Raw genomic sequence first — 288,358 nt, 5'->3', positions numbered from 1 at the left:
TCGATCGACTGGACCCACTCAGCCTCGTAGGACCCCTGCCGTGCCGATTCGACCGCCTGGAATTGGGAGTACTGGCTGGTCACGTTTTCGTGGAGGACGCAGGTCTCAATGGCGGTGGCTAGGGTGAGGCGCTTTATTTTGAGGAGCTGCTGGCGTAGGGTGTCCCAGGTGACCCCAAAAACTATCTGATCCCGAATCATGGAGTCGGAAGTGGCCGCAGGACTGCGCGAGGATACGGAGGTATGTCAAATAAGATTGAAAAGGCTCATCCTTACCCTGCAGGCGCTGCTGGAAGAGGTACCTCTCGAAGCTCTCATTAACTTCCACGCTGAAGTTTTCCTCAAATTTTAGAAGGACCGTCTTGTACTTCGTCTTGTCCTCGCCTTCCGCGAATGCCAGGGAGTTGTAGATGTGGATGGCGTGTTGCCCCGCCGTGGAGAGGAGGAGGGCGATCTTCCTGGTGTCCGATGCATTCTCCCTGTCTGTGGCTTCTAGGAAGAGCTGGAAGCGCTGTTTAAACAGCTTCCAGTTGACGCCAGGATTTCCAGCGATCCGGAGCGGCTGTGGCGGGCTGATGGTATCCATGGCGCAGGATGGCGGGTTTCTGAAGAGGTGCAGGTAGGTCTCACAGTCGCTGGCGAGTTTCCAGTCCTGGTATCATGTCGTGTTGGGTGTTCCGATACACAAACGAACCAACACGGTTGTAGATGGTACAACTCTGTTTTATTATTCTGTACAATAATAACTATTAACTTCTGGCTGTGGTTCGTACTTCACCAGCTAACCTGTGGACCCAGCCCCAGCACTATCTTAGTGAGGCACTCAGCACATGGTGTATGTCTGAGTGGCACGCTGTGAGCTCTGTGCTCTGAGCTGTCTCCTGGTAGAATGAGCGGGAACTGTGGTGTTCCCTGTTTTATAGTGCGTGTGCTCTCACTGGTGATTGGCTGCCATGTTGTGTGTGTGTTGGTTGGTCCGACCACCTGTCCATCAGTGTGAGTGTGTGATTGCACCATGATATGTTAATGTGGATATCATGACAGTATGGACAAATATGGCCCTGACATGGTGATCCTCACTGTGGGCCAAGGGGGTAACCCCTTAAGAGGGGTGACTCCAAAGATTACCCGAGGACCACCTCCCCCCCCCCCCCCCCCCCCCATGGCAGACATGCCCACCACACCCCCACCAGATTCCTCGAAATAAAGAGAATCCCTAAATAGGGTGACCCCCCCATGACATTCTAATTAAAGGGACCCCACCAGAGACCCCCCTAACTAAAAGGATAAAAGGATTCCCTCAGAGATTCTCTAACCAAAGGAGCTCCCCACCCCCCGACAGCCCCAGAAAAGAGACCACTAACTGGAAGCTAGAGAACAGCCAGACAGGCAGTGAAAAATCTACTGTTGTAACACTCACGTGGGCAATACAACTGCTGGCTCAGACTGCGGAAGCACCAAGTGTCCATTCTTGGAACGAAAAAACAGTGACCTGTGTTTTAACCCCTCAGAACATTTAGCTACAAGCCGTTCATTCATTTCTCTTCCTGGGCTGTGATTGACAGCTTCCACAAACACAAGTGTGAACCTTGCTTCATTCATCTTCCTTAAACTTTTAAGTCCTGTAAGCACAATGTTTACAAACATTAACCATTTCAAAGCCCATCCAATACCTCCTCACTTCCTATGTCAAACTGCTCAAGGTCCTCACAGTCCCAATTCCTGAATTCTGTACTTATGTCTTCCTCCACCTGAGTGAAGACCGATGAGATGTATTCATTTAACACCCTAGTATTGTTCTGTGGCTTCACACACAGATTGCTCCCTTGGTCTCTAATGGTCCCTACTCTTTCCTTGGTTAACCTCTTCCCCTTAATGTATTTATAGAATGTATTATATTATATTATATCTTTGGATTCCCCAATCGTACTCACAAGTCCTTTTTCACTCCCCCTCCTTTTTGCTCTTCTAATTGCTTGCATAATAATAATAATAATCGCTTATTGTCACAAGTAGGCTTCAATGAAGTTACTGTGAAAAGTCCCTCGTCGCCATATTCCGGCGCCAGTTCGGGGAGGCCAGTATGGGAATTGAACCCGCGCTGCTGGCCTTGTTCTGCATGAAAAGCCAGCTGTTTAGCCCGCTGTGCGAAACCAGCCCCTTAAGTTCTTAAGTTCCCTCTTACATTTTCTATATTCCACTGGCGCCGCAGTTGAATTTTGCCTTTTGGATTTCCTCAGCTTTTCTCTTCCTCCTTATCCAGTCCTGGATTGTCCTAGGCATCCCGGGTTCTCTGAACTTATTGCTCCTCCATTGCCCCCTACAGGGAACACATTGGACCTGTACTCTCCCCATTTCCTTTTTGAATGCCTTCCACTGCTCTGCTGTAGATTTTCCCGCAAACATCTGGGGCGTCATTCTCCGCCGGCGGGAGTCTCCGTTTTGCCGGCGCCCGGGGGTTTCCCGACGGCGTGGGGCTGCCCCACAATGGGAAACCCCATTGACCGGCCGGTGTTACGGAGACTCCCGCCGGCCGGTCGGGGCAGAAATGTGGCGGGGCGGGTAGGAGAATTTCGCCCCAGATCCCAGTCAACTTTGGCCAGATCCTGCTTTATTTTAGTAAAATCTGACTTTCCCAAAATCAAAACCGTCTTTTGCAAGTCATCTTTTTCCTTGTCCATAGCAAACTTGAGCAGTACCGTGTTGTGGTCGCTATCACTAAAATATTCCCCCACTGCCACATTGAACACTTGTCCAGCTTTGTTCCCCAGAACCTGATCCAGCTCTACCCCATTTATTGTTGGGCGTTCTACATGTTGATACAAAATACTCCCCGAATACATTTAAAGAAATCCACTCACTCTAAACCCTTTACACTCTGTCTATCCCAATTTATGTTGGGGAAGTTGAAATCCCTAGTATTATGACGCGATTATTATTCTTACACACTTCAGTAAATTGTCTACATATCTGTTTCTCTATTTCCCTCTGACTCTTTGGGGGCCTTTAATACACTCCCAGTAATATGGCTGCCCCCTTTATATTCCTATGTTCTACCCATAAAACTTTGTTTGAAGACCCTTCCAAGATATCCTCTCTCCTCATTGCAGTAATTTATTCCTTAATTAATAGTGCAACACCACCTCCTTTTTTACACCCTACTCTGTCTCACCTAAAGATCCTCCACCCCGGAATGTTTATCGCTGAAGATCTGTTCCAATGTTCCTTCCTTTATACTGGTCTGCTAGCATTGAGTCTTGGTATATGCCCACAACAGGCCATTGCCCAGACCCCAACTCATTAATGGGAAAAGCAGGACACTGCTATTTATCCAGGATGACTCAATCAAGACCCATTGTCCTCCAAAACACTCTTGTCTGACCAGCTAACAGCTTATTGTACAGTCTGATGGCTTCTTTAGTCTTTCGTCCAGCTGCAAAGTTGATCACCTGTCTCTGGAAATTCGTCACATTTTCATAGCATGTTCTTGTTCTTTGGAGTTGGTAATCACAAAGTCCTGATAGCAATCAAGAGTTTATGTGTTCAGTTGAGGGCTTTTGCAGAAGGCCAGTATCAATTCCGCCTGGGCCTCATGTGGAAGTTACTGTTCCTGGTCTATCTTCTCAGCCTGTTTTCAGTACCACATTCCCTCCTCTGATCCCACAAGTGTAAACGCATGGGATCACTAGCTTGGGCAACCCTATTTCCTAGAGTGAGTCCGAAACATACTTCCTTTACAATAGTCAAAGCTTATTCAATTACATATTTAAAAAACAATTCCTATGGGCGCTCTCAATCGAGCAAAACAAAGCCGGTGATTAACGGGAGAGCAGCAAATGAAAACTGCACCAGGCACCAAACAGTTTGCGATGCAAAGGGCCCGCTCCCGTAGGCAAAATCAGGTTCTCGCCATAGTATGACTAGAAACCAATTATCACCAGTTAAGCCATATTTCCATACATTTAACGGGAGCCGCCCCTTATCATCGGCCTCCCCAGCAAGTGGTCACACTGGCGCCGATTAGTACTCCTTTTTAAAAATGTGAACCTGGCGGAAGGGATTCTGCAGGGAGCTGAGGAGGTGAGTAGCCACCTTTGCTCACAAGCAAAGAGCCCGAGGGCACTGGATTTGCCACCCCAGTGCTCAGCGGTGGGTGGGGGACTCTCGGCTGGGGGGAGAACCAGCCTGGGAGGGTCGGGGGGAGGGGCTCGGGGGGTAACCACTTGTGGCACCACCATGCCAACTCATGGACTGTGTGTACCCATTCCAGGTGCAACCCTTGTCCCTGTCCGTCTGCCCCACAGACCACCCATAACCCCACTGACTGCCGAGGTTTCTGGCTGTGCACCTGAGGCTATTGCTAATAGGGAACTGGCATTCGTGGTTAAGTGAGCATTTCACACAACCCAAGTGTACTCCCCTGGGTGGGCGGGCCACCCAGCATATGGGACTCATTGCCTAACATTCCAGTCAGACTGCAATGCCGAGGCACTGTGCCTGAACACTGCGGGAGGCAGCACCGCACATGCAACAGCCGACATCCGAACACCCAGGGGATGGGACACAGCTCTGGGGACATGGCCATGGCCGGAGGATGGGTGAGTGCCACGGGGAGGGGACCATCACCCAGTCCAGGTGACGTTCTGAGCGGGTGTCTGGGGTACAGGGTCTGGGGTCCGGTGAGGTGGGCCTGCTGTGGCCCGATGTGCATTGGCAGGACATTCTGGGTGGGGACGAGAGGGGTATCAATGAGGTAATGGAGGGCCCTGGGGTGGGAGCCACCACTGTTTGCCAGTCTAACACCCTTTCCCAATGCTTTCCAGACATTGAACGCAATGGCAGGGATTTTTAGACCGAGAATTTGATCTTGTGGTGCTGCTGGTAGCCCAGGTGGCCAGACGCCAGAGATGGCAGCAGCAGCAGCATCAGCAGATGCTTGAGGCGGCGGATCATGTGCCGGACCCCGCCCCACACCCTGAGGACCCGGCCACCCATCAGGCCAGGGAGGGACCTAGAGGGGGAGCCCGCGACGGCCCAGGGCATGCAGGCATCGCTGGTTATTCGAACAAATGACGGACAGCGCATGCCACAGGAGGCTCTGCCTCAACAAGGAGATGGTGCGGCAGCTGTGCCATGTCCTCGTATCCTGGCATCACATGGAGAAGGTCATCCGCTCCCGGTGGCCATCAAGGTCACCGCAGCCCTGAACGTTTACACCTCGGGATCATTCGAGGGCTCAAGCGGCGCCCTGTGTGGCATCTCGCAGGCTACAGCCCACAGGTGCATCCGACAGGCCATGGATGCCCTGTATTCCCGGGTGGAAAACTACATCATCTTTGACATGGACCAAGCCCAGCAAGATGCCCAGGCTGCAAATTCCCTGCCATCGCTGGGATTCTCCAGTTCCCAGCGGGTAATAGATGCCACGCATGTTGCCCTGCACCCACCGGGCCATCTGGGAGTGGCCTATGTTAACAGAAAGGGGTTCCACCCCTCAACATACAGCTCGTGTGCGACCACCAGATGAAGATCATGCACGTGTGTAAGGCTTCTGGGATTCCCGCATTGTGGAAGAAAGTGACAGAGACATCATACTGGTTGTGCTTAAGGATGTTTATTGTGTTTTACAATTCCCCACCCCACCCACACCATCCAACCTCCCTTCCCCTACCCCGCTCCTCCCGCTAGCTGTCCATGAGGCCCTGGGGTTCACTTTGGGATGGTGGGGCAGCTGGTTTGAGCCCCGCCATCATCTGGCTCTGCCAGCCCTGGCGGTTCCCCATGATCTGCACCATTGTGTCGACGCCCTCGGCGATGCTCCTCGGTGAATGGGAGAAACTCCGCAGTGCCTCAGCAATTCCTATCTGAGAGCGTGTGCTACAGAACCTCATCAGGGTCAGCCTGGTACTGGGTCACGTCTCCCAGCGAGTCGGACATTCTGCAGAGACCCTCAGCCATGGCCGTCACTGACAGTGCAAAGCCTTGGACACCTCCACTGATGGTGCTGATGTCGTGCACATGGCTCTCCACTGCGGTGGCCACCCTAGCAGTGTTGTCCTCAATGCCACGCATTGCTGACAACATCTCCTGCACCAGTAGCCTCTGGGGCTCCTCCAAGCAGCTATGGACTTGCTGGAATGTCACTGACATCTCCCTCTGAATGTCATGGACGCACTCTAACGTTTCCATCAGCTCCGGGATGGCCTCTCCCACAGGCTCAGCATCAGGCTGGGACCCAGCTGAGCCCTGGGATCCAGCAGACCTCTGACTGCTGTCTCTCCTGGGGGTTCCTGCCTGCACTAGATGTTCATCGTCAGCAGTATGGTGCTCACCAGATTGCGCCCCAGAAGCCTGACCACTAACATTTCCCACTAAGGTCCGTGTATCTGCGTTGGCGGAGGGTGGGGATGACAGCTGTGCCACGACTATTATGGTGGTATTCTTGGAGCTCTCCTCTGAGGTGGTCTCCTGGGAGGCTGATGAGGGTGCCTCTTGAGATGGGCAGGCACTGCCGGCTGGAGGACCTGCGGGAGAATGAGCATGTGGTCAGTGGGAGGGATGAGTCAGTAAGTAAAGCAATAACAACCCATGTTTGATCGGTCCTCTGGGTGGGTCCGGTTGTTCCTCACCTCTGCGGTGTCCGCCAGCTTCCGCGTTGGTAACCGCTCCATCCCTCGCCACCCCAGTCACCTCCGGGGCTCACTCCTCGAAGATGGTGAGGATTCGTATGTCCGACACCCCACCTCCAGTCTGGGCCCACTCCTGGTGATTGGGGGAGAGCTTTTCCTGTGGAAACACAGAGAGGGCATCGTTAGCCACATGCGTGGTTCACAGTGGGGGGTTGGGGGGTAGTGTTGAAGGGAAAGGCTGGGGCTGGAGGGAGGGTTGGGGGTCGCATAGAGAGTTGCGGTGGATGCTCCCGTGGGGGCAAAAAGGTCTCGGCGGGGTGGAACAACATTTAAAAAAAACTAGAAACACTAAAGGAAATCCACACGAATTCTTTATTAAACAGACACACACTCATTCATCCATGGAGGCCTCCATTCAAAGAAAGGAATTCAAAGCATGATACTTTCTTTCAATCTTAACAATCTGAAAAATAAAATTGGAATCTTCAAAGAAAACAAATGAAGTGGATTAAGTCTTCATTCTTCTTTCTTCAAAGACTGTAATTAAAACTCAAAGAAGGAGTACATTCTCTGGCAAATATATATACAGTAAGTTGCGGCTGGTTTAGCACAGTGGGCTAATTAGCTCGCTTGTAATGCAGAACAAGACCAGCAGCGCGGGTTCAATTCCCGTTCCAGCCCCCCCGAACAGGCGCCGGAATGTGGCGACTAGGGGCTTTTCACAGTAACTTCATTGAAGCCTACCTGTGACAATAAGTGATTATTATTATATTATTATTCTGTAGCCACAGGGATTCCATTAACCCAGGATCACCACTCTCCTCGAACAATTGCTTTACAGCTTATCTTGCTCGTCGCTCAACCTAATTCAAAATATACCGACATATATACAAACAACTTTGAAATGACTAATAAAACTGACCACAGAGGGTTACCTCAATGACACAGGCACTAGACAGACTCACAAACAAGGAAAAATCACACACACTAACACACAAACAGCAACTTAACAAACACAGGTTCACCTTTTTTCAGCTGCCAGCAACTCTGAATGAGTTGATTAAAATCTGCAGACTATCCTTTTAGATTTAGATTTACTGTCACGTGTACTGAGATACAGTGAAAAGTATTGTTCTGTGCACAGTCCAGGCAGACCGTTCTATGCATGATAAAACATAGAATAAACCCAATCATTTTCGAATTTCTTTCAAATTTGCATTCAGAATAAAATTCAAACCTTTTCCAAATTGTTAATCAGCTTTTCTATTAACACAAAAGACATCTCCCCAATCTATATCTCTGTTGTTTTTATCCATCTCGATCCCCAAAAGCAGGCATCATGGGCGGGATTCTCCGACCCCCCGCTGGGTCAGAGAATCGCTGGGGGGCTGCGTGAATCCCACCCCCGCCGGCTGCCGAATTCTCCGGCGCTGGGGATTTGGCGGGAGCGGGAATCGCGCCGCGCTGGTCGGCGGCCACTGGCAGAGGCCACCCTGGCGATTCTCCGGCCCGCGATGGGCCGAGTGGCCGCCCGTTTTCGGCCGGTCCGGCCGGCGTATGTTACGATAGGTACTTACCGGCGGGACCTGGCTCCGCGGATGGCCTCGGGGGTAGTGGGGGGGTCCGGCCCCGGGGGGCTCCCCCCCGGGGCCAGACCCGCGATTGGAGCCCACCGATCCGTGGAGGGCCTGTGCCGTGGGGGCACTCTATTCCTCCGTGCCGGCTGGTGTAACGGTCCGCGATGGCCGGCGCGGATATGAACCCCCCTGCACATGCGCTGGGATGACGCCAGGATTCCGCACCTTTGGGGCGGCCCGACGCCGGGGTGGCCACTCCTTCGCACCAGAGTTGCCCCCCCCCCCCCCCCCCACCCCCCCCTGCAGGTTTCCAAAGAATCCCGCCCCATACCCCTGTGGACGGAGACTGGAGACTCTCCAGACTGGAGATGCTAACCTCTTTTTCCTAACTTCTAACATTGAGGTGCTCCCAGAGCACCGATTTTCACACAGACCCCTAAAACTCCATATGCCAAGACTCACTAGTCTTTCTTCTTTTTCCCAGGATAATCCCTAACTATCCGGAGCACAAATTCCCACACTGACATCTAATACTCATATTTCCACACTGACTTCTTCTAAAACTCATTTTCACAGTGACATCTTGTAAAACTTATACCCTCTCACCCCTTTGACACAAAGGATCCCTCAAGGATCCTTTTGTCACTGGCCACAAGGCGACAGCGCCCCGGCGAATCGCAAGCTGAATTTCTGCGCGCCTTGCGGGTACTCGGCCGGAACTGCAGCTGTAAGGCAGTATCGGCTGACAAGCACTCCGAATTGCTGATCCAGAACGCCTATGCCGCAGGCATAAAATCTAATTACATTCGCCAGCGCCTACTAGAAGGGAGTACACTCGACCTCCAAGACACTACATCTCTCGGACTCGTTGGAAGTGGCCTTCCATAACATGGATGTCCACACCTCCGACCACGCGGCATCCTCGTGGATGTCGTGGGCGCCGCCATCACCCGACCCAGGGGCGCCGCAAACCTGTACCGCACAGTGACCCGCCAACTCCGGAGGCCCGAAATGTTACTGCTGTGGCCAGGGTAAGCACCGCAGACAACGCTGCCCAGCGAGGAGCGCGATCTGCAACGGGTGCAGAAAGAAGGACCACTTCTCTAAAGTCTGCCATGCCCGACCTGTTTCTAAACCCAGCAGCGCTGCGTGTAGCCGTGGGGACCGCCCCCATCTTCCACGTCATCCACCACGTACGACCCGTGGGGGCTGCCACACCACCACTGCCCCAAGGCCCTGAAGTGATGCCTGGGGTTCTTTTCCTATTATGCCCAGTGGGTCCCCAATTATGCGGACAAGGCCCGCCCACTCATTAAATCCACCATTTTTCCCCTGACGGCTGAGGCCTGCCTGGCCTTCAACCGCATCAAAACAGATATTGCCAAAGCCGCGATGCACGCTGTGGACGAGTCCATCGCGTTCCAAGTGGGGAGCGATGCGTCTGACTTTGCTCTGGCCGCTACCCTCAACCAGGCGGGCAGGCCCGTGGCTTTATTCTCCCGTACCCTCTAGGGCTCTGAAATTCGACACTCCTCCATCGAAAAGGAAGCCCAAGCCATTGTGGAAGCTGTGCGACATTGGAGGCATTACCTGGCCGGCAGGCGATTCACTCTCCTCACTGACCAATGGTCGGTTGCCTTCATGTTTAACTATACGCAGCGGGGCAAGATCAACAATGACAAGATCCTAAGGTGGAGGATCGAACTCTCCACCTATAATTATGATATCTTGTATCGACCTGGGAAGCTCAATGAGCCCCCAGATGCCCTATCCCGCGGCACATGCGCCAGAGCACAAGTAGACCGACTTCAGGCCCTCCACAATGACCTCTGTCACCCGGGGGGTCACCCGTTTTTTCCATTTTATCAAGGCCCGCAACCTTCCTTACTCCATCGAGGAGGTCAGGACCATGACCAGGGACTGCCACGTCTGCGCGGAGTGCAAACCGCACTTCTAATGGCCGGATAGAGCACATCTGGTAAAGGACTCCCGCCCCTTTGAGCGCCTCAGCATCGATTTCAAAGGGCCCTTCCCCTCCACTGACCGTAATGTGTACTTTCTCAACATCATTGATGAGTACTCACATTTCCCTTTCGCCATCCCGTGCCCTGACATGACCTCTGCCACATTCATCAAGGCCTTGCATGGCCTCTTCACCTTGTTCGGTTTCCCCACTTACATCCATAGCGATTGGGGTTCCTCCTCCATGAGTGATGAGCTGCGTCAGTTCCTGCTTAGCAAGAGCATCGCCTCAAGCAGGACTACCAGCTACAACCCCTGGGGAAATGGACAGGTGGAGAGGGAGAACGCGACGGTCTGGAAGGCCGTCCTTCTTGACCTACGGTCCAGAAGTCTCCCTGTCACCCGCTGGCAGGAGGTCCTTCCCGATGCACTCCACTCCATCCGGTCGCTCCTGTGTACTGCCACCAATATGACCCCTCATGAGAGGATGTTTGTCTTCCCCAGGAAGTCCACCTCAGGGGTCTCGCTCTCGTGCTGGCTGACGGTTCCAGGGCCTGTCCTCCTCCGGAAGCATGCGAGGAGTCACAAGTCGGATCCCCTGGTCGAACGGGTCCTTCTCCTCCATACTAACCCCCAATAGGCCTACGTGGCACACCATGACGGGCGGGAGGACACAGTCTCCCTTCGGGACTTGGCACCCGCAGGTTCCCCTGCGACCATCACCACTACCCCCGACGCTACACTGTCTCCCTCAGTTGCTACTCACGACTCTACACCGTCTCCCTCCGTTGCTACTTATCCGGAAGACGACACTCTCCTGGATACGCAGGCCTCAACACTTCATCCGATACCAGTGTCCTCACCACAGCTGGGACTGAGGCGATCACAGCGGAGGTCAGAGCCCCCGACAGACTCGATCTCTAATTCAACCCGTCCACTTCACCCCGCCGGACTCTTTTTTCACAGGAGGTGAAAGCCACCTTTCTCAATATGTATGGTGAACCACTGTATTATATTGTACATACTGTTCTGACTTATGGTACTTACTGTTCTTACTGTTTGTTATATGTCTGGGTTTGTCCCTGCTGGTTCCGCCCCTCGGGCTCAAGTATAAAGGTAGCTAACCTCCAGCCCTGCCCTCATTCTGGGACCGGCTTCCAGCAGGTGTCTTTTAGCTGATTAAAGCCACAGTTTACTCTTCCGATTCTCGACTGTCGTCATTGATGGTACATCAATATGGTTCGAATATCCTTCCCCTAATCCTAGACATTGGGCCCGAAACCCTTGCTTTTTTGTTCACTTCTTTTGACTGTTTATCTACTAATTCTGCCACTCACTACTTTTCACAGTAACTTCATTGCAGTGTTAATGTAAGCCTACTTGTGACAATAAAGATTATTATTATTACTTATCAGTACAGATATGTAAAACACGCTGGATTTACGTGAATACTAATGAACTTACCAACTACAGGATGGTTAATGCTACCAATAGAATACAGGAGGGGGGTGGGTAAACCAGCCATCACACCCGGTGAGAGGAGCGCTGATGCAACTGTGCTGTGCATTTTAACCTCGAGGGTCCATACCCTACTTATTGACCTTTGGGTCCCAGACCCAAGCTAATTTACTGTAGCGTGTGACCCACTTGGATTACTTCTCACTGGGCACACTGCCATTTTGCTACTCTTTATTAATTCTCTCTCTGTCCCTAGGGTCCATCACAGGGGTGTGGAAACAGACTGGTGTAGGGATTGGGCTTTCACTAAATTCCCTCCCACAGATTTTACTCAACTCCCTTGATGATCTTAAACCTAAATACATAGTTTGTTCACCTTACAGATACCTGGTTTGTGGCCCAATTTACTGTTCAGAAATCTGTACTGTCCTTCACTCACTTAAGATTGTCCATCACGTGGGGCATTTACTTTCTTAATTCAAGCTCAGAAGGGGTGTTGTAGAATACGTGGTTGGTGGGTTTGACTTCGGAGTAACTAGGTTACTTTTAATCGAAGCCCACCCTGGGACGCCCAATGTTGCATCTGCCCAATTCAGATACTTTTGACCAGTTTGTTCATTCAAAGATTTTACCCAGGTGGCTTTATTAGCGAGGAGAACAAAGGACAGCACGAGTATAAAATCAAACCAGCTTTATTTAACAACAACAATATTTACCCTTAAATTAACCCAATAACATTTACTAAAGATTCCCAAGATTCGTTATATTACCTGTAAAGATGACTTTGGTTGAGCAGAAGGTTCGATTGTCTGAGTCTCTCAGGTCGTCGTTGCGAAGTTGGGTCTCGCACGCTAGTTCCTTCCGTCTCTGGTCAGACATCCCGTTTGCCTTCCATGGAGTCTTCATAGCTGGGAGGTCCGGGTGTTTGATTCTTATACCCCTCCCCATGCCTTTCCAGAAATACCTCCGACTACCGGCCAATACCGTCTCGGGAGGGTGTCCCAACACCCAATGGCAGCTTGATGACAGCTTGATAGGACACCGGAGCCCACCCCCAGTGTCCATCTCCAGTGGTGTTGCTAGCACATAACCCACATTGTTGATCAGCAAGGGATTTGGGTGAGCCAGATAGGCATGTGGATTTGAGAACAAAATCAGATCAGCCATGACCTTATTGAAAGGCGGAGAAGGCTCGAGGAGCCAAACGGTCTACTCCTGCTCTTAGTCTAGTGTCCTTGGCGTCATAAGTTGCTGAACCTTTAGCCGGGAGGTGAAAAAAACAGGAGAAGGTGGAACAAATGATGCAATGTAAATGCAATGTTGCGATGAATTGATAGAATCCCTACAATGTAGAAGGAGGTCATTCAGCCCACCGAGTCTGCACCGACCCTTCAAAAGACCACCCTACCTAGGCCCAATCCCCCACCCTATTCCTACAACCCTACCCTCAGGGGCAATTTAACATGGTCAATTCACCTAACCTGCACATCTTTGGACTGTGGGTGGAAACCGGAGCACCACGCAGACACGGGGAGAATGTGCATATTCTGCACAGTCACCCGAGGTCGGAATCAAATTGCTAAGAATTGCAATATTAACCATTGCTCTAAGAAGGTCAACAAAATTTAGAATGTTGGTAACCTCCAGAAGGTCGTTCTGCCTGCTTTCAAAACATGTTATGGGATTTCCTGTGTTTAAAATCCTTTTTTATGAACCCTATAATAGGTACAGTTTATGCACATGGACACATTGTAAATCAAGACATAGAGACATTTAGTGGTCACTTGGGTGTATGTATACCCGTCATATATGAATATAACGTGCCTTGAAATGAAAATCACTTATTGTCACAAGTAGGCTTCAAATGAAGTTACTGTGAAAAGCCCCTAGTCACCACATTCCAGCGCCTGTTCGGGGAGGCTGGTACAGGAATTGAACCGTGCTGCTGGCCTACCTTGGTCTGCTTTCAAAGCCAGCAATTTAGCCTTGTGCTAAACCAGCCCCTTGTGGACTTCTTGGGGCAATAAAGGTGTTTGGCCACATTTTCAGTCTATCTGTGCGCTGAGCATGGCGATTCATTGGAGCTTTTTTCTTTTTTCGATGCTGTGGGGAAGAAATTTAACTCAGGTGGCGATGGAAACTGATTGATATTTCATTTGCCATCCAATATTCAATTCCCAGTTATGATGGCACTGAATATCAGGCAGAGAAAATAACTAGCGTCGGAGGGAATATCATGAGCTGGATTCTCCAGCGCCGCAGCCGCATGTTTCTCAGTGGCGCCCCGTTCTCTGGTGGCGGGATTCTGTCTTCCCACCGCTTGTCAATGGAATTTCCCATTGGAGCCACCTCACGCCGCCAAGAAACCCATTGGTGGGGTGCGCTTTCAGTGGGAAAAGTGTATCTCGATGGCCAGAGAATTCCGGCCCATGTGTTTTTCATCAAAACAAGTTTCATCAGCTATAGATATCCTTCAGGAAGTGAGGAAACAAAGAGAGTTGGATTGGGCTTGAAGGGCCTGAAGTTTTCTTTTTGTTCCAGGGTTTTATTTCTTTTTTGAATTGTGAATGCTGATAAAGCTGAGGTAGAATAATAAGTTCCTGTTTTAATTCAGTCAGCCAAGCAGTTAACATAGTAGGTGTATGTGGTCTACTAGCACGCATTATCCTCCAATGTAATTTTAGCTCATTAGAAGTATTGTTCAGGAGGGCTGCCCATTCCCAGGCAAGTGAGGGCCTACTTAGTGGCTAAAAGTCGCAATCTGATGATGCCATCAGCACCACAGAGTGAATTTAATTAGACAGTTTGGGAGATTCGCAAGGCAGCTTTGTGACCACACGAGGCCATGGTAAGTTAGCCGTTCTGTGAGGATTTCTTGTGGAATATGAGGAACCGTAGTGCTACTCTGGCTCCTACAAGGAACTCTTGTGTCTACCTAGTCAGAGTCTTCTCTGTCCCTCCTAGTAATGGCATCAGTCCGATAAAATCCCTTCCCCGGTGATGTGTTGGGTGTTCTGGATCACAAACAGGTCACCAACACTTGTAGTGGTGCAACTCTATTTTATTATAAGGTTAACTATATTAACATACTTGAACTGTGGGTAAATGCAATACCAGCTTTAACTGTTGACCCTTGCCTAGTCCTAACCAGGTGATGCACTCAGCACATGGCGAATGTCTGTGTTGCAGGCTGTGAGCTCTGTGCTCTGAGCTGGCCGATACTAGAAAGAGCGGGAACACTCCCATCCCCTGTCTTTATAGTGCGTGTGCTCTCACTGGTGATTGGCTGCGGTGTTGTGTATGCTGATTGGTCCCACTGCATGTCCATCAGTGTGTGTGTGTGTGTGTCTGCGCCATAATATACTGGTGTATATTATGACATCCCCCCTTTTATATAAAGAATATGTGCCTGCGTGGCAATAAATATTGTGTAGTGAATGTACCTGACTATGTGTGTGCCTGTTTTTACATGACTATGTACATGAGGCTAATCTATTTACACGGGAAGGTGCCTGGTGCCGAGAAATAGGGTGTCACACCAACAACGAAATGAACATTATATACAAACTACTGGAACGATGAAACAGGATAACAGAACAGATCAAAGAGTCCAACATCGTAAAACTCATAAGTCAAGTCTCTGAGGTGGGTGGTGAATTCTGGTTGACCGCCTCAAGGGTGGGTCAGAAGCCACCGGCTGAGGAACGGGCTGGGCCACGGCAGAGTGAGGAGGATGCAGAGTATTCGGAATCTCCACATAGTCCAGGTTGGGGACAACAGGAGGGCGTGGCACCGGTGGAGGATCACGTAGCGAGCGTGGAACGAGACGAAGGGCACGTCGATTGTGGCGGCGAATGGAACCATCTGGCAGACGAACCAGGAACGAGTGGGGAGACACCTGCCGAAGAACCACAGCAGTTGCAGACCAGCCACCCTCCGGAAGATGGATGCGGACATTGTCATCCCGCGCTAGAGCAGGGAGATCAGTCGCCCGAGCATCATGCGCCACCTTGTGGTGTGCACGAGACTGTTGCATCCGCTGAAGGACCGGTACGTGGTTGAGGTCTGGGACGTGAATGGACGGCACCGGGGTCCTGAGGGTGCGACCCATGAGCAGCTGGGCTGGCGACAGGCCCGTGGAGAGTGGGGCCGAACGATAGGCCAGCAAGGCGAGGTAGTAGTTGGATCCTGCATCGGCAGCCTTGCAGAGGAGCCGTTTGACGATATGGACGCCCTTTTCTGCTTTGCCATTGGATTGGGGGTGCAGGGGACTGGATGTCACATGCACAAAGTTGTACCTGCTGGAAAAGTTGGACCATTCCTGGCTCGCGAAGCAGGGGCCATTGTCCGACATCACAGTGAGTGGGATGCCGTGACGAGCAAAGGTGTCCTTGCAGGCACGGATGACCGCCGATGATGTGATGTCGTGCAGGCGTACGACCTCCGGGTAGTTCGAAAAATAGTCTACAATCAGAACATAGTCCCTGCCGAGCGCATGGTGAACACCTACCTTAGACCAAGGGGACGTGACCAACTCATGGGGCTGTCGGGTCTCACGTGGTTGGGCCGGCTGGAACCGCTGACAGGTGGGGCAGTTGAGCACTGTGTTGGCAATGTCCTCATTGATGCCGGGCCAGTACACAGCCTCTCGGGCCCTCCGTCAGCACTTCTTCACGCCAAGATGGCCCTCGTGTAGCTGGCGCATTCTGTGCAGGATCACGATGCGGTCCAGCTTCAGGAGGACACCATCGACTACTGCCAGATCGTCTCTGATATTGTAGAACTGCGGACTTTGGCCCTTGAGCCACCCGTCCGTCATGTGGCACATGACATGCTGTAGTAGGGGGTCAGCCGCAGTCTTGCGGCGAATGTGGATAAGGCGTTCATCCGTGGCCGGCAGATTAGAGGCCCTGAAGGCCACATGGGCATCAACCTGGCAGACGAACCCCTCTGGGTCACACGGGGTGTTGACTGCCCTGGACAGAGCGTCGGCTATGATCAGGTCCTTGCCCGGGGTGTATAGGAGCTGGAAATCGTACCGCCGGAGTTTCAGCAGAATGCGTTGGAGGCGAGGTGTCATATCATTCATGTCTTTTTGTATAATGTTGACCAGCGGGCGATGGTCGGTCTCGACAGTGAATTGGGGGAGGTCATACACGTAATCATGAAATTTGTCGACCCCAGTCAACAGGCCCAGGCACTCCTTTTCGATCTGCGCGTAGCGCTGTTCCGTGGGGGTCATGGCACGTGACGCATATGCAACGGGGGCCCATGATGAGGCCTCATCGCGTTGCAGGAGCACCGCCCCAATGCCGGATTGGCTGGCATCCGTTAAAATTTTTGTTTCCTTCGTGGGGGTCAAAAAATGCCAATACCGGGGCTGTGGTAACCTTGGTCTTAAGCTCTTCCCATTCGCGCTTGTGGGCGGGAAGACATTGGAAGTCTGTTGTCTTCCTGACCAGGTTCCGGAGAGCTGTGGTAAGGGAGGCGAGGTTGGGGATGAACTTCCCCAGGAAGTTGACCATGCCCAAAAATCGGAAGACAGCCTCCTTATCCGCTGGCTTCTGCATGGCCGTGATGGCTGCCACCTTGTCCGCATCCGGCCTCACACCTAACCGGGAGATGTGGTCCTCTAGGAACTTGAGTTCCGTCTAGCCAAAGGAACATTTGGCTCTGTTGAGGCGAAGGCCTTGGTTTCGTATTCGTTTGAAAACGCGCTGGAGGCGACTGATATGCTCCTGCGGGGTGGTGGACCAAATGATGATGTCATCAACATAGACGCGCACACCCTCAATGCCCTCCATCATTTGCTCCATGATCCGGTGGAATACTTCTGATGCCGATATAATCCCAAACGGCATCCTGTTGTAGCAGTATCTGCCAAACGGGGTATTAAAGGTACTCAGGTTTCTGCTGGACCTGCCTAGTTGAATTTGCCAGAATCCTTTCGAGGCGTCAGGTTTGGTGAAGATGTTGGCCCGAGCCATCTCGCACGTGATCTCCTCGCGCTTGGGGATAGGGTAATGCGCCCTCATTATGTTGCGATTCAGATCCTTTGGGTCAATGCAGATCCGGAGCTCGCCGGAAGGCTTCTTTACGCACACCATGGAACTGACCCAGTCGGTTGGTTCTGTCACTCTGGAGAGCACTCCTTGCTCCTGGAGGTCCTGCAGCTGCTGCTTGAGGCGGTCCTTGAGGGGTGCTGGGACTCTGCGAGGTGCATGAACCACAGGCGTGGCGTCTTGTTTGAGCAGGATTTTGTGAGTGTATGGAAGCGTGCCCATGCCTTCGAAAACGTCGCGGTGCTGGTCGATGATGGCATTGAGTTGCGCCCTGAAGTCCGCATCCTGGAAGGCAGACGTGTCCTCTGGAGAGAGAGAGTGTACTCGTTGAGCGAGGTTTAGGAGTTTGCACGTCTGTGCGCCTAGCAGAGAGTCCTTCGAGGAGCCCACGATCTCGAAGGGAAGGATGGCTTTTCGCGAGTTGTGCGTCACTTCCAGTTGGCATAAACCGGTAGCAGGAATGGCGTTGCCATTGTAGTCCACTAGTTGGCAGGTCGACGGAAGAATGGTTGGTTTAACCCCAAGGGTTTGAAAGGCTGACCACGCTAGGAGATTAGCGGAAGCACCAGTGTCCAGGCAGAATCGTATCTGGGATCGGTTGACCGTCAGGGTGGCACACCACTCGTCGTCTGGATCAAATCTGTGCACCAACAGCGGCTGGTGGTTTTGATTCAGGGACAGCCTGTTCTTTGTTATAACAGCGACTGGAAAAGGCTCCCTCGGGTCCTCAGTGTCACTGGTCTGCGGGAAGTCGGAATCGGACTCGGTTTGGGGGTAGGTAACTGCTTGTTGCAGGGTTCTTCGGAGGTTTATTTCATTTCCTGGTTCAATTTGAGGCATTGTGCTGTCATTCCAGGTGAAGGAAGGTTGTTTTACAGCTTTAAAAGATTTTTTCTTTGATTTGGGACGTTTCCCCTTTAAATGGGCGTGGTCCAGGGCCTCTGACGTCATGACGCACGTGACGTAGCACGTAGGAGGCATTTGCACATGCGCAGATCGCGGTTCCTTTACTGATGGCCGTTTTCGTGATTGCGCATGTACGGCGTCGCGCAACTGCGCAAGTGCAGTTCCTTTACAAAGATGGCCGCCGACCACAATTGTTCTGTGCTCTGGGATTTCGGCCTCGAGGTGAGTATTGGCGCTTCTCTTACCTTTTCGTGCTGGTTGGAGTGTGTTTTCCTCACAGTATTTGCTGAATTTGTCCAGGACTGCCTGGAAGTCGCTCCTGTTTTGCCCCTTGGAGAACTTGAATTTTTAAAAGATTTCTTCTGCTCTGGCACCAGCGATGGTGAGGAGAACTCTATTTTTTCAGGATCGGCCAGGTCTTCTAGTTCGGCTGCCAGCAGGAAGATTTCAAACTTTTGCCGGAACGCCCGCCAGTTTTCGCGGAGATCGCCGTGGCACTGGAGCTGCTGCGGAACCCGGATCTTGAACATGTTGCCTGGGTATTGTTGCTGGTTGTCACTGTACGCTGAGGTGCCGGCGATGCAGAGCGGCGGCGGCGGGTTGATGTTCTCCATACTGCAGGATGCCGGAATGCTGATTAGTTGCGGGTGGGTCTCAGAAGTGCTAGTATGCAACCAATCCTGGTATCATGATGTGTTGGGTATTCTGGATCACAAACAGGTCACCAACACTTGAAGTGGTGCAACTCTATTTTATTATAAGGTTAACTATATTAACATGCTTGAACTGTGGGTAAATGCAAAACCAGCTTTAACTGTTGACCCTTGTCTAGTCCTAACCAGGTGATGCACTCAGCACATGGTGAATGTCTGTGTTGCAGGCTGTGAGCTCTGTGCTCCGAGCTGGCTGATACTAGAATGAGCGGGAACTCTCCTGTCCCGTCTTTATAGTGCGTGTGCTCTCACTGGTGATTGGCTGCGGTGTTGTGTCTGCTGATTGGTCCCACTGCATGTTCAGCAGTGTGTGTGTATCTGCACCATGATATACTGGTGTATATTATGACACCCAGTATCAATTTTATTCCAGAGGACCCCTCCCTTGGGTTCCCAGCTCTCTAAACATTGCTCACCTTGATGTAATTTTGTCAGCTTTCGGTAGAAGACAGCTCAGAAGAATTCAAATGGCTCAGGCCTCAGGCTCAATTCATTGAGACAGCTTCCTGCCAATCCCAAGTGAAAATCAGATATTTTGAATGTTACATCACAGTGGTAGGCCATGTAGCCCTCCACTCCTGTGCAGGGGTCGATTTTCTGTCTGCCATTGTGGATTGGCCACCCATTAGGGAAACCACCCGATATTCATTTCTATAAGAGTGAATGGAAATCTGAAAACAACTGCAGCCAGGGCCAAGTCCAGAAATAACTTGATTGCCAAACTAGCCGGATCAACGTGGGGTGTTCATACCACCACCCTCCAAACCTCAGCACTCGCACTCTCATGCTCAGAATACTGCGCCCCTGTTTGGTCAAGATCATTACACACACACACAGAGTTGACACCCAGCTGAATGCTACCATGAATGGCAAGCATCATTCCTCCACATATCTGCAACTTGTAACAACCTACAAAATGATAGAAGAATTTTACAATGCCCCTCCCCTGTCACTCCATACTAATCTATTCAGCCCACCCAAGATACGACTCCCATCAAGCAGGTGTATCCAGAAAACCCTCCCACACAGGACTTCAACGCAAATTCCACCTGGACAGATGATTTGAAATCATTGGACATGACAAAGAAGTATCTGGGGCGAGATTCTCCGACCCCCCGCCGGGTCAGAGAATCGCCGGGGGCTGGCGGGAATCCCGCCCCGGCCGGTTGCCGAATTCTCCGGCACCGGAGATTTGGCGGGGGCGGGAATCGGGCTGCGCCGGTTGGCAGGCTCCCCCCCCCGCGATTCTCCGGCCCGGATGGGCCCAAGTCCCGCTGCTAGGATGCCAGTCCCACCGGCGTGGATTAAACCACCTCTCTTACCGGCGGGACAAGGCGGCGCGGGCAGGCTCCGGGGTCCTGGGGGGGGCGCGGGGCGATCTGGCCCCAGGGGGGTGCCCCCACGGTGGCCTGGCCCGTGATCGGGGCCCACCGATCCGGGGGCGGGCCTCTGCCGTGGGGGCACTCTTTTCCTTCCACCTTCGCCACGGTCTCCACCATGGCGGAAGCGGAAGAGACTCCCTCCACAGCGCATGCGCGGGAATGCCGTGAGCGGCCGCTAACGCTCCCGCGAATGCGCCGCCCGGCAATGTCATTTCCGCGCCAGCTGGCGGGGCACCAAAGGCTTTTTCCGCCAGCTGGCGGGGCGGAAATCAGTCCGGCGCGGGTCTAGCCCCTCAAGGTTAGGGCTCGGCCCCCCAAGATGCGGAGGATTCCGCACCTTTGGGGCGGCGCGATGCCCGACTGATTTGCGCCATTTTTGGCGCCGGTCGGCAGACATCGCGCCGATACCGGAGAATTTCGCCCCTGGTCTCAAATCCAACTCAGCAGCTGCTAGGTTTCAACCTGCCAAGGAGAAAATCGTCTACCCTTAACAGGTTCAGGACGGGCCATGGCCCCTTCTTGGCCAACTTCCACAGACGGGGCATTAGTGTCAGTCCCCTGTGTGCTTGTGGGAGAGAGCAAACTATGCATACAATGCATAGAAGAATGCCCAATCCACAGATTCAGTGGAGGCCTGCCCGCACTCAACACAGCAGGACCGGAAGAAACTGCTTGGCTTAGGGACTTTGCATTCACTAAATAAAATGCAAATAAATACTGGATGCTTTTTATAACAGCCTACATAATGTTTGTCCAGAGACCCAGGGTAATGCTCTCGGGACCTCGGTTCGAATTCCACCCAGCCGATGGTGATATTTGAATTCAATAAAAATCTGGAATTAAAGATCTTAAGATGACCATGAAACCATTGTCGATTGTCGTAAAAATAAATCTAGTTCACGAATCTTTTAGGAAATAAATCTGCTATCCTTATCTGGTCTGGCCTACATGTGACTCCAGACTCACAGCAATGGTTGACTCTTAAAAGTGCCCTCTGAAATGGCCGAGTAAGCAGCCAAAGGGCATTTAGGGATGGGCAATAAATACTGCCTCAGCCAGCAATGCTCACATCCCATGAATGAATATTCCAAGTTTCACGGCTATCCAACAGAAATTCTCCTAACCTTTGCCTTTGTTTTCTCCACTCTTCCACTAATCCAGACATTCCCAAACTTTACTTATTGCATCCCCTCGTCTAGACCTGCCAGTTCATCATGTACCTTTACCAGAATACAGTTTAATATTTTAACTTCTTTAATGTTCAAGCATTGCACAAATTGTACAAATTATAATATATTTATATAATTTAAACAATACCCGAATAGTTATTTTATTATCAACTCAAGTTTTCATACTGGACAACAGGAAATGTAAGCTTTGCGAGTCCAGAACAGTAAGCACCTTTTCCACACCAACGACACGTGTGCCCAAAAGGCGACAAATCTTTGATGCTCAAACTGGACTGATTATAGCCACTTTCAAACAGACCTCACCCGATACTTAATGTATTCTACTTAATGCCATGGGTCATCTTCGACTGTGCAAGATGAACACGGGTAGTATTATTTGCCATGATTGTGGTGGATGAGATCGTTTGTTCAAGCATAGACACAGAACGTTTGGAGTGATTGATGATAATTTGAGTCATAAGTTGTTACCCACACGTGAACACTGACAATACTTTGATTTCGTTCCAGCGAGTGATGATGATTCACTTTCAGGTAGGTAGGTTGTAGCAAACCGTATTAAAACCTTAACAGCTCTGACTGACAATCCATGACTGCTCGAAGTTAGGACCAAAACTTAAGCATCTGCTTTTTGCTGGAACACAATCTTGCATTTGCCATTTATTGCGAGGTCCAGAAGGTTTGTTTCTTCTTTTATTGACAATTCTCATGGCACTTTGTTTTCCCGTAGGCCGGGCCAGCATTTATTGCACATCCCTAAGTGCCCTTGAACTGAGTGGCTTGCAGGGCCATTACCGAGGGCAATTAAGAGTCTGTCACATTACTGTGGGTCTGGAGTCACATGTAGGCCAGAGCAAATATGGATGGCAGATTTCCTTCCCTAAAAGGAATTAGTGAGCCAGATGGGTTTTTACAACAATCAATAACAGTTTCATGATTCCTGTTGCGGTGAATAACTTTATATTCCGGATTTATTCACTAAATTAAAATCCCACACTTGTCTGGATTACTGACTTAGTGACATGACCACTGTAGCCACCTGGGTTGGCCACTTCCCGACTTAAAATGGAGATCCACAAAGAATGCAGGGAAATTCAGTCAAGCCAGGAAAAACTGGCAGGTGCAAAGTTTCCTGTGATTTAGAACTTGGAGAAACCCAGACAGCACTGAAACCAACAGCCATCTGCATATTAATGAGCGACCCCCGGGAACAATTGAAACATTTAAGGCAAATAAGGCCAAGCCAGACTCCTCGGCGCCAGCAGGGGCCAAGACAAAGGAAGGCCAACGGACACTTAGGGACCGCCCAGCGATCAGGGAACAGCTCCAGTATTGGAGAAATCGATCCAAGTGATCAGAGCTTAGTCCAATCACTTGGAACCAGGTACGGGGTCCACCCCGAATTGCGCGAAGCCCCTGGGGACTATAAAATAGAGTCCCCAAGTTCAAATCGTCCTTCTTGGCAGGGTCACTCAGCAGCTCAAAACAACCCTTGACAGTGACCTGCCTAGCTGCTGCATCAACCAAGTAAATCTCCAGTCAATGCTCACTACGAGATAGGCGCTTCCAGCTACCAGTCCATACCAGCTTTGAATCCTGCAGACTCAGAATTGAACAAAAGGCCATTTGTTCCCCTGACCTGGTGGGCCAGTTCCGAAGCTAAGTATAGGCCTTTTAGTGTTAAAGATAGTCTAGTAAGTAGAGTTTAATGCATGAGTAGTGATTGACTGTGTATAATAAATGTGTTTTGATTTGAAACTTACTAACTGGTGTATTGAGTTATTGATCAGCGGTATCATAAAGATACCTGGCGATTCTAGAGCAAAGATTATAGAAACAGAGCAAATTAAGTAAAGACACAACGAGCAACAAATTAAGAGCCAACCAAAGTTAGCAACACCACTATACTAGCCATCGTCTCTCCATGGCATGTTCACAATACACCTCTAATCTCAGCAGTTCTGGACATCATGCCTTATTGGTCTTGGAGGGAGCGCAGCATAGATTTACAAGAATGATACCTGGACTCCAAGGGTTATGTTACAATGATAGATTACACAAACTGGTTTTGTATTTGCCGGAATTTAGAAGATTACAAAGTAACTTGATCAAAGTTTTCAAGATGTGATGGAGAACAGATAAGGTAGATAGTGAGAAACTATTTCGCTGGTTGGGCAGTTCTACGAGGACTAACATAGTCTCAAAATTAGAGCTAGGCCTTTCAGGAGTGAAATCATGAAGGTTTCTGCACACAAAGGGTGTTCTCCCACTCACTGCAATTGATTAACTTTAGGAATATAGGAATAGGAGGAGGCTTTTTAACCCCTCAAACTTATTCCACCATCAATGTGATGAATTTTAAAGAATTTCTTTCGCCACAGTTATTAAGAGACATGGGGCAAAGTAAGGTCATTGATCTGTCATGAGCTCATTGAATTGTGGAACAGGCTTGAGGGACTAAAAGGGAAATTCCTGTTCCTATAGGCATTGTAGAAAAAATTGTGAAAGTTTAGCAGTTCCAGATATTTGCCAGTTTCACCCAAATCTAGGATGACAGGCGAATTAGTTTACCCTGAATTTATTAATAATGAAAGCACCACTCTCATCATTTCTTCCTATTTGACATTTTCCCGAAACATTTTTTTTTTTGGTATCCCCCGAAGCAAACTTATCCCATGCCAGTTTTAATAATTGCAATTCTCAGCACTGGGAGTCACTCAGTGCTGTTGCCAAGTGGGTATCTACAGAACATCCACTTTTGAAGTGAACTTTTCTCTTCCTCCTCGCTATTGTACTTAACATCAACCACATCTAAAAATAGGATTGCTTACGCAGTTGCTTTGAATATTTTGTTTCCTCTAAGTATGAATATTTTTGATTGAAATATTTCAAATGCTAATGACGCTGGAGTTCTTAGTTGAGTTATGTGTTTCAGATATGAATTGCAGACCGTGCTTATTCATCAATTTTGCAAAGATCAGTCAACCTGTGATGTTGGTGAAAAGTTGAGGTTTTCTCAGTAAAGTTACTGTTTCCAAAATAGAAAATCATTTGAATTCCTCCTCAAAAGTAGAGAAGCCTTGAAAGTAGGGGAAAGGGCACTACAAAAGAGGAGAAAATCTTGGGCAACCACAAGCAAAGGATTTTTTAATAAGTTGAATATGCTAATTCCAGTATGTTTGTGACTCGATTCTGTCACCTTCGTATGGTGAGTAATGATTTTAGCAATTTTCTTAATTACAAGTTTCTCTTCTAATTTTAAACTATCTTAACAAAACAACAAGTAACTCCACTAAGACAAAGTTTAAAATGTTCAAATGTTGCCGACAAACAGCAACAACACCTTGCATTTGGAAAGCCCCTTTCATGTAGAGAAAGTAACTTCACCGGACCCATACAATACACTAAGTCATATAAGGAGATATTGGGTGAAATTGTCCATTCTGCGCACCAAGCACAGTGGCAGACATGGCTGTATTGGCGTGTTTTTGCGCCGTATTGTGCGCTTCCGAGCTAATTAAATATCCATCCACGTGAAACCCGCTGGACCACTGGCAGACGACCCCTGGTTTGCTCACCCCCCCCCCCCACGTCACTCACTGCTTCCTCGTTCCAGGTGCCATATTTAAAGTGCACCAGGACACAGTCTCCTTCATGTCTGCAGACCAGGACTGCTTGAAGCGAGAGATGCTCTGAAACCATAGAAGACATCAGCTACCAAGTTTGGGGACGCCTCGCAAAGTTACCTGTGGGACGCCATAGAGGATCGCTGAAATGTCTTCTACCCCGTGGTGGCTGGAGGTCTACCTACCTCATCACTCCAGCTTGAAAAGTGGTGGCAGAGGTGATCAGCACCAATTCCACCCAGAGGAGATCCACCGCCCTGTGCAGGGATGAATGATCTAATCCATGCCACCAGGGCAAATCCATCATCTTATTACTCTTATTTCACAGACTTCTTTTTTTTAATTCAAAAAAATATACTTTATTCATAAAATTTATCATAAGCATTACAGAGCATTTCGAATTGTCTTGACTGTACATTTCCGTCAGAGCTACACATTGCCTTGACTTTCTTCCATTCAATTTTGATATTATTATACACATATCACTCTTGACATTACAATTCCTTCTTAATTATTTACATTGTCGTGTTTGTTTTATACATTGGAGTGTTGGTGGCCCAGACCGAGGGGGGTTTACACTGTTACCCGCCCCTCAGTGTACATTTGCTGGTAAGACCTTACACAGTGGTCTTTCCCCATTGCGCCTTGGCGGCAGCTGCCCCAAGCTTGAGTGCGTCCCTCAGCACGCAGTCCTGGACCTTGGAATGTGCCCGTCTGCAACACTCAGTCGAGGACAATTCTTTGCACTGGAAGATCAGCAAGTTTCGGGCAGACCAAAGAGCGTCTTTCACCGAGTTGATGACCTTCCAGCAGCAGTTGATATTTGTCTCGGTGTGTGTCCCTGGAAACAGTCCGTAGAGCACAGAGTCCTGTGTCACAGATTTGTTCGGGATAAACCTTGACAAATACCACTGCATCTCTCTCCAGACCTTCTTTGCAAAGGCACATTCCACAAGGTGGTGTGTGACCGTCTCATTTCCCCCACAGCCACTCCGAGGGCAGCGTGCATTGGCGCAGAGCCTTCGGGTGTACATGAAGAATCTGACAGGGAGGGCCCTTCTCACCACCAGCCAAGCTAGGTCTTGGTGCTTGTTTGAAAGTTCTGGTGATGAGGCGTTCTGCCAAATGACTCTGGCAGTCTGCTCAGGGAACCATCCAACGTCCTCCACGGTCTCCTTTTCCCTGAGGGCCTCGAGGACATTACGTGCTGACCACTGCTTCATTGCCTTGTGGTCAAAGGTGTTTTTCTTCAAAAACTTTTCCACGAAGGACAGGTGGTATGGTACGGTCCATCTACTTGGAGCGTTCCGCGGCAATGAGGCCAGGCCCATCCTTCGTAACACCGGGGACAGGTAGAACCTCAGTATGTAGTGACACTTGGTGTTTGCATACAGGGGGTCCACGCACAGCTTGATGCAACTGGACACAAAGGTGGCCAACAGGATGAGGGAGGCGTTGGGTACGTTCCGCCCTCCCTTCTCCAGAGGTTTGTACATGGTGTCCCTTCGGACACGGTCCATCTTGGATCTCCAGATGAATTTGAAGATGGCTCGGGTGACTGCTGCGGCGTAGGGTCGGGTTATGGGCCAGACCTTCGCCACGTGCAGTAGCACCAAGAGTACCTCACACCTGATCACCAGGGCTTTGCCCACAATGGAGAGGGAGCGTTGCTCCCACCAGCCCAGTTTCTGCCTTGCCTTTGCTATACGCTCCTCCCAGGTTTTGGTGCACGCCCCAGCAGCTCCGAACCATATCCCCAGCACCTTCAGGTAATCTGACCTGACAGTGAAGGGGACAAAGGACCGGTCGGCCCAGTTCCCAAAGAACATGGCCTCGCTCTTGCCACGGTTTACCTTGGCTTCCGAGGCCAGTTCAAACTGGTCGCAGGTGGTCAAGAGCCTGCGTACAGACGCAGAATCCGAGCAGAAGACGGCAACGTCGTCCATGTACAGGGAGGCCTTGAATTGCATGCCTCCACTGCCTGGGATCGTCACTCCTCTTATACCCGGATCCTTCCTGATGGACTCGGCAAAAGGTTCTATGCAGCACACAAAAAGGGCAGAGGAGAGAGGGCAGCCCTGCCTGACTCCGGATTTGATCTGGAACTTTTCTGATTCCCACCCATTGATTGAGACTGCACTATAAATGTTTGTGTAGAGCAGTTTGATCCAATTGCGAATTCCCTCCCCAAACCCCATTTTGGAGAGCACATCCATCACGTAGGTGTGCGATATTCTGACAAAAGCCTTCTCCTGGTCAAGGCTGATGAGGCAGGTGTCCAACCTCCTGTCCTGCACGTAGGCGGTCGTATCCCTGAGTAGCACGAGGCTATCAGAGATCTTCCTGCCGGGTACAGCACAGGTCTGGTCAGGGTGGATCACCGACTCCAGAGCAGACCTGACCCGATTGGCGATGAGCTTGGCTAGAATTTTGTAATCCACATTCAACAGTGAAATGGGTCGCCAATTTCGAATTTCTTCTCTTTCCCCCTTCTGCTTGTAGATGAGGGTGATGATGCCTTTCCTCATGGACTCTGACATGCTGCCTTCCAGAAGCATACTCTCGTACCCTTCCAGCAGGTCTGGGCCCATCCAGTCCCACAGAGCCGAAAACAACTCGACCGGTAAGCCGTCGCTTCCGGGAGTTTTACTCGTCTCGAAGGACTTGACGGCCTTTGTCAGCTCATCCAGAGTTAGTGGTTTGTCCAGGTTTTCCAGCTCGCTGTCGCCTATGACCTCCGTGATGGTCGACAGGAAGGTCTGGGAAACAGTGCTATCTGTTGGCTTCAGGTCATACAGTCCGGCATAAAAGGATTGGCTGATCCTCAGGATGTCAGACTGCGATGACTTTGCAGAGCCATCTTCTTCCTTCAGGCTGCTGATCACAGAGGTCTCTCTGTGCACCTTTTGGAAGAAGAAGCGTGAGCACTTTTCGTCCTGCTCCACGGAGCGGACTCTGGAACGGAAGATAATCTTGGAGGCCTCCGAGGTGTAGAGCGAGGCTTGCTGGCTCTTCACCTCTTGGAGATCCTCCTTGACATCCACCCCCATCGACTGCAGCTGGAGCAAATTCTGCATTCATTTCTGGAGCCTGGACATGACCCCTCGTCTCTCTCTCACCTTTTGAACGCCCTTGAGGATGAAAAACCTCTTGATATTCCCCTTGATTGCTTCCCACCAGAGATGTGGGGCCTCAAAGAGGGGTTTCACGGTTCTCCAACCCTTGTAATCCCTCCTGAGTTCCTCGAGGTTCTCAGGGGTCAGCAGTTTTACATTTAGCTTCCATGTCCCCCTGCCTGCCCCCTAGTCTTCCTGCAGGCGGCAGTCAGCCAGTAGGAGGCAGTGGTCAGAGAAGAACACCGGCCTTACGTCGGTGGACCTGACCATGAAAGCTCGGGACACAAAGAAGAAATCTATCCTGGAACGGACGGACCGGTCTGGCCGTGACCATGTGTATCTACGCTGCGCTCCGTCTGCAGGGTTGCTGCAGACGTCGAGCAGCTTGGCGTCTATTACCATTTCCATCAGGAGTCTGGACGTAGCGTCTAGTTTGCTGTCGGCTCTGCCGGATCATCCAGCTGCATCGATGATGCAGTTGAAGTCACCACCCAGGATGACCGGCTTGGAGGTGGCCAACAGCAGTGGGAGTTGCTGAAGGACTGCCAGCCGCTCACTTTTTACGGCCAGGGCGTACACATTAATAAGTCTGAGAGGGGTGTTTTTGTATTTGACGTCTGCTACGAGGAGGCGCCTGCCCACCACCTCCTTAACTTCGGAGATGGTGAAGTTGCCTCCCCGCTGCAGAATACCCAGGCCGGAGGAGCGGCAGTCGTTTCCTCCTGACCAGATGGATGGCCCGTGGGACCACCAGCTCGACCAGTGCCTGTAGTTGCTGAGGTGCGGAATTCCGCACTCCTGCAGGAACAGTAGGTCAGCTTTCACATTTGCTAAATAGTTGAGTGTGGCTACACACTGTGAAGTATCTTTAATGCTTCGCACATTTATGGATGCAATTTTTAAACCCATTGTAAAAAGGTAGATTTACCAGTCTCAAGAGTCCAGAGTCTATACAGTTGGCTGTTCCAGCTGTTGGATGTTCCCCAGCATGCCGGTGGTGCTCGCAAACTTTAGCACAGTTGCAGGCCTGAGAAAACTGTTCTGGTCCGCACTGGCCCCGTGAACTTGATGCAGATGCATTGGGGGTGGTGGTGTAGCCCTGGCGTTCGTTGTGGCAGTCAGTAGGTGTTGGGGTTGCAGGCCGGTCTTCGCCTGGGTTGTTGCTGCTTGTTACTTTCGGGGGTTGGTCTGTGACCTTGTTTTCGATGTCCGGCGTTTGGTGGCCATTGGTCATATTGCTGTTCCCATGAGCCAGAGGTTGATTGTCTCGGCGTGTTTTATTTATTTTCTTCCCGGTCTGTGATCTGGGGGGGCTGTGCCTCCCATTCCACATTGGTGCTTTGCCTCTTTATTTGAGGCCGATTCTTGTCTTGTTTCTCCTCATCGGAGGTGGTGTTGGCGCTAGGTCCGCTGGCTGAAAGGTGTCGCTTTTTGCCACTCCCCATCAGGGGGTTCTTCAGTTTGTTTTTTTGTTTTCTCTTTCGTTTGTCCCTGTTCACTGTTTCCCAGGGCTCTTTATTCTTTGTCCCATCCTCTTCTTCCTCTTCCATTGAGTGTTCCTCATCAGATGAGGCTGGGTTGAGTTGTCAGGGTGTGCTGGGGCCTCCTCTTTTTGCAGGGGGCCCTTCTGTTGCTTTTCCGCATTCTATGCTGTGGTGTCTTTGTCGATGGAGGGTGTATGAACCTCCTCTCTGGTCGCCTTTTTAACTCCGCTGCTGATGATCTGTGCATATGTTGCCCCGCGTTTCGGGCAGGCCCTGTAAAGATGGCCGGCCTCCCCACACAGGTTGCAGCACTTGTCTTCTTTGCAGTCCTTAGTCATGTGTCCCTCCTGCCTGCAGTTTTTGCAGAAGGTCACACTGCAGTTTGCGGCAACATGCCCCGTTTTGCCACAGGTGTGGCATACTCGTGGCTGTCCCACGTAGTAGAGGTAGCCACGATTTGCTCCAATAGCGAAACTGGAGGGGGGATGCAGGATGGTTCCGTTGCCGTCTGTTTTCAGAGTCACCTTGATCTGGTGCTCACTTGTCCAGATGCCGAAGGTGTCTTTCACTTGCACGCTGTCACTTTTCAGCTCAGCGTACCTGGCGACGAACATGAGCACATCAGACACGGCGACGTGGGGGTTGTACGTGTGCAGTGTTACAACCCGGTTTTGCTGCGACGGTAGCGTAAACAGAGGCTCCGCAGTCAGGATCGACAGGGGACTCTGGTTACCTTTTTCCTTGAAGACGTTCAAGAATTTGATGCACGCTGCGACGCTCTTGAAGGTGACATCAAAATATCCATTGTTGGGGAAGTTTTGCAAGCAGAAGATATCTGTTGCTTTAAACCCACAACACTCGAGCAGCACCCACTTCACGAAGAGATTCCGGTCCACAGGTGACTCCCCTTCCGCTTTCTTCACTGCGACTCGGACAGTGTTTCGCACTCCACAGCCTGGTGGTCGGGATGCAGCTGCATCCATAGCTCGTACGTTGGGTCTGAACTGTATCGGCGTTAGGCCTAAACCAGAGGTTTAGGCCAGCATGTAGATCCACCAATAGCAGCCGAGCTCCAAACGCTTCCTCTTTGACGACTTCAATCCCTCCGAGTTCTCCAATCCACGATCGACATTGAAATCAAAATCCTCAGCTTCCCTCGATCAAATGAGACTACACTTGATCTTAGCCAAAGGCCGAGAAGACTCATCAGCCCATCGCACATTCACATTGATCTCACACACTGCCAGCTCGAGGGACATCACCACTCACTCACTCACACACACCGTCAGGTCAGGCTTATACCCATTGAAGCTCACATTCTCAAACTGTCCATGACTCCACTCTTCATAGACACATGTTGGCATCCTCATCGTCTGCCTTGGCATGCGTTTTGCTCACAATCTCTCCATCTCTCTTTCTGGACAGAATCGCCTACAACAACAGAGAGATGTCCCAGACTGGGACTGGAGGGGCTGATATTAGTGTTCTCACTCCTTTTTCAGGGCTGCATCATCAAGCTGGTTGGTCGGACATCGCCCGTGCTTGGGGTGACAGTGAGGAGGGTGGCGCACACCCAAGTGAAGATCCAGCACCAGCTCATCCCACAGACAATGGCACTGTGAGTGCAATGTCCTCTTTTCGAGCCCTCTGCCTTGCACTAATTTTCTCTACTCTCATTCATAGGAACTTCTGGGAAAAACCCGAGGCTACCCACAGGCCAGGCCCTCGGCTCAAATCCAGAGGACACCTCAGATGAGGAACCTGAAGCCAGCATTTTGGAAAACCCGCCACAGCACTCATCCACCAGCTCAGAGTCACACAGCTCTGTGCAACCTAGATCTAGATCAGGCTTGGGTTCACCATCTGGTGAGCACAGCACACAACCTGGTCCCCAGCAGGTGGAGGAAGGGACATCAGAGGTTGTCAGTACTGGGACCCATGAATATGCTGAACCCAAGCCAGATGATGAGCCTCCAGACTCAGTCCTACACCTTGGGAATATCAGGAAGGGATGTTAGCTGCACTCCTCAGATTGCAAGGTACAATGGAGGAGTCAGCCTTCGTTCAGTCTGAGGTGATAGTGCTGGTATGCCAATGCACCAAGTCAACACTGACTGTCTGACAGTCTGACGTGGAGATCTTTGTTCAGGACATTGGTCCTGAAATATTGCAGGAGAGTGTTCCTTCACTGTAGCCCTTGGTGGCACCAATCAGTGGTTATGTGAAAGGGGCAGCAGGCCAGCTTGATCTCACTCCAGCTATCTCTTCTCTTCAAACAATCAGCTGGCGACTGTTGGGCACCCATAGGGACAAGGATCAGCAAGTGCACATCCAGTGATGTCCATTCAATCCCAACCCCATCTTACTATGATCCCCTCAGCACCAGCTCCACGGACCAAGGAGGGTGCATCTGCCCCACAGCAGAACACCCAAAACAGGCTAGGACATTCCAGATCTCGACCCTCCAGAGGACTCTCGCTGAGGTCATCACAGATAACAGGGGCAGCACGGTAGCATTGTGGATAGCACAATTGCTTCACAGCTCCAGGGTCCCAGGTTCGATTCCGGCTTGGGTCACTGTCTGTGCGGAGTCTGCACATCCTCCCCGTGTGTGCGTGGGTTTCATCCGGGTGCTCCGGTTTCCTCCCACAGTCCAAAGATGTGCAGGTTAGGTGGATTGGCCTTGCTAAAATTGCCCTTAGTGTCCAAAATTGCCCTTAGTGTTGGGTGGGGTTACTGGGTTATGGGGATAGGGTGGAGGTGTTGACCTTGGGTAGGATGCTCTTTCCAAGAGCCGGTGCAGACTCGATGGGCTGAATGGCCTCCTTCTGCACTGTAAATTCTATGATAATCTATGATAATCTATGCTAACAGGACATAGCGTCAGCAGTCTGCCTCCACCTCCGCTGTGGGGAAGCATCAAGACATAGCGGTAAGGTTAGGAAATCTTAACAAATATGAAGAGTACAACAGTGACATGAGTGTTAACCACATGCTTGTAATGTTCGTTCAATGTAATGCTAATGCAAGATATTGCACATCTATTTTTGTGTATGCCTCCTCATTATAATGAGCTGTCTCACTGTCACCATGGACCCTGCCCCTACTTATCATAGATGTTCTTATCTGGTGCCTCTCGTCTATGAACAATGCTTCCATCGCACAACAGGATCTGCCCGTTCACACATCATTCCCAATATCAGTGGTGTGTCATCCTTAATGTAAGGTTTCCTCGTGAGAGAACCTGGTTCAGATACGTTGCAGGATCATGCATTGCTAATTTTTATCCATGTAGGATTGAGGCTGGTGTGTACTCCCAGCTCATCTGCTTTCAATAAAGGTCAAGATCTAGAGTAGAAGGGGAGATATTGAAAGAGATTGAGAACGGTCGTGTATACTGGAACTCTCTCTAATGTGTCAGGGGTTCCAAGCTATGCACCTTTTTCAGAGCTCATGTGTGCTCTTGTGTGCCAATCACGTTTCTGGTTTCTGAAAGCACTTGTGGGCAACTCACCAATAATTGTGAGGATCTTGCCACCTCAATATGCCTAGGCTATGCCCCTCTCAGCCCAGTCATGGCGCTCATGCCTTTGAGAGTGTATTACGTTTCCCATTTAGTGGCTGCAGTGCTATATGTCCCCTCACCTGAACACGTACCGTGTTGAGTAGATGGTAATTGCAAACAGTGATGTATTGCACTCATTGGAGCCTTCGAACAAGCCTTGGAAACACATAAGATAATTTGACACAATGCTGAATGAAGCAATTGGATAGGAGCACAGGTGTACTGAAGTTGACCTTTGCTCTTCATTATCAAATCAATGTAACTTTGAGGGCTTTGTGATGTCTAATCCTGCTGCAGATACCCAAGGACAGCCATGATGGCAGACTGTCTGTGCTCGAAAGGGGGAATTGTAATGTGTGACACAGGGTGGATGCCCTTATCATCCTCAGGTGGTTCACATCCATCGAAAAGTGAGGGTGAATGCAGCCCAGCATCGCTAACTGTGAGTGCCAGATGTCAATGTGATTGAGAACACGGAGACATGGAAGACTGAGTCATGTCCAAGTAGATCTCTGGACACCAGCGGTATGTCCTTGGCAGCCTTGGCCCAAGTGGTTCCTCTCAGTAGGATTCTCAATGGGAGACAGTGGGTGTTGCCAGTTGCTGCTGTTGGCTCTCATGCAGGAGCTTGGTGACATTGGAGGCATGAAGTGATGAGTCCAGTGAGGATAGCAAAGCAGCTGCTGTCTCTTGTAGGCTGCCATAGCGACTGGGATGTGTGAAAGTCACAGGAAGAGGCAGCCACTTCAGATGCGTGATTCCAGGGCAACCTATTTCAGTTAGCACCCCATTTCTGGAAGGACATCTTCTCCTGAAATCTCACCATTTTTCAAAGGAACGGGACAATGTGAGCCTCATGTGTAATTATTCACACTCAGAATGAAGTAGAGGTTGAAATGTGAGGATAGCCATGCTGGTGTTCATGTTGGCCTTGTCCAAGAGGATAATCACTACTGCTCATCCTCCATCTTGTAGTTATGAGGGCCTCACATGCACACCTGCCCCATCTTGCCCATGCTATGGCCTCTTGCCCTGCAGCCTCACATCCCTGGACCTCACCAACTTCATCCCCTTCGATGTCCCACTTAGCAGTGGAGATATGAAACTCTTCCATCGCAGCATGTGGCAACTCCTCCCCTTTTTGCATCGCCAGGTTGTGAAATGCTCAGGAAACCATGATGATCCGTGAGACTCTCTGGGGACAGTACTGCAGTGACCTGCCAACACTGTCCAGGCATCAGAATTTCTTCGTTAACATGCCTACGGTGTCCTTCATCAATACTCGGGTAATGGCATGGACATCGTTCGACCTTCTCTCAGATGCAATTTGAACAGGAGTCAGTGGCCACATCCTTTGCGGGTATTCTTTTTCGCTGAGGAACCATCCCTGGATACTGTGTTGTCCCTCGAAGATGTCCGGGGTCTGCAATTTATTTAAGATGTCGGAATTATGGATGTTTCTGGAATACCTCATGCAAACCTATATACTTCCAGGATATCTGTATACTTCCAGGGTAGCTGTCCAGTCACCCAATTGTTCCTGACTTCCTTCTTGCTTTGGGGAATTTTGAGGCTGTGACCAAGGGGTTGATGAAAAGGTGATTGATTAGCTCCACTTATCAGTATTGATCTGGCATGAGTGCTCTTCATTGTTACCTTTCCTGATTTCCTGCATTGTAAATTAAGATTCATAACCTGTCTCAGCTGTGCATCTCATCTCATCTGAGCATACTCATACCTGTTGAGTGGCACTTTATTCAGGACCCCCCCCCCCCCCAGTGAAATGCACCACAACCCAAAGAGCTACAGAATTTTAAAAGAGACTAGCACACTAATGTGAAAACCGAGGCAAAGTAATTAATGCATTATCTTTGCCTTTGCAACCATCTTTCTTTTTGAAAAACATTTTGTTTGAGGCATTTTTCAAATATGTATATATATATAAAACAAAGAATGAAAATCACAGCCCCCCCCCCCCCCCCCCCCCCCACCGCCACAGATGACTCAATACTCCTTAAAGAGGTTGATGAACAGCTTCAACCTCAAGATGAACCCCTCCCCTGCTCCCTCCCCACCCTTGGTGAACTTGATCTTCTCTAAGTGGAGAGACTCTGCCAAATCACACACCCACGCCCCTATCCTCGGCGACTCCGAGTCCGGCCAGCCCAACAAAATCCGTCTCCGGGCTATCAGGGATTTTGCATCTTCGATAAGACCCTGCTCATTCATTAACAATTCTTTTAAATTTTGGGGGGGAGTTTAGGAATTCCTTTACACCACGGGTTGATTTGCTTTAGTGTTATTTGCCTAAATCTTAAGTCTCATTCTAATTTAAATTTCTCTACTCATTCAATTAACTTTAGCCTTTGCTCTATTCCTTTTAGTTCCATTGGGAATATGTGGTTTGAATGTTTCCCATTGTTTGCCGATGTCTTATCTGATCATTTCTCTTTGCAGTTTATCTGCGATAGTTCTGTTATTTTCATGTTAGATTTTTGGCTTTCTTCCACTCAAGTACTCTTATCGTTAAGTGTTTTCTCTCTCTTTTCACTTTTTGCCGGAGTCTACTTGTTAATCTTGCTCCACTTGATTTCTAATGTAGAATCGTCACAAGAGGCCAGCCAAAGGACTAGATATATAAATATATATAACTGTTAGTGTCTTTGATGGTTTATTTTCTTCACAAACAGTAAAATATCTTTAAATCTATCAACTTACTGTACCACCTATACTAGTGTATGTGTGTGCGGCCCAGGGAATGTGTTGCCCATTTACCTAGATTTTTTTTTTTACGTTGCCAAGTAGCTTCAATAAACTTGACTCATTCTTTAATTTAAACTCCGTAAAACTCTCTGATTAATTCTTTATCATTTGAACGTGTGCACAGTGGGAGGTTGACAGAATGGGCATCAAGCAGATACCACAGGCAGAATTTTCCGACCCTTCTCGCTGGTGGGATTCCTGGTCCCGCCGAAGATGATCGCCCCCCTTCTTCCCCCTTACTGCCCCTCCACTCCGGTGATGATGATTCCCCCCCCCCCCCGGCCATGGCAGGATTCCCGGCAACGGGGCGGGCGGGCCATACAAAATGCGCCACAGACCTCGGCAGGACTGATAGATCCCTTCAGCAGCCAAAGGCGAGCCATCTCTGCCGCCGGAAAACACCCCAGGGGAGGGGCTGGAATGTCCTGGCCCACATGTCTGGATGACTGCAGCTCCAACAGCACTCCCAAACCAGGAAATCTAGCTAACGGTTAACCTTTTTTTATTGGACTAAAGACATACCGATCGAGAAATTAGTTCTTGTCTGCTTTATGAGCTTTTTTTTTACAAATGTTTGTTTGACTATTCTCAGTTAATTATTTTTTAAACCCCTAAACACCTGCTAATTACTTAACAGTTCCTCGACTGACTGGATACACCAGTGATGGGGGAGGACAAGGTCTAGGCAAAATCATGCAATGCATTAATTCCATGCAGTCAGGGAAAGCGGCAGGATGGGCTTCCGGTAGACATTTACAAAACAAATGCAGCAGCACTGGCCCCGCACTTGCGAGAAATGTTCAACGACTCACTGTCAAAGGGGGCCCTGCTTCCCATGCTGACCCAGGCCTCAATCTCATTGATCCCCAAAAAGGACAAAGACCCAACAGAGTGTGGAGCATACAGACCCACGTCTCAAACACTGATGCAAAAATCCTAGCGAAAGGACTGGCAAGGCGCCTGGAGAGCTGCCTGCCAGAAGTGACTGTGGAAGATCAGACCGGGTTGGTCAAGGGCAGACAGCTAACAGCGAACATCAGATGCCTGCTGAATGTAATAATAACCCCACCTCATCCAGGGAGAGGACACCAGATGCTGAGAAAGCCTCCGATTGAGTAGAATTGAGGTACCTCATGGAGGTAATTGAACAGTTTGGGTTTGGAGTCGGGTTCACCGCGAAGGTGAAGCTCCTGTATAACGCTCCTACGGCGAGCGTACGGACGTACGCCACCAGCTCTGAATACTTTTGGCTGGACAGGGGAGCGAGGCAGGGGGCCCGCTATCCTCATCCCTGTTCATACTGGCAAATGAACCAGGGCCATCGCCCTTAGGTCGGCGGAGTGGTGGATGGGCATTTGGAGAGGAGACAGAGAGCATGTGACCTACTCCTCTATGCGTCGAACCCCCTAGCCAGCATGGGAAAGATAACAGGATCCTTCAGGTATTTGGTACCTTCTCAGGTTACAAACTCAACCTGGGAAAGAGCAAAATCTTCCTGATGAACCCCTGGGTGGGTCGATTGGAGTTGGAAGAGCTGCAGTTTAAAGTCACCCAAACCAAGTTCAGGTACATGGGGATCCAAGTGGCCTACACCTGGATGAGGCTCCACAATTGGAACCTCTCCAACCTGGTGGAGGAGGTGAAGAGGGACCTGCAAAGGTGGGACTAACTTCCTCTTTCATTAGCGGGAAGGGTACAGACAGTCAAAATGAACCTGCTGCTGAGGTTCCGCTTCGTATTCATATCACTCCCGATCTTCATCCCCAAATACCTCTTTATCCAGGATCGACAAGTTAATCGCGGCCTTCATCTGGGGAGGGAAGACTTCCTAGAATACGTAACTTCATCTTACAGTGAGGGCGACTCAATGGCCCTACCGAACTTCCACGGGCGGCAGACGCGGAGAGGGTGGCTAAGGGAATCGGAGGCGGACTGGGTCCGAATAGAGGAGGCCTCCTGCACAGGAACGTCTCTCTAAGCAGTGGCCACCGCTCCACTCCCGGCCCGCCCACACACACTCTAGGAGCCTGGTGGTAGTAGCCACACTAAAGACATGGGGCGAGTTTCTCTACTCCCGCGCCGGTTGGTTGAATCGCCTGGTCCGCCAAAATTTCCCGGGCCGCCGGTCCGACGCCCTCCGCGATTCTCCCAAGCGGCGGGAACGGCCCGGTCGAGTTCCGCGGGTCGCAGGCCGGAGAATCGCTGGAGGCCCCCAAAATGGCGATTCTCCGGCACCCCCGCTATTCTCAGGCCCGGATGGGCCGAGCAGCCAGGCCAAAATGGTGGGTCCACCCCCGTCACCGTCCACACCTGGTTGCTGCTGTCGGGAACAGCGCGCAAACGCTGGGGGGGGGCGAGGGGGGATCCTGCACCGGGGGATACCTCAAATGTGGGGTGGCCCACGATTGGTGCCCACCGATCGTTGGGCCGTCCTCTCTGAAGGAGGACCTCCTTCCTTCCGCAGCCCCACAAGATCCGTCCGCCATCTTCTTGCGGGGCGGACTTAGAGAGGACGGCAACCACGCATGCGCGGATGACGTCAGGTATGCGGCGCCGGCCGCGTCATCTATGTGGCGCCGCCTTTACGCGGGCAACAAGGAGGGGCGTGATTAGATGACACGGCCCTGATCCTAGCCCATTGTCAGGGCCTGAATCGGTCGGGATCGGGGCCGTTTCGCGCCGTCGTGAACCTCGACGGCGTTCACGACGGCGCGGCCACTTCGGCGCGGGAGTGGAGAATCCCGCCCATGGAACCAGTTCAGGTGCCATTTCAAGCTTGGCGGCATGTCCATAGAGACCCTCATCTGCAACAACCACAGGTTCACACCGGCGAGGATTGATGCCACGTTTGGGATGAGGTGGGAGGAAATAGGGACACTGAGAGTGAAGGACATGTATGTGGACAACAGACTGGCATCTTTGGGGGAACTCTCAGAGAGACTTCAACTGCCAAGAGGGAACGAGTTCAGGTACCTGCAGCTGTGCAACATCCTCAATAAAGGAGACAAAAACATTCCCTCCGAGATCTGGTCACACATTACTGGATACAATGGACACATCTATGGGCGACTCATAATAAGGACAGAGTCCACTGGACGAGACCAGATTATAATGGGAGGAGGAGCTGTGAATGAGTTAGGGGGAGGACTCTGGATTGAGGCGCTGCACAGGATCAACTCCACCTCCTCCTGTGCCGGGCTAAGCCCAATGCAGCTGAAGGTGGTGCACAGAGTGCACCCTATTAAGACATGTATGAGCCGGGGGAGGGGTGGGGGGGAGGATAGGACAGAGCTCGGGGATAGGTGAGGGCATTGTCACAGGGGCCTGGCCAACCACACCCACGTGTTCTGGTCTTGCCCCAGACTCGGGGAGATCTGGGTGGCCTTTTTCAACGCTATGTCCAGGTTGGTTGAGGCAACAGGGAGCAGTGCCCGGCTGTGGCGGTCTTCGGGGTGTCAGAGCATCCAGAGCTCTGGATAGGGAAGGGGTGGACACCCTGATCTTCGCCTCACTGATCGCCAGGCGGAGACATCTGCTAGGCTGGAAATTGGCAAAGCCATCCAGGGCCCGGAGTGCCTCGTAGACCCAACGCAATTCCTGAAACTATAAAAAATTTAATTCTCAATAAGGGAACCCGAGACGAGATTCCACGACATGTGAAAGAAGCTCACAAACCTCTTTGCAGATTTGTTCCCAACCAGCAACTAACTGTGGGAGGGGGTGGGGGAGAATGGGGGGGGGGGGGGGGGTAGTAGATAGGAAAGCGGGGGTGGGGGGGGGGAGGATAGGACGGGGGGTAGAAAGGGGGTGGGGAACACTGCCTGGATGAATGGGAACCAGCATATAGCAGAGAATGAATGGGGGTGGAGGTCATTCGCAGGAAGGAACACAGATCTCTCCCATACGTGCCAAATTTGGAAGACTGGCCAGTCTAACCACCTGCAAGGAACTCAAGCGGGGAATAGGATTTCCCTCCCCAGCATAATTAATGTAATTGTAATTATAAATTATAAACGAACTTCCTGTTGCGGCGATGACCAGCTAAGCCGCACATTTCGGCGGCTCCATCTCGAACGGACCTTCGGGCTCTTTTAAGAGCCCCAAGGGGGAATTTTTTCGGGACGAAACCCGGTGTGGGGTGAGACAACAGGGAGTCCCCCCTTCCAACGAAAAAGAAAAATATCGGCGGCGGCGGCCAGATCGCGAAGAATCCTCGAGGACAGGGGCAGAAGGAAAAAGGAGCAAGATGGCGGCGGAGAGAACCAAGGCGACATGGGGCCGGACCAAGACGAATTCTTGAGACGGTGTGTGGAGCTGCTTAAGAAGGAGGTGCTGGCCCCGATGCTACAAGCAATTGAGGGGCTTAAGGAGGCACAAAAGACCCAGGAGATGGAGCTCCGCGTGGTGGAGCAGAAGGTGACGGACAACGAGGACGAGATCCTGGGCCTGGCGGTCAAAACGCAGACGCACGAGGCGCTCCACAAAAAGTGCATTGAAAGGATTGAAGTCCTAGAAAACAGATCACGGAGAAAGAACCTTCGGATCCTGGGTCTCCCCGAGGGAGTGGAAGGAGCGGACGGCGGGGCTTACGTGAGCACGATGCTACGCTCGCTAATGGGAGCTGAGGCCCCCTCGGGCCCCTTGGAAGTGGAAGGGGCCCATCGGGTCCCTGCGAGGAGACCAAAGGCGGGAGAACCACCTAGGGCGACGATCGTGCGATTTCATCGCTTCAATGACAGAGAGGTGGTTCTGAGATGGGCCAAAAAGGTACGAAGTAGTAGATGGGAGAATGCGGTGGTACGGGTGTACCAGGATTGGAGTGCGGAGGTGGCGAGAAGGAGGGCGAGTTTTAATCGAGCCAAGGAGGTGCTACACAAGAAGAAGATGAAGTTCGGGATATTGCAGCGGGCACGACTGTGGGTCACGTACCAGGAGAGACATCACTACTTCGAAATGGCGGAAGAAGCATGGACCTTCATTAAAAACGAGAAACTGGATCAGAACTGAGGGACTGATGTTGGAGGGGAAATGACAATGCTGATGTATATAGAGATGTAAATTGGGGAGGGGGGGACACTAAGAAATGTGGGCGCCGGTGAGGGGGAAGAAGAGTCATAGGCGGGGGATGGGGAATGGAAATGGGGCGGCAGAGGGAGCTGCGCCACAAGGGGGCGGGGCGGCTCTAGAGAACACGGGGCTTATTGTTCTTGTTCCCGCGCCAGAAAGATGATGGCGGGAAGATAGGCGCAAGGTAGATGGGAGTTCCCCACACGGGGGTGGGGGGGGGGCTCAAGGAGAGAGCGGGAGAAGCCGGGGTCAGTTGAAGTCAGCTGACTTTCGGAAGCAATTTGGGGGGAGTAATCATGCTAGATGGGGATATAGCGGGGGGGGGGGATAACTGGGTTGCTGCTGCAGAGATCGAAGAGGAACTGGTAAAAGAAAAGGTGGTCGGGGCGGGAATGCGCCTCCTGGGGAACAGGTGGGTGCGCGGAACCGGGATGGGGGACTGGCCTAGAGAGGGTGATGGCTAGTCGACAGAGGAGGGGGGCAGGCAGCCCCCCAGTTCGGCTGATCACGTGGAACGTGAGAGGCCTAAATGGGCCGATTAAAAGGGCCCGAGTGTTCGCGCACTTGTAAGGACTGAGGGCAGACGTGGCCATGCTTCAGGAGACGCACCTGAAGGTGGTGGACCAAGTTAGGTTAAGGAAAGGATGGGTGGGACAGGTGTTCCACTCAGGGTTGGATGCAAAGAACAGAGGGGTGGCCATACTGGTGGTGAAACGGGTGTCATTCGAAGCTAGGAACATTGTAGCAGACAGCAGAGGCAGATATGTGATGGTGAGTGGCAGACTGGAGGGAATGGAGGTCGTGTTGGTTAACGTATATGCCCCGAATTGGGATGATGCGGGATTTATGAAGCGGATGCTGGGACGCATCCCGGACCTGGAGGTAGGAAACCTGATAATGGGGGGGACTTCAACACCGTGTTGGACCCTGGGTTAGATAGATCTAGATCTAGGACCGGAAGAAGGCCGGCAGTGGCCAAGGTGCTTAGGGGGTTTATGGACCAAATGGGGGGAGTGGATCCGTGGCGATTTGTTAGGCCGATGGCCAAAGAGTTCTCCTTCTTCTCCCATGTTCATAAGGTGTACTGCCGGATAGATTTGTTTGTTTTGGGAAGGTCACTGATCTCGAGGGTGGAAGGAACTGAGTACTCAGCCATAGCTGTTTCAGATCATGCCCCACACTGGGTGGACCTGGAACTAGGAGAGGAGAGGGAGCAGTGTTCACTCTGGCGACTGGTTTTGGGATTACTGGCGGATGAGGGAGTCTGCGGAAGGGTGCGGGGATGTATCGAAAGGTACCTGGAGGCCAATGACGACGGGGAGGTCCGAGTGGGAGTAGTATGAGAAGCACTAAAGGCGGTGGTCAGAGGAGAGCTGATCTCCATCAAGGCCCACAAGGGGAAAATAGAGGCCAAGGAAAGGGAAAGACTACTGGGGGAGATTTTGAGGGTAGATAAAGAATACGCGGAGGCCCCGGAGGAAGGACTATACAGGGAGAGGCGACGACTCCAGATGGAGTTCGACCTGTTGACCACAAGGAGGGCAGAGGCACAGTGGAGGAAGGCACAGGGGATGAGATATGAATATGGGGAAAAGGCGAGTCGCCTGTTGGCCCATCAGATGCGAACGAGGACAGCGGCGAGGGAGATAGGGGGAATTAGGGATGAAAAGGGAGCTACGGTGCGGAGAGCAGGGAAGATAAACGAGGAGTTTAAGACCTTTTACGAGAGACTATATAGGTCCCAACCCCCGGAGGGAAAAGAGGAGATGCGGCAGTTTTTGGACCAATTAAGGTTCCCGAGGGTGGAGGAGCAGGAGGTGGAAGGCCCGGGGGCGCCGATTGGGGTGGACAAGGTTACCAAGGGGCTGGGGAACATGCAGGCAGGGAAGGCCCCGGGACCAGATGGGTTCCCGGTGGAATTCTATAGAAAATATGTGGACTTGTTGGCCCCGCTGCTGGTAAGGACCTTTAACGAGGCCAGAGAAGGAGGGACCCTACCCCCGACAATGTCGGAGGCGACAATATCGCTAATCTTGAAGCGGGATAAAGATCCGCTGCAGTGCGGGTCCTATAGGCCTATCTCACTGCTAAATGTGGACGCCAAGTTGCTAGCAAAGGTGCTGGCAACGAGGATAGAGGACTGTGTCCCGGGGCTGGTGCACGAAGACCAGACAGGGTTCGTAAAGGGGAGACAACTAAATGTCAACGTGCGACGGCTATTAGGGGTGATAATGATGCCCCCAGCAGAGGGGGAGGCAGAGATAGTGGCGGCAATGGATGCAGAGAAGGCATTTGATAGGGTGGAGTGGGAGTATCTATGGGAGGTGCTGAGGAGGTTCGGGGACGGGTTTGTCAGCTGGGTTAAACTCCTCTATGGGGCCCCAACGGCAAGTGTGGTCACAGGTCGGCAAAGGTCGGAGTATTTTCGACTACACAGGGGAACAAGACAGGGATGTCCGTTGTCCCCATTACTGTTCGCGTTGGCAATTGAACCACTGGCCATAGCGCTGAGAGACTCCAGAAAATGGAGAGGGGTGATTAGAGGGGGAGAGGAACACCGAGTGTCACTCTACGCAGATGACCGACTGCTGTATATGACGGACACAGTGGGGGGGATGACAGAGGTCATGCAGATATTGAGGGAGTTTGGAGATTTCTCGGGATATAGGCTTAACATGGGAAAGAGTGAGCTTTTTGTGATACACCCCGGGGACCAGAGTAGAGGCAGAGATGGCCTGCCGCTAAGGAGAGTGGAAAGAAACTTCCGATACCTGGGGATTCAGATAGCCAGGAGCTGGGGAACCTTACACAGACTCAATCTGACACGGCTGGTGGAACAAATGGAGGAGGACTTCAAGAGGTGGGACATGCAGCCGCTGTCACTGGCGGGCAGAGTGCAGGCAATTAAGATGATGGTCCTCCCGAGGTTCCTATTTGTGTTCCAATGTCTCCCTATACTGATCACTAAGGCTTTCTTTAAAAAAATAGATAGGAGCATCACGAGCTTCGTATGGGCAGGGAAGGCCCCGAGGGTAAGGAGGGGGTTCCTACAACGTAGCAGAGACAGAGGGGGACAGGCGTTGCCGAATTTGGGCGACTACTACTGGGCCGCCAACGTGGCGATGATTCGTAAATGGATGATAGAGGGAGCGGGAGCGGCGTGGAAAAGGTTGGAGATGAAGTCCTGCAAAGGGACGAGTTTAAAAGCGCTGGTGACGGCGCCACTACCGCTCTCCCCAAAAAAATTTACCACGAACCCAGTGGTGGCGGCAACATTAAGTATCTGGGGGCAATGGAGGCGATAGAGGGGTGTGCTGGGAGCCTCGGTGTGGTCCCCGATCAGGAACAACCATAGGTTTGCCCCAGGGAGGTTGGACGGAGGATTCCAGAGCTGGCACCGGGTAGGAATCAGGAGAGTGGGAGATTTATTTATAGACGGGACGTTTGCGAGCTTGGGAGCGCTTGAGTAAAAGTATGAGCTGCCCCGGGGAAATTTCTTTAGATATGTGCAGGTGAGAGCGTTCACGAAACAACTGGTGAGGGAATTTCTGCTGCTCCCGACACAAGGGATCCAGGACAGGGTGCTTTCGGGGGTGTGGGTCGGGGAGGGCAAAGTGTCAGAGATATACCGGGAGATGAGAGAAGAGGGGGAGGAGTTGGTGGTCGAACTGAAGGGAAAATGGGAAGAAGAGCTTGGGGAGGAGATTGAGGAGGGTTTGTGGGCTGATGCCCTAAGCAGGGTAAATTCCTCTTCCTCTTGTGCCAGGCTTAGCCTGATCCAATTTAAGGTGCTGCATAGAGCACACATAACGGGAGCAAGGTTGAGCAGGTTCTTCGGAGTGGAGGACAAGTGTGGGAGGTGCGGGGGAAGCCCGGCGAACCACACACATATGTTTTGGTTGTGTCCGGCACTGGAGGGGTATTGGAGGGGAGTGACGGGAGTGATCTCGAAGATGGTGAAGGTCCGGATCAAGCCAGGCTGGGGGTTAGCTATATTTGGAGTAGCGGATGAGCCGGGAGTGCAGGAGGCGAAAGAGGCCGATGTCGTGGCCTTTGCGTCCCTAGTAGCCCGGCGTAGGATTTTACTCATGTGGAAGGAAGTGAAGCCCCCCGGACTGGAAGCCTGGATAAACGATATGGCGGGGTTCATAAAACTAGAGAAGATGAAGTTTGCGCTGAGAGGATCGGCTCAAGGGTTCACCAGACGGTGGCAACCGTTCCTCGACTACCTAGTGGAACGTTAGAGGGAAGATAGATGGCCAGCAGCAGCAACCCAGGGGGAGGGGGGGGGGGGTAAACTGTTTGGGTTTTTGGAGGGGGAGAGGGGGCAGGGGGGAGTATTACTTTGTGTTATTTGGTTAGTTTACCATGTTAGTTACACAATGTTATATTGCAGTTATCATGTTACCTTTATTTTTATTTCTTTGATTTGTAAGGGAAAAAAATTGTGTTTGAAAACTATAATAAAATATATTTAAAAAAAGGAAAAAAAATTTAAAAATTATAAACGATGTAGAGTCCTGGCAATAATTGTAAATACATATGTAAAGTTTTGTGTAACCCGTGTCACTAAATATTAAGAGTCCCGATAAGAACACTTCTAAACAACTATAAGAAACACACTAATGTAAATAATGTAGGGAAAAGATAAAACTGGGACCACTGTCACAGATGCAGGGACAGCTTGTGATACCTATGTTGGTGTTGTTTCTGTATTGTTCTGCCCTGTTTGGATGTTAAGCGCAAAATGCTAATAAAAATATTATTAAAAAAAAGAATCATCATCCACTGCAACCATTGCCCTTGGCATCAGAGAAGACAAACTAGGGCAATGGAATTCACATCCCGGGATTTCCTTCAGTCTGGGCTTCTTTGACCTGGATACTGGGTGTTAGTGGGACCCAGCTAGTCGTTCATGCCTGGTCTTCAGAAGACTAAAGTTCTATTGGTTCCCTTGTAAAGGGTGCAGACTTTGCAGCAAATGAAAACTTTGTATGACTGAAAGTGTAGCTTTCTTGTAACACTTTACCTGCTACAACCCCTCCCCCCACTTTAGCAGGCGTACAAAATGTTCTCATGCTGGTGTAAGAACCCGCCGCTAAATACAAATTCAGTGAATCCCCCAACCTAATCCCAGATACACCAGGTGCGAAGTTCTTGGGAAGAAATAGTAAGATTGAGTAAGAAGCAGAATTGTTGCTTGTGCTGTTAAAACGTGGACCTCTTTTTCTCGACTCCCTCTGCTGGTCTATGTGTATATGGTAGCTATACATGGACAAAATGCACAATGCAATTTTCAATACACTTGATGAAAGAAGCAATGAAAGCAATAGTAAAAAGATTATTTTATTTTTATTAAAAGAAAATTGAATAATGGCTTGGAGTTTGAAACCACCAATTAAACTTTGGGACACTGAAGCAAGCAGACACGAAGGTTCCAAGTTCACACCCCAGTGGGAGTTGAGCTCAATCAAGTTCGTCTCAACACCCCTAACATAGCGAGGGGAAGAAATCTAGCTCAGATTCTCACTCATGTGACCTCTGGCAGAAAATTAATTTCATTTGAAAATATGATGAGTCTCAGTTGATGAAAAGTAGTTAAATCGTATGTGCCTACATGAAGGATTCGTTTAAGGTACCGTGGGGTGTTGGCAGCCGGAAATCTGTAACCAGAGCAGAAGTTACCATCTCCCAGAGAGGAAATTGAGGATATGGGGAGTTGGCCTTCCGATAGTTGTGGGAAAAATGAGTCAAGAAGAGGTCGTCTGAAACACAAACATCTGTTTAATGTTTACATTCGGCAGATGATCCAGCATAAAACGAAACTAGCACTAACTTACAGCATCTCAGGCACCCAAAATCTGATAACTGAAAACTAAAATTATTATTTAGATAACTGGGTTGCAACCTCATCTCTGCTCTTTCAACAGCATTTTTCCCAGAGGAAATAGTTTATGATTAACATGGGACCCATTTGATATTTGTTTAAAATCCGCAGGAAGCTTGGTATGCGTTAACAATAAACTCAGAGTAGCCTGGAATTTCAAAAACTTTACCTTGGCAGCGTTATACACAAACTTCAAGTTTTTAATGAAGAATCCAACATGACTCTGGCAGAATGAACGTCATGCATTTCCACATGACTGGATGAGTGAAGCTCCAACAACACTCGAGAATCCTGGACAAAGCAGCCTGCTTGATTGGCACCCCCATCCAGCGCTGGAATGGTTGCAATATGAAACCTACAATAAGTGGGCATTGTACAAAATTGAAGGGCAAATGTCCGAGGGGAGGTACAAATTGACTCCCCGAATTTACCGCTTTGGATCTGACTGTAAGAGGGTTTTATTGTGAATTTAGTAAGGATGTGCTTGCCAGTACTGCAGAGTCCTATTATGCACACTTTCAGATTATAAAGAATGAAGCAGACAGGTTTTCTGAGTTTAAACCAGAGAATTAGATACGTTTGTTGAAGTTACTTCCTACCTTAAAAAAAAACTAGGGTAAATTACGAACACCATTCATGCACACACACTTTCAGGGCCCCCCACACACACTTGTACAGATTGTAGAATAAGAGGATGGACTTACAGATGTTACAGTTTTGGAAGAAAAAAAACAATCAAAGGAATATAAAGTTAACTATTTATTGGCTGGCCTCAATGTGGTGATTTCACATTGTGACTATTTTGCTCAGTTGTCACATTCGTAACACAAAGCAAATGCTAATGGCAACAAAACTTTCATTTATAATGTAATATAAATGCGGTGAGAATCACATAGTGTACAGCTATGGGGATGGGGATATTTTCAGTATGCTTCAATAAACATATTTCATTCTCTGGTTTGGTAGATGGCGAGAATCACAATACAAAATAATTAGTTTTGAAAATGCTTTTGAAGGTGGAGAGAAAATTAGCAAGGTATGAATTTTAGGGAGAGAATTTCAGAGACTCGGGACCAACTACCTATCAGCAGAGGGCGGGCAATGTTCAGGAAAGTAGCAACAAAAGGATTGTTTTGGGATGCTGATTTATCGAAGGTCACAATAGGTGGTGTTGGGTGTGTTCACAGGTTAGATAAATTAGGACAAGGAATTTGATTCATTATTGGAGAGACTGGGAGCCAATGGAGACAAAGTCCTGTCTTCACATTGAGGATACCGTCCATTGTGTTTTGTGGCACTACCACCAAGCTAAGTTGGATAGATTTAGAATAGATCTAGCAACTCAAGAATAGGCATCCATGAGGCGCTGTGGGCCATCAAAAGCAGCAGAATTGTATTCAACCACAATCTGTAACCTCATGGCCCAGCACATCCCCCACTTGCCATTACCACCAAGCCAGGGGATCAACCCTGGTTCAATGAAGAGTGCAGGAGGGCATGCCAGGAGCGGCACCCGACATTCCATACATGAGGTGTCAACCAGGTGAAGCTACAACACAGGATTACTCGCATGCCAAACAACATAAGCCGCAAGTGATAGACAGAGCTAAGCGATCCCCCAACCAATGGACCAGATTCAAGCTCGACAGTCTTGCCACATCCCGGTCGTGAATGGTGGTGGACAATTAAACAACTCACTGGAGGAGGAAGCTCCACAAATATCCCCATCCTCAATGGGAGGAGCCCAGCACATCCATGCAAAAGACAAAGCAGAAGCATCGCAATAATGTTCAACCAAAGTGACAAGTGGATGATCCATCTAGGTCTCCTCCAGAGGTCCCCAGCATCACTGATGCCCATCTTCAGCCACATCGATTCACCCCATGTGATATCGAGAACTGGATGAAGGCATTAGATACTGCAAAGTCTATGGGCACTGACAATATTCCAGAAATAGTACTGAAGTCTTATGCTCCAGAACGTATCACGTCCCTAGCCAAGCTGTCCCAGCATAGCTAGAACACTGGCATCTACCAAAATTGCTCAGGGATGCCTTGTATACAAAAAGCAGGACAAATCCACCCCGGCCAATTACTGCCCAACACTCTACTCTCAATCATCTGTAAAGTGATGGAAGGGTTGGGTTCTGCCAGGGTCACACAGCTCCTGACCTCATTACAGCCTTGGTTCAAACATGGACAAAAGAGCTGAACTCCAGAGGTGAGGTGAGAGACTGCCCTTGACATCAAGGCAATATTTAACCGGGTATGGCATCACGGAGCCTGAGCAAAACCGGAGTCAATGGGAATTAGGGGAAAGACTCTCCACTCGTTGGAGTTATACCTAGCAGAAAGGAAGATGGTTGCGGTGGTTGCATGTCAGTCATCTCAGTCAAAGAACAAAGAAATGTACAGCACAGGAACAGGCCCTTCGGCCCTCCAAGCCCGTGCCGACCATACTGCCCGACTAAACTACAATCTTCTACACTTCCTGGGTCCGTATCCTTCTATTCCCATCCTATTCATATATTTGTCAAGATGCCCCTTAAATGTCCCTATCGTCCCTGCTTCCACTACCTCCTCCGGTAGCGAGTTCCAGGCACCCACTACCCTCTGCGTAAAAAACGTGCCTCGTACATCTACTCTAAACCTTGCCCCTCTCACCTTAAACCTATGCCCCCTAGTAATTGACCCCTCTACCCTGGGGAAAAGCCTCTGACTATCCACTCTGTCTATGCCCCTCATAATTTTGTATACCTCTATCAGGTCGCCCCTCAACCTCCTTCGTTCCAGTGAGAACAAACCGAGTTTATTCAATCGCTCCTCATAGCTTATGCCCTCCATACCAGGCAACATTCTGGTAAATCTCTTCTGCACCCTCTCTAAAGCCTCCACATCCTTCTGGTAGTGTGGCGACCAGAATTGAACACTATACTCCAAGTGTGGCCTAACTAAGGTTCTATACAGCTGCAACATGACTTGCCAATTCTTATACTCAATGCCCCAGCCAATGAAGGCAAGCATGCCGTATGCCTTCTTGACTACCTTCTCCACCTGTGTTGCCCCTTTCAATGACCTGTGGACCTGTACTCCTAGATCTCTTTGACTTTCAATACTCTTGAGGGTTCTACCATTCACTGTATATTCCCTACCTGCATTAGCCCTTCCAAAATGCATTACCTCACATTTGTCCGGATTAAACTCCATCTGCCATCTCTCCGCCCAAGTCTCCAGACAATCTAAATCCTGCTGTATCCTCAGACAGTCCTCATCGCTATCCGCAATTCCACCAACCTTTGTGTCGTCTGCAAACTTACTAATCAGACCAGTTACATTTTCCTCCAAATCATTTATATATACTACAAACAGCAAAGGTCCCAACACTGATCCCTGTGGAACACCACTGGTCACAGCCCTCCAATTAGAAAAGCATCCCTCCATTGCTACCCTCTGCCTTCTATGGCCTAGCCAGTTCTGTATCCACCTTGCCAGTTCACCCCTGATCCCGTGTGACTTCACCTTTTGTACTAGTCTACCATGAGGGACCTTGTCAAAGGCCTTACTGAAGTCCATATAGATAACATCTACTGCCCTACCTGCATCAATCATCTTAGTGACCTCCTCGAAAAACTCTATCAAGTTAGTGAGACACGACCTCCCCTTCACAAAACCGTGCTGCCTCTCACTAATACGTCCATTTGCTTCCAAATGGGAGTAGATCCTGTCTCGAAGAATTCTCTCCAGTAATTTCCCTACCACTGAAGTAAGGCTCACCGGCCTGTAGTTCCCAGGATTATCCTTGCTACCCTTCTTAAACAGAGGAACAACATTGGCTATTCTCCAGTCCTCCGGGACATCCCCTGAAGACAGCGAGGATCCAAAGATTTCTGTCAAGGCCTCAGCAATTTCCTCTCCAGCCTCCTTCAGTATTCTGGGGTAGATCCCATCAGGCCCTGGGGACTTATCTACCTTAATATTTTTTAAGACACCCAACACCTCGTCTTTTTGGATCACAATGTGACCCAGGCTATCTACACCCCCTTCTCCAGACTCAACATCTACCAATTCCTTCTCTTTGGTGAATACTGATGCAAAGTATTCATTTAGTACCTCGCCCATTTCCTCTGGCTCCGCTCATAGATTCCCTTGCCTATCCTTCAGTGGGCCAACCCTTTCCCTGGCTACCCTCTTGCTTTTTATGTACGTGTAAAAAGCCTTGGGAATTTCCTTAACCCTATTTGCCAATGACTTTTCATGACCCCTTCTAGCCCTCCTGACTCCTTTCTTAAGTTCCTTCCTACTTTCCTTATATGCCACACAGGCTTCGTCTGTTCCCAGCCTTTTAGCCCTGACAAATGCCTCCTTTTTCTTTTTGACGAGGCCTACAATATCACTCGTCATCCAAGGTTCCCGAAAATTGCCGTATTTATCTTTCTTCCTCACAGGAACATGCCTGTCCTGTATTCCTTTCAACTGACACTTGAAAGCCTCCCACATGTCAGATGTTGATTTGCCCTCAAACATCCGCCCCCAATCTATGTTCTTCAGAAAGTCCCGGGACATCACTGCAGGAGTTCCTCGGGGTAGTGTCCTAGGCCCAACCATCTTCAGCTGCTTCATCAATGACCTTCCTTCCATCATAAGGTCAAATGAGGGGATGTTCGCTGCTGATTGCACAATGATCAGCATCCTTCGTGGCTCCTTAGACACTGAAGCAGTCCACAAGCAAATGCAGCAAGACCGGGACAATATCCAGGTTTGGGTTGACAATTAGCAAGTGACATTCACGCCACACAAGTGCCAGGCAATGACCATCTTCAGTAAGGGAGAATCAAACCATCGCCCCTTGACATTCAATGGCATTACCATCACTGAATCCCCCATTATCAACATCCGGGGGTTACCATTGATCAGAAACTGAACTGAACTAGCCATATAAATACTGTGGTTACAAGAGCAGGTCAGAGGCTAGGGGTCCTGTGGCGAGTAACTCACCTCCTGACTGTCCACAATCAACAAGGCACAAGTCAGGATTGTGATGGAATACTCCCCACTTGCCTGAATGAGTGCAGCTCAACAGCATCCAGGCCGCTTGATTGCCACTCATTCCACAAGTATTCACTCCTTCCACACTGACGAATAGTGACAGCTGTGTGTACCATTACAAGATGCACTGCAGGAACTCACCAAGGCTCCTTAAGCAGCACCTTCCAATCCCAAGACCACTAGCATCTAGAAGGACAAGGGCAGCATACATGGGAACACCACCACCTGGAAGTTCCCATCCAAGTCACTTAGCAGATTGACTTGGAAATATATCGCCATTCCTTTACTATCACTGGGTCAAAATCCTGGAACTCATTCCCTCATAGCACAGTGGGTGCACCTACACAACATGGACTGTAGCAGTTCAAGAAGGCAGCTCACCACCGCTTCACAATGGCAATTAGGGATGGGCAACAAATTTTGGCCTAGCCAGCAAAGCCTACATTCCATAAACAAATTAATGAAATAGAACGACTCCAACAAGGGACAGCATGGTAGCACAAGTGAAAAGTACTGTGGCTTCACAGCACCAGGGTCCCAGGTTCGATTCCCCGCTGGGTCACTGTCTGTGCGGAGTCTGCACGTTCTCCCTGTGTCTGCGTGGGTTTCCTCTGGATGCTCCGGTTTCCTCCCACAGTCCAAAGACGTGCAGGTTAGATGGATTGGCCATGATAAATTGCCCTTGGTGACCAAAAAAAGGTTAGGAAGGGATATTGGGTTACGAGGATTTGGTAGAAGAGTAGGCTTAAGTGGGTCGGTGCAGACTCGATGGGCCGAATGGCCTCCTTCTGCTCTGTATGTTCTATGTTCTAACACCAGCCCCAGTCCATTGGAATTTCTTTCGCTCCAGCCTGAATTGTCTCCCGCTTTTGAAGATTCTCCTTAAATGTACTTCTTCAGGTCTTCTTTGGCCATAGTCAACTTCTTTTTCCATCTGATGGTGTCCATTCTACTGCCACTCTTGTGGGGTGTACATGGCACCAATTTATATGACTATCAAGACACTAACAGGATGGATCTGATGAAGGAAATCTTGAAACTTCCTCTGAAATCAGGTGGTAATCATTGTGGTCAGGAGAGCTTTGAAACAGTGTAAGGAACACATCTGTGTGATGCTTATCAACTAAGTGGAAAGCTACACATTTTTGGAGGCCTCGTCATAGTCATGGAAGGCATTTTGAAACAATTCATAGGAATTCTGTCCATGAGGGGGTGACATCAGCCTTTGACCAGTATGCGTGGAGTGACCAGGTTCTGATCACCACAGGTTTTGAATGCATGTACAGAAGAGTATAAAAAAGGCCTACCTTACCTTAGCCATTTGCTGTACAGCCGGGTGACGGGCAATGGGTCAGAAGTGAAATATTTTTCCTTGGATGTCTGATTACTGTTCCAAGTGTGAACAGGCACTAGGGTATTCTGAGTCGTTCAAGGAATATGTAACCCTTTAGTCTCCTGGGTTGAAAAAACATTAATTCAAAGAATGTGGGTGTCACTGGCTAGGCCAACATTTATTGCCTGCCCCTAGTTCCCCTCGAGAAGGTGGTGGTGTGCTGCCTTCTTGATCCACTGCAATCTATGCTAAGGCGCTGGCCATTGATTTCAGGAAACAAAGCATCGTGCACATTTCTGTCAGCATCAATGGTGCTGAGGTGGAGATGGTTGACAGCTTCAAATTCCCAGGTGTGCACATCACCAACAATCTGTCCTGGTCCACACACGTCGATGACAAGACCAAGAAAGCATAACAGCTCCTATACTTCCTCAGGAAACTAATTCGGCATGTCCACATTGAACATAGACATAGAACATAGAACAATACAGCGCAGCACAGGCCCTTCGGCCCACGATGTTGCACCGAAACAAAAGCCATCTAACCTACACTATGCCATTATCATCCATATGTTTATCCAATAAACTTTTAAATGCCCTCAATGTTGGCGAGTTCACTACTGTAGCAGGTAGGGCATTCCACGGCCTCACTACTCTTTGCGTAAAGAACCTACCTCTGACCTCTGTCCTATATCTATTACCCCTCAGTTTAAAGTTATGTCCCCTCGTGCCAGCCATTTCCATCCGCGGGAGAAGGCTCTCACTGTCCACCCTATCTAACCCCCTGATCATTTTGTATGCCTCTATTAAGTCTCCTCTTAACCTTCTTCTCTCCAACGAAAACAACCTCAAGTCCATCAGTCTTTCCTCATACGATTTTCCCTGCATACCAGGCAACATCTCCTCTGCACCCGCTCCAAAGCCTCCAAGTCCTTCCTATAATGCGGTGACCAGAACTGTACGCAATACTCCAAATGCGGCCGTACCAGAGTTCTGTACAGCTGCAACATGACCTCCTGACTCCGGAACTCAATCCCTCTACCAATAAAGGCCAACACTCCATAGGCCTTCTTCACAACCCTATCAACCTGGGTGGCAACTTTCAGGGATCTCTGTACATGGACACCTAGATCCCTCTGCTCATCCACACTTTCAAGAACTTTACCATGAGCCAAATATTCTGCATTCCTGTTATTCCTTCGAAAGTGAATCACCTCACACTTCTTTACATTAAACTCCATTTGCCACCTCTCAGCCCAGCTCTGCAGCTTATCTATATCCCTCTGTAACCTGCTACATCCTTCCACACTATCGACAACACCACCGACTTTAGTATCGTCTGCAAATTTACTCACCCACCCTTCTGCGCCTTCCTCTAGGTCATTGATAAAAATGGCAAACAGCAACGGCCCCAGAACAGATCCTTGTGGTACTCCACTTGTGACTGTACTCCATTCTGAACATTTCCCATCAACCACCACCCTCTGTCTTCATTCAGCTAGCCAATTTCTGATCCACATCTCTCAATCACCCTCAATCCCCAGCCTCCGTATTTTCTGCAAAAGCCTACCGTGGGGAACCTTATCAAACGCTTTGCTGAAATCCATATACACCACATCAACTGCTCTACCCTCATCTACCTGTTCAGTCACCTTCTCAAAGAACTCAATAAGGTTTGTGAGGCATGACCTACCCTTCACAAAGCCATGCTGACTATCCCTGATCATATTATTCCTATCTAGATGATTATAAATCTTGTCTCTTATAATCCCCTCCAAGACTTTACCCACTACAGACGTGAGGCTCACCGGTCTATAGTTCCGGGGTTGTCTCTGCTCCGCTTTTTGAACAAAGGGACCACATTTGCTGTCCTCCAGTCCTCTGGCACTATTCCTGTAGCCAATGATGACATAAAAATCAAAGCCAAAGGTCCAGCAATCTCTTCCCTGGCCTCCCAGAGAATCCTAGGATAAATCCCATCAGGTCCCGGGGACTTATCTATTTTCAGCCTGTCCAGAATTGCCAACACCTCTTCCCTACGTACCTCAATGCCATCTATTCTATTAGCCTGGGTCTCAGCATTCTCCTCCACAACATTATCTTTTTCCTGAGTGAATACTGACGAAAAATATTCATTTAGTATCTCGCCTATCTCTTCAGGCTCCACACACAATTTCCCATCCCTGTCCTTGACTGGTCCTACTCTTTCCCTAGTCATTCGCTTATTCCTGACATACCTATAGAAAGCTTTTGGGTTTTCCTTGATCCTTCCTGCCAAATACTTCTCATGTCCCCTCCTTGCTCGTCTTAGCTCTCTCTTTAGATCCTTCCTCGCTACCTTGTAACTATCCATCGCCCCAACTGAAACTTCACACCTCATCTTCACATAGGCCTCCTTCTTCCTCTTAACAAGAGATTCCACTTCCTTGGTAAACCACGGTTCCCTCGCTCGACGCCTTCCTCCCTGCCTGACCGGTACATACTTATCAAGAACACGCAGTAGCTGATCCTTGAACAAGCCCCACTTATCCAGTGTGCCCAACACTTGCAGCCTACTTCTCCACCTTATCCCCCCCAAGTCACGTCTAATGGCATCATAATTGCCCTCCCCCCAGCTATAACTCTTGCCCTGCGGTGTATACTTATCCCTTTCCATCATTAACGTAAACGTCACCGAATTGTGGTCACTGTCCCCAAAGTGCTCTCCTACCTCCAAATCCAACACCTGGCCTGGTTCATTACCCAAAACCAAATCCAACGTGGCCTCGCCTCTTGTTGGCCTGTCAACATATTGTTTCAGGAAACCCTCCTGCACACACTGTACAAAAAACGACCCATCTATTGTACTCGAACTATATCTTTTCCAGTCAATATTTGGAAAGTTAAAGTCTCCCATAATAACTACCCTGTTACTTTCGCTCTTATCCAGAATCATCTTCGCCATCCTTTCCTCTACATCCCTAGAACTATTAGGAGGCCTATAAAAAACTCCCAACAGGGTGACCTCTCCTTTCCTGTTTCTAACTTCAGCCCATACTACCTCGGAAGAAGAGTCCCCATCTAGCATCCTCTCCGCCACCGTAATACTGCTCTTGACTAGCAGCGCCACACCTCCCCCTCTTTTGCCTCCTTCTCTGAGCTTACTAAAACACCTAAACCCCGGAACCTGCAACATCCATTCCTGTCCCTGCTCTATCCATGTCTCCGAAATGGCCACAACATCGAAGTCCCAGGTACCAACCCATGCTGCCAGTTCCCCTACCTTGTTTCGTATACTCCTGGCATTGACGTAGACACACTTCAAACCACCTACCTGAACACTGGCCCCCTCCTGCGACGTCAAATCTGTGCTCCTGACCTCTATACTCTCATTCTCCCTTACCCTAAAACTACAATCCAGGTTTCCATGCCCCTGCTGCATTAGTTTAAACCCCCCCAAAGAGCACTAACAAATCTCCCCCCCAGGATATTTGTGCCCCTCAGGTTCAGATGTAGACCATCCTGTCTGTAGAGGTCCCACCTTCCCCAGAAAGAGCCCCAGTTATCCAGAAATCTGAATCCCTCCCGCCTGCACCATCCCTGTAGCCACGTGTTTAAATGCTCTCTCTCCCTATTCCTCATCTCACTATCACGTGGCACGGGCAACAACCCAGAGATAACAACTCTGTTTGTTCTAGTTCTGAGCTTCCATCCTAGCTCCCTGAAAGCCTGCCTGACATCCTTGTCCCCTTTCCTACCTATGTCGTTAGTGCCAATGTGGACCACGACTTGGGGCTGCTCCCCTCCCCCCTAAGGACCCGGAAAACACGATCCGAGACATCACGTACCCTTGCACCTGGGAGGCAACATACCAAACGTGAGTCTCTCACGCTCCCACAAAATCTCCTATCTGTGCCCCTGACTATAGAGTCCCCAATTACTAATGCTCTGCTCCTCTCCCCCCTTCCCTTCTGAGCAACAGGGACAGACTCCGTGCCAGAGGCCCGTACCCCATGGCTTACCCCTGGTAAGTCCCCCCCCCCACAAGTATCCAAAGCGGTATACTTGTTTCTCAGGGGAACGACCGCAGGGGATCCCTGCACTGACTGCTTTTTCCCAGTCCCTCTTACAGTTACCCACCTATCTCCAATCTTTGGTGTAACTAATTCCCTGAAGCTGCTATCTATGACCCCTTCTGCCTCCCGAACAATTTGACTCTTAACAATTTTAACAGATGCACCACAGAAAGCATCCTATCTGGCTACATCACAGCCTGGTATGGCAACTGCTCGGCCCAAGACCGTAAGAAACTACCAAGAGTCGTGACATAGCCCAGTCCATCGCACAAACCCATCTCCCATCCATTGACTCTGTCTACACCTCCCGCTGCCTTGGGAAAGCCGGCAGCATAATCAAAGACCCCTCCCACCCGGGTTATTCTCTCCCAATCTCTTCCATCGGGCAGAACATACAAAAGTCTGAGAACATTCACTAACAGATTCAAAAACAGCTTCTTCCCCACTGTTACCAGACTCCTGAATGACCCTCTTATGGACTTGAACTGATCTCTCCACGCATCTTCTCTACTGAGTAGTACTACACTCCGTATGCTTCACCCGATGTCTATGTATTTACATTGTGTATTTATCATACGTCCTATGTTTTCCATGTATGGAACGATCTGTCTGGACTGTACGCAGAACAATACTTTTTACTGTACCTCTTTACACATGACAATACACCCAAATCCAAGTCCAGTGTAGTGCAGGTACACCCACAGTCCTGTTAGGTAGGAAGGAAGTTCCAGGATTTGAGTTGAATCAAAGACAGAAGGTCTGGGTGAAAGAGACTGGTAGTTTTTCTGTGGGTTAAAGGAAAGAGGTTGGGGAGCAAAGATGGGGACTGTGTGGAAGATTCAGCTTAGTGGATATCATTCAGTTCATTGGACGTGTGATAGTGTAGGCCCCTGGTGAAATCTAACCAACACATTCCCTTGGGTGCATAGTGGTTATTATTTTTTTTTAAATGTATTAATTCATGGGATGTGGGTGTCACTGGCTAGGCCAGCATTTATTGCTCACCCCTAATTACCCTTGAGAAGGTGGTGGTGAGCTGCCTTCTTGAACTGCTTCCATGTGCTAAATTGTCACCGAACCAGGAATCCAAAGGCTAAGAATAATAATCCAGTGGGACTACAAGGACTATGGCAGTATTTGGATATATACGCAGTTCGTGCAAAAATTTGAATCAAAATAGAATTTTAAAAGGCTGGTGTCAGCAAAAGTGGAAATTAAGCTGCCATAAAAACTTAACTTGTTCATTTATATCTTTTACAGATGAAAACCTGTTCTTACCTGATCTGGCCTGTACGTCATTCCAGCCCCATATCAATATAGTTAACTTTTAACTGCCCTCTTAAATAGCTCAGGAAATCACTGAGTTGTATGAAACTGCTCCAAGAGCGACGATTGGATGGTGGACTCTAACCTACAAAATGACCATGTGATAAATCTATTTTACTGTCGGCACTGTTACTGCTGTAAATGGGCTGTAACGTGCTCTTACCGGTCTTTCAAAAAGTCAATTTTGAAGCTGAAATGTTGGCAATGCAAATGAACTCTTAATAAGTAAACCATTTTGTATACACAGATGAGTGTGCATGTGTATGTGTTCCTTCTGAACATTAAAATTTATTCTGGACTTCCGGGTGCGGTGATGACCAGCTAAGCCGCACGTTTCGGCAGCTCCCGTTGGAACGGACTTTTGGGCTCTCGATAGGAGCCCCAACAGGCAATTTTAAACGGCCAAAATCACTGTGCGGTGAAATAGAAGGGAATCCCCCCGGACGTTGATGGACAAAGGAGAGGATAGCGGCAGGATTGCAGTGGATCCTTCGGAGCAGCGGCAAGGAAGGGAAGCTCGAAGCAAGATGGCGTCGGAGGGTGGCAGTTCAATATGGGGCCCGGAGCAACAAGAGTTCCTGCGGCGCTGTGTGGAAGAGCTGAAGAAGGAGGTGTTGGCCCCGATGCTACAGGCGATTGAAAGGCTAAAGGAGGCGCAGAGGACCCAGGAGCTGGAGCTTCGGGTCGTGAAGGCAAAGGCTGCTGAAAATGAAGATGAAATTCAGGGCCTGGTGGTGAAGACAGAGATGCACGAGGCGCAGCACAAGAGGTGTGTGGAGAGGTTGGAAGCCCTGTAGAATAATTCGAGGAGGAAGAATCTAAGAGTCTTAGGTCTTCCCGAGGGCGCAGAGGGGGCGGACGTCGGGGCATATGTGAGCACGATGCTTCACTCGCTAATGGGATTGGAGGCCCCGACGGGCCCTTTGGAGGTGGAGGGAGCTTATCGAGTTATGGCGCGAAGACCAAGGGCAGGAGAAATACCTCGAGCCATAGTGGTGAGGTTTCACCGCTATAATGACAGAGAGATGGTCCTAAGATGGGCGAAGAAAACTCGGAGCTGCAGGTGGGAGACCGCGTATACCAGGATTGGAGTGCGGAGGTGGCGAGAAGGAGGGCAAGTTTCAATCGGGCTAAGGCGGTGCTTCACAAAAAGAAGGTGAAATCTGGAATGCTGTAACCGGCGAGACTGTGGGTCACATACCAAGGGAAGCACCACTACTTTGAGACGGCAGAAGAGGCGTGGACATTCATAGTGGACGAGAAGCTGGAATAGTCTGGCGAGCGAAAGAGCTTCTGGGGCAAAGTGGTGGGGTGACTATGTGGGACGAGGAAGGGGGGGGGGTGATTTTTCAATTGTTAACTCTTTAATCCTGTAAATTTTCTCTCTTCCCCTCGTTTGGGGGGGGGGGGGGGAGTATGAGGAACTGTGGGCGCCGGTGGGTAGGAAAGCGGGGCTGAGTGGGAAACTGGAGGGTGGGGGCCTCGCACAGTGAGAGGCCGAGGGCAAACGGGGAAGCCGAGGTCAGCCAGAGTTCGCTGACTTCTGGGAGCAACATGGGGGGTGTAATTACGCTAGAGGGGGATCTAGCGGAGGGGGGTGGAGGGGGGGGGGGAGGGAGCTAACTGGGTTGCTGCTGCTAAGGGGAAGGGGGAGCTGTTATGGGGCGGGGTGGTCGAGGCGGGAGGGCACCGTCGGTGGGATATACGGGTACGTGGGAACCGGGTGAGGAGCTGGGGTAAAAAAGGGGATGGCTAGTCGACAAGGGGGGGGGGGGTAAAGAGCCCCCCAACCCGGTTGATCACGTGGAACGTGAGAGGGCTGAATGGGCCGATTAAAAGGGCGCGGGTACTCGCACACCTAAAGAAATTAAAGGCAGATGTGGTTATGTTGCAGGAGACGCACCTGAAATTGACAGATCAGGTCAGACTACGTAAAGGATGGGTGGGACAGGTGTTTCATTCGGGTTTGGATGCGAAGAATAGGGGGGTGGCTATTTTAGTGGGGAAACGGGTACTGTTTGAGGCAAAGACCATAGCGGCGGACAGTGGGGGTAGATACGTGATGGTGAGTGGCAGACTGCAAGGGGAGGCGGTGGTTCTGGTGAACGTATACGCCCCGAACTGGGATGATGCAAACTTCATGAGGCGAATGTTGGGGCGTATCCCAGACCTGGAGGCGGGAAAGTTGGTAATGGGGGGAGATTTCAATACAGTGCTTGATCCAGGGCTGGACCGGTTGAGGTCCAGGACCGGGAGGAGGCCGGCAGCGGCCAAGGTGCTTAAGGACTTCATGGAGCAGTTGGGAGGAGTAGATCCTTGGAGATTTATCAGACCTAGGAGTAAGGAGTTCTCATTCTTCTCCCATGTTCACAAGGTATATTCACGGATAGACTTTTTTGTCCTGGGAAGGGCACTGATTCCGAAGGTGACAGGGGCGGAGTACACGGCCATAGCCATCTCGGACCATGCTCCACACTGGGTAGATCTGGAGGTAGGAGAGGAAAAGGAACAGCACCCACTCTGGAGAATGGATATGGGCCTGTTGGCGGATGAGGGGATATGTCTAAGGGTGAGGGGGTGTATCAAAAGGTACTTGGAGCTTAATGACAATGGAGAGGTTCAGGTGGGAGTGGTCTGGGAGGCGTTGAAGGCGGTGGTCAGAGGGGAACTGATATCCATAAGGGCACATAAAGGGAAGCAAGAGAGTAAAGAAAGGGAGCGATTGCTGAGAGAACTTCTGAGGGTGGACAGGCAATATGCAGAGGCACCGGAGGAGGGACTGTACAGGGAAAGACAAAGGTTACATGTGGAATTTGACCTGCTGACCACGGGTAAGGCAGAGGCACAGTGGAGGAGGGCACAGGGAGTGCAGTATGAGTATGGGGAGAAGGCGAGTCGGCTACTGGCCCAACAATTGAGGAAGAGGGGAGCGGTGAGGGAGATAGGTGGGGTGAGGGATGAGGAGGGAGGGATGAGGAGGGAGAGATGGAACGGGGAGCGGAGAGAGTGAATGGGGTGTTTAAGACATTCTATGAGAGGTTGTATAAGGCTCAGTCCCCGGAAGGGAAGGAGGGAATGATACATTTCCTGGATCAGCTGGAATTCCCGAAGGTGGAGGAACAGGAGAGGGCGGGACTGGGAGCACAGATGGATGTGGAGGAGGTGGTAAAGGGGATTGGGAGCATGCAGGCGGGGAAGGCCCCGGGACCGGATGGGTTCCCGGTGGAATTTTATAGGAAATATATAGACCTACTGGCCCCGCTCTTGACGAGAACCTTTAATGAGGCCAGGGAAAGGGGGAAGTTGCCCCCGACTATGTCGGAGACGACAATATCGTTACTTTTGAAGAAGGATAAAGACCCGCTGCAGTGTGGGTCCTACAGGCCCATTTCCCTTTTGAATGTAAATGCTAAGCTCCTGGCCAAGGTAATTGCGACGAGGATAGAGGATTGTGTCCCGGGGGTGGTCCATGAGGATCAAACTGGGTTCGTTAAGGGGAGACAGCTGAACACGAACATACGGAGGCTGCTAGGGGTGATGATGATGCCCCCACCAGAGGGGGAGGCGGAGATAGTGGTGGCGATGGATGCCGAGAAAGCATTTGACAGGGTGGAGTGGGACTACCTGTGGGAAGTGTTGAGGAGATTTGGTTTTGGTGAAGGGTTCATTGGATGGGTACAGCTGCTATATAGGGCCCCGGTGGCAAGTGTGATCACGAACAGGCAGAGGTCTGACTACTTCTGTCTTTATAGAGGGACGAGGCAGGGGTGTCCCCTGTCTCCGTTACTGTTTGCATTGGTAATTGAGCCCCTGGCCATAGCACTGAGGGGCTCCAGGAAGTGGAGGGGAGTACTCAGGGGAGGAGAAGAACACCGGGTATCATTGTATGCAGATGATTTACTGTTGTATGTTGCAGACCCGGTGGAGGGGATGCCTGAGATAATGCAGACGCTCGGGGAGTTTGTGGAATTCCCGGGGTACAAATTGAACATGGGGAAGAGTGAGTTGTTTGTGGTACATCCGGGGGAGCAGAGCAGGGGAGTAGAAGATTTGCCGCTGAGGAGGGTAACAAGGGATTTCCGGTACTTGCGGATCCAGATAGCCAGGAGTTGGGGAACCTTACATAGGCTTAATTTGACATGATTGGTGGAACAGATGGAGGAGGATTTTAAGAGATGGGACATGGTGCCCCTGTCACTGGTGGGGAGGGTGCAGGCGGTCAAAATGGTAGTCCTCCCGAGATTCCTTTTTGTGTTTCAGTGCCTCCCGGTGATGGTCACGAAGGCTTTTTTCAAAAAGATCGAGAAAAGCGTCATGAGTTTTGTGTGGGCTGGGAAGACCCCGAGAGTGAGGAGGGGGTTCTTGCAGCGTAGCAGGGAGAGGGGGGGACTGGCACTACCGAGCTTAAGTGAGTACTATTGGGACGCCAATATTTCAATGGTGTGTAAGTGGATGGGAGAAGGGGAGGGAGCGGCGTGGAAGAGATTGGAAATGGCGTCCTGCAAAGGAACCAGCCTACAAGCACTGGTGACGGCACCGCTGCCGTTCTCCCCGAAGAAATACACCACAAGTCCAGTGGTGGTGGCAACACTGAAAATTTGGGGGCAGTGGAGACGGCATAGGGGAATGACGGGAGCCTCGGTGCGGTCCCCGATAAGAAATAATCATAGGTTTGTCCCGGGGAGAATAGATGGGAGATTTGGAGCATGGCAGAGAGCTGGGATTGTGCAACTGAGGGATCTGTTCCTGGACGGGACGTTTGCGAGTCTGGGAGCGCTGACGGAAAAATATGGGTTGCCCCAAGGGAATGAATTTCGATACATGCAACTGAGGGCTTTTGCGAGGCAACAGGTGAGGGAATTCCCGCAGCTCCCGACGCAGGAGATTCAGGATAGAGTGATTTCAGGGACATGGGTGGGGGATGGTAGGGTGTCAGATATATACAGGGAAATGAGAGATGAGGGGGAGAACATGGTGGATGAGCTGATGGGAAAATGGGAGGAAGAGCTGGGGAAGAGATTGAAGAGGGGCTGTGGGCAGATGCCCTACGTAGGGTAAACTCTTCGTCCTCGTGCGCCAGGCTTAGCCTGATACAATTTAAGGTTTTGCACAGGGCACATATGACCGGAGCAATGCTCAGTAAATTTTTCGGGGTAGAGGATAGGTGTGGGAGATGCTCGAGAAGCCCAGCAAACCACACCCACATGTTTTGGTCATGCCCGGCACTGCAGGGGTTCTGGGTGAGGGTGGCGAAGGTGCTTTTAAAGGTGGTGGGGGTCCGGGTCGAGCCAGGCTGGGGGCTGGCTATATTCAGGGTTTCAGAAGAGCCGGGAGTGCAAGAGGCGAGAGAGGCTGATGTTTTGGCCTTTGCGTCCCTAGTAGCCCGGCGAAGGATACTGCTTATGTGGAAGGAAGCCAAGCCTCCGGGCGTGGAGACCTGGATAAACGACATGGCAGGGTTTATAAAACTGGAACGGATAAAGTTTGCACTAAGGGGTTCGGCTCAGGGTTTCACCAGGCGGTGGCAACCGTTCATTAACTACCTCGCAGAACGATAAAGGAAATGGGAAGGTAACAGCAGCAAACCAGGGGGGAGGGAGGGGGGGGGGGTGAGGGCCCAGGTGGGTCCTCAGGGGTGTTTTTGTAAAGATATTGGTACTTGGTTATGTATATTGAATTGCTGATTTTATTATTTGGGAGAGCTATTATTTTTGTTATGGCAGTTGCCATTTAGTTTATATATTATTTATTTATTTGTTAAAATACGGTCACGGTTATTTATATTGTTTTGCTGTTGTAAAAAGGGGAAAAACCTTTGTACTGTTTTGTTTGGCCGAAAAAGTTGAATAAAATATATTTTTTTTTAAAAAATTTATTCTGAACATTATTTAATGTGGCTCTAAAAATTATTTGCCACAAATCACGTGTCACATAGTAAATGAATACTCAAGAATTAAATAGACTTGTAGATTATAGCAAACTTGTGGCATCAGTTATTAACTCAGTTTGAGATTTTAGCGTGTCGTTATATTGCCATTCTTGGGTCAGTATCAATAGGTTTTGGATGCTGAAAGAGACAAAATGGTTCCATAACCTAAGACTGGGATCCTGTTGGGACTCACAACAGCACAAAAGCCTAGTAGTGCAAAACTGCTCTGCACAAGGCAATTTCCATAGAATCCATAGAATCCCTAAAGTGCAGGAGGCAATTTGGCCCTTCGAGTCTGCACTGACCCTCTGAAAGATCTCCCTTCCTAGGCCGACTCAACCGCCCTATCGCTTTAACCCAGTAACCCATCCTAATCTTTTGACACTAAGCATCAATTTTGCATGGCCAATCCACCTAACCTGCAAATCTTTGGACTGTAGGAGGAAAGCCGAGCACCCGGAGGAAACCCACGCAGACATGGGGAGAAGTGCAAACTCCACACAGTCACCCAAGGCTGGAATTGAGCCCGGTGTCAGCCTACTTGTGACACTAAGAAAGATTATTATTATAACCACTTTGCCACCATGCTGCTCTCGCACTAGGTGGCTCACCGCCACCTTCCTAAGGGCAATTAGGGATAGGAAATAAATGCTGCCCTAGCCGGCAATACACGCATCCTGTGAATAGAATGATTTTAAAAATCTTTTGAGTTGGCATCAGGTGCTGAAAATGTCCCTTTGTTACTTAAAGCTGTGGGCATTAGGAAACCAATTCAAGACAGAAAACGCTGAAATGCTTGCCTGTACAGGCAACATCTTCATTGAGAGAAACGGTGTTAACAGGCAGGGGGAATATGGGTGAGTCGAGTAGGGCAGAGAAAAGGAGCTTGGGAAGGAGATTAATCCCTTGGGAAAATAGTTACTGAGAACATTGAGTAAGTTAAAGTTTATGAATTACTTATATACAAGGCCCAGCTAGTGAGACTCAAGGCCTCAGGAAATTCTGCCCACACTGGACCTTACTCTTAAAAGATTCTCATGGGAATGTTGGCACATTGTCAGCAGATTTGATATTTTTATTCTTAGCCACATCAGTGCAATTACTGTAAGCAATGAGCATATTGTAATGTACCTCATAGGAACATCAGAGATAGGAGCACGGAATACCATGGCTTAGATTATGGCTGATCATCTACCTCAACTGTGTCAACTGTGGCACATGTGGTAGCAGACCTGCCTCTGAATCACAGGATTTCTGGGTTCAAGTCCTACTCCAGGGTCTGATCTCTCCATCCTGGAGCCTGTGCGCTCCTGCCAGCAGAGGATCGCTACTGGTCTCTGCTGGCACTCGGAGCGGGGCCCAGTATGCGGGTCTCTCTCCTTAACCATGCATGGTTAATTATGTATGGAGGTGAGCTTGGATTGGATTGGATTTGTTTATTGTCACGTGTACCGAGGTACAGTGAAAAGTATTTTTCTGCGAGCAGCTCAACAGATCATTAAATACATGGGAAGAAAAGGGAATAAAAGAAAATACATAATAGGGCAACACAACATATACAATGTAAGTACATAAGCACTGGCATCGGATGAAGCATACAGGGTGTAGTGTTAATGAGGTCAGTCCATAAGAGGATCATTTAGGAGTCTGGTGACAGTGGGGAAGAAGCTGCTTTTGAGTCTGTTCATGCGTGTTCTCAGACTTCTGTATCTCCTGCCCGATGGAAGAAGTTGGAAGAGTGAGTAAGCCAGGTGGGAGGGATCTTTGATTATGCTGCCCGCGTTCCCCAGGCAGCGGGAGGTGTAGATGGAGTCAATGGATGGGAGGCAGGTTTGTGTGATGGACTGGGCGATGTTCACGACTCTCTGAAGTTTCTTGCAGTCCTGGGCCGAGCAGTTGCCATACCAGGCTGTGATGCAGCCCGATAGGATGCTTTCTATGGTGCATCTGTAAAAGTTGGTAAGAGTTAATGTGGCCATGCCGGATTTCCTTAGTTTCCTGAGGATGTATAGGCGCTGTTGTGCTTTCTTGGTGGTAGCGTCGACGTGGGTGGACTAGGACAGATTTTTGGAGATGTGCACCCCTAGGAATTGGAAACTGCTGACCATCTCCACCTCGGCCCCGTTGATGCTGACAGGGGTGTGTACAGTACTTTGCTTCCTGAAGTCAATGACCAGCTCTTTAGTTTTGCTGGCATTGAGGGAGAGATTGTTGTCTCTACACCACTCCACTAGGTTCTCTATCTCCTGCCTGTATTCTGACTCGGCGTTATTCGGGATCCGGCCCACTATGGTCGTATCGTCAGCAAACTTGTAGATGGAGTTGGGACCAAGTTTTGCCACGCAGTCGTGTGTGTACAGGGAATAGAGTAGGGGGCTAAGTACGCAGCCTTGCGGGGCCCCGGTGTTGAGGACTATTGTGGAGGAGGTGTTGTTCATTCTTACTGATTGTGGTCTGTTGGTCAGAACATAGAGGATCCAGTTGCAGAGTGAGGAGCCAAGTCCTAGGTTTTGGAGCTTTGATATGAGCTTGGCTGGGATTATGGTGTTGAAGGCGGAGCTGTAGTCAATAAATAGGAGTCTGATGTAGGAGTCCTTGTCTTCGAGATGCTCCAGGGATGAGTGTAGAGCCAGGGAAATGGCGTCTGATGTGGACCGGTTGCAGCGGTATGCGAATTGCAGTGGATCAAGGCGTTCTGGAAGTATGGAGGTGATGCGCTTCATGATCAACCTCTCGAAGCACTTCATTATGACTGAAGTCAGGGCCACTGGACGGTAGTCATTGAGGCACGTTGCCTGGATCTTCTTTGGTACCGGTATGATGGTGGTCTTCTTGAAGCAGGTGGGGACCTCGGAGTGGAGTAGGGACAGGTTAAAGATGTCCGCGAATACCTCTGCCAGCTGGTCCGCGCAGGCTCTGAGTGCATGACCAGGGATCCCGTCTGGGCCTGTCGCCTTCCGAGGGTTCACTTTCAGGAAGGCCAATCTGACTTTGGAAGCTGTGATGGTGGGTATGGGTGAATTATGGGCTGCTGGGGCACTCGCCAGCGGATTGTTGGTTACCTGCTCGAACCGAGCATTCAGTTCATCGGGGAGGGGTGCGCTGCTGCCAGAGATACTGTTCGACTTCGCTTTGTAGCCCGTTATGTTGTTTCGTCCTTGCCACAACCGCCGAGAGTCTGTCTGTGACTCTAGCTTGGTTTGATATTCTCTCTTGGCATCTCGGATGGCTTTGCGGAGGTCGTACCTGGATTTCTTGTATATGTCAGGATCGTCTGTCTTGAACGCCTCAGATCTGTCCTTCAGTAGGGAGTCAATCTCGCGATTGAGCCATGGTTTCCGGTTGGGGAACGCACGTACTGCTTTCTTTGGCACGCAGTCGTCCACACATTTTCGTCCACATGAAGTCTGTGACGGTGGTGGCATACTCATTTAAGTTGGTCGCTGAGTTCTTAAATATGGACCAGTCCACTGTCTCTAAGCAGTCACATAAGAGCTCTTCTGTCTCCTCGGACCAGCACTGCACAACCTTCTTAGCTGGATTCTCCCGCTTGAGTTTCTGCTTGTATGCTGGGAGAAGGAGCACCGTCTTATGATCTGATATCCCAAAGTGCGGTCGGGGGATGGAACGATAGGCGCCCTTGATTTTTGAGTAGCTGTGGTCAAGAGTGTTGTCGCCCCTGGTTGGACAGATGTGCTGGTGGAATTTTGGCAGTACACTCTTGAGGTTGGCCTTGTTGAAGTCTCCGGCCACGATGAACAAGGCTTCCGGGTGTTCTGTTTCGTAGTTGTTTATAACTGTGTATAGTTCGTCCAGCGCCTTCCTCACTTCTGCCTGAGCTCACCAGGTTCCGAAAGAATCCCGGTATCGGGCCGCCATTTTAAGCAGGCGGACCGATACTCAGGTCTGGCGGCGGGCTCCACTCCCCACACCGAAGATCCTGCCCTTCCCCCCACTGACAAGTAGGGGCATCCTCCCCCCACCACGGGAATAACGTGTCACCCCCCAGAGCACGTACTCATGAGGGTTACCCGACATCCCCAATCAGACCCCCCCATCAGAAATGCCCAACAGAGATGCCATCAGAGACTCCCATGAGAGACCACCCCATGAGAGACCACCCCATCAGAGAGACCTGCATCAGAGAGACCTCCATCAGAGAGACCTCCATCAGAGAGACCTCCAATAGAGATACCTCCATCAGAGACACCTCCATCAGAGACACCTCCATCAGAGACACCTCCATCAGAGACACTTCCATCAGATGCCACACCATCAGAGAGACCTCCATCAGAGAGACCTCCAACAGAGAGACCTCCATAAGAAACACCTACATCAGAGACACCTCCATCATAGATACCCCCATCAGAGAGACCTCCATCAGAGAGACCTCCATCAGAGAGACCTCCATCAGAGAGACGCCCATCAGAGATATCCCCATCAGAGATACCACCACCAGACAGACCTCCATCAAAGAGACCTCCAACAGAGACACCTCCATCAGAGACACCTCCATCAGAGACACCTCCGTCAGAGACACCTCCGTCAGAGACACCGCCATCAGAGACACCGCCATCAGAGACCCCCATCAGAACTCTAACAGCTTTCTGCTGAGAAAAAGAGGAAGTGAAAGCACATAGTTCCTTTTGGTGTGGTGAGGAGCTGTCAATCGTAGCAAGAGTGTTTATAAACATTATGGTTAGCATCAAAGCAGAGTAATTGCGATGCTATCAAGTGTGAGGGGAAAGATAAATAAACAAAGCTCCTAAGCAGTTGTGTCTCGACCAATAAATCTGTTAACCATTAGCTATTGCAATGTATTGTTGTGTGAAATTGAATGGAAGATTTGCATTTCAAAGGCTGTGAAGGAATTTGACGCCCTTGAAGTGCACTTGACTTTCGATGAAGGCTAGGACACTTGTAACAGCTGCTGCTTTGAAGACGTTTGTCTGAGGCAGCAGATGTTAGGGAAAGGTAAGTGAAAATGCAGTGATTTTCACTACTGCCTGGACAGCTATTCAGCTATCAGGCAGGGGTGACTGGTGGGTGTTTCTGATGGGTGTCTCTGAAGGATGTCTCTGAAGGGTGTCTCTGATGGGTGTCTCTGAAGGGTGTCTGTGAAGGGTGTCTATGATGGGTGTCTATGATGCGTGTCTCTGGAGGGTGTTTCTGATGAGTGGACTGATGGGGGTTTCTGATGGGAAGGTCTGATGGGGGATCGGTGGGAATGGGGGCAGGTCATCCTCATGCATGCACGCTGTGGGGGGGGTAACCTGTTAATCTTGTGGTTGGGGGGGGGGGATGCCCCTGCTTACCAATGAAGGGGGCAGGATTTGCATTGTAGGGGGAAGAGGGACCTTCCAATGGACTTTGGAGGCACCTTAGTTATGCACTGATCCCCTTGACCCACCTTGGGTTCCACCGCATCAGAGCCACATTTCCACATTTGGGCAAACTTGCACCAAAGCATCCTGGAGGATTTCCCGCTGTGGAGATTGGTGCGTAACGGGGTGAGGGGGGTGGTATAGCCCATTACTCAAATCAATGATTTGCATCCTCCTGCCGGTGTGGGGCAGGTAATGCGCTAAGGCCACCAATGGGGGATGTACATCACACTCAGGGGTGGAATGGAATGTGTGGCTAGAGGAAGCATTTGTTGACGGTCATAGTCTGGTTTTGTATGGGGCAATAGTGGTTCAGAAAGCACAGCGATGGGCCTTATTGTTGTTCAATGTGGAACTTTGTTGTGGGAGACTTTCAAGGCACTGCCTGACATGGGGGAAAAGGTGGATTATGAACCTGCAGTGAAAGAGCTTTGAAGAACCATTACATGGTGATGCCAAATTCCAAAGATCTGTTTTCCATCAAATGAGATGGAAAGAGGAGAAATCAGTAATCCAATGGAGATCTGCTTGAGGTAGGCATCACACAGATGCAATTATGTTTTGACAGTGTAAATAACCAAATAGATCAGGTAGTTCAACATTGCAATTCAGGTAAATTGACACGTAATCTGCTGGAAAGAGGAAGTGGCTTGATGTTAGATGACACTGAGGCAATGTGCCTCAATGACTCCCATCCGGTGCCCTGACATCGATTATAATGAAGTGCTTCGAGAGGTTGATCATGAGGCACATCAACTCTATACTCCCAGAATGCCTAGATCCACTGCAATTCGCATACCACCGCAACCGGTCCACAGCAGACGCCATCTCCCTGGTCCTACACTCATCCCTGGAGCATCTCGACAACGACTCCTACATCAGACTCCTATTTATTGACTACAGCTCTGCCTTCAACACCATAATCCCAGCCAAGATCATATCAAAGCTCCAAAACCTCTTGGAATGAGGACTTTCCAATGACTCTTCCCAACAGATGCACTATACAAAATATCCTACCTGGCTGCATCATAGCATGGTATGGCAACTGTTCGGCCCAAGACCGCAAGAAACTTCAGAGAGTTGTGAACACAGCCCCGTCCATCACACAAATCCACCTCCCATCATTGACTCTATTCACACCTCCCGCTGTCTTGGGAAAGTACAGTAAGAAGTCTTAAAACACCAGGTTGGGCAAGCGGGCAGCATAATCAAAGACCGCTCCCACATGGCTTCCTCACTCTTCCAACTTCTTCCATCGGGCAGGAGATACAAAAGTCTGAGAACACGCACAAATTTAAAAACAGCTTCTTCCCGGCTGTTACAAGACTCCTAAACGACCCTCTTATGGACTGATCTGATTAATACTACACTCCTGTATGTTTCACCCGATGCCGGTGTCTATGTATTTACATTATGTACCTTGTGTGGCCCTATTACGTATTTTCTTTTCATGTACAAATGATCTTTTCACTGTACCTCGGTACACGTGACAATAAACAAATCCAATCCAACTTTGCTTCCAACGCAACTGCTATATTCAGGGGATAGACAATTTCCCTTCATCCCATTTGCACAACAAAAGTTGAGGTTAACCTGGTGGCATAACGGAATCTAGGTATGTGTAAAGGTAAACAGCTAAAGCAGAGATTCAGGTGTGACAACTTGGGGCACTATGGAAATTATGCCTGTTGTCCTGCCAAGGGAAATGTGGGAGAAAAGACCATTTTGACAAGAAGTGCAGAAGGTGAGTTGACCAGAAAGGGAAGCTGGGCAAACCACATGAAGGAAAGAGGGATGAAAGTAGCTCATCTGTGAGAAGTGTTGAAGAAGATGCAGAGTGCAAGAACACAATTAAGGTCGATGTTTTCTGGCAATGGGAGAAGATTGAGGCAGTGACAGGAATGTCATTGACAGAGCACGGGGGGGGGGCTAAAGGCAAAGAGAATCAAGTGTACCTTTCGAAAATGTGTTGAAGAGATCTATCCTTACATGTCGAAACAGTACTTAAACAGTAAATGGCAGAACCCTTAGGAGTATTGGAGAGATATGGGTGTACAGGTCCACAGATCACTGTAAGTGGCAACACAGTTGGAGAAGGTGGTCAGGAAGGCATGCGGCACGTTTGCCTTGAGCAGCTGGGGCACTGAGTATAAAAATTGGCAGGTCATGTTGCAGCTGTACAGAACCTTAGTTAGGCCACGTTTGGAATATTGCGTACAATTCTGGGCGCCACACTACCAGAAGGGTGTGGATGCTTTGGAGAGGGTGTAGAAGTGGTTTACCAGGATGTTGTCTGGTATGGAGGGTATTAGCTATGACGAGAGGTTGGATAAACTCGGATTGTTTTCACTGGAACAACGAAGGTTGAGGGGCGACCTGATAGAGGTTTACAAAATTATGTTTGGCATGGATACAGTGGATAGTCAGACGCTTTTTCCCAGGGTGGAAAAATCAATTACTAGGGTTCAGCAAGTGGAAAAGTTTAGAGAAGATGTGCGAGGCAAGTTTTTTTATACAGAAGGTGGTGAGTGCCTGGAACTCGCTGCCGGGGGAGGTGGTGGACGCTGGTACGATAGCGGTGATTAAGAAGCATCTTGACGAATGCATGAATAGGATGATCTTTTCTGGTTTTCCAGCTGAGGTTGAATACGGACTTTGTTCCTTCTCATTTGCTTAATGCTTTTGGCACTACTGTGTGTATGACCTTGGAGTCTCAGCGTCACCAACATTATGCATGATGAATAGGATGGAATTAGAGATATGGACCCCGGAAGTCACGTTGTGGCACGGTAGCGCCGTGGTTAATGTCATTGTTTTTCAGTGAAATGTCCCTTTTAAAATGTTGAAACCAGCCAATGAAATGTCAAATTAATTCCATATAGTTGATTGACAGAGGTCAACATACCAAATTCCAGCCTAAATTGTTGGGAAGACAAATTGAACGTGCATAATGATCTAATCCAGCAAAGGTCGTTGGTGGCGCTGAGACTCCAAGGTCATACACACAGTAATGCAAAAGCATTAAGCAAATGAGAAGGACCAGAGTCCGTATTCAACCTACAACTCAGCTGGTAGCATTGTGGATAGCACAATTGCTTCACAGCTCCAGGGTCCCAGGTTCGATTCCGGCTTGGGTCACTGTCTGTGCGGAGTCTGCACATCCTCCCCGTGTGTGTGTGGGTTTCCTCCGGGTGGCTCCCACAGTCCAAAGATGTGCAGGTTAGGTGGATTGGTCATGATAAAATTGCCCTTAGTGTCCAAATTGCCCTTAGTGTTGGGTGGGGTGGTTACTGGGTTATGGAGATAGGGTGGAGGTGTTGACCTTGGGTAGGGTGCTCTTTCCAAGAGCTGGTGCAGACTCGGTGGGCCGAATGGCCTCCTTCTGCACTGTAAATTCTATAATTCTATTCTATGATTGAGTGACTGTCTGTGTGGAGTTTGCATGGTCTCCCGCTGTCTGCATGTGTTTCCTATCTGCGTGGGTTTCTTCCGGGTACTCTGGTTTCTTCCCACGGTCCAAAGATGTGCACGTTAGGTGGATTGGCTATGCTATAAATAGCCCTTGTGTCAAAAGAGGAGTAGGTCAGATGGGATTACGGGGCTAGGGCGCAGGAGTGGGAGTGGGCCAAGGTAGCGTGCTTTTTCAGAGGGTGGGTGCAGACTCGATTTGCCGAATGGCCCCCTTCTGCACCGTAGGAAGTACATGGTTCTATGGTTCAGTGCACCATCAATGTCATCAGCAAACGATACAATGTTAGTGGCATCCAGGATGACTCCAACAATATCAAAATCAACATGCACAACATTGTCCGTGCAGTGTGCCAGTTCATCACGAAGGGCTAGGAGTGTCAAGGCTACAAGTTGGATGCACAGCAACCTACCATCTAAGCAACAGCACGATTAATGTTTTGAGAAAAGTAAATAAGCTATAACAGACTTTAAAGGTGTTTAGTTTAATTATAAAAGTCAATTATTAATCTTTTTTATCTGGCTATAATAAAAGCGTTAATGACTGGCGGTTATATTGATAAGAAAGCATTACATTATTTTTAAAGAGGGATATTATATTATTCATAAAGAGCTCGGAACTAATTATTATGCAGATATACATCAGGGGTGCCCGCCACATTTACTGCTGCACTGCATTACAGTTTATCAGGCTACCAGTCACACAGAGAGGTGTAAAAAATACTATCTTATCCTGCATTTTCAATCCAAAGGTGTGACTATTTTGAGCTGCTAGGACCCAGAAGCCAAAACAAAATGCATAGTAAAAGCAAAAAACGCTGGATAAACTCAGCGGGTCTGGCAGCATCTGCGGAGAAACACGGTGAACGTTTCGAGTCCGTACGACCTTTCCGTGTCGAAAAGTGAATTTATCCGGCATTTCCTGTTTTTATTTCAGATTTCCAGCATCCGCAGTATTTGGCTTTAAAAGAAAATGTGTGTTGCTTTGTGGGGGGGGGGGGGGGGGGTTTCGCTCCAGGTATCACAATTGTGTGGGGGCAGGTCCAGAGGGTGTATTCATGATTGTAATTTTTCAGTATTGCTAATTCTAAAAAAAACAAATGGTGTGGGGCACAGTCACATCTTTCCCACAGACAACTCGAGCATGTTTAAACATATACTTTTAACCTTGAGATAAACTTAAACCAACACTGGGCAAACGTGGCATTGTTGGAACAGCAAGCTGGTCCTCCAGCCGCGCTGTGGGAGGACTGGAGGGCAAAGGGGGGGGGGGAGAGAGAGAGAGAAGTTTCCCAGGAGTCGCCTCTTGTCCCTTCCCCACCCCGGAGCTCCTCGGCCCCCGCGCTGCACGCCGGGTAAGGGGAGCCGCCATATTTCTTCCGCAGATTCGTCAGAAAGTGAAAAAATATATTTTTAAAAATTTTAACACAATGTTCAAGCGGCGCTCAACACCCAAATATAGTTAGAATTATAGCCACATGCATTTTTATCGGAACTGATGGATCAGCGGACGCCAGGTGAGAATTGGCGACTGGGCCATTTTCCTTTTCTTCTCTTGTTTTTTTGAAAGGTAAAAGTAGCGCGCGCTGCCAGCTGAGGCCGGGACCCGCCGAAAGGTCCCCTCCCCGACACACCTTCAAAAAAAAGTTCTCCCTTAATTATGCGAATCGGATGGCGAGTCAGACATCTGAAAACTCTTTACGATAAAAGTTGGGCCGGTTTGTTGTTTACAAAGTAACCGGTCCTCCGTCAACCGCCGGCCGCGGTGTGATTGGCAGCTCGGCCCGGGCGCCGATTGGCTGGAGCCCCGCCAAGGCCCGCCCCCTCGTGCCTGCTCCTGGGACTGCAGTCAGATTGTACCCATCTGCAGGAGGGGCAACTGTGTGAGAGAGAGTATGAGGAATAACTATCCATCTGCAGGAGGGGCAACTGTGAGAGAGAATATAAGTATTACAAGTCCATCTATTGAGGGAGACAACACAGAGAGCTATCAGGAATAAATAAATATCCATCTGCAGGAGGGGCAACTGTGTATGTGTGGGAGAGAGAATCAGGAATAAATATCCATCTGCAGCAGAGGGATTACAGTGTGTGAGGGAAGGGTATGTATCAGGAATAAATAAATATCCATCTGCAGGAGAGGGGCAACTGTGTGTGTGTGAGAGAGAGAGTAAAAGTATCAGGAATAAATGTCCATCTGCAGTGATGTGTTGGGTACTCGGGATCTGTGGAGACTGCGTTTACCTTAGCAGTAACATAGACAGGCTACCAACACTTGTAATAGTACAACTCTATTTTATTTAACTAAGAGCTGTTAAACATACTTGCACTGTGGGTCGACACTGATAGATTGACTGACGACCTATGCCTAACCTGACCAGCCTATACTGCTAGCACATGGTGGATGTTTGTGCTACTGACTGCGGGCTCTGTCTGTCTCAGAGGCTGCATCCCGAATGAGCGGGAAAACTAGTGCCCTCTGTCTTTATAGTGACCGTGCCCTAACTGGTTATTGTGTGTGTTGATTGGTCTTGCAGTGTGTCAGTCAATGTGTGTCTCTGCACCATCATATACTGATGTATATATTATGACATCCCCCCTTTTCGAAAAAAAATGTGTTTGTGGCAATAAATAATGTAGTATCCGAATGTTCCTAACTGTGGGGCACATGCAAGCATATTTATAGGACTATGTACAGAAGAACTATGATATTTACATTGGAAGGTGTCTAGTGCAGATGGACAGTATGTAACACATAATATAACTAGAACAACAGTATGTACAAACCAGTGAGTTAATCAAACAGGGCGAGGCAGGACATGATGATCTGGTGGTGAGCGAGGAAGGAGTCGTAGTGTCCGCCTATTTGGGCGAAGGAGAGAGCCGTCTTGTAGACAAGCCAAAAATGACCTGGAGGCTACTTGTCTGAGCACCACAGCGGTGGCAGACCAACCACCATCTGGAAGTTGGACACGGACCTCGTCATCAGGAGCCAGAGCAGGGAGATACGTGGCACGGGCATCGTAAGCTGATTTGTGTTGGGCCTGAGACAACTGCATTCGACGAAGGACCGGAAAGTCCGGGACATGAATGTCCGGCACTGTCGTCCGCAGCGTGCGATTCATCAACAATTGAGCCGGTGACAGGCCAGTGGACAATGGAGCTGACCTGTCAGCAAGCAGCGCGAGATAAAAATCGGATCCTGCATCGGCCGCCTTGCACAGGAGTCGTTTGACAATGTGCACCCCCTTTTCAGCTTTGCCATTGGATTGGGAGTAATGGGGACTGGACGTGACCTGAGTGATGTATCGTTTGACTAAATTGGACCACTCCTGACTGGCAAAACACGGGCCATTGTCGGACATGACCGTGAGCGGGATGCTATGGCGGGCGAAGGTTTCCTTGCACGCACGGATGACCGCAGTTGAGGTGAGGTCGTGTAGCCTAACTACCTCCGTGTAGTTTGAGAAATAGTCCACTATGAGGACGTAGTCCCGGCCAAGTGCATGGAACAGGTCGATGCCCCTTTGGTCCAGGGGGACGTGACCAACTCATGGGGTTGCAAGGTCTCCCTTGGCTGAGCAGGCTGGAAACGCTGGCATGTTGGGCAGTTAAGAACGGCGTTGGCAATGTTCTCGTTGATTCCAGGCCAGTACACTACCTCATGGGGCTCGTCGGCGGCATTTCTCCACTCCCAGGTGGCCCTCATGGAGCTGCTCATGGACGAGGTTCCGCATGCTGTGCGGACTGACGATCCTGTCCAGCTTTAGTAGAATTCCATCTACCACTGCCAAGTCATCTTTAATGTTATAGAATTGAGGGCATTGGCCCTTGAGCCACCCATCTGTCAGGTGGTGCATGACACGTTGGAGCAGGGGATCGTTGGCCGTCTCATGACGGATATGGATGAGTCGTTCGTCCGTGGCGGGCAGATTGGATGCGGCGAATGCCACCTGAGCATCAATTTGGCACACTAAGCCCGCTGGGTCGCAGGGTGTGGTGACAGATCGGGAGAGTGCATCGGCGACGATGAGCTCCTTACCCGGGGTGTAGATGAGTTTGAAGTCGTACCGCCTGAGTTTAAGGAGAATGCGCTGCAGGCGCGGCGTCATGTCGTTAAGGTCTTTTTGAATGATATTGACAAGTGGCCTGTGGTCTGTCGCGACTGTGAACTTTGGGAGTCCATACACATAGTCATGGAATTTGACAACTCTGGTAAGGCCCAGGTACTCTTTTTCAATTTGCGCATAGCGCTGTTCGGTGGGCGTCATTGCACGTGACGCGTATGTGACAGGAGCCCATGAGGAGGCGTCATCACGTTGAAGGAGCACTGCTCCAATGCCGGATTGACTGGCATCCATGGAGGAATTTGTCTCTTTGGCCGGATCGAAAAATGCCAACACCGGGGCCTTGGTAAGCTTCGCCCTGAGTTCCTGCCATTCTTGTTCGTGGGTGGGGAGCCATTGGAACTCGGTCGTCTTAACCAGGTTCCTGCGAGCCGTGGTGTGGGAGGCGAGGTTAGGGATGAATTTCCCCAGGAAATTGACCATGCCCAGGAAGCGGAGGACCGCCTTCTTGTCCTCCGGTGTCTTCATGGCCTTAATGGCAGATACCTTGTCAGCATCCAGCTGCACGCCAAACTGAAATGTGGTCTCTGAGGAATTTAAATTCTGTTTGACCAAAGGAGCATTTGGCCCTGTTGAGGCGGAGGCCATGCTCATGGATTCGTCAGAAGACGCGTTGGAGGTGATCAATGTGCTCCTGCGGGGTGGTAGACCAGATGATGATGTCGTCCACAAATACGCGAAGCCCTTTGATACCTTCCATCATCTGCTCCATTATTCTGTGGAACACTTCCGATGCAGAGATGATGCCAAACGGCATCCGGTTGTAGCAATAACGGCCAAATGGGGTGTTAAAGGTGCAGAGCTTCCGACTGGATGCATCGAGTTGGATCTGCCAGAATTCCTTGGATGCGTCTAGCTTGGTGAAAAATTTGGCGTGAGCCATCTCGCAGGTGAGTTCTTCGCGCTTTGGAATGGGATAGTGTTCTCTCATAATATTACGGTTGAGGTCCTTGGGATCAATACATATGCGTAATTCGCCAGATGGTTTTTTCACGCACACCATAGAGCTGACCCAGTCAGTCGGTTCTGTAACTTTCGAAATTACGCCCTTGTCCTGGAGGTCCTGCAGCTGATGCTTGAGGCGGTCCTTGAGGGGTGCTGGTACCCTGCGAGGTGTGTCACCACAGGCGTGGCATTTGTTTTTAACAAGATTTTATAAGCGTATGGGAGTGTGCACATGCCCTCGAATACACCGTGGTATCGGGTGATGATGGCGTTCAGCTGTGTCCGAAAGTCAGCGTCCTGAGTGACAGGGAGTGAACCCTTTGGACAAGGTTTAGAAGTTTGCACGCCTGAGCACCAAGCAGGGAGGCTTTAGTGGATCCCACTATTTCGAATGGCAGGTTAGCCTTTAATGACCGGTGCGACACTTCAAGCTGGCAAGAGCTACTGGCAGCAATGGCATTACCATTACAGTCCAGAAGCTGGCAGGCGGATGGCAGGATGGTAGGCTTGACATGGAGGCTTTCGAGGTCAGACCGCGTAATGAGGTTGGCTGAAGTGCTGGTGTCCAGGCAGAATCGGATGCGGGATCGGCACACCACTCGTCGTCCGGATCAATGCTGAATATTGGGAGAGACTTGGCTTTTGTCTTCTGGAGCATCTTATGTTTGGTGATGATGCCCACCCAAAATTGTGCTTTAGGGTCCTCGGTGTCAAGGTCCGGAATCAAGTCGGAATCGGTGACCGGTGACTGGATGGTTCGGACATCCCTGCATGGCTGGTTGGAGCGACGCGAGGTAGTAGGTTGAGCAGACCTGCATAGTGGCCAAGCTTGTCACATTGGAGACAGCGTCGGGATTTTGCAGGACATTGCCGCTTTAAGTGGGCGGAGCCACAGTTGCCGCACATCGTGACGTCAGAACGTTCGGTACGCCACCGCGCATGCGCGCCTGCGCAGTGTGGTCTTCGGCCTCGCCGTTCCCTGGGTCGGTGCGCGCATGCGCGGGAGCCTGCGAAAAGCGTGCGAAATGGCCGCTCTCATCCAGGCTTAGGCCCTGCAGTTGTTCAATGGCTTGCACCCGCTCTGCCTCGTGGGGACCTTGCCGCGCTGTTTCAGCCGCTTGAATGTGAGAGTATCGGTTAGTGGCATGTTCATGCAGAACGCAGGTCTCGATGGCTATCGCAAGGGTGAGCTGTTTAACCTTGAGGAGCTGCTGGCGTAGGGGGTCCGATTGCACACCAAAAACGATGTGGTCATGGATCATCGCGTCGGAGGTGGAGCCGTAATTGCAGGATTGCGCGAGGATGCAAAGGTGGGTGAGGAAAGATTGAAAAGGTTCATCCTTACCCTGAAGACGCTGTTGAAAGTCATAGCGCTCAAAACTTTCATTTACCTCGATGTCACAGTGACTGTCGAATTTGAGCAGGACTGTCTTGAACTTGGACTTGTTTTCACCTTCAGCGACAGTGAGATGGCGTGGTTCATGGCCGTGGAAGGGAAGAGAGCAATCTTCCTGGCGTCTGAAGCAGCTTCCAGGTCTGTAGATTCGAGGTATAGCTGGAATCGTTGTTTAAAGATTTTCTAGTTCACACCGAGGTTGCCGGTGATGTGGAGCGGCGGGGATGGGCGGACGCTGTCCATCCTACTGGATGGCTGATTGCTGGTCGAAGACAGATCACTTGAAGGTAGGTCTATTAAACTCTAACATCACATACTGGTACCATGATGTGTTGGGTACTCTGGATCTGTGGAGACTGTGTTTACCTTAGCAGTAACATAGACAGGCTACCAACACTTGTAATAGTACAACTCTATTTTATTTAACTAAGAGCTGTTAAACATACTTGCACTGTGGGTCGACACTGATAGATTGACTGACGACCTATGCCTAACCTGACCAGCCTATACTGCTAGCACATGGTGGATGTTTGTGCTACTGACTGCGGGCTCTGTCTGTCTCAGAGGCTGCATCCTGAATGAGCGGGAAAACTAGTGCCCTCTGTCTTTATAGTGACCGTGCCCTAACTGGTGAATGGCTGCTGTGTTGTGTGTTGATTGGTCTTGCAGTGTGTCGGTCAGTGTGTGTCTCTGCACCATCATATACTGATGTATATATTATGACATGCAGAAGAGGAGCAGCACAGAGAGAGAGAGCGTCAGGAATAAATGTCCGTCTGCAAGAGAGAGAGTGTCAGGAATAAATATCCATCTGCAGGAGAGGGGCAACAAAGAGAGCATCAGGAATAAATATCCATCTGCAGGAGGGGCAACTGAGCGAATATCAGTAATAAAAATCCATCTGTGGAGGGGGACAACAGTGTGTGTGAGAGAGAGAATTAGGAATAAATAAATATCCATCTGCAGGAGAGGGGCTACAGTGTGTGTGAGGGAAGGGTGTGTATCAGGAATAAATAAATATCCATCTGCAGGAGAGGGGCTACAGTGTGTGTGAGGGAAGGGTGTGTATCAGGAATAAATAAATATCCATCTGCAGGAGAGGGGCAACTGTGTGTGTGAGAGAGGGGTAGCACGGTAGCATAGTGGTTAGCACAGTTGCTTCACAGTTCCAGGGTCCCAGGTTCAATTCCCGGCTTGGGTCGCTGTTTTTGCAGAGTCTGCACGTTATCCCTGTGTCTGTGTGGGTTTCCTCCGGGTGCTCCGGTTTCCTCCCACAGTCCAAAGATGTGCAGGTAAGGTGGATTGGCCATGCTAAATTGCCCTTGGTGTCCAATAAGGTTGGGTGGGGTTCCAGGGATAGAGTGATGGTGTGGGCTAGGGTAGGGTGCTCTTTCCGTGGGCCGATGCAGACTCGATGGGCTGAATGGCCTCCTTTTGCACTGTAAATTCTATGAGACTAAGAGTGGGAGAATCAGGAATAAGTAAATATCCATCTGCAGAAGAGGGCAGCACTCCGAGAGATCATCAGGAATGAATATCCACAGAGAGAGAGAATCCAGGAATAGATCCAGGAGGGTAGCACATAGAGAGGGAATAAGGAATAAATATCCATCTGCAGGAGAGGGCAGCACAGCGTCAGGAATAAATATCCATCTGCAGGAATGGAGCAGCACCGAGAGAGAGAGCGTCAGGAAACAATGTCCATCTGCAGGAGAGGAGCAGCAGAGAGAGAGAGAGTGTCAGGAATAAATGTCCATCTGCAGGAGAGGACAACACAGAGAGAGCATCAGGAATAAATATCCATCTGCAGGAGAGGGCAGCACAGAGAGAGCATCAGGAATAAATATCCATCTGCAGGAGAGGAGCAGCACAGAGAGAGAGCGTGAGGAATAAATATCTATCTGCAGGAGAGGAGCAACACAGAGAGCGTCAGGAATAAATATCCCCCTGCAGAAGAGGGGCAACACAGGTGTATCCATCTGCAGGAGAGGGCAGCACTGAGAGAGAATTCGGAATAAATGTCCATCTGCAGGAGAGGGCAGCACAGAGAGAGCGTCAGGAATAAATGCCCATCTGCAGGAGAGGCGCAACACAGAGAGCGTCAGGAATAAATATCCATCTGCAGAAGTGGACAGCACTGAGAAAGAGAGAGCGTCCGGAATAAATGTCCATCTGCATGAGATGGCAGCACAGAGAGAGAGCATCAGGAATAAATATCTATCTGCAGGAGAGGAGCAGCCCAGAGGGAGAGAGAGCATCAGAACTAAATATCCATCTGCAGGAGAGGGCAGCACAAGAGAGAGCGTCAGTAATAAATGTCCATCTGCAGGAGAGGAGCAGCTCCGAGAGAGAGCGTCAGGAATAACCATCCATCTGCAGGAGCGGAGAAGCACAGAGAGAGAGAGCATCAGAAATAAATATCCATCTGCAGGAGAAGGGCAGTACTAAGAAAGAGAGAGCGACAGGAATAAATATCCATCTGCAGGAGATGGCAGCACTGAGGGAAAGAAAGAGAGCGTCAGGAATAAATATACACCTGCAGGAGAGGAGCAACACTGAGTGTTGGGAATAAATAAATGAAGTGAATACAAAAACCAATACAGCACAGGAGCAGGACCTTTTGCCCCACTAAGCCTGCACTGATCCAGATTCCTTATTTAGGCCTACTATTTGGTGCCCAAATGATCTGTAATTCTCCATTCCCCGCCTGTACATCCTGTCTATCAAGATACATCTTAAATGTTGCTATCGCGCCTCCTCCACCATCTCCACTGGCTACGAGTTACAAGCCCCCACAGCCTTTGCCTAAAAACCTTCCCCGCACATCTTCCCTAAATTTTCCCCTTCTCACCTTGAACCTGTGCCCCCCCTTATAATTGAGTCCAGTATGGGAAAATGCTTCAGTCTATTCACCTTTCAATACCTCTTGTAATTTTGTAGACCTCAATCAGGTCTCCCCTCAGCCTCCTTTTCAACAAAAACAATCCGAGTTTATTCAACCTCTCCTCCTAGCTAAATGTAATTTCTGGTGACCAAAACACAGTACAGTGCATTTAAATTGCATCTCTAGCATTGCCAAATATCCCAATGCTTTCAGGGGTTCGGGGGAATGTTTCTTCCTTTTTAAATTCTTTTCATGTGTGTATTTTGACCCAGTGACAGTGCAGGGGGATTATATTGTCTCAAATCAGGATATAGTGTAACTTGGAGGGGAACTTGTAGTTATTGGTGTACTCGTGCATCTGTTGCCCTTGTAGATGTTACTGGTCTAGAAGGTGCTGTTAAAGGAACCTTGTCAATGGTTAACACTGCTGCCACTAACCGGTGTGGAGGGTGTAATTATTGGGGCGGACAGCTGCTATGTCGGTGATGGTTTTGAATTTCTTAAGTGCTTTTGGAACTGCACCTTTCCTGGCAAGTGAGTCTCCCATCATACTTCTGACTTGTGCCTTGTAGATGTTGGGCAGGCTTTGCAGAGTTGGAAGATGCGTTACTGGCCTCAAGAGTTCCCAGCCCCTGACCTGCTCTTGTAGCCACTGTACGATATGGCTGGTCCAGTTCAGTTTCTGGTCAGTGGTACCCAACCCCCCCATGATGTTGGTAATGGGGGAATAAAGACCGAGCCAGTTCTGTATCCATCATACCAGTTCACCTCTGATCCCATGTGACTTCACCTTCTGTACCAGTCTGCTTTGTCAAAGGCTTGCTGAATAAATCAACATCTGGCATGTGGGAGGCTTTCAAATGTCAGTTGATAGGAATTCTGGACCGGCATGTTCCTGTGAGGAAGAAGAATAAATATGGCATAATTTCGGGTACCTTGGATAACGAGGCATATTGCGAGTCTAGTCAAAAGGAAGCATTTGTAAGGGCTAGAAGGCACAGAACAGATGAAGCGCGTGAGGAATATAAGGAAAGTAGGAAGGAAGTTAAAGTCAGGAGGGCTAAAAAGGGTCATGAAAAGTTTGTTAGCAAACATGATTAAGGAAAATTCCAAGGCTTTTTATATGTATATAAAGAGCAAGAGGGCAGTCAGGGATAGGGCTGGCCCACTCAAGGACATTGGCGGGGGGGGGGGGGGGGGGGGGGGTTGGAATATTTGTGGAGCCAGAGGAAATGGGCAAGGTACTAAATGAGTACTTTGCATCAGTATTCACCAAAGAGAAGGATTTGGTGGATGATGAGCCTGGAGAAGGATGTGTAGATAATCTGGGTCACATTGAGATCAAAAAGGAGGTGGTGTTGGGCATCTTGAGAAACATTAAGGTACTGATGGCATCTACTCCAGCATACTGAGGGAAGCAAGGGAGGAAATCCTTGGCAGGAATCTTTGTATCCTCACTGGATACAGGTGAGGTCCCAGAGGACTGGAGAATAGCTAATCTTGCTCATAGAACATAGAACATAGAACATAGAAAATACAGCACAGAACAGGCCCTTCGGCCCACGATGTTGTGCCGAACCTTTGTCCTAGATTAATCATAGATTATCATTGAATTTACAGTGCAGAAGGAGGCCATTCGGCCCCTTGAATCTGCACCAGCTCTTGGAAAGAGCACCCTACCCAAACTCAACAACACCTCCACCCAACACCAAGGGCAATTTGGACATTAAGGGCAATTTATCATTGGCCAATTCACCTAACCCGCACATCTTTGGACTGTGGGAGGAAACCGGAGCACCCGGAGGAAACCCACGCAGACACTGGGAGGACGTGCAGACTCCGCACAGACAATGACCCAAGCTGGAATCGAACCTGGGACCATGGATCTGTGAAGCAATTGTGCTATCCACAATGCTACCGTGCTGCCCTTAAGAACAAATAAATCTACACTATATCATTTTCCCGTAATCCATGTACCTATCCAACAGCTGCTTGAAGGTCCCTAATGTTTCCGACTCAACTACTTCCACAGGCAGTGCATTCCATGCCCCCACTACTCTCTGGGTAAAGAACCTACCTCTGATATCCCTCCTATATCTTCCACCTTTCACCTTAAATTTATGTCCCCTTGTAATGGTGTGTTCCACCTGGGGAAAAAGTCTCTGACTGTCTACTCTATCTATTCCCCTGATCATCTTATAAACCTCTATCAAGTCGCCCCTCATCCTTCTCCGCTCTAATGAGAAAAGGCCTAGCACCCTCAACCTTTCCTCGTAAGACCTACTCTCCATTCCAGGCAACATCCTGGTAAATCTTCTTTGCACCTTTTCCAGAGCTTCCACATCCTTCCTAAAATGAGGCGACCAGAACTGTACACAGTACTCCAAATGTGGCCTTACCAAGGTTTTGTACAGCTGCATCATTACCTCATGGCTCTTAAATTCAATCCCTCTGTTAATGAACGCGAGCACACCATAGGCCTTCTTCACAGCTCTATCCACTTGAGTGGCAACTTTCAAAGATGTATGAACATAGACCCCAAGGTCTCTCTGCTCCTCCACAATGCCAAGAACTCTACCGTTAACCCTGTATTCCGCATTCATATTTGTCCTTCCAAAATGGACAACCTCACACTTTTCAGGGTTAAACTCCATCTGCCACTTCTCAGCCCAGCTCTGCATCCTATCTATGTCTCTTTGCAGCCGACAACAGCCCTCCTTACTATCCACAACTCCACCAATCTTCGTATCGTCTGCAAATTTACTGACCCACCCTTCAACTCCCTCATCCAAGTCATTAATGAAAATCACAAACAGCAGAGGACCCAGAACTGATCCCTGCGGTACACCACTGGTAACTGGGATCCAGGCTGAATATTTGCCATCCACCACCACTCTCTGACTTCTATCGGTTAGCCAGTTCGTTATCCAACTGGCCAAATTTCCCACTATCCCATGCCTCCTTACTTTGTGCAGAAGCCTACCATGGGGAACTTTATCAAATGCCTTACTAAAATCCATGTACACTACATCCACTGCTTTACCTTCATCCACATGCTTGGTCACCTCCTCAAAGAATTCAATAAGATTTGTAAGGCAAGACCTACCCCTCACAAATCCGTGCTGACTATCCCTAATCAAGCAGTGTCTTTCCAGATGCTCAGAAATCCTATCCTTCAGTACCCTTTCCATTACTTTGCCTACCACCGAAGTAAGACTAACTGGCCTGTAATTCCCAGGGTTGTCCCTCGTTCCTTTTTTGAACAGGGGCACGACATTCGCCACTCTCCAATCCCCTGGTACCACCCCTGTTGACAGTGAGGACGAAAAGATAATTGCCAACGGCTCTGCAATTTCATCTCTTGCTTCCCATAGAATCCTTGGATATATCCCGTCAGGCCCGGGGGACTTGTCTATCCTCAAGTTTTTCAAAATGCCCAACACATCTTCCTTCCTAACAAGTATTTCCTCGAGCTTACCAATCTGTTTCACACTGTCCTCTCCAACAATATCGCCCCTCTCATTTGTAAATACAGAAGAAAAGTACTCATTCAAGACCTCTCCTATCTCTTCAGACTCAATACACAATCTCCCGCTACCGTCCTTGATCGGACCTACCCTCGCTCTAGTCATTCTCATATTTCTCACATATGTGTAAAAGGCCTTGGGGTTTTCCTTGATCCTACCCGCCAAAGATTGTTCATGCCCTCTCTTAGCTCTCCTAATCCCTTTCTTCAGTTCCGTCCTGGCTATCTTGTATCCCTCCAATGCCCTGTCTGAACCTTGTTTCCTCAGCCTTACATAAGTCACCTTTTTCCTCTTAACAAGACATTCAACCTCTCTTGTCAACCATGGTTCCCTCACTCGACCATCTCTTCCCTGCCTGACAGGGACATACATATCAAGGACACGTAGCACCTGTTCCTTGAACAAGTTCCACATTTCACTTGTGTCCTTCCCTGCCAGCCTATGTTCCCAACTTATGCACTTCAATTCTTGTCTGACAACATCGTATTTACCCTTCCCCCAATTGTAAACCTTGCCCTGTTGCACGTACCTATCCCTCTCCATTACTAAAGTGAAAGTCACAGAATTGTGGTCACTATCTCCAAAATGCTCCCCCACTAACAAATCTATCACTTGCCCTGGTTCATTACCCAGTACTAAATCCAATATTGCCCCTCCTCTGGTTGGACAATCTACATACTGTGTTAGAAAAGCTTCCTGGACACACTGCACAAACACCACCCCATCCAAACTATTTGATCTAAAGAGTTTCCACTCAATATTTGGGAAGTTAAAGTCGCCCATGACTACTACCCTATGACTTCTGCACCTTTCCAAAATCTGTTTCCCAATCTGTTCCTCCACATCTCTGCTACTATTGGGGGGCCTATAGAAAACTCCTAACAAGGTGACTGCTCCTTTCCTATTTCTGACTTCAACCCATACTACCTCAATAGGGTGATACTCCTCAAACTGCCTTTCTGCAGCTGTTATACTATCTCTAATTAATAATGCCACCCCCCCACCTCTTTTACCACCCTCCCTAATCTTATTGAAACATCTATAACCAGGGACCTCCAACAACCATTTCTGCCCCTCTTCTATCCAAGTTTCCGTGATGGCCACCACATCGTAGTCCCAAGTACCGATCCATGCCTTAAGTTCACCCACCTTATTCCTGATGCTTCTTGCGTTGAAGTATACACACTTCAACCCATCTCCGTGCCTGCAAATACTCTCCTTTGTCAGTGTTCCCTTCCCCACTGCCTCATTACAAGCTTTGGCGTCCTGAATATCGGCTACCTTAGTTGCTGGACTACAAATCCGGTTCCCATTCCCCTGCCAAATTAGTTTAAACCCTCCCGAAGAGTACTAGCAAACCTCCCTCCCAGGATATTGGTGCCCCTCTGGTTCAGGTGCAACCCGTCCTGCTTGTACAGGTCCCACCTTCCCCAGAATGCGCTCCAATTATCCAAATACCTGAAGCCCTCCCTCCTACACCATTCCTGCAGCCACGTGTTCAACTGCACTCTCTCCCTATTCCTAGCCTCGCTATCACGTGGCACCGGCTCCTTTGTTTAAGAGGGGTAGCAAGGATAATACAGGAAATTACAGCGGTGAGCCTTGAATCAGTGGTAGGAAAATTATTGGATAGGATTCTTTGAGACAGGATTTGCTCCCATTTGGAAGCAAGTGGACGTATTAGCGAGAGGCAGCATGGGTTTCTGAAGGGGAGGTCGTGTCTCGCTAACTTGACCAAGTTTTTGGAGGAAGTGACGAAGGTGATTGATGCAGGTAGGGCCGAGGCTATGGAGGAATAGGGCAGGAGGAGGTTACGGAGATGGAATGCGAGGCTATGGAGTTAAAGGGCAGGAGGAGGTTACAGAGATGGGAGTGTACAGCAATGGAGGAATTTGAAAATTATGAATATTAAAACTGAGGTATTGCTTGACTGGGAGCCACAGTAAGGACGTGATTTGCCCGAATGGGGACAGAGTCCTGCAGCGCGTGTTATTAGCCAAGTATTTCCCACCGTTTGGAGAACCCAGCAACACCCCGCTATCTATCGTCCGTCCCGGTGCATCGGGGGTCTCAGCAGGGAGCTCCCCGACGAGGCCGCACTTTGCCCTGTTTTCTGCACTGAGGAGCTCCACTCACCAGAACCCCTCTGCAGCGAGCGATCGGGACAGCATCCCGATCACTCGAGCACCTGATGCGGCCCCCAAACTCACTATAAGGAGGTCATTAGGGCCCCTGCAGCCCCACACAGCGCACCCTGGCAGTACCAACCTGGCACCCAGCATTACCAGGGTGCCACCCTGCTCAGAGGGCATGCACTTTGGGCCTCAAATCCTCTGGGAGATCGCCATGAGTGCCATTATATCTGGTCCCCCATTTGTGGAGACCAGTATTGAATGGCACTCGCCCAAGATCTCCAAGGCAAGCGAGTTATATCCCACGTCTTGGTTAGACCTTGGGAACACATTTTGGAGTGAGACTAGCTGTCTGACTCTAATGTGCAGATTTGTCACAATGGGTGAGATTCGCATTGCGATATCTCGCAAGATCGTGTAAGATGTCGCGAGGCGTGGTGAGCCATGTAGATCCCAGAAGTGGCACATGAACGGAAAACTTCAAATTAGGGGATTTTGTTTTTCAAATCTCCCTACAGGAGGCCATTTGGCCCATTTGAGTCTCACCGACCCTCCAAAAGAGCACCTCACCCCCCCCCCCCCCCCCCCCCTCACCCTCACCCCCAAACCCCTCCCAACCTGCACATCTTTGGACACTAAGGGGCAATTTTATTATGGCCAATCCACCTAACCCGCACATTTCTAGACTGAAGAAACCAGAGCACCTTGGGGAAACCCACACAGACACGGGAGAATGTGCAAACTCCACACAGATAGTCATCAGATGCTGGAATCAAACCCAGGTCTCTGGTGCTGTGAGGCAGCAGTGCTAACCACTATGCCACCATACTACCAGGACATCCTGCAATTTTTAAACTGATAGTTATTCAGCCAGAATTTCCAGAGAACATATGATTTTATTATTGCTGAGCATTTCTTCTGTAACTAACTTTTTCTTTTGTATACCCGATTGTCCAGAGCTGGTTTCCATCTTCATGTGCAAACTCTGTAACCTGTATTCCCCACGCCGAAATGAGCTACTAACTCATGCCTCTGAAAAGCATGCAGAGGAAGGCCTGGCTCCAGATGAACTGGTTGTCCCATTACGGCCTCTTCCCGGACCTGAAAAGACTGAGAGAAATGAAGAAGGTAGGAGTCTAAAATAATCCTGACTCACTGCACTCACTCTTGATCTATTCCTGAATAATCATTTTTCTTCCTTTGTGTTAACGCAGCGAATTGTAGCAGTGCTAGATCTAGAGCCAGTTTGATTCATCTACAAAGCCCATTAGGAGTCCATCGCTGGATTAAGGAACATAAGTAGAGTAAGAATTAATATTGAGAATCTGCCACGAGATGCATCTGGCATGCTTTTTAACCAAAGGATGACAAAACACTAAACCTTCATAGAATAAATACTGTTCTGTAGAAAACCCTTCTGGCATATTTGCCTTTTGAAAATTCTTCAAATGTTTAGTGTTGTGTCAATGCAAGAACTAAAGTTTGAATCCTTTGTAGTGAGCTGACCTACTTGATCAGCCTTATTTTAATTGGACAAGTTGCTCAACCTTTTATGATATTATGTGCAATCTTTATTTCCAAGAAATTGCATTGGATCTAATGGTTGGGGAGGGCTGCAGGACAAACAGTACCATTCAATGCTAATTGCAATTTTCCAAAACGGGGAATTTTCTGCCGGGGAGTGGGGGGGAGGAGGAAGAAGAATTGGATAAATGTGTATTTGGAACTCCGCGTGATGATCAAAATATCAATTATGATTAACTTCAGCCTAATAATTTGGGTCAATTTTGCCATTCACTTGAAAAACAGATGCCTCTGTGGATGTAGATTTAAAATCACCCTCTTGGAATTTTCATTTAAACCAAGTGAGCTGAAGGTTTTTAGCTTGTATCTGCTGTTAAGCGGAGATGCATTTCAGACCAAGACTAATCTCAATTAAAACCCCATCCCATCTACCATTTTTATTTGACCATTCCGGGAATTTGAAACTTTTAATGGGTAAATTGGGTTGTTGCATTTATGTTATGAAGGAAAATAAGATAAATGCAATTAATGTGCTGATTGCAATTTCAAATTTCTGTAAACTTATCTGGGGCTTTACCAGTGTAGTAGCATGCCTATGTGGTTGCCTCCTCTTTTTTTACTGACTTTTTCTTTACCTAAGAAATTTCACAAATTAGTAGATGCAGAGGGTGCTAATGATGAATGTTATTGCCTAATAAGGCAGCAGCCTCACACTGACATCATAATCAGTGCAAATATCCCTCAAAACAGACCATATTTGGTCTCAAAAACTTGCTATGCAAATGAGCTGAACTGACATCACAATGGTGTTGACATTGTGATGAACAGCTAGCTTGTTTTGTAAACCATATAAATATGAGGTGCACCACAAGACAAGTTCAAACCTTGGATCAAGCTCAGACACAGCGATGGGTTGCAAGAAACGGAAAGCACGAAAACGTCCAAAGTGTAAAAAAGCACGGAAACGCCCAAAATGTAAACGTCGCAAGGTCGCCAAAAAGAAATGTGGCTGTTAATAAGATGTCAAATAGTAACAAGGCCCAGACAAGAAATATGAACGAGAAACAGAAGTGACTGTTATTGTAGACATCCACTGGCCTGGAAGACAATCTCCCTCATCGCTTAAAATTTTTACTGTACCACATCATTGTACAGCAAAATAAAATTCTCAAGTAGCTTGAATTTCAATGTGTAGTGTATTCTTCCTTTGACTTGCTTCCGCTCGGTTTGTTGGGTTCTGAGTCAGGAACATGCCAAGGTGTCACAGGAGAGGAGGTGGCGCACAAAGGATAATGTTTATTGGGTTTTCTGAAGATTTGTGTGCTCCTTCTGACACCTTGACTTGTCCTTGTTCTAAGTCATGATGATCCCTGATGGATTGATGCAAGTTGGTATGGATGGGCAAGAGGAATGGGTTGTGGGGGTGGAGAGAGAGTGAAGGATACAGGACCTTAAATACATCCGTCTCTGGTTTCCCAGGTTACCCTTTGGTTGCCCTTTACAAGGGGTGGTGGGGCAGAGATGCCATCTCTAGACGGAAGGGTTTTAGTCTTGCCTGCTTTTAGAGATGGACGGAAACCTGTAATGGACATGCACACTAAATGTATCATCTCAGTTTGTTTGCACATCCACTGATGTGTCCATGATTGATGCAGGCTGCAGACAACCCTGTCTCAATATCTCTGCAGATGACGAGATTTAGGAACCCATCACTGGTTAGCGCAGTGCCTAGAAGAGCAAGATCCTGAGCAGCAAAAGAGGCAGCAGGGTTATGAGGCCAAAGAGGCTGGCAAACATGGACACTGCTATGCCAACCTTAATGTATATAATCAGTGCTTGTCTAGAAATGAGCAAAACACGATGCTAGAAAACTCCCTTGTGTGTATGTTCCTGTATGTGGTTGCTCACATCTGCGAGCTTTTCTGGTACGAGTTGCAGCTGTAAGGATGCTGGCAGAGTAATGCCGAGCTCATGGTCTGCAATGAGTGAATGTGTGCAGGGTGTCCTTTTCAATATGGCACCAGGACCGTTGACCCCCATGCGGTAATGGCAGGGCAGGTGACTTCCTGCCCACTCTGCCACAAAATTTGCAATAGTAAGGAAGGAGATTAGCCTGGGTGGTGTGGAATCTGTGTGGGTGGAGCTGCAGAACACCAATAGGCAAAACAAGTTAGTGGGAGTTGTGTACAAACCACCAAACACTAGTGAGGTTGGGAATAGCACCAAACAGGAAATTAGACATGTGCAGTAAGGGTACAGCAGTTATTATGGGTGACTTCAATCTGCATATTGATTGGGCTAATCAAACTGGCAATGCGATGGAGGAGGATTTCCTGGAATGTAAAAGGGAGGAACCAACTCGAGAGCAGGCCATCCTTGACTGGGTATTGTGCAATGAGAGAGGATTAATTAGCAATGCTGTGGTGCGAGATCCTGTAGGGAAGAGTGATCATAATATGGTAGAATTCTTAATTAAGATGGAGAGTGACACAATTAAGAGACTAGGTCCTGAACTTAAAGAAAGCTAACTTTGATTGTATGAGACGTGCATTGGCTAGGATAAGCTGGCAAAGGATACTTGTGGGGTTGATGGTGGATAGGCAATGGCAGACATTTAAACAACACATGGATGAGCTTCAACAATTGTACATCCCTTTCTGGCTCAAGAGTAAGATGGGGAAGGTGGCACAACCATGGCTAACAAAGGAAATCAGGGATAGTGTTGAAGCCAAAGAGGAGGCATATAAATTAGCTAGAAAAAACAGCAAGCTAGGACAAATTCAAAATTCAGCAGAGGAGGTCAAAGGGTTTAATTTGGAAGGGAAAAATAGAATATGAGTGTAAGCCTGCAGGAAACATAAAAATTGACTGCAAAAGCTTCTATAGATATAAGACTGGTGAAGGCAAATGTAGGTCCCTTACAGTTCTAATCAGGTGAATTCATAATGGGCCACAAAGAGATGGCAGACCAGTTGAACAAATACTTTGGATCTGTCTTCACTAAAGAAGACACAATAACTAGGGGACAGAGTGTCTAGCATGAAGGAGGAACTGAAGGAAATCCTTATTAGTCAGGTTATTAGTCAGGAAATTGTATTGGGGAAATTGTTGGGTTTAAAACCGGATAAGTACCCAGGGCCTGATGCTTTGCATCCTAGAGTACTTAGGGAAGTGGCCCTAGAAATAGTGGACACATTGGTGACCATTTTACAGCATTCTATAGACTCTGGAGGAGTCCCAAGAATTGGAGGGTAGCTAATGTAACTCCACTTTTTAAAAAAGGAGGGAGAGAGTAAACGGGGAATTATAAACCGGTGGTGGGGAAAATACTGGTGTCTATTATTTAGGATGAAATAAGAGAGCATTTGGAAAACGGGGACAGGATCGGTCCAAGTCAGTATGGATTCACTAAATCATGCTTGACAATGGTTAGCACTTGCCTTACAGTGCCAGGGACCTGTGTTTGATTCTAGCTTTGAATGACTGGAGTTTGCACTTTTTTCCCCGTGTCTGCGTTAGGTTTCTTCCGGGTGCTCTGGCTTCCACCTACAGTCTAAAGAAATGCTCGCTGTATAAAAAGGAAAAGATTAGTGAAGACAAATGTGGGCCCGCTACAAGTGGAGATAAGAGACGTTATAATGGGGAATGAGGAAATGGCAGAGAAATTAAACAAATGATTTGTGTCTGTCTTCCATACCTTCCAGGAATGATACCGGACTATTGGTCTCACACGAATGAGAAATTGAAAGAAATTAGAATTAATTTTAAAAAACGTAGCACTGAGAAATTAATGGGACCAAACGTTGATAAATCCCCCAGACCTGATGCTCTACATCCCAGAGTTTTGAAAGAGGTGGCTGTACAGATGGTGTACACGTTGGTGGTCATCTTCCAAAGTTCTATAGATTCTGGAATCCTGCAGTTTGGGAGGTAGAATTGTAACCCCACTACTTAAGATAGGAGGGAAAGAGAAAACAGGGTCCTACAGACCTGATCAGTAGGAAAAATGCTGGAAACAATATAAAGAATATGGGGTGGGTTTCTCCGTCCCGCCACGCCAGATCTAGAACCAGGGGACAAAGTCTCAGAATTTAGGATTAAGATGAGGAATTTCTTCCCTTGGAGGGTAGTGATTCATGGAATTCTCTACCCCAGAAGGCTGTGGAGACTCTGTCATCCAGTATATTCAAGACTGACATTTTTAGATATTAAAGCTATTAAGGGATATGGAATAGTGCTGGAAAATGACAATGAGGTAGAGGATCAGCCTTTATCCCTTGAATGGCAGAGCAGACTCATGGGTCTAAGTGGCCTATTCCTGATCCTATTTCCCATGTTCCTATTTTGCATTTTTGAACCATCTGATGACAATTTGTGCATTAATCACATCCCACGATTGGATGACAAATTCACATGAAACATCAATAATTAATAATCTTGAATTGTCACAAGTAGGCTTACATTAACACTGCAATGAAGTTACTGTGAAAATTGCCTAGTCGCCACATTCCGACACCTGTACAAGTACACCGAGGGAGAATTCAGAATGTCCAAATTACCTCACAGTACGTCTTTCAGGGCTTGTGGGAGGAAACCGGAGCACCCGGAGGAAACCCACGCAGCCACGGGGAGAACATGCAGACTCCGCACAGGCAATGACCCAAGCTGGGAATTAAACCTGTGCCCTGGCGCTGTGAAGCAACAGTGCTAAACACTGTGCTTCCATGCCGCCCTAGGGCAAGCAGGACAGCACGCATATTTCCACCTTGTTGAAGGGTTTTTGTCCGTCTATTATCCACCTATTCCATGAAGAGTACAAGAGGATATGCCAGGAGCAACACCAAGCGTACCTAAAAATCAGGTGTCAGTCAGTTGAAGCTTCAACACAGGACTACTTTCGTGCCTAATGGCATAAGCAGCAAGTAATAGAGGTGAGCGATTCCATAACCAATGGATTAGATCAATACTGTGCAGTTCAGTCGCATCTAGCCGTGAATGGTGGTGGACAACTAAATAGTTAACTGGAGGAGGAGGGGCCGCAAATAATTCTGTTCTCGATGATGGAGGTACCCAGTACATCAGTGTAAAAGACCAGGCTGAAGCATTCACATCCATCTTGAAGAAGTCAGAAGTAGCAAGTGGTTGATCCATCTCATCCTCCTCCAGGGATCCCAGCATCATAGATGGCAGTCTCAGCTAGTCTGTGATATCAAGAAACAGCTGAAGGCACTGGATACAAAGGCCAAGGGCTCTAACATTATTCCAGCAATAGTACTGTGCATCAGAACTTGCTGGGCCCCTAGCCAAGCTGTTCTAGTACAGCTACAGCACTGGCATTTACCCAGCAATGTGGAAAATTGTCCAGGTATGTCCTGTACAGAAGAAAACATGACAAATTGAACACTGCCAGTTACTGCCTCATCAGTCTACTATCAATCAGTAAAGTGATGCAAGGGATCATCAACAGTGCTAATAAGCGGAACTTGTTTAGCAATAACCTGCTAGTTGATGCTCAATTTGAGTTCTACCAAGGTCCCACAGCTCCTGACCCCACCAAAGCCTTGGTTCAAATGTGGAAGAAAGAGCTGAACTCCAGAAGTGAGGTGAGAGTGACTGCCCTTGACATCAAGGCAGCATTAGACCAAATGCAGCATCAAGGCGCCATACAGTGAGAATCGGGTGGAAACCCCTCCGTTGGTTAGAGTCATACCTGGTACAAAGGAAGATGGTTGTGGTGACTGGAGAAAAATTATCACAGTTCCTGGACATCACTGCAGGAGTTCCTTAGGGTAGTGTCAGCTGTTTCATCAATGACCTTCCTCCCATCACAAGGTCAGAAGTGGGAATATTTGCTGATGATTGTAGAATATTCAGCACCGATTATGATTCCTCAGATACAGAAGCAGTCCATGTCCAAATGCAGCATAACCTGGGCAACGTGACGACTTGGGCTGACACGTGGCAAGTACCATTTGTGCTGCACAAATGTTCATGCAATGACCCATCTCTAATAAGAGAGAATCTAATTGTCTCCGACTTTCAATGGCATTACCATCACTGAATTCCCCACGATCAACATTGACCACAAACCTAACTGGACTAACAAAGTAAATACCGTGGCTACAAGAACAGATCAGAGGCTAGGAATCCTGTGGTGAGGAACTCGCGGCTTGACTCCCAAACCTGTCCACCATGTACAACGCACAAGTCAGGATTACGATGGAATACTCTCTACTTGCCTTGATGAGTGCAGCATCCACCAGGGTCACACAGCTCCTGGCCTCATCAAAGCCTTGGTTCAAACATGAGTTCAGCTTCAGCTCAACACCTCCAGGACAATGCAGCTCATAGGGGCTGGTTTAGCTCACTGGGCTAAATCGCTGGCTTTTAAAGCAGACCAAGGCAGGCCAGCAGCACGGTTCAATTCTCTTACCAGCCTCCCCGAACAGGCGCCGGAATGTGGTGACTAGGGGCTTTTCACAGTAACTTCATTGAAGCCAACTTGTGACAATAAGCGATTATAAAAAATAAAAAAACATTTTAATTTATTTTTTCACTTCCTCCATCACCGACAAACCGTGGCAGCAGTGTGTACGATCTACAAGATGCGCTGCAAGAACACACAATGGTTTCTTGGCACTTTCCAAACTCACAACCACTATCATCTAGAAGGACAAGGGCAGCAGACAAACACCATCACCTTTGAAGATCCCCTCAAAGTCCTCACCATCCTGACTAAGAAATATATTGTAGTTCCTTCACTGTCGCGAATCAAAACCCTGTAACTCCCTCTTTAAAAGCATCGTGGGTACACCACAGGGTCTGCAGAGGTTCAAGAGGGCAGCTCACCACCACCTTCGCAAGGGCAATTATGGACGGGCAATAAATGTTGGCCTAGCAACAATGAAACAAAAAACATTCTCCCACAAGAGGGAGCAGCCTCTTCACATTCACTCTTGTCAAGAACCCTCACGATCTTAAAGGCTTAAATCAAGTCACCTCTTATTTTCTAAACTTCAGTGGATGCAAGCATAGTCTGCCCAACCTTTTCTCATACGACAACCCGCCCATAACTTGAATGGAAGAGGAGTGACCATTGCAGACCTGGTGAGCTGAATGGCTTCTTTTTGCACCGTAGCGTTTCTGTGGTTCTTGGAGCTAAAGGGGAAAGTGGATAAACATCTAGCAAGTAGAAGAAAACTGAAGGGCTTTTACAAGCATTAAGAAGGTAAAAACTTAGTTGAAAGAGAGGAGGGAGCCTTATTTTGGAGAATTATGGTGTCTTCATATTTGTAGTGATTAAATTAAAACTGAAAACATGTCATATCAACAATGTCTGGTGCTTGTGCTCCAAAATCATTTTCCTTTATAATTTCCCTTTAGGCTTAATGGACAGAATAGCCTCCTTCAGATTTGTACTAGTGTATGAAAATTGTAAAGCAGTAAGGTTCAGTAGGCATAAATTTTGGGAATGATTAAATATAAGCACTTTGTATGTAAATGAGGCATTAGGAGGCCAAATGCTTCCACACCTCAAGTTGGCCACTGCCGTCCCAATTTTCACCTTGGGTTGGAACGGGGACTTCTAAGTTTAAATGCGTACCTCTGGTATCTCATCCTTGTTCACTACAGTATAGAAATGTCGATCACAATCTACGAAAATATGAACAATTCTGATTGTTTTTTTTTGTAACTCTATTTTAATTTAGCAACAGTAGCTGTGAAGAGGAAGAGGGGAAGACCCAAAGGTTCAAAGAAAAAATTCTATGCTGAAGCAGAAGAATCTGGAGATGCTGGCAGTTGCAATCTGAGTGCAGGAAATAAACTTGACCAAAAAGAGGAGGAATTAGAGGAGTTGGACAGCTTGGACTGCAGAAAGTGCAGCCGAAAATTCTCAAACAGGAGACAACTGCAGAAACATCGCTGTTTTGTTCTATTGAAAGACAATGGGGAAGAAGAAGAAGAAGATGGTAATACTTATTTATCACCAAATATCAAACTGGGTTTAATGTACTTTTAAAGATTGGGTGCAGTTTTATTTTTCTGTTGGTTATTTGATTTTGTATGTTTTGTTTATGTATAGAGTGTGGAGTGTATAGGGATCAGTTATCTCAATTGTCTAGACGTCTTGAATGTGGTGCAGAATGATGCCAATAGTGCGGGCCCCATCCCTGTACTGGTGTGGTAGTTCATGAGGGCTGCCTCCTTGCCTTGCCCATACTTGATTTGGAGTGATATCCCTCAAGCTATATCATCACTTTTCTTTCTCTAGCAGAAACGGATGCCTATGGTCCCTTCCCTTGTAGACTATAACCTTACCTGGAGGGTGGGACAGAAGTCTCCATAATGTCACATAACCCTTGGATGACATGCATGAGATTAGTATTTTGGAACTCCATAGTGCAGCTTACTAGGTATGAAATGAGTGCTATGAAGCCCAATTTCAGTGGGCAGCTTCAGCTTTCAGGACAGGTCTGACTTGAAATCATGTCAGGATATTGCTACCACCTAAAACAGGTGTTGAATTTAAAATGTGTTAATCGGGGCCTAATACCTGTTTTAGGCTCTCTCAAAGGAATTTGATTGTGATGTGCAAGGTAGGCAGTGGCCATGATTGTTTGAGACATACCTTTGGATTGCTGTTGGCAGGGCAAGCTGGCTTTCGTGTCGTTCAAATAGATGAACTGCCTATGGTGGCTTAAGAGGCAGTGTTGGTCACACGAGTGATCATGACTGTGTGAGCTTTACAAACTGGATGTTTGACTGCAGAAGCATCAAAGATAGTCCTATACTATTGATGCACGATCAATTAAACTCAAAGACGAGGTTGTATCATAACTGAAGGCTTTAATAGACTAGATCTGCTCCCCAGCAGCTTTGGTACAGAATGAGGGCGGCTGGGAGGGCACCTGTTCTTATACCCTGCCTGTCAGGGCGGAGCCACATACCAAACAGCCAATGGTAAGCTGCTAGGCTGACCCAATGGTCTACAGCCTCTTGGGTACTGCAATATCTGATACTACCACATTCACCCCCTGTTTAAAAAAAAAATGTCCGGCGGGGGTGGTGGCCAGTGGTTACAATTGCATTTAACATGGTATGATCAGATATGGAGGTACCGTGAGTATTTACAAGCGTGGAAGATATATACAGTCAGTGTTCATTTACAGTTACAGTTACAGTGTAGCAATCAGTCGGTCGGGTGGCCTGGTTGTCCTCCTGGATCGTCTGAGCCTCTGTGGTGATTCTGGTGGGGGTCCGGGCGTCTGCGACTCCGGGAGCGTGGCTTCGTCGTCCATGGCAGCTTTGTCACCCCTAGACGGCGCTGGTGGGGCAAACGGTTGACACGAGAGGGGGGTACCTGTAGGGGGTATCAGTGGGTGGGATGGCCTAGGTAAGAGCGGCGGGAGGACCGATTTCCCCAGTGAGGTGCTGTGGGATGGGGGGGGGGGAATGGTTCGGGTGCGCGTGGGGTTCCGGCGGGCACCAGGTCCCGGAGGGAGACTATCTTGCTGGCCGTCAGGGAACGCCACGGCGTACTGGGGGTTAGCGTACAGCAGGTGGACCCTCTCGACCAACGGGTCCGACTTGTGCACCCGCACGTGCTTCCGAAGCAGGATGGGTCCAGGTGTCGCTAGCCAAGTTGGGAGTGAGGTCCCGGAGGAGTACGTCCTGGGGAAGACAAGGAGACGCTCATGAGGTGTCTGATTGGAAGTTGTACAGAGCAGCGACCGAATGGCGTGGAGGGCCTCGGGAGGACTTCCTGCCAGCGGGAGACCAGTAGAACGGTCTTCCAGACCGTTCCGTTCTCCCTCTCTACCTGCCTGTTTCCCCGGGGGTTGTAACTGGTCGTCCTGCTTGAGGCGGTGTCCTTGCTGAGCAGGAATTGACGCAGTTCGTCGCTCATAAAGGAGGACCCCCTATCACTGTGTATGTACGTGGGGAACCCGAACAGTGTAAAGATACCCTGGAGGGCCTTGATGACAGTGGTTGCGGTCATGTCGGGGCAGGGGATGGCGAACGGGAACCGGGAGTACTCGTCAATCACATTCAGGAAATACGCGTTGCGGTTGGTGGAGGGGAGGAGGCCTTTGAAGTCCATGCTGAGGCGTTCAAAGGGACGGGAAGCCATTATCAGGTGCGCCCTCTCTGGCCGGTAGAAGTGCGGTTTGCACTCCGCGCAGATTTGGCAGTCCCTGGTGACTGTCCTGACCTCCTCGATGGAGTAGGGCAGGTTGCGGGCCTTAATGAAGTGGAAAAAGCGAGTGACCCCCGGGTGGCAGAGGTCCTCGTGGAGGGCTCGGAGGCGGTCCACTTGTGCGATGGCACCTGCTGTACGCTACCTTGTCTGGACAGGGCATCGGAAGGCTCGTTTAGCTTCCCAGGGCGGTACACGATCTCGTAGTTGTCGGTGGAGAGTTCTATCCTCCACCGTAAGATCTTGTTGTTCTTTATCTTGCCCCGCTGTGCATTATCAACCATGAACGCCACCGACTGTTGGTCAGTGAGGAGAGTGAATCTCCTGCCGGCCAGATAATGCCTCTAGTGTCGCACAGCTTCTACTATGGCTTGCGCCTCTTTTTCGACCGAGGAATGGCGAATTTCTGAAGCATGGAGAGTATGGGAGAAGAAGGCCATGGGTCTGCCTGCTTGGTTGAGGGTGGCGGCCAGAGCTACGTCGGATGCATCGCTCTCTATCTGGAAGGGGAGGGTCTCGTCGATGGCGCGCATCGTGGCCTTTGCAATGTCTGCTTTGATGAGGCAGAAGGGGAAGGTTGTGGACTGGATTAGGGGTCGGGCTTTGTCTGCGTAGTTGGGGACCCACTGTGCGTAATAACTGAAAAATCCGAGGCAGCGCTTCAGGGCCTTGGAGCAGTGAGGGAGGGGGAACTCCATTAGGGGGTGCATGCGTTCAGGGTCGGGGCCTATAACTCCATTTCGCACAACGTAGCCGATAATGGCTCGGCGGTCGGTGCTAAAGACTCATTTATCCTTATTGTACGTTAAGTTAAGGATTTTCGCGGTCTGGAGAAATTTTCGGAGGTTGGTGTTGTGGTCCTGCTGGTCATGGCCGCAGATGGTGACGTTATCAAGATACGGGAACGTTGCGCGTAAGCCGTACCGGTCAACCATTCGGTCCACCTCGCGTTGGAAGACCGAGACCCCATTTGTGACACCAAAGGGAACCCTTAAAAATTGGTAGAGCCGCCCATCTGCTTCGAAGGCATTGTACTTGCGGTCACTAGTGCGGAGGGGTAGCTGATGGTAGGCGGAGTTGAGATCCACCGTGGAGAAGACCTTGTATTGTGCGATCCTGTTTACCAGTTCGGATATGCGGGGGAGAGGGTACGCATCCAGTTGCGTAAACCTGTTGATGTCTGACTGTAGTCAATGACCATCCTATGTTTCTCCCCGGTCTTCACCACCACTACTTGAGCTCTCCAGGGACTGTTGCTAGCTTCAATGACCCCTTCCCTCAGTAGCCTTTGGACCTCTGACCTGATGAAGGTCCGGTCCTGGGCACTGTACCGTCTGCTCCTGGTGGCGACGGGTTTGCAATCCGGGGTGAGGTTCGCAAACAGGGAAGGCGGGTCGACCTTAAGAGTCACGAGGCCGCAGACAGTAAAGGGGGCGGGCTATAGGGCCGCCGAATTTAAAGGTGAGGCTTTGCAAGTTACATTGGAAGTCCAACCCCAGGGGTGTAGCCGCGCAGAGGTGCGGCAGGACATAAAGGTGAAAATTGTTGAATTTCCTGCCTTGGACAATGAGGTCTGCTAGGCAGAACCCCTTTATCTCCACTGAGTGTGACCCGGAGGCCAGGGAGATTCTTTGGTTTACAGGGTGGGTAACAAGTGAACAGCGCCTTACCGTGTCGGGGTGTATAAAGCTCTCCGTGCTCCCAGAGTCGATCAGGCAAGACGTCTCGTGGCCGTTGATGAAGATCGTCGTCGTTGCTGTTGCGAGTGTCCGAGGTCGATTTTGGTCCAGCGTCACCGAGGCCAGATGGAGCAGTTGTGGGTTGTGATCGGGCAGCATGTAGTCGGCCGTGCTGGGGGCCTGGGGCCCCATCCAAGGTGGCGTCTCCCATGGATCGCACATGGTGGTCGGGGATGGACAAAATGGCGGCGCCCATCCGCCAGCGTGGCATCCGAGGGGCAAGATGGCCACGACTGTGGGTCGGACGTGGCCCTAGGATAGGGGGGGTGCGGTGAGTGCTGGCCGCCTGGGGCCCGAAGGGAACGTTGCCGCGGCAGTCCGGAGTCGTTGGAGACCGCGGCCACAGCTCGTGCTTGGCAGACCCCCACAAAATGGCCTTTCTTGCCGCACCCTTTGCAGGTGGAGGTGCGGGCTGGGCAGCGCTGGCGGGGGTGCTTTGCCTGCCCGCAGAAGAAACAACGGGGCCCAACAGAGTTAGCGGGCCGTCTTACAGCGCAGGCCTGCGGGGACACGGGGAAGATAAGTGGGGCTGCCGCTGCGGGATGCCACGCAGCCCAGGGGGCCGCTGCGCGGTCGGGCACATAGGACTGCGCGTTTCTGGAGGCAACACCCATGGACCCTGCCAGGGCCCGTGCTTCTCTCAGTCCCAGGGTGTCCTTTTCTAAAAGTCTTTGGCGGATCTCTGAAGAGCTCATACCTGCTATGAAGGCAACCCGGATTAGAAGTTCCGTGTGCTCGCTGCCCAAAACTTGCGGGCAGCCACAGTTTCTGCCCAGCACCAGTAGAGCACGGTAGAAGTCCTCCAGCGATTCCCCGGGGCTTTGCCGTCTAGTTGCAAGCAGGTGACGTGCGTAGACCTGGTTTACAGGGTGTATATAATGTCCCTTTAACAGCTCGATCGCATCACCATAGTCCTCCGCCTCCTCGATGAGGGAGAAGATTCCAGGGCTTACTCTCGAGTGCAGGAGATGCAGTTTCTGTTCTCCTGAGGTGGTGCCTCCGGCCGTCTCGCGGTCGCCTTTAAAACAGGCCAGCCAGTGCTTAAATATCGCAGCCGCGTTCTCCGCATGGGGGCTGAGTTGTAGACACTCCGGCTTGATTCGGAGATCCATTCTTTCAGCTTAAGAGTAGTCTATTAAATTGATGCACGATCAATTAAACTCACGTCTTTATCATAAATGAAGGCTTTAATAGACTAGATCTGTTCCCCAGCAGCTTCGGTACAGAATGAGGGCTGCTGGGACGGCACCTGTTCTTATTCCCTGCCTGTCAGGGCGGAGCCACATACCAAACAGCCAATGGTAAGCTGCGAGGCTTGCCCAATGGTCTACAGCCTCTCGGGTACTGCAATACCTGATACTAACACAACTATCCTGGCCCCAGTACTCAAACACAAGCACATGCAACCATTTTAGAATGATGGAATATAGCATGTGTCTGGCTGATTTTCTTTTTCCCTCCTTAAGTAGGAGTTACTTGTAACATCAATACTTTTGCCTTATCTAAGATTATCTAATGCCGCATAGTCTATAACTGTAACTTAAGTTATTTCTGCACTGAGTGCCTCTGTTGTCATACATTGGTGGAGACCTTGATGGAAGTATTTAACTTAGTATGAGATCATTCACGTCATTTCTAATGTGCGACTGGTAAACATACAAATTAAACAAAGTTATATAGACCTGGTAACCAGTTTTTTGAACAGGTGTCTGAGTTAGCTGATGTATGCTGGGATGAGATTAGGTCATTGACCTATTTTTTGGGCCGGTGAAATTCTACTCTCGGTATATTCCCAATTCGTGAAAGTCCCGGTTTGTGGATATTCAATAGCAGTGTGGTCAGGCTTGGCTGTGATACGCCTCTTGTCAAATATTATATTGAATTTACAATATGGAAATGGGCAGTTTGGCCCAATTAGTCTATGCTAGTATTTATGCTTCACGCATTCCTCCTCCCTCTCCTCTTCATCACACTCTATCAGCGTAACGCTATTTATTTCTCTCTTGTATATGTCTAGCTTCTCCTGAAATACATCTCTGAGCTAGGAAGGCAAAGCACATTGTAGATCATTGAGGGCACCAGGGGAGGAGGGGATAGATAGGGGATGGGGGGTGGGGGGGCGGCACCATTGGGAGAGTGGGGAATTGTATAACATATTAAACTCCACATTCAGTATGACGCCTCTGTCACTTTCTTCTGCAGTGCGGGCTGACCTCCGAATCTTGGCCCATCTCTCCAGGCATCTCCCTCTCCCTGGGCGCACTGTGTGCAGGTGATGGGTGGGAGTGAGCACTCAGCAGACAGGCATGAGTCAGTCTATGGCATAGACTGAGGAGCACTGGCGCTCAGCTCTCTGTGGGTTACCATCACCTCCCTGCCCTCGACAGTGACCTGCTGACGGTGCTGACGCAGTCCCAGCCCCCTGGAGTGATGTGACATAGACCTGGGAGGGTGGGAAATGGGGGTGGGGGGTGGGTAAGGTAGTGATGACGGACCAGGCCACGTCCTATGTGAATCGGGTGAGTATGAGGGCCTCCCTGGCTTGCTGGGTCCTTGCGGCTGCCGCCTGTCCTGTAGTCTCCGACTGGTCCCCTGGTTCCTCCCTGGACTCTTCCTCTGACCCCTGCTGGTCCAGCACCACCGTCTCCTCCTCGGAGGTGGCCACATGTTCCTCATCACCAACCTCCAACTCATCGCCCTGCAGCTGTGCGAGGTTGTGGAGGGCCACAGTGCGGGCGACCCTCCGGGGGATGTACTGCAGTGCACCACTGGAATGGTTGAGGCATCGGAACTGCATCTTGAGGAGTCCGATGCACCGCTCAATCACAGCCCGGGTAGCCACATGGGCCTCGTTGTACGGGTCTCTGCTTCGGCCTCCAGTCTCCATCAGTTCCTCAGCGGGTACACCTTATCCCCCAAGATCCCCCAAGAGCTAGCCTCCCATCCTGGGGTGGTCCTTGAAGAGGCCAGGAATGATCTGCGAGATGCCACACAGGTCCCCACTCGAGCCCTGAAAGGATCCTGAGACGTAGAAGTCTGTGGTGTGGCTTCTACAGGGCTGTGGTGACCATGACGGCATTATTATCATGCATATAAATAAATTATTGGATACCGTTCACATTCTTCATGGTCGAAAACTTATTGAGAGAGAAGGCATTTAGTGGACTCGGGATCAGCAATAATGTCAAACATGGTTTGCTTCAAGGACAGAAAATTTCAATTCAAGTGATGATCCTTCAAGAAAGGTGTGGGATTCTTTTTTAACTTTAACAGCCTTTTATGGGGAAAAGGGTTGAAGTTAATCTAACGGCCAGCGCTTAGTGAGCAGAGCAGGTGGCCTGAATCACACTGCTGAAGTGATGAGCTAATTTCTAAATCCAAGGGTTCATATCTGCACATTATAAAGTTTTCAGTAATTCCTCTAATCTGTTGCTTGCTATATAGGTTCAACAAATGTTCAGGACTTTCAGCAGGAGGGGGAAAGGAACTGAAAAAAATTACCAAAATAAGGAGAGGGGAAAAAAAGATAAACTAGTGAAGAGGGCACTAGGTAGAGCACTTGCCTCCACCACGCTGTGTTAACTCAAAAGTTATTACAATTCTCCAGCTCCTTGAGCTTTTTCCTGCCTGGTTGGTGCTCTGTGATTATAAATCGTAAAAATTTAATATTTTTATTACGAGCTTCCATCTTACTGAGATGGTTTCGGGCCAATCCACATCCAATAACCTGCTGTGAAAACTCTTCACATTTTAATAGCTGTGACACAACCCTTAATATTCTTTAAAAAAAATCAATTTGCCCTATCTTCCAATGTTAATGGATCCCTTTAATATACTCCAGGATCCAGATCTGGATCTTCCAAAAATTCATCCATTCTTCCTTGGATCATACCATATCTGTGTACCAGATGTCACTGAAATTTGAGCATCAGGTTAGATTGTTTACAGACAAACAGGAGTGAAAGTTTCATGTCTGTGGAGGTAACTTTAAAATCAAAAGTAAATGAAATGAAATGAAAAATGAAAATCGCTTATTGTCACAAGTAGGCTTCAAATGAAGTTACTGTGAAAAGTCCCTAGTCGCCACATTCCGGCGCCTGTTCGGAGAGGCTGTTATGGGAATCGAACCGTGATGCTGGCCTGCCTTGGTCTGCTTTCAAAGCCAGCAATTTAGCCCTGTGCTAAACAGTCCCCTGTAGGAAGGAAATAGCACAGAAACTTGGTGTGCAAAGACAAACTGTACTCCTTGTCTTCCAAGGGGGTAGTGTGAGGGAGCTTCAGATGGCATAGCTAAGATTGGGAATTTAATGTGTTGGATTGTACTCTCCATGGCACAGTAATCTTACTCTGCTTCATCTCTTTTTATAGTATTAATTGATTTCTGAGTTGCAGTCAGATTGAATTGTATTTGCAATGGAACAAGATTAGGGAAAAAGTATGGCGTGTCACCGCTGCAATTGATCCCTATTTCTTTCTCTAGACAAAACGTATCCTGAAGTAGAGTTGGATGATGAAAGAGATCGGGCTGCTAAAAGACCACGTTTACAAAAGAACGAAAATTTGATTTTTAAGGATGCTGATCAAAATGCAGGAGGAAAGAAGCCAATTGTCAGTGTGGTTCTTGCCGCACATGAAGCTATTCCAGGTGAGCGGTAATGCACTTCCATTTATTTGGCACCTTAGCTTGAGCTTGAGATGCAGTCACTGTTACTAATTAATAGTGCTTCTGGGCTAACCCATGCTGTAGCCAAATAAGGAAAACTTTTTTCTAATGGTGGTTACAGAAATGTTCCACTCCTCCCCCTCTTTTTTTCTGTTGAAGGCAAATCATATTTAATTAACTTGAGCTTTTTAATGAGTTGACAGATGTAGTCAATGAGGGCACTGTGTATAAAAGCAATTTGATGAATTGCAACATAATAAAATTGAAACCAAAATTGAAATTCATGGGATTAAAAGGACAGTGGCAGCATGGATATGTTGGCTGAGTGACAGGAAACAAGAGTAGTTAAAATTGTTTTTCAGTCCTGAAAAGTTACACACTGGGGATTCTCCAGGGATTTTAACTAGGACTATTGTTTTTCTTGATCTATGTCAAGACTTTGACTTAGAGTCATCGAGGTTGACAGCATGGAAACAGGCCCTTCGGCTCAACTTGTCCGTGCCGTCCAGTTTTTAACCACTAAGCTAGCCCCAGTTGCCCGCATTTGGCCCGCATCCCTCTATACCCAGCTTACCTATATAACTGTCCAAATGCTTTTTAAACGACAAAATTACTACTACTGCCTCTGGCAGGTCCTTCCACTTGAGAGTGCAGGTGACAAATTTAAAATTTGAAGATGGCACAGAACTTGGAAGTATTGCGAACTGAGAGGAGGCTTGTGATAGACTTCAAGACCACATACACAGGCTGGTGAAATGGGCAGGCATGCGGCAGATGAAAATGAATGGAGAGATGTGTGAGGCGATGCATTTTGGTAGGAATAACAAAGGGAATACAATATAAAATAAAAGACACAATTCTAAAAGTGCTGCAGGAACCAAGTGAGAGATGTGAAATTATTAAAGGAGACAGAGCAGTTTGAGGTTAAAAGGCATATGGAATTGAGGGCTTTAGAAATGCAAAGAGAATTCACAAGCATGAAAATTATGATGAACTACTATAAAATCCCAAGCATTGCACTACAGGGGTAAAGTAAAAGCACTAGCGAGGTTTAGATAAGATTTACAAGAATAGTTCCAAGGATTGAAGGGCTTCAGTTATATGGATAGCTTGGAGAAGCTGGGAATGTTCTCCTCATAGAAGGGAAATTTGAGAGGAGATTAGATAGAGCTGTTCAAAATCCTGAGTGGTTCAGGCAGAATGGTTAGCATTGCTATCTCACGGCGCCGAGCTCCCAGGTTCGATCCTGGCTCTGGGTCACTGTCTGCGTGGAGTTTGCACATTCTCCCCATGTTTGCATGGGTTTCGCCCCCACAACCCAAAGATGTGCAGGTTAGGTGGATTGGCCACGCTAAATTGCCCCTTGATTGGAAAAAATGAATTGGGTACACTAAATTTTAAAACGAAAATCCTGAGTGGTCTGGACAGAGTAGATAGAGAGACTGTTGACTGTTCCCATTGGTGGAAGAATCGAGAATCGTTGGCCACTGGTTAAAGGTGATTGGTTCTATTGGTGACACAAGGAAAAACTATTGCGCAGTAAGTGGTTAGGATTTAGAATGCACTGGTAGAGGCAGATACAATTGGGGCTTTCAAAAGGAGATTGGATAAGCACTGAAGAAAATGAAAATTTGCAGGGTTATGGAGTGGCAATAGCCGAGTTGCTCTTGCAGAGAACTGGCACAGATACAATGGTTGTAATCATTCGATAGTTCTACCTACAAGGTAAGTGGGTATGAAACTGTGATCAAGTAGTCTTGAGAAAGCAGAATGAGAGGATTGGGATGATGTACATAGATGAATGTAGCATTACTTTCACCTTTTCTGATCTGCTAAGGTCATACAAGTGCTTTTTGTTTTAAATCCTGGAGCATGGCAAGTGATCCTGCCACTTTCAACCTTGCCTTCTTGTTCATGGTGCTGGGGAAGAGCATCACTCTCAGACTCCTCTGAGGCCCCAAAACCACATCCAAGAAAATGTATTTGAAAAGGGATGCACCTTTCCCCTTCTGAACTCCATTCTGAGTCATTTTCTGCCAGCTCCAACTCCTTCATTTAAAACTAGAGTTGTGATCGAGTCAAGTATGTCCAGATTGCGGCAGCTACAGCTGATATTGTTCAGGAAATCAGGAGGTTGAATGGTAACAAAGCAACTGAGTTTTAAAAGACTCTGATTAATGGACTGAACTTACAACCCCACTCCTCACCCCCACCACCACCGTAATGTTTGTTTCCAGTACTCCGATCCATCAATGTCGGGAGGAGTGCGTCATGTTTATATCTAAATAACATGTTATTCTTACCAAACCTTGAGCCTGTTAACTTGTGCGACCATGAAGTATTCTGTTTGTATATTCTAGGTGCCACAAAGATTATTCCTGTTGAGGCCACCCCTGCTGAGGAAACCCCAGCAGCTGAGCCGGAAAGTATTGGCCAAGAATCGGCTTTGCGCAAGGGTTACCAGGAATATGCTATTCAGCAGGCACCTTTGGAATTGACTCAGAATTCTTTCAGGTGTGTCTGCATTGCAGAAAAATTAGCTGTAGTTGGCACAGGCCCGTTTGCTTCAACTAACTTCATCCCTTGTTACCTCCGCCACTGAAGATGTTCTAATTTTGATTTATTAATTGGGAAGGAGCGCTGACGAGACAGCCGTATCTATTTTTAAAAAAATATTCTTATTTGGTTTTTAACATTTTATAGATGAAACAATTCAAATCATCAACAACCCCCCCCCCCCCCCCCCCACTCCACCAAACAATTCCCCAAGAACAAACAACAACCCCCCCCCCCCTCAACCATCCCCCTCTTCTTAGCAGCTGATGGTAATCAACTCTTTGAAGTGAAGAATAAACAGACCCCATCTCTTTTGGCTCCCTTGAAAGCAAACCTAACTTTCTCCAAACACAGGAACTCCATCAAGTCCCTAAGCCCCACTGAGGCACAGGGCGGAGAAGCTGACCTCCACACCAATGGGACCCGCCTGCGAGTAATCAGCGAGGCGAAGGCTAAAACATCTTCCCCCGCTCCTCTATGCAGCTCTGGCAAGTCCGCCACCCCGAATATGGCCCCAAGGCACCAGGCTCCAAATCCACGCATAGGATCACCGACATAGTGCTAAAAAATGACCTCCAAAATTTCTCCAACTTTGGGCAGGACCAGAACATATGTACATGATTAGACGGATCTCTCCCACACTGCTCGCAAGTGTCCATCACTACCTCAAACAGTCGGCTCATTCTCGGCCTCGTCAGGTGCGCGGTGTGCACCACCTTTAACTACATTAACCCCAGCCTCGCATAAGAGGTTGAGGCATTCACCCTCTGCAACACCACAACCCCTCCCCCAGCTCCTCCTCGGGATCGGACAGCCGGAGAGGTTCCGGATGCCAGGGAACAGCTATCGCCCAGATAGATATTGTGCTTCTGGAAAAGATGATCTCATAAATGGTGCAGAAGCAGATGTACAGCTAGAATCTATCTACAGGAGAGGGTGTCAGCAACGTTCCAGTACCTACAAGTACAGTTGGAGGAGTCCAGCCACGTTCAGACACAGGAGATGGTGCTGGCTAACACTGAAAGGGTGGCAGCCGTGGTGGAAGGAATGCTGGGCAAGATGGCTGACAGGTGTCAGAACATCCACATTTTGGGCCACACTGTGTGCAGGACAAGAGAGCACATGGACATTGTTGTGGTGCTCCAGAGCTCAACCCATTCACAAAGGGGCATGGCTGAGGGCAGCGAGAGCATTGGCCGGGCGCTGACTGACCTTAGCCAGTCACAGAGGGACACGACCTCGTGCCAGAAGATCATGACCGAGGCAGTGAGGGAAATGACTCACTCGCTGAGGGAGCCGTTCTCTGTGTGCCATGGCTGAGGGTATCGAGACCACGGTTCAGAAGAGGGCGGGCCAGCTGGATGGCTGATGTGAGGTAGATGGAATGGGGGAGGGGGGTTTCATGGAGTCTAAACAGAAATTAACTGGGCTGAAAGTTATGTATCTTTGCAATTTTATGTAACTGGACTTTGGCAATTCTTACTTTCTGGCTAAGGAATAGACTAATACTAAGGAATATTTCCTGTGGGGTTCAAGATGATGACTAATAGGATGAGTATTTCATACTGAAAGTAACTGTCCACAGAAATCTCTCTTCCCACACATTGCTCAATGCTATAATAATCAAACAAAGAAACATTTAACTATTCTTCCTTTCTGGTAAGCTGACCAATCTGTCACATACTTCCATCAGTTTCAACAACCCTTCTAAAGCTCAGTCGTCTGCAGTATTATGTCCTCTTTGCAACAGAACCTACTGGGCGCAGAATGGCCTTAGCAGTAACCTACATACACACTGTAATCCTACCAAACACCCCAGATTAAGCAGCATTACCATTTTAGTTTGAACATCATCTTTGCCTTGAACGACTTAAGATCAGTTTCTAATTTATCTTTGGGAGTTTACAACATTTATTGTTTTTTGTTTTACTGCTTAGATTTTTAATTTCTATTTGTTACATGCTCTCTCACCTAAAGTGCAATTTGAACAGCGATTCTAGGTTTGTTTCCTTGCTCGTCCAAAATCTAAAGTGCTTGGAAACCAGTGTCACAAGAGTAAGATAAATTATTTGTGAGTTTTCTTGCAGCTATCAAAAATAGCCAGGGGGGTCACGCACTACCCCTGCCACCCAGTGCCACTGATGGCCTGGGAGACCCCCTGGGTACCGTTCTGCCTGGTCTACGTTTGTGTGGCCCAGTACTGAATGGCACCAGGCTGAGGACTCCCTGTGGAGGCCGGTAGTTCCCGGGAGGTCAGTAGATTGATAGTAAGTACACTTAAGTCAGTTTATTGTGGGCAGGATTCTGGTTGCCGCCTCGAGGGACTTGGGTAGATCTCACGAGTGTCGTGGCTGCCCGGAGGCCCACAGGAGGCCTCACCCAGCATCTACTGGCCACGCCATCTTCCCGTTCGGGAGATTGCGTCCTGGATGTCTCAGAACAGAAGGTCCCGAAGCAGCATATAAGAACTAGAAGCAGGAGTAGGCCATCTGGCCCCTCGAGCCTGCTCCACCATTCAATGAGATCATGGCTGATCTTTTGTGGACTCAGCTCCATTTTCCGGCCCGAACACCATAACCCTTAATCCCTTTAGTCTTCAAAAAACTATCTATCTTTATCTTAAAAACATTTAATGAAGGAGCCTCTACTGCTTCACTGGACAAGGAATTCCATAGATTCACAACCCTTTGGGTGAAGAAGTTCCTCCTAAACTCAGTCCTAAATCTACTTCCCCTTATTTTTAGGCTATGCCCCCTAGTTCTGCTTTCACCCGCCAGTGGAAACAAGCTGCCCGCATCTATCCTATCTATTCCCTTCATAATTTTATATGTTTCTATAAGATACCCCCCTCAGCCTTCTAAATTCCAATGAGTACAGTCCAGGTCTACTCAACCTCTCCTCGTAATCCAACCCCTTCAGCTCTGGGATTAACCTAGTGAATCACCTCTGCACACCCTCCAGTGCCAGTACGTCCTTTCTCAAGTAAGGAGACCAAAACTGAACACAATACTCCAGGTGTGGCCTCACTAACACCTTATACATTGCTGCATAACCTCCCTAGTCTTAAAATCCATCCCTCTAGCAATGAAGGACAAAATTCCATTTGCCTTCATAACCACCTGTTGCACCTGTAAACCAACTTTCTGTGACTCATGCACTAGCACACCCAGGTCTCACTGCACAGCAGCATGTTTTAATATTTTATCATTTAAATAATCCCTTTTGCTGTTATTCCTACCAAATTGGATAACCTCACATTTGTCAACATTGTATTCCATCTGCCAGACCCTAGCCCATTCACTTAGCCTATCCAAATCCCTCTGCAGACTTCCAGTATCCTCTGCACTTTTTGCTTTACCACTTATCTTCGTGTCGTCTGCAAACTTGGACACATTGCCCTTGGTCCCCAACTCCAAATCATCTATGTAAATTGTGAACAGTTGTGGGCCCAACACTGATCCCTGAGGGACACCACTAGCTACTGATTGCCAACTAGAGAAACACCCATTAATCCCCACTCTTTGCTTTCATTAATTAACCAATCCTCTATCCATGCTACTACTTTCACCTTAATGCCATGCATCTTTATCTTATGCAGCAACCTTTTGTGTGGCACCTTGTCAAAGGCTTTCTGGAAATCCAGATATACCACATCCATTGGCTCCGCGTTATCTACTGCACTGGTAATGTCCTCAAAAAATTCCACTAAATTAGTTAGGCACGACCTGCCCTTTATGAACCCATGCTGCGTCTGCCCAATGGGACAATTTCCATCCAGATGCCTCACTATTTCTTCCTTGATGATAGATTCCAGCATCTTCCCTACTACAGTTAAGCTCACTGGCCAATAATTGCCCGCTTTCTGCCTACCTCCTTTTTTAAACAGTGGTGTCACGTTTGCTAATTTCCAATCTGCCGGGACCACCCCAGAGTCAAGTGAATTTTGGTAAATTATCACTAGTGCATTTGCAATTTCCCTAGCCACCTCTTTTAGCACTCTGGGATGCATTCCATCAGGGCCAGGAGGCTTGTCTACCTTTAGCCCCATTAGCTTGCCCATCACTACCTCCTTGGTGATAACAATCATCTCAAGGTCCTCGCCTGTCATAGCCTCATTTCCATCAGTCACTGACATGTCATTTGTGTCTTCCACTGTGAAGACCAACCCAAAAAACCTGTTCAGTTCCTCAGCCATTTCCTCATCTCCCATTATTAAATCTCCCTTCTCATCCTCTAAAGGACCAATATTTACCTTAGCCACTCTTTTTTGTTTTATATATTTGTAGAAACGTTTACTATCTGTTTTTATATTCTGAGCAAGTTTACTCTCATAATCTATCTTACTCTTCTTTATAGCTTTTTTAGTAGCTCAAATTTGCACTGAGTGCTGAATTTGGTGCATTTGAGTGCGATAGTGAGAGTTTGGTGACCGAGGGAGTATAAGGCTTCATTTTTATCTAAAGTTTAGTCTTTCTTTTATTTAGTTAATTAACTTAAAAGTTGCTGTTTGGTTTAGAAGAAGGTGAATTTTCAATAAGCTTTAAACAGGCTTCTACTTGTAGGCACTTGCAGCTGGAGCTTGTTAATTAGTTAATTGGATTAGGCCAGTTTTCAGAGGCTAGATTCTCAGTATAAAAGTGATCCCCTACAGTGCAGACTTTGTTTGCACTGAGTGCTGAATTTGGTGCATTTGAGTGCGATAGTGAGAGTTTGGTGACTGAGGGAGTGCTGAATTTGGTGCATTTGAGTGCGATAGTGAGAGTTTGGTGACTGAGGGAGTTAGGTGAGGAGGGAGTAAGGTGCTCCTTTCATTTGCTTCCGACATTTCCGCAAAGAGTGCGAAGAGAGCCAGGAGTTTACAGAAAGTGTAGCTGACTGGGAGCAGGGTCGGAGGGCGGAGATCTAGTTAGTCCACAGGGCAGCTATATTCTGTCAGGTAAGAGGGGATGGAGGCTAGGCCAGTTACATGCTCCTCCTGTCGGATGTGGGTGGTGAGGGATACCACCGGTGTCGCCACTGACTATACCTGCGGGAAGTGCACCCAACTTCAGCTCCTCAAAGACCGTGTTAGGGAACTGGAGCTGAAGCTGGATGAACTTCGGATCATCCGGGAGGCAGAGGGGGTGATTGAGAAGAGTTACAAGGAGGTAACCACACCCAAGGTACAGGACAAGAATAGCTGGGTTACAGTCAGGGGGAAAAAAACAAACAGGCAGAAAGTGCAGGGATCCCTCGTGGCCGTTCCCCTTCAAAACAAGTATACCGTTTTGGATGCTGTTGGGGGGGGGATGACCTACCGGGGGAAGGCCCTAGCGGCCAGGTCTCTAGCACTGAGTCTGGCTCTGGGGCTCAGAAGGGAAGGGGGAGAATAGAAAAGCAATAGTTGTAGGAGATTCAATGGTTAGGGGAATAGATAGGAGATTCTGTGGTCGCGAGCGAGACTCCCGGAAGGTATGTTGCCTCCCGGGTGCCAGGGCCAGGGATGTCTCGGATCGTGTCTTCAGGATCCTTAAGGGGGAGGGTGAGCAGCCAGAAGTCGTGGTGCACATTGGTACCAACGACATAGGTAGGAAAAGGGGTGTGGAGGTAATAAACAAGTTTAGGGAGTTAGGCTGGAAGTTAAAAGCCAGGACAGACCGAGTTGTCATCTCTGGTTTGTTGCCGGTGCCACGTGATAGCGAGGCTAGGAATAGGGAGAGAGTGCAGTTGAACACGTGGCTGCAGGAATGGTGTAGGAGGGAGGGCTTCAGGTATTTGGATAATTGGAGCGCATTCTGGGGAAGGTGGGACCTGTACAAGCAGGACGGGTTGCATCTGAACCAGAGGGGCACCAATATCCTGGGAGGGTGGTTTTCTAGTACTCTTCGGGAGGGTTTAAACTAATTTGGCAGGGGAATGGGAACCGGATTTGTAGTCCAGCAACTAAGGTAGCCGATATTCAGGACGCCAAAGCGTGTAATGAGGCAGTGGGGAAGGGAACACTGACAAAGGAGAGTACTTGCAGGCACGGAGATGGGTTGAAGTGTGTATACTTCAACGCAAGAAGCATCAGGAATAAGGTGGGTGAACTTAAGGCATGGATCGGTACTTGGGACTACGATGTGGTGGCCATCACGGAAACTTGGATAGAAGAGGGGCAGAAATGGTTGTTGGAGGTCCCTGGTTATAGATGTTTCAATAAGATTAGGGAGGGTGGTAAAAGAGGTGGGGGGGTGGCATTATTAATTAGAGATAGTATAACAGCTGCAGAAAGGCAGTTCGAGGAGTATCACCCTATTGAGGTAGTATGGGTTGAAGTCAGAAATAGGAAAGGAGCAGCAGTCACCTTGTTAGGAGTTTTCTATAGGCCCCCCAATAGTAGCAGAGATGTGGAGGAACAGATTGGGAAACAGATTTTGGAAAGGTGCAGAAGTCATAGGGTAGTAATCATGGGCGACTTTAACTTCCCAAATATTGAGTGGAAATTCTTTAGATCAAATAGTTTGGATGGGGTGGTGTTTGTGCAGTGTGTCCAGGAAGCTTTTCTAACACAGTATGTAGATTGTCCGACCAGAGGAGGGGCAATATTGGATTTAGTACTGGGTAATGAACCAGGGCAAGTGATAGATTTGTTAGTGGGGGAGCATTTTGGAGTTAGTGACCACAATTCTGTGACTTTCACTTTAGTAATGGAGAGGGATAGGTACGTGCAACAGGGCAAGGCTTACAATTGGGGGAAGGGTAAATACGATGTTGTCAGACAAGAATTGAAGTGCATAAGTTGGGAACATAGGCTGGCAGGGAAGGACACAAGTGAAATGTGGAACTTGTTCAAGGAACAGGTGCTACGTGTCCTTGATATGTATGTCCCTGTCAGGCAGGGAAGAGATGGTTGAGTGAGGGAACCATGGTTGACAAGAGAGGTTGAATGTCTTGTTAAGAGGAAAAAGGTGACTTATGTAAGGCTGAGGAAACAAGGTTCAGACAGGGCATTGGAGGGATACAAGATAGCCAGGAGGGAACTGAAGAAAGGGATTAGGAGAGCTAAGAGAGGGCATGAACAACCTTTGGCGGGTAGGATCAAGGAAAACCCCAAGGCCTTTTACACATATGTGAGAAATATGAGAATGACTAGAGCGAGGGTAGGTCCGATCAAGGACAGTAGCGGGAGATTGTGTATTGAGTCTGAAGAGATAGGAGAGGTCTTGAACGAGTACTTTTCTTCTGTATTTACAAATGAGAGGGGCGATATTGTTGGAGAGGACAGTGTGAAACAGATTGGTAAGCTCGAGGAAATACTTGTTAGGAAGGAAGATGTGTTGGGCATTTTGAAAAACTTGAGGATAGACAAGTCCCCCGGGCCTGACGGGATATATCCAAGGATTCTATGGGAAGTAAGAGATGAAATTGCAGAGCCGTTGGCAATGATCTTTTCGTCCTCACTGTCAACAGGGGTGGTACCAGGGGACTGGAGAGTGGCGAATGTCGTGCCCCTGTTCAAGAAAGAGACTAGGGATAACCCTGGGAATTACAGGCCAGTTAGTCTTACTTCGGTGGTCGGCAAAGTAATGGAAAGGGTACTGAAGGATAGGATTTCTGAGCATCTGGAAAGACACTGCTTGATTAGGGATAGTCAGCACGGATTTGTGAGGGGTAGGTCTTGCCTTACAAATCTTATTGAATTCTTTGAGGAGGTGACCAAGCATGTGGATGAAGGTAAAGCAGTGGATGTAGTGTACATGGATTTTAGTAAGGCATTTGATAAAGTTCCCCATGGTAGGCTTATGCAGAAAGTAAGGAGGCATGGGGTAGTGGGAAATTTGGCCAGTTGGATAACGAACTGGCTAACCGATAGAAGTCAGAGAGTGGTGGTGGATGGCAAATATTCAGCCTGGAGCCCAGTTACCAGTGGCGTACCGCAGGGATCAGTTCTGGGTCCTCTGCTGTTTGTGATTTTCATTAATGACTTGGATGAGGGAGTTGAAGGGTGAGTCAGTAAATTTGCAGACGATACGAAGATTGGTGGAGTTGTGGATAGTAAGGAGGGCTGTTGTCGGCTGCAAAGAGACATAGATAGGATGCAGAGCTGGGCTGAGAAGTGGCAGATGGAGTTTAACCCTGAAAAGTGTGAGGTTGTCCATTTTGGAAGGACAAATATGAATGCGGAATACAGGGTTTACGGTAGAGTTCTTGGCAATGTGGAGGAGCAGAGAGATCTTGGGGCCTATGTTCATACATCTTTGAAAGTCGCCACTCAAGTGGATAGAGCTGTGAAGAAGGCCTATGGTGTGCTCGCGTTCATTAACAGGGATTGAATTTAAGAGCCGTGAGGTGATGATGCAGCTGTACAAAACTTTGGTAAGGCCACATTTGGAGTATTCTGTACAGTTTTGGTCGCCTCATTTTAGGAAGGATGTGGAAGCTTTGGAAAAGGTGCAAAGAAGATTTACCAGGATGTTGCCTGGAATGGAGAGTAGGTCTTACGAGGAAAGGTTGAGGGTGCTAGGCCTTTTCTCATTCGAACGGGGAAGGATGAGGGGCGACTTGATAGAGGTTTATAAGATGATCAGGGGAATAGATAGAGTAGACAGTCAGAGACTTTTTCCCCGGGTGGAACAAACCATTACAAGGGGACATAAATTTAAGGTGAAAGGTGGAAGATATAGGAGGGATATCAGAGGTAGGTTCTTTACCCAGAGAGTAGTGGGGGCATGGAATGCACTGCCTGTGGAAGTAGTTGAGTCGGGAACATTAGGGACCTTCAAGCAGCTATTGGACAGGTACATGGATTAAGGTAAAATGATATAGTGTAGATTTATTTGTTCTCAAGGGCAGCACGGTAGCATTGTGGATAGCACAATTGCTTCACAGCTCCAGGGTCCCAGGTTCGATTCCGGCTTGGGTCACTGTCTGTGCGGACTCTGCACGTCCTCCCCGTGTCTGCGTGGGTTTCCTCCGGGTGCTCCGGTTTCCTCCCACAGTCCAAAGATGTGCGGGTTAGGTGAATTGGCCAATGATAAATTGCCCTTAATGTCCAAATTGCCCTTGGTGTTGGGTGGAGGTGTTGAGTTTGGGTAGGGTGCTCTTTCCAAGAGCCGGTGCAGACTCAATGGGCCGAATGGCCTCCTTCTGCACTGTAAATTCAATGATAATCTATGATTAGTCTAGGACAAAGGTTTGGCACAACATCGTGGGCTGAAGGGCCTGTTCTGTGCTGTATTTTCTATGTTCTATGTTCATTTGCCCCCTAAAGATTTCCCAGTCCTCTAGTCTCCCACTAATCTTTGCTACTTTGTATGCTTTTTCCTTCAATTTGATACTCTCCCTTATTTCCTTAGATATCCATGGTCGATTTTCCCTCTTTCGACCGTCCTTCCTTTTTGTTGGTATAAACCTTTGCTGAGCACTGTGAAAAATCGCTTGGAAGGTTCTCCACTGTTCCTCAACTGTTTCACCACAAAATCTTTGCTCCCAGTCTACCTGAGCTAGTTCTTCTCTCATCCCATTGTAATTTCCTTTGTTTAAGCACAAAACACTAGTGCTTGATTTTACCTTCTCACCCTCCATCTGTATTTTCAATTCCACCATACTGTGATCGCTCCTTCCGAGAGGATCCCTAACTGTGAGATCCTGAATCAATCCTGTCTCATTACACAGGACCAGATCCAGGACCGCTTGTTCCCTCGTAGGTTCCACTAGATACTGTTCTAGGAAACTATTGCGGATACATTCTATAAACTCCTCCTCAAGGCTGCCTTGACCGACCTGGTTAAACCAGTCGACATGTAGATTAAAATCCCCCATGATAACTGCTGTACTATTTCTACGTGCATCAGTTATTTCTTTGTTTATTGCCTGCCCCACCATAATGTTACTATTTGATGGCCTATAGACTACTCCTATCAGAGACTTTTTCGCCTTACTATTCCTGATTTCCTGGATTCAACCTCATCCTCCATAGCACCGATGTCATCTCTTACTGTTGCCCGGATGTCATCCTTAAATAACAGAGCTACACCACCTCCCTTACCATCCACTCTGTCCTTCCGAATAGTTTGATACCCTCGGATATTTAACTCCCAGTCGTGACCATCCTTTAACCATGTTTCAGTAATGGCCACTAAATCATAGTCATTCACGATGATTTGCGCCATCAACTTATTCACCTTATTCTGAATACTACGAGCATTCAGGTAAAGTACACTTATGTTGGCTTTTTTACCTCTGTTCTGAATCTTAACACCTCGATCAGTAACCTCTCCTAAGTTATATGTCCTCTTAACCTTTCTCCTAATTTTCATTGTCGTTGAACCCATATCTTCATGTAACAACCTGCCGCGTCGCTTACCATTAATGTTTTCACTTCCCGTTTTATTCCTTTTAGTATTCCTGGTCCTATTCACTGAGCCCCCCCTCAGTCACTGTACCTTGTACTGTCACCCTTTTTGATTTTTGACTATGGCTTCTCTGCCTTACACTTTCCCCTTACTGCCTTTTGTTTCTGTCCCTGTTTTACTACCTGCCAACTTCCTGCATCGGTTCCCATCCCCCTGCCACATTAGTTTAAACTCTCCCCAACAGCTCTAGCAAACCTCCCCCCCCCCCCCGCAGGACATCGGTTCCAGTCCTGCCAGGTGCAGACCGTCAGGTTTGTACTGATCGCACCTCCCCCAGAACCGGTTCAAATGCCCCAGGAATTTGAATCCCTCCCTCTTGCACCATCTCTCGAGCCACACATTCATCCTATCTATCCTGACATTCTTACTCTGACTAGCTCGTGGCACTGGTAGCAATCCTGAGATTACTACCTTTTGAGGTCCTACTTTTTAGTTTAACTCCTAACTCCCTGAATTCAGCTTGTAGGACCTCGTCCCGTTTCTTACCTATATTGTTGGTGCCTATGTGCACCACGACAGCTGGCTGTTCACCCCCCCCCCCCCCCCCCCCGAATGTCCTGCAGCCACTCCGAGACATCCTTGACCCTTGCACCAGGGAGGCAACATACCATCCTGGAGTCTCGATTGCGTCCGCAGAACCGCCTGTCTATTCCCCTTACAATTGAGTCCTCTATCACTATAACCCTGCCATTCTTCTTCCTGCCCAGCTGCGCAGCAGAGCCAGCCATGGTGCCATGAACCTGGCTGCTGCTGCCTTCCCCTGGTGAGCCATCTCCCAGTATCCAAAGCGGTATATCTGTTTTGCAAGGATATGACCGCAGAGGACACCTGCACTGCCTTCCTACTCATGCTCTGTCTTTTGGTCACCCGTTTTCTATCTCCCTCAGTACCTTTCACCTGCGGTGTGACCAACTCACTAAACGTGCTATCCACGACGTCCTCAGCATCGCGGATGCTCCAAAGTGAGTCCATCCGCAGCTCCAGAGCCGTCAAGCGGTCTAACTGGAGCTGCAACTGGACACACCTCTTGCACGTGAAGGAGCCAGGGAGAGTGGACGTATCCCTGAGCTCCCACATCGCACACGAGTAGCATGACATGGGCCTGTCCATCCTGACATCCTGCCATGTCTTAAACCTTCGGTTAACTTCAGCAATTACAATTTCCCCCTTAAAAAAAAATAAACAACAAAGAAAAAAATATATATGTACCAATGAAAAGAAAAAGAAAACAGAAAAACTACTTACCAGTCACTTACCAGGGATAAAAAGCACTTCTTCCCCACCCAGCTTTGAATTCCCACCTAGATTCAAATTCCCAAACTCACTCTTGGTTCTGTCTCACTCTGGCTGTGTCTTCTCTGGCTCACTGGGAGAACTCACTGGGCTATGAAACTAGGCAATCGATCACTCAGTCATACAAGTCCAAGGTCAATGTTTAGGGTCCAATTGAACGGCATCACGTCGCTCGACTTGGTGACGCGACGAGGCCGTTAAATCTTGTGAGAGGTCTCTCGTGAGATTTGCGATGCTCGGGACACCGTCATCTGGATCTCGCCAAAACTGCAGGATCCAGATTTGCATATTTAATTGAGCAGTTAGGCTCACTTAAACATGTCTGCACCAGATTCTCCCAAGGCCCATGATCGAACGCCCATGGCTGGGAGACCTCCATGGGGCCGTTTAGCATTGGTTCTCACAAACATGGGCCAGGCTTAATGGGACCTGGGGGAGGAGGGATTGGTCTCCCATCATGGCCATCAGAGGCCCCCGTGGGTTGGGCTTTGGGCAGGGTCATGCGCAGGCACTCCCGCTGGCACCTGGACATGTTGGCACTGCCAGGATGCCCGGCTGGCACCGCCAGGCTGGCAGGGACACTTCCAGGAAATCAGGCTGGCAGTGCCAAGGTGCCCGAGTGCCAGATGGGTATGGCCAGGGATCGGGCCCAGGTGTGCCGTGCCCTTATGAGAGGAGGGTGGTGGTGAGCGACGGGCTCAAGGACCCTCTAGCAGGTAAGTTGGGGGGGGGGTGGGGGGGGTCCAGAGGCTGCGTATGTGCGCCCAAAACAGGACTCTGTTTTTTTCCCCCGTTAAGTCACGCCCATAGTCTCTGAGTTGGCAGGTAACAGTTGAGGCAGCAGCAAAAGCTCTGTTATTGTTCACTGGATTAAAGAGGGGAACATCGGCCCTTCTTACTGATTGCCTACAGGTAACCTTGATTGGATGTAGCTGATGGGTGAGGCCATGTTTGGACTCTATTGGAATGCTCTCTCTGTGATTGAATAGCCTGCTCAGCTTTACACTTCAATTATGATGATTTAGGCTTGGCAGAGGTTACCTGATTCCTGTGGAACCAAACACCAGAAGCACCTATAAAACTATAGGGATATCCCAATGCACTTTACAATAAAGTACTTTTGAAATGTAGTCACTGTTGCAGGAAATATGACAGCTGATTTTCACACTGTAAGGTCACAGAGACCTTGAATAATATGGATTTGGTATCTATTCAGAGATAAATATTGGTGAGCATCTGCAGTCCTTCGAATAGTGCCATCCAAGCGTTTAAGCCTGAGTAGGTAGACAAGGCCTCAGTGTAATGTTTCCCCTGAAAAGGGGCAGCAATCTCAGTACTGCACTAGAGTATCAGTCTAAGATTGTGTTCTCCAGCCTCTGGAGTGTGACTTGAATCCACAGCCTTCTGGAATTGGACAAAGAAAGAGATTTTAAAATAAGGTCCAAAGGGAATGATTAACAAAGTTTCTGCTATACACCGACAATAGAAAGATCCTATACATAGACTGAAAACTCACATGAGAATCTTTGTTCTTTCAGACAAGGGACCACGCAGCTGAAGATTTTTACTTGTGAGTATTGCAATAAAGTATTTAAATTTAAACACTCACTTCAAGCTCACCTCCGAATTCATACCAATGAGAAACCTTATAAATGTTCGCAATGTGACTATGCCAGCACAATCAAGGCTAACCTTATTGTCCACATGCGCAAGCACACGGGGGAAAAGTTCAGCTGTGACTACTGTGTCTTCACCTGCCTCAGCAAAGGGCACCTGAAAGTGCACATTGAGCGTGTGCATAAAAAGATTAAGCAGCATTGCCGCTTTTGTAAAAAGAAATACTCCGATGTCAAGAACCTGCTCAAGCACATCCAGGAGAGCCATGACATGGATGAGGAGAAAGTCAAAGAGGTCTATGATGAGCTGCGCCTGCTGACGAGAGAGGGGAAACGACAGCTACTGTACGACTGCCATGTATGCGAGCGCAAGTTTAAAAATGAGTCAGACCGTGATCGGCACATGTTGGTCCACGGCGATGACCGCCCATTTGCCTGTGAACTCTGCGATCACGGAGCCACAAAATACCATTCACTAGAGGCCCATGTCCGCAAACATAAATTTATCTACATTTGTTCCGTGTGCACAAAGAAATTCGTCAGTTCGGTCAAGTTAAAGTGCCATGTCAAGGAAGCTCATAGTGACTTACGGGAGGATTCAATATTCAATAACTCCATTAATCAGAGCTTCTACCTCCTGGAGTCAGGAGGAGACATTCAGCCGGAGGCCTTGGAGGACTCTGCTAATGGTGCTGGTTTCAATGACTGTGACCAAGATGTACATGGGCACCAGGTTCTTGTAGAACTTGAAAATGAAGAAGCTAACATTCCCATTCAGAGTCTTGCTCAACAGGAAGAGGTTATACAGATACATTCCAAAGTCTTGGATAATCCTTCAGATGATCCTGGGATCATCCAACATGAAGAAGCTTCTTTGCATGAAAGTAACATATCTTCGAAAAATGAGCAACAGCCCATGGATGAGTGTCAGCGTGAAGTTTTGCCAGTTTTGCCTGTTAGCAGCGACACTGTGGTAGATTCTGAAAGCACAGGAGCAAACCATCAGTCTAGTTCCACTGACCAGGATGGTGCTGATTCCCTGAAAGAGTATGAATCTTGTGTGACCCAAAACGAAGACTCACTTGAAATGGTTCAGTTTGATGGTGGTAAAGATTTGTGCAGTTCAACTCCTACTCACTTGACTTTTGAGAAAGTTCCATCGAGAACAGAAGCTCAAAAGGATGGTGTGGACCTCGGAGCCTTCCAGCAAGTTCTTGACAGCTTACAGAAGAGACAACTGACTGTCAGACTTTTTGAGAAGATCAGGAAAGTCTATGGTGATCTGGAATGTGGATACTGTGGTAAGAAATAGTCTAAATTACATGGTTAAATTTATCTGTTGATCCTTGCTTATCACTTGCCAAAATTTAATTTAATTCCTTTTTCTTAGGTAAGAACTGTAACCTTCTGGGCTGGAATACATTCTACTTCTTTCCTCCAATGTACAAGTAGAAAAACATTTTTTAGTCTGGGGTGAACCTTCTGAGATGATTAGGGTTTGGGGTTTCTTAAACAGTTTTGGACTGAATAACTTTTTTGAGAACTGAAATTTCCAGCAATGGGTGCCGAATGTCCTCAAAGACACTTTTGGCTTTTACGCAACTAACTGGAAACGTGCACTGTCTGCATTTCCACAACTGCACAAAGAGGCGGCCACACTCTTTAACATCATTCTCATTAACATCAGGCTGATAATTTGCAGCTTGACATTATTAAGCAACACTAACTGCTTCTCCGGACCCCATGAAAATAATTTCAAAATTTCCTTGGCTGATTCTATCTCCTCCATCATCTGTGTAACTGCTCACAAAGCGGAATCAGTTCAAAAAATTATCACGGGGGGTTTCCTAGATCATTTATTTGCATATTAAAATGGCCCAAAGCCAGATATTTGTTTTGAGCATCCAATATCCATTTCAAAATGTCACTGGCTTCGCTATGGTTGGTAACGGGGTAGTGTCACCACTGACTCCATTTTGACGCCTTTATCACCGTGCTAAAACTAAGGGACTTGGAAACTGCACCCTTGTTTTGTCTTCATTCACTTGATGTAGAGATTCTGGTTGTTAAAATTTTCAAAGCAACTTCAGTGGCAGCAATTGAGCATTGCTGCTCAAAGCCCTTGGGAATGAGTGACCATGAGCAGCATGGTAGCACAGTGGTTAGCACAGTTGCTTCACCGCTCCAGGGTCCCAGGTTCGATTCCCGGCTTGGGTCACTGTCTGTGCGGAGTCTGCACATTCTCTCAGTGTGTGTGTGGATTTCCTCCGGGTGCTCTGGTTTCCTCCCACAGTCCAAAGATGTGCAGGTTAGGTGGATTGGCCATGATAAATTGTCCTTAGTGTACAAAAGGTTTAGGTGGAGTTACTGGGTTACAGGGATAGGGTAGAGGCATGGGCTTAAGTAGGGTGCTCTTTCCAAGAGCCACTGCAGACACGATGGGCCGAATGGCCTCCTTCTGCACTGTAAATTCTATGATAATACGAATTTTTCATCAAGATGGACAGTGAAGCAGTTGATTGTGAGACTAGGGTCCTGAATCTTAAAAAAAAAAAGGAAACTATGATGATATGAGGCGCGAGTTGGCCATGATCGATTTGGAAATGTTACTTAAAGGGATGACTATGGATAGGCAATGGCAAAAATTCAAGAAGCACATGGAGGAATTGTTTATTCTTGTCTGGCACAAAAGTAAAACAGGAAAGGTGACCATTCCATGGTTGACAAAGAAAATTAGAGATGGTATTCAATCCAAGGAAGAAGCATACAAATTGGCCAAGGAAAACAACAGGTATGAGGATTGGGAGCAGTTTAGAATTCAGCAAAAAAGGACCCGGGATTGAGGAAGAGAAAATAGAGTACGAGAGTATGCTTGCGGGGAACATAAAAACTGACTTTAAAGGTTTCTATCGGTACGTGAAGAGAAAAAGATTGGTGAAGACAAATGTAGGTCCCTTACAGTCAGAAACAGGGATTTGTTTATTGTCACATGTACCAAGGTACAGTGAAAAGTATTTTTCTGTGAGTATTTTTCAACAGATCATTAAGTACATGAAAAGAAAAGGAAATAAAAGAAAATACATAATGGGGCAACACAAGGTACACACTGTAAATTTTAAAAGATTAGAACGATTGTAAGTTAAGTAAAAAGTGGATCTGTTAGGGAGAGTTCGCAGGGAGTAGCCATGCTCCGGCACCATCTTGTGCATCTTATATTGGGGGACATAAGAAATGGCTGAGCAACTAAATACATATTTTGGTTCTGTCTTCACAAATGAGGACACAAGTAAAAAAAACAAATGTTGGGGAATGCAGGGCTTAGTGAGAGGGAGGAACTGGAGGAGATAAATATTAGTAGAGGAATGGTGTTGGGGAAACTGATGGGATTGAAGGCTGATAAATCGCCAGGGCCTCATAATCTACATCCCAGAGTACTCAAGGAAGTGGCTCGAGAAATAGTGGATGCATTGGTGGTCGTCTTCCAAGATTCTATAGACTCTGGAACAGTTCCTACAGTTTGGAGGGTAGCTAATGTAACTTCACTATTTAAAAAGGGTCATAGAGAGAAAAAAGGGAATGATAGACCAGAGAGCCTGACGTCGGTAGTGGGGAAAATTCCAGAATCCATTATCTTTTGTTCACCCACACCCCCGGTTTTGGTGACTCCGAGTCCCTCCATCCCAACAGGATCTGTCTCCGGGTTACCAGAGAGACAAAGGCCAAAACGTCGGCCTCTCTCAGCCCCTGGTCTCCCGGGTTTTCCGACACTCCAAAAATTGCCAATTCTGGACTCGGGACCGCCTTCACCCTCAGCACCTCAACATCACTTCCGTGAACCCCCGCCAAATTCCCTCCAGTTTCGGACAGGCCCCAAACATGTGGACATGGTTCGCGGGACCCCCCCCCGAGCACTGCCCACATGGATCCTCCACCCACCCCAAAAAACATGCTCATTCTGGCCACCGTCATATGCGCCCTGTGGTCTACTTTAAATTGAATGAGGCTAAGCCGAGCACATGAAGAGGATCATTCACTCTTCTCAGAGCTTCCTGCCATGACCCAGCCTCCAGCACCCTCCCCAGCTCATCCTCCAACTGCCGTCTCCTATCAGGGCGCCTGGATGGAAACCTGCAGCAAAATTGGAAGAATGAGATCGAGAGCACCATAATATTCAGTGCTGTTTTTTCATTTTTCTCCAGCTGGCACCATTGCATGTATTCTTTCAACCTCATTCTTCATAATCACCAAGTTAATCAACCATATGACTGCTCAAGAAACTGCATTTCACATCATCCTTTGTCTTATCTGTAAGTTCAGTAAACTGCTTGCTTATCTCCTTCCTTTGACTTATCAGGCACTGCAAGGCCAAATAACTCTTAGATGCAATTTAATCCTCTTCTTTGTTTATTTTTTTCCGATCCCAGTGTGCTAAAGACAAATGTTTGCCTGTTTTCATCAGCAGCCTTCTCTTTCTTAATCCTTAGCTTCAACTTTGAACCCTTCCACACGAACATCAAAAATGGCCGTCCATTAAAGTCCATTATCAAACGTTTTATAGCAGAGCACTTGGAAAACAGAAGCAGGGTCAGACAGTCAGCATGGATTTACGAAAGGGAAATCTTGCTTGGCAAATCTATTGGAATTCATCAAGGATATAATTACAGATTGAGCATCCCGTATCTGAAAGCTTGTGGCCCAGTGTGCGTCAGATTTCAGAATTTTTCAGATTTTGGAATCTACTGTGCAGGTGTGGTGCACGTTGGGAACTGTGCATGTGTAATGTTGGGAACAGCACATGTGTGTAATGTTGGCAACTGCGCATGTGTGGCACGCATTGTGAATTGTGTAATCGGCTAGTAGCCTTGTGGGATTTCCCATTTGCGACGTCACGTCAGCACTCAAAGAAAATGGTATATTTCGGAATTTTTCAATTTTCAGAATTTTGGATAAGTGATGCCGAACCTGTAGTAAGGTTGATGTGGGGGAGCTAGTGGATGCGGTTTATTTGGACTTTCAGAAGGCTTTCGACAAAGTCTCACATCATTGTAAATTAAAGCACATTGGATTAGAGCTAGTGTATTGAGATGGATAGAAAACCGGTTGGCAGACGGGAAACAAAGAGCAGGAATAAATGGATATTTTCCAGAATGGCAGGCAGTGACTAGTGGGGTACCGCAGAGATTGGCGCTGGGACCCCAGCTATTCGCAGTGTATATTAATGTTCAAATGAGGGAACAAATTGTACTGTCTCCAAATTTGTAGATCACACAAAGCTGGGTGAGAGGGTGAGCTGTAAGGAGGATGCAGAGATGCTTTGATGTGATTTGGAGAAGCTGAGTGAGTGGGAAAATGCATGGCACATGCAGAATGATGTGGATAAATGTGAAGTTATCACCTTTAGTAGCAAAAACAGGAAGGCAGATTATTGTGTGTCTGGCTATAAATTAGCAGCAGGCAATGTGCAACGGGATCTGGGTGTCAGCCGCTGAAGGTAAGTATGCAGGTGCAGCAGGTGGTAACGGAGGCAAACGGTATGTTTGCTTTCACAGTGAGAGGATTCGCGTACAGGAGCAAGGATGTCTTGCTGCAATTATATAACGCTTTTGTGAGGCCACACCTGGAATATTGTGTACAGTTTTTAGCCTCCTTATCGGATGAAGTATGTTCTTGCTATAGAGGGAGTGCAGAGAAGGTTTACCAAACTGATTCTTGGAATGCCAGGACTGATGTATGAGGAGAGATTGAGTCAGTTAAGATAATGTTCGTTGGAGTTCAAAAGAATGAGAGGGGATCTCATAGAAACCTATAGAATTCTAACAGGACTAGTCAGAGTAGATGCGGGAAGGATGTTTCTGATGGTGGAGGTGTCTAGAACCATGGATCATAGTCTAAGGATATAGGGTAAACCTTTTAGGACTGAGATGAGGATAAAGGTCTTTACTCAGAGAGTGGAAAGCCTGTAGAATTTGCTACCACAGGAAGCAGTTGAGGCCAAAACATTGGATGTTCTCAAGAAAGAATTAGATTTAGCTCTGAGGGCTAAAGGGACCAAAGGATACTGGGGGAAAGCGGGAACAGGTTACTGAGTTGGATGATGAGCCATGACCATATTGAATAGTGGAGCAGGCTCAAAGGGCCGAATGGCCTACTGCTCCTATTTTCAATGTTTGTATGTAACTTGTGCTCTGGTATGTTGTTTACAACCCTGAGGAGTTGGTTTTGTGGCAATAATTCCTGCCATAGAGAGTCATTTGTGGTAGAAAAGTACATCATTCAGCCCATCAAGTCCTTGTATCTCCTGCTGAACCCATTCCCCTGTTCAGTCCCTGTAGCCCTCCACCTCCACGCCGCATCTCCGCAGGTTTACCTTCTTCAAGCAACTGCCCATCAATTTCATTCTGAAATCGGCAATTGTTTCTGCTGCCACCAGTGAGTTCCAGTCCTTCTCAGTCACTCCATGAAAAAAGTTTTTCCTCTCATTCCCCCTGCACCTTTTTCCCAGAAATGTAAATCTGTGTCTCCTAGTCCTTCTATCTACCATTAGTTGTTGGGAAGGGTTAGTGCGAACAAATCCCTCCAACCATTTCTGTAAATCGTCTTTGCATCGTCTCAACAACTTTCACATCTTTCCTAAAACATGGTAATCAGAACTGAAGTTAGGACCTAACCCTAGCTTTATAAAGGTTCAGCATACCATTCCTGATATTGTACTTGAGACCTCCAGTTATAAGACCATAAGATTTAGGAGCAGAATTAGGCCATTTGATCCATCGAGTCTGCTCTGCTATTTGTCCATGGCTTATATGTTTCTCATCCCTATTCTCCTCGTAACCCCGACCCCCTTATTAATTTCTGTCTTAAAGACACTCAGTGACTTGGCCTCCACAGCCTTCTGTGGCAATGAGTTCCACAGATTCACCATCCTCTGATGAATAAATTCCTCATCATCTCAGTTTTAAAGGATCGTTCCTTCACTCTGAGGCTGTGCCCGCGGGTCTCTCCTACAAGTGGAAACATCTTGTCCACTCTATCTAGGCCTCTTAGCATTCTGCAAGTTTCAATGAGATCCCCCTAATCCTTCTGAACTCCATCGAATACACACCCAGAGTCCTCAACCACTCCTCAAATGACAAGCCCTTCATTCCCAGGATGATTCTTGTGAACCTCCTCTGGACCCCTTCCAAGGCCAGCACATCCTTCCTTAGAAACTGATCACAATATTCCAAATGGGGGTCTGACCAGAACTTTATACAACCTCAGCAGTACATCCCTGCTAGTACTCTAGCTCTCTCGCAATGAATGCTGACATTGCATTTGCCTTCCTAACTGCCAACTGAACCTGCATGTTAACCAGAAGAGAATCCTGAACCAATACTCCCAACCTTAACCCTAACCCTTTGTGCTTCAGATTTCTAAAGCATTTCCCAATTTAGAAAATAGTCTATGAGCGGGATTCTCCTGCTGTGTCTGCCCGGCGACCGGAGAATCCCACCCGAGATCAATGGCCTTCTCGATTGTCTGTGTTCGCCCGTGGCATTCTTGCAGCGGGCGGAGTGGATTAATCCAGCGGGAAGGATGTTTCTGATGGTGGGGGTGTCTAGAACCATGGATCATAGTCTAAGGATATAGGGTAAACCTTTTAGGACTGAGATGAGGATAAAGGTCTTTACTCAGAGAGTGGAAAGCCTGTAGAATTTGCTACCACAGGAAGCAGTTGAGGCCAAAACATTGGATGTTCTCAAGAAAGAATTAGATTTAGCTCTGAGGGCTAAAGGGACCAAAGGATACTGGGGGAAAGCGGGAACAGGTTACTGAGTTGGATGATGAGCCATGACCATATTGAATAGTGTCTCTATTTGTCCTACCAAAGTGCATAACCTCACACTTTTTTCCCCATTGTATTCCATCTGCCACTTCTTTGCCCATTCTCCTAACCTGGCCACGTCCTTCTGCAGCCTCTCTGCTTCCTGAACACTACCTGTCCCTCTACATATCTTTGTATCATCTGCGAACTGACCAACAGTGCCCTCAGTTCCTTCTTCCAAATTGTTAATGTATATCGTGAATAGTTATAGTTCCAACACTGACCCCTGCTGGAACACCACTCGTCACTGGCTGCCATCCTGAAAAAGGCCACTTTATCCCCATTCTCAGCCTTCTGCTAGTCAGTCAGTCCTCTGTCCATGCCAGAACCTTGTCCCTAACACCATGGGCTCTTATCATAGAATCACAGAATTTACAGTGCAGAAAGAGGCCATTTGGTCCATCGATTCAACACCGGTCCTTGGAAAGAATGCCCCACTTAAACTCACACCTCCACTCCATCCCCGTAACCCCACTTAACTTTTTTTTGGACACTAAGGGCAGTTTAGCATAACCAATCCACCTAACCTGCATATCTTTGGACTGTGGGAGGAAACCGGAGCACCCGGAGGAAACCCATGCAGAAACAGGGAGAGGGCGCAGACTCCGCACAGTGACCAATGCCGGGAAATCGAACCTGGGACCCTGGAGCTGTGAAGTAACAGTGCTAACCATTGTGCTAATGTGCCGTCCACTATTTTATTTTTAGCAGCCTCCTGTACGACACCTTGTCAAAGGCTATCTGGAAATCCTAATAGATCATGTCCACTGGCTCTCCTTTGTCTAACTTCGACCTCCTCAAAGAGGGGCTGGTTTAGCACAGTGGGCTAAACAGCTGGCTTGTAAAGCAGACCAAGGCCAGCAGCGTGGGTTCAATTCCCGTACCAGCCTCCCCGAACCGGCGACGGAATGTGGCGACTGGGGCTTTTCACTATAACTTCATTTGAAGCCTACTTGTGACAAAATGCGATTTTCATTTCAAAGAATTCTAACAGATTTGGAACGCATGACCGCCCCCTTGACGAAACTGTGGTGACTCAGTCCAATTTTACCATGCACTTTCAAGTACTCTGCAATCTCATCCTTGGCTCTAAAATCTTACCAACAACCAAAGTCAGGATAATCAGCCAATAATTTCCTGTCTTCTACCTCCCTCCCTTCTGAAATCGGGGTGTTACATCAGCTATTTTCCAGTCCTCTGAGACTATCCCTTTCTCCAATGATTTCTGAAGCCTCTCTCACCTCACCTTTTATATATATATATATATCGAAAAAAAACTCTTTCAATCTTCTTTTATATTACTAGCTAGCTTACACTCATCTCACGTTCTCTGCTCGCTTTTACAGGCTTCCCAATCCTCTGGTGTCCCACTAATCCTCGCCACTTTATATGCTTTTTCTTTAATGCTGTCCTTGACTTCCCTTGTCAGCCATGGATGCATCAAACTCCCCTTAGCATGTATCCTCCTCCTTGGGATGAGTTTTTGTTGAGTCTCTCGAATAATCCACCTAAACCCCTGCCATTGCTGTTCCACCATCTTCCCTATTAGGCTCCCCTTCCAATCAACTCAGGCCAGCTCATGTCTTTGTAGTTACCTTCATTCAATTGTAATACCATTACATCTGATTCCAGCTTCTGCCTCTCAAACTGCAGGGTTGTGGTCACTGCCCCCTCATGGTTCCTTCACCTTAGGTTCCCTGAATAAGTCTGCCTCATTACACATCAGCAAATCAAGAATTGCCTGTTCCCTCGTGGGCTCTACTGTAAGCTGCTCCAAAAAACCATCTCTTAGACATTCCACAAATTCCTTTTCTTGGGATCCGCTACTAATCTAATTTTTCCAGTCCACCTGCATATTGAAGTCCCCTATGATTATTGTAATATTGCCTTTCTTTTCTATCTCCTGATTTATTTTTGCCCCACACTCTGAATATTGCGAGGGGGCCCGTTCATAAATCCTATCAGTCTTTTCCCCTTTGCAATTCTTCAACTGTACCAACACAAATTCAACGCCTTCTGACCCTATATCGCTTCTTGCTATTAATTTATTTTAATTTCTTACCAATAAGGCAAGCCCACCCCCTCTGGCCATCTGCTTGTCCTTTCGAAAGGACACATATCCTTGGACATTTAGATCCCAGCCCTGGTCCCCTTGCAGCCATGTCTCTGTGATAAGGGGTGCGACTGCCCCTTGAATCATAGCAGATAACTATCCCCTTCCCTGATGTGTCGTAGCGACCAAAGCCCATACTCCAGCTCATCAACTCTGAGCTGAAGTTCCTCAAACAACCAATATTTGCTACAGATGTGTTCACTAGGAACCGCAATTATGGCCACCAGCTCCCACATCATGCAGGTACAATACATCGCCTGGGTCTGCATCTCTATTTTATTTAATTAGCTTTTAATTTGTTTTTAAATTTCCAGCTGGTTTTTATTCTTTCTAATCTGTAAAATATTTCTCTTTTTGCCTTTTAATCTGAAGCAATTTCAAAGAGGTAATGCAAATGAACAATTGCCAGCCAATTAATTTACCATTTTCCTATGACATCTCTCCTGAATTGTTTCTCAAACTCCGCCTGCTGCCCAGATGCGTCCCTCTCAGCTTTCACTGTTTTTAAATCTCTGAGTGATAAGTGACAAAAGTAAGAAAGATTTACCAACCTTACCCACTACTTACCAATCAGTTCTCTCCCTTGTAGCCTCAACTGCAGTAGCAGGGGAAGACCACTCCAGATTTAAAAAGCAATGAGGCAAGGAGATAAATCACAAAGCACTTCTTCCTGCTCTACAGCAAGTTCCCACTCTGTTTCAAATTCCCGATAGCCACATTCACTCTGGTTGTGTCTCACTCCGAATGTGGTCTGTCCCACTGATCGTGCACAAAGCTCACTGTATGGGCGCTTTGACGCTCCTTTCTTAAATTGAGCTGAGATGACTCGCACACCAGTTAAACTCTAAAAGTACGTAATCAACACCTGTTGACTCCTAATCAGGCTTCAGGTGATTGACAGTAAACTGCCAGTCCGTTGTTAAGCTCCTTATTAACTTTGTATGAAGCATCAGAACCCATATACTTTTTTTTTTTGAAGGGCAGTCACTGTTTTAATGTAGGAAATGTGGCAGCCAATTTGCTCACTGTAAGCTCCCACAACCAGCAATGTAACAATGACCTGATAATCTGTTCGTCGGCCTCATCTGACATACTGTGTCCAGTTCTGGGTCTCATACCTTTGCCTCCTTCTTTATTAACTTTGTTATATTTTATATATTCTTTATATATATATTTTATATGTATATTTTATACTTTGTTGACCATTCCTTCAATATTTCCTGCCATCTTCAAGGATTGGTACGCATGCACCCACAGGTTCCATCTGTTCCTTCACATTCTAGAATTGTGCAATTAAGTCTACATTGCCTCTCCTTACCCCTTCTGCAAAGTGTCTTACCTCGCACTACTCTCCATTGAATTCCATCTGCCACTTGGCTGTCCATTCTGCTAGCCTATCTGTCATGATATTTAGATCAGCATATCCTGGTGCAATCACACACACACTGATGGACATGCAGTAGGACCAACCAACACACACACACAACATCGCAGCCAATCACCAGTGAGAGCACACACACTATAAAAACAGGGGACACTACAGTTCCCACTCATTCCAGCAGCAGCCAGCTCAGAGCCTGCCACTCAGACATTCACCATGTGCTGGCAATCTCGGGGTCAATTGGAAACTGTTCAAGCAGCGCCTCCAGCTCTTCCTCAAGGCCATAGACAGGGAGAATGCATCGGACACCAGGAAGATTGCCCTTCTTCTCTTCACGGCGGGGCAACACGCCATCCACACCTTTAACTCCCTTACGGACGGCGAGGACAAAACCAAATACAAGACGCTGCTCCTGAAGTTCGACAAACACTTCAGCGTTGAAGTAAACTAAAGCTTCGCAAGGTACCTGTTCCAGCAGCGCCTGCAGGGTAAGGACGAACCTTTCCAGTCTTATTTAACACATCTCCGCATCCTCACGCAGTGTTGCGGCTGTGGGACCACCTCTGACTCCATGATACGCGACCAAATAGTTTTCGGAGTCATGTCGGACGCCCTGCGCCAGCAGCTTCTTCGGGTCAAGCAACTCACCCTGGCGACTGCCATCGAAACCTGCATCCTGCATGAGAACGCCACCAGCCGGTACTCGCACAGCCAGGCGGCCGAAACGTCGCGGCACGGGCCCCACGAGGCGGAGCGGGTCCAGACGATCGAGTACCTCCCGGGCCGCGGCCTGGAGGAGGCCGGCCATTTCGCGCGCTTTCCGGGGCCTCCCGCGCTTGTAAGCGTCAAAAGAGGGGACACTGACGCAGAGGAACGCGATGCGCAGGCACGCACTATGCAAAATGTTATCGCGCATACGCAGTGCGCAACGAACGCACTGACGTCACAATGTGCGGCAACTGTGGCTGCGCCCATTTAAAGCGGCAATGTCCTGCCAAAGCGCGACAATGCCTACGCTGTGGCAGATTGGGCCACTATGCTGCCTGCTGTAGAGCAGCTCAGCCTGCCAACTCGTACCCGTTTAACCAGCCTCGCAGAAACGTTCGGGCAATTCAACCCACGTTCACCGAGTCCGATCCCGACATCACACAGACCAGATACACTGAGGACAGGGAGCCCTTCCGCGTTACTGTCATCAACAAGAACATGCTGTTCCCGAGTCAAAAGCACCAGCCGCTGTCAGTGCACAGCATTGATCTGGACGACGAGTGGTGTGCCACCCTGACGGTCAACCGATCCCAGATTCCGCCGGGACACTGGTGCCTCCGCCAATCTCCTCGCATGGTCAGCATTCCTGACCCTGAAGGTTAAACCACCTATTCTGCCATCCAACTGTCAACTCGTTGACTATAATGGCATCCCCGCCACGGGGTTGTGCCAGCTCGAAGTGACACACAACTCACGTAAAGCCATACTACCATTCAAAAATCGTGGGCTCCTCAAATGACTCTCTGCTAGGCGCACAGGCGTGCAAAATCCTCCACCTCGTTTGGCGTGTACACTCTCTCCAGAAGGCACGTCCGATTTCCCAAATGCAGACTTTAGGGCGCAGCTCAACTCAATCCTCACGCACAACCATGATGTTTTCGAGGGCATGGGCACACTGCCCTTCATGTACAAAATCCGGCTTAAACAGGATGCCACCCCGATAATTCACGCACATCGCAGGGTCCCAGCACCCCTCAAGGACCGCCTCAAGCAGCAGCTGCAGGACCTTCAGGACCATGGAGTGCTTTCCCAGGTAACGGAGCCGACTGCATGGACCAGCTCCATGGTGTGCGTCAAGAAGCCTTCCGGCGAGCTCCGGATCTTTATAGACCCGAAAGACTTACATCGCAACATAATGAGGGAACACTACCCCATACCCAAACGTGAGGAGAGCACATGCGAGATGGCTCGGGCAGAAATATTCACCAAGCTTGATGCCTCAAAGGGCTTCTGGCAGATTCAATTGGATCAGTCCAGCAGGAAGCTGTGCACTTTCAACTTTGGCAGATACTGCTACAATAGGATGCCATTTGGCATCATATCGGCCTCTGAAGTGTTCCATCGCATCATGGAACAGATGATGGAGGGCATCGAAGGGGTGCGCATCTATGAAGACGACATTATTATTTGGTCCAACACACCGCAGGAGCACATCAGTCGCCTCCAGTGCGTCTTTAAACGGATACGGGACCAGGGCCTGCGTCTTAACCGAGCCAAATGCTCTTTTGGACAAATCGAGCTGAAGTTCCTGGGGGGACCATATCTCCCAGTTGGGGGTGCGGCCGGATGCCGACAAGGTGGCAGCCATCACGGCCATGCAGAAGCCCACAGACAAGAAGGCGGTGCTACGCTTACTCAGAATGGTCAACTTCCTGGGGAAGTTCATCCCTAACCTTGCTTCCCACACTACAGCTCTCCGGCACCTTTTCAGGAAGACAACGGAATTCCAGTAGCTTCCCACCCACCAGCGTGAATGGGAGGAGCTCCAGGTCAAGCTCACCACCGCCCCGGTACTGGCGTTTTTCGATCCTGCAAGGGAGACGAAAATCTCGTCTGACGCCAGCCAGTCCGGCATTGGGGCGGTCCTCCTGCAACGGAATGATGCCGCATCATGGGCCCCAGTCGCCTATGCGTCACGGGCCATGACCCCCACCGAGCAGCGCTATGCGCAGATTGAAAAGGAGTGCCTAGGCCTGTTGACTGGCATTGACAAGTTCCACGACTATGTGTATGGCCTTCCCCGGTTCACTGTGGAGACTGGCCATCGTCCGCTGGTTGGCATCATTCAAAAGGACCTCAATGATATGACCCCTCGCCTCCAGCGCATTCTGCTCAAACTCCAGAGGTACGACTTTCAACTTGTCTACACCCCGGGTAAGGACCTCATCATAGCGGACGCTCTGTTCAGGGCAGTCAACACGCCGTCCGACCCTGAGGGGTTTGTTTGCCAAGTCGACGCACATGTAGCCTTCACTTCTGCCAATCTGCCGGCCACCGATGCCCACATTCGACGTGAAACTGCGGCCGACCCCCTTCTGCAACGTGTGATGCACCACATGACGGACCGGTGGCTCAAGGGACAATGCCCACAGTTTTACAACGTTCGCGACGACTTGGCAGTCGTTGATGGTGTCCTCCTGAAGCTGGACCGCATCGTGATCACACACAGCATGCACCGGGTGCTTGTCTTAGAACAACTGCACGAAGGCCATCTTGGCGTTGAGAAGTGCCGACGGAGGGCCCGAGAGGCTGTGTACTGGCCGGGAATAAGTAAGGACATTGCTAACACTCTGCTCAATTGCAACACCTGTCAGCGGTTTCAGCCGGCACAACCCTGTGAGACCCTTCAGCCCCATGAGTTGGTCACGTCCCCCTGGTCGAAGGTGGGCGTGGACCTGTTCCATGCGCTCGGTAGGGACTACATCATCATCATCGACTACTTTTCCAGCTATCCAGAGGTCATACGCCTGCGCGACACCACGTCATCGGTTGTCATCCGGGCCTGCAAAGAGACCTTTGCTCGCCACAGCATTCCGCTCACCGTGATGTCAGACGATGGCTCCTGCTTTGCGAGTCAGGAATGGTCTTCCTTCGCCTGCTCATACAACTTCACACACGTGACGTCCAGTCCCCTGCATCCTCAGTCGAATGGCAAAACAGAAAAGGGCGTCCACATGAAATGAAATGAAAAAGGCTCCTCTGCAAGGCTGCTGATGCAGGATCTGACTTCTGCCTCGCCTTGCTGGCCTATCGCCGGCCCAGCTGCTTATGGGTCGCACCCTCCGGACCACTGTGCCATCCATTCACGTCCCAGACCTCGACCATGCTCCGGTACTTCGCCGGATGCAGCGTGAGGAACAAAAGGCGACACATGATGCTCGGGCAACTGATCTTCCTGCCCTGGCGCCTGGAGATAATGTCCGCATACACCTTCCGTAGGCAGCTGGTCAGCAACCGCTGAGGTTCTCCGACAGATAGCACCCCGCTCGTTCCTGGTTCATCTGCCTAATGCTCTATTTGCCGCCGCAATTGGCGAGCCCTTCGTCTGGTTCCGCACTTGCTACGTGATCCTGCACCGGTGCCACGCCCTCCTGTTGTCCCTGCAATGTACTTTGTTGACCTGCATCCTCCTCACTCGACCGTGGCCCGACCCGTTCCTCAGCCAGTGGATCCTGACCTACCCTTTAGGCGGTCAACCCGAATTCGTTGCCCACCTGAGAGACTTAATTTATGAACCTTTTCATATTGGACTCACTGACTTGTTCTGATATACTGTTTCAGACTTTTTGCCATACTGTTTAAGATTTTGTTATTGTTTGTTAATAACATTGGTTTCGTTCTTGGTGTAATATAGTTTCTGCACCTGGCACTTTCCTGCGTGTATATAGTATAGCCACATGTACATATTGTTGTAAATATTGCACACCCGTGATTAGATGCACTCACTACACTTCTTTATTTATTATCATGTAGGCACATATTCTTTGCGAAAAGGAGTGATGTCATGATATTTAGATCAGCATATCATGGTGCAATCACACACACACTGATGGACATGCAGTAGGACCAACCAACACACACACAACATCGCAGCCAATCACCAGTGAGAGCATACGCACTATAAAACAGGGAACACCACAGTTCCCGCTCATTCCAGCAGCAGCCAGCTCAGAGTACCGAGCTCAGAGCCTGCCACTCAGACATTCACCATGTGCTGAGTGCCTCACCAGATAGTGATAGGACAGGGTCCACAGATTAACTGGTAATGCACGTACCCAAGTTAGCAGTGTGCTGTTACAGTTCAGTAGTTAATAAAATTGAGTTACACCATCTCCAGCCGTGTTGGGTCGTTTGCACATCAGAACACCCAACACGACACTATCTATGTCATGTTGCAATTGATTAATATCATCATCAATGTTTTCCACTCATCCAAGTTTAATATCATTGCGAATTCTGAAATTTTACTCCATATCCCAAGTTCCAAGTAATTTCTTTATCCCATGAAAAGCAGAGCTCCTAAACTCCCCCTTGGGAAACACCACTGTCTGCCACCCTCCAGTGCGATAACCCAACTTTGATTTGCTTTTTCCTGTCGTTAAATCAATTTGTTTTTATCTAATTTTATATGGACCTCCTATTCCAAGAGCCTCCAGTTTGTTCAGTAGCCTTTTATGTGCTACCATGTCAAATGCTTCCTTAAAATCCATATAGACAACATCCACTGCATTTCCTTCTTCATCCTTCTCTGTTAACTTATCAAAAAAAATCCAGCAGATAGCCAAACATCATCTGCCTTTTACAAATCTGTGTTGGCGCTCCATAATTAGCTCAAACCTCTCCAAATTGATCATGGATTCTGAAACCTTACCCATCACTGATGTTAAACTGTCATGTGGTTCCTGGGCCTCTCGTTAACACCTTTTTATTTATAAGGGTGCCACATTTGCCATTCTCTAAACCTCTGGAATGTCTCTTAAATTTAGGGAAATTTGAAAGATGATGGTAAACCTTTCTCCTATCTCCACCTCCACTGACTAGCAACCTGGAATGCAAACCAACTGGACCAGTTAATTTATGTATGCCAAAAATAGCTAGCCTTTCCAGCACCATGTCCTTTTCAATTTTCATACTTATCCATTGTCTCCTCTATCTTCGATTCTATTGATATTTTGTCAGATTTCTCTTCCTTTTTGAACTCCAACATAAATAACATTAAACATTCGAACCTTGATCTGTGCCTCTAAGCATTTTGTTTCTTTATTCGTTCATGGGCCAGCATTCATTGTCCATCCTGGAGGGCATTTAGGAGTCAACCACATTGCTGTGTATCTGTAGTCACATGTAGGCCAGACCAGGTAAGGATGACAGATTTCCTTCACTAAAGAGTATTAATGAACCAGATTAGTTTTTATGACAATCAACACGGTTTCATGGTTCTCATTAGACTTCTAATTCCAGATTTTTATTGAATTCAAATTCCACCATCTGCCCTGGTGGGATTCAATCCCAGTACCCAGAGCATTACCCTGGGTGTCTGGATTATTAGTCCAGTGACAATACCACTACACCACTGCCTCCCCGCCTTAAATATATCCGCCTCTTTGTTTTTAATGGGACCCACTCCACCACTTACTGTTTACATACAGGTAGAAAATTTTTGGGCTCTCCTTTTGCATTGACTACATTCTTTCTCTATGAGAGTATCTTATTTTCCTCTTCGCCTCCCAACTCAAGCTTCTGTATTCAACTTGGTTCTCACTTTAAGAATTAACCTGACATATGAACAAATAGGACATTTGACAATTCTAGCGTGCTCCATCATTTAATTAAATCATGGCTGATCCGATATTGACATCAATCCTGCATCCCGCATTCCGCCTACTGCCAATAACCTATCACCCCCTTGCTTACCAAGAATCTAAACAGGTAACCTAGTTGTAACCAATCACCCCCTTACTTAACAAGAATGTAAACCGGTATTCTAGTTCTAGATACTCCCAGAAGAGGAAACATCCTCTCCACACCCACCCTGTCAAGACCTCTCAGGATCTTCCATGTTTCAATCAAGTCATATCTTACTCTTCTAAACCCCAGCAGATACATGCCGAGTCTGTCCAACCTTTCATTCATAGAATTCCTAGAATTTACTCTGCAGAAGGAGGCCATTCAGCCCATCGAGTCTGCACCCCACTTAAGCCCACACCCGTAACCCAGTAACCCCACTTAACACTTTTTTGGACACTAAGGGCAATTTAACATGGCCAATCCACCTAACCTGTGCATCTTTGGACTGTGGGAGGAAACTGGAGCACCCGGAGGAAACCCACGCAGACATGGGGGGAATGTGCAGACTCTGCACAGACAGTGACCCAAGCCGGGAATCGAATCTGGGACCCTGGAGCTGTGAAGCAACAATGTTAACCACTGTGCTACCATGCTGCCCTAAGCCTTTCCTCCTAAGACAACCTGCCCATTTCAGGTATTTGTCTGCTAAACCTTCTCTGAACAGCTTCCTTCCTTAAATACGGTGATGGATACTGTACATAGTACTCCAAATGTGGTCTCACTTCTGTCCTGTAGAACGGAAATGTAACCTCCCTACTTTTGTGTTCAATCCCCCTTGCAATACGTTGTAGCATTCTATTAACTTTCCCAGTTACTTGCATTGCCTGCATACTAGTCTTTTACGATTCATGCACGAGGACACCCCGATCCCTCAGCATCTCAGAGCTCTACAATCTCTTTTTCAATTATAGATAATATGCTTCTCTTACATTTTTCCTGCCAAAATGGACAATTTCACATTTTACCACATTATACTCCATTTGCCAGATCTTTACCCAATCACTCAACATATCTATATATTTTTGTAGCTTCTTTACATCCTCTTCACAATTTACTTTTCTAACTATCTTTGTGTCATCAGCAAATTTGACAATCACCCCATCCATCCTTTCATCCAAGTAATTTATATAAATTGTAAACACTAAGGTCCCACGCTGATACTGTGGCACACCACTGGTCACATTTTGCCAACCTTAAAGATACCCATTTATGCCTACCATCTGCTTCCTGTTAGCCAGCCAACCTTCTATCCTTGCTAATATGTTCACCCCTATACCATGAACTTTCACTTTCTACAATAATCTTTGCTGTGGCACCTTATCAAATGCCTTTGGAAATCTAAAGACAGTACATTCACCAGTTCCCCTTTATCCACATCACGTTACTTCCTCAAAGAACTCCAATTAGTTGGCTAAACATGATTTCTCTTTCAAAACTATATTGAGTCAACCTGATTTCCTTGAACTTATCCAAGTTCCCTGCTATGACAGCTTTAATAATAACTTCTAACATTTTCCTTATGACAAATGTTAAGCTAACTAGCCTGCAGTTTCTCACTTTCTGCTTCCCTCCCTATTTTGCATTTGCTATCTTCCAATCTCATGGGACCTTCCTGGAATCTGAGGAGTTTTGGAAAATTAAAACCAATGTATCAACTATCTCACTAGTGTCTTCTTTTAAGACCTTAGGATGAAGTCTATCAGGATTCGGGCACTTCTCAGCTCGCAGCTCCAACAATTTACCCAGTAACACTTCTCTGGTGATTGGAATTTTCTTGAATTGCTCCCCCCTCCTCCTCCCTTAGGTTTGTACTCTAATTTTTCCCTCCTTGATAATCTTTCAGTTGTCCTTTGCTGTTCCTTATATTCTGCCCAATCTACTGACTTCCACCTGTCTTTGCAGAATGATATGTTTTTTCTTTAAGTTACATACAATCTTTCTAGTTGATCACGGATGGTGTGTCAGTCCCTTGGACTTTTTGTTACTCTTTGGAATTTCTTTTCCTCCTTATTCTTTACTTTTAACATGATCCTAATCAATGCGCGGTAATTCTGTATTTTCTGAAATTTCCCCTCAAATCTTTGCCACTGCATCTCTAGTGACATATCCCTTAACTGAATTTGCCGATTCACCTTCTCATTGTACTGAAATTAATCCCCTTCCAATTTTGAAGTTTTATAGAAGATTGTTCCTTGCTCTTCTCCATTACTAATCTAAACCTTAAGACACGATGATCACTCTTACCCAAATGTTCTCCCACAAACACTTGGTATATTTTAGCCCACCTAATTGCTCAGCATGAGATCCAGCTGACTTTCTAGTTGGGCAGAGAGAATATTAATCAAGGAGTTCTCCTGATCACAGATCTGAAATTCCTCTCCCTCCTTATCCTTTACTCTAACATTATCCCAATCAATAACTCAGTGAATAATTCACTTCCTGACTCTCCAATCCTGTTACTATCTACAAGGCACAAGTCAGGAGTGTGATGGAATACTCACCAATTGCTTGGATGAGTGCAACTCCAACAAAACTCAGGAAGATTGACACCATCCAGGACGAATCAACCTGCTTGCTTGCACTCCCATGTACCATTTTCAACATTTACTCCTGCTACCATCGATGCACAGTGGTTGCAATGTGCACCATCTACAAAATGTAATGCAGCTACTTGCCAAGGCTCATTTGCGAGCACCTTCTAAACCACAACCTCTACAACTTAGAACAAGAGCTTGCATGGGAACACCATCCTCCAAGCCTCATACCATCCTGACCTGGAATTATATCATCCTTCTCTCATTGTCACCTGTCAAAATCCTGCAATCCTTTTCTAACAGCTCTGTGGGTGTACCTAAACCTCAAGGACTGAAGAGTTCAACAAGATGGCTCAACGCAATCTTCTCAAGGGCCATTAGGGATGGGTTAGCCGGAGATGCCCATATCACCATGAAAGAATAAAAAAAGATTGGTAATCAAAATCCTCCAGTATCACCACTCCATAGTTATTGCACATCTCAGTGATGTCCCTGGAGATTTGCTCCTCACTATTTGGAGGCCTGCATAATACCCCAAGTACCATGAATTTATCTCCTTTACTTCTCAACTCTAATCAATTGAACATTTTCTTTGCCCCTTCAAGTACATCCCCTTTTTCGAACACTGCAGTGTCTTCCCTAATTAGTACTGTTATCCTACCCCCTTTGTTTCCTTCTCATCATTTCAGAACACTTCATATTCGTGTTTATTAAGCACCTAGTTGTAAGCCATGTTTCCATTATTACCACAGTATCATATTCCTACTGGCTATCTGTGCTTGTAGAACACTAACTTTAGTCACTACACTTTGTGCCTTTATCTACATGCATGGTAATCCTTTCTTTATATTTCTCTTGGACTTTCGTAGACTGCACCTACTTCCTTTTCTAGTACTGTCCAATACTTTCAATTCATGCACCTTATTTTTCTTTTCACATTTTGTCTGCTGGTGCCCACCCCCCTGCCAATTTAGTTTAAACCACCCCGAACCACAATAGAGAACATCCCAGCAAGGATATTCATCCCAGTTCTTTTAAAGTGCAACTCATCCCTTTTGAATAGATGCCTCCTATTCCAGAACTAGTCCTATTGCCTCAAGGATCTGCGGCCGGATTCTCCCATCCCACAGCAGAGTCGTCGTGTCCCCCCCCCCCGGCCTTGTAAACGGCGTCGCGTTTTACGACGGCATCAGGGGCCCGATCTGATGACTTATTCTGGCCCGCAAAAGGGGCCAGTATGGGCGCGTCGTCATACCAGCGTCATTCGCGCGACACCCCGTTGACGTGGCGCCGCGTCGCTTAAAATGTGCATGAACGCCGCAAACTCATGAGACCGCCGAGATGGACGCCACCCACCCTGCAGCCCTGAGGTTCCGTGACCTCGACCTAGAGGCGCTGCTGGACGCAGTCGAAGATAGGAGGGCGATCCTGTGACGACGTGGCCACCGGCTCCCGGCTAGCACACTGCGGAGGAATTGGCGTGCGTAAGGTGGGCGTTGTGGTAAGCGCGGTGGGGCAAACCCCACGGATGGCCGAGCAGTGTCGCATGAAGATACACCACCTGACGAGGGCAGCCAGGGTGAGTACACCGAGACATGCCCCTGGCACCACCCACCCCTACCAGCCACACATGTGACCAAACCCCCACCCCTCCTCCAGGAGTGTTGCCAAACTCCCCACTTGACCCAAATGGGCTGTTTAGCACAGGGCTAAATCGCTGGCTTTGAAAGCAGACCAAGGCAGGCCAGCAGCATGGTTCAATTCCCGTACCAGCCTCCCCGAACAGGCGCCGGAATGTGGCGACTAGGGGCTTTTCACAGTAACTTCATTTGAAGCTTACTTGTGACAAGCGATTTTCATTTTCATTTTTCATTTCATTTTCATGGGCTGCACACCCCTGAGAGCCGCCGTGGCTGGGTGCCCAGTGCTCCCATGCCATCATATAGGCGACACCTGTGTGAGATGCTGTGTACCAACTAACTCTGATGCTTTGCTGCCCCTCCCTAGGAGAAGACCGCCCACAACCACAGGGAGCATGCGAGAACTGGAGGCGGGTCACCTGTACTGCACCCCCTCACAGTAAACGAGCAGAGAGTACTGGACCCTGTTGGCGGAGGCCGGTACAGGGAAGTTGCCCCTTGCCACATCGGAGGCGTACCAGCAACTGAGAGTCCCCTGCCTGCCTACAACCCCCTACCCCCCCTGCACAGACCCTCACCCACTCTCTCCCTCCCCCCCCCCCCCCACCCCTAGCACACAACCTCACCCCAATCCCTACCCAGCACACACCCTCACCCCATTCCCCCCCCCCACCCCCCACTATACCCCCTCACCCTAATCCACGTGTGTAATGATACATGCTGCATTGTGTGTTGTAGGACCTGCCGCCGATCGCCCCGGACCGTCTGGCGCTGCTCGGACCCCACAAGTGCCAGGTCCAGATGCCCCCAGGGACGGACGCCACGGCGGGGAGGGCAGACGGCAATGAAGGCCTTCCTCCCTCACTGGGACACTGGAATCGAACGCACAGAGGACTGAGACCCAGGATAGTGATGAACAGCGGACGGACACCCAGGACAGCGACAGCCCTGAAATGGGGACGATGGACACTGACGCGCACGGCAGTCAAGAGAGTGACGCACAGAGGACGTCAAGCCAGGACACTGGCATACAGATGACGGACAGACCGGAAAGTGGCCCTCAGATGGGGGCAAAAGAAAAAACACTGGCCCAGGGCTCGACGCAGGAACCACCAGTCTCTGGGACTGCTGACGACCCAGACTTGGCGTCACTGCACTCACCCCCCCACCATCACAGAGATTCGCATCGCAGTTGGGCACTTTAGTGATGAGAGTTCGGGGACACAGACTGGTGCGCACCACACAGCCGTACCAGTACAGCAGGTGGAGGTAGAAGCAGCCGAGGGGCCAGACGGCCGAGGGGCCAGACGGCCGGAGGGCAGGCCAGCCCCATCAATCAGCTGCCGCCCAGACGGTTCCCAGGTTCCTGGACTTTCCAGTACCACCCATAGACCCAATGCGGTTAGAAACCCAGGGACTAGACGTCGGGATGACGGCCAGCTTCCAGCAACTGCAGATGCAGGTGGAGGAGTCCATCATCGTCCAGGAGCAGGGAGTGGTGCCGGTCATGGCTGACACCCAGGCCGACACCGCACGGGTGGCGTCCGCGGTGGAGGCAATGGGTGCAACGGTTTCGGCCATGGGTCAGGTTATGCAAGGCGTGGCGCTTCATGTGCATGCGTCACTCGTGGCCCAGGACAGGACTGCCCTCTCACAGGCAGCCATGTGCCAGAGCCACCTGGACATCTCAGCCACGCTCCGCAGTCTGGCTGAGTTTCAGCAGACCATCGCTGAGAGCATTGGCGGCATTGCTCAGGCGATGGCCCAGTCTCCGCAGGCCATTGCTGAGAGCATCAGCGGCATTGCCTAGGCGATGGCTCAGTCTCAGCAGGCCATCGCTGAGAGCATTGGCAGCCTCACCCAGAAGCTGGATGGCGTCGCACAAGCACAGAGGGAGGTGGTGCAGTCCCAGACAGGAATGGCCCACTCCCTGAGCTCCATCGCTGCTAACATTCAGACTCTGGTCGATACCCTAGCGGGCCTCCAGGACTGGCAGCGCCAGATGTCGGATGTGCCTCGGGGCCTGTCTCCGCTCGCACCCCCGTCCCATAGAGAGGCCCGGGGTCCACCGGGCACCCCGAGGGAGGAGGAGGTTCCGGGGCCCGTCCCGGTGACTCCTGCAAGGGAGGTCCCGGAACACCGTGGCTCCCGTCCTGTCCTTGGCGCATCTAGTGGGCAGAACATGGTGGCACCAAGCCATCCAGCATGCCCACGGAGCAGCCTGGCCCATCCAAGCTGGGCCGCCCCAGGAAACACACGCCAATGGGGAGCCAAGTCACAGGGCCGGACTCTCAGCAGTCTGCCTCCACTCCTGCAGTACCATCTGGGGAAACACCTAGACATAGTGGTAGGATTGGATTTGGTTATTGTCACGCGTACTGAGGTACAGTGAAAAGTATTTTTCTGCGAGCAGCTCAACATATCATTAAGTACATGGGAAGAAAGGGAATAAAAGAAAATACATAATAGGGCAACACAAGGTATACAATGTAACTACATAAGCACCGGCATCGGATAAAGCATACAGGGTGTAGTGTTAATGAGGTCAGTCCATAAGAGGGTCATTTAGGAGTCTGGTAACAGCGGGCAAGAAGCAGTTTTTGAGTCTGGGTTCTCAGACTTCTGTATCTCCTGCCCGATGGAAGAAGTTGGAAGAGTGAGTAAGCCGGGTGGGAGGGGTCTTTATTTATACTGCCCGCTTTCCCCAGGCAGCGGGAGGTGTAATTGGAGTCAATGGATGGGAGGCAGGTTCGTGTGATGGACTGGGCGGTGTTCACGACTCTCTGAAGTTTCTTGCGGTCCTGGGCCGAGCAGTTGCCATACCAGGCTGTGATACAGCCAGATATGATGCTTTCTATGGTGTATCTGTAAAGGTTGGTAAGAGTTCATGTGACATGCCAAATTTCCTTAGTTTCCTGAGGAAGTATAGGCGCTGTTGTGCTTTCTTGGTGGTAGCGTCGACGTGGGTGGACCAGGACAGATTTTTGGAGATGTGCACCCCAAGGAATTTGAAGCTGCTAACCATCTCCACTTCGGCGCCGTTGATGCTGACAGGGGTGTGTACAGTACTTTGCTTTCTGAAGTCAATAACCAGCTCTTTAGTTTTGCTGGCATTGAGGGAGAGATTGTTGTCGCTACACTACTCCACTAGGTTCTCTGTCTCCCACCTGTATTCGGACTCATCGTTATTCGAGATCCGGCCCACTATGGTCGTATCATCAGCAAACTTGTAAATGGAGTTGGAACCAAATTTTGCCAAGCAGTCGTGTGTGTACAGGGAGTATAGTAGGGGGCTAAGTACGCAGCCTTGCGGGGCCCCGGTGTTGAGGACTATTGTGGAGGAAGTGTTGTTCATTCTTGCTGATTGTGGCCTGTTGGTCATAAAATCGAGGATCCAGTTGCAGAGTGGAGAGCCAAGTCCTAGGTTTTGGAGCTTTGATATGAGATTGGCTGGGATTATGGTGTTGAAGGCGGAGCTGTAGTCAATAAATAGGAGTCTGCCCATAAGGCCAAGAGGTTTGACACCTAGTAAGTTGGCACGGGTGCAGGGCATAGTATAGTTATAGGGGCCAGGGCACTTGTATGTTGCCGTTACAATTAAACTGACTGTTACACCACTGCAAGATGCCTCTGTCCGGTAACCGCGTGGTCGTGAACGGAATTGATTGGTACTGTGTTCGAAGGTCGGTTGAACGGTGAGCCCAGGTGGTGCAAATATTCCCCTCCGCCGTACTTGGCACCCCACCGCCAGCTGCCCAACATGTCCATGGGAGTATCCGTTACTCGTACAGGGACCACCCACATGGAGGGTGTAGCTGTGACCATGAGTCAGACGTTGACTAACGATTTGGAGCTCACAGCTCATCGCAGAGCAGGTTGTCATCATCGTTCATGGCATTGAACACACCCGCTTCCACAGGCAATCGTGTGAGACAAGCCAATTGTGCCGTAGTTGGAGGGTGCTGTGCATGTGGTGGTGTGGCATTTAAGGTAGTCGGGTGTGGTGGGAGGTGAGGGTGCTGGGTTGTGAGGTGGGGAGGTACGGTGGTGCCAGTGCCCCTGCTCCGAGAGGCCCTACCCCCCTAGTTGGTGAAACATGCAGCTATTAACGCCTCACGTGCGCGCCGGCCAAGCCGGTGGTGTCGTGCAGCCTCCCGTCCATAACCCGCCCCCATGTCGCGTCTGTTGCCCCCATCGTCCCCATCCTCCTCATCTGGAGAGGCGACCCCTCCCGTGGCCTCCCCCTCTGCCCCCTCCTCTCCTCCTCCAGCACATCGCTCCTCTGCTGGGCAATTTTGTGGAGGACGCAGCAGACAACAATGATGCATTCGACCCTCTCCGAATGGTACTGGAGGGCCCCTCCAGAGCGGTCCAGGTACCTGAAGCGCATCTTCGACAGGCCGAAGCCCCTCTCGATCACACCCCTGGTTGCTGCATAGGCCGCATTGTAGCGGGTCTCCATGTCGGTCTGTGGTCTCCGTATAGGCATCATCAGCCATGACTGCAATGGGTCACCCTGGTCACCCAGCAACCAGCCCCGCAGCCGGGTGGGGCGTTACTTGAACATGGCGGGGATGAACCATTGTGCTATGATAAACTCATCATGTACACTGTCCGGGTACTGTGCGCAGATGTGCATTATCTGCATGCGGTGGTCACAGACCATCTGAATGTAGGACCCCTTCCTGTTCATGAAGACATCCCTGTTCTCCACTGGAGGCCGTATGGTGACGTGCACCCCATCAATCGCCCCCTGTACCATGGGTATCCCAGCCACGGCAGCGAATCCCCTGCCCGGGCATTCTGGTGGGCGAGGTCCACATGCAATTGAATGTAGCGGTCCGTGATGTTGTACAGGGCGTCAGTCACTGCACGGATGCACCTGTGCACCAATGGGAGATGCCGGAGAGATCCCCACTCAGCGACTGGAAAGACCCTGTCACATAGAAGTTAAGGGCCACCGTAACCTTGACGGCCACCGAGAGAGCCACATGGCACCCCCAGTGCCACGCGGTGCCAGGTGTGCCATAAGGTGGCAGATATGTGCAACCGTTTCCTGGCTCATCCTGAGTCTCCTGCGTGCCCTGTCCGGCAGGTCATCGAAGGAAATGCGGCGCCGGTAGACAAGTGGTCTCATGGGGCGCCTCCGGCGCCTTGGCCCCACCACCACCTGCTCCCCCTGCTCCTCATCCACATCGGTGTCGTCATCCTGAGCATCCCCCTCATGGATCTGCTCGACATCCGCCTCGGCCTCCTGCGCCCGTCGGGCAGGTAGCCCTGCAGCCTCAGCGGGACCCACCTGGTCTGCTGCAGCCCGTCCCTCTGCTGCAGCCCGTCCCTCTGCTGCAGCCCGTCCCTCTGCTGCAGCCCGTCCCTCTGCTGCAGCCCGTCCCTCTGCTGCAGCCCGTCCCTCTGCTGCAGCCCGTCCCTCTGCTGCAGCCCGTCCCTCTGCTGCAGCCCGTCCCTCTGCTGCAGCCCGTCCCTCTGCTGCAGCCCGTCCCTCTGCTGCAGCCCGTCCCTCTGCTGCAGTCGCTCTGAGCCACATGCGCCGGCGCTGACACAGGGCCACATGCAGGGCAGCGGCTCCTGCCACGGCGGCCAACATCGCTGGCTGGTGCCCAAACATTGTGATCTGCAGGGGGTGGGGCTACACAAGTTTAAGGATGGCGCATGGTCCCCTCTACAGTCAGGTGCCCTGGGGTACACGTCTGCCCCGGCTTGCTGAATGCGCCACAGCCACACATGCACCCAGACCCCTGGCCGCACTCCCTCCTCCACCCAGTAATGCACGTCCCTTCTCATAGCACCATAGCTGGATGGCGATGCCCTCACTGGGGGATGCCAGGGTGCGGACCCGCCCCTTGCTGCCGATGGATGCCAGCTGCTGGTAGGTCTGCCCCTGAGGGGGTGCTGCACCCATGGGCAAGGCCCGGGGGCATGCGAGTGGATGGTGCCCGGGGCCGGTGCCCATTAGCCTGATGGCAGTGGCTCTGGCAATGCCCTGCACTGGCATGGCGGGTAGTATGCCGTCCACGCACCACCCCGCCCCCCCCACTGCCCCTGAACATAGAGGACCCGCCCTGCCAACATCGAGGCCCCGCTCCAGCCCCCGGGGGTGAAGTGCCATCATAGGTCCATCCGTCTCGATGGCCGGATCGTCCTCTTCGACCTCCTCAATTCGGGCGGTAGTGCGGCGGCCACGGACGTCCCAGTTGAGGGCACATGTGGGAGCACAGCGGTCGGAGCTTCGGTCCAGGTCGGGGCAGGGGGTGGGGCTATACAAGTTTAAGGATGGCGCATGGTCCCCTCTACAGTCAGGTGCCCTGGGGTACCCGGCAGGGCCGGGCGTAGCGGTGCCGGCGCTGGCGCGGTACGTGCTCACCAACGTGGGGTAGGGCCGGAAGGGGGTGTGTTGTAGGGGGTGCCAGGTCCTGCAGGGGAACGGCGCAGGAAGGGGTGTCTGGGGTGGGGGATCCAGCGGGTGCCAGATCCCGGAGGGAAACCGTATCTTGCCTACCGTCGGGGTACTCAACGTAGGCGTAGCTGGGGTTGGCGTGGAGCAGTCTGACCTTTTCGACCAGGGGTCCGTTTTATGGCGCCTCGCGTGCCTCCGGAGAAGAACAGGTCCCGGAGCCATCAGCCAAGGTGGAAGCGAGACCCCGGAGGTAGACTTCCTGGGGAAGACAAACAATCGGTTGTGAGGGGTCTCATTCGTGGCCGTGCAGAGGAGTGACCTAATGGAGTGTAGGGCATCGGGTAGGACCTCCTGCCAGCGGGTGGTTGGGACCGCAGGGCCAGAAGGACAGCCTTCCACACGGTCGCGTTCTCCCTCGCCACCTGCCTGTTACACCGCGGGTTATAACTGGTCATTCTGCTTGAGGCGATGCCTTTGCTGAGCAGATACTGACGCAGTTCATCGCTCATGAACGATGTACCCCGGTCGCTGTGGATATAAGCGGGGAAACCGAACAGGGTGAAGATGCTGTGCAGTGCCTTAATCACAGTGGCTGAGGTCATGTCGGGGCAGGGAATGGCGAATGGGAAACGGGAGAACTCATCGATGATGGTGAGGAAATAGGCATAACGGTTAGTGGATGGGAGGGGCCCCTTGAAGTCCACACTCAGTCGCTCAAAGGGACCCGAGGCCTTCACGAGCCGAACCTTGTCTGGCCGGTAGAAGTGCGGTTTGCACTCCGCACAGACTTGGCAGGCCCTGACCATGGCCTTGACCTCCTTGGTTGAGTAAGGTAGGTTGCGGGACTTGATAATATGGACGGGCCGGGTAACCCCCGGGTGGCAGAGGTCATTGTGGATGGCTTGCAGGCGGTCCTCCTGCACGTTGGCGCATGTGCCACGGGACAGGGCATCTGGGGGCTCGTTGAGCTCCCCTGGACGATACTTTATATCGTACGTGTAGGTGGAGAGTTCGATCCTCCACCTCAAAATGTTATCGTTTTTTATTTCGCCCCGTTGCGTGTTATCGAACATATAGGCGACCGACCGTTGGTCGGTGACGAGGGTAAACCTACCGGCGAGGTAGTGTCTCCACAAGCCTCCACAATGGCTTGTGCCTCCTTTTCGACTGCAGAGTGTCGAACCTCGGAGGCGGTGAGTGTTCGGGATAAGAACGCTACTGGTCTGCCTTCCTGATTGAGGGTAGCAGCCAGGGCCATGTCTGATGCATCGCGCTCTACCTGGAAAGGGATGGTTTCATCCACCGCGTGCATAGCGGCCTTGATGATGTCGGCCTTGATGCGGTTGAAGGTTAATTGAGCCTCAGCCGAGAGGGGGAAAATGGTGGTCTTTATGAATGGGCGGGCTTTGTCCGCATACTTGGGGACCCACTGGGCGTAATAGGAGAAAAGCCCGAAGCACCGTTTGAGGGCCTTGAGGCTGCGGGGGAGAGGGAGTTCCTTAAGGGGGCGCATGCGGTCGGGGTCGGGACCTAGGACCCCGTCTTCCACGACATAGCCGAGGATGGCTTGCGGGGTGGTGTGGAAAACGCATTTGCCCTCGTTATAGGTCAGGTTAAGGGCTCGGGCGGTCTGGAGGAACTTTTCGAGGTTAGCGTCATGGTCCTGCTGGTCATGGCCGCAGATGGTGACATTTTCCAAGTACGGGTATGTAGCCCGCAAACCGTACTGGTCCACCATTTGGTCCTTTGAAAGACGGAGACCCCATTTGTGACACCGAAGGGGACCCTGAGGAAGTGGAAGAGCCAGCCGGCTGCTTCGAAGGCAGTATAGGGCGGTCTTTTGGTCGGATGGGGAGCTGGTGGTAGGCGGATTTGAGGTCGACCGTGGAAAAAACTCGGTATTGGGCGATCCGATTTACCATTTCCGCGATGCGAGGAAGTGGGTACGCATCAAGCTGCGTGAATCGGTTTATGGTCTGGCTATAATCCATGACCATCCGTTTCTTCTCCCCGGACCAGACTACCACCACTTGGGCTCTCCAAGGGCTGTTGCTAGCCTTGATGACCCCCTCTCCCAGTAAGCGCTGGACCTCTGACTTGATAAAAGCCATATCTTGGGCACTGTAGCGCCGGCTCCTGGTGGCGACGGGTTTACAGTCGGGAGTGAGGTTCGCGAATAGCGAGGGGGGTGCGACTTTCAGTGTCGCAAGGCAGCATACCGTGAGGGGGGGCAAGGGTCCGCCGAACTTCAGTGTCAGGCTTCGGTGGCTGCACTGGAAATCCAGTCCGAGCAGCAGGGGGGCACAGGTGAGGGAGGATATAAAATTTGAAACGGGTGTATTTGGCGCCCTGGATCGAGAGATCCGCAATACAGTACCCCTTGATTTGTACCGAGTGGGACCCGGATGCGAGGGCTATGGTTTGGGATGCGGGATGGGTGCGTAGGGAGCAGCGCCTTACCGTTTCAGGGTGGATAAAGCTCTCCGTGCTCCCGGAGTCGAAGAGGCATGCAGTATCGCGCCCGCTGACCTGGACCTGCATCATAGAGTTCTGCAGGTGTTTTGGCCGAGTTTGGTCGAGGGTGATCGCACCCACTCGCGGGTAGTCGGAGTCCTCAGCCGAGTCGGACTCGTAAAATGGCCGCCGCCGTCGGTCGCACGTGTCGGGTTGAGAAGATGGCCGCCGACAAGATGGCCGCTCCCATGATTCGCACGAGGCTGATGACGCATCAGAAGGGGGCGTGTCGGGTCGGTGCGCAGCAGCATTGCGAGGCCTGCGGGCCTGAGAGCCTGATTTTCCGGCCAGCTGTTATTTGTTTTTCTGGCCCTTGGGTCTGGCCAGGCAGACCCTCGCAAAATGCCCTTCCCGCAGTCGCTGCAGATCGCGGAGCGGGCTGGGCAGCGTGGGCGTGGGTGCTGGCCCTGCCCGCAGAAGTAGCACGGTGTGCCCCCATGGTGAGCGGGTTGCCATGTGACGCAGGCCTGTAATAAGGCTGAGTCTGAGGAAGTCCGCGGGGGGGCTCGCAGAGTCTGGGGGGTACGTACCCAAGTTATGTCGGGCCACCTCCAGCGAGGAGGCGAACGTTAGCATGTCCTGTAGGTCTTTTGCCCCGTTTTCGAGCTCCCGCTGCCGGATGTAGGTCGAGCGGATGCCAGACACGAAAGCGTCTCTGATGTGCAGGTTCATATGGACTTCCCCTGTCACATCCTGATGGTCACAGTCCCTGGCAAGCGCGGGGAATTTCTCGACGAATTCGTCTAGCGATTGCCCCGAGCGCTGCCAGCAGGTAGAGAGCAGATGCCTGGCGTGTACCTCGTTGGTGGGTTTGACAAAGCGCTTGCGGAGTAACTCTACCGCCTCTTCATAAGTCGTCGCCTTTTCGAGCGTGGCGGAGATTTTGTGACTCACCCGGGCATGGAGGAGACGCAGCTTGCGTGGCCCCAGGATGGGAGTCTCTGCGGAGTCCAGGTTGGCCTCGAAGCACTGCAGCCAGTATTTAAACATTTCCTTCGCCTCCGGTGTCCGTGCTTCCAGATTGAGCTTCTCTGGTTTTAGGCCTGCGTCCATCCTAATGTAGTTTTGTTTATTAAATTGTGGTACCCTCAATAACGACGCTTAGAGTGTAAATGGTAAAGAAGGCTTCATTAGACTAAGAACAATGCTAGAGCTGAGACAAGTGCTGACTGCTACACAGCCGATTAGGCAGCCCTTTATATATGGCTCACAGATGGGCGGAGCCAGAGGCGGAGTCCCCAGGGTTCCAAGCCCAGTCTTAAAGGGGACATCGTCTTACATGATAAGGCAGTCACCGTTCATCACACTACTCTTCTGGATTGACATCCACCTACTACCCTGACGTCTCACAGCCTCTGGGGTGACCACCTCTTGGAATGTAGAATCCAAGAAACTCACTCCTCCCTGGTGTTCTGCAGTGACTCCAGCCAACCCTAAAGCTCAGAAATTCTTATCTTGAGCTCAAGCAGATGTTGTTGGATTGTGGAGCTCGCTGTGGTTTCACTGGAGTCCAATATCAGGCGATAGCCAAAGCTAAACTGAGGTGTGCTCTGGATGATGTTGGCTGGCTCTGCTCTGATTTGAATGCCCAACTTACTTTGTTGGGATCATAAGACTGACCGATGCTCAAATTTCAATGCAACAGGGATAACAGAAGTTGTTTAAACCAACCTGATCAGAACTGCACACGTTACATTTGACCATCAGGTGGCACCATTACAACATGTTCAACTACCCAACATTTATGATTTACATTTCCGTACTTCACATTGTCTTAGATCATTTATGAAGACCCCACCTTCTCAACCTTGCCCCTCGCCTGAGGTGTGGTGACCCATAGGTTAAATCACCACCAGTCAGCTCTCCCCTCAAAGGGGAAAACAGCCTCTGGTCATCTGGGAATTGCTTACTAACTATATTCCACACATTGTTTTTTAATGGTCAGAATTAGTGGATTTGTAGTTGGATACAGGAGAGATTCATTTTGAATTATTTACTTTTGTAAAACAATACAATATACAGTTCATTTATTACAGCAGTCCTATCTCATGGGCATCCATGCCAGGTGACTCTATTTTTGTGAAGAAAAATGCAGCAGAAGCGAATAAACTGACAAACGATAACATTGCCATTTTACAATATTTGTGAAACTTGTGACTGGTACAAAATGCTAGTCTGTGGAAACGTGCTCACAGTTGCCGACAAGCACTTTCCAGATCGCAGGCTTTCTGTTGTCGATAGATGGTCGCCGGATGCCATATTTTTTGCAGTGAATGGGATTAAAGTCTGAGTTAGAGTATCTTCTGTTAGTCCTGTGCTATTTCCAGCAGTAGATTTCAGAGTGGCCTATTGGTGGAGGCCAGGAGACTAAGAGGGTGTGGCAATGGAATTTCAAATAGAGTAGGAAAGTAACCTGAATACTTAATTTAACCCATGTTCTCCACTAACTTTGTTACACACCTTGGGCGGAATTTTTCCCAAATTGCATGGAATGCTGAATCAGGTGAGAAAAGCTGTGTGAAGTTCGCTGGCTTCACAGATGCTTTTCGTCGCCTGATTGAATAGCATTCTGCAACTTCAGAATGCTGGCGAGGATCACATCGCAAACTGGAAAGGAAGGGGGGAGGGGGGGGCAGGAATGCAGGGCCTCCGATCGGGGTGCCCTTTTTAAAGGGTGACCCGATCTCAAAGTTACATAAAAAGTCCCCCCCTGAAGTAAAAACCTCACCACTATTCTTCGAATTCCCCCTATAGTCGATAGAGCGCTGTAATTCTAAATGGTGATCCAGGGATTCCCTTGCTTTCCCTGACTCCTAGGCAGACTTAGGTGGATGCCAATCAGGTCAAACTATTATTTCACGTTATCCCTCGGTATAATCCATATCTTACTAGGAGATTCCGTCTACTTACCACTCAGTAGCTTACACAAGGCTATTGGATAGGCATATGGAGTGCACTAGAATGATTGGGAGTAGGTTGATTTGAGTTTCAGACTAGTTCGGCACAATATCATGGGCCGAAGGGCCTGTACTGTGCTGTACAGTTCTATGTTCTGGAGTAAAGTAAACTTTCTGATAATAATAACCACTCTTTCAGGTTATCAATTTAAACTTAACTTTATTTTCAAGTTAAAAAGATAAAAACTACTTTTACAGAAAGGTAAAAGATCTTTTCTTGTTCGGACCAGTTGTAAGACTTTCAAGTCTATCTAGTCAATTGTTTTTCTTTAACTTTTGGTCTTCTGTTCGCTTCTCTGGCTTGCTCGGTCTTCAGATGCTGCTTGTCCCATCACCGAGGAAGATTCTCTCTTTCTGCTCGCTTTTCAGAGTTTTTATAGCAATTTGTGCAGTCTGACCTTCACAAATGACTCCCTTCTGCTGCTTGAGCCTGACAGTTGAAAGCTAGTTTCTATCGGTTAAAAGTGTGGCACCTCGCAACAGCGCAGTTTCATTCCACCAGCTCGCCATTACTTACTTTGAACTTTTTCACTTTGCTTGACATGTAATAAATTTGTCTGCGTCTTCATCAGTAACTTTTCAGATTTATGTCTTTTTTAATGATTTTTTTCAGTCTCAACCCGGGTCATCTTTGGGTCAAGCTAATGTCATGTTCAGCTTACCCCCTTTGCCTCTATCCTTATCTGGCTTGGCCATTTTCTAAAAGGTTTAAAAGTCAAAATGGTGTATGTTACAGTGTAACCTTGTCACCTTATGGGTTTCTTTATTTGTAAATCAGTTGTCTCATCTTAGTGTCAGCAAGTTTTCACACTTGACAGTTGTCCCTTATTTTAAACTTAGATTCTGGCTGCTCTTCTTTATTGTTCAATAAAATAATTAATTGCTTAAAGAATTGTGAAATACTGTTCCCTTTCATATAACTTAAGAATTTAAGTCGATCAAATGACTTTTTAACTTGTAAATCAGAATGAATTGTTCCTAGCTGTTTTCCTTCACATCTGTGAAGCTGTCTGCATTTCAAACAAGCTGCTGCTGTTAACCCCTTGTGGGACTTCTCCCTTTCATTAAAAGCCTCCGGCATTCTCAGTGTTACTTTCATGTTTCAAATGTCATATTGTTCCAGTTTTTCATTACACCCCCCCCCCCCCCCACCAAGGAGATCAAGGCCCCCAACCCCCCTTCTACCCAGCCCCTCCCAATGGAGATTGAGGCACTCCCCCCTCCCCCCCCCCCCCCCCCAACAGAAATCAGAATGGTACCCCCCCCACAGAGATCAGGATGGCCCCCCTCCAATGAAGATCGGAATAGCACAGCCCCTCCCATGGAGATTGGGATCCCCCCCCCCCAAAGGAGATCAGGATGGCCTTCCCCCACCCCGAGGGGACCCCCTCTTTCCCACAGAGTTCAGGACCCACCCACAGAAATTGTGACCCCGGCGGACAAGGGGAACACCCCCAACAATCACACGCAGAAGCTTACCATCACCCTGCCACGCCAAAATTAGGGCAAATCCCTCGCCTGCTCCGCATGCACCATGCATGCATCGGAAATGCCAGGCACTGCATGGCCATGTCCCTCACTATCGTGGCGCCGTTTATGAAGACCAGTACTAATCCGCACCCGAGTGAGGCCTTGCCGGTGCAGTCGGTGTCCCCCAGGAGCTGAGAGAGTGTGGCCTCAAACAAGCTGTGTATATTTAGGTGCGCCTAATGGCATTTAGGTGTGATCCAGATCGCGGCGGGCATAGTAAGTCGGGTGACTTGCGTTCGGCGCTTGGCACAAAACCCGATTTGGGCCCCTCCCGCGAGGCATCCAATGCCATGTGATTGGCGGCGGGCGCAACGCAGTGGAAAAGTTGTGCCCCAGATTTCAAATGTGTGTGGTACTGGTCTTGTTATTTAAGGAACGATGTAAATGCATTGGACGTGGAAGTGATTTTGAGGAGATTTACTAGATTGACACCTGGAATAAATGAGTTGTCTTCTGAGGATAGGTTGGAATAGCTGGACTTATTTTTACTAGAATTTAGAAGAGTGTTGGTGACTTTGATTGAAGTATGTAAGACACTGAACGGTGTTGACAAAGTGGATGCTGAAAGGATGTTTCCTCTTGTGGGTGAGTCCATCTTGTGGGAACTGTTTTAAAATTAGGGGTGCCCATATAGGATAGAGATGAAAAAAAAATTTCTCTGAGGATTGTACGACTTTAGAATTCTCTGCCTCAGAAAGTGGTGGAAGCGGGATTACTGAATATTTTTAAGGCAGAAGAAGATAGATTCTTGTTGGGCGATGGAATCAAAGGTTGGCGAATGTGGAACTCAACACAAACAGATCATAAGATCTGCCATGATCGTATTGAATGGTGCTGTAGGTTCAAGGGGCCAAATGGCCTACTTCTGCTCTTATTTTTCTGTATGTTCGTATAAACAGTAGAAATTGCTTAGAAAGGCACAGATTAATCAAGGATACTCAGCATAGATTTGATAACAAGGGTGTATGTGATAAAAAATGGTTTTGAGGCAGCAGCAATGGGTCAATGAGACAAGTGTATTTGATGTGCTTTACATGGATTTTAGCAAGGTTTTGGGCAAAGTCCTAATTGGCAGAATGGTCAGAAAAGTAAAAGCCCAAGCGAAGCAAGGGTAAGTAACAATTTAAATCCAAAGTTACCCCACAACTGTATAAAACACTATTTAGGGTGCAGCTCGAGTATTGTGCATAGTTCTAGTCACCACAACGCAGGACGGATGTGAGAGTACGAGAGAGAGTATCGAGGAAGTTAGCAGAAGTAGAGAATTTTAGCTATGATAGGTTGGGGTTTTTTTATTTGGCGCATGGAAGGCTTGGGGGAAGGGCTTGGGGAATTGAAGTGTACAAAGTTATGATAGGCTGACAAAATGTGGATAGCAAGAATCTATTTCCCTAGCAGAGAGATCAGTAACCAGGGAGGAATGCATGGAGGGATTAGAGGGGATTAGATTAGATTTAGATTTATTGTCACGTGTACCAAGGTACAGTGAAAAGTATTGGTTTTTTAAGAAAATATTTTATTGAAGCATTTGTAATTTTCACAGTTTAACACATTAACATTTCTTAAACAACAGCGTGGGCTGAAACATGTACAAAAACCTAAAAAAAAACAATGTCCCCAACTGCCCGTATACTGAGTTCCCTGTCCTTATCTAACACTGCCATGCCTCCTATTTTCTTCCCCCCCACCCCACCTTACTGCTGACGTTCAATTTTCTTTGAAGAAGTCGATGAACCGTTGCCATCTCTGGGCAAACCCCTGAGTTGATCCTCTCAAGGCGAACTTGATTTTTTCCAGGCTGAGAAACCCTGCCATATCACTGACCCACACACCTGACTTTGGGAGCTCCGAGTCCCTCCATCCCAGCAAAATCCGTCTCTGGGCCACCAGGGAGGAGAAGGCCAGGACATTGCCCGCCCCCCCCCCGTACCCCGGATCTTCTGATACCCCAAATATTGCTAGTTCTGGACTCGGGGTTACCCTCCCTTCCAGGACTTTTGACATAACGTCTGCAAATCCCTGCCAGAATCCCCTCAACTTCGGACATGCCAGAACATATGCACATGGTTAGCCGGACTACTCCCACACTGCCCACATCTATCCTCCACCTCCTCAAAGAACCTGCTCACCCGGGCTACCATTATGTGGGCCCTGTGGACCACTTTGAACTGGATCAGGCTAAGTCTGGCACAGGACAAAGATGAATTGACTCTCTTCAAGGCTTTTTCCCACTTTTCCATTTCCAGCTCGCTTCCTAGCTCCTCTTCCCACTTGCGCTTCATCTTCCTGATCGATGCTCCCTCCCACTCCATCAACTCCTTGTATATCTCCAAAATCCTCCCCTCTCCAACCCCAGTTTTTGACATCACTTTATCCTGTAGTCCCCTCAGCAGGAGGCGAGGGACACTTGGAACCTGCCTCCGGACAAAGTCCCGGGCCTGAAGATATCGAGACCCATTCCCGCCTGATAGCTCAAACTCCTCCTCTAGTGCCTTCAAGGTCGGAAATCCCTCCAGGATAAATAAATCCCCAAATTTCTCGATCCCTGCCTGCTGCCACCCCCTGAAGCCCCATCTAGCCTCCCCGGGATAAACCGGTGATTGTTACAAATTGGAGACCACACTGACGCCCCTTCCAGTCCCATGTGCTGCCTCCATTGCCCCCACACCCTTAGGGCTGCCACCACCACAGGGCTTGTAGAGTACCGAGCCGGTTAAAACAGCAGGGGCACCGTTAGTAAAGCCTCCAAAAGCCTCGTACCCTTGCAGGATGCCACTACCCACTTCCTGACCATTGATATGTTGGCCGCCCAGTCATAATTAATAAAGCTCGGGAGGGCCAGGTCCCCCTCCACGCGACCCCGCTCCAGGAGTGCCCTCTTTACTATCAGGGTTTTCCCCACCCAGTCAAAACCTTTAATTGCCACATTTAATTTTCTAAAATAAAGCCTTTGGGACAAAAATCGGAAGGCATTGAAAAAAGAAAAGCAGTTTTGGGAGGACTGTCATCTTCACCGCCTGGACCATTCCCGCTAGTGTCAGCGGGAGCGTGTCCCATCTATGGAAGTCCCTTTTCATTTGGTCGACCGCTTTGCCCAGATTTAATTTGTGGAGCCGCCCCCACTCTTCAGCCACTTGAATCCCTAAATATCTGAAACTCCCCGCCACCACTTTAAAAGGTAACTCCCTAAGTCTCCTTTCCTGTCCCCGTGCCAGGATCACAAACGTCTCGCTCTTTCCCATATTCAGCTTGTAGCCTGAAAATCGCCCAAATTCTCCCAGTACCTCCAAGATTTCGGTCATTCCCCCCACCGAGTCTGTAACATAAAGCAGCAAGTCATCCGCATAAAGAGAAACCCTGTGTTCTACCCCCTCCTCACTATTTTCCGCCACGCACTCAATGCTCTAAGGGCCATTGGTAAAGGCTCTATGGCCAGGGCAAACAGTAATGGGGAGAGTGGTTATCCCTGCCTTGTCCCTCTCCCGAGATTAAAATATTTTGACCGGTTTCGATTGGTTCTCACATTTGCCACCGGGGCCTGATATAACAGCCGGACCCAATCCATAAATCCCTGCCCGAACCCAAACCTGCCTAAAATATCCCTTGGGTACTTCCACTCCACCCAGTATAAAGCCTTCTACGCATCCTTGGCTACTACCACCTCAACATCGCGCCCCTTTGCTGGCATCATTATAACATTGAGAAGTCGTCTAATATTGGACGTCAGGTGCCTGCCCTTCATAAATCCAGTCTGATCCTCATCTATTACCTCCAGGACAAAATCCTCTATTCTGGTGGCCAAGATCTTTTCCAGTAATTTAGCACCTAGATTTGAAAGGGAAATTGGTCTGTACGATCCACGGCTCTTCGGGTCCTTGTCTCGCTTCAGGATGAGTGAGATTGATGCCTCTGATAGCGTTGGGGGAAGCACTCCCAACTTCTTAGATTTATTGAAAGCCTTGACTAACAGCGGCCCCACTAACCCCGGAAACGTTTTACAAAATTCCACTCGGAATCCGTCAGGTCCTGGGGCCTTACCCGATTGCATTGCCCCCAATCCGTCTATCACTTCACCCAGCCCAATTGGGCCCCCCCAAGGCTTCCACCAGCTCCTCATCTACCTTCGGGAACTCTAGCCTCTCCAAGAATTGGTTCATTCCCTCCTCCCCCGCAGGGGGTTCCGACTCGTACAAACGGCTATAGAATTCACGGAACACGTCATTAACTGCCCCCCCGGTCCCTCACTTCTTTCCCCCTCACATCCTTAATTTTCCCGATCTCTCTCGCCGCCTAATGCATCCTCAGCTGATGTGCCAACATCCTGCTAGCTTTCTCCCCATATTCGTACATTGCCCCTTTTACCCTCCTCAGCTGTCCCTCCGCTTTGCCTGTGGAAAGGAGCCTAAATTCTATTTGAAAGTTAGAAGTATTGTTATGAGTACAGTCCAGGCAGATCATTCCATACATGAAAAATATAGAATATATGATAAATAAACAATTTAAATACATGGACATTGGGTGTAGTATACGGAGTGCAGTGCTGCACAGTAGAGAAGATTTGTGAAGAGATCAGTTCAGTCCATAAGACTCATAGAATCGTAGCATTTTCAGTGCAGAAGGAGGCCATTCGGCTCATAGAGTCTTCACCGGCCCTTGGAAAGAGCACCCGACTTAAGCCCTATCCTCGTAACCCCACCTAACATTTTTGGACCCTGGGGCTTGAGGGGAATCCTGAAGGGGGAAGCATTTGGTGAGCCCATAACTGGGTGTTGCTCACTTGGGATGAGGCCTTGCCAGTGATTTGGGGGGAGGGGGGGGGGGCCTTGCCAGCTATTAGGGGGTACTGCAGTGGGGGTGCTGCAGTGTTATTCTGAGTTTGGGGCACACTTTAAAAATTGCCCTGCGATCTCTGAAGCCTGGCAGTGAGTTTAGATCCTGCCTTTTTCCAAAACCCACCCCTGTCCAAAAACGTTTCCAAGTGCCATTGAATAGAACCTGATTAGCCTTGCCAGGGCCAGGGGAAATGCAATGATTTTCCCACTGCCGATAGCACTTTTTTTTTTTGGGAGAATCACAGCCACTGTCAATATTGGATTCACTGCACATTGTGCACCCTTACACTATTTCCTGAATCAGGGAAGTAATTAATGAACTTACAGTAATAGAGATATTAGATAATTAGAAAACTTAATACAAAGTTAAAACATAGAAATATGCCATTTGACCCAACCAGTGTACTTTGAAGTTTACCCTTCATGCCATCGAATCATTTGCAGCAGGGAAAGAGGCAATTGGCTCATCAACTCCATACTGGCTCCCAGTGGAGCACTTCATTCAGAATCACTCAGCTGCTTGATTCCCATAGACCTTAGGTTATTTCCTTCATATGCCCATCCAATTGCCTTTTGAAATCATTGATTGTTTCTACTTTCACCGCCCCATGGGCAGCGAGTTCTGGGTCCTACTCGCTCGCTGGATAATAATGATCTTCATCACATTCCCCGGTATCTCTTGCCCCAAATCTTAAATCTGAGTCTCCTCGTCCTTGTATCATCAGCAAACGAAAAGAACTCTTCCTTGTCTTGTCTGCCCGATCTAAACCTGTTGTAATCTTGTATACCTTTATCAATCTTCGGCACCCTCTCCAGGACCTTTTACCTCCTTCCTAAAGTATGAGCAAACAGTCAAATCGTATGTATAGTCCCTTCTTTTCCTTCATGCACCTATCCAGTCTCATCTTGAAGATTGAAATAATTTATCCTTCAATCACTGACTCCAGAAATGAATCACTGTGCAACAGAAGCAATACTTTACCTAAGTTTTATGCAATTAAAAATGCAGTTGCTCTACCAGCTTTATTTTCGTGGAAATCTCTTAAATTATTAATTTCTCGCCCTTTCCCTATCTCAAGGAATTCATGGAAAATGCATCAGCCAATTACTCAGACTTTTTCATAACGGGACTAGATGGAGGCTATTCGGCAGCTCCATCCTGCTGCTCTATTAAGTTAAATCATGGCAGATCTGTGCCACAGTCTCCTTGCTTGCTTTAGTGGATTAAAGATTGTGTTAAAAGAAAGGAGGAAGTAATTTGGTATGTGTTAACAACAGTAACCGAACCAATTGTTGTGTTATGCTGCTTCGGATAACACAGGCTGCTACTTGATGCAGTCTTAACTAAAGGACTCTGAAATGAGTTCTTCGTGTTTATTGAACTATTAACACAGTTCTCAAATGAGTTCGACTCTCTGCTAATCTAACTGTAGTAACTCAGTCTAACTGTGCCAGCTTGCTCTAAGCCACGTGCTGGGGTGTGATGCTGCTGATCCACCCTGTCTAACTCTCTAGATGTCTGTCTGTGGAAAGAGGCAGGGTGTGAGTGCCTCATCCCTGTTATAGTGTTTGTGTCATGCCCCCTTGTGGTGATGCCACCTCTGAGTGTCCTGACTGCCCATTGGTTGTGTCCTATTCTGAGTGTTCATTGGTTGCATGTTTGCATATCATGACACCAACTGTAATTTTGTTGTATTAGTAGGGAAAGAAAAGATTAAACAGCACTGCCCTCTTTAAAGTGACTGTTATTTGTCAAGAAGATTTTGCTGATAATTTTTGAATATTTCCTCTGGCATCAGTTCTGGTTCAGTAGGTAGCTCAGTTGTCTCTGGGCCAAATGGTTGTGGGTTCAAGTCCCATTCAAGAAACTGAAATACAGCATTGAGGCTAACACTGCCAGGTGCTATCGTTTGGATGAGGGTGGGGGGAAAAAATCCCATGGTACAATTTTGAAAAAGAGAAAGGTTTTCCTGATGTCCTAGTCAATCGTTGTCCGTCTCTCAACCAGCGCCACTAAAGACCGATTATTTGGTTATATCACTGCTATTTGTCGGACCTTGCAATGTGCTTTTCTTACAATCATTCAAAAATAATGAATTGATGTAAAACTCTTTAGGATGTACTGAATTTGTGAAAGCAAAATCTTTATGACAATATTTTAAAATTACAAATTTCACCAATTGTTGACTTGGTTACCATAGCATTTAGAAAGCTAGCAATAAAATACTTATATTAATTCATGATATAAATGATTGAGAAATATGATGCTTTTGCAATTATTGCATGTTTGTCCCTTGTGATCGCCCACTTTAAAACCAGGTTATGTTATGTTGCAGATTCTCTCAAGCCGAAGAAAATTGGCCAGTATTTTAGTCCTAATTATATTTTATGGTGCTTTTTCCTCTCCAACCCTCTCCCCTGCTTCCTTTATCCCCTCTTCCCGTCCCTCTCCTTATTAAAGGAAAATTATACTGGTACCAAGTCCACTATGACTTGCACATTCGGACACACACCCGGGAACACTTGTATTACTGCGCTCAGTGCAGCTACTCCTCCATCACCAAGAACTGCCTAAAACGCCACGTCCTGCAGAAGCACAGCAACATCCAGCTGAGGTGCCCTTCCGAGGGATGCAGTTACACCACTGCGGACAAGTACAAGCTACAGGCGCACCAGAGAAACCATGGTGAACTGGTAAGTTCCTCACCCACAATATAATTCTCTATGCCAAAATGTGCCACAGCCAAGGGACACTGCCTCCAAAATATTATTGGTTCCAGGGTTTTGCACCAGGCAGCCAGGTCTTTTCAACTCTTGAGTGGGCTAACTGGAAATGTTTAAATTTAAACCAGCCATTAAATAAAGCTAATTTTTCTTCAACCTCATTTACATGCGTGCCTCACAATGTGGAGGCATTAAACTTAAAAGAAGTATCACCAACTTGGCTTAGTTGTGATAGCTCTGTTATCCCTCAGATAGAAAGTTTTGGGTTCAAGCCCCATTCTAGGGCTTGAACACATAATTTAGACTGACAAGTTAGTGTAATCATTGAGTGAGTGCTGAACTCTCCGATGTATGGTCTGGAACAAGGCTTTGTCCAACTGTGTGTGGATGTAAACGTTTTCACAGCTCTATTCGAAGAAGAGTTCTTGCCAGTGTCATGGGTTAACATTTATTCCTTACAAACAGCACTAAAAATTGATTAACTTGTTACATCTTATTGCGATTAACAGCATGAAAATTTGGTTGCTTCACTGATTGAGCAACATCTCACAATTTTTTGAGAATGTAAAAGACATTTTTTTTTCTTCACTGATTTTTCATCACCAGGAAAGTAATGCTCAGAATGCAATCACCCCAACACTATTCCTATCCCCTGTCTGTACCAGTTGGACTCTGGGATGGTGGTGGTGGGGAGGAATTGAACAGGCAGGCTAGATAGCATTTCTCAATGCAAAGACCATTAGGCTATCTTTGCTCCTATATGTATAATTATCGTCTTTGACCTCTTCATTGATTGGATATTACCATTTTTAATCAGTGAATGAATAGAATTACACACGCTGTTTTGAACTTTTGGAGTAAAAATACAGTCCTAGCTAAAACATGGGGTATGATTTTCATTCCATCTAAAAGCATGTGTGATGATGTAACTATCTCTAATTTGCCTGAGTAGTTGTCCAACAACAATACTCCAGCAAAGGTTTTCTCCAACTACATTGGAGTACCAATGCAATTTTCAATCCCCAGCATAATTTCTAATCCCTAGGACCAGGCTCCATCCCTCTCCCTGGGAATTGTCTCAGGCTAAATCAGACTGCTAACAACCTTGATGTATTTAGCTCCCAACCACATATCTACTCATTACCAAGACCGCCTACTTCCACACCTTAACATTGTCTGGGTTTTCTATAGAATCATAGAATTTCTACTGTGGGCTCTGCCCCTGCTTCATGTCGCGTGCTGTTGAAGGCCTCATCCTTGCCTTAGTTAGCTCTAGATTTGATTATTCCAATGTTCTCTTGGCTGGCCTTCTCTTTTGCACCCTCCATAAACTTGAACCCATCCAAAACCTACTCCTAACACCTCAACTCGCACCAGGTCCTCCTAACCTCATCACCTTCTGCCCTAGCTGACATAGCTTCACCTATGGCAACGCCTCAAGTTTAAAATGTTCATTATTTTCAAATCCCTCCATGGACTTGCAGCTCCCTAACATACTGCATCCCATTAGTCTGAGCTTCTCCAGTTCTGGCCTCCCACAGGTCTCCTATTTTAATCAATCCACCATGATAGCAGTGTTTCCAGTTGCCTAGGCACTAACCTCTGGAATACCTGCCCTACACCTCACTGTCTGTGTCTCTTTTCTCCTTTGAAACACTGCTTAAAACCCTTTTGACCAAGCATTTGATCAACTGCCCTGATATCCCCTTATGTTAAAGTTTGTAGAAAATACTGCTGTGGCGTTCCTTGAGATGTTTTGCTTTGTGAGAGGTGCTATATAAATGCAAATTATTGCATTATTATAATTCTGGATTCTGTTACTGGTCCTATGTTTAGGAATGCCCAGCTCACTGTGGGCTACATTGATGTTTAACAATACTCAAAAGAGTCCACTGAAAGTTGAGTTGTTTTTTTTAAATCAGAAACTCCCACCACATATTGGAAAATGTTGAACATTCTGACCAACAATGGAGCTCATTTTTAGGCACAATTATCACCGATTCACAACCCTGTAAATGTTTTTTTTAATACGTTTAGAGTACCCAATTCATTTTTTTCCCAATGAAGGGGCAATTTAGCACGGTCCATCTACCGACCCTGCACATCTTTCCCTCACTGTCCTTGAACTGAATGGCTTGCCAGGCCATTTCACAGGGCATTTAAGATTCAACCACCATATGGGAGCTGTTGACTACAGCTATTTCTGTTAGACTGGTAATACTTTGTTGATTGTGCAACACTTTAGAGTGTCAGCAGCCTGAGTGCGGAATTAATTTTTAGCAACTATATTGACATTTTTGTGATGTTGATCATTTTCATGTCGCAGATGAGTGGTCAAAGACATTGTTTAGGTGAGCCGATAGGTTTTTGGTGAATTTTCACATTTTATCCCTCTAAATTTTGAACCAGCACTTGAGAGAGAGAGAGAAGTATTGCATCAAATTTATAGTTTAACTGGTTAAATTACTGAATATAACTACAAATGATATTTGAATTATATTGCTAAACCTGAAACCTAATCAGTTAAATAAAATACAATAAAGATAACCGGGCAGGTGATATGTTGCAGCTTTAGCATGCGGAGCTGGTGGACACCAGTGTGATCCATGGCGATCTCATCTGCAGTAAGCATCTACAGGTCGAGGAAATTTGATTCGGAGTTGATGAACTGAAGTCCAGCATTCGGGCACTGTGATGAATCAGTGAGGGGGGGGACAGTGTTTGAACACTTGTTCCATGAGGCAGTCACACCCCTTAGGCTAGCTACTTCTGATTTTGTACATGGTCAGGGACAGATGTGTGCAATTGAGAATTAGAGTTACAGTTAGATTGTAAGTTAGAGGTACCCAGAAGGGATAAATGGAAGATACACAGGCCCTGCAATTGTCCAACAGGATAGTTGGTGGATGAGCAAACCGATCATAGCACTATGATGTATGGAGCCACTTAAGTGGGGAGAATAAAAAGAAACGTTATAGTCGAGGAAAGTATCGTTATGGGACTGATAATGTTCCCTTCAACTAAAGGCTGTGTTGCCTGCCTGCCGCTAGGGCTAAGGAATCTTCTTTGGGATGAAGAGAACTTGGAGTGGGGGGTGGGGGGTGGGGAGTGGGGGGGGGGGGGGTGGGGGGTGGGGGGTGGGGGTGGGGGGTGGGGGGGTGGGGGGTGGGGGGGTGGGGTGGGGGGGGGGTGGGGTGGGGGGGGGGTGGGGGGGGGGTGGGGATCCAGTTGTCGTTGTCCAATGACATAAAAAGGGTTACGAAAGAGATTCTGCCCCGGGTGTATGTGCCTACAAGTTCAATTAAAAAACAGAACACAAGGGTATAAGTTTTGGATAACGAGGTCACTTTATCTGAATTCAGGGAGCATCTCCAACAAGATAGATTAATTAGTGGCACATAAAAAGATAAATGGTCAGATCTAATTGCCATTACAGCGACATGGTTACAAGATGACCAGATTTTAAAAAAATGTTTTATTGGGTTTTATACATGATATACTTACAAATGTACACACAGGAAAAAAAAACAGAGGAAGTAAAAAAACATTTTTTCAGAACATATAGCAGAAAAAGGGGGATTTTCTCACCCTCACCCCCCTCCCCCCCGTTCTTTTTTTAAATACAAAACAAGCAAAACAAAACCGGGTGGAAGGGACATCTGGGTGGTGCCCGTGATGTCACGTGCATCTCTTGGTCGTTTTTTTGTTTTTGTCCATTTGCCTCGGCTTCGGCCCTCTGTTGTTCCTTCTTCCTGTTGGAAATAAATATTCTAGGGTGCACAGCATTTTGAAAAGACTGGCAGAATGGAAGAGGAGGAGGAGTAGCCCTCATGGTACAGGATGATATAAGGACAAGAGTGAAAAATGATCTTGGCTAGGAAGATTAGGAATTTGAATAAATGGATATTTGGAATAAAAAGGGTCAACTAACTAACCATGGAAGGTATAATTTAGAGGCCCTTAATGGTGGTGTGCCTGTTGGACAACTATTGGAGCTTATAACAAACACACTGTAATAGTTATGGGGGCTTGAATTTCCATACAGACTGGACCAGTCAAATTAACAAAGATGATCTGGCAGATGAGTTTGTAGCACTTTTCTGACAGTTTCCTGGTGCAATATGTTGCGGAACCAACTAGGGTTAAAGCTATTTTCAATCTAATATTGTGCAATGAGGCAGTGTTATTGTTTCATGTCATATTAAAGAGTCCACTGGGAAATATTGATCCTAATACAATTGAATTCCATATTAAGTTTGAAATCAACATCCTCCAATCACAAATAGAATCTTAAAGCCAATTACATGGGAGAGCTGGCTAAGTTTGATTGGACAAATAGACTAAACAGGTATGATGGTAAATAATCATTTATTAGGGGGCATTTAAGGAAAGAATTTAACATGTTCAACAAAAATAAATTCCACTGAAGATCAGAAACCCAGCGAGATCAAATGTGGCACTCTAAGGGGGTTAAGGATCATATTAGATTTCAGAAAGAGGTTTATAATGTTACAATGAAATAGTAAGTCTGAAGATTGGGTGTGCTATAGAAATCTGCAAAGACCCATCAAACAATTGATAAAAAGAGAAAAAAACAATAAAAGAGTAAACCAGCAAGGGATGTAAAAATAGATTTTAAGAGCTTTTACAAGGATATAAAAAGGAAAAGAGCAGCTAAAGTAAACAATGGTCCCTTAGATGCGGAGACGGGAGAAATTATTATGGGGAATGAGGAAATGGCAGACAATGAACAAATAATTTATGTCTGTCTTCACAGTAGAAGACACAAGTTATAGTTGACAGGAGAAGGGAACACTATCAGTCTCCTAACTATTACACTGTATTTGTTATAAGCTCTAATAGTTGTCCAGATACTTGTCAGAAAGAGAGGGTAACCTAGGGGCTAATAAGAATGAGGAAATTGAGATAATGAATATCAGCAGAGAAAAATTACTGGTTGAAACTAAAATGCGACAAATCCCTGGAATCTGATGGCCTGCATCTCGGGTTCTAAAAGAGATAGGTGCAGAGAAAGTGAATGCGCTAGCTATGATTTTCTAAAGTTTGTTAGATCCTGGAATGGCCCCAACAGATTGGAAGTTATCTCATATAAAACTGCTATTGAGAAAAGGAGGGAAAGAGAAGTACAGGCTAGTTAATCTGACATCAGTCATCAGGAAAGTGCTGGAATCTATTATAAAGCCTTAGCAATGCACTTTGAAAAGTATAGTGTAATTAGAACAAATCAATATCCATTGATGAAAGGTAAATCCCGTTTGTCAAATTATGAAAGGTTTTTGAGCAAGTAACTAGTAGAGTAAATAAAAGGGAACCCATTGGATTTAGTATGCTTGGATTTCCAAAAAGCATTTGATAAGGTGCTACAAAAAAGGTTGAAACACAAGAGTTGAGCTCATGGAGTTGAGAGTAATATATTGGCATGGATGAGGATTAGTTAACAGACAGTTCGCCTCCAAGCCACTCACCATCCTTACTTGTCATATAAAAGCATTCGATAAGGTACCAGGCAAAAGGCGAGTTAATAAGTTAAGAGCCCATGGTGTTGGGGGTTGTATATTAGCATGGATAGAGGATTGGCGAACTAATAGAAGCCAAAGATTTGGGATAAGAGAGGCATTTTCAGGATGGCAACCATTAATTAGTGAAGTGCCACAGGAATCGGTGCCGGGGCCATAATTATTTACAAATATATTAATGACTTGAATGAGGGAAGTGAATGTACTGTTGCCAAGTTTGTAGATGACACACAAATAGGTGGGAAGCAAGTGGTGAGGATGACACAAAGAGTCTGCAGAGGGAGATAGGCAGGTTAAGTGGGTGGGTAAAAGCTTGGCAGATGGAGTATAATGCAGGAAAATGTGAACTTATGCACTTTGCTCGGAAGAATAAAGGAGCTGAATATTATTTAATGGGGAGAATCTGCAGAAAGCTGCAGTACAAAGGGATTTGGGAGTACACATGGTGAATATGAGAAAAAAAGGAGAAATCCCTGTAATTTGGGTGCAGAAAACGCCAGGGCTCTACCCCCCACCATCTGGGCCATGAAAGAAGACAAAGCCCTGGCCACTCCAAATGGTCCCAAAGGTTTGGGGTTCGAGCAATCCAATTTAGGGTCCAGAATACAGTTCAGATTGCCGCCTAAAATAAGATGGTGTGAGTCGAGGTTGGGGGAGGAAACCAACAGAGAGTTAGTGAAATTCATATCACCCAGTTGGGGCATAGATGTTGACCAGAATTACTGGGGTGTTCGACAGAGATCCGCAAATAATCATATATTGACCAATGGGGTCAGCCACAAAGATGAGGCGAACTGGACTTTTATTAATTAAAATCGCGGTGACCCTGGCCCTACTATTGAAACTAGAATGAAAAACCTGCCCAACCCATCCTTGGTCAGATCCTCAATGCAACAATGTGTTTCCTGCAAAAGGAAAATCAGAGTTTAGACTCTTAAAATGCGCAAATGATCTCGATCATTTTACAGGGCCATTCAAACCCCTAACGTTACAGGTAATCTGCCGGATTGGAGGCCTCCCACCAGCCGCAAATCAGAGTCCACCATTCCTAAGGCAAGGTATTAAACAAGGGGCACTGAGAAGACAAAGCAACAAGATCCACCCAAGATGGCCACCGAACCAAGTCAGGTGACTCGACAAAGAGAGACCAGCCGACACCGTCCGCAAACTCAAACTAACACTAAAATCCACTATCCCACCCAAAGGCACCATCGCAGTCGAGCATAACCACTCCCAAAAGCAAATGGAACAGTGGGAAACAACTTAACCTAAAACTTACAAATAACAAAGTTAAACTAAACCTAAACTCTAAGCTCATTTAAAAACTATTGTTATGAGCTGCAGAAGACCCTTTAATACCACTCCCATTAACTAATACACCTTGTTAACAGGAAGACTCCCAACTGGAGAGTAAAAACTTATTTCACTTACAACAACATGTTGGCGATTAAGAGTCGCATCAAATGATATAAAATGAAAAACGAAAGGAAAAAAATAGGTTAATGGAAGAGGTGAGCAGCAGAAATCTCTTGTATATAATTAAGGACATTATAGTACATCCAAACAACAGACATGAAAAGAAACAAAATGCAGTGTCCGTACACCGAGCCATATAACAGATTAGACAGAGCACTAATTGTGCTTCAGGAGAAAAGAGTCAGCGTCCCCCGGTGCGTTAAAAAATAGTCTTTTTCTCAGAATGTTACTCGAAGGCGAGCTGGATAAATCATCTTGAACTTGACTCCACTCTTGTACAGGGTGGATTTCACTCTATTGAAAGCGACTCATTTCTTATCTTGGTCCATACCCTGGTACAGGCTAATAGACTGGCTTTCCCATGTACAATCCCGGTGTTGTCTTGCCGATCGAAGTACCAACTCCTTCTCTTTAAAACTGTGAAATCTTGCGAACACTGCCCGAGGAGGATCTCCAGAGTGAGGCATACATCAAAGCATGCAGTGGGCTCGGTTTAATTCTGGGGGGGCTGGGGAGTAAGTACACCCTTACCCACCATCTTGTGGAGTAGGTCCAAGAAATACCGAATAGGGGTGCAGCCTTCAATGCCCTCTGGTAACCCCACAATACGAGCATTCTGGGCAGAATTTACCAGCTGTTCACGCTGGCAGGATATTCAAGTCCCACACCAGAGCACAGGTTTCCCAGCATCGAGGGGTACAGTCAACTGGAAATCCCGTTGACAACGGCAGGACCACAATATCTCGCTGGTGGGCTACCTCCGCCGTTGAAAAACGTGCAGTGGGTTGCATGATAAATCCCACCCTCTGTCTTCTGGATCTATTCTCTAGGTCGTTCAGTTTGGCTGTTAATGTTCTGTTATCTTTAATCACAGAAACAAGGTCAGACTCCAAGGAGGCATTCCTATCACTGTGGTCAGACAAAGCAGTCTCCATATCCTTGATTGGGGCTCCATGAGCTTTGACGGTCTTGCTGGTGGTCTTGAGAGGTAAACGAATGGGGGCCAAAGCCTCCTCAATTGATCTATTAAGCTTCGCAGACAAGATTTGTCGAAATTTATTGAGTTTGATCGCCAAAAGTTTGGTGAGTGCTTCGGCCCTTAGTGGAGTGGTTGGAGAGGAAGCTGCCTCTGCCATCTTACCTCCAGTTGATCCCTGAGAGGCGTCAAAATTTGTCTACGGTATTCGGGCTAATTCTTTTCTGGCTTTACCACCCTTGGGCATCGCAGAGATGAGAACTTTACCCACCAAGATTTTTCCGAGAAGTTAAAGACCGTGACACCAGGAAAAAGGATAAATAGATCTGGGGCGTGATTCTCCGACCCCCCACCGGGTCGGAGAAACGCCGGGGGCCGGCGTGAATCCCGTCCCCGCCGTGTCCCGAATTCTCCGCCACCGGAGATTCGGTGGGGGCGGGAATTGCGCCGCGCCGGTCGGCGGAAATCGCGCCGGGCGGCGGGCCCACCCCCGGCGATACTCCGGTCCGCGATGGGCCGAGGTCCCGCCGCTGTCAACCCACAGCAGTCGGCGTGGATTGAGCCACCTTTCGAACGGCGGGACAAGGTGGCGCGGGCGGGCTCCGGGGTCCTGGGGGGTGCGCGGGGCGATCTGGCCCCGGGGGGTGCCCCCACGGTGGCCTGGCCCGCGATCGGGGCCCACCGATTCGCGGGCGGGCCTGTGCCGTGGGGGCACTCTTTTCCTTCCGCCTTTGCCATGGTCTTCACTATGGCGGAGGCGGAAGAGACCCCCTCCACTGCGCATGTGTGGGGATGCCATGAGCGGCCGCTGACGCTCCAGCGCATGCGTCGCACGGCAAAGTCATTTCCCCGCCAGCTGGCGGGGCGCCAAAGGCCTTTCCCACCAGCCGGCGGGGCGGAAATCACTCCGGCGCGGGCCTAGCCCCTCAAGGTGAGCGCTCGGCCCCTCAAGATGCGGAGAATTCCGCACCTTTGGGGCGGTGCGATGCCGGACTGATTCGCGCCGTTTTTGGCGCCGGTCGGCGGATATCGCGCCGATTGCGGAGAATCCCGCCCCAGGTTTCCAGCCGGCGCCATCTCGTGCACGTCTTCCCTTCACATCGCGCCCCCCCGAAGTCCCCGTCCATACACTCACAGCCAATCCCATATCCACTACTTTAAATACTTATTCAAAAAATTCAGTCAGGTTTATAACCTGCCCTCTATAAATTCATGTTGGCTGTCTTTCATCAGCTCAGATTTCTTCAACCTTAATTAAAGATTCCAATACCAGTCTTTTGGATGAGATGTTAAACTATGGCCACATCTGCTTGCTCGAGTGAATTAACAATTCCATGGAACTATTCGAAGAGCAGGGTTGTTATCCCCAGTATCCTGGCCAGTGTTTATCCCTCAGTTGACATCACAAAAACAGATTGTCTGGTCATTCTCACTTTGCTGTTCGTGGGAATTTTCAGAGCGCAAATTGGTTGCGTATTTCCTACATTACTGAAGTGAATATACTTCAAAGAGTCCTCCATTTTCTCTAGGGTGCTTTGAAATGGTCTTGAGAAGTGCTAGATAAATGCAAATCTTTCTTTTGTGAGAGGCAACAAGGAGTCCGCACTGTTGGTAAAAAAAAACTTACTTTATTTTACACTTTAGCTATTTTGTACAGCTCCAGTAATTCACTACTGGGTCTTCTCTAGTCGGGCGACTATGCCTGTACCCCACAGCAGGATACCACCCTCCATACTGAACTCCGACAGCTTGGAGGAAAATGCCTTCTCCTGGGAACTGTCGATATCGAACTTTGGAAAGAATAGGGTCTCTCTGGGTCCATTCATGGATCTGCGATGCCGTGACAGGCAAAGAGTCCATGAAATTCAGGGTCGAGACTACCTTGACCAATTTGGGGGTCGACAAGGGGCCAGTCGATAAAGGCAACTGGCTCAGCGCGTCTGCTTTCGCAAATTTGAGTCCCCGGTCTGTGCTCAAAAGAATACCTGCAAACGGCTAGTAATAGGATCCTAACGCTGGTTGTGCGTGGAATCAAAGAGCAGATCACTTTATCCTCTTTGAAGAGTCTGTGTAAAGGTTTATGAAATGGTGGCTGTAGAAATATTGATGAAAATGTTTCACGGCGAATACCAGCAGCAGGCCTTCCTTCTGTATCTGCTCGTACTCCTTTCCCGCTGCAGCCCAACATACAGGAGACAAAAACGATTGGCAGTTCCCTTCCATTCTCCATTCAGTGGGAAAGAACGGCCGTAATACCATAGGGGGAAGTATCGCATGTGATGAGAAAGGGTTTGGTGGGATCGTAATGGGTCAGTAATCCAGAACACCACAACCGTTTGTTTACTGCCCGGAAAGCTGCTTCCTGCAGCCGGTCCCAGGCCCATATGTGATCCTTTTTCAGAAGGAGGTGTAAGGGAGCCAATGCGGTCACCAGGTTCAAAAGGAACTTCCAAACTTCCCGTAATAATTAACGAGACCCAGGAAAGACCAAGTTCCGAGGCATTTGTCGGAGTGGGGAAATGTTGAATGGCATGCACCTTCTCTGCGACGGGTGAAAACCTTCGCGATGCACCCGATAGCCGAGGTAGACTACCTCCTTTGCATGAAACATGCCTTGGCTCTCTGTAGGCGGACACCAGTTTCAGCAAACCGCTTCAATACAGCCTCCAGGTTATTCAAGTGCTCTTGTTCAGACACACCCATATTCACTGTTAATTTATACTCCCTGTTTAAACAAACTGTTTTGTCCAGCTCCATAACCGGTACCAGCGGTGATGCCCAATCTGCGAACCGGACGGGCTTAATGATCCCCAAGGATTCCAAGCGACCAAGTTCAGTCCCCAACTTTTTGAAAAAGGTATGGGGAACTGGGTGTGTCTGGAAATATGGCAGGTCTTCCAGGTCGAACTGTGTGGGGGCTACGGCCCCTTTTATCTTCTCCAACCTGAGTTGGAGCACTTTGGGGTGTTTTCCTAACACCTCACCCAAACCACCAGAACTTGTTTGAAGAATGTGCTGCCACTGCAGCTGCAGGTGACGCAGCCAGTCACGGTCGAACAAGCTGGGCCCATGTCTTTCACCACGATGAACGGGAAGGTGCCCAGAAACCACCGGGGTCATAGTAGGACCTGCGATATCCAATGGTTCTCCTGTGTAGTTAGCCAATCTGGCCTGGGTATTTGTTCCCCGCCCCATTATCGGGGGAGCTCATATTCTGCAAGCTCCACGGGGTAGTGGATCATCCCTACTCTGTAAGACCTGTACGGGTTATAACACTTTCATTTTAACTTCCCTACAGCCAATGTTAAACTTAATATCTAGAATTTCCTGGTTTCTCTCTCTCACCTTTCTTGAATAATAGAACTCAGCATGGATCTTAAATAATGAATCGCAAATAGGCGAAATATATCATTGAACAGTCCTATGTATCTGAATAAGGAACATCAAACACACCCTTAGGCTGCTTTTACAGGACTTTGTTCTTCTTGTATTCCAAAAGATTGACATTCATGAGTGAGTTGCCAGAATTGTGAAAATATGTCTTGACAGGAACTGGAGCAGTTCAAGAAGAAAGCCTACTTTCTTAAAATAAACTGGATGGGCAATAAATGCAAGCGTTGCCAGTAATATCCATATCCGGAGAATAAATAATAATGAGGGCAAATGGAACAGCAGAGCTTTGGAGTCTTCTGCATCAACATCCAAAACTAATTTGTATCTTCCTCTGGGAGAAGAGAGGGGTTGGTGTTCACAAATGTGTTTACGTGCAATCCCATGTCATGAGATAAATCAAACAAAAGCAATACAAAAAGTCTTGCTGCAAAACTGGCGCCGCACCTGGACCAATTCAGCAACCGTTGAGGAGCTAGCATTGACAATTCCAATACAGTACGGGATTGACACTCGAGAAGCTGACAAGCTGCAGCCGCACATTAGCACTCCACTCCCCACACACATCCATCTCAGCCAACGTTGCGCTGCAGCACGCCCGTCCCGTTGATGAGTCGGTTGATGGGTCAGCTGGAGCCAGGGGCTACCTAGGAGGGGTGGCCTGGGGTGGCTGGGGGCAGCACCTTTAAGACCCATGACGCTAGGTTCACAGTGGGCAGTCAGCGGCATGCACAGCCTGACAGGCTGCGGCAATGCTGTTCCGTGCCCGACCTCATGGCCAACTTTCTGGTCACCCCCCACACCCCGGCCAGCGGCACAGCTGTTCGCACACTATGGCGATGTTGGATTCTTTCTGTTTCTTCTCCCCCTCATCAGCCACAGCTCTGTTTCACGATTTTTGGAAGCACAAGTGAAACCCCGCCATCGGGATTTCCCCCCGGTGGAGGCGAAGGATCACGGAGACACCGGAGAATATTGGGTCAGGCCCGCTAATGATACGTCAATGACGTTTATTGTATGTGCGGAGCGGAACGCATTGAAGCTGCTATCGAGGCACCAGAAAATTGTGATTTGGCGTGAACCCGGCGGCAGTTTCAATTTTGGCGTCAAAACCGATTCTCCACCCAATCGCGTTTCGCGAATACACCATCGGCTGAGGAAGAATTCCGCCCATGTTTTCAAGATGTAGTTAGATACAGCTCTTGGGGCGAAGGGGATCAAAGGATATGGAGGGAAAGCGGGATTAGTCTATTGAGTTGGATGATCAGCCATGATCATAATGAGTGGTAGGGCAGACTTGAAGGACCGAATGGCCTCCTACTGCTCCTATTTTCTATGTAAGACTTATCTTATGGTTTTACTGGGTGAACTAACTTCTGTAGCATAAAAGGTTTACCTATTGAGATGAGAAATGTTGCGACCTTTAGGTCCTCCCGTGATTGATTTGCTATGAGAAATAATTGGAACCTTTCCTCATATGAATTCCATGTCTCATAGTCCTCACCAAATGCATCCATGCCACCCGTTTCTTGTTGCTCTTATTAGCTTTAGTTTATTACTCTGATTATGTCACCTTTGTTCATGAGTCGCCAGGTATCTTTCTGATACCGCCACGTGGTTCAAGCTCGAGTTATGATTAATAAGTCAGCACACCGCTTAGTAAGATTGAAATCAACGGTCATTTATTATATACAACAAGTAATGCTTACACAATAATGCTATTCTCTATATAGAAACCTATCACTACTGGCCAATACTTAACTTTAGGAAGGGCCCACCAGGTCAGGGAAACGAATGGCTTATCGAATCGGATCTGGCCCGCGGGATTCAAAAGGCTGATACGGGTCGATGGCTAGGAGTCTTTATCGGGTAGCGATCGCTGGAGTCAAACTTACAGTTTCTGGTCGATGTTCTTGCGAAGGTCGCGAGCAGGCGAAGAAGGGAGAGAGAGAGCGATCTGAACCTGGCCCCTTACTTTATAGGGCCCAGGGGCTTCCTGCCTCTCGGGGCGGCCCTTGACCCTGAGTCCCAAGTGATTGGACTTGTTCCCAATCACTGGGTTCGATACGTCCAATAACGGGCCGATTCCTCAATCGGGGGGGTGATCGTTCACCTGTCTTTGTTTCGCCGACAGGTCTGGCCCGGCATTCAATTGCTAATATGTTGCAATTGTTCCCGGGGATAGACGATTAAACTGCAGATGTCTGGGTTGATGTGCTGCTAATGGTCTTGAGTATCGATCTGGGCCGACTTCCACAGAGCCGAATATGCTATTCTGTCTGCAGCTGTCCGTTTGTGTCCTGTTGGGTGCTTTTCCCATCAGCCTTTTCGGTGAGCCATTTTAAATCAGGTTTTGGCCAAATTAATAGGGAATCAGCCATTTTAGGTGGCTACATTCTCCCTCCATTTTTTCAGCCCGCCTCCTAGGTTCTACACTTCCTCCCTTCCAAGTTTTAAAGGAAAGTATGGCATAATTAATCGCCTTTACAAGCAACTAAGAAATCATTTCAAGTTTGCCTGATTGCAGTTCGACCTTTTCCCGCGGTTGTAGCCAGTGCAGAGTTGGTAGACTTTGAAATCTCCGTTTCACTTCGCCATGTGCGTGGTCCCTGCATCCCAGACTCCACTCATTTCAGCGCAGGCAAGTCTTCCCCGCCAGTCAGTCTTCTTACTCACAGTTTGAGTCAGAAAAATAACCAATTTTAAACTTTCTGCATTGGCAGCTGTGCTTCACCCGATATCTGCATGTGCGAGTTCAGTACCGGAATCTTCCATTGCTCCCGATACCATCCCACTGTTTAGTGGACTAATTATTCTATTTCAGCGATGTTTTTTTTCCAACTCATTGTTCATCACCAGTTTTCTCTTCTGTTATATTTCTTTGTCCCCGCAAAGAGAATAGGTATGGAGGTGCCCACGCTCTAGATTCTTGTCAAACACGATGAGAGGGAAGAGTTGTTGGTCATACAGTCAAAGATGATGATCTGCCAAAAGTCACCCCCCGCCCCCCCCACTGTATCCCCTGGCAAAAATGGGGTCTGCCAGACATTAGGGCGAGACTTCTAGATCCAGGATATGTCCTGTCTGCCATTTTGGGTGTGCGCGGCGTTCACATGACTCCTTAGGTTTATACTTTTACTATTTCTTCTCAGGCTGTGGGCATTGATGGCAAGGCTGACTACTTGTCAGTACCTAGCCACCCTTGAGAAATTGGTGGTTGACCTTCTCCTTGAACGGCTGCAGTTCTTTTTTTGCAACGGTGCTGTTAAGGAAGAAGTTACAGAATTGTGACCCAGTGTTGAAGCAGGAATGGCGATATAGTTCCAAGTTATGGCTTGCTTCATTCAAGTGGTATGAGAGATATCCGAGTCGGGCAGTTGACATAGATGCATAGAATGGACAGATGTTATGGGCGAGGCATTTTCAGAACCCCAAAATGTATCATGGAGTTCAACCAACCTCTCCCTTCAATGGATTGCTGCCCCCGAAGCACACTGCTTGTTCCCCAGGTGTGACACTACAATTATGGACACGTGGGTTTTTAAACACAAAACACTGTTTATTCCATGAACTCAACCTAACCTCCTAAATAAACACTGGATCTCTTAACACCCAGTTCAAAGGCTTTACTATTATGAGTTTAAATCACCCAAATGATCCAGAGATAGTATTTCATGGCAGAGATCACAGCAGATCTAGCTCACTGCAAAACACTGACACACATCCAAACTCTTTTTCAAACTGAAACTTCAAAATGGCTGAACTGAGCTCAGCTCCACCCACTCTCTGACATCACTGTTTTCTTAAAGGTACATTGCTTAAACAACCATTTCTTAAAGGTACTCTCACATGACACCTCCCCCCAAGAAAAAAAAATAAACCATCAACTTCAAGATGGTTTCATTTTTCACTTTTGCACCATCCACTAAGAAATGCACACAGGAAAAATACTTTTTCATGTCACAAAAAAAAACAACAGACGCAAACAGGCATAATAATAAAGTCCCTTTTTCCCATTCTTTTTCCACCAACCGAAATCCTTCTCGATTGACAGTCTCTTTGAACAAGAAAGTCTCTGCACGATCCATCCATTCCTCTACGCCTCGGCATTTCTCTTTAGATTCAGATACTTTAGTTCAATCTGACCACAGAGCCCCTTGCAATTCTCCAATACAGGAACATTGGTGATCACAGCTTTCAGGCAGTCAAATGCCTGTTGAAAGTCCGCCATCCATTGAAAATTTTGACGTTTCATTAGCAAGCCCATCAGTGGAGTAATCACGCCACAAAATATTTGCACAAAGGTTCAATCAAATTCATTCATGTTAAGAGATCGCATTGTCTCCCTTCGTCTTGAGGGTATCGGAAACTCCTCAAGGAAAGTGATTCGGGCTTCTCCAAATTCACTTTCGGCTAGGTTCATCACCAAACCCGCCGCCTGAAGTCGATCAAAGAACTCCACACGATGTTTTAAATATTCTTTCCATGTCTGGAAGTTGGAAATAAAAGCAGATTGTCCCACTTTCGCAATGCAATCCATCAAACGTGGGATAGGATAAGTGTCCGTTCTTGTAACTGCATTCACCTTTCGATAGTCCACACACAACCGTTGGATACCGTCTGGTTTAGGTACCATCACTATGGGTGAGCTCCATTGGCTGCAACCCACTTCAATTATGCCATTTTTAAGCATACTCTCAATCTCTCTGTTAACTTGTACCAATTTAAAAGGATTAAGTCTATATGGATGTTGATTGATAGGAATAGCATTTCCCACATCTACATCATGGATAGCCATTTGAGTACATCCCAATTTATCTCTCCAAACTTGCCCATATGATATCAATAACTCTTTCAGGTCAGTTTGTTTTTCCTCTGGAAGGTAACTTAACAATTCATCCCAATTTTTAAGAACATCCTCATTTTCCAATTTAATTTGAGGTATGTCAAATTCACAGTCATCTGGATTTGGTTCGTCACTTAGTTAGAATCATTAAAACCTCCTTTTTCTCTCCTTCCCTTTCAAAGTACCTTTTAAGCATATTCACATGACACACTCGGTGAGTCTTCCTTCTATCTGGTGTTTTTACCACATAATTCACCTCACTTAATTTCCTTTCAATCTGATATGGTCCACAAAACCTAGCTTTTAAAGGTTCACCTACCTCTGGTAACAACACTAAAACTTTATCCCCACTGGCAAAACTACGAACTTTGGCTTTCTTGTCCGCTCCCCATTTCATCACATTTTGTGCAACTTTCAAATGTTGTCTAGCCAATTCACCTCTATTTAATCGTTCCATAAAATTTGACACGTAATCCAACAGTGTAATTTCCGATTTCTCACCCACCAATTTTTCCTTAATCAATTTAAGTGGTCCTCTTACCTCGTGACCAAAAATTAGTTCAAAAGGACTAAATTTGGTAGACTCATTAGGTGCATCCCTAATTGCAAACAATACGAATGGGATTCCTTTATCCCAATCCTCTGGATAATCTTGACCATATGCCCTCAACATTGTCTTTAATGTCTGATGCCACCTTTCTAACGCTCCCTGCGATTCTGGATGGTATGCAGTTGATTTAAATTGTTTTATTCCCAAGCTATAGAACATAGAACATTACAGCGCAGTACAGGCCCTTCGGCCCTCGATATTGCGCCGACCTGTGAAACCACTCTAAAGCCCATCTACACTATTCCCTTATCGTCCATATGTCTATCCAATGACCATTTGAATACCCTTAGTGTTGGCGAGTCCACTACTGTTGCAGGCAGGGCATTCCACGCCCTTACAACTCTCTGAGTAAAGAACCTACCTCTGACATCTGTCTTATATCTATCTCCCCTCAATTTAAAGCTATGTCCCCTTATGCTGGACATCACCATCCGAGGAAAAAGGCTCTCACTGTCCACCCTATCCAATCCTCTGATCATCTTGTATGCCTCAATTAAGTCACCTCTTAATCTTCTTCTCTCTAACGAAAACAGCCTCAAGCCCCTCAGCCTTTCCTCATAAGATCTTCCCTCCATACCAGGCAACATTCTGGTAAATCTCCTCTGCAACCTTTCCAAAACTTCCACATCCTTCCTATAATGCGGCGACCAGAATTGCACGCAATACTCCAAATGCGGCCGCACCAGAGTTTTGTACAGCTGCAACATGACCTCATGGCTCCGAAACTCAATCCCTCTACCAATAAAAGCTAACACACCGTATGCCTTCTTAACAACCCTCTCAACCTGGGTGGCAACTTTCAGGGATCTATGTACATGGACACCGAGATCTCTCTGCTCAGCCACACTGCCAAGAATCTTATCATTAGCCCAGTACTCTGTCTTCCTGTTAGTCCTTCCAAAATGAATCACCTCACACTTTTCTGCATTCAACTCCATTTGCCACCTCTCAGCCCAGCGCTGCAGCTTATCTATGTCCCTCTGTAACTTGTAACATCCTTCAGCACTGTCCACAACTCCACCGACTTTAGGGTCATCTGCAAATTTACTGACCCATCCTTCTACGCCCTCCTCCAGGTCATTTATAAAAATGACAAACCGCAGTGGCCCCAAAACAGATCCTTGTGGTACACCACTAGTAACTGGACTCCAGTCTGAACACTTCCCATCAACCACCACCCTTTGTTTTCTTCCAGCTAGCCAATTTCTGATCCAAACTGCTAAATCACCCTGAATCCCATGCCTCTGTATTTTCTGCAGTAGCATATCGTGGGGAACCTTATCAAACGCTTTACTGAAATCCATATACACCACATCAACTGCTTTACCCTCATCCACCTGTTTGGTCACCTTTTCAAAGAACTCAATAAGGTTTGTGAGGCACGACCTACCCTTCACAAAACCGGGTTGACTATCTCTAATCAAATTATTCCTTTCCAGATGATTATACATCCTATCTCTTATAAACCATTCCAAGATTTTGCCCACAACAGAAGTAAGGCTCACTGGTCTATAGTTACCGGGGTTGTCTCTACTCCTCTTCCTGAACAAGGGGACAACATTTGCTATCCTCCAGTCTTCTGGCACTATTCCTGTAGACAAAGATGACTTAAAGATCAAAGCCAAAGGCTCAGCAATCTCCTCCCTAGCTTCCCAGAGAATCCTCGGATAAATCCCATCCGGCCCAGGGGACTTATCTATTTTCACACTTTCCAGAATTGCTAACACCTCTTCCTTATGAACCTCAAGCATCTTCTAGTCTAGTAGCCTGAATCTCAGTATTCTCCTCGACAGCATTGTCTTGTTCCTGTATGAATACTGATGAAAAATATTCATTTAGCACCTCTCCTATCTCCTCGGACTCCAAGCACAACTTCCCACTACTGTCCTTGACTGGCCCTACTCTTACGCTAGTCATTCTTTTATTCCTGACATATCTACAGAAAGCTTTAGGGTTATCCTTTATCCTACCTGCCAAAGACTTCTCATGTCCCCTCCTATCCATAACTTCTTTGAATAACTTTGAAGTAAAATTCGATCCTTGATCCGATTGAATTTCTGTGGGTAGTTCATATCTAGTAAAGAATTTAAGGAACTCCTCCACAATCCTTTTCGCTGTAATATTACGAACTGGAATGGCCTCTGGAAACCTAGTAGACACATCCATTATAGTCAAAAGATATTGATTCCCACTTTTTGTTTTAGGAAGCGGTCCTACACAATCAATTAGGACCCTCGTAAAAAGTTCCTCAAATGCTGGAATTTGTATTAAGGGCGCTGGTTTTATCACTGCTTGAGCTTTCCCTGTCACTTGACATGTGTGACATGATTGACAAAATTTAACTACATCTTTATGTAGTCCAGGCCAATAAAAATGTTTCTGGATTTTAGCTTGAGTTTTCCTTATTCCCAAATGACCCCCCACTGGTACCTTATGTGCAACTCGCAACACCTCCTTTCTATACCCAATCGGCAATACTACTTGATGAACTTCTGCCCACTTTTCATCCGCCTGCATATGTACAGGTCTCCATTTTCTCATCAAGACATCACTTTTACGGTAATAACACTCTGGTATACTCTCAGATTCCTCTTCCGTATATGCTTTCTGATATATCCGTTTTATTTCTACATCTTTCATATTGCTACACTTCCGCCAATTTTCCTGAACTAAAAATATCCGCCTCATCCTCCACCTGTTCTTGTTCTTTTTCAACCAGCTGATCAAAAATCGTTTCTGATAATTGCACTTCAACTTCATCTTCACTCTTTGATTTCTCCTCTTGTCTTAACCTGTGACTTTGCGACCTTGCTCCTACACAATCCGAAAAATTGCAGGACATTCGTCCTTCAACACTTCAGTTGTCTGATTTTCCACTGGCTTATCAACCACAGTAGGCATCACTCCCACCTGCGATCCAGCTATATCACTACCCAAGATAAACTGTATTCCTGGACAAGATAGTTTATCTATTACTCCTACTACCACTTCACCACTCTTCACTGGACTTTCCAACCTTACCTTATATAATGGAACGCTACTCCTCTCACCCTGAATTCCACATATCACCACCTTTTCTGGCAACATTCGTCCCAAACTACATAATTCCTCATCTCTTACCATTAAAGATTGACTAGCCCCTGTATCTCTTAAAATTGTGAGTTCTTTACCTGCTCCTCCTGATACACATGAGTAAACTTTACCCACACAAGTAAATTCTTTAAAGACACCTGGCACCTTCTTAACAATTACTTCTTGAACAGGCTGTCCAATCGTTTGCACCTCCTTCGCTTCCCTTGGGCTTTCCTTTACCACTCTAACAAATCCCACTGTCTTATCCTGTTTTACCACATCAGCCTTCCCAGTGTTTTTCTTCAACCATCAACACTGTGACTTTACATGGCCTAGTTTATTACAGGAAAACATTTGAAACTTTTATCTCTTTTCCACCCTCCTGGATTTCGTTTTTAAGCTGAGGTACACATCTTTATTATCTCCCATCAGATCACCTTTACCTTTACCACTTGCGTGTTTCTCATGTCCCCAGTTTCTATCCCTCACCGGCTGAAACTGATGTCGGAACCAATCTTTGATTTATGAACTAATTCATAATCATCTGCCATTTCTGCTGCTAATCTCGCAGTTTTAACCCTCTGTTCTTCCACATGAGTTCTCACTACATCAGGAATTGAATTTTTAAACTCCTCCAAAAGTATAATTTCTCTGAGAGCTTCATACGTTTGGTCTATTTTCAAAGTCCTTATCCACCTATCAAAATTACTCTGTTTGAGCCTTTCAAACTCCATCTATGTTTGACCATATCTGTCCTTAAATTTCTAAACCTTTGTCTGTAAGCTTCAGGCACTAGCTCATATGCACTTAAGATGGATTTCTTCATCTCCTCATACGTTCCAGATACCTCCTCAGGTAGTGATGCAAACACTTCACTAGCTACACCTACCAGCTTTGTTTGAATCAGTAATACCTACATGTCCTGTGGGCACTGCATTTGTTTAGCTACCTTCTCAAATGAAATGAAAAAGGCTTCTACCTCCTTCTCGTCAAACCTTATTTAAATAGATTCCCCAGTCATTGACTATGATGCTCTGTCTCATTATCCTCATCCATCTCCTCCAACTGTACGTGTCCCTTTGCGTCTGCCAATTTTAACTGATTTTCATGTTTCAGAGCCATTTTCCGAAGTTCAAACTCTCTCTTTTTCCCTTTCCTCTCTATCTCTTTGTTTGTTTCTTTCTTCGCTCTCCTTTTCTTTTCCTCTCTATCTCTATCTCTTTCTTTTTCTATCATTGCATATTCAAGCCGCTTTAATTCTTTTTCATGTTCAAGTTGCTTTAATTCTTTTTCATGTTCAAATTGCTTAATCTGCAACTGGAGCTTTGCCATATCTAATGAGTCAGAATGTATCACAGGCAAACATAAATGCACAGATACCGCGTTAAGTACCTCATCTTTTCGTATTTTACTAGGCAGTGTTAACTGCAATGCTTTTGCCAAACCTAACAGTCTGTCTTTAATCTCTGTCCGTAAGGTGTCACATGTTGCCGCGTCCAACCCCAAAAACTTCTGAGCCTTCCGAAAGAGCCATTGTTCACAACACTCTCCCCACTTAAACTAAAATACCACACCGGAAAAGCAATAATCCTTCACTGTCTTCAAGTTCACAAAAGACAATCTAATAGATAGACTTTTATCCCCCTCGAGCCCCCATGGGCGAGGCGTTTTCAGAAGCCCAAAATGTATCATGGAGTTCAACCAACCTCTCCCTTCAACGGATTGCTGCCCCCGAAGCACGCAGCGTGTTCTCCAGGTGTGACACTACAATTATGGACACGTGGGGTTTTTAAACACAAAACAATGTTTATTCCATGAACTCAACCTAACCTCCTCAAGAAACACTGGATCTCTTAACACCCCTCACTTCAAAGATAACCCCGAAAATATTACAACACTAAATAATCCCTCCGTTATCCCTTCAACATCCATGAGACTCAACACCTTCAAACAGAAACACATCAGGTCAAAGGCTTTACTATTATGAGTTTAAATCACCCAAATGATCCAGAGATAGTCTTTCATGGCAGATATCACAGCAGATCCAGCTCACTGCAAAACACAGACACACACCCAAGCTCTTTTTCAAACTGAAACTTCAAAATGGCTGAACTGAGCTCAGCTCCACCCACTCTCTGACATCACTGTTTTCTTAAAGGTACATTGCTCAAACATCCATTTCTTAAAGGTACTCTCACATAACACAGTGCAGAAGGTGGCCATTCAGCCCATCGAGTCTGCACCGGCCCTTAAAAGAGCAGCATACCCAAGATGAAACAGATCAGCAGGATACAAAATGCTACTGTAGACAACATATTTTATACAGATGGTTATATATGTGTACATGCAAAACAAAATGATTGTGCTGAGAACCTTTTGATTCTTTCTTGCGCAATGCTTTTATTCAGGATAAGAAGACTTATACTTGCCCTGTCTGTGAAAAATCCTTTACTGATGATCGCCTGATCAAGTCTCACATCACCACATATCATCCAGGTAAGGCACCACGTCTGCACCACCGATAAGCCTTGCTGTTTAAGTGATGAATAAAGTTAGCCTCTGAACTGAAGTGGTTACACTGTTCTGTTACTACGTCCATTCAAGGTCAGGTTAATAACTCAAGAGAATCTTACATTTTGATTTAAATACATACAAGTCCAAAATTGAAAACTGAGTGACACTTGCTATGTTCAGAGAATCATTGTTCATTATTAACTGGCAGTTTCTACACAGGACAATTATCATAGTTCATTGGTAAAGCCTATAAACTCAAATCTGTTATTTAACGAGGAAATATTTTTGCTTCATCACGAGTGAACTAATTCACTCAGCTGATGCAACAGTTAAGATGCTGGATTTACCTTCAATATCCCCAGGATAAAGAAAGGAAAAGAATTCAACTTTTCTACTTCTGATTACCGTATGATAACATCTGCTGGAAATTGGGATGTGTGGGCATTATGAGGAAAAATCAGATTTGTCTATAAATTCAAATAATGAGGTTCACTCATGAAGAATAGCCACTTGGGGTCCCAGCGGATTCCCAGCACCTTCAAGCTAAATATCTACATGGGCATATCCTTCAAGAGAGTGCTTGGACGCAGATATTCCATTGACTCTACCTGAACAGTAGCCAGCCAAAGAAAATTACACTATCATGTATGTTAATTAATTAATTAAAGTTACTTTTAAAAAAAATTTAGTGTACCAAATTATTTTTTCCAATTAAGAGCGAATTTAGCGTGGCCAATCCCCTAACCAGCACATCTTTGAGTTGTGGGGGTAAAACCCACACAGACACGGGGATAATGTGCCATCTCCACACGGACAGTGACCCAGGGCCGGGATTCGAACCCGGGTCCGCAGCGCCAAAGCCCCAGTGCTAACCACTGCACCATCGTGTTGCCCTTAAAGTTATTTTCAATGCGATAACATTGCATATATTGTTACAACTGAGTACACAATCAAAAAGACAGCTTCAATTAATGCAGATGACATGTAACCAAGGAATCCATGTCATGACAACAAGGTTATCTGCTCTCGTGCGCTTGACTATTTTCCTGTTGGTGCAGCTTTGTGCCTGATCTATTACAATTTTTACATGGTTTTTTGCTATTTGGCGCGAGAGTGAAAGTTCATGGAAGCTCCATTTGGTCCAATCACATAAGGACATATGATTTAGGTGCAGAAGGAGGCCAGTCAACTCTTAGGGCCTGCTCTGCCATTGAATAATCTGATGGCAGGTTTGATTGTAACTTCCCACCTATCCCCGATAACCTTTCATCCCTTGCTTATCAAGAATCAATCTAGCTCTGCCTTAAAAACATTCAATCAACTGCCATTTGAGGAGGAGAGTTCCAAAACTCACTATCTGAGAGAAAAGATTTTTCCTCATCTCGGTCTTAAATGAGTGACTCCTTATTTTTAAGCACTGACCCCTGCCTCACCCAGCATTGTTAGGCATTATGGTTGGCTGTCATGTGGCATTCAACTTCCCAAACCTGTTTTTCTAAATAGTTGGCACATGCAGGCCTCCTTATCTGTATGTAAATCCTCTCAAGGCCTTCTGTATCTCTAATGTGTCCTCCCTTTTAACAATTCTATCTGCAGTCTTTGACCACGTGGTTTAATTTTTCAGCCTGTGAAATTTGCCTCCTTTCTCCTTATCACTTGTTTTTGCAAAACAGAGGCCTTCTCAAAGATATTTCAATGATTTCTGCATATTGTTGCTGCCTTTTCTTTTTAAATTCACAATGTACATGTTTGTTAAACATCTTCCCTTTATGGGAAAGGCGCAAAGGATGAAGGAACTGCAGGGACGCAAATGAGTACTCAACCTCACTTTTCACAGATCAGACACAAAATACAGCATAGAGGTGGTACACTTCAAATAAAATGACCAATAGTTTCCTTTAAAAGATGAACTTATCTTCTCTGACTCATCAGTTGCAAATAATTGACAGGGAGGAATAAACTTTCCAAATCTTGTGACCATTTACCCGGGGAAGGAAGAGAGGAAATTATTTCAATTTTCACTTTTGTCCAAGATAAAGCTCCCAAGTGAAAAAGAATGCATTGATGTGTGGGATTGAGAATTAAACTAATTTGTCACTCTGGAATGCTAGACTGACATGTCTCTCAGTTAGTCAAACATGAGGCTAATGAGTCATTGAAATACTTTAGCAATTCCTGATTTTGACATACATGAGACTTTTTGAAACTAGCAGCAGGATACTTATTTATCGAGTGTGGTTGATGAGCAATTTGGCTATCTTTCAAGTCTGATTGGAAATCTTGCCCTAACGTGGTTGAAAGCTTTTCCTCTTTATTAAAAGCAGGGACAATAAATTAAATAAGCTTGAGCACAGTGACTCAAAGTTGAGTGTGGGGAAGAGGTATGTGCAATTTATATAATTTCACTGTGTGGAGTAAACATTTTTGTCACTTTTTTAAATGTTTAGTCAAAGTTCTTTGGCTACTGCCTGAACTGGATGTAATGATGCCTTAATGGTGCTTGGGTATTAGATGAACTGAATGTAATGGTGACTTGTTGGTGCATTGGGTGTCAGATGTGCCACAACCTCCAGTAACTTTGTTATGTAGCTTGGATCAGTGACACAATAACAATTAATTAATTTTAATTTTCTCATTATTTTTGGCATGCTGAGTATTGTTTCCACGTTAAAACTTAGGTTGTGCAATTGCAAACCAGTTTTTAACATAAAAAGAACTTCATGCACATTCATGAACCAGCTCACAAAGAATGGCACATGCAAATTTCCTTCAGTGCGCAGAGGAAATAAAGCCACCAACTTCCATCATGTTATATAGGAGTGTAAGAGCAGTGTTTAATTCTGCCACCTGACAATGGTTGTTAGAAAGTGGTGAACAGAGCAGACTGTCGATGGTTTTTCACCTCAATGGGTATACGGAGAACATTATTATGCTATGGATGTCACTTTTCAAACAGATATTTTGGATCTGACGCAGATCAATAAATTATTTCTGTCTAATTGTTACCTTGTCAGAGGCCTTGAAGAATTATGTTTTGTAAAAAGGGTCATTAGACCACTAGGCTAGAAATTCACCAACGCATTTGGGGCTGATTTAGCACACTGGGCTAAATAGCTGGCATTTAAAGCAGACCAAGGCAGGCCAGCAGCACGGTTCAATTCCCGTACCAGCCTCCCCAAACAGGCGCCGGAATGTGGCGACTAGGGGCTTTTCACAGTAACTTAATTTGAAGCCTACTTGTGACAATGAGCGATTTTCATTTCATTTTTTCATTGCCCATTTTCAGATGCTAAATGGCCTCCAAAGCACCAATCTGGTGGGTAGGCAGCATTGCACATTTCTGACTGGAATAATAATAATAATAATCTGCAGATATCCCCATATCCTGCACTTAAATTTCTAGGCCCTAGTGTTACAAGGTCTGCAACATTTCAAGAGTTTCAGTGGTCTATATAATATTTTAATTTAAATTTTAATAGCCTTTATCTAAAGATGAATTTATACTGAATAAAACAAATCCGTTTGGTACATTTTAATTTTAAATTTAATTTGCTAATGATTTGGAGTATTTATTTTGGTAAAATCGACTTTTTAAAAATAAATTTAGAGTACCCAATTTTATTTTTTTTCCAATTAAGGGACAATTTAGCTTGGCCAATCCACCTAACCTGCACACCTTTGGGTTGTGGGGGTGAAACCCACGCAGACATGGGAAGAATGTGCAAACTCCACACTGACAGTGACCCAGGGCAGGGATTAGAACCTGGGTCCTCAGCGCCACAGTCCCAGTGTTAACCACTGCGCCACATGCCGCCCCCTGTAAAATCAACAGTTTAAAAATTCCTCTGCCATTTTAGACTCTTCTACTTCCCCATCTGAAACTTTTCCTGACTCGAGCAGGAAATTTTCAGTAATTCTCCAATAAATTAACTTCCCATTTTGCACACATTTTCCCCTTAGCCATACAATATTTTAATTTGTAGGATGTTGCTGTTGCCCAACATGCCACCAAGACACTCTCATTTAATTCTTCTTAACATCTATTTGCAGAGGTCCCTATGAGCACTATCTCAGAGATTCTGGGGAAACGAGTACAACTAAAAGGGTTGATTGGAAAACGAGTAGTGAAATGTCCTTATTGTGACTGCTATTTCCGGAAGAATGGTACCGACCTGCAACGTCATATCTGGGCGCATGAAGGTATGAATGCACAACCATACTGAGTGTATTTCTTAAGTTCTGACACGTCACCTCTATCTCACCAAGTGGGTTCTAGACAGTGAAAAACAAGAGGGGCATTTGATAATGATTTAAAATATAGTAACTCAAAAAATGACACAAATATTGCTGAAAAAAGAAACATGCGATTGAAGCTTTTCATCTTGCACTCATCAGAGCAGGCATAAGAATACCAAATTTCAAAGGGAAGAGCAATTTGTACTGCATGAGAATGGAGTGCTGATTGGTTTGCAAGTGAACTCTGATTGTCCGAGGACTTGCCATGGAGATTGCACTAGGGAACAGTTATCCCCAAGCTTTTGTTGGATTTCAAAATAGGCAGTCAACTCTGATTGGTCAGGGCAGCACGGTGGTGCAGTGGTTAGCATTGCTGCCTCACGGCGCCAAGGTCGCAGGTTCAATCCCGGCTCTGGGTCACTGTCCATGTGGAGTTTGCACATTCTCCCTGTGTTCGCGTGGGTTTCGCCCCCACAACCCAAAGATGTGCAGGGCAGGTGGATTGGCCATGCTAAATTGCCCCTTAATTGGAAAAAATTAATTGGGTAGTATAAATTTTTTTTTTTTAAACTCTGATTGGTTGAGGTGTTGTCATGGGGAAGGCACCAGGGAATTGTTGTCTCCCATGTTTTTATTTAATTGAAAAATATGCAATTCCTGCATATATTTACATAATCTTATATATATCATTTTTTATATCTCAGAAGAAGAGGCTGGATAGACTGGGACTTTTTTCCCTGGAGCGTAGGAGGCTTAGGGTGATCTTATAGAGGTCTATAAAATAATGAGGGGCATAGATAAGGTAGATAATCAACACCTTTTCCCAAAGGTCGGAAGTCTAAAACTAGAGGGATTAGGTTTAAGGTGAGAGGGGAGAGATACAAAAGGGTCCAGAGGGGCAATTATTTCACACAGAGGGAGGTAAGTGTCTGGAACGAGCTGCCAGAGGCAGTAGTAGAGGTGGATACAATTTCATCTTTTTAAAAAGCATTTAGACAGTTATGTGGGAAAGATGGATGTAGAGGGATATGGGCCTAATGCAGGCAATTGGGACCAGCTTAGTGGTAAAAACTGGGCGACATGTTCAAGTTGTGCTGAAGGGCCTGTTTTCATGCTGTAAACCTCTATGATTTGTTTCCAGAGGACAGGGCCCCAAATATGGATATATTCATAAAGCGTAAGTCGCATTCTGAGCATGACTGACAATCATAAATTGGTTGTTAGTATAATTCTTAGCACACACAGGATTGTTCAGTAGGTGCCATCCAATCACGGAATCACATTTAACATTGGACAGTAAGTTTTGAGGTCTGCAAGCACAGTCTGGTTGAGTATGGTCAATACTTTGCCTGTTGCGAACATCTGAAGTGACTTGCTGTCACTGTGTTGGGACATACAGCCTCTATACCTAACATCACACCAGCATTAAGTGCTGGTTTAGCTGAGTGAGCTAGACAGCTGGTTTGTGATGCAGAACAAGACCAGCAGCGCGGGTTCAATTCCCGTACCAGCTTACCCGAACAGGCGCCGGAATGTGGTGACTCGGGGCTATTCACAGTAACTTCATACTTGTGACAATAAAAGGTTATTATTATTATTATTATTAGGGGCTGGTTTAGCACAGTGGGCTAAACAGCTGGCTTGTGAAGCCGAACAAGGCCAGCAGCACGGGTTCAATTCCCGTACCAGCCTCCACGAACAGGTGCCAGAATGTGGCGACTAGGGGCTTTTCACAGTCACTTCATTTGAAGACTACTTTTGACAAGCGATTTTCATTTCATTTTTCACTATAGTGTTCAATTCCAGTCGACACACTGCAAGAAGGATGTGGAGGCTTTGGAGAGGGTACAGAAGAGGTTTGCCAGGATGTTGACTGGTATGGAGGGCATTAGCTATGAGGAAAGGTTGGATAAATTTGGTTTGTTCTCACTGGAACGACGGCGGTTGAGGGGCGACCTGATAGAAGTCTACAAAATTATGAGGGGCATTGACAGAGAGGATAGTCAGAAGTTTTTTCCCAGGGTGGAAGAGTCAATTACTAGGGGACATAGGTTCAAGGTGTGAGGGGCAAAGTTTAGAGGGGATGTGCAAGGTAGGTTTTTTACGCAGAGGGTAGTGGGTGCCTGGAACTCGCTGCTGGAGGAGGCGGTGGAAGCAGGGACGATAGTGACGTTTAAGGGGCATCTTGCCAAATACAGGAATAGGATGGGAATAGAGTAATACAGACTCCGGAAGTGTAGAAAGTTTTAGGTTAGATGGGCAGCATGGTCATCGCAGGTTTGGAGGGCTGAAGGGCCTGTTCCTGTGCTGTACTTTTCTTTGTTCTTTAAAATTCACATTCCACACATTGCTCGATTGTGTGGTAGGCAGAACATCTTTTTGGCCTGATGGCAGCATCCTGTTAGTGGAGAATACCATTTGTGTTGCGACAGGTTTTTGAGACATCCAGAACAATTTGAGGTCATCTCAGCTAACCAGAGCCCACTTGCCAACCAATCAGTACTGTTTTCTCATGAAATTCTTTCACCTGCATTCACGAATGCAAGATGAAAAGCTTCAATTGCATTTCTTTATTTTCCAGGTTCTGTATTACCGAGCGGCAAAATGACATTAGTTCACTCTCCAAGCTACTTGTCTGTCATGGTGGTCAATTTTACTCTTCTAGATTTTTTTTTTGCTGCATACCTTAGGATACGGTCAACGTTATTTTTTAGCTACTAATTTCTAATATCCTGCTCATTCATAATGGGTCTTGACATTGAGCCAACATAGGGCTTTTGATGATAGTGTTCCAACACAGCATTAGGCAGGAAATCTTAGAATCATAGAATTTACAGTGCAGAAAAAGGCCATTCGGCCCATCAAGTTTGCACCAGCCCTTGGAAAGGGAACCCCACTTAAGCCCATGTCTCCACATATCCTATTTTTTTTTCGCACTGTGCTGAATTTGGGTGCATTTGAGTGCTATCGTGAGAGTTTGGTGACTGAGGGAGCTAGGTGAGGAGGAGGTAAGGTGTTCCTTTCATTTCATTTCCTCAAAGAGCGTGAAGGGAGCCGGGAGTTTACAGAGAGTGCAGCTGACTAGAAGCAGAATCGGAGGGCGGAGTTCCAGTTGGTCCACAGCGCAGCTATATTCTGTAAGGTAAGGGGATGGAGGCTAGGGCAGTTGCATGCTCCTCCTGTAGGATGTGGTTGGTGAGGGATACCACCGGTGTCCCGGCTGACTATACCTGTGGGAAGTGCACCCAACTCCAGCTCCTCAGAGACCGTGTTAGGGACCTGGAGCTGGATGAACTTCGGATCATCCGGGAGGCAGAGGGGGTAATCAAGAAGAATTACAGAGAGGTAGCCACACCCAAGGTACAGGACAAGACTAGCTGGGTTACAGTCAGGGGAAAGAAAATGAACGGGCAGTCAGTGCAGGGATCCCTTGTGGCTGTTCCCCTTCAAAACAAGTATACCATTTTGGATGCTGTTGGGGGGGATGACCTACTGGGGAAAGGCCCGATCGGCCAGTTCTCTGGCGCTGAGTCTGGCTCTGTGGCTCAGAAGGGAAGGGGGGAGAAGAGAAAAGCAACAGTGATAGGAGACTCAATGGTTAGGGGAATAGATAGGAGATTCTGTGGTCGCAAGCGAGACTCCTGGAAGGTATGTTGCCTCCTGGGTTCCAGAGCCAGGAATGTCTCAGATCGAATCTACAGGGGGCGCAATTCTCCCATCGGGAGACTAAGTCCCGACGCCGGAGTGAAAAGCGGAGTGTTTCACTCCTGCGTCGGAGGCCTCTCTCAGCCCCCTATTCTCCCGCCCCCGGGGGGCAAGGAGCGGAGCCGCGTCATTTCCACGCGCTGGGCCTTGGCGCCACGTTAAAGGGGTGGCGCGTAAATGACGCAGCCGCGCCACGTAAATGACGTCATCCGCGCATGCGCAGGTTGGCCGGTGCCAACCCGTGCATGCGCGGTTGCCGTCCTCCCCACGCCACCCCGCAAGAAGATGTCGGATGGATCTTGCGTGGCGGCGGAGAAAAGGAGGTCCTCCTTCAGAGAGGCCAGCCCGCCGATCGGTGGGCACCGATCGCGGGCCAGACCCCTTTTGAGTCCCCCTCCCGGTGGAGGAACCCGCCGCCCCCCCCCAGCGTTCCCGCGCTGTTCCCACCGGCAGCGACCAGGTGTGGACGGCGCCGGTGGGAACCTGTCGTGTTGGGCAGGCCGCTGTTTGTAATGGGCAAGTGGCGATTCTCAGAGCGGCCAGCCGTGATTCTCGCCGCGCTGGCTTGCGGGCGGGGGGGGGGGGGGAGAATCGGGTGCCGGGGCGGCGTGGCAGGACTCGCGCGGCGCCACGGCAATTCTCCCACCCGGCGTGGGGGGTGAGAATTCCGTCCGTTATTCCCCGATTTATGAAAGGGAATCGGGAAATCCCCAAAATATTGGAAACGATTCTGAGAGATAGGGGGCGAGATTTTCCCCTACCCGGCGGGATGGGGGTCCCAACGCCGAGGAATGGCGTGAACCACTCCGGCGTCGGGCCGCCCCAAAGGTGCAGAATCCTCCGCACCTTCAGAGGCTAGGCCGGCCCCGGAGTGGTTTGCGCTGCGCCGGCCGGCAGGGGAGGGGCTTGGCGCCACGTCAACTGCCGCTGAAGGGCCTCCGCCGGCCATCGCGGGTTGGCGCGTGCGCAAGAGCACCAGCATGTGCTGATGTCATCCCAGCGTATGTGCAGGGGGGTTCATCTCCGCGTAGGCCATCGCGGAGGACCACAGCGGCTGACGCAAATCAATAGCATGCCCCCACGGCACAGGCCCGCCCATGGATCGGTGGGCCCCGATCACGGGCCAGGCCACCATGGGGACATCTCCTGGGGCCAGATCAACCCCCCCCCCCCCCCCCCCCCCCCGAGGACCCCGGAGGCTGCTCGCGCAGCCAGGTCCCGCCGGCAAATACCTGGTGTAACATACGCTGGTGGGACTGGCCGAAAACGGGCGGCTGCTCGGACCATCGCGGGCTGGAGAATTGCCAGGGGGGTCGCTGCCAGCGGCCGCTAACTGTGGCAGTGCGATTCCCGCCCCCGCCAAATCCCCGGCGTCGGAGAATTCGGAAGATGGCGGGGGCGGGATTCACGCCGCCCCTTGGCGATTCTCTGACCCGGCGGGAGGGTTGGAGAATCCAGCCCAGGATTTATGATTATTTAGAAAAACATAGTTTGATTAAAGATAGTGAGCATGGCTTTGTGAGGGGCAGGTCCTGCCTCACAAGACTCATTGAATTCTTTGAGGTTGTGACGAGACACATTGATGAAGGCCGGGCAGTGGATGTGGTGTATATGTATTTCAGTAAAGCATTTGATAAGGTTCCCCATGGTAGGCTCATTCAGAAATTTGGGGGGCATGGGATACAGGGAACTTTGGCTGTCTGGATACAGAACTGGCTGGCCGAAAGAAGACAGCGAGTGGTAGTTGATGGAAAGTATTCCGCCTGGAGGTCGGTGACCAGTGGTGTTCCCCAAGGATCTGTTCTTGGACCTCTGCTCTTTGTGGTTTTTATAAGTGACTTGGATGAGGAAGTGGAAGGGTGGGTTAGTAAGTTTTCCAATGACACAAAGGTTGGTGGAGTTGTAGATAGTGTTGAGGGTTGTTGCAGGTTACAACAGGATATTGACAGGATACAGAGCTGGGCTGAGAAGTGGCAGATGGAGTTCAACCTTGATAAATGTGAAGTGATTCATTTTGGAAGGTCGAATTTGAATGCTGAATACAGAGTTAAAGGCAGGATTCTTGGAAATGTGGAGGAACAGAGGGATCTTGGGGTCCATGTATATAGATCCCTCAAAGTTGCCACCCAGGTTGATAGGGTTGTTAACAGGGGGATTGAGTTCAAGAGCCGCGAGGTTTTGCTGCAGCTTTATAAAACTCTAGTTGGACCACACTTGGAATATTGTATCCAGTTCTGGTCGCCTCATTATAGGAAGGATGTGGATGCTTTGGAGAGGGTACAGGGGAGATTTACCAGGATGCTGCCTGGACTGGAGGGCATGTCTTATGAAGAAAGGTTGAGGGAGCTAGGGCTTTTCTCACTGGAGCGAAGAACTCAGAGAGGTGACTTGATAGAGGTGTACAAGGGGATGAGAGGCACGGATAGAGTGGATAGCCAGAGACTTTTCCCCAGGGTGGAAATGGCTGTCACGAGGGGACATAATTTTAAGGTGATTGGAGGAAGGTATAGAGGAGATGTCACAGGTAGGTTCTTTACACAGAGAGTGGTGGGTGTGTGGAATGCACTGCTAGCAGAGGTGGTGGAGTCAGAGTCATTAGGGACATTTAAGCGACTCTTAGACAGGCACATGGACAGCAGTAAATTGAAGGGGTGTAGGTTAGGTTGATCTTAGATTAGGATAAATGGACGGCACAACATCGTGGGCTGAAGGGCCTGTACTGTGCTGTACTGTTCTATGTTCTATGTATCCCCGTAATCCCACCTAACCTTTTTGGAGACTAAGGGCAATTTATCAAGGCCAATCCACCTAACTGCACATCTTTGGGTTGTGGGAGGAAACCAGAGCTCCTGGAGGAAACTCACGCAGACATGGGGAGAACGTGCAGACTCCTCACAGACAGTGACCCAAGCTGGGAATCGAACCTGGGACCCTGAAACTGTGAAGCAATTGTACTAACCACTGTGCTGCCATTGAAAGAATGGCCAAGTCCACATCTGGATAGTGTGTTTTCTTTACTTGTTCTCATGTTTTGAGTGTCGGTGGCAAGACCAGCATTCATTGCTCAATTCTAATTACCCTTGAGATGGAACCACTTCAGTTCATCTGGTGTAGTTACAGTCACAGTGGCTTGTTTTGTAGGGTTTAATACAACTGAGTGGCTTGCTATGCTAATTCAGAGACAGTTATGCATCAACCACATTTCTGCGGATCTGAAGTCACCTGTAACTCTGGAGCACAAATCTTCAGCACTACAGACGTGATGTTACAGTCCAAGCCTTTGCCGAGTGAAATGTGCTCAGTGATTACATAACATCGCATGGAGTGAGTTGAATTGACTGAAGACTGACATCTGTGATGCTTTGATTCTCAGTAGGAGGCTGAAATGGATCATTTAATTGGCATTTCTGGCTGAATTTGGTTGCTGATACTAATTGAACTAGGATTGGTCACTTGCCTTTATGGAAATGGCAGAGCGAGGGAAAATGGCAGGACAGAAGGTTACTAATTGTGGTGGAGAACAATTCGGCTGTTGATGGCGCATGGTCTAGAAGTGTTTAGGACTTAACTAGCTTGGTCAGTAATTGTACTACCAAACCATTCTTCGTGTTGGACATTGAAGTCTCCACCCAGATTACATTTTGTCCCATTGCTGCCTTCAATGCCTCTTTCAACATGGAAGAGTACTGATACACTGGTTTAGGGACAGTGGTAGATTGTAATCAGCAGGAGATTTCCTGGCCAATGTTTAACCTGATGCCATGAGACTTTAATTGTCTGAAAAGAAGCTTTATAAAGCTTGGGGAAATGTGGAAGTGAGACTGGCTGAGTTGCTCTCGCAAAGACTGGCAGGGGCTGAATAGCCTACTTCTATGCTGTAACTGTTGTATGATACTTCATGGAGTATTCAGAGTCAATGTTGAGGCCACTCCTTTCAGACTGCAAATCAACCTTCTACCATCTCTGTCTCATCTGTGGCACAGGACAAGATGAGTCATAGAGCCATAGGCCGGATGTCGTCCAAGGCAAAGAAACCTGCTTAATTGGCATCCCCAGTCCACCACATTAAACAGTCGCTCACTTCACCACTGGCGCACTGTGGCAGCAGTGTTTACCATCTAAAAGAGGCTCCTTTGGCAGCACCTTCCAAACCAATGACCTTTGCCACCAAGAAGGACAAGGGCAGCAGATACATGGGAACTCAACCACCTGTATGTTCCCCTCCAATACTTTTCACTGTAACTGTACACGTGTCAATAAATCAAATTCAAATTCAAGTTACCCATCATTTTGACTTGGCTACTACTGGGTCAAGATCCGGAAACGTATGGGGTGGCATGTGGCACAGTGGTTAGCACTGGGACTGCGGCGCTGAGGACCTGGGTTCGAATCCAGGCCTTGGGCCACTGTCCCTGTGGAGTTTGCACATTCTCCCCATGTCTGCGTGGGTTTCACCCCCACAGCCCAAAGATATGCAGATCAGGTTGATTGGCCACGCTAAATTGCCCATTAATTGGAAAAACAATAATTGGGTACTCTAAATTTATTTTAAAAATTGGAAACGTCCTTCCAAACAGTGATACCTCAAGGATAGTAGCGATTCAAAAAACTGAAAAGGGAGGCACCACCACCTCATCAGCTGTTAAGCGGTGTTTGGGGTTACAATAAATACTTATTGCGAGGGATGGAGTGATTCCATGAAAGAATGAAAAAGAAGAAATAAGAACACACCCTCAGAGAGTTCTTTTATCTATTGAAACTAGAGGCAAATAGTGATTTTACTGCAGAAAACATCTTTCATTATGAGTCCCCGCTTCGCATCAACTCACTTAATAACATGGTGACACTTTATCATTATTAACAAAGTAGTGACAGTATATCTATTTGACTGTGCCAGTTTCACTTTACTGTTGTTTTCCATCGAATTCCTCTTCTGTGCCCTTCCTGCTCACATGGCTTTTCCTGCAGTGCTTCCGCTCTTGCCTGAGTTCCACTTCCTCCATCTCCTGGCCTTGCCGACTCCTGACCTCTGGGGCAGGATTCTCCAATAAATGCGTTTTACGACGGTGTGAACGGGCCATTCCCATGATTAATTCTGGCCCCTACAGGGAGCCAGCACGGCACTGGAGCGGTTTGCGCCACTCCAGCTGCAGATCCCGGCGCGAACTGTGCGCCGCGTGATCCGCGCATGAGCAGTTGCACCGCGCCAACGAGGACATGTGCAGTGGCGCCAATGCACGCATGCGCAGTGGCCTCCTTCAATGCGCCGGCCCCGACGCAACATGGTGCAGGGCTACAGGGGCCAGCGCGTAGGAAAGGAGACCCCCAGCCACAGAGGCCGGCCCGCTGATCGGTGGGTCCCGATTATGGGCCAGGCAACATCGGTGCCCCCCCCCCCCCCCCACCACCACGGGATCGGACCCCCCCCCCCCTCCCACAGGCCGCCCGCCACCCAACCCTTACACGCTGAGGTCCCGCCGGCCCAGCGCAGGTCAGAACGGCGGCGGCGGGACTCGGCTCTTTTCTTATGGCCGCTTGGCCCATGCGGCCTGCGACCGGCACCACGCCAGCGCCATGGCGCCGATTCTCCGCACTGCGGAGAATCACGTCGGGGCGGCGTGGCCCGTTCGCGGCGATTCTCCGGCCCGGCGCAGGGCTTGGAGAAACCCGGCCCTGATCTTGATTTGGTTGTCGGGTCTGTTCCTCAGTAGCTCCTGATTTCTTGTTCCTGCTGCTGGCTTTGCTTCTGAACTCGCAAGAAGTTATGTGCTCTGTCTGGTCGCAGAAGTTGGTCAGTGCAGCTAATCATTGGAGTTCAGCTACTACCGGCACCGACCAACGTCTGACACTAGATGGAGCTTGGTCAATCTAAAAGTCATGTACTGAAGCTGAATCCTGTAATTTTTTGTAGTGACTTTAGTTGCATTTTTTTAAACATTTAGCGATGTATTTTATTTCACATGTTATTTCAGTTAGAAGTGCACGGTGCTTCAAACATATAGGGCAGTATTTCAACTTATACATTGGTTTTTCCGAATGATGTCTGAAGGAACCTAACTCTGCTTCAACATTGATTCGTATGGAAACCACTTGGAGCCACAATTTTCAGGGTCACAACCACAACTTTAAGTGAAGACTTCCTGTAGTAATATGAATACATGTCAAGACATGAATAACTACAGAACATTTGAGCTAGAGATTTGTTTTTCTGTGGTATACATATTAAATGCTGCTCACAATTTCTCACGTTTCCAGGAGTAAAGCCATTCAAGTGTTCAGTTTGTGAGTATGCCACACGCAGCAAGAGCAACCTGAGAGCCCACATGAATCGTCACAGCACCGAAAAGACACACCTCTGTGACTTGTGTGGCAAGAAGTTCAAATCAAAAGGCAGCCTCAAGAGTCACAAGCTGTTGCACACTGCTGATGGTAAGTAATGTCATACAGCAGAGCCCTTTACTGTCTGTCTGTCTCCAATTCAGCAACAAACCTTCCAAGTTGCCTTGAGTGCTCAAATGTAACATTGCTCACCAACCAAAAATCTCTTGATTTGGATTTGTGGCCTATAATGATCTTGATTAATAAGGGGATCAGGGGTTATGGGGAGAAGGCAGGAGAATGGGGATGAGAAAAATATCAGCCATGATTGAATGGCGGAGCAGACTCTATGGGCTGAATGGCCTAATTCTGCTCCTATGTCTTATGGTCTTATGGAGATGCCATATGATAGAAGGAGATTGGGCTTCATTGATATACTTGATGCCAGTGATAGTTGTCTCTCCACAGGCAGCTCCTCCAAGCAATGTTGGGCCATCAAAACTGGTCCCCAGTACCAGAAAGGAGAGCTTTTTGTTTTTAAACTCACCTGAAGTTGGCACCCATGGGGTCGACTAAAGAATCCTTTTGCCTGCCCCACTTACTGGCAACTAATTTCTCACTGAGGGCCTTCAATAGGCGTTAGGTCCTTAATGTACATATAAATGGTTTACTGTGTGTTTTAGGCATCTACCCAAGGTGACTGGATAAACATCACTGGGGCAGGTTAGACACAGGCCACTGAACGTGCTGGATTGGTGCTCTACACTTTTCATGAGTGAATAATGGGTTCAGTACGTACTAGATTCTAACCCAACTACTTGAGCCTCATACATGTGTCCTTGAAACTGAAAAGTGTTCTTCAGCATCTCTGTTGACTGGGTAGACACAGGTTGCTTCCCCTGGCTATGGAATCTAGAATTCTGGTACACAGTCTCAGGATAAGGGGTTGAGTGCTCAGGACTGAGATGAGGAGAAACAGCTTCACTCAAAGGGTTGTGAATCTGGAATTGTCTACACCCGAGATTGTGGACATCCCAGCATTGAATATATTTAAGACTTAACTAGAAAAAAGGTTGATGGACTTCCGGTTGCGGCGATGACCAGCTAAGCCGCACGTTTTGGCGGCTCCAGCTTAGACGGACCTTCGGGCTCTTTTAAGAGCCCCAACGGGAACTTTCTTTGCGACGAAACCCGGTGTGGGGTGAAGCAACAGGGAGTCGTCGTCCCCCCCCCAGTGGGAAAGAAAAAGATCGGCGGCGGCGGCCAGATCTCGGAGGATCCTCGAGGGCAGCGGCAGAGGAAAGAAAGGAACAAGATGGCATCGGAGGGAGCCCAGACGACATGGAGACCGGACCAGGATGAATTTTTAAGACGGTGTGTGGAGCTGCTAAAAAAGGAGGTGCTGGCCCCGATGCTACAGGCAATCGAGGGGCTTAAAGAGACACAAAAGGCCCAGGAGATGGAGCTCCGTGTGGTGGAGCAGAAGGTAACTGACAACGAGGACGCGATCCTGGGCCTCGCGGTCAAAATGCAGACGCACGAGGCGCTCCATAAGAAGTGCATCGAAAGAATTGAAGTCCTGGAAAATAGATCAAGGAGAAAGAACTTCCGGATCCTGGGTCTCCCCGAGGGTGTGGAAGGAGCTGACGGCGGGGCTTATGCGAGCACGATGCTACGCTCGCTAATGGGAGCTGAGGCCCCCTCGGGCCCCTTGGAAGTGGAAGGGCCCCACCGGGTCCCTGCGAGGAGACCAAAGGGCGGAGAACCACCTAGGGCGATGGTCGTGCGATTCCACCGCTTCAATGACAGAGAAGTTGTTCTGAGATGGGCCAAGAAGGTACGAAGTAGCAGATGGGAGAATGCGGTGATACGAGTGTATCAGGATTGGAGTGCGGAGGTGGCGAGAAGGAGGGCGAGTTTCAATCGAGCCAAGGAGGTGCTGCATAAGAAGAAAGTGAAGTTCGGGATGTTGCAGCCGGCGCGATTATGCGTCACGCACCAGGATAGACATTACTATTTTGAAACGTCGGAAGAAGCATGGACCTTCATTCAAAAAGAGAAACTGGACCAGAACTGAGGGACTGATGTTGGAGGGGAAATGACAACTGGGTTGCTGCTGCTGAGATTGAAAGGGAGCTGGTAAGAGAAAAGGTGGTCGAGGCAGGAATGCGCCGCCTGGGGGACGGGTGGGTGCGCGGAACCGGGACGTGGGACTGGCGCAGAGAGGGTGATGGCTAGTCGACAGTGGAGGGGGGGCGGGCAGCCCCCCAGTCCGGCTGATCACGTGGAACGTGAGAGGCCTAAATGGGCCGATTAAGAGGGCCCGAGTGTTCGCGCACTTAAAAGGACTGAAGGCAGACATGGCCATGCTTCAAGAGACGCATCTGAAGGTGGCGGACCAGGTTAGGTTAAGGAAAGGATGGGTGGGACAGGTGTTCCACTCAGGGCTGGACGCAAATAATAGAGGGGTGGCCATATTGGTGGGGAAACGGGTGTCGTTCGAGGCTAGGAACATTGTAGCGGACAGCGGGGGCAGATATGTGATGGTGAGTGGCAGACTGCAGGGAATGGAGGTCGTGCTGGTCAACGTATATGCCCCGAACTGGGATGATGCGGGATTTATGAAGCGAATGCGGGGACGCATCCCGGACCTGGAGGTAGGAAACCTGGTAATGGGGGGGGGGACTTCAACACCCTGCTAGACCCAGGGTTAGATAGATCTAGATCCAGGACCGGAAGAAGGCCGGCAGCGGCCAAGGTGCTTAGGGGGTTTATGGACCAGATGGGGGAAGTGGATCTGTGGAGATTTGCTAGGTCGCTGGCCAAAGAGTTCTCCTTTTTCTCCCATGTCCATAAGGTATACTCCCGGATAGATTTCTTCGCTTTGGGAAGGTCACTGATTTCGAGGGTGGAGGGAACGGAGTACTCGGCCATAGCTGTTTCGGACCATGCCCCACATTGGGTGGATCTGGAACTGGGAGAGGAGAGGGAACAGCGTCCACTCTGGCGACTGGATGTGGGATTATTGGCGGATGAGGGAGTCTGCGGAAGGGTGCGGGGATGTATCGAAAGGTACCTGGAGGCCAATGATGATGGGGAGGTCCGAGTGGGGGTAGTATGGGAAGCGCTGAAGGCGGTGGTCAGGGGAGAGTTGATCTCCATCAGGGCTCACAGGGGGAAAACAGAGGCCAAAGAGAGGGAAAGATTACTGGGGGAGATTTTGAGTGTGGATAAAAAATATGCGGAGGCCCCGGACGAAGGACTATATAGGGAGAGGCAAAGACTCCAGACGGAGTTTGACCTGCTGATCACAGGGAAGGCAGAGGCACAGTGGAGGAAGGCACAGGGGATGAGATATGAATATGGGGAAAAGGCGAGTCGCCTGTTGGCCCACCAGCTTTGTAAGAGGACAGCGGCGAGGGAAATGAGTTAGGGATGAAATGGGAAACCACGGTGCGGAGAGCAGGGAAGGTAAATGAGGTGTTCAAGACCTTTTATGAGAGGTTATATAGGTCCCAACCCCCGGAGGGAAAAGAGGGGATGCAGCAGTTTCTGGACCAACTAAGGTTCACGAGGGTGGAGGAGCAGGAGGTGGCAGGCCTGGGGGCGCCAATTGGGGTGGACGAGGTGACCAAAGGGCTGGGGAACACGCAGGCAGGGAAGGCCCCGGGACCTGACGGGTTCCCGGTGGAATTTTACAGGAAATACGTGGACTTGTTGGCCCCGCTGCTGGTAAGAACCTTTAACGAGGCCAGAGAAGGGGGGACCCTACCACCGACAATGTCGGAGGCGCCGATATCACTAATCCTGAAGCGAGATAAAGACCCGCTGCAATACGGGTCTTATAGGCCTATCTCGCTCCTGAATGTGGACGCCAAGTTGTTGGCAAAAGTGCTGACAATGAGGATAGAGGATTGTGTCCCGGGGGTGGTGCACGAAGATCAGACAGGGTTCGTAAAGGGGAGACAATTGAATGTCAACGTGCGACGGCTATTGGGGGTGATAATGATGCCCCCAGCAGAGGGGGAGGCAGAGATAGTGGCAGCAATGGATGCAGAGAAGGCATTTGATAGGGTAGAGTGGGAGTATTTAGGGGAGGTGCTGAGGAGGTTTGGGTTCGGGGAGGGGTTTGTCAGCTGGGTTAAACTCCTCTATGGGGCCCCAATGGCAAGTGTAGTCACAAATCGGCAAAGATCGGAGTATTTTCGACTACATAGGGGAACAAGACAGGGGTGCCCTCTGTCCCCATTACTGTTCGCGCTGACAATTGAACCACTGGCCATAGCGCTGAGAGACTCCAGGAAATGGGGAGGGGTGGTTAGAGCGGGAGAGGAACACCGAGTGTCACTCTACGCAGATGACCTACTGCTGTATTTGGCGGATCCAGTGGGGGGGATGACAGAGGTTATGCAGATATTGAGAGAGTTTGGAGATTTCTCGGGATATAGGCTTAACATGGGAAAGAGTGAGCTTTTCGTAATACACCCTGGGGACCAGAGTAGAGAGATAGATGGCCTACCGCTAAGGAGAGTGGAAAGAAACTTCCGATACCTGGGGATTCAGATAGCCAGGAGCTGGGGAACCTTACACAGACTCAATCTGACTCGGCTGGTGGAGCAAATGTAAAAGGATTTCAAAAGGTGGGATATGCAGCCGCTGTCACTGGCGGGCAGAGTGCAGGCGATTAAGATGATGGTCCTCCCGAGGTTCCTATTTGTGTTTCAATGTCTCCCTATATTGATCACTACGGCCTTTTTCAAGAAAATAGATAGGAGCATCATGAGCTTCGTGTGGGCAGGGAAGGCCCCGAGGGTAAGGAGGGGGTTCCTGCAACGTAGCAGGGACAGAGGGGAACTGGCGTTGCCGAATTTGGGCGACTATTACTGGGCCGCCAATGTGGCGATGATCCGTAAGTGGATGATAGAGGGAGAGGGGGCGGCATGGAAAAGGCTGGAGATGGCGTCCTGTAAAGGAACAAGCTTAAAAGCGCTGGTGACGGCGCCACTACCGCTCTCCCCGAAAAGGTTTACCACGAACCCAGTGGTGGCGGCAACATTAAGTATCTGGGGGCAATGGAGGCGACAGAGGGGTGTGCTGGGAGCCTCGGTGTGGTCCCCAATCAGGAACAACCATAGGTTTGCCCCAGGGAGGTTGGACGGAGGGTTCCAGAGCTGGCACCGGGCAGGAATTAGGAGAGTGGGAGACTTATTTATAGATGGGACGTTTGCGAGCTTGGGAGCGCTAGAGGAAAAGTATGAGCTGCCTCCGGGGAATATCTTTAGGTATATGCAGGTGAGGGCGTTCACGAGACAACAGGTGAGGGAATTTCCGCTGCTCCCGACACAGGGGATCCAGGATAGAGTGCTTTCGGGGGTGTGGGTCGGGGAGGGCAAAGTGTCCGAAATATACCGGGAGATGAGAGAAGAGGGGGAGGAGCTAGTAGAAGAGCAGAAAGGAAAATCGGAAGAAGAGCTCGGGGAGGGGATTGAGGAGGGTTTGTGGGCTGATGCCCTAAGTAGGGTAAATTCCTCTTCCTCGTGTGCCAGGCTTAGCCTGATCCAATTTAAGGTGCTACATAGAGCACATATAACGGGAGCGAGGTTGAGCAGGTTCTTTGGAGTGGAGGACAGGTGCGGGGGAAGCCCGGCGAACCACACACGTATGTTTTGGTCGTGTCCGGCACTGGAGGGGAGTGGCGGGAGTGATCTCGAAGGTGGTGAAGGTCCGGGTCAAGCCAAGCTGGGGGTTAGCTATATTTGGGGTAGCGGATGAGCCAGGAGTGCAGGAGGTGAAAGAGGCCGATATTGTGGCCTTTGCGTCCCTAGTAGCCCGGCGAAGGATTTTACTCATGTGGAAGGAAGCGAAACCCCCCGGCGTGGAGGCCTGGATAAACGATATGGCAGCGTTCATAAAACTGGAGCGGATGAAGTTTGCGCTGAGAGGATCGGCTCAGGGGTTCACCAAGCGGTGGCAACCGTTCCTCGACTACCTAGCGGAACGTTAGGGGGAAAATAGATAGCCAGCAGCAGCCCAGAGAGGGGGGGGGGGGAATTGTTTTTGTTCTAGATGGGGTGAAGGGGCGGGGGGGGAGCACTATTTTGTGTTATTTTGTTAGTTCACTATTTTATTTAAACAATGTTATCTATCAGTTATCATGTTACCGTTTTTGTTGATTTGTAAAGGGGGAAAATTGTGTTTGAAAACTTTAATAAAATATATTTTAAAAAAAGAAAAAAGGTTGATCTCTCGGTTAACCAGTCAATATGGGCAGCGTATGGGAAATTGGTGCTGAGGCAGGAGATGAGCCATGATTACACCGAATGACGGAACTATTGAGGAGCTTTATGGTCCACTCCTATTTCTTATGTACTTGGATGACTTCACAGTAAAAGACACGAGAAACGTCCCAGAAATATTTGGGAACCAAGTATCTAATATGGATAACAAATATAAAGTAATTAATATTAATAAAGAAAGATTGGAGAAATTCATAGTACCAAAGATTTGACAAACCTGCCAGATCCGATGGCCTACATTCTAGGGTTCCAAATGAGAAAGTGAATGCATTGGTTTTGATCCTCAGAATTCCATGTGACTTCAGACCAACAGCAATGTGATTGTCTCTTAAATGCCCTCTGAAATGGCCATGGGCAGCACAGTGGCACATGGTTAGCACTGATGCCTCACAGGTTCAATTCTGACCTTGGGTGACTGTGCGGAGTTTGCACATTCTCCCCATGTCTGCGTGGGTTTCATTTGGGAGCTCCGGTTTCCTTCCACAGTCCAAAGATGTGCAGTTTAAGTGGAGTGGCCATACTAAATTGCCCTTCAGTGTCCACAGATGTGTAGGTTTGGTTGCGGGGATGGGCCAGGGAGTAGGTCTCGGTGAGGTCCTCTTTCGGAGGGTCGCTGCAGACTCAAATGTGCTGAATGGCCTCCTTCTGCACTGTAGGGATTCTGTGGTTCTCTAGATTTGGAATAGTCCCAGTGCTTTGAAACATGGCAAACATAGTGGCAGCCTTGCACCTTGGTGATGTGATCTTTGAATTCAAATGCCCTAGTTGGGCACAAGGTGAGCTAAGCGCCCAATTAGAGGTGGGAATTGCTTGCCTGGTGCCAGAAGCAAAGACAGGCGGTAACCATGTTGGGGTTTCCTACTGCCTTGCAAGAAAGAAAAGGCAGCTCAGTAGATGGGCATTGAGATCAAGCACTGTGGAAGGTGGCAATGGACACCAAGTTAAGATGTAGCTCTTATCCTGGTGCTAGTTGACCCTATAAATTTAATTTTAAATCAAGAACAAAAAAACTTACCTGGGCCCTGAGGCGAATGTGCACCAGACTGTTCAGGCACACAGAAAGTGGGGGAGGGAGGGGTTGGTTGCATTGGGGTAAAAATATTTTGGATGACAAAAAGGGTCAAGATGGAGGACAAGGGTCACAGTCTAAAGTTGATGAATGCAAAGTTGAGTCCTGAAGGGGTAATGTGCCTAACGGGCACAGTTTGCATTGTGCTTCATTGAAGCATTGCAGCAGACCAAGGACACGCATAGGATCAAGGTGCTGAGTTGAAATGGCAAGCAACAAGAAGGTTGGGATCATGCTTGTGGACTGAGCTTGTGGAAGGTAATTCGCAAAGTGGTCATCCAGTCTGCATTTAGTCTCCCCAATGTAGAGGAGATCACATTGGGAGCAGCAAACGCAGTAGACCAAATTCAAGGAAGTGTAAATGAAATATATCATCTGAAAGGAGTGTTTGGGGCTTTGAACGATGAGGAGGCAGGAGGTAAAGGGAAAGGTTTTACACCTGATGCAATTGCAACAAAAGGTGCCATAGGAAGTGGATAATGGAGGAGTGCACTAGGGTGTCACCGATTAAGCAACTGTATTAATACAATTTTATTTTGTTATGACCACATGAGGAGAGGTTAAATGACTCTCCTATTCTACCACTCCAGATATGGCAGTAAACGGTTAATTTCTTTCATTTGTAAGAATTAAGTGATTAATTCAACTCATGAATGCTCAGTTTAGGTTCTGGCAGGGTTACTCCGCTCCTGACCTCATTACAGCCTTGGCCCAAACATGGGCAAAAGAGCTGAATGGCAGAGATGAGGTGAGAGTGACTGCCTTGACATCAAGATAACATTTGACCGAGTATGGCATCAAGTAGCTCTAGCAAAACCGGTGTCAGTGGGAACAGGGAGAAAGCGCCTGCTGGTTGGAGTCATACCTGGTACAAAGGATGATAGTTGTGGTTGCTGGAGGCCACTCATTTCAGCTCCAGGTCATCACTGCAGGAGTTGCTCAGGGTAGTGTCCGAGGCACAACCATCTTCAGCTGCTTCATCCATGACCTTCCTTCGAACATTAGGTCAGAAGTGGGGATGTTCAGTGATGATTGCACAATGTTCAGTATCATTCACGATTCGTTCATTCTCAGATAATGAAGTAGCCCATGTCCAAATGCAGCAAGACCTGGCCAATATCCAGGCTTGGGCTGATAAGTGGCAAGTTACATTTGTGCCACACAAGTGCCGGGTAATGACTATCCAACAAGAAAGAATCAAACCATCGCACCTTGTCATGCAATGGCATTAACATCACTGAATTCCCAACTATCAACACCCTGGAGGTCACCATTGACCAGAAACTGAATTGGACTAGCCATATAAATACTGTGGCTACCAGAGCAGGTCAAATGCTAGGAATCCTGTGGTGGGTAACTCATCTCCTGACCCTCCAAAGCCTGTCCACCATCTACAGGGCACAAGTCAGGCGTATGATGGAAAACTCCCCACTTATCTGGATGAGTGCAACTCCATCAACATTGAAGAAGCTCGACACCATCCAGGACAAACCAGCCCGCTTGATTGGTACCCCTTCCCCAAACATTCACTCTCTCCACCACCACCACCGATGCACAGTAGCAGCAGTGTGTACCATCTGCAAGATGCACTGCAGAACTCACTCCTTCGGAAGCACCTTCCAAACCCACGACCACTACTATCTGTGCGATTAGGTAATTTGGACATTCTGCAATTCTCCCTCTGTGTGCCAGACAGGCGCCGGAATGTGTTGACTAGGGGCTTTTCACAGTAACTTCATTGCAGTGTTAATATAAGCCTACTTGTGACAATAAAGTTTATTATTATCTAGAAGGACAAGGGCAGCAAATACATGGGAACACCACCACTTGGAAGTTCCCCTCCAAGTCACTCCCCATTCTGACTTGGAAATATATCGCCGTTCCTTCACAGCGACTGGTTCAAAATTCTGGAACTCCCTAATACCACAGTGGGTGTACGTACACCACATGGACTGAAGTGGTTCAAGAAGTCAGCTCACCACCACCTTCTTAAGGCATATTAGGGATGGGAAACAAATGCTGGTGTAGCCAGCGAAGCCCACATCCCGTAAAAATGAGGGGGAAAAATGCCTCCTCCGGAGATTCCTAGTCTTCCGCCACTTCCATTCACTCCATATGAAATCACAAAATGGCTGAAGGCACTATACTGCAAAGACTATGGGCCCTGACAATATTCCAGTAATAGTGCCGTAGACCTGTGCTCCAGAACCACATCCCTAGCCAGGCTGTTCCAGTACAGCCACAACACTGCAATCTACCAAGCAATGTGGAAAATTGCCCAGGTGTGTCCTGGACACACAAAGCAGGACAAATCCAACGTTTCCAATATCCGCCCTATCAGCCTATTCTCGATCACCAGTAAAATGATGGAAGGAGTCATCAACAATGCAACCTAGTGACACTGACTTAGCAATAACCTGTTCACTGACGTCTGGGTGACTCAGCATCTGACCTCATTACAGCCTTGTTTCAAACATGGACATAAGATCTGAGCTCCAGAGGTGAGGTGAGAGTGACGCCCTTGAAATCAAAGCAGCTTTTGTCCGAGTGTGGCATCAAGGACCCCTAGCAAAACTGGAGTCAATGGGAATCGGGGAGAAAGCTCTCCGCTGGTTGGAGTCATAACTGGCACAATGGAAAATTGTTGTGATGGTTGGAGGTCAGTCACCTCAGCTACAGGGCATCACTGCAGGGCTTCCTCAGGGTAGTGTCCTCGGCCCAACCATCTTCAGCTGCTTTATCACTGATTTCCTTCCATCATAAGACCTAGCCTGCATTGCCCACATCCCAGAATTGAATTTAAGAAAAGTCTTTGGACTGTTTCTGTTCCTATTCTCGGAGTATGTTCACTTCCCCCAGGCCATCCTCCACACTTTGATTCAATCTTTTTTCTCTCGACAGCCATGAAAGGATTTTTTAAGAGGGTCAACAAAATTTTGAAATCCTTAAAAGAGGCGATTCTATTAAAAGAATTTAAAAATAATGTCCCTTTGCGTGTAAGCTCCCATCTGGAGTACCATCAGGTTTTTAAGATAAGAGAAGCTGCAGTAATGGCTGAAAACAGTGAGTTGACTCATTAAAGGTCGATTGCTGATGCAGTGGGTTAGCACTGCTGCCTCACAGCACCGAGGGCCCAGGGTCGATCCCGGCCCTGGGTCACTGTCCGTGTGGAGTTTGCACATTCTCCCCGTGTTTGCGTGGTTTCGCCCCACAACCCAAAGATGTGCAGGCTAGGTGGATTGGCCACACTAAATTGCCCCTTAATTGGAAAAAATTAATTGGGTACTCTAAATTTATTTTTTTTAAATTAAAGGCCGATTGCAGCCTATTGTCAGACACCGATTGGAATTTTCCAATCCGTCAGGCCTCTTATTGAGGCTTTGGCGGCTAGGCCAGTTGCTGGAGGCAGCCTTCTGGAGCAGATGGGGAGGGAGACCAGCATTCCAGTCATGCTTTGAGGCTCTATCTACATATTTGGAGCCAAAAATCACCCTGTGGAGTTAACTTCTAACCGTGCATAACTGGAAGTTTTCTTTACAGTTTTTGAAATTCTAAATGTTCAACTAAACTTTAGCTTGGCCTCCACACAGGTGGTCTGGCAGCTGAGCCCACTTTTCATTTGAAAGTTTAAAAAGTTGGAGAGAGGGTTCCTCAAGATGAATGTGCTCTTTCACTTTCTCACCTGAAAGGCAGGCTCCAGCTCCTTCCGAGGTAGAGGGCCTCCTATTGTCTCCACAGCTTTGAGAACACACCCTCTGACCTTAATTGGATAGTGAGCCCAGCCCCTAGCTAAATTAATTTGCCAAATTGAGACAAGTCACTGCCATGTCACTATTTCTGACATAGTGTGGGGTGACCCCCATTTGTCCCCTATATCTGAGTGCTGAACCAAAACCCAAGATCCTGCCCCATGATGCATGGGTGGTGCTTCTTGAGAATTACACCTCCGTATTGGTCTCCTCGTTCTATGCAGCTACATGTCACTGAGCTTCAGGCTGTCATGGGTATTGTTGCTAGTCACCTTGACCTTCAGTTGAAGTCCAATCTAAGGTAACATAAGTAACATCCATTCTGATGTGATCGGATAAACCTCCAAAGTATGTTTTAATACATGTTGGTAATAAAATACATTTTTTTAAAAATAAACAAAGCCTTTTCACCAGCAGTTAAAATAGCAGGTAAGAGGATTGACAATTGGAATCTTTGCCTTTGATCATTTCAGTCGCCTCAGTTACCTTTGTGCACTCTGCTTCTTTCCGGCAATCACTTGTTAGAATCATAGAATTTACAGTGCAGAAGGAGGCCAGAATTTTCAGTGCAGAAGGAGGCCATTCGGTCCATCAAGTCTGCACCGACCCTTGGAAAAAGCACCCTACTTAAGCCCATGCCTCCACCCTATCCCCGTAACCCAGTACCCCAACAAACCTTTTTGGACACAAAGGACAATTTATCATGGCTAATCCACCTAACCTCCACATCTTTGGACTGTGGGAGGAAACCGGAATACCCGGAGGAAACACGCGTAGACATGGGGAGAGTGTGCAGACTCCGCACAGACAGTGACCCAAGCCGAGAATCGAACCTGGGACTCAGGAGCTGTGAAGCAACAGTGCTAACCACTGTGCTACCATGCCGCATCTTCGAAACCCATGAACCCTTCCATCTAGAAGGCAAGGGCAGCAGATGCATGGAAACACCCTCACCACAGGCAAATTACCCTCCAAACCACACACACCTGACTTGGAAATATATCGCCATTCCCTCACTGTTATTAAATCAAAATGCTGAAACTCCCTTCGTAACAGCACTGTGGATGTATCTTCAGCACTGTGGGTCAACCTACACCACAGCACATGGACAATGCTACCGTGCTGCCCTTGTTAACTGTTAACTGTGCATAACTGGATGTTTTCTTTCCACTTTTTCAATTCTAAATGTTAAATCAAATTTTAGCTTGGCCTAATTGCACATTAGAACATAGAACGATACAGCGCAGTACAGGCCCTTCGGCCCACGATGTTGCACCGATGGGAAGTCAAAAAACAAAAGCCATCTAACCTACACTATGCCATTATCATCCATATGCTTATCCAATAAACTTTTAAATGCCCTCAATGTTGGCGAGTTCACTACTGTTGCAGGTAGGGCATTCCACGGCCTCACCACTCTTTGCGTAAAGAACCTACCTCTGTCCTATATCTATTATCCCATGTCCCCTCGTGCTAGCCATTTCCATCCGCGGGAGAAGGCTCTCACTGTCCACCCTATCTAACCCCCTGATCATTTTGTATGCCTCTATTAAGTCTCCTCTTAACCTTCTTCTCTCTAACGAAAACAACCTCAAATCCATCAGCCTTTCCTCATAAGATTTTCCCTCCATACCAGGCAACATCCTGGTAAATCTCCTCTGCACCCGTTCCAAAGCTTCCACGTCCTTCCTATAATGAGGTGACCAGAACTGTACGCAATACTCCAAATGCGCCCGTACCAGAGTTTTGTACAGCTGCAACATGACCTCATGACTCCGGAACTCAATCCCTCTACCAATAAAGGCCAAAACTCCATAGGCCTTCTTCACAACCCTATCAACCTGGGTGGCTACTTTCAGGGATCTATGTACATGGACACCGAGATCCCTCTGCTCATCCACACTTCCAAGAATTTTACCATTAGCCAAATATTCCGCATTCCTGTTATTTCTTCCAAAGTGAATCACCTCACACTTCTCTACATTAAACTCCATTTGCCACCTCTCAGCCCAGCTCTGCAGCTTATCTATGTCCCTCTGTAACCTGCAACATCCTTCCACACTGTCGACAACACCACCGACTTTAGTGTCGTCTGCAAATTTACTCACCCACCCTTCTGCACCCTCCTCTAGGTCATTTATAAAAATGACAAACAGCAACGGCCCCAGAACAGATCCTTGTGGTACGCCACTTGTAATTGAACTCCATTCTGAACATTTCCCATCAACCACCACCCTCTGTCTTCTTTCAGCTAGCCAATTTCTGATCCACATCTCTAAATCACCCTCAATCCCTAGCCTCCGTATTTTCTGCAATAGCCTAACGTGGGGAACCTTATCAAACGCTTTACTGAAATCCATATACACCACATCAACTGCTCTACCCTCGTCTACCTGTTCAGTCACCTTCTCAAAGAACTCGATAAGGTTTGTGAGGCATGACCTACCCTTCACAAAGCCATGCTGACTATCCCTGATCATATTATTCCCATCTAGATGATTATAAATCTTGTCTCTTATAATCCCCTCCAAGACTTTACCCACAACAGACGTGAGGCTCACCGGTCTATAGTTTCCGGGGTTGTCTCTGCTCCCCTTCTTGAACAAAGGGACCACATTTGCTATCCTCCAGTCCTCTGGCACTATTCCTGTAGCCAATGATGACATAAAAATCAAAGCCAAAGGCTCAGCAATCTCTTCCCTGGCTTCCCAGAGAATCCTAGGATAAATCCCATCAAGCCCCGGGGACTTATCTATTTTCAGCCTGTCCAGAATTGCCAACACCTCTTCCCTACGTACCTCAATGCCATCTATTCTAATAGCCTGGGTCTCAGCATTCTCCTCCACAACATTCTCTTTTTCCTGAGTGAATACTGACGAAAAATATTCATTTAGTATCTCGCCTATCTCTTTAGACTCCACACACAACTTCCCATCCCTGTCCTTGACTGGCCCTACTCTTACCCTAGTCATTCTTTTATTCCTGACATACCTATAGAAAGCTTTTGGGTTTTCCTTGATCCTACCTGCCAAATACTTCTCATGTCCCCTCCTTGCTCGTCTTAGCTCTCTCTTTAGATCCTTCCTCGCTACCTTGTAACTATCAAGCGCCCCAACTGAAATTTCACACCTCATCTTCACATAGGCCTCCCTCTTCCTCTTAACAAGAGATTCCACTTCCTTGGTAAACCACGGTTCCCTCGCTCGACGCCTTCCTCCCTGCCTGACCGGTACGTACTTATCAAGAACATGCAGTAGCTGTTCCTTGAACAAACTCCACCTATCCAGTGTGCCCAACACTTGCAGCCTACTTCTCCAACCTACCCAACCTTGCCAAAAATCCCACTCACCAAATTCTCAACTTCCCTCTCTGTTCATTCTGCAATCTGGGGTTTCTCTATGCCGGCAATGTTAAACAATTTGTTTAAATTAATAAACATTTATCCATAATTCAAATTATTTTTATTCCCGTGCCTTGCATTACCCGAGCTGAAAGCTGTTTAAAACTTTCACATTACTTGATTCAATTTGGTATTTTTAAATATAATTGATAAGAAGGGAAGTATCAATTACACACATTTTACAAAAGGCATTTTCACTGCATGAAATGAAATGAAAATCGCTTATTGTCACAAGTAGGCTTCAAATGAAGTTACTGTGAAAAGCCCCTAGTCGCCACATTCCGGCGCCTGTTCGGGGAGGCTGGTACGGGAATTGAACTGTGCTAGTGGCCTGCCTTCAAAGCCAGCAATTTAGCCCTGTGCTAAATACTGTACATAAATTGTTGATAATATTATTTCTTTCCTCATACTAGTTGTTTTCTTGTCCTGCAGGTAAACAGTATAAATGTACAGTGTGTGACTACACGGCAGCGCAAAAGCCAAACCTCCTTCGACATATGGAGCAGCATGCCGCATTCAAGGCAAGCATTATTTGTCTGCAATCAAATCTTATGAGACATTTCTTTGAACATTGATGGTTTGGCACTGCTTCCAGTGAAGGCTATTATGAGGGACTCTAACCAAGATCAGATTGTAGATGTAGACGGTTGTAGTCAGGATGTTGAATCATGACTGGCATGTCCAGTGGTTAATGGGCAACATTACTGGTGACGCAAGGATATTGTGAATGAGGAAGTTATATTAAGATCGAAAGTTGGGCAATCTCACTATTCATGAAATGTTGACTGAACTGGGATTGGCTGTTGCTCTTTCTGAAGGAATGCTTTTCAGTTTCGAAGAAACAAATCAAAGAGGCCTAGGTGACCCTTCAGTGTGCTTCCTCTTATGGGGAAGCCCATGAGTCCTTCACAATTATTCACAGCAGCATGATTAAAATCAGGCGCTTTTTTTGGCACAGATCCATGTTGCATTGCTTCTCAGGGCAGCATCGTTTGCGGTAGCACAGTGGTTAACACAGTTACTTCACAGCTCCAGAGTCCCAGGTTCAATTCCCGGCTTGGGTCATTGTCTGTGCGGAGTCTGCGCGTTCTCCTCGTGTCTGCGTGAGTTTCCTCTGGTACTCCGGTTTTGTCCCACAGTCCAAAGATGTGCAGGTTAGGTGGATTGGCCATGCTAAATTGCCCTTAGTGTCCCAAGAGGTTAGGTGGGGTTGCTGGATTGTGGGGATAGGGTGGGGGTGTGGGCTTGGGTAGGGTGCTCTTCCAAGGGCCGGTGCAGACTCGATGGGCCGGGTGACTGCCTTCTGCACATTAAATTCTATGATTCTATAATAGCATGGAAGTAAGATGTTGGTCTATGATAACACAGTGGTCTGTAATGTTGCACTGGCTGCTGGTACCCTTGATGTAATAACTGTTATGGTTAGCAGGAATTTTCCCATCTCAACTTGGGAAGGCACAGAGGCAGGACAGCAAGAAATTGGCACAGGCCTTCATCCCCGACTGTTTTTCCTGAGGTTGGGCAGGGGCAGAAAGCAGGGGGCTCGGCAGGAAAATGAAGTCATCTGCCTTGTTAAATGACGGCTTGAAGTCATTAAGGACTCATTAAGAGATCATTTTCTGACCTCCCATTACTTTTGTGGGGGTGGATGTCCCCTGGGATCTCTCTGAAGATGACCAGCTGCAACTGGTGTGAACAGGGGAGGCAGCACTAACATAGTTTCACATAATGCAAAGAAAATGAAAGTTTGGTCAAAAAAATGCTGAGCAATAATAAAATCTTAGTAATGAACCTTTCCGTACCCTATCCTGGGTCCCAGCTCTCCATTTGCCCTAGCCACTGTGCAAATCCTCTCATCTTTTTCCCGCCACATACATGGCAACCACAGCAATGGCTACCGCTTCGGTTAGAACATAACCCACCACCCTGGTGTCCAGCCTCCATTCCCACCACCCCAGACACTAATTATGTGGCACACCATCTCTAGAATGAAATAGACCCCGACGTGATGAAAATCAAACCTCCTGGCTGACTAGTAGCAGAGAGGGACCATGACGCAGATCACCTCTGGTAGGAAAATAGAGCCCCAGGGAATTGAGTCTCATAATGTAAGTCACATCAAAATTTGAAAAGAGTAGAAAGTAAAATACGATAAATCGGGAAGCAGTAGTTCAATGATACCATATCGCAGTTAAAATAAGATAATGAAGGGACTAAAAGTTGAAAATATCTTCATGATGTTGCGCTTTTAGGAAAGAATGAATTAGATTAAGGAAAACCCTGAAAATAGAAATTGTACATTGGTACAGGCTGGGTCCCTGGCACTGTGAGGCAGCAGTGCTAACCACTGTGCTACCGTCTGTGCCGGCCGCCTCTTCTGGGCATTGTTCTTTTCACGTTCCAAATATAGCATGCTCTATGCTTTTCCTCTTCCTAAAATCATGCGGTTTGACATCAAGAGGTCAAAATTCATCTGGGTCAAGAATTGATTCTTTGCAGGAGGGCTGGTCCCAAAAGAAAGGCATTAGTTTGGATGCGGCAGGACTGTAGAGTTTAGATCTGATGCGTTTGGTATGGACTCTCTTAGCTCTATCTATTATGGTTCAATGAAGAGTGCAGGAGTGCATGCCAGGAGCAACATCAGGCATACCTAAAATTGAGGTGTCGACCTGGGGGAGCTGCAGCACAGGACTACTTGTGTGCCAAACAGCAAAAACATTGTGCCTCAGGACTCATTTTAATAAGTTTGGTGAGCTGCTGGTGCCAGTTGTTTCTCCACAGGCGAAGTCACTCATCTCGCAAAACATATTTTGGGATGCTTGTCTCATCGGCAATGATCCTCAAAGTGGTTCTTGTTGGTTCCCTCATTACCTATTGCAATTCCAGTCTAGCAGCTATGTCCTTTAGGACCCGGCCAGCTCGGTCTGTGGTAGTACTACCAAGCCACTCTTGGTGAAGTTCCCCACCCAGAGTACATTCTGCACCCTGCCACCCTCAGTGCTTCCTCCAAGTGGTGTTCAACATGGAAGAGTACTGATTTATCAGCTGATGGTGGACGGTATATAATAATCAGCAAGAGGCTTCCTTGCCCATGTTTAACTTGAAGCCATGAGACTTCATGGGGTCCAGAGTCGATGTTGAGGACTCCTAGGACAGCTCCCTCCCCACTGTGCTTCCACCGCTGCTAGGTCTGTCCTGCCAGTGTGACAGGACATACCCAGGAATGATACCCAGGGCAGCACAGTAGCATAGTGGTTAGCGCAATTGCTTCACAGCTCCAGGGTCCCAGGTTCCATTCCCGGCTGGGTCACTGTCTGTGCGGAGTCTGCACGTTCTCCCCGTGTGTGCGTGGGTTTCCTCCAGGTGCTCCAATTTCCTTCCACAGTCTAAAGATGTGCAGGTTAGGTGGATTGGCCATTCTAAATTGCCCTTAGTGTCCAAAAGTGCCCTTGGTGTTGGTTGAGTGGGGTTACTGGGTTATGGGGATAGGGTGGTGTGGGCTTGGGTAGGGTGCTCTTTCCAAGAGTCGGTGCAGACTCGATGGGCCGAATGGCCTCCTTCTGCACTGTAAATTCTATGATGATAGTGGATTTCTGGTGGCAGCCATGGAGTGAGTGGTCGCACACAGGCTAGCTCTGGCTCAAAGGCATTGGTTTGGGTACTGATACCCATTAGTTGGGTAGTTCCTGCAGAAATGTGGTGCAGAAGGGGTAGAAGGAGAGGTTCTCCCCTAGATTGGCATGTCTACTGCTACCAGACCTGGCAAAAAACAGTTAAAGACCTGGCTAAGGAGTTGGAGGGGATCTGTGGTGCAGCAACAATTTTGAGAATTGCGGAGGGGGAAGGGTTGTCTCCAGTGAGAAAACCCCAGATTGAGCAGTTGATGGTCTTCGCCAAGGAGGAATTTCGCCAGCAAAAGAAGGAGATGGCGACTGGTCGAAGGCTATTGAGGGAGCAGTGGCACCTCCGAGGATGGCAGGACCAGGTAGAGAAGTGCCTCGAGGCACAAGGGACGATAATACGCGGCGTGGAGATGGTGGTGTCTGATCTAAGTGATCGCATTGTGTCTTTGAAGGCAGAGGTGGGGATCCTGGGGATCTACATAAGTCACTGCGAGTGAAGGTGGTGGATCAGGAGAACAGGTCTAGGCGGCAAAACCTGCGAATTGTGGGTCTGCCAGAGAGCGAGGAAGGAACGAGTGCCACAAAGTACATGTCAAGGATGCTGGCTGAGCTGGTGGAGACGAGGCCCCAGAGGTGGACCGGGCCCACGGGTCCTTGAGGAAGAAGACGAGAGCGGGGGAAGCCGCCGCGGGCTGTGATTGTGTGATTGCACAATTTCATGGAGAAGGAGAAGATTCTGAGGTGGGCCAGGGAGAAGCGAGACTGTGAATGGGAGTGGAACCATGTCCGAATATACCAGGACATTGGCGTGGAGCTGGCGAAGAGCGGAGCTGGATTCAACAAGGCCAAGGCTATGCTCTATCCCAGGACGATTTGGTTTGGGCATTTGTATCTGGTGAAACTTTGGGTTATGTTTGATGGCCGGGAGCATTACTTTGAGATGCCAGAAGAGGCAAATGACTTTATAATGGACCATAAACTGGGGAAGAACTGACAGTTGGTGTGAGATGGAGGCGTTAAATCCACAAAGGATGATTGTGTTTCCAGAGGGTGTGAATTGTTTTGGGAGGTGTAAATATGTAAGGGGGTGATCTCTTCCTCCCCCCAGCCCCCCTGCCATTTGTGGTGTTTTTCTTTTTGTGAAGAGGTGATTTGTGATTTTGAATTCTTTTCTTTATGGGTAAGGGGTGTATATGGTGGAGCTCATTGGGTGGGTAAGGGTCCAATTGTACATGTGTAGAAGGGACCGGTGAGGAAGGGATGTGCTGGGGGAGGCCTTCCAGCGGAAGTTGTCACACTAGCAAGTAATTCTGGTTAGATCAGGGATGTGGGGGGAAGGCCGCGTGAGGTGGCCAGGTTTAGGGGGGGGGGGGGGCTTGCGACGTGGCAGAGTTGGAAGCTGAGTGTGGTCATGGGCCGAGAGGGGGGCCAATTTGGATGGAACTGGTTTATGGCGGTATTAAATGAGGTGGAACTGGTGGGACATGATGGCTGATGGTAGAGGGGAATGGAGATGTAAGCCTCCGCTAAGAGTCGTGACGTGGAACATCCAGAGGCTAAACGAGCTGGTTAGGAGGTCCCGGGTTTTTGCGCACCTGAGGAGTTTGAAAGCGGAGATGATTTTTCTGCAGGAGACGTACTTCTGGGTGAAGGGTTAGGTTGAGGAAGAGTTGGGTGGGACAACTATTTCACTTGGAGTTTGAATCAACGCCGTGGGGGCTGGCCATTTTGTTGAACAAAGCCAAGGAAGTGCGGGACTGCGGGTGTGTGTGTGGGGGGGGTGGTGGGGGGGGGGGGGGAGGGGTAGAAGATGGAGGGGATGTCGTCGATGGTGCGAGTCAATGTATATGCGCTGAATTGGGATGACGCAGATTTGTAAAGGTGCTGGTGGAAGTGATCCTGGACTTGTATACGCACCAATTGATTATGGGTGGAGATCTTAATTGTGTGATGGAGCTGAAAGTGAACTGGCCAAGCCCAAAGTCAATGGGAAGGACGAGTATGGCGATGGAATTTGGAGGGTTTGTGGAACGTATGCGAGTGGATGATCCGGGGAGGGGGGTGTGGGGGAGTGCGCGGAGAGAAAGAGCACTCCTTCTTGCGCATGTGTAAGGTTATTCTGGAATTTGTATTGAGTTGAGCGGTACTGATGGGGGTGGTGGGGTGGAGTATGCGGGTATCATGATTTTGGATCATGCGCCACAGTGTCTGGAGGTGAGGCTTAGCTCGATGCAGGTGCAGAGGCCAGGATGGAGGCTGGATTCAGGTCTTTTGGCAGATAAGGGGTTTTGTGAAAAGTTTAGGCTGGCAATTGGGGATTACGTGGAGCTTAATCAGAACGGGAAAGCGTCGGTGGCCATATTATAGGAGGCTTGAAGGCAGCATTTAGAGGGGAGATTATCTAGTTCAAGGTGCATAGGGATAGACCAGGGAGGGAGGAGCACGGACAAGATAGTCGAGGTGGGGGGGGGGGGGGTGCTACCACTAAGGAGTTGTTGGCCGATTGGAAGAGGTTGCAGGGTAGTTTGACAATGGGAAAGGCAGTGGGGCTGTTACGCAGGTGAGGGGGCTGCAGTATGAATAAGGAGTAAAGGCGAGCCCTATGCTGGCCCACTAGCTGCGGGGCAGGTTGTGGCTAGGGAAATTAAGGCTGCAGACAGAAAAGGGGGAGGTGGTATCAGAGCCAGGGAGGATAAACTAGGTGTTCTGGGGGTATTTTTTTTAAAAAAATGTTTAAATAATTTTTATTAAAGGTTTTCATAATATATCAATAACAAAATGAGAAGGAAAAAAGAACCCAACAGGGTTAAGTACAAAACACAATCTAAAAAAGCAAACCCCTCTTTCCCCCCCACACCGTACATAAATAATAAATTAACATTAACACCCCGACTTAAGACAACAGGTGTATACACCCCCTCAGACCCTTCCAGTGTAAATAACATAAACAAAAATAAAGTAAACCCCCCCCCCGAGCTGCTGCTGCCATTGACCAATGTCTATCGTTCCGCCAGAAAGTCTAAGAATGGTTGCCACCGCCTAATGAACCCTTGTACCGACCCTCTCAAGGCGAATTTCACCCTCTCCAATTTAATGAACACTGCCATATCGCTGATCCAGGATTCCACGCTTGGGGGCCTCGCATCTTTCCACTGAAGGAGAATCCTTCGCCGGGCTACCAGGGACGCAAAGGCCAGAATTCCGGCCTCTTTCGCCTCCTGCACTCCCGGCTCCTCTGCCACCCCAAATATTGTGAGCCCCCAGCCCGGTTTGTCCCTGGATCCTACCACCCTCGACACCGTCCTCACTACGCCTTTCCAAAATTCCTCCAGCGCTGGGCATGCCCAGAACATATGGGTGTGATTTGCTGGGCTCCCTGAGCACCTAACACACCTGTCCTCATCCCCAAAGAACCGGCTCATCCTTGTCCCAGTCATGTGTGTCCTGTGCAGCATCTTAAACTGTATGAGGCTGGTGTTCTAGGGGTATTATGAGAGGCTATATACCGGGTAGAGAGGAAGGGGATCTGGGGCGGTTTTTGGACGGGTTGGAGTTCCCAAAGTTGGAGGAAGGGAACAGACCGGTGTTGGAGGAGCCGGTACATACCTCCGCGGTGTTTCTGTATTATTGGCATATCTGCTGTTACTAGTAATGTTCTCCTTATTCACTCCAGCCTTTCCGATGTGCGCTGTGCCACTATTCATGTAACATGGCTGGATCATTGAAGAGACATTACCACAAGAAACATCCCAATGATGAATATGTCAATGCTGGGACTGGTGTGCTAGCTCAGGAGAGTGTAACACAACAAGGTATTAAGAGCTTTGCTTTGAAATAATGCATGCAGCTTACAGTAAAGTCGATTACTGAATCGCATTTTAGAGTGAAAATAACGTTACACGTGAAGTGGATTTTCTCTCACTTTAAATTTTCCATTAAATCCTCACTCTCCTTGCATTCAGGAATGTTTCTGTTTGGTTATTCTAGCCAGTCTGGTAATTTTCTCAGGGTCTCTATTTGCATTTCCTTGTCTCTAAGCAGCCTTTTAACTTGCCTGGTAGCATTAAGCAAATGGTGTCAATGGAACTGAATATCAGTTGGGTGTGGAACAGCAAGATGTATTTCTGCCGTTGCCTCTTCAATATCTACTGCTTGGACCCTTGCCCTAGGATCATCTTGTAACCTTCCTACCTCTGAGTTAGATGATTGTGGTTTCCATTTTTTTACTCCTGCTCTCTTCACGTAGCATCCTTGGTTGTCCAAGGGTTGCTAATCAAAACTTTCCAAACATCTTTGATCTCTGTGAGCGAACTCAGCTGGTATGGGGTCGAACCTACGCTGGTGGTGCTATTAAGCACCACTCTATTTTTTTAAAAAACATTTTTTATTCAAATTTTCACAAAATATCAACAACAAAATACAAACACAAAAGCAAATATACACACCCAATCAAGAAAAACAAACCAGCCCCCCTGAGTCACCCCCCCCGCCCCCCCCCCCCCCCGGGGTTGCTGCTGCTGACCATCTTCTGACGCTCTGCCAGGAAGTCTAGGAACGGTTGCCACCGCCTGAAGAACCCTTAAGGCAAATTTCACCCTCTCCAATTTAATAAATCCCGCCATGTCGCTGATCCAGGATTCCACGCTTGGGGGCCTTGCATCCTTCCACTGAAGAAGAATCTTACGCCGGGCTACCAGAGACGCAAAGGCCAGAATACCGGCCTCTTTCGCCTCCTGCACTCCCAGCTCCTCTGCCACCCCAAATATTGCAAGCCCCCAGCCCGGCTCAACCCTGGAACCTACCACCCGCGACACCATCCTCGCTACACCCTTCCAAAAGTCCTCCAGCGCTGGGCATGCCCAGAACATGTGGGTGTGGTTTGCTGGGCTCCCTGAGCACCTAACACATCTGTCCTCACTCCCAAAATACCGGCTGATCCTTGCCCCAGTCATGTGTGCCCTGTGCAGCACCTTAAATTGTATGAGGCTGAGCCTCGCGCAAGAGGAGGAAGAGTTCACCCTCCCATGGCATCCGCCCACGTCCCCTCTTCGATCTCCTCACCAAATCCCTCCTCCCACTTACCCTTTAGTTCCTCCACCAAGGCCTCCTCCTCCTCCTCCTGCAACACCTGATACGTTGCCGAGATCCTCCCCTCTCCAACCCACAACCCCGAAAGCACCCTGTCCTGGACCCTGCGTGGCGGCAACAATGGGAACTCCACCACCTGCCGCCTGGCAAAAACACCCTTACCTGCATATATCTGAAGGTGTTCCCTGGGGGGAGCCCGAACTTCTCCTCCAGCTCCCCCAGGCTCGCGAACTTCCCGTCCACAAACAGGTCCCCCATCCTTCCAATACCTGCCCTGTGCCAACTCAGGAACCCTCAGTCCATTCTCCGCGGGACAAACCGGTGGTTCCCCCGTATCAGGGACCACAGCGAGGCCCCCACCTCCCCCCTGTGACGTCTCCATTGCCCCCAAATTTGAGGGTAGCCGCCACCACCTGGCTCGTGGTATACCTCGTTGGAGAAAGCAGCAGCGGCGCTGTCACCAGCGCTTCCAGACTCGTACCCTCACAAGACGCCGTCTTCAATCCCTTCCATGCCGCCCCCTCCCCCTCCATCACCCACTTACGCACCATCGCCACGTTGGTGGCCCAATAATACCCACAGAGGTTAGGCAACGCCAACCCCTCCACTATCCCTGCACCGCTCCAGGAACACCCTCGTGGTCCTCTGCGCCCACACAAACCCCATAATGCTCTTATTAACCCGCCTTAGGGAGCAGGATAGGGAGGCACTGGAACAGGAACAGAAACCTTGGAAGCACCGTCATTTTAAATGACTGCACCCTACCCGCCCGGGAGAGTGGCAGCACATCCCACCTTTTAAACGCCTCCTCCATTTGCTCCACCAGTCTCGTGAAGGTAAGCTTATGCAGGGCCCCCCAACTCCTAGCCATCTGGACCCCCAGGTACCTGAAACTCCTTTCCGCCCTTTTTAGTGGGAGCTCACCAATCCCCCTCTCCTGGTCCCCTGGGTGAACAACGAACAACTCGCTCTTCCCCATATTGATCTTGTACCCGGAGAAATCCCCAAATTCCCTGAGAATCCTCATCACCTCCGGCATTCCCCCCACCGGGTCCGCCACATATAACAACAAGTCGTCCGCATAGAGCGACACCTGATGTTCCTCCCCACCCCGCACCAGCCCCCTCCAGTTCCTCGACTCCTTCAACGCCATGGCCAGGGGCTCAATCGCCAGCGCAAAGAGCGGGGGGGACAGGGGACACCCCTGCCTCGTCCCCCGGTGTAACCGAAAATACTCTGACCTCCTTCTGTTCGGGGCCTCGTACAGCAACTTAACCCACCTGACGAACCCCTCCCCAAACCCGAACCTATTCAGCACCTCGCACAAGTACCCCCATTCTACCCTATCAAAGGCCTTCTCCGCATCCATCGCAGCCCTTCCATCATTATAACATTTAAGAGCCTCCGTACATTCGTATTCAGCTGTCTCCCTTTCACGAACCCCGTCTGATCCTCGTGAATGACCTGCAGCACACAGTCCTCTATCCTCGTGGATAAAATCTTCGCCAACAACTTTGCATCTACATTTAGGAGTGAGATCGGCCTGTATGACCCACATTGTAGGGGATCCTTGTCCCGCTTCAGGATCAAGGAGATCAGCGCCCGAGACATCATTGGGGGCAAAGCCCCTCCTTCCCTTGCCTCGTTAAAGGTCCTTACCAACAGAGGAGCCAGTAGGTCCGCATACTTCTTATAAAATTCGACCGGGAACCCATCCGGCCCCAGTGCCTTCCCCGCCTGCATGCTTCCTATCCCTTTGACCAACTCCCCCAGCCCCGCCAACGCCCCCAGCCCCGCCACCTGCCCCTCCTCCACCCTCGGGAATCTCAACCGGCCCAGAAAGCAACCCATCCGTCCCTCCCTCCAGTGGGGGCTCGGACCGATACAGTTCCTCATAGAAGTCCCTGAAGACCCCATTGATACCCACCCCACTTCTCACCGTGCTCCCTCCCCCATCCTTAACTCCCCCGATCTCCCTAGCTGCCTCTCGCTTCCGAAGCTGGTGCGCCAGCATCCGGCTAGTCTTTTCTCCATATTCATATACTGCCCCCTGCGCCTTCCTCCACTGCGCCTCCGCCTTCCTGGTGGTCAACAGATCGAAATCGGCCTGGAGGCTGCGTCGCTCCCTAAGCAATCCCTTCTCCGGGACCTCCGCGTACCTCCTGTCCACCCTCACCATCTCTCCCACCAGCCTCTCCCTCTCTCTATTCTCCCTCCTCTCCTTATGGGCCCTAATGGAGATCAGCTCTCCCCTGACCACCACTTTCAGCGCCTACCAGACCACCCCCACATGGACCTCCCAAATGTCGTTAGCCTCCAGGTACCTCTCTATACACCCTCGGATCCACCCGCTCACCTCCTCATCCGCCAAAAAAACCACCTCTAAGCGCCACAGCGGGCGCTGGTCCCTCTCCTCTCCCAGCTCGAGGTCTACCCAATGCGGAGCGTGATCGGAAATGGCTATCGCCGAGTACTCCGTATCTCCCACCCTCGGAATCATGACAGAGAAGTTAATCGGGAATAGGCCTTGTGGACATGGGAGAAGAATGAGAATTCCCTGGCCCCCGGCCTCGCAAACTCCATGGGTCCACCCCTCCCATCTGGTCCATGAACCCCCTCAGCACCTTGGCCGCCGCCAGCCTCCTACCCGTCCTAGACCTGGAGCGATCCAGCGCCGGGTCCAGCACCGTATTGAAATCCATCCCCCCCCCCCCATTATCAGGCCTCCTCTCTCCAGGTCCGGAATCCGGCCCAGCATACGCCGCATGAAGCCCGCATCGTCCCAATTTGGGGCTATACATTGACCAACACCACCCGCTCCCCTTGCAGCTTGCCACTTACCATCACATACCTACCGCCATTGTCTGCCACGATGCTCAACGCCTCGAACGACACTCTCTTTCCCACCAAGATCGCCACCCCCCGATTTTCTGCATCCAACCCCGAATGAAACACCTGGCCTACCCACCCCTTTCTCAACCTTACCTGATCCGCCACCCTCGGGTGCGTCTCCTGAAGCATGGCCACATCTGCCTTCAACCCCTTCAGGTGAGCGAACACCCGGGCCCGTTTGACTGGCCCGTTCAGCCCCCTTACGTACCGGGTTATCAGCCGGATCAGGGGGCTGCCCGGCCCCTCCCCTGCCGACTAGCCATATCCCTTCCTAGGCCAGCCACGTGCCCGCGCCCGCCGCACGACCCGTTCCCCACAGCGGCAGACCCCCGCACAAACCCCCTCTATCGGCTCCAGCTCCCCCTTGGCCATTCCAGCAGCAACCTGGTGCGCCCCCCCGCTAGCTCTCCCCCTAGCTGCATTGCTTCCCCCATTGCACTCCCGTAAGTCAGCCGACTCCTGCTGACCCCGGCCACTCCCTCGACCCTCCCATTGTCCACCAGCAGGCTCTCCTCCTCCCCCTTCCACTCCCAGCATGGGAAAAAGCCAGCGCTTCCCAGCTTCGGCCCCGCCCCCTTCAGCCCTTAGCGCGGGAAAAAGCCCGCGCTTTCCACCCGCCTGGCCCCGCCTCCTCTGACGCAGCTTCCTTTTCGGGCCCGGTCCCCTTACCCCCAACTCAGGCCTCAACCTCCCTGACCCTCAGTCTGAGTCCAATTTTTCGGCCTGAACAAAGACCCACGCCTCCTCCGGGGACTCAAAATAATGATGTCGGTCCTTATGGGTGACCCACAGACGCGCGCCGGCTGCAGCATGCCGAACTTCACCCCCCTCCTGTGCAGCACCGCCTTCGCCCGATTGTACCCGGCCCTCTTCTTCGCCACCTCCGCACTCCAATCTTGGTAGATCCGGACCTCCGCGTTCTCCCACCTACTGCTCCGCTCCTTCTTGGCCCATCTTAGCACGCACTCCCGATCAGCAAACCGGTGGAACCGCACCAACACCGCCCACGGCGGCTCGTTGGGCTTGGGCCCCTTCGCCAGCACTCAGTGGGCCCCCTCCAGCTCCAGGGTCCCCTGGAAGGACCCCACTCCCATCAGCGAATTCAGCATGGTGACCACGTAGGCCCCCACGTCCGACCCCTCCAGCCCCTCCGGGAGGCCCAGGATCCGCAGATTCTTCTGCCTCGACCGGTTCTCCATCTCCTCGAACCTCGCCTGCCATTTTTTATGGAGCGCCTCATGCGCCTCCACCTTCACCGCTAGGCCTAGGATCTCATCTTCGTTCTCAGAGACCTTTTGCCGGACCTCCCGGATCGCCGGCCCTTGGGCCATCCGGGTCCCCAGCAGCTTATCGATTGAAGCCTTCATCGGCTCCAGCAGATCCGCTTTCAGCTCCCTAAAGCAGCGTTGAAGAAACTCCTGCTGCTCCTGCACCCACTGCATCCACGCTGCCTGGTCTCCACCTGCCGCCATCTTGGTCTTCCTCCCTCGCACCTTTTTTTGCTTCACTGCCACTTTTTGGATCGCCCCACTCCTGGTCCAAGCCATACACTATCGGGGGAATGTTGCTATCTCCTTCCCACACCGGGAAACGTCGAGCAAGCGCCGTTACCATAGAATTTACAGAGCAGAAGGAGGCCATTCAGCCCATCGAGTCTGCACCGGCTCTTGGAAAGAGCACCCTACGCAAGGTCAACACCGCCACCCTATCCCCATAACCCAGTAACCCCACCCAACACTAAGGGCAATTTATCATGGCCAATCCACCTAACCCGCACATCTTTGGACTGTGGGAGGAAACCGGAGCACCCGGAGGAAACCCACGCACACACGGGGAGGATGTGCAGACTCCGCACAGACAGTGACCCAAGCCAGAATCGAACCTGGGACCCTGGAGCTGTGAAGCAATTGTGCTATCCACAAGGCTACCGTGCTGTTACGGGCTCTAAAAAGAGCCCAAAAGTCCGTTTCTGGCGGGAGCTGCCGAACGTGCGACTTAGCTCCGCATAGCCGCAACCGGAAGCCCAAGCACCACTCTCTTAACCAACTGAGCGAGCCTGCTCTGTAGTCCCCATTATCTGGACTGATACACCAGTACAATATTGAAGGAGTGCTGTATTGGTGGACAATACTGTCCTTTAATTGAGATGTTATACCAAAGCCTCAATTTGGGTGGGTATTAAATCCCTTTTTTTAAGGAACAGGGAATTCTCCTAGTATACCATCCAATATTCCTCCCACCGCCAATATCATCAAAAACATTAATCTCATTGCTGTTGATGGCATCTTGCCATGTTGAAAAATAGCTGCCACATTTACACTGCCAAAGTAGTTCACCATCTGAAACATTTTTGTGGCATCTTCAAGGTTCTTTCATATGCAAAATACTATGTAAAGGTTTACCTGACTAACATGAAGCACTGTATTTTCATAAAAGAAAACAAGAACTACAACTGCTGAAAATGCAAAACTAAATAGGAAATGCTTGAAACACTCAGCAGGTCAGTCATTATCTGTATAGAGAATGGACATGTTAGTATTTTATGTATGGATCCTCCATCAAAATACTTGCACCTGATGAAGTATCCATACCTCACATGTTATTTTTGTCTGCACTCCCATCCCCTAGACAGCTGATGCCATGTAAAGTGCCATCCAAATGCAGACTGTAATTGCTGTTTGGCAGTGGGGAAGGTGGCAATATATGCCAAATGTACTTCTCCACCATCTGTCTCAACCCTTCTACTGCTATAGCAGTGTTTGGTTGATCCTCTGGCATTCAATCTTGGATGAGTAACAATTTCTTTGTCTCTAAGCAGCCTTTTAACTTGCCTGGTAGCATTAAGCAGATGGTGTCAATGGAACTGAATATCAGTTGGGTGTGTAACAGCAAGATGTATTTCTGCCGTTGCCTCTTCATGATCTACTGCTTGGACCCTTGCCCTAGGATCATCTTGTAACCTTCCTACCTCTGAGTTAGATTATTGTGGTTTCCATTTTTTTGCTCCTGCTCTCTTCACGTAGCGTCCTTGGTTGTCCAAGGGTTGCTAATCAAAGTTTTCCAAACATCTTTGATCTCTGTGAGCGAACTCAGCTGGTATGCGGTTGAACCTACGCTGGCGGTGCTATTAAGCACCACTATCTTAACCAACTAAGCTAACCCGCTCTGTAGTCCCCATTATCTGGACTGATACACCAGTACAATATTGAAGGAGTGCTGTATTGGTGGACAATACTGCCCTTTAATTGAGATGTTAAACCAAAGCCTCAAATTGGGTGGTATTAAATCCCTTACTAGTTTTTTAAGGAACAGGGAATTCTCCTAGTATACCATCCAATATTCCTCCCACCGCCAATATCATCAAAAACATTAATCTCATTGCTGTTGATGTCATCTTGCCATATTGAAAAATAGCTGCCACATTTACACTGCCAAAGTAGATCACCATCTGAAACATTTTTGTGGCATCTTCAAGGTTCTTTCATATGCAAAATACTATGTAAAGGTTTACCTGACTAACATGAAGCACTGTATTTTCATAAAAGAAAAAAAGAACTACAACTGCTGAAAATGCAAAACTAAATAGAAAATGCTTGAAACACTCAGCAGGTCAGTCATTATCTGTATAGAGAATGGACATGTTAGTATTTTATGTATGGATTCTTCATCAAAATACTTGCATCAGCCGAAGTATCCATACCTCATGTTATTTTTGTCTGCACTCCCATCCCCTAGAAAGCTGATGTCATGTAAAGTGCCATGCAAATGCAGACTGTAATTGCAGTTTGGCAGTGGGGAAGGTGGCAATACATGCCAAATGTACTTCTCCACCATCTGTCTCAACCCTTCTACTGCTATAGCATTGTTTGGCTGATCCTCTGGCATTCAATCTTGGATAAGTTACAATTTCCTCCAACTCCACATTGGTAAGACTAAGGCCTGAAAGGAGGTGGAGGCGGGAACCCTCACAACCTTTAAAAAGCATTTAGTTGAGCTCTTGAAAGACCATAGTATACAAGGCTATGGACCAAGTTCTGGAAAATTAAATTAGAATTGATGGTCGACGCAGACACGATGAGCTGAAGGGCCTCTTTCCGTACTGATTTTATTGCTCAATTGCTGCACTATTGTTGGCCAAGCCTTTGGTTGCCTAGATTAAGCTCTGGAATATCTTCCATACGCTCCCAGCCTCTCTACCTTGCTTTCTTCCTTTACAACATACATTAAAACATACTTCTTTGACCAACTATTTAGTCATCTGATCGAATAGCTTTTTATGTGATTCGGAGTCATACTTTTATGACGCTCCTGAGAAGCGCTTTGAGACATTGTACTGTGTTAAAGTTGTTTAAGTATGTTAAGGCGATAAATAAATATAAGTTATTGATGTTGCTGTTGAACCAAACCATTCGTACTGCGGCATCCTGTTCCGCGCAGAGCTGACTTTCTGACCTTGTATCCTCTCCACCAAAGAGATTTTCTATTCCCATCTCTGTAACATCTCCCTTGCCCAATTTGCCGTACCTCATTGGCTCTTCAAACTCATTTTTGTCACTTCTGGACTCAACTATTTCAGTGTTCACCTGGCTTCAGTTATCCTATCCGCCACTCTGCCTAAAGTTCAGCATATCTAAACTCTGTTACCCTCACTCTATCCAACATCCCAGGTCAGAGCGCAGACTTCCAAATTCAGGCCTGTGACGCCATTTTTACTACGACGGAGAGCTTGTCTGCTTGCACAAAAATTCAGGCTTAGATTCTGCTCACTCACAGCACCTTGATCTACATTTATTCACAATTCTCTGTGTGAAGCATCTTTTTATATTAAAGGTACTATTTACAATTTATATCTAGTCAAGTGCCATCTGGACAAGGCTGGATCAGGCTCAGCTGTGATATCTTCCTCCCATCAGTGGTCTAATAGCCTACAAATATTCACTGCCTCAGCTCACACATGAGTAACAACCACTTGGCATGAAAAACTGCTGGAAATATCAACAGTAGCAAAAGCTGCTGTAGTACTTGGATCTGATGAGCTCGGGATAAAGTGACACATCTGGGGCGAGATTCTCCGACCCCCCGCCGGGTCGGAGAATCGCCGGGGGCTGGCGTGAATCCCGCCCCCGCCGGTTGCCGAAGTCTCCGGCACCGGATATTTGGCGGGGGCGGGAATCGCGCCGGTTGGCGGGCCCCCCCGGGCGATTCTCCGGCCCGGATGGGCCGAAGTCCCGCCGCTAAAATGCCTGTCCCGCCGGCGTAAATTAAACCACCTACCTTACCGGCGGGACAAGGCAGCGAGGGCGGGCTCCGGGGTCCTGGGGGGGGGTGCGGGGCGATCTGCCCGGGGGGGTGCCCCCACGGTGGCCTGGCCCGCGATCGGGGCCCACCGATCCGCGGGCGGGCCTGTGCCGTGGGGGCACTCTTTCCCTTCCGCCTCCACCACGGCGGAGGCAGAAGAGACTCCCCCCACTGCGCATGCGTGGGAAGCTGTCAGCGGACGCTGACGCTCCCGTGCATGCGCCGCCCGGAGATGTCATTTCCGCGCCAGCTGGCGGGGCACCAAAGGTCTTTTCCGCCAGCTGGCGGGGCGGAAATACGTCCGGCGCCGACCTAGCCCCTTAAGGTTGGGGCTTGGCCCCCAAAGATGCGGAGCATTCCGCACCTTTGGGGCGGCGCGATGCCCGTATGATTTGCGCCGTTTTGGGCGCCAGTCGGCGGACGTCGCACCATTTCCGGAGAATTTCGCCCCTGAAGTGCGAATGATTTCTCTTAGATGAGATCATTTTGTTGTGTATTTGAAATATTAATAGATTTCTGCTTTAAGATACGAGTTCCCTGCTGTGCATTTCTGTCATTTTTAGTTTCTGTTCAAAATTGCAGCAATTATATCTGTACTAAGATACAATGGACCACCTTATGTCATACAGTATACATCTAAGTAACCTCTCTGTCTCTTTTGCGCTAAAAATTATATTGTTAAATCTTCCCTTCTAAAACATATTCCACATTCTATGATATCAGAAGAGGTGAATTGTCAGTCAGTACCACTAATGCTCATCTGGAATGCAGTCATAATAACATGGGAAAGATTGTATCGCTCCTCAGTGATTGCAACATAGGGACAATGTCAGAAATCCAAGTTATGAGGCATGTTTGAGGAAGTTAGTCTATTTAACCACTAATACATCATACAAGCTTTTATAATGGTTTTAGAATGTATGCTTTGATATTTAAAAATGATATAAGAAACGTCTGGTTAGATATGACTCACAATAGGTGTGACTCACAACAGTGTTTTTTCCAATATCCTTCCTTTCAAACATTGGGAATTTGGAGGCTTCACAGATGTCTGTCCGCAGAGCTTTTCAACAGGCTTATCAAGTCAATAGTGGAGCCATACAGACTAGATGTATCCCAGGTTTGGTTCCCTGATCCGTATGGAATTAGAATTCAGTTAAAAACATGGTAAATGAACGGTATCAGTAAAGGTGACTGTAAAGCTATCATTGTCATAAAAACCCAACAGGTCCTTCAGAAAAGGAAACTTGACACCCTTACTAAGTCAAGGTCTGTGTGTCACCTTGGACCCCATACCAATGTGTTTGACTCTTAAATTTCCCCCGAAGTAACCCAGCAAGCCATTCAGTTCAATACTTCTGGCTTATCGCAACTGAAGATGGGCAACAAATTGTGGCCATGCCTTCACTGAATGTCTACTTCACCCCATCCTTTTGTGAATTATCTTGGGTCATGAAAAGCACTGAATAGGGAAGGAAACATCAGGCTGTGCTGTCTGGAAAAGCTTACTAAATGTGAACACCATGCGATCAGGGCTACAATGGTGCTCTTGCAGCCAGAGTATTGTAATTTCTGCCGTTACATTGTTCACATTTTTTTGTAATCAGTTTTCTGAAGAAGTGTTTACTTCTGAAGTCAGCTGGTGAGCTCAAACTGAAACTGTTGAGAATGAAAACAGTTCATCAATTGACAGCTGCAAACGCTTATGCAGTAGGCTGCCAGTTGACAATAGACACTGTAGTAAAGAGGACCGACCGTGTGAGGGGAAGATCCCATGGGCGTGGTAAAGGTGTTTCATTTTTCCTCCTATCTTGATAATTCTACCCAATGGTAATTGAGGGAAATCAGCAAAATTGGTTGTTATGACTTGGTAAAGCATATAAACCATTTTGCTGGCTCAAAGGTGGTTTAATTCTCATTGGTTCTGAGCAGGAATATTGGAAGTAATTGGAAACGAGCAATGAGCTCAGGATACATGATTCTGCTTAATCACACTTTACAGTATCATCATTGTCTACCGATCATTTGGTAATGTAATCAAAAAGCCCTAAGATTTCAGACAAGGTTATTACTATGTCTACTTATGTAAGATTTTGTTTTCACTGCTGCCTCATATCGCCAGGGACCCGGGTTCGATCCTGGCCCCAGGTCACTATCCGTGTGAAGTCTGCACATTCTCCCAGTGTCTGCATGGGTCTCACCCCCAGAACCCAAAAAACTATGAAGGGTAGGTGAATTGGCCACCCTAAATTGCTCTTTAGTTGGAAAAAACAGAACTCGGTACTCCAAATTTATATCAAAAACAGGTTTTGTTTTGCTGTGAAATGAGACATGCTTTTCCCACCCATCAGAACAGATGCAAGAAAGTCAAATTTCAAAGGGAACAACAATTTCTTCTGCCTGAGAAAAAGGGCACTGATTGGTTGGCAAGTCGGCTCTAATTGCTCAAGACGTTGCAGTTCCGAATGGACCAGGGAACAATTGTCTTCCATGCTTTTGTTATTCAAAAAAGGTGCAGAGGAAAGGTCATTGCACATTCTAACAAGCGTATGTCAGCTACATTGTGGCTAATGATCTTTAACTGGTTGTTGATGCAATTCTTTGCAAACTTGGGATTGTACAGCAAATGCTGCCCTATCACGGAATCACATCTAATGTTAGACATTTTTCTGACTAATGTTAGCACAGGTTGGTTGTGTACAGTCAGTATTCTGCCGGTTGCAATCAGCTGAAGGGACCTGCTTTTTGATATGGTCCACGAGTCATTGGTACATGCAGCCAATGTGCCTGTCATCACATTGGCACTGAAATTCATATACCACAGAAAAGCTACATAAATTCAGTTGCAATAACCTTTCTTCTACAGGCAAAAGGAATACTTCCAGGGCAAATTTATTTTTGAATGAAGAAAAATACGTCGGACAAAAACTCCCTCATGGATTCACCACACCAATGTCTTGACCAATTAGAGTCGACTTGGCAGCCAGTCAGCATCCTTTTTCTCAGGCAATATAAATTGTAGCTACCGGAGGGCGGCACGGTGGCACAGTGGTTAGCACTGCTGCCTCATGGCGTTGAGGACCGGGTTTGGTCCCAGTCCCGGATCACACTCCAGTGTGGAGTTTTCACATTCTCCCTGTGTCTGCGTGGGTCTCACCCCACAACCCAAAAGATGTGCAGCGCAGGTGAATTGGCCACGCCAAATTGCCCCTAATTGGAAAAAACATAATTGGGTACTCTAAATTTATAAAAAAACAAATAGTTAAATTGTTACTACCTTTGAAATTTTGATTTCTAGCAACTCTCCTGGTGAGTGCAAAACGAGAAACTTCAGCAGCACTTTTTTTTCTTAGCAGTACTCCAGTTCCGTACTACCAAGTGACTGTTTTTATTTTATTTTAAAGGTGGTGTAAAGTGTCCAGTGTGCAGTTTTGTGTATGGTACGAAGTGGGAACTGAACAGACACTTGAAAAACAAGCATGGACTAAAGATTGTGGGCAGCATAGAAGGAGAAGCCATAGAGCAGGTACTTATTTGTTCTTCTAAAGGTACTAAATCTTGTAGTGGTGCAGTTCTGGAGGATTCCAGTCGAACTCTTCATCTAACTTATGGCCACTCTTCATATGTATTTTAACAGCAAGAGACATTAGGTGGTATACAAGTCATCAAAGTCCAGTTCTACTTCCCTAATATTTAGAATTGTCAGTAATTTTTCTCAATTAACTTGCTACAATTACACCGTGTGTTGCAAGACAGTCTGAATAAATTATCTTGCACATCAAAGATATAAACAGCACAGATAGCCAGTTTTGTTTTCCATTAGGAGTATCCCCAGTTGGATAATGTCATTTTTTTTGTATTTATAATAATATTAATCTTTATCATTGTCGCAAGTAAGCTTACATTAACACTGCAATGAAGTTACTGTGAAAATCCCCTAGTTGCCACATTCCAGCGCCTGTTCAGGTACACAGAGGGAGAATTCAGAATGTCCAAATCACCTAACAAGCACGTATTTCAGGACTTGTGGGACGAAACCGGAGCACCCGCAGGAAACCCACACAGACACGGGGGGAACGTGCAGACTCCGCATAGACAGTTAACCCAAGTTGGGAATCGAACCTGGGACCCGGGCGCTGTGAAAGAACAGTGCTAACCACCGTGCTACCATGCTGCCCATTTCCCCTATATTAAAAAAATGCATTGTCTGTAGCTATGCATTCATTGTTAACTGAGCCTGTTAAAGAAAAACATGCATTTATATAGCACTTTTCATAACTACTGGTTGTCTCAAAGTGCTTTGCATCCAATTATGTATATTTGAAAGGTCACTGTTGTAATATGAGATGCGGAGCACCATTTTTCATTGAGAAAGCACCCAGAAACGGTCATGTGGTAACAGTCTGTTTTGTGATATTGATTGAGGAGTAAATATTGGCCAGGTTACCAGGGATAACTTCCCTATTTTTCTTCAAAATAGTGCCATGGGATCTTTTATATCCACCTGATGAGACCTTGATTCAGTATCTCATCTGGAAACTCAATTGGCCTAACCATATAAGTACTGTGGATACAAGAGCAGGCCAGAGGCTAAGAATCCTGCAGCAGGTATCTCACCTCTCGACTCCCAAAGCCTGTCCACTATCTACAAGGCACAAGTCACGAATGGATGGAATACTCTCCCCTTGCCTGGATGAGTGCAGCTCCAACAACACTCAAGAAACTTGACACCATCGCTTCTCGGTCTTTTGGCTAAGATGAGCATGAGGTCAGGTGTAATGCCTGGATCTGGTATGTCTCTCTTGTGGGGACCATGAATTGGATTCAATTTGAATTGGTTTTTGGAGCAGGCAAGGAACTGGATTAGGGCTTTGCCCCTGTCCATACTCTGAGCTCCGGCTTTGTAACTCTGATAAAGTAATAAGTAATTTTTAAAAAGAAGCTTGACACCATCCAGGACAAAGCAGCCAACTTGATTGGCAGCCCTTCCACAAACATTCACGCTCTCCATCACCGATGAATGATGGCAGAAGTGTATACCATCTGATTGATGTCATTTGTGCATAGGACTGGGAGTTCCAGAGATTACTACTTTTGAGATCCTGCTTGGTAATTTTCTACCTAGCTCTCTAAATTTTGCCATGTTACTCTTTGTTCCTCCTTGCAGATCATTTATATAGTTTGGAGGCCATGGTGGCACAGTGGTTAGCACTGCTGCCTCACAGCACCAGAGACTCGGGTTCAATTCTGACCTCTGGTACCTGTCTGTATGGAATTTGCACATTCTCCCCGTGTCTGCACTGGGTTTCCTCCAGGTGGTCTGGTTTCCTCCCACAGTACAAAGATGTGGAGGGTTAGGTAAATTGGCCATTCTAAATTGCCCCTTAATGTCCAAAAGATTAGGTAGGGTTAGGGGAATAGCACGGAGGATTGGGCTGAGGTAGGGTGCTCTTTCAGAGGGTGGGTGTAGACTCTGTAGGTTGAATGGCCTCCTTCTGCACTGTAGGGAGTCTATGATTCCATAAACAGTTGAGGTCTGAGGACTGACTCTTGTGGCATCCCGCTAGTTACAGTTCGCCAGCCAGAGAAGGACCCATTTATCCCGGCCCACTGCTCCCTCTGCTTTCTGTCAGTCAGCCAATCCTTAATTCAATCTAGTATTCGGCCTCCAGTCCCCTGTGATCTCACCTCCTTTTATGTGGCATCATGTCAAATGCCTTCTGGAAGTCTAGATATACCACATCTACAGGTTCCTCATTATCCACCTTGGTGGTTACATCCTCAAAAAACTCAAGTTTGTCAAGCATGACTTACCCTTCATAAAACCATGCTGACAAAGGTGGATGGAGCTTTTTCTTTCCAAAAGTTCAGTCATCTCCTCCTTAACGATTGATTTCAGCAACATTCCCACCACAGAGTTCAAGTTAACCGGTCTATAGTTTCCTACTTTTTGCCTCTCTCCCTTTTTTAATAGGGGCATCACATTGTTTCCAATCCACTGGGACCTTTCCAGCAGGGTATTTTGAAATATCACAACCAATACATCTACTATCTCTGCTGCCACCTCCTTTAATACCCTAACGTGCAGGCTATCGGGTCCCGGAGACTCATCTACCTTTAATGCCATTAGTTTATTAAATACCTTCTGCCTAGTGATGGTTATTGCATCAAATTACTCTGCATTAACTGCAGTTTTTGGAAATGTTTTATTATCCTCCACCGTGAAGACAGAGACAAAATATTGGTTCACTGTCTCCACCATCTCTGTGTTCCCCATTATTACCACACCAGTATCTAAAGAGTCACCTAGATATAGCCCTAGACCACGACAGATGAAGTAGAGAGAGGATCACTGAATGCACACCGTTTTGTTTTGGGGGGGAGGGGGGCGCATTGTGGACACTATCTGTACCTCAGGGGAATGCTCTTGTGTAAAAAATAAACTCTTCATTTCTCCCCTGGGTTATATCCTCGTTATCTTAAATCAGTTGTCCTCCACTCCCCTCAGTGGAAAAAAGTTCCTTTCTTCCAGCTGTCTCGCAACCCCCTCACATTTGAACACGTCTATTAAATCTCCCAGTATGTTTTTTTTCCTGATCTGGCAGGAATATTCTCCGTGTTTGCAGGAGATAAATAACAGAAGTGCCCGCATAGAACATTACAGCGCAGTACAGGCCCTTCGGCCCTCGATGTTGCGCCGACCTGTGAAACCACTCTAAAGCCCATCTACACTATTCCCTTATCGTCCATATGTCTATCCAATGACCATTTGAATACCTTAGTGTTGGCGAGTCCACTACTGTTGCAGGCAGGGCATTCCACACCCTTACTACTCTCTGAGTAAAGAACCTACCTCTGACATCTGTCTTATATCTATCTCCCCTCAATTTAAAGCTATGTCCCCTCGTGCTAGACATCACCATCTGAGGAAGAAGGCTCTCACTGTCCACCCTATCCAATCCTCTGATCATCTTGTATGCCCCAATTAAGTCACCTCTTAACCTTCTTCTATCTAACGAAAACAGCCTCAAGTCCCTCAGCCTTTCCTCATAAGATCTTCCCTCCATACCAGGCAACATTCTGGTAAATCTCCTCTGCACCCTTTCCAATGCTTCCACATCCTTCCTATACTGCGGCGACCAGAATTGCACGCAATACTCCAAATGTGGCCGCACCAGAGTTTTGTACAGCTGCAACATGACCTCATGGCTCCGAAACTCAATCCCTCTACCAATAAAAGCTAACACACCATACGCCTTCTTAACAACACTCTCAACCTGGGTGGCAACTTTCAGAGATCTATGTACATGGACTCCGAGATCTCTCTGCTCATCCACACTGCCAAGAATCTTACCATTAGCCCAGTACTCTGTCTTCCTGTTATTCCTTCCAAAATGAATCACCTCACACTTTTCTGCATTAAACACCTCTCAGCCCAGCGCTGCAGCTCATCTATGTCCCTCTGTAACTTGTAACATCCTTCCGCACTGTCCACAACTCCACCGACTTTAGTGTCATCTGCAAATTTACTCACCCAGAAATGGTGAGTCCTACTCAGCTACTGCCCTTTAGAGTTGGTGCTAGCACTATGTAACAAAATTAACAAAAATGGTTCCTTCATACTTGGAGGTCAAAATTCTGGAACTCCCTCCCTGGCAGCATTGTAAGTGTATCTGCACCACATGGATTGCATAAGGAGCCAGCTTGCCAACACCGTCTCAAGAACAATTAGGGATGGAATAAATACTGCCTTTGCCACCAATGCATGCATCTCAGGCATGAATAGCTAAAAAAAACATTTGCCTTAATAATCACAAGAAATTCACAATTTTTTTTATTGGGGGAAACAGAGCAATATATTTTAAAGTAATTGATTTTGGATATATTTGTACTTGCATCAGCAGGTTCTTGAAGCTTCTCCAGAGCAGACTCAAACGCAGTACTTTCATATAACAGAGAGTGAAGAAGATGTCCAGGGCACTCAGGCAGCTGTGGCAGCTCTTCAGGACCTGCGGTACAACACAGAAAATGGTAAGTGACGAAGTCTAACTGAGGGAAGCTCCTGGAATGACTTTTATCCTATTCAAAGGAGGGTGACAAGACGTTTGTGAATTAGCTTGCTTCGCTTCAATTTTGAACCCACTCAGCTATTAGGATAATGCACATCTAGGAGCATGCTAATAAAGTGACTACATCGTGATAGGTTCAGAGCATATTGTTGAAGAGCATATTGTTAAAGCTGGAGCAGTTTAATGGAGTAACCTGTATCTTTTTGATGACATTCAGAGCATTATGTATTTCAGTTCAGAAACCTAATTTCCTGGTCACGTTTTTCTGTCAACACTTACCATCATAAACTGCAATGACAATGCATTCTGGTATACTTGTAGGTGGCAGAGTGGAATGAGTTTCTAAAGTCTCTGTCCAAGATTGTCATCTTGTTAGAAAAAACTGTATTCAACAGGTATGTTCAAGACCAGGGGCAATTTATCAGTTTGAAAATACACAGCATTTGGAAGCGAAACATTTTTGTACGGTATAATTCTTGTTATGGGCCAGGGTTTAGAGAACCCCAAAGTGTATCATGGAGTTCACCTGACCCACAACTTTTAATAGAGTGTGGTATGGGGAGCACACGGCCCACTCTACAGGTGTGGTATAGCAGAAATGGAAAAGTATTTTTTAAAGCAAAACAATGTTTCTTCTATGAACTCAAGTTAACCTTTTTAAAACATACAGTGAACACCTTAGCAACCATTAATTCAAATATAACCCCCAAAGAGTACAACACTAAGTAATGCTTATGCTGTCCTTTTTACATCCAGAAGACTTACAAAAAACATAACCTTTAACAGAAGCACATCAGGTTAAAGTCGCTACTGAAAACATTTATAATTCTGAATTCACCAAATGATCAAGAGATAGTCTTTTCATGGCAGAGAGATCAACAGTACACCTGCTCTGTCTGACCTCAGCTCCAACACTGAAAACGAAACTAAAACACACCCTGCAGCAAACAGCCTAAAACAAAAGTAAAAAGCTGACAGACAGCCCAGTTCCACCCACTCTCTGACATCACTGCAGTAGTAAACACCCATTTCTTAAAGGTACTCTCACTACAGATATTTATATACACACCCATTTATAAACACCCATTTCTGAAAGGTACTCTCACATAACTTTCTTCATTACTGAAGTTAGGCTATGTCTACGTGATATAGGGATTCTATGAATAAAATTATCCCAGGTATTACACTTAGCAGTTCGGTGTCTCAGTGAACAGAGGCATTGTCCACTCAGCCAAACACCAGACGTACCCAAATTATTTTGGTTGTAGGCAGCAAGAAATCTATTATTAGGCATTGAAAGAAGCCAGAGTTTCAGTTCCTGATGGCTATCCAAAGCACATGTGAACTTATGTCAGCGCATATGTGTGGATGTTGGATGAGGACAAAGTCGGCTTAGCTGTGACTTAATGCCCCAAGTTGTGCTCAGTGTTTAGGTTCGCACTTTCAGAATAATATTGGAACTGTGCAATTGTGAAAATGAATGCAAGCTCCTGGAGTCAAAGGAGAAGAAATTAGCAAAAGACCATACTACTGATTTTATATCTGTTGTTCCCTATTTCTAGGGGATAGGATGGATTCAACAGCTGTGAACATTCTTCAGCAAATCATCGGTTTAGCTCCAGAGCACCATGACGGAGCTGTTGCTTCTGTGGTTACCATGGCACCAGGCACATTAACAGTTGTGGAACAAGTAAGATTTTCATTGCTTTTATCTGGAATTAATTCTTGCAGAACTTTATTGTCAGATGTAAAGCCTCACTATCAAATCCTGCGGGGGGCTACCATTGATCAGAGACTGAACTGGACTAGCCATATAAATACTGTGACTAGAAGAGCAGGTCAGAGCTTGAAATCCTGCAGCGAATAACTCGCCTTCCACCCCACCCCTCCCGCCCCCAAAGCGTGTACAACAGTACAAGTCAGGAGTGCGATGGAATACTCTCCAATTGCCTAGATGAGTGCAGCTCCAACAACGCTCAAGAAGCTGGACACCATCCAGGACAAAACAACCGCTTCCCTGGCACCACAACCACAAAAAGTCACTCCCTCCATTGCTGAAGTACAGTGATAGCAGTGTGTACCATCTACACGGTGCATTGCAGGAACTCATCAGGACTCCTCAAATTACATCTTCGAAACCCATGACCGCTTCTATCTCGAAGGACAAGGGCAGCAGATGCATGGGAACATCACCATATGCAAATTACTCCAAGCCACACAATATCCTGACTTGGAAGGGAGTTCTGAACCTACACCACAGCACATGGACTGCAGCAGTTCAAGGAGGCAGCTCATCTTTCTTGAGCAATTAGTAATGGGCAATAAATGCTGACCTAGACAACGACTCCCACATCCCTTGAACAAGCATTAAAAAAAATAACTGAATGTTGGTATGTCATATTGTCCGGATGGAACATATTCTGAATTGCTAAAGGAAATAATGGTAGAAATAGGAAGTACTGGTCACATTCTTTAAATCCTCATTGGATACAGTGATATGCTGGAAGACAGAAGATTTGATAATGCTACACCACTGTTTGAGAACAGGGAAAGGAACAAGCCATGAAAATTTCAGACTAGTCCAATATTGACATAGTTAGGTTTTTTGAATCATTGTCAGAGACAAAATAAACTTTAATTTGGAAAAGCATGGGTTAGTCAAGGAGAGCCAGAATGAATTTATTTGAAGCAAATTGTGTCTGACTAAAATGATTGAATTCTTAAATGACTTATTAGAAAATGTTGATTTTTTTTCTAAATTAATTTATGGGATGTGGGCATCACAACCTCGGCCACCATTTATTGCCCATCCCTAGTTGCCCTTCAGAAGGTGGCGGTGAGCTGCCTTCTTGAACCACTGCAGTCCTTGAGGTGTAGGTACAGCCACAGTACTGTTAGGGAGGGAGTTTCAGGACTTTGCCCCAGCGACGGTGAAGGAACGGTGATATGTTTCCAAGACAGGATGGTGCGTGACTTTGAGGGGGGGGAACCTCCAGGTGGTAGTGTTCCTAGGTATCTCCTGCTCTTGTCCTAGATGGTAGTCGTCGTGGGTTTGGAAGGTGCTGCTTAAGGAACCTTGGTGAGTTCCTGCAGTGCATCCTGCAGATGGTACAAACAGCTACCACTGTTTGTCGGTGGTGTAGGGAATACATAGAAACATACATAGAAAATAGAAGTAGGTGGAGGCCATTCGGCCCTTCGATCCTGCTCCACCATTCATTCTGATCATGGAAACATACTTTCTGAATCTACCCTGTCTAATCCTGTTAGAATTTTATTAGTTTCAATGAGATCCCTTCTCACTCTTCTAAACTCCAATGAATATAATCCTAATCTCTCTCCTCATACAACAGTCCTGCCATCCCAGGTATCAGACTGGTAAACATTCGCTGCACTTCTTCCATAGCAAGAACATCCTTCCTCAGATAAGTACACCAAAACTGCACACAATACTCCAGGTGTGGCTTCACCAATGCATGATTACAATTGCAGTAAAACATCCCTATTAAACACAAATCCAGTTTCTCTGAAGGCCAACATACCATTTACCTTCTTTATTGCCTGCTGTACCTGTATGCTTGCTTTCAATGACTGAATGTTTATGGAATGAAAGTTTATGAAAGGGGTAGCATTCATGTGGGTTGCTTTTTCCTGGATAGTGTCAAGTTCCTTGAGTGTTGTTGGAGCTGCACTCATCCAGGCAAGTGAAGAGTATTCAATTACACTCCTTACTTCTGTCTGGTAGATGGTGGACAGGCTTTGGGGGGGGGGTCAGGAGGTGTGGTACTCACCGCATAATTGCTAGTCTTTGACCTGCTCTGGTCGCCACAGTATTTAAATGGCTTGTCGAATTCAGTTTCTGGTCAAGGGTAATCTTCCCTCTCCCCCCCCCCCCCCCCCCCCCCCCCCCAGGATGTTGTTGGTGGGGGATTCAGCAATGGTAATGCCATTTAATGTCAAGGGGCGATGGTTAGATCCACTCTTGTTGGAGATGATCATTGCCTGGCACTTGTCTGGTGTGAGTGTTACTTGCAACTTGTCAGCCTGAGCCTGGATATTGTCCAGGTCTTGCTGCATTGGACATGAACTGTTTGAGTATCTGAGGAGTCACGAATGATACTGCATATTGTGCAGTTATCTGCGAATCTCCTCACTTTTGACCTTATGATGGAAGGAAAATCATTGGTGAAGTGACTGAAGATGATTAGGCCTAGGACGTTACCCTGAGGAACTCCTGCAGTGATGTCCTCGAGCTGAGGTGATCGGCCTCCATCCGCCACAACCATCTTCCTTTGTGCCAGGTATGACTCCCAACCAGTGGAGAGTTTATCCCCTGATTCCCATTGACTCTAATTTAGCTAGGGTTCCGTGATGCCATACTCTGTCAAATGCTGTTTTGATGTCAAGGGAAGTCATTCTCACCTCACCTCTGGCAATCAGCTCTTTTGTTTATGTTTGAACTAAGGCTGTAATGGGGTCAGGAGCTGAGTGACCCTGGCAGAACTGAAACTGAGCAACCGTGAGCAGGTTATTCCTGAGTAAGTGCCACTTGATAGCACTGTTGATAATTAAGATTGATGTTGGATTTAGGATCATAGCGTCATAGGATAATTACAGCACAGAAGGAGGTCAGTCAGCACGTCGTATCCGTGCCAGCTGTCTATAAGAGCAACTCAGCTATTCCACTCCTCCAATTTTTCCCCATAGCTCTACAAATGTTTTCTCTTCAGATAATTATTAAATTCTCTTTTGAAAACCAGGATTGAACCTGCCTTCACCATACTGTCACGCAATGCATTCCAGATCCTTACTACTTGCCACATAAGTATTTTTCCTCATACCGCCTTGATAAAATCAAGTGTGACATTGAAGTATCAGACTGGATGTTTTTTCAACTCACTAGAATGGGACTGGAACCTACAACCCTTAAACTCAGGAGGCAAAATTCTACCACTGAGTCATAACTTGCATAATGTGAACTTTCTGAATTCGACAAAGTGAAAGCTCACCAAATTAAGGGGAAAATGCCAATATGAATACAAAATTAGAAACTAAGGATGGTAGGGATTAGATTTTTTTTAAATTGTTTTCCCAAGGGTCAGCTTTGGGTCCATTATTCTTTGTATATTTTTAAAACAAACATTCTGTGGGTGTAGGGAGCAACAATATAAAGTTTGCAGATGATCCAAAACTTGGGAAAGTAGTAGATAACATTGAGGATAATTTTAGACTTTGGATGATGAAATAGGCAGAAGCATGGCAGGTGGAGTTCGATGCAGACAAGTATGAAGTGATACACTTTGGGAGGACTAATGTGGAAAGACGGTAGACTATAAACAGCATAATTTTGTATGTATAAACAGAGAGACTTTAGTGTGCAAATACATAAGACCATAAAGATGCCAGGGCAAGTTTAAAATGTGGTTCAAAAGCATATGGATTACTAAATAGAATAAAATATCAAAGCCAAGAGATCATGCTAGAACTTTGTAGTGCTTCACAGCGCCATGGTCCCAGGTTCGATTCCAGACTTGGGTCACTGTCCGTGCGGAGTCTGCACGTTCTCCCCGTGTCTGCGTTGGTTTCCTCCGGCTGCTCGGTTTCCTCCCACAAGTCCCTAAAGACGTGCTGTTAGGTAATTTGGACATTCTGAATTCTCCCTCTGTGTACCCGAACAGGCACCGGAATGGGGCGACTAGGGGCTTTTCACCGTAACTTCATTGCAGTGTTAATGTAAGTCTACTTGTGACAATAAAGATATTATTATTAATTAAGCCTCATCTGGAATATTTTGGACAAATCTAGGCATTACCCCAGGAAATATATAAAGGCCTTTGAAAGGATGCGGTGTAGGTTTAGCAGGTTGTTATCAGGAATGATATGTGAATGGAAAAATTATGACTCTTCTCTTTGAAATAGGGAAGGCTAAATTGTGACCTGAAATAAATTTTCTAGATGATATTGGATTTTTGATAGAATGTGGGCATCGCTGTAAGGCCAGCAAAAGTTGCCTATTGTTAATTGCCCTTAAACTGAGTGGCTTGCTGGGCCATTTCAGGAGCTAGTTAAGAGTCAACCACATTGTTGTGGATCTGGGGTTACACGTCGACCAGATCAGGGTAAGATCTTCTTCTCTAAAGGGAAGAAGGTGAACCACATCGGCTTTTGCAACAATCTTTGATAGCTTCATGGTCACCATTACTGAGAATAGCTTTTCACTTGCAATTTTTTTTTTTTTAAACAAACAATTTTATTGAGGTATTATTTTGGCATTGTAAACAGTTACAGCTAACAGAAATGTGCAAACATCAATATAGAACCACTACTTCAATCAAACCATACGGCACATGCCTGCTCCTCTCCCCTAGACATTACCCGCCTATTTATCCCTCCTACTGTACCCTAATCTCCCACCCCCCCTCCTGCTGACGTTCACTCTCCCACGACAAAGTCGATGAATGGTTGCCACCTTCGGGCGAACCCCAGTACAGATCCCCTCAAGGCGAACTTAATTTTTTCCAATCCCAGAAAACTTGACATGTCCGAAAGCCATAGTTCGGTCTTCGGGGGTTTTGAGTCCCTTCATGCCAGCAGTATCCGCGGCCGGGCTATTAGGGAAGCAAAGGCCAGAACATCTGCCTCTTTCTCCCCCTGGACTCCTGGGTCTTCCGAAAATTGCCACCTCTGGACTCATCACCACCCTTGTTTTCAGCACCCGGGACATGACCCCCGCAAATCCCTCCCAGTACCCCCTAAGCTTAGGACATGCCCAAAACATGTGAACATGGTTCGCTGGTCCTCCCGCGCATCTAGTGCACTCGTCCTTTACACCAAAGAATTTGCCCATCCGAGCTACCGTCATGTGGGCCCGGTGAACGACCTTAAATTGAATCAGGCCTAGCCTGGCACATGTTGCGGTTGAATTTACCCTACTCAGAGCTTCCGCCCACAGCCCGTCCTCTATCTCCTGCCGAGCCCCTCTTCCCATTTGAGTTTCAGTTCCTCCATCTGGGACTCTTCCCCCTTCATGAGCACCTTGTAGATATCCGAGACTCTACCCTCTCCTCCTTCTGCTCTAGAGACTATTCTGTCCTGGATCCCTATTGGCGGGAGGCGTGGGAAGAATGGGACCTGTCTGCGTACAAAGTCCTGCAGCTGTAAGTACCTAAAGTCATTTCCCCTCACCAGCCCAAATTTCTCCTCCAAGCCCCTCAAAAACTCGCAAAGCTCCCCCCCAGGAACATTGCGACATCGTCGGTGGCAGGGTCCCTCTGTCCCTTGCCTCATTAAAAGCCCTTGTCAGGACCGGTCCTACTATCTCTGAGAACTTCTTGTAAAGCTCTACTGGGTATCCATCCGGTCCCAGGGCTTTCCCCGACTGCATGGCCTTTAGGCCCCCCAATACCTCCTCCGCTCTAATCAGGGCCCCCAGCCCGTCCACTAGTCCCCTGCCTACATTTGGGTAGGTTAGTCCATCCAGGAACCTTTTCATCGCCTCCGGCTCTTCCGGGGGTTCTGAAGTGAACAGCTTACTATAGAAGTCCCAAAATACCTTATTCAGTCCTGCCGTGTCCTCCACTCTGCTCCCCACCCCATCAACCACTCTACTTATTTCCCTGGCCGCCTCCCTCTTCCTGAGTTGCTGCGCTAGCAATCTGCTGGCCTTCTCCCCATGCTCATACACCACTCCCCTCGCCTTCCTAAGTTGTTCCACGGCCCTACTAGTGGATAGCACCCCAGTTCCGCCTGCAATCTCCGTCTCTCCCTGAGTAGGTCCTCCCCCGAGGACCCCGCATGCTCCTCGTCTATCGGTGAATTTCCCTAACCAATCTGTCCTTCTGCTCTGTCCGCCCCGACCCTGTGAGCCCGAATTGAGATCAGCTCCCGCCTCACTACTGCCTTCAGCGCCTCCCACAGGGTCATTGCTGAAACCTCCCCCGTATCGTTCACCTGCAAGTAATTTTGCATACACTTCCACAGTCTCTCACATATCCCCTCCTCCGACAACAGTCCTATGTCTAACCTCCATTGCGGGTGTTGGTAATTTCCCCCCCCCCCCCCCCGACCTGCAGGTCCACCCACTGCGGGGCATGGTCAGAGATAGTGATTGCTGAGTATTCCGTATTCTTTACCTCCCCTACACAGTCCCAACACCGAATACACAGGGGGCGGGATTCACCCAGCCCCACGCAGGGCCGGAGAATCCCCGCGAACGGGCCACGCCGCCCCGACGCTGGCGCTGGCACCACTGCGCATGACCTCGTTGGCGCCGGTGCAACTGCGCATGCGCAGATCCCGCGGCGCCCAGTTTGCGTCAGGATCTGCAGCTGGAGCAGCGTGAACCGCTCCAGCGCCGTGCTGGCCCCCTGTAGGGGCCAGAATTAGACGTGGGAGCGGCCCATTCACGCTGTCGTAAAACGCGACGGCGGTTTACGACGGCGTTTACGACAGCGTGGACACTTTGCCGCGGAATTGGAGAATCCCACCCAAGTTGTATGTGATTAAGACATAAACCCAATCAGTGGGAGATAAATCCAATCAGTGGGGGTAACGTCTCACTGCAACATATTACAACCAATCTGTTTAAGGAACTGACACTCTCCGAAAGGAGTAATAAAAGTTGTGAAAGTAGTAGGCATTGAAGAGAAAGAAATGATACCAGCATGTAACGTTGAAGACTGTATAAAGTTTTGTACGATTGTACCGATCCGGCTCAAGCCTAATGAATATAACAAACCTACAGATTCAGTGACATTACCATGACACCATCTCTGCTAAAATCTTTCTCTCTAGTGAGTGACCCAGTAACCAATGTTCATAGAATTAAAATCATTGGCTAAACATCTAGAGGGGAAATTAGATTTTTTTCAGTCAGACATGCCCAAAATGAAAGCCTATCCAATTAAGTGTGACACTGAGCGCAAAGGCTCTTGAAGAGCCAATACAGGCCAGAATAGCCTCTTTCTAAATTTCCAATTCTAAATATTAGTAGATGAAGCAGAGGAACAAGTTAAAATGAAACTTTTAAAGGAAGATTAATGAATGTAGTTTTGAAATTGAGAAGTGCCTGAACAATCCGTGAACATCCGAAATGGTAGCTGGATCGTCAGCGTTTGGGTGTGGAGTGGGTGTCATGACAGAAGGAAATTTGGAATGAGAAATGAAGAAAAGAAAGAGAAACTCTGGTTTACTGGAGTCTTGCTGGGATGAGTGAAAGGCTTGGCTGGTGGGGAGAGAAGTGGGAGGTGCCAGCTGAGGTAGATATATCAATCCACAAATTGTGAAAATTCTAGTTTGTTGGTGACAAACATCACTTCTTGATTTAATTTGTTTTAAGAACTTAGCAAAACCATTCATAATCACACCCACGTCAGAGGCTAGAATTTTTAGGTTTTATTCCAGTAGACTGAAATAGTAAATGATCTGGAGGACTTGGCCCTCGACAATTTTTTCACCTGCCCAGTTTTTCCAGTTAGCACTAGAATGCAAGCCCTAAAGTTGTTGGTATATTTAAATAGGGCAGTGGTGATTTCAGTCATTATTGCCTCTTTGTATAGAGCATCTGTTGCTTTCATAAAACAGACATCCAGTGTTGCTAGGGCATCGTTGAGACTTCACAGCCAATAGATTACATTTGACGTGTAAATGGGGTCATCAATTTACACAGCACAAGGTCCTATACAGCAGTCTGGACAGAATTCCCTAGTCCATCTTTAATAGCACTATAGTATCATTAACATCCAGCTGAATAGGCAAGGGAGTTTGACATCTTACACCAACGACTGGGTTCTCCTATCCCCCAGCTATGTGTTTCTCAGCAGCGGGAGGTGGATCGCGGGTGGCGGGATTCTCTGTTACCACTGTTGTCAATGGGAATTCCCATTGAAGTCGCCCCCGCCACTGGGAAACCCATGGGCGGGTTGTGCTACTGGCAGGACCAGTGAATCCCGCCGCTAGCGAATGGGTGGAGAATTCCGGTCCAAATGTCACAATGCAGCACTCTTGTCAACTGAAGTGCCACCCTGAATTCTGTGCTTAAATCCTGCAGTGGGACTTGATCCAAGACCTCTTGTGGAATGTGTATTGTCGCTGCACTAAACTGGTACCTCAGTAGATTTAAAGGGCCCAGCTCTTGAAAAGTCATAAAAATCTTGTTTTGCAAACAATTTCTATTTTCTTTTGTATTTATACTGACAACTATTTGCTGCTTTGTGCTCCTATTACACACCCTCCCCCGTTCTAAGAGTTTGCAATAGGGTTTCTTTTGTAAGGGCCACGAAGAATCCAGCACGAGTTTTAAGGATACAAAGTAATAACATTTATTTACTATACCATATATACATAACAGTAGCAGTAACTTCCCTTGCTACATACTCCTTCCTGCTGGTTCCTGAACTGGCCAGCTTTATTTATACAAGTAGTTTACTAGTGGTTTCTCCGCCCCCACCCTCATTGGGGAAGCTCATACTCCCACAGGATTGCGGGATAGTCATTAGTCCCCAGCCAATGGTAAGTAGGCAGGTTATAACAGTTTCCATTGAGAATGATTATTTTAAAAGTCAGAAATTGAATAATTGGTCTTAACTGCTCCATTGATTAATACAGCACCTATGTCACTGGGAAAGGATGTTCATGTTCTACTTATTTTGAGCAAAGTGAGTGTTGACACTGCAGTGTCGGTCCATGATTTGCACTGTATCAGCCAAATAGGATTTACGCAGCTATTGGAGTCTATTTAAAAAGAACTATGGCAAACAGACTTTGTACAAATGTATAGCAACGTCACCTGATAAAATGAAGATTATCTTTCCAGCATAATCCAGAGTGGAGGATAGTTGCATATTACAAATCATGCTTCGACAATCATTTAAAGTAGTCTCCAGCCTTAATTAGCGTTCAATTAGTCAATCATATCCATTTGGCCAGAAAGTGTGTAATCACTATATGTAGTCACAAATTGAAGGACTTGCTTAAGGAGATTTGACAAATCGAGGGTAATCCTGTGTTGGTGTTGATGGAGAATCTCCAGTCAGTATCAAATCTAACCTCCTATTCAAGAAAGAAGGGAGACTGAAAGCAGGAAACTAGAGGTCAGTTAGTTTAACATCTGTCATAGGGAAAATGCTGGAATCAAAGGAGGTTAGCAGGGCACTAATGCAGTCAGGCAGAGTCAACATGGTTTTGTGAGTTCGAGGAAGGAACAAACAACATGAATAAAGGGGAACCTGAAGGTGTGGTGTACTTGGATTTCCACAAGGCATTTGATAAGTGCCACATACTAGCATGGATTGGGGATTGGTTCACTAATAGGAAACAGAGTAGGCATAAAAGGGTCATTTTTTTTCTTTTATAAATTTAGAGTACCCAATTATTTTTTCCAATTAAGGGGCAATTTAGTGTGGCCAATCCACCTAACCTGCACATCTTTGGGTTGTGAGGATGAAACCCACGCAGACATGGGGAGAATGTGCAAACTTCACGCAGACAGTGACCCGGGGCCAGGATCAAACCCGGGTCCTCAGCGCCGTAGGCAGCAGTGCTAACCACTGTGCCACCGTGCCAGCCTTTAAAAGGGTAACTTTTGAGTTGTCAAGATGTAACAGAGTGCCACAGAGATCAGTACTCGGACCACAGCTATTTCTACAATCTCTATCAATTATCATAGAATTTACAGTGCAGCAGGAAGCCATTCAGTCCATCGAGTCTGCACCGGCTCTTGGAAAGAGCACCCTACTTAGGCCCCACGCCGCCACCCAGTAACCCCATCTAACGTTTTTGGATACTAAGGGCAATTTAGAATGGCCAATGCACCTAACCTGAACATCTTTGGACTGTGGGAGGAAACCGGAGCACCCGGAGGAAACCCACGCACACACCGGAAGAACGTGCAGACTCCGCACAGACAGTGACGGGAATCGAACCTGGGACCCTGGAGCTGTGAAGCAACTGTGCTAACCACTATGCTACCGTGCTGCCCCTACTTGGATGAAGGGATCTAGGTAGGAGAGTAAGTTGTGGAGGGGACATAGGCGACTGGATTCTCTGGTCCCTTAGCCGCGTGTTTCTTGCCAGTGAGAGCAAACATCACTCGCTGGTGTCGGGATTCTCTGTTCGCTCTGCTGTCAATAAGAATTCCCACCACCCCACACCGCCCGGAAACCCACAGGCCGGGGAGCGCTGCCGGCGGGATCAAAGAATCCTGCCACCAGTGAATGTACAGAGAATTCTGGCCATGGAGTTTGCATAGATTAACATAATGGGCAAAAAATTGGCAGATTGAGTACAGAGTGGGAAAATGTAAACTTGCCCACCTGAACAGGATGGATAGAAAAGCAACATATCTTATTTAAATGGAGAGGTTGTAGAACGTTACAGTACAGAGAGAGCTGGGTGTCCTGGTACATGAAAAGTATGCATGTACAATAATTGATTAGGAAGACAAATAAAATGTTGCTTATTGCAAGGGAACATAATATAGAAATTGGGAAGTTTTGCCACAGTTGTGTGTACAGAGCATTGGTGACACCACATTTGGAGTACTGGGTACAGTTTTGGGTCTTCTATTTAAAAAAGGATAGAATTGTATGAGAAGTAGTACAGACAAAGTTCACTCCACTAGTTCCTGGGATGAGGAACATAGTGTTTTATGAGGAGAGGCTAGACAGGCTTGGCCTGTATTCATGAGAGCAGGGTTTCGTAAACTTTTTGGCCACAGAAGCCTTTTTTAAAAATATATTTTTATTGGAATTTTAAATTTTTACAACTATCGCAACAAAGCACAAGGAAAAAAATAGATATCAAAGCAAAACAAGTACAATATTCGGATCGCGTATACAGGATTCTTAAGGGGGAGCAACCAGGCACCAACGACATAGCTAAGAAAAGGGATGAGGATCTAAAAAGTTAGGAGTTAGGTTGGAAGCTAAAGAGCAGGACAAGCAGAGTAGTGATCTCAGGATTGCTACCGGTGCCACGTGCAAGTGAGGCAAGGAACAGAGAGCGAGTGCAGCTGAACATGTGGCTACAGAGCTGTTGCAGGAGGGAAGGCTTCAGATATGTGGATCATTGGGATATCTTCTGGGGAAGGTGGGACCTGTACATGAAGGACGGATTGCACCTAAACTGGAGGGGCACCAATATCCTGGGTGGGAGGATTGCTAGAGCTCTTCGGGAGGGTTTAAACTAGTTTGGCAGGAGGATGGAAACCAGAGCTGTGGATCAGAGGATAGAGCAGCTGTTGAACAGAAAGAAATAGTATACAGCGAGTTTGTGAGCAAGGATAGACAGTTGATAGGGCAAAATTGCACTCAGTGGAATGGGTTAAAGGGTGTCTGTTTCAATGCAAGGAATGTCGGGAATAAGGGAGATGAACTTAGAGCATGGATCAGTACTTGGAACTATGATGTTGTGGCCATTTCGGAGACATGGATTTCACAGGGGCATCGAATGGTTGCTCGATGTTCCGGGGTTTAGATGTTTTCAGAAGAATAGGGAGGAAGGTAAAAGGCGTGGTACTGTTAATTAGGAAGTGACTCACAGCAACAGAAAAGGCGGTAGTTGAGAAGGATTTGTCTACTGAGTCAGTATGGGTGGAAGTCAGAAACAAGAAAGGAACAGTCACTTTATTGGGAGTTTTCTGTAGACCCCCCAATAGCAGCAGAGAGATAGAGGAATAGATTGGACGGCAGATCTTGGAAAGGTGCAGGAGTAACAGAGTTGTTGTCATGGGTGACTTCAACTTCCCTAATATTGACTGGAACCTCCTTACTGCAAACGGTTTGGAGAGTGCAGATTTTGTCAGGTGTGTCCAGGATGGTTTCCTGACTCAATATGTAGATGGGCCGACTCGGGGGCAGGCCATGTTGGACTTGGTGCTGGGCAACGAACCAGGCCGGGGTCAGATGTCTCTGTGGTAAAGCATTTCGGTGACCGTGACCACAACTCTTTGACCTTTACCATAGTCATGGAGAGGGATAGGAACAGACAGTATGGGAAGGTATTTAATTGTGGGAGGGGAAATTATACTGCTATTAGACAGGAGCTGAGGAGCATAAAGTGGGAACAATTGTTCTTGGGGAAATGCACAACAGTAATGTGGAGGTTGTTTAAGGAGTACTTGCTGCGAATGCTGGATAGTTTTGTCCCACTGAGACGAGGAAGGAATGGTAAGGTGAAGGAGCCTTGGATGACGAGAGAGGTTGAGCTTCTAGTCAAGAGGAAGAAGGAAGCTTACGTAGGGTTGAGGAAGCAAGGATCTGGCACGGCTCTAGAGGGTTACAAGGTGGCCAGTAAGGAACTCAAAAATGGACTGAGGAGAGGAAGGGGGCATGAAAAATGCGGGCCACTCTGTGCGGGCTCCCCCCCCGCCGATTCTCGGCCCGGGACGGCCGTAACAAAAAAAACGACTCCCGCCGTCCTCGTGTGGTCTTACCCGGCGGGACCTCAGTGTGGAAGGGTCCGGGGGCAGCCTGTGGGGGAAGGGGGGTCTAATTCAGCGGGGGGGCTGGTCCGCTGTGGCCTGGCCCGTGATTGGGGCCCCCCTCTCGGGCTGGGGGCCTCCTTTCTTCCACGACTGCTCCTTTAGCCCTACGTCATGTTGCGTGGGGGCCAGCGCGGAGAAGGGAGCCACTGCGCATGCGTGCATGGGCGCCAATGACAGTACGCATGCGCACGTTGGCGGCGGTGCAGCTGCGCATGCATGGACCCGGCGGCGCTCAGTTGATGCCGGGATCGGCAGCTGGAGCGGCGTGGGTCGCTCCAGTGCCGTGCTGGCCGCTGTAGGGGCCAGAATTGCTGATCCTGAGGCCATGTTGACACCGTCTGGAAACGCGACGGTGTCAACACTTAGCCTCAGGATCAGAGAACCCTGCCTCATATGACCACAAAATTATGAGGAGAGGACTAGCAGCAACAAGTCTAAGTTCTTCTCAGACCCAGGGGACTGGATTCTCCCAAAATGGGGCTATGTCCCCACACCGGCGTAAAAACGTTGGAGTTGCACTCCCGAGTTCCCTCAAAACAATAACAGTCAATTCACTCACCTTCAGGGGGCTAGCAGGGACCCGGAGTAATTCACGCAGCTTTAGCTGCGGATTCGGGCCCCCGCACTTCCGGTTCCGAGTCCCTGCATGCACACGGCGGCGACCTCCAGCGGCCGCGCTGAGCGCCGTAGCGGACTCAGACCAAGGAGGCAGCTCCGAAATGTAGGCACCCCCTGATTGACCGCGCGCCCTTGCATCAGACCAGCCCGATCCCCCCCGAACCAGAGCGGCCGCGAACTGAGTCCGCAGCCGCCATGCGAGGTTCCCGAACGGCAATAGGTGGTTAGAACCACGCCATCGAGAACTCGGCCGGCTGGGAGTGGAGGATCGCTGGGCGGGTCTCTGGCAATGGTCCCCCAGCTGCGCGGAGTAATTTGCGGAAACGCTGACTCTCGGGTCCCGGAGAATCAGTGGACTGTCGCCGGGCCCGATTTTGGCATAAAAATGGATTCTCCGCCCCCGCGCCAAACAGCCTAGGGTATCCCATAGACAAACAGAAGAGAAGAGTAAAGACCAGAGCTACCAGACCCAACCCACCGATCCCAAATCCAACTACATCACAGCACATGTAAAGTGGCCAACAACCAAAAGGGATGAGGCCGCCAAACCACCAAGCAAATAATACACCCCCAGAGGGAATAACAAGATAACCATGAGGCCCCAATCAAAAAGGGGCGTCATGCTCTGTGGAAAAATGAGCCATCACGATGCCCTCCGAAAGGAGCGTCTTGGGAAGGAGGGTCACCTTTTTACCTCCCAAGCGTACTGACAGAACCCTAAGAAAAATTCTTATGTTGAAGAGTTATTCAACAAAAAAATGATGTTTTTTGAACAAAAGGTACAAACATCTTGCCCCATGGCTACTTTCCCTCCTGCCCCCTGGCCGCTTCCCGTCCTGCTTCATGTCCCCTTCCCCACCTGCCCCATGGCACTGCTTATCTCACTCTGCTGTCTGCTATCTTGAACAAAGAACAATACAGCACAGGAACTGGCCCTTCGACCCTCCAAGCCTGTACCGGTCATTATACCACCCATTGTCTGCTCTGCCTGACTCATCCCTCACCCTCGCTCACACCCTGGCCTGGACTTTGCAGAATTATTTTCTCACTGTAACCAGCTTGCAGGGGCTGGTTTAACACAGTGGGCTAAATAGCTGGCTTGCAATGCAGAACAAGGCCAGCAGAGCGGGTTCAATTCCCATACCGGCCTCCCCGAACAGGCGCCGGAATGTGGCGACTAGGGGCTTTTCACAGTAACTTCATTGAAGTCTACTTGTGACAATAAGCAATTATTAATATTATTATTGTCCAATCAAAGGCTTGCTTCTCATTGCAGTTGTTGCTGATAGGCTCATAGTCTCTGTTTGGACAAGCAGCTTCATAGGATTTTTCAAATTTTATATATCAGGCTGGTGTACTGGGGAACCCCTGGATATATATAACGCAACCCCAGGGTTCCATGGAGCCTAGTTTGGAATTCACCCTTATTAGAGACTAAAAGAATGCGAGGTTATTTTATTGAAACATACAGGCTAGAATGCACCAGCCATTGGAATCCTCTGTTCCCGCTGGCAGCGTACCCTCGCCCGCAGGTTACTCGGTGGCGTGGGGTAGCTACAATGGGAAATCCCATTGACAAGCGGCGGGAGTAGGGAAAGCCAGTGAATGGTGCACCGCCAAGAAACACACGGCTGGGGATCGGGATAATCCAGCTCATAAACCAGGTTTCTCCATTCCGGCATCTTAAGTGCTCCCACCAGCGGTGTATCAGAACTGGTCCTTGGTAGCTCCAGCAGCATCGCCAACGTGCCTTTCCACGACACGGAAGAATTTTTTTGAAAATCGGCTTCTCCATGCTCTTCCATAGCACACTGGGGTCCGCTTTGCAACTGAGAAGGGTGGGCCCTAAACTCTCGGACAGGTTCCACACCTCCCTCTGAGATCAGGGCGCCATTTTTAAAGGGCACTCTGATCTGAATTAGCTTCCACAGGTGCACCCCACCAACCCAGATCCCAAGCAGGGCACCACCCCACCCAATCACTGGCAAGTTCACCCCACCCTTCAGAACCCCCCTTCAGGCCCCCAGTATCCCTACTCCTCCCTTCAGCCTTCCCCCTCATTCCACCACCTCACCCCTTCCAGCCCCCGCATTCAACACCCCCCTCATTTACTCCACCTCACCCCTCCCAGGCCCCCCCCCATTCAGCTCCCCCCTAGTACCCATACTCGCCACCACCCCCCCCTTCTTCACCTCATTCCCCTCCCCTTGCCAGTGCCAAGCTGGCACCTTGCAGTCTGCTATTTTTCTTTCGAGAACTTCCTAGACAGTGACGGGGCAGCCCCCACAGCTGTTCTTCTCGAGAACAAAGAGACAAACTCATTAACAATGCGATTAGAGATATACCTACTACCCTGACTTAATGGATCCCTGCAGAATTATAAAAATAAACAATCTGATTCTATGCTTTGAAGTTCCAGCGAGCTGTCAATCACAATGTTTTTGGCAGGCAAAGGAGTGAGAATTTCAATGTAAGCAATCCAGCTCAAAGCATTCAGTCTACCAGCTCTACACACTGACTTCAATACTCAAAAGGCAATGAAATTTACAATGTGAAAATCACTTCAAAGGTTTCCATCACTTTAAAGGCATAACTTTCACCTTCACCTCACAGACCTTTAAATTTGGCATCCTGACAGATCTTTTAAAGGGTTTAGGGGTACAGATGGGATCATTTTCACTTTATTATGAGATAACCTTCTTTCTTACAAACTGACTTTCTGTTTAAAGGGGTGCAGATAAGAATGCTTTCACTCTATTATTCGGGTTGTGTATTTATGAGATAATGAGTGACTATTTAAATGGTGTATGGGTACAGAAGAGACCATTTTCACTTTATTATGGGAAGACTTTAACATACTGAATGACTGTTTAAAGGCTGCATATGGGGAGTGCAGCCAAAGGAGCCCCATCCCAGAGAAGACCCCTGACCTGAACCCCTTCAGCCCAGCAGAAGCAACGCTGACTCCCACCTCTCAGAACGGACTCCGTTGACATGATAGTGACTATTGTTGGGAGGGTACATACCATCTTGCCACCCCACGGACTGAAGACCATCACGCCCATGCTCCTCAATACTTGCACCATTTCAGCAAAGGGACTCTTGGTTAGTGGGGGCTGGAACATCCTATCTGGCTTGTGAATGGTGCAACCTGCTGGCCAATGACTTGCAAAACAGCTCTAATGAGCTATTTGCATGGTCCCACCAGATCAGGGCAGGAAGTCCTGCTGCGACATCGGGAAACCCACTATGGCCAATGGGGTGGGCACAGAGAATCGTGGCCAGTTTGCCGCCTAGCACAAATCCTGATTTTGCCCCGCCTCGGGATTCTCCATCCGATCTGGATTCTCAATCTTAGTGGCGGGTAATGGAGAATCCCTGTCATAATATCCTGAGGGGACTTGACAGGATGAATGGTGAAAGAATATTGTGGGAGAGACGAGAACCAGGGAGCTACGGTTTAAAAATACGATGGTCTCCCTTTAAGACAGAGATGAGAATTGTTTTCCTCTGAGGGTTGTTAGTCTGTGGAATTATCTTGCCCAGAGAGCAGTGGAAGCATGGTTATTGAATGCTCTTAAGGCTGAGTTGGATAGATCCTTGACTGACAAGTATGTCCAAGGGTATAGGAGGTGGACAGAAAAGGAGAGGCCACAAGCAGATCAGCCATGATCTAAGCAAACCGTAGAGCAGGCTCACAGGACCAAATGGACTACTTCTGCTCTTAATTCATATGTCTGTAAAAACACGGGGCAAGGGTGGTTGTTGATCAAGTTAACGCAATCTCCTGGCTCCCATTATGTATTGTTACAAATAAGGCAGAAATTTGGTATATATCAGAGGAAGATGAAGTCAACATTACTATTTTCCTCACATTGTAGTGGGGCCTATCGAGCACGGCACAAACCCAAGTTCAGATTCTCCTCCAGATGGCACGTTGCAAACATTGTGCATAGCCTTTGAAATCGGTGACCCATGACAGTCCATGTAAAGCCCTAACAATGCCAGCTGCTATTGAAAATCAACCCTTCATTTCCTAAGCTCACTCAGGTAGAATGGCCACTTAGGTGACCACGCATGGGCTGCTGCTACCTATAGTCATTTTAGTTGTTTTAGTTGTTTGGAAAGAGTCAGCGCCTTTAGAATAGGAAGGGAGAACACTGGAGGACATGGGGATGGTGTAAGAAATATAGCGGAGATTGTGTAGACAAATTGCACTGATCCTTTCCTTTTTGGTTGCTTTCTTACCTTCAGACCGAGGATGAAACGGCGGGCAATCACACAGTGATGTTCCAGCAGGCCTTGGAGCAAGCTTCAGTGGAGCTCGGCGAGGGGCATCATCTGGTCGAGCAAGTCGTAGTCTCCTCTGATGATGTAGAAGGGATTGAGACAGTGACTGTTTACACTCAGGGTGAAGAGACATCCGAGTTCATTGTTTACGTGCAGGAGGCCGTGCAAACAGAGGAGCAAACCACAACGCAGCAAGTCGAGGAACTGTAACTGCTTCCATCAGTTTTAACCAGGATTTCAACTGGTTGGAACAAGAAGGCACTAACGTCCCTGTTTCTGGTTTGGATAAAATAGTGGCAAAAGAGTGGAATCAGTGAACCCTGTTCAGGTCAGAGTGACGGTCAATAACCAAACAGGAATTCTCCAGGAAAAGGAATGATTGGGAACAGATTTCCTTCTGTCGCTTCGCTTTTCCCATTTGTAATTAACTTTTTTCCCAGTCTATACATACACTTTCCTGCTCCCCCCTCCCCAGTTCTCTGTTCTTCCAACTTGCCTTCCCAGATCCATGCTTCTCTTCAAGGTGATCAGGAGCAACAAGATGGCTGAATCAAGGGACAGTGCCCTGGATACCACCCAAGGTATTCCACCTACCCAGGAAAATCTATGCAGTCAGTCGTATGCGAGGGAGAAAGTGCCTCACAATTTTCCCTAAAGCTTCTGTGTGGACAGGGGCAGGGTCATGAGAGAGACCCTAATTTGGGGGCCGTGGCAGGGAAGGGAAAACCCAGGCTGGAGCGACTTCGGAAGCCCAAAGGCACAGGCACCTGGCGGTTGAATTTGGTTTAACTTTGTGATTTTTTTATTTAAGATATAGTTTCCCCCAGGCAATATCGTAAAATACAAGTCTATTTAGATAACAGGTAAAAGCAAGATTTGTGTGAAGAGAGAGGACATTTTTAATTTATTTGACATTGGTAGTGACTCGGAAGTGTTTTCAGAACCTCGTACCTCCTGAAAACCGGCCAAGATATATTGGAATGTCATCAGATCACAGGTGGGAGCATGTTAAACTGATTTTCTTCTGTGCTATAGGCTGTGAATGAAATATCAGCGTGACAGACACCTTGAATAAAGAATCAACGCAACATGTATTTGTGTAATAACTTCTCATTCTGAATTAAGTGATGAAGGTGGCATTGTGAGAAATATATAAAATGGATGAATAGCATGAGAAAACTTGCAAATTCTGAAATGAAACCAGAAAAAGAAACTAGCTGCTGGTGTGTAATAGAGAGAGTGTGTGTGTGTGTGGTTGGTGTGAGACAGCGTAGGGGAGAGAGAGTCAGAGCGTGAGGGAGAGAAAGAGTCAGAGCGTGGATGAGAGAGAGGGAGACAGAGTGTGAGGGAGAGAGAGAGAGTCAGAGCATGGATGAGAGAGACAGAGCGTGGGCGGGAGAGAGACACACAATGCATGGGGGAGAGAGAGACACAGAGCATGGGGGAGAGAGAGAGAGCTTGTGAGAGAGAACATGTGAGTGTGCGTGTGTGTGAGAGAGAGAGTGTGTGTGTGACTGTGGCCGGGATTTTCCACACCTGAGGACAGAGGCTTAGGAGAGATACAACCACTGCCATGTATCCACAAGGGCAGTGGATCGGGAGAATACTGCTCTGCTGAAGATAAGGTTCTGATGCTGGACTGATCCAGGGCGCCTTGCAGTACCCGCCCAAGCAAGTGTCGCTCATCGTCGTTGTCTGCTGCGCTCTTCATAATTTCGCTCTCCGGGTGAAGCTCTGGACCAGAAAGACACTGATGCTGCTGCACTTGGCTCCGATGAAGACAGCAATATCGACTCAGATGCAGATCCCAGACAGCCAGAAGGGAAGGAGGAGGAGGCTGAAATTAGGAACCTTCACAGGGGCAGGGTCATTAGGGAGACCCTAATTCACCACTTCTTTTGGTAGATGGGCATGCCCTCCCTCCGAATCATTGGGCACCACCTTCATAGAATTTACAGTGCAGAGGAGGCCATTCGGCCCATCGAGTCTGCCTCTGAACCAGCCCGAGGAAAGAGCACCCTACCAGCCCATACCTCCACCCTATGCCCACATCTCCACCCTATCCCCGTATCCCCACCTAACCTTTTCTGGACACTAAGGGCAATTTAGTATAGCCAATGCACCTAGCCTGAACATCTTTGGACTGTGGGAGGAAACCGGAGCACCCGGAGGAAACCCACGCACACACTGGGAGGATGTGCAGACTCCGCACAGACAGTGACCCAAGCCGGGAATCGAACCTGGGACCCTGGAGCTGTGAAGCAACTGTGCTAATCACTATGCTACCGTGCTGCCCCTGAAACCCCTTAGTATCCAACGGTTGGGTGGGGATACAGGGATTGGGCCTATGTGGGGTGCTCTTTCAAAGCATTGGTGCAGACACGATGGGCTGAGTGGCCTCCTTCTGCACTGTAGGGATTCTATGATTCTTAATATTTGTATAAGGCTGACACCAATCGAGGACGCAGGACAATAAGTAATTTATGGTGAGAACAATAACATAAAACAAAGGAAAATCATTCAGTTGGAGCTTCAACAGTATAGAGTGATAGGAAAAGCAAACAAAACCACCCTGGACATACCCCTGGTTCTGCTCCGTGTGTCTTCGGCTTACATTTTCAGGTCTAGGTGCCTGCCTTCCCTCATCACTGTCAATGGTATGAGAGGCAGGTTGCTGACTTTGATGCCCTGTTGGCACAGATCACCTTGACAGTCGTACTCTGACCCTGTTTTTTGGTGCAGTAAAGGTCCTGAGCAGGCACCACCTGGGAGGAATCGCTCAGCAACATGGGGCACACCTCAGTCTCCACAGACTCTGAGGATGGCGCAGTGACTGGCAGATGACACAGTGACTGGCAGAAAGGTGGAGGAGCTGCTGCCCTCATCCATGGCACCATGAGAGAATGGCCTCTTGTTTGTGGTGTACACAAATGATTTGGAGGAAAATGTAGCCGGTCTGATTAGTAATTTCGCAGATGATACCAAGGTTGGTGGAGTGGCAGATAGTGATGAGGATTGTCAGAAGATACAGCAGGACATAGATAGGTTGGAGACTTGGGCAGAGAAATGGCAAATGGAGTTTAATCCGGAGAAATGTGAGGTAATGCATTTTGTAGGTCTAACATAGAGGGGAAATATATCGTAAATGGCAAAACTCTTAGGAATATAGAAAGTCAGAGAGATCTGGGCGTGCATATCCACAGATCTTTGAAGATGGCAACACAAGTGATCATCAAGTATAAAAACTGGCAAGTCATACTACAGTTGTATAGAACCTTGGTAAGGCTGCACCTGGAATATTGCGCACATTTCTGGCCGCCACACTACCAGAAGGATGTGGAGGCTTTGGAGAGGGTGCAGAGGAGGTTTACCAGGATGTTGCCTTGTCTGGAGGGTGTTAGCTATGTGGAGTGGCTGAATAGTCTTGGACTGTTTTCATTAGAAAGACGGAGGTTGAGGGGTGACCTGAAAGAGGTCTCCAAGATTATAAGGGGCATGGATAAAGTGGATGGGCCGGCATACTTTCCCAGGTTGGAGGGGTCAATCACCAGAGGGCATAGGTGTAAGGTCCGTGGGGCAAAGTTTAGAGGAGATGTGCGAGGCAGGTTTTTTTACACAGAGGGTGGTGAGTGCCTGGAAGGCATTGCCAGGGGAGGTTGTAGAAGCAGATACATTAACGGCGTTCAAAAGGCATCTTGACAAACACATGGATAGGATGGGTATAGAGAGAAACGGCACAAGGAAATGCTGAGGGTTTTGGCAAAGGTTGGTATCATGACCGGTACAGGCTTGGAGGGCCGAAGGGCCTGTTCCTGTGCTGTAACGTTCTTTGTTTGACCCAGAGATGAGAGCTAGCTCATCGGCCATTGTGAGGTGAGTCCTCAACTCCCTGTTCGCCAATGAAGGATGGACACCTATCGAAGAGACTGGTTGTCGCATCCTTCTCCCACATTGCCAGTGACCTCCTGAGGTCAGTGGCTGTGTGGGGACTTGCAGGACCACCCACAATGCCAGGAATGCCTCATTCTGTTCCTGGAACTGCCTCTCCATGACAGCCGGCACTCTTTCAATGGCTGAAGCTGTACGCTCAGTGGTAAGCGTCAATACAACACTCTACAGAGACTCCTCCATGACAAGAGATCATGGCACGCCAACTCTCTGGGATCTCCGCCGGATCTCCCCATGTATCCCGCTGGACATCCAGCTTTTGCTGCCTTATTGACCACTCCAAAGGCTCATCACCTCAGTTGGACTGGGCATGGTCCTGGTCCAGCAGTCCTCTGACTGCCGGTGCCCTGGGTACTCCCTGCCATCACCATCTGCACTAGCGTGCATTATGTGACCTACCAACTTATCCAACAGGCAAATGTCCACAGACATGCCAGTATCTGCACTGGTGCTTGGTGCTAAGAGATGATATGCCACAGATGTTTCTTGCAAGATTTCCCGCTCCGGTGTCAAAGGAGAGTCGTCGACCTCTTGGCAGGCTCTGGTGGATGACTCATCTGAGGGAGGAAAACGAGCAGAAACATTAGTCACGTCACGCACGGTCAATTTGCAGAACATGTTGCCCAGTGCGATTGGTCTCATTTGGATTGAAGTGTCTCAGTGACGGCGCATCACTGAAGTTGTTCTGAGGGATGAGACATAACACATCATTTTCAAGCTCATTCTGTCATGAATCAGTCCACTGGGCTCTTATCTCCCTCCGAGATGCCACAATGACCTGACGACCTCCCTCCACACTCACTCGAGCTCCAGGGCTCCCAGCTCATGGCTGGTGAGGATCGCCAGGTTAGGCGCCCCACCACCAGTGGCACCTCTCTTCCAGTTGTTGTGGCTACGTTTCTCCTGCAAGTAAGTGTAGAGATCCAGTGAGTATTCAACCCCTTCTCTCCAGCACCATACCATGCTGCTCCCTAATTCGGGTCACTCCCGAGAGGCTAAAGAACGTTATCTCCTCTTTAGTTCCCAGGTTTTTCCCTGCAGCCCTTCTGGAACAAAGGCAGGTCATTGAATCTTTTCCAACACTAGATCCGGGTGTGCCGGACCAGGTCATGCCTTCTGACCTCCGCTGCTACCTCTGTCCAAGCCCTTTTTGTCAGGAGGGGTGACCTCTTCCTTCCATCACTGGGCATCAGGATGTCCCTCCTGGCTGTCACCGCTTCCAACAGGGCTTGCAGATAGTTGTTGGAGAAACGAGGGGCTTTCTGGCCTCCGGAGCTTCCTTCCCGTGTGGTGTGGCTGTCAGCGGACAACATTGTGTATTCTCCGGTTTCTTCAGCGGCCCCGGTGCACCACCTTTAAATGTTGTGGAGGGCAGCCATTGGACACCGCGCCCACTACACATTCATCCCTGCCGATCTCACTCACCCAATGCAGCTACCTTTCACGCTGGCTACCACTTATGTCGCTAGACTGCACATAATATTGCGAGAGCTAATTGATCACAGGCAGGACCGGGAAATGTGGCCGCTTCCAGTTCTGCTCGCTGAGCACATGAAATTCTACCCATAGGGCACTCTATCTGAATGCACGCAGCATTAACAACAAGGTATGAATGCATGAATAAAGATATGGGGCTGGATTCTCCCAAAATGGGACTATGTTCCCATGCCGGTGTAGAAACGCTGGTGTTTTACTCCAGAGATTCCTGTAAAAAAGTACAGCTAATTCAATGCCCAGCAAGGGGCTAGCAGGGACCCAGAGTAAAACTCGCAGCTCTAGCTGCGGGTATGGGCCCCTGCACTTCCGGTTTGGAGTCCACGCATGCGCACGGCGGCGGCCTCCAGCGGCCGCGCCGAGTTCCATGGCGGACTCAGAACGCGGAGCCAGCCAGATGCAAAAGACCCCCCCCCCCCCCCCCACCCCCGATCAGCCGCCACACCAGCATCCCAATCGGCAATAGCAGGTTAGTTCCACACCGTCGGGAACTTGACCAGTCGGGAGCGGAGGATCACTGGGCGGACCTCTGTCAATAGACCCCTAGCTGCGCTTCATACTCCGCGTTCATGCTCATTCTCGGGTCCCGTAGAATCGACAAACCGGCTCTGGACACGATTTCGGCATTAAAGTGGATTCTCCACCCCGCGCCGAACGGGATTTTGGCGCGGGGCTGCGGAGAATCCAGCCCATGGTTTCATTCTCATTACGGAGACGTGGTTACAAGGTGACCAAAACTGGGAACTGAATATTCAGGAATATTTGAAACTTTGGCAGGATAGGCTAATAGGAAAAGGAGGTGGAGTAGTGCTGCTAATAAGGAACAAGGTCAATACATTAGCGACCAAGGATCTTTCATCAAAGGATCAAGATATAGCATCAGTTTGGGTTATGCTAAGAAACAGCAAAGGGCAGCAAACATTGGTATAAGTTGCTTATCACTCACCAAACTGTACTAGTAATTTTGGGCATAGTATTAATCAGGAAATTAGAGCTGAAGTTAACATGGGCAATACAGTAATAATGGGCAACTTCAGTTTTCATACAGACTGGGTAAATGTTATATGTAAACCATATAAACCATCAATAGTACTAATGCTCTGGAAGATGAATTCCTGGAGTGTGTGCGAGATGAGTTTCTGGAGCAATATGCTGAAGAACCAACTAATACTGACCATAATATGATAATATTTTACATTTTGTTTGAAAGTGATAGATTCATTTTGGACCTGAACAAAAGAAATTATGAAGGTATGAGAGGCAAGTTGGTTATGGTGGATTAGCAAAATATATTACAAGAGTTGATGGTAGCCAGGTCATGGCTAATCTTTAAGGAAGTATGACAGCAAATATACATTCCTCTGAAACATAAAAACACATCAGTTAAGAGCTGTTAATATTCAGATTTATATCTTTTTGTTAGCACATCTAGGACTGCAAACATCTGGGCTTGGATTTTCATGGAGTAATGGAGACTCTATGGCATATCCAAAATGGCAATGGACCCAGATCAGGAAGTCCCACAGAATCCAACAGAAATCTTTTTCACCAAGGGAGTGGGGGAGGGTGGTGGGGGGAGGAGTAAATTCAGGAAAGGATGTGACTCCTACATGTGAAAAACCCAACTCAGCAGGGTCATTTGAACTGACTTCAAATAGACCCTGGGCGAGATTCTCTGCCCCGCCGCGCCACATTTCTGCCCCGACTGGCCAGCGGGATTCTCCGTTACGCCAGCTGGTCAATGGGGATTCCCATTGTGGGGCAGCCCCACGCCGTCAGGAAACCCCCGGGCGCCGGCATAATGGAGAATCATGCCGGCGGAGAATCCCGGTCCCTGTTTTTGGTGCAGCAAAAATCCTATCCTACAATGTGGGGATTATGACTTTTGAGATGAATCATAAATGCTTGCGAATGGTGGATATGATTGTAGAACTGCCGGCTGTCAAATTATTTAAGTGACCAACCCTTTAAAAATAAAAAAGCTGCCTAGATCTGTCTGTAACAGTTGAAAACAATCTGTTCTAGTAATTTCAATGGCTGTTTGTTGACATAACCTTACAGACTACCATTATTGATGCTTTTTTAAAATATGTTTGTTAAAAAAATTTCATTATAAATAAAATAATGTAAAACAATTAACCCAAGTTACAAAATCAAAGAACAAGACTCACAAGCAGATACACATTCAGATAAAAGCAGAGCGAACATAAACAACTAAAATTAGTTTCTGCTAAACCTGAACTTAAACAAAACAAGAAGTCTTAAGCTCATTATCTAAGGACAAAAACAATATAATGAGCTGCAGTCAACCCTTCAAAACCACACCTGTTAACTAACGGTTAAGGTAGCAGAGCAGACCCCAACTAGAGTGGAAAAAATGTTTACAAACAGAATATACAACCTCTCTAAACCCTTGCATTCCAACAGGGATCTATATATTTTTGTAACAATCAGAACAGTACCCCACACAAAACTAAACTCCAAATCTACAACCAACCGAAAACATGAAATCCCAACAAGAACAGGAAAATGCAATGAAACCCCAACAATTTAACAAGCCCATCTCTAACCCCCCAAAAAAACATAATCACATTGTGCCCAACCCATGTTTCTTTACAAAAGAGTCCACCTCTCCCAGCGCTTTTGTACAGGGCAGCCCTGGCCTTGTTGAACGCAGCCCTCTTCTTCGCCAACTCCTCTCACACGTCTTGGTAAAACCTGACAGCTTGACCTTCCCATTTGAAGTCTCGATGCTCCCTCGCCCACCTCAGCACCCACTCTTTGACTTTGAAGCTATGAAACTTCACTATTACTGCATGCCCTGCCTCTCCATGACGAGGCTTCTGTCGGAGTGTACGGTGGGCTCAGTCCAACTCAGGAGGGGACGTGAATTCATCCTCCCCCACCTTCTTTCCGAACATCTCCGCAGAATATTCCGTGGGTGCTGAGCCTTCAATCTGCTCTGGCAGCAGATTTAACGCTTCAATTTGAACGTTTTTGCCTCCTGGACCAATTCTCTAAATCATTCACCTTGGCCTTCAGCAATTTATTCGCATTGGCACCAGAGACAACTTTGCTTCCATTGAGGCAATCTGATCACTGTGGCTCGAAAGGGTCATTTCCATGCCTTTTACCCTGACTCCACGGGCCTTCACAGTTTCGCTGGTCTTCTCCAGAGCCACTCAGGTGGGAGCCAAGGCCTCCTCCATTGATTTGCGGAGATCCGCCGACATAACCTGCCAGTGCTGATCGAATTATTTCGCCAAGGTGCTTGAAAGCATCTCGGCTGTTAATGGAGTGGCCAGAGTCCCAGAGGCTGCCTCTGCCATTTTTTCTCCCGATGTGCTCTGAGAGGCCTCCGACTCTGTTGACGAACTCCTGCTGTTTGCCTTTTCCCCCTGACCTTTCTGGGCATTCAACCATATAGGATCCTTATCCCATTGCTTTATGTGAGTTTTTAAAAGAAAATACCCCCGGACTAACAAGAAAGAGCGAAAGTGCAGTACTCTAGTGGGAGCCACCTTGTGCACATTTTCCCTCCACCAGAAGAACCTACCATTATTAATGTTTGACTGCTTTCTACAACCTAACATTGTCAAAGAGGGGGCTACAATTCATCAGTTTGACAGCTCTAAGAGATTATTAAAGTATTAGCTGTCTTTTGTGTGGTGTGATGAATACAAATGTTTATTTTTATAAGGCATTAAGTAGATTAAGTAAGGGACTGGTTTAGTACAAAGCTAAATTGCTGGCTTTGAAAGCAGACCAAGGCAGGCCAGCAACACGGTTCAATTCTCCTGGCCCTGATGGAATGCATCCCAGAGTGCTAAAAGAGATGGCTAGGGAAATTGCAAATGCACTAGTGATAATTTACCAAAATTCACTAGACTCTGGGGTGGTCCCGGCAGATTGGAAATTAGCAAACGTGACACCACTGTTTAAAAAAGGAGGTAGGCAGAAAGCGGGTAATTATAGGCCAGTTACCTTAACTTCGGTAGTAGGGAAGATGCTGGAATTTATCATCAAGGAAGAAATAGCGAGGCATCTGGATGGAAATTGTCCCATTGGACAGACGCAGCATGGGTTCATAAAGGGCAGGTCGGGCCTAACTAATTTAGCGGAATTTTTTGAGGACATTACCAGTGCGGTAGATAACAGGGAGCCAATGGATGTGGTATATCTGGATTTCCATAAAGCTTTTGACAAGGTGCCACACAAAAGGTTGCTGCATCAGATAAGGATGCATAGCGTCAAGGGGAAAGTAGTAGCATGGATAGAGGATTGGTTAATTAATAGAAAGCAATGAGTGGGGATTAATGGGTTCTCTGGTTGGCAATCAGTAGCTAGTGGTGTCCCTCAGGGATCAGTGTTCGGCCCACAACTGTTCACAATTTACATAGATTTGGAGTTGGGGACCAAGTGCAATGTGTCCAAATTTGCAGACGACACTAAGATGAGTGGTAAAGCAAAAAGTGCAGAGGATACTGGAAGTCTGCAGAAGGAATTGGATAGTTTAAGTGAATGGGCTATGATGTGTTAGGCAGGTTGGTTCGATGTGGACTGCACTCGATGCAGGGAAGTTAGAAACAGACGTCTAACACAGGAGAAGATACAACACTGTTTTATTCAACTAGATGAACTGCTGTACATATTCAGCTGTGGGGCGACACTATACTGATCTGACTAGTGACCTTGTAGTATCCTGACCAGACTTACTAGCTACCGCATGGTGTTTGTGCTTGCTAGCTCGTGGACTCTGACTGTCTCAGTAGCTGGGTCCCGAGAGAGCGGGAAACCTAGTGCCCTCTGGCTTTATAGTGGTAGTGTCCTGTCTGGTGATTGGCTGTGCTGTGTTGTATGCTTACTGGTCATCCTATGTGTCAATCATTGTCTGTCTGCATCTAATTATATACATGAGTGGATATTATGTTTACAGGTGCAACAGGTGATTAAGAAGGTGAATGGAGTTTTGTCCTTCATTGCTAGAGGGATGGAGTTGAAGACTAGGGAGGTTATGCTGCAATTGTATAAGGTGTTAGTGAGGCCAAACCTGGAGTATTGTGTTCCATTTTGGTCTCCTTACCTGAGAAAGGATGTACTGGCACTGGAGGGTGTGCAGAGGAGATTCACTAGGTTAATCCCAGTCTTGAGGGGGTTGGATTACGAGGAAAGATTGAATAGATTGAGACTGCACTCGTTGGAATTTAGAAGGATGCGGGGGATCTTACAGAAACATATAAAATTATGAAGGGAATAGATAGGATAGATGCGGGGAGGTTGTTTCCACTGGCGGGTAAAAGCAGAACTAGGGGGCATAGCCTCAAAATAAGGGGAAGCAGATTTAGGACTCAGCTCAGGAGGAATGTATTCACCCAAAGGGTTGTGAATCTATGGAATCCCCTGCCCAGTGAAGCAGTTGAGGCTCCTTCATTGAATGTTTTCAAGATAAAGATAGATAGTTTTTTGAAGAATAAAGGGATTAAGGGTTATGGTGTTCGGGCCGGAAAGTGGAGCTGAGTCCACAAAAGATCAGCCATGATCTCATTGAATGGCGGAGCAGGCTCGAAGGACCAGATGGCCTACTCCTGCTCCTTGTTCTTATATATTCTTATGTTCTACATAGTGGAGTCTGAAATAGATATTTAGAACTTTATTTTATTTAATCACAGCATAGATGCTAAGGTCTGTCGATGGCAGATAGTGGGTGAATTAGCATGGAGGGTGTAAGTCAAAGGGTGGGTTGTGGCATTGGTTACCATGAGCTGGAATTAATTTGACTTAGCGACTATAAGGGGCCCAAGGCTGGGTGGGAAGAATGGGTTGACATGGAAAGTATGGAAGGCATTGTGGGTGGGTTGGGGAGATGAGTTGGCATGGTGAGTGAGTGGGGTATGCAGGGTGAGGGCTAGAGGGCCTAATGTTCAAGAAAACAAATAAGATGAAGTCCCAGAGACCAGAGGTGGCTACCTCGGACCTGTTCTGGGGGAGGGCAGGCCTGACTCCATCCGGCACTCGGCCATCCTGCTATGTGGGGCATTCTTTTCCAAGGCAGCTGCAACGAGTTGATAATTTTTTTCAGCTCGGCACACCCACCTCAGGAATGACTGTCTAGGCCCTGATGTCTGAGAATTGGTTATCGTTTCAAAGGTATATCTTTTGTGCTCCTACCTATCATGTTGTACCCCAGGTGGAGGCACCAACGTGATCGGCTTGATTCTGGGGTTTTACTCACAATCTCGAAGATTCCTTTAGCTGGTTAATATGGGTTCACGTTTCCATAACTTTCCCTATAAGGCAACCTTCTCGAGAGCTGAACTAGCCGTCTCAGCAATGGAATAAGGAGTTGCTTCCCATCCTATCACCTTAACCTGAGTATCAAAATACATTTTATTGGTTCTTTTAGACTGCTAACAATTATTTGTTGCAACTGGTTATTCTACCATTTGAGTCAGGGCCTGGTATTGTGGTTGGAACATACCCCGTTGTGTTAAATGTTCAGTGGTTTCCATTACAACTTTTCATCATTAATTTATGCGGTGAGGTACCATAAGGAATATAATTCACAAGACCACATGGCCAGTAATGCTAAGAGCAGCAATTGATTCCCATGTCTAACAAAATTGTTCAAATGTTTTGTTGGGCGATCGTCAACAGGTGGATCATCCGAAGGATTGTGCGAAATATGGGGCAGAATTTTATGGCCTCCCATGAGCTGGTTTTCAGGAGGGGGGGGCGGTGGCTGACAACTTTCATGAGTGTCCTTCCCATTCCATTCCCCCATTTGTCCTGACCCCTATTGGGGTGAAACAGGCCTAGGATCCCAGCCTGCATTGAGTGTCCTGAAGTGGTCCCTAACTTTGAGGCTGGCAGGAGAAGTTCAGGGCATGGGGGAAGCCCAGAAGGTCACCTTGCTTTGGGCCTTGGGCAGGAAGGTGGAGCATCTCCCTCAATGGCCTTCTCTCCAAATTAGATGGAACTCTCCCTCCCCCCACAAGGTCTGTCCCCCTCAGGTACACCCACCCACCGCTCGCCTGGCCTCTCTGTTAAGATCCTCACCTTCATTACCCCCCTCCCCCCACTGACCTCCCAGCCCCACAGGCCTCATCACCCCTCCCATTGTGAGACACCCTGAACTTAACTGATCCTGGACACAACAACGTAGAATGTGGGAACTAATCTGGAGACTGCTTGTAGTCCCAGTCCTTGCCACTGGTGCAGCTGAGACTACAGACCTACCAGCCAATAGGATTGGTCTCTACCTAAATCGCTACACTGTGGGCAAAATTCTCCATCTTGCGAAGCCGCGAACTGCGATCGGGCGGAGAATCAGACATCCGGCCAAAATAGAAGTCCGCTCCCTGCACCGATTGGGGCGCCATGCTGGTGACGCTAACGAAGTTTGCTCCCCGCACCAACAACGGAATGCAAAACCCATATTTGCATACATTTAAATGGAATTAGCAGGCTGACACCGTATACTCCCCCCTTCCGCGATGCTCTGCTCCTCAGGCAGAAACTACAAGTATTTACAAGCGTGGCCTGGGTGCCATGGCTACAGGGGAGAAGCGGGAGGCTAAAAAAAACTACCAAACCATTGAAAACTGGAGGGATTGCTAGGGGATGACTGCCTGGGACGGGGGCAGTAGCGGATAGTGTCCCCCTCGGCATCGGCCTGGCACAGATCACCATTGCTGGAGTTTGTCTTTTAAATGCACCCCTTTGGTGCTATCTTCAGTCTCCTGGCTGCTCATACTGCTGAGTGCTGCCTGCGTCCTTTAACTGCTCAGAAGGCCTCTGATCATTTGGGAGCCTACCCAGGCCACCCCTCTGGACACCCTCATACCCCGCTGTATCATTAAGGGCTAAGCTCAATCAGGAGCTCACCAAGTGTTGGCACTTCTCAGAAGCCCTGCCCCATTGCAGAGGAATCAGGGGATTAGCAGAGCTCATCCCAACCAGAGGACATCTGCACGGCGGCCTACGGAACCCTCCATGATTCTCTGCCCCTCACCAGTAACCCCCACCCCTCCGGACCACCAGCTGTCTCCTCCCATTCTGGCAGCGCTGTCGACCTTTGCCACCACCTCCCAGGCAGTGTTCGGGAGGGCAGGCTTTAGTCTGCGAAGCATGCTGGGGAAGAGGGTGATCCTCCGCTCTTCATTGGCATAGAGCTGTGGGTCCACTTTGGATTCCCGACCTCAGGGAGGTAGGTCTTCTCTGAGCCATCTTGATGGCTGCAGTGAGTATGTGGTAAGTGGAGAACTTAAAAACAGCTCCAGCTGCCAGATTCTTTGGTGCTAAGTCTGGCCCCAGTGGTCAGAACACCTGCTGGGCCGGGAATTGTTCAGAATTCGCACCAGCAAAGTGCTGGCCCATTAGCATGTCCTGAATTGCTCCAGAAATAGCACCTCCAATGAGCACTGGCATCATAGATCATAGACTTTACACTGCAGAAGGAGGCTATTAAGCCCATCGAGTTTCCATCGGCCCTTGGAAAGAGTACTCTACGTAAGCCCACCCATTCACCCTATCCCCATAACCCAGCAACCCAACTAATATTTTGGACACTAAGGGGCAATTTGGCATGGCCAATTCACCTAACCTAATAATAATAATCGCCTATTGTCACAAGTAGGTTCAATTAAGTTACTGTGAAAAACCCCTAGCCCCCATTCCGGCGCCTGTTCGAGGAGGCTGGTACGGGAATTGAACCCACGCTGCTGGCATTGTTCTGCATTGCAAGCCAGCTGTTTAGTCCACTGTGCTAAACCAGCCCCTAACCTGCACATCTTTGGACTGTGGGAGGAAACCCGGCAGACGTGGGGAGAAAGTGCAAACTCCACGCAGTCACCTGAGGCTGGAATTGAGCCCGGGACCCTGGAGCTCTGAGGCAGCAGAGCTAACCACTGTGCCATCCCCCAGGCTTAGTTTCCCAAATGGAGAATTTTTCCCTCAAGATTATTTTGATGTTTGTTTTTAGATATCCAAGTCTCCCTTTACCTGACCCTTTAAAGCCCTTTCCACAACCATTCACCGCGACACTGAGCCCAACCTGGTTAATCCACAGAATCCATAGAATCTCTACATTAGTCTGCACATTGATTTTCCACAATATTTTGAGCTAGTTTAAAACAAATTAGTGCAGGCTCATTAAGTCTGCACCAACCCTCCGAAAGAACACCCTACTGAGGCCCACTCCCCCACCCTATCCCGAAACTCTATAACCCCACCTAATCTGCACATCTTTTGGACACTAAGGCGGCAACTTAGCATAGCCAATCCACCTCCAGTGAAGCACATCCTACTTGAACAGCTTCCTCCTCCAGGGCTGTGCCAGTGCCCAATGAATCGAAACCCCTTCACAAATCACACTTCGAATCATGTGTTTAATTCTCTAATCTGCTCGACCCGATGGCAATTACCACGCGGCTCATATAACAATTCAGAGATTATTAGCCTTGAGGTTCTCCATCCTCAAACTCCTCAGATAATGTCTTCTCATCCTTTTTCCCTTGTACTCTCCTTGCCAACTCATCCAATATCCACTGTGGGCAGACCTCAAGATCTATGCTGAGGTGAAATAAAATTAAGTTTGAAATATCTATTTCAGACTCGCTATGTAAAAAACACACTCATTCATGAAAGTCCATTCAATACATTTAAATTCTCTCAAGTACTTAATACCTTGCAAAAACATTTGTATTCATAACCCCACGCCAAAGACAACAATGAGGAGATACCTTTAATCCTGGCCCCAGGCAGGCAAGACAATGTTTATAGCTCAGGGTCACAGCTGCAGAGAACAGTGTCTATCTCCTGACTATACTTTATCCGATCACTACCACCTGCCTTTTCATAGCCCTCTTGAATACATTGTGCACCATGCTTCTATAGTCAATTTGCCTGTCCACTCTGTATTCTCTCATTGACACAGGTAGCAAGCATCTTGGGCTGGATTCTCCGCAGCCTCGCGCCGAAATCGCGTTTGGCGCGGGGGCGGAGAATCCACTTTTACGACCGAATTGGACCCAGCGCCGCTCCCCACGATATTCTGGTCCCCGGAGAATCACTTGCACGTGATTTATGCGGTGCGGCTGGGGGTCCATTGCCGGAGGTCCTCCCAATGATGCTCCGGTCCCGACTGTCCGAATTCCCAATGATGTGGTCCTAACCACGTCTGGCCGGTCGGGACTCTCGCCCTTTTGGGGGGCTGGGGGATCAAGTACCGGGGGGGGCCTTATGGGCAGCCGGGGCGGCGATCGGGTGGGTTTGACGGAGCGGCGTGGGGCAGATCTTTGGGACCTTCTTTGTTGGTCCAGGTCCGCCGGCTGAGTTCGCCATCGCGTTCGGCACGACCACTGGAGGCTGCAGCCGTGCGCATGCGTGGACTCTGAACCAGAAGTGTAGTGAAAGCTGCGAGAAGCACTCCGGAGACCTGCCAGCCCCCTGCAGGTAGGTGAATAGGCCATCATTTTTTTAAGGAAGGTTTGGCGCGAAACACAAGCGTTTTTACGCCAGCGTGGGGACATAGCCCCATTTTTGGAGACTCCAGTTCCTTGTATCTGTTGGTGAAAGTCAAAGACCAAGATTCCTCCTGGATCTATTTACCTGCCTGAATACAAGTCATACCTGACACACGGAATATTTAAACTATATCTGAGTGTAAATGAGACCTTTAGGCAGCTGCTCAATTTCTCATGGGTTTTTTGTGTTAGGATAGCTGGTATGGAGTATTTGCTGGCTGCTGATTCAATGCAGAGCAACTTTTTCAGCTTGGCTAGAGCAGGTGCTTTCTGTAAAGATAGTTTAAACTATTTGCCAATCTCAAAGTTCCCACTCAACATTGTTTCTCAGCAAAGGAGACAAGGGCGTGTGTAATGTCACAAAATTCTTTAAAATTCCAACGGTACCCAACCAATTCAAAATATGATTATAATGCTGTAACAGATGTTGGAAAGGACAACTTCCAAACAGGCTTGTTAATATTTCCTTTGTAAATTAGTGTCAACCCGTCACCTGAGTACAGTAGTCAGTTTCTTTGTAGTTTTTTTTAAACTGTTCATTCAAAGGTTTTTAAAACCTTGCTATTAATGCCGTTGCGTTGCAAAGAACTAGCTTAACTTTCAGTGTGCACAGTGGCCCACAATCAAGTGCAATTTAGCAGAAACTCCTCATTGTGATTATTCACCCTGGCAGCTTAGCCAGTTTTATGGGCAGGATCAGCCCCGAGCACAACTTTGTTTTAAACTAGCTCAAAATATTGTGGAAAATCAATTTACTTTAAGCATAATCTGCACTTAAAGTTCTACAATCCTTGCGTTGGTTATGTATGGTGTTTTCACCAAAGGAACTAGTGCAATTGTGTGGAACGTGCTGTATTGGTCTTTTAAATAAGAAAAACAGTACATTCTGGGCATACTCAGCAGGTTTGGCAACATTTTTGGAGAAAGAAACAGTTAACGTTTCAGGTTGGTAATTAGTCTTCTGAGTATCAGCTCAAAACCACTCACTACAGCAATGGTGCCCAACCTTTTTTACATCATGTTAAAAGGTTTTGAAAATGAAATGAAAATCGCTTATTGTCACGGGTAGGCTTCAATGAAGTTACTGTGAAAAGCCCCTAGTCGCCACATTCCGGCGCCTGTTCGGGGAGGCTGGTACAGGTTTTGAGGCACACCTCACATTTTTTCCAACTGACCTGCCCTCTCGCAAATGCCTTTTGTCTCTAAAACCTCCTCAAATCATGTCAAGCCACCATATAATACAAATTTCATTAGTTTAAGAAGTTTACAATGAAAGCGTTAGCTTTCTTAACTTGCATGTCAAATGCAAAACTGGAGCCTGTTTCTCCTTTTCTTAACTTTACTGTTTTCTGTTTCTAATCTCCGGTCTTCTTTCCTTGCTGGGAACATTGTTTTTTTTGTACTTACCCCTGTCTTCTGTTTTTTTTTTTCAACCTCTCCCGGTCTCCCTTGCTTCTCCAAGGCTTTTGCATCCTCTTTGTGTTTTTGCGCAAGCTCTCGGGGCCTTTGTCTTCAACTCCGTGGTCGGCATCTTAAATTCCCAAAGACTCTGGGGTTGGATTCTCCGCAGCCCCACGCTGAAATCGCAATTGGGGCGGGGGCGGAGAATCCATTTTTACACTGGGATCGTGCCCGGCACCGCTCCCACGATTCTCTGGTCCCCGGAGAGTCGCTCGCGCGTGGATTATGTGGCATGGCTGGGGGGCCATTGAGAGAGGCCTCCCCCAGCGATTCTCCGGGCAAAACTGGCTGAGTTCCCGACGGCATAGGTTCTACCCACGTATTGGCCGCCGCCCTGGTGGGGGGCAGGGGGATCGAGCACTGGGGGGGGGGGGCCTCATGGGCAGCAATCGGGTGGCTCGCATCCGCGGGCCGTGCCATCTCGGGGGAGCCTACATTTCTGAGGTCGCTCCATGATCCGAGTCCGCCATCGCGTATGGCGCGGCCGTTGCAGGCCACCGCCATGCGCATGCGCGGACTCCCGACCGGACGTGCGGGGGCCGTTTCCGGAGCCAGATCCGCCACCAACCTTTTCACTTCTGCCTCAGGAGTAACAATCCTGTCGCTCTGGTCCGTCAAAGCTTTTTCGAGGACCAGGATTGTTTTTTCCTGCGCCTCCACTTTCTTCCCCGGGCCATCGATCGTGCGCTGGAGGGAGACCATTGCCTCTGTCACCACTTCCTTCACCGCCACCTAGATCTCCTTTTTTATTGCCTCCTTCATGGCGGCCAGTTCCTTTTTTAGTTCCTGGTGGGGAAGGGGAGGTTGTTGCTGGTGTCGGCGGTCGTGCTCGGGCCGCTGGTCTTTCCCGCTCTTGGGTGGCCTGGGCATCCACCTCGCCTCGTGAATCTGCCGGCTCATACGCCCATTTGTCACTTCCGCCCTCTCGTCTGCACCTCGAGCTCCCGTTCACCGGCATTCTCTTTACCACTGTGTATCCATTTCTTTGGGATTTCTTTCTGTTGGCCTTTTAGACCAAATTTCTCTGATATTAACTTTTTTGGTTCCAGTTGGGATCTGCGTCTGCTCAGCACATCACCGTCACCAGACGTCTGGTTCTTAATTTTTAACATGGTCCCGCCTAACTGATGTAAAAAAAAAACAAGAAGTGCGCATGCATGGCCCTTTCCAGCCGGTGCATGAACCGTTCGGATTACCAACATAAAACATTCCAAACCGCGCATGTGAAGCCCTTTCCTGGCTGACGTATATACTGGAGATCCCAGGGGCTTGATTCTCCAAAAATGGGGCTATGTCCCCATGCCGGCGTAAAAACGCTGGCGTTTCACTCTTGACATTCGTTGCAAAAGTCAAGAGCGATTCTCCTACCTGCAGGCGGCTGACAGGGCCCCGGGGAGCTGCTCGCAGATCTGGCTCCGGAAACGGTCCCTGCACGTCCGGTCGGGGGTCCACGCAAAGGGAAACCCTGGATTGCAGGGGCGCACCCACATGGTGTACACACAGTTGGCGGCCATGTTGGGTGCCATCTGGACAAAGGGAAACACCGGAACCCAGGGGCCCGACCTCATGGTGAGAACGGTGACCGTGGCCATTTTGGACGGTCCCCAAACAAAGGGAAATCCCGATGTGCAGGGGTGCATCTACCAGATAGGTATGGTTGATCCTGCAGGAACGGGAGGACAGAAACCCCCCATCAGGATAGTCACCTAGAATGTAAGGGGACTTAACGGTCGGGTGAAAAAATCCAAAGTCTTTGCCCACTTAAGGAGCCTGAAGGCCGACATAATCTACCTGCAGGAGACACACCAGAGGGAAAAGAACAGACTGCTGGTAAGGAAGGGCTAGGTGGGACAGACTATTCATGCTATGGGATGTGGGCTAGGGGAGTAGCCATACTTGACAGCAAGAGGACGAGGTTTAAGGAGACCAGGACGGTTACGGACCCAGGGGGACGGTACGCCATGGTCAGCAGTGTCCTAAACAGGACACCGGTAGTACTGGTAAATGTGTATGCTCCCAACTGGGACGACACAGATTTCATAAAAAAGACTATGGCGGAAATCCCCGGCATTGACACACACCAACTAATAATGGGGGGCGGCTGTAACTGCGTGCGGAACCCATTGACCGACCGATCAAACCCCTGAACAGGAATAAAGACAGGCATGGCTAGGGAACTGGGAACATTCATCAAATAGTTGGGGGGGGGGGGGGGGGGGGGGGCAGGGGGGTTCCTGCACCCTGGCGGGAGGGAATTCTCATTCTTCCCAGGCAACATTCTGCTGAATCGCCTCTGCCCCCTCCAGTGCAATCACATCCTTCCTATAATGTGGCGACCAGAACTACACACAGTACCCCAGTTGTGGCCTCACCAATGTTCTATATAACTCCACCATGACCTCCCTGCTTTTGTAACCTATGCCTCGATTGATAAAGGCAAGTGCCCCATAAGCCTTTTTCACCACCCTGCCCTTCTGCCTTGAGAGATCTAGGGACAAACCCTCCCAAGGTTTCTTTGTTCCTCAGAACTTCCCAGTGTCAGGTCATTCATTTTGAATACTTCCTTGTCACATTACTCCTTCCAAAGTGTATCACCTCACAGTTTTCAGGGTTAAATTCCATCTGCCACTTTTCTGCCCATTTGATCAGCACATCTATATCTTCCTGTAACCCAATACACTCACCCTCACTCTTAACCACCCGGCCAATCTTTGAGTTATCCACAAACTTACTGATCCTACCTCCGCATAGTCATCTATCTATGTCATTTATATACATTTTTAAAAAATATTTTCATTAAGTCATTTATATAAATGTAAATACAAACCAACACAAGAGTAAGAGCGTACAGGATCCTCATAATAAATAAATAACTAACCAAGAGCCCCCCCCCCCCCCATGCCATTCCCCTCCTCCTGTCCTGCCTTCCCTATTTTAGCTCATGTGTCCCCCATTCTCCCCCGTCCCTCCCGTTGCTGACGCCTCAATTCTTCTCGAAGAAGTCGATGAAAGGCTTTGATCTCCGGGCAAACTCCTCAACCGACCCTTTTAAGACAACCTTGATTTTCTCCAATCTTAGGAACTCCACCAGGTCACTCACTCACACCCCGGTTTTGGTGGCTCCTGATACACCATCAATAATAGACGACGAGTGATAAACATAACTGAGGCTTTAATACACTAAGCAGCAACCCTCTTGCCTCTGGGCGCGAACCAGGTTTGGAGGCGGAGACTTGCCACTTTTATACAGAAGCCCCGAGGGCAGGAACCACAGGCGGAGCCAGTCTGGACAAGCCCAGGCATGCACAGCACAGTGAATATAATACAATGAACACAATAACGTAGTTTACCACATTCACCCCATGTTTAAAAAAAGTCGGGCAGGGGTGAAGTGGTGTTAAAGGTCAAGTCTGTCGGGGGCCTTGAAGTTCCGCCGTGATCACCTCAGTCCTGGCTGTGGTGTTGGCGCCAACATCGAGATCTGCGCGTCTGGGAGCGTGTTGTCATCTTGTTCACCCAGATGTTAAGTCGGCGAAGGGGGGGGGGGCGGTGTATGGGCGGGGGTGGTGGTGCTTGTCTTCAGTGGGCCTGCGGTAGTCAGTTCGTGAGGGAGGTGGGCGGAGGTGAGGGGAGACAGGGTGGGGTGTGGTGGTGATTGTCGCCGGGGAGCCTGCAGGAGCCAAATCCCGAAGGAAGACCGTGTCCTGCCGCCCGTCCTGGTGTGTCACGTAGGCATATTGGGGATTTGCATGGAGCAGCAGGACCTTCTCAACGAGGGGGTCGGTTTTATGGCTCCTCGCATGCTTGCGGAGAAGCATGGGCCCCGGAACTGTCAGGCAGGACGGAAGCGAGACCCCAGACGTGGACTTCCTGGGGAAGACAAACATGCTCATGAGGAGTCTGGTTAGTGGCCGTATATAGAAGCGACCGGATAGAGTGGAGCGCATCGGGGAGGACCTCCTGCCAGCGGGAGACTTTTTGACCGTAGGGCCAGGAGGACGGCCTTCCAGACAGTCGCGTTCTCCCTCTCCACCTGTCCGTTTCCCCGAGGGTTATAGCTGGTCGTCCTGCTGGAGGCGACGCCTTTGGGAACGTGGCCCGCAGTCCATACTTGTCAACCATTTGGCCCATTTCCCTTTGGAAGACCGAGACCTCGTTGGTGACACCAAAGGGAACCCTGAGGAAGTGATAGAGGTGGCCATCTGCCTCGAAGGCTGTGTATTGGCAGTCCTCCGGGCGGATAGGGAGCTGGTGGTACGCAGACTTCAAATCAACTGTAGAGAAGACTCAATACTGCGCAATCTGATTGACCATGTCAGATATGCGGGGGAGGGGGTACGCATCGAGCTGCGTGTACCGGTTGATGGTCTGGCTATAATCGATGACCATGCGGTGCTTCTCCCCAGTCTTGACGACCGCCATTTGGGCTCTCCAGGGGCTGTTACTAGCCTCAATGATCTCCTCTCGCAGGAGTTGCTGGATCTCTGACCTGATGAAGGCCCTGTCCTGGGCACTGTATCGTCTGCTTCTGGTCGCGACGGGCTTACAGTCCGGGGTGCGGTTTGCAAAGGGAGAGGGTGGGGCGAGGCTACAGACGGTGAGGGGGGGAAGGGGTCCGTTGAACTTTAGGGTAAGGCTCTGGAGGTGGCACTGGAAGTCGAGCCCCAGTAATAGGGCAGCACAGAGATGGGGGAGGACGTAGAGCCTAAAATTGGTGTACTCTACGCCTTGCACAGTGAGGGTCGCGACACAGTATCCCCGGATTTCCACTGCGTGAGATCCGAAAGGCAGGGAGATTTTCTGGGTCGCGGGTAGGATTGGGAGGGAGCAGCGCCTTACCGCATCTGGGTGTATGAAGCTGTCCGTGCTCCCGGAGTCAAAAAGGCAGGCCATCTCGAGCCGGTTGATCCGGACCGTCATTGTAGACTTTGCGAGGTGGTGCCGCTGGGACTGGTCCAGTGTGACGGAGGCGAGAGTCGGAAGACGGTCGGCGGTAGCGGCGGCCAGCGTACGGTTGGGTGAGCTGGGTTCCCGGGAGGCAGCGGAGGGATCCCAAGATGGCGGCCCCCATGAGTCACACGTGGTGGGCGAGGTGCATGATGGCATCCAAGATGGCGGCCCCCATGGGTCACACGTGGCGGGCGAGGTGCAATATGGCGTCCAAGATGGCTGCCCCGTGGGTCGCACATGTCGGCTGAGATTAAAGATGGCGGCGCCCACGGGTCGCACATGGCGGGTGGCGCGGCAACTGGGGGTGGCCCCGACTGGCAGCAGGCAGCGCTGCTGGGCCTAGAATATTTAGTGGGGGGTCGGGCCTGGCAGGCTTTTGCGAAGTGGCCCTTCTTCCCACAGCTGTTACAAGTAGCATTCCGTGCCGTGCAGCGTTGTCGGTGGTGAGTACCCTGGCAGCAGAAGTAGCACTTCGGGCCTCCGGCGTTGGCGGGCAGCTGCGCGGTGCAGGCTTGCGTCGCGCCCAGGTTGGTGGATGGCTGCGCCCATGAGGCCCACGAGGGTGCCGCCCGGTCGGAGGTGTAGGCCCCCATGTTCTGGGAGGCCTCCTCCAGTGAGTTGAAGAGCTGGACTGTCTCTGGGAGGCCGAGTGTCCCCCGTTCTAATAAACGCTGGCAGATATAGTTCGAGTGCCTGCCCGCCACATAAGCGTCCCTGATAAGCAGCTCCGCGTGCTGGTTAGCCGATATCGCCCGGCAGTCACAGTTTCGACAGAGGATGTCCAAGGCGCACAGGAATTCCGCGAGTGATTCCCCAGGGCGTTGGCGTCTCGTGGCGAGGAGGTGCCTAGCATATACCTGGTTGGCGGATTTCACAGAAAGTCCTTTTAACAGCGTTATCGCCTCCGCGTACGAGGGGGCGTCCCTGATGAGGTTAAAGACTCTTGGGCTCACCCGTGTGTGGAGGACCTGCTTCTTCTGGAGGTCTGTGAAGTCTTCGTTGAAAGATGCGAGGTAGGGCTCGAAGCAGCTTAGTGTTCAAAAGTCTCTGTAGTGTCAGCTGCTTGTGGGTTCAGGTGCAAGCGATCAGGCTTGAGTGAGGAGTTCATCTTGAGTGAAGAGTCCATTTTTAGAAGTTTAGTGTATTAAATTGATACACCATCAATAATAGATGACAAGTGATAAACGTAACTGAGGCTTTAATACACTAAACAGCAAGCCTCCTGCCTCTGGACCCAAACTGGGTCCGGAGGCGGAGACTTGCCACTTTTATACAGAAGCCCCGAGGGGAGGAGCCACAGGCAGAGCCAGCCTGGACAAGGCCAGGCATGTACCACACAGCACAGTGAATATAATACAATTAACACAATAACGTGGTTTACCACAGCTCCGAGTCTTTCCACAACAACAAAATCTGTCTCTGGGTTACAGGGAGGCAAAGGCCTAAACATCAGCCTCTCTCACCCCCTGGACTCCCGGGTTTTCTGACACTCCAAATATCGCCACTTCTGGACTCAGGACCACCTTCACCCTCAACATCTGGAACATTGCATCTCAGAACCCCTGCAGTTTCAGACATGCCCAAAACATGTGGACATGGTTCGCAGGCCTCCCCGTGCACCGCCCACACATACCCTCTACCCCCTCAAAGAACCTGCTCATCCTAGCCACCATCATGTGCACCATATGAACTACCTTAAACTGGATAAGGCTGAGCTTTGCGGACAATGATGATGCATTCACCCAACTGAAAACTTCCTCCCACAAGCTAGCCTTCATTCCCACCCCCCCTTTCCTCCTCCCATTTCCGTTTGACTTCCACTATTGTGGCTCCCTCCCAGTCCATTAGCCCCTTGCAGATCTCGGACACCTTACCCTCTCCCATTCCTTCCTTCAATAGCACCTTATCCTGTAATCCCAAGGGCGGCAAACCGGGAAAGGACGGCACCTGCTTCCTTACAAAGTCCCAGATCTGTAAGTATCTAAACCCGATCCTCCTCCAAGTCCTCCAGACTCACAAACCAGCCCCCACAAACAGGTCCTCAAACCGCCCAATCCCTGCCTGTCGCCACCCCCAAAATCTCGCATCCAACCACCCGGTACAAATCTATGATTGTCGCAAATCGGTGCCCACACCGAGGCACCTTCCAACCTCAGATGCTGCCGTCACTGTCCCCACACCCACAGAGCCACCACCACCTCAGGGCTCGTGGAGTACTTGTCTGGCGAGAACGGCAGAGGTGCCGTCAACATTGCTCCTAAACACATACCCCTGCTAGAGGCCGCCTCCATCCGCCCCCACACCGACCTTTCCCCCACTAGCCACTTCCTCACCATAGCAATGATTGCTGCCCAATAATAATTCATTATGTTTGGCAAGGCGAACCTGCAGCCCCCTCTCTGCCCCCATTCCAACAGCACCTAGAGTCATAGAGGCTTACAGCATGGAAACTTGTCCATGCCGCCCACGTTTCCCAGAGATAGGTGTTAGGACATTTGATCTCCCTGATGTATATACATTTTTTTTTTAGAAAATATTTTATTGAGGCATTTATAATTTTAACTTTTTAACATTTTAAACAGAGAGATCCAACATTCGCAAAATCCCCACAGTAACACACCCAACTCCCCCCAGCTTTAAACCCTAACTACCCATACATTTGATTCACTGCCCTTAATCGTCACTTCCATACCTCCCCTTACCCCCCCACCCCACCCCCGCTGACAGTCAATTTTTCTTGAAGAAGTCGATGAACAGCTGGCACCTCCGAGCGAACCGCTGTAACAAACCCCTTAAGGCGTACTTAATTTTCTCTAGCCTAAAAAACCCTGCCATGTCACTGACCCAAACCCCTGACTTTGGAAGCTCCGGGTCCTTCCATCCCAGCAAATTCTGTCTCCGGGCCACCACAGAGGCAAAGGCCAAAACGTCGGCTTCTCTCCCCCCCGGGCTCACGGATCTTCCGACACTTCAAATATTGCCTTGCCATCTCTGGGCTTGCAGTCACACTCCCTTCCAGGGCTCTGACATGACATCTGAAAATCCCTGCCAGAATCCCCTCAGCCTTAGACACGCCCCAAACATATGTACATGGTTCGCAGGACTTCCCCCACACCGCCCACACCTGTCCTGCACCTCCTCAGAAAACCTACTCATCCGGGCCACAGTCATATGAGCTATGTGGACCACCTTGAACTGGATCAGGCTAAGCCTGGCACATGATGAGGATGCATTGACTCTCCTCAGGCCTTCTCCCATAACCGTACAGAGCCCCATGCCTGGAAGCCAGTGAGCAGTCCAGACAGAGACAATGAAAAAAAAAGCACTGCTTTACAACCTGTCTTTGCCTGTAGAAAGCAAAAATCATATCTCTAGGGTTTAAACCTCTCACACCTTTGAGCTCCAAGGCTTTCAATCATATCAATAGAAAATTGCTTGCACTTGGCTGTGATTGACAGCTTGCACACAGCCAGCTGTCTTAATTGTTAATTTCATTTCCCTTCACGCTTGAATGAATCTGAAGTATCCTGCTCTGTAACTAATTTATACATATCTAGCTATGATTGACAGCTCTTGGACTACATCAAAAGCAGTTAAATGCTCTCACTTCCTCTTTTTCTCTGCAGAAAGCATTTGCATCCTCCCATAGTTACGGGGTGCGAACTTTGGCGTTGACCACCGGAGAATCCAGCCCCACATCTTTGGACTGTGGGAGGAAACTGGAGCACCCGGGGGAAACCCACGCAGATAGGGGGAGAACATGCAGACTCTGCACAGACAATGACCCAAGCAGGGAATCGAACCTCAGACCCTAGAGCAATTGTGCTAACCACTGTGCTACCGTGCCGCCTGTACGGTATTACTTGACCAGTAATCAGTAGTAATAAAGCTTATCCAATATCAAAACATAGTACTTGCTTTTTGCAGCACTAAAAGTAAGTCGAAAGCACCTCACTGGGACTCAATATTAAGTTTAATTTTAGACCGCAATTTCTGCCCACATTTTGTTTCCGTTTCTTAGCAAGCTTCAGTCCTTCTCTTGTTTATCGACAGCAGTACACTAAGGGGAGACAGTGGCCTAGTCCTATTGCCAGCAGTAACTCAAAGACCCAGAGTTATGCTCTGTGGACCGGGTTTGAATCCATGGCAGATGGTGAAATTTGAATTCAATAAAATAAATCTGCAATTAAATGTCTAAAAATGATCATGAAACCATTGTTGATTGTCGTTAAAAACCCATTTAGTTCATTAATGTCCTTTAGGGAAGGAAATCTGCTGTCCTTACCTGATCTGGCTTCCATGTGACTCCAGATCCACAGCAATGTGGTTAACTCTTAAATGCCCTCAGGGATGTGCAATAAATGCTGGCCCAGCCAGCGACTCTCACATCCAATGAAAGAATTTTTTAAAAACTTGTTCCAGGCACATCTATTAAGACCATAAGACATAGGAGTGGAAGTAAGGCCATTCGGCCCATCGAGTCCACTCCACCATTCAATCATGGCTGATTTCAACTCCATTTACCCGCTCTCTCTCCATTGCCCTTAATTCCTTGAGAAATCAAGAATTTATCAACTTCTGTCTTAAAGACACTCAACGTCCCGGCCTCCACCGCCCTCTGTGGCAATGA

The 288,358-nt window shown here is 48.3% G+C and overlaps 1 protein-coding gene across 4 annotated transcripts; it reads left to right on the top strand.

Annotated features, from left to right (window-relative positions):
• The first annotated feature begins 75,269 nt into the window (after positions 1 to 75,269).
• zfat (zinc finger and AT hook domain containing) lies at positions 75,270 to 262,442 on the top strand. 4 transcript variants are annotated; one of them, XM_072468251.1, is made up of 16 exons: positions 75,270 to 75,439; positions 89,891 to 90,061; positions 98,167 to 98,427; positions 106,875 to 107,039; positions 109,418 to 109,571; positions 122,821 to 124,199; positions 165,536 to 165,768; positions 188,114 to 188,201; positions 192,270 to 192,419; positions 202,416 to 202,589; positions 217,425 to 217,513; positions 224,289 to 224,427; positions 237,298 to 237,419; positions 241,795 to 241,924; positions 243,525 to 243,652; positions 261,317 to 262,442. In XM_072468251.1, the coding sequence occupies exons 1-16, from the start codon at positions 75,421 to 75,423 to the stop codon at positions 261,560 to 261,562; spliced, it is 3,648 nt and encodes a 1,215-aa protein (XP_072324352.1). In that variant the 5' UTR covers positions 75,270 to 75,420; the 3' UTR covers positions 261,563 to 262,442. The 4 variants fall into 4 exon arrangements, with proteins under 4 accessions (XP_072324352.1, XP_072324353.1, XP_072324351.1 ...); XM_072468252.1 differs by lacking the exon at positions 75,270 to 75,439 and adding an exon at positions 75,532 to 76,024; XM_072468250.1 differs by lacking the exon at positions 75,270 to 75,439 and having other exon boundaries at positions 89,725 to 90,061; positions 241,798 to 241,924.
• The last annotated feature ends 25,916 nt before the right edge of the window (positions 262,443 to 288,358 follow it).

The sequence above is a fragment of the Scyliorhinus torazame genome, chromosome 11 (assembly GCF_047496885.1).
Source record: "Scyliorhinus torazame isolate Kashiwa2021f chromosome 11, sScyTor2.1, whole genome shotgun sequence".
NCBI classification, from domain to species: Eukaryota; Metazoa; Chordata; class Chondrichthyes; order Carcharhiniformes; family Scyliorhinidae; genus Scyliorhinus; species Scyliorhinus torazame.
Note: the sequence above shows the minus strand (reverse complement) of the source record. Positions and strands in the feature narration are given on the sequence as shown.

Excerpts from the sequence above, each read along its gene's own strand:
- zfat (XM_072468249.1), top strand. The coding sequence starts at position 89,824 with ATGATTTTATTATTGCTGAGCATTTCTTCTGTAACTAACTTTTTCTTT. Across the intron at positions 107,040-109,417 it reads CGCACATGAAGCTATTCCAG|GTGCCACAAAGATTATTCCT; the intron begins GTGAGCGGTAAT and ends TGTATATTCTAG. Across the intron at positions 243,653-261,316 it reads CATTAACAGTTGTGGAACAA|ACCGAGGATGAAACGGCGGG; the intron begins GTAAGATTTTCA and ends TCTTACCTTCAG.